Below are 288358 nucleotides of genomic sequence, written 5' to 3' on the forward strand. Positions count from 1 at the left end.
CTCTAAGAAGGCCAGAATCTTCATAATGGGTCCACATTTGGTGGCTTCTATTTTAGATATTTAACATACCATGATATTTATGTCCTGATATAAGCTTATCTAAAGACAGTAAATTTAAGTTCATTTAAAAATACAAGTTATGCAAGATAAATAAGTTCTGGATATCTAATGTACAACAATATGACTATAGTTAATAATTTTATATTTTATACTTGAAATTTATTAAGAGAGTAGATCTTAAGTTTTCTCCTCACCCATGCAAAAAAATGGTAACTATGTGAGGTGAAAGATATGATAATTGGCTTGATTGTGGTAAATATTTCACAATTTGCATATAGAAAAACACAAAGTTTTTTATTTTAATACATATAATTTTAATTGTCAAGTATGCCTAAAAAAATTGAAAGAAATAAATCTGTATCACCTGCTCTGGTAAGAAAATGTAAGGGCATAGTGGAAAATTTAAGGGCATAGTGCTCAGTGTATATCAAACGATCCCAATTTTTGAATCTATTACATGATCTCATTTATGGTACTACTGTGCAGTATTTTGGCACATACCATTTTATTGTTAATTCTCTCCATCTTTATTTCTTAAAATATCATAATATTCATTAATTATCTCTAAATATGCACTTCCTTTTAAAAAGCTGTTCTAGTTTACAAAAAAACAGTTTCAAATGGTGAGAGCTATTTGGTAAAGCACTCTCTGTTTTTTCTATTTATTTCAAAGAGAATTAAAAAGCTTAGACAAAACAGATGACAAAATGTATTTAGGACTCTTAGCGGTTTCTGAAAAATCTATGAAATAGCTTCATTTATTTAGTGTTCCTTAGAGTAACTGCAATTCAATTCATTTTAAGGATGAATGGGGAAATATGTCCAAAATTACAGTATAAAAACTCATTCCCAGAAAATGTATCTGGAACAATTTCATACAACTTTTAAAAAAGAAAAGAAAATCACCCAAATAGAGATTGATTTCAACTTTTACTAGTTTCTATGTCATAAGTCTAAGCATGCTGATAAAATTCAATATTTTATAAGTAATACTCAGACATTTGGGGGAAGGCATATAATATTTTATATCTCAGGAAACAAATATTATTATTTTTTTATTTAAGGGGATGGTTGCCAATATACAATGATTATGTTCTTTAACTGTTCTCAGAAAAATAAAACCCACTTTTTTAAAAATAATAATGCTTTAGAAAAATAGCTAGATGTCTCAGAATATATCCCCTATTTCAATAGCAACCATTAGAAAGGAAATTCCCAGGCTAAGAAAAAATAATTCAAAAAATCAGCCATTTTTATTGTACTATTTAAATTACACATTTTAATTAAAATTATATAATAATTATTTAATGCAAAAACTTTATTAATAAAGTGAAAGGCACATATATAACTTTCATATAATCCCTGCATATAAACTGTGGTTTTATTGGAGAAAATTAAAGAGTATACTCCTTATCTTGTTTATAATTTATTCCAGCCTTAAAATATTACTTACTGCTACCACATTTATATTTATCTGTGTCCCCCCACCTCTGGATGACCTCCACAAAGCTAATTTCTGACATATGTAACATCCAAGGGAATATACACCACCACACACACACATACACACACACACATGCTACTAAAAGATGGAAAGTAAAGGGATAGAAATTATAAACCAGACAAATATTACCCAATGAAAGAAAATGTACCTTTGGTATTATTATTAAATGAATTTTTAAAACTATTCAGTAAGGAGTGATTAGACATATTGCTAAACCATAATGAGAAAACTTTTTAAATCTTTCACATAAAAAAAAAATAATAGTTATTCCTGGAGAGGATGCAGAGAAAAGGGAACTCTCCTACACTATTAGTGGGAATGTAAGTTGGTGCAGCCACTATGGAGAACAGTATGGAGGCTTATAAAACTAAAAATAGAGTTACCACATGATCCAGCAATCCCACTCTAGGGCATACGTCTGGAAAAGATGAAAACTCTAATTTGAAAAGATATATGCATCCCAATGTCCATAGCAGCACTATTTACAATAGCCAAGACATAGAAGCAACTTATATGTCCATTGACAGGTGAGTGGATAAAGAAGATGTGGAATGTGTATACAGTGGAATATTACTCAGCCATAAAAAAGAATGAAATAATGACATTTGCAGAACACGGATGGACCTCAAGATTATCATACTAAGTGAAGAAAGTCAGATGGAGAAAGACAAATATCATATGATATCACTTATATGTGGAATCTAAAAAATATAATACAAATGAACTTATTTGCAAAACAGAAATAGACTCACAGACATTGAAAACAAACTTATGGTTACCAAAGGTGAAAGGCATGGGTAAGTGATAAATTAGGAGTTTGGGATTAACAGATACACACTATTTTATATAAAATAAATAAACAGCAGGGACCTACTGTATAGCACAGGGAACTATATTCAATATATTGTAATAACCTAAAATGGAAAAGAATCTGAAAAAGAAAAAATATATATACACACATATGTGTATATATAAATAAATATATATATATATATATATATATACATACATACATACGTATGTATATAGATAACTGAATCAGTTGGCTGTATACCTGAAACTAACACAGTACTGCAAATCAACTATACTCCAATAAAATGTTATTACTATTTAAAACCTGAAAACTTAAGTGGAGTAATTATGGGTATGAGTATCAAAACTTTAAAATTGTAGAAATATGAGAGCATGTTTTATAAAAACATCTTTGAGTTTTTATATATTTCTGAGCCTATTTACTAGATTTTAGTAATGCATATGGGAGTAGAATTTCAAAAATTATCTAATCTTAATCTTCTCTATAAAGTTGTCATATTATTAACATCTAACTACTGTTGGGTTTTAAAATTCTATATGAAATGGAAGAATTATACAAGTATTAGCCATGATTTTTTAGTGATGATTCTATACATATAAACTTCTTGTTGTCCTTGAATTATCTTGCCAATTTCCAGAAATAAAAATTGTCAGATTTTTAGAACCTATTAATTCTCCTTTATCTTTAGGACTTCTACCAACTAACTCGTTGATTAAGTTAAAAACCTGAAAGTCATTCTATATGTTCCTTTTAAAGTTCATTTTGCAAATTAATCATCATGCCTTGGAGATTTGCCTTGTTTAATGTCTCCTTTTTACATTTCTTATTTTCTCTTCCCATCATCAATTCACTGAGGCCATACTAGCTTCTTTACTGGATTATTGCAATATTCAACTCTACTTTATTCCCCTTCACCAACACAGCTTCATATTTTCGAAAACACAAATTTCACAACGAAGGGTTCCTTGTTGGAATACCTCCATGGCAATGTATAGTTTTAAAATAATGATTATAATCAGGAGTTAAAATCCTTCATACTCCTGAACCACTTGAAGTCTACCTTTTTTAATATTAATTCTCACCAAAAGTTTAAATTGAACCTCTTTAGCCTGTACCAGTGTGGTGGAGAGTGTTTCAGACAAAGAGAACAGCAAATGAAAAGCATTGATGTAGAATCAAATCTGTTGCACATGGAAGACCAGAAAAGCCAGAATGGTGAGAGGGGATGGAGTAAAGAAGATATCTAAGCATGATAAGAAGTCATTGGAGGGATTGACCTAATCTATTAAGAGATGTCTTCTTTTTTTTAAAAAAAAAAAGGTTCACTCATAGCTGGTGTATGAAGAGACTGTCGGAGACAAAACTGGAAGCAGGGAGACCACTTAGAATGTTTTCACAATGGTCCAGGCAGGAGTTCATAGTGGCTTGGTCTGAGGTGGTAGTCCTGAGACGGATCAGATTCTGCCTACATTTAGAAGGCAGTATCAACATGGTTAACCAATGGATTGGATGTAGGGTGTAAGAGAAAGAGAGGAGTACAAATGCTTCTAGGGTATGAGAAAGCAACTGGAATATTAAATATTCCACATTTCCTCTACTGATTTCTAATTATTCTTACATTTTATTTTTAGTGATTTACATATTTTACTTTGTAGGGTTAACAAAGTCTGAAATCAGGGTTTTAGTGTTTTCCTGAAAATACAAGATGGGAGAACTGTAATAACAGCATCCTAATTTATATGTCTACTTTTAGACTTGCGGAAAGAAGAAATGAGGAAATATATGTTAGGAGAATAATTTTAATAAAGTATAAAATTGATTTCAAAATAAAATGCACTCTTAATAAAATGCATGCCCTTCAATTTATATGTTAATTTACATCTTTTGTCTAGTTTATATATCATTTCTCTTTTAACCTAATAAATTGATAATATCATATACTTTTTCTGAGACAGACCATTTAGAACTGCTTACATGATTATCCATTTACTTGCTCATAGTTTCTTTTTTATAAAAAAATTCTCAGTTTATTTTTTTCTTTAATGAAGCATATATATATATATTTGTGTGTGTGTGTGTGTGTGTGTGTGTGTGTGTGTGTGTGTGTGTGTGGTACACAGGCCTCTCACTGTTGTGGCCTCTCCCATTGTGGAGCACAGGCTCTGGACACGCAGGCTCAGTGGCCATAGCTCACGGGTCTAGCTGCTCCATGGCATGTGGGATCTTCCCAGACCAGGGCACAAACCCATGTCCCCTGCATCAGCAGGCGGACTCCCAACCACTGTGCCACCAGGGAAGCCCAATGAAGCATATCTTTTAAAAATTTATTTAGTAAATGTCTCTTAATGATCATTTATTTCTCTCTGTATGCATAAATGTCTTAATTTCACACACAAATATTAGTTTTTCTAGGTAAATAGAAAAGTCTGAATTCTGGATTCACTTGTTTCCTTTCAGCAATGTGAGGGTACTATTTTTAGCCTCCATTGTCACCTTTGAGAATTCTGTTTATAGACAAAATTGTTACATTTTATGGATTTTTAAAAAATATTTTGCTAGTGGTGAGAACTCTGTTTTCTGTGATGCATTCAAGTTTTACTATAATTATATATTTGCAGATTTCTTTATATTTCATGTTTGACATATTGTGCCTTCTGTATTTATGAATTCATGTATTTCATTAATCATGAAAAATTTCATTCATTTTTCTGTATATATGGACTTTTCTACATTTTCTTTAATTCTAAGTCTAGAAGACTTACTAGAACTATGTTCTTCTCACCTTTATGTTTTTGACATTTATATTAAATTTTAATGTAAAATAATTTCCTCAAATATAATTTCCACTTTACTAATATCTTTTCAACAGTGTCTAATCTACTATTTAGAATGTTAAGTATAATTTTAACAAATTTATTCTTAACTTTAAAAATTTCTATTTCGATCCTTTTCAAGTCATCTTGAAATTTTTGGTAAATTTATTTTTCCTTGCTCACTTTTTTCCACATTTTCTTTTTTAAAACTTTTCAATTGTTTTCTGAATTTCCTATTTCCACTATCAGAATTATTGGGGAACTAAACTTGTTGTTTTTGCTGTTCTTGTTTATTTTAACTCATGTGACATTTCCTTATGTGTCTGGTAATATTTTATTGAAATATCATATTTTGATGAGACTTAATCTTTTAATATTTGGAAGGTTCAATTGGAGAATCTTTCCTCTAAGGTGAATTTCCACTGGATTCTGCTAGTTACCAAGGACTACTGCTGTCCTGGGACCATTTTATTTCCATTGAAACATCCAAGATTTAAGTTAGGAGCTGAGGTCCACATCCTTCCACTTTGTAGTAGATTAAACTTTAGGGTTGAGATGTCAATGCTCATACTATCCTTTGCCTTTCAGTTCATCCTACTTTTGTATTATATACTATTTATTGTTATTTGTTCTGATTTTAGGTCATTGCACCTTTCTCTGAACCACTGTTAGAGATTTCCCTTAGTTTGGGGGAAATTAAAAATATGAAGAATTTACTGTATATTAAAAGAGATCATAGTCTAAAATTTGGCCAAAGTATAGGCCCTAGCTTATGTTTTCTTTTAGAATGTTTAGCATTTTGTTTTTTAGCATGTTTACATCATTTTCTTATACTATTATACTGATATGCTAAGATTTTTATTTCCTAGTAACTTATTTTTCAGATTAATATCTTTAAAGTCTTGTTTTGGATTAGTTCCATTGTTTTTAATCTATAATTTCATAACCTTCCATTGTATGGAGTATTTATAGCTTTAACTATATATTCAATATCTGTTGTTATGGCTGTTTCCTTTAAAATGCTAGTATGTCTACTTATTAATCTTTAAAGTTAATTAATATTTCTAATCCCTTCTCAATTAATACATGTACATAGAACTCTCTTACTCTGATGATTTCATCCTATTTTAACATGTTACTTTTATCTACATTAGAATCTGCTTTTTCTATTTTTGTTTTGGTGAATTGTCTTTTGTGATGACATTTTTCTCATGTGTGCAGTAATTCTGAATATTGAGTTAGTGTTTTCACCTATAGGAATTCTTAGAGTTTTAATCAGAGTTCTTGCCCAATAAGAGAATATTGGTATTTCTACTTAGTATCTTTGTGTTTACCATTCTATAACTACATCATGGAAGTTCTCAACTTGGAATATCACAGGCTATGAAGGTAAATCAGCTTTAAATTATAAACCTGTGTCAATCTCAGGTCTGTGTATCTGTGTGTGTGTTTGTGTGTGTGTGTTTATATATCTATAAATTTATATATTCATAGAAGTCTTTATTTTTCTTTACACAAAGCCCTGGGAAAGGCAGAAGAACTTTATTTTTATCTCTGTTTGGCATTTAGTGTTGTTTTCTTCTATATAATTTTCTGAAATGCAATTTTCAGAGGTCCAGTTCCTTGCTTTAGATAGGAGATTCAGGTCTAATATTTTTCCATTCACACAAGGCCTGATCCCCTATAAAACTGTGGCCTCTCTTTTGGCTATTGAAATTAATAAACACTTCTAGAAGGGCCAGGATGTCAGAATTATCTAAACATTCTTCTTATCATTTCTCTCTCTCTCTCTCCCCTCCTCCTTCCCTCTCTCCCTAACCCTCGCACTTTAAAAAATAATTATTTCAATATTAACTGTGCATCAAAAATGTTTATTTTATGCAGTTGTTATTGTTATGACCATTGAAATATTTTTCAACATAGTATACATAAAATATTGCTAAAAATAAAAGGTTTTATTTCTCCTTTAAACTATAAAATTTTGTTTTTATCATCTATGTCTTGTAATCTTAACCCTGGAGCTCTAACTACTAAAAAGCTTCCTTTACATAATTGTTATTAGTAATTGAATTTACTCACAGGATGATTTTTAATAGAAGTTTGATTCATTAGAGTGTTTGTTATAGGGAACTAAATTAAATACCAAATTTTCAATAAACAACTAGTAGACTGATAATTAACTTACTACTTAAGGCTTCATTTATAGTTCTTCTGTGTAACCAAATCTTATATAAATGATCCAAACTCATATTTCAAGCAAATGCACTGAGAAGCTTTATCATTGTTGATTCATTTCTAATCCAACGACAGTGTTTTTCTTCATAAATTTCAACAAATTTATGAAGTAAAGTATGTGAGATGTTTTTTAACAAGCTCCAATACTTTTTCCTTTCATCATCCTGAAATGGTAAATAAAGGATGTGTGGATTTAACTGGATCTTCAAGGATAAATCATTTGAATTGATAAAAAAAAAATTTAAAGAGGGTCATTCCAAGAAAGAAAGAAGCAAAATCAGTAAATTATTTTCAATCTTCACCCATACTGTCTCTAACAGCAACATTTGATACAGTTTATCATTTCTTCTTCTTAAAAAAAAATTTAAATAGTTTGTGTGTTTCCTTTGGCTTCTCTCCTAACTCACTGCCTACTGGCTCCTCCTTTCCATCAAAACCAAGTAATGTCCAAGGGCCTCCACAATTTGATCTTTGGGTCTCTGATCTTTAACTGCAATCCTTTCCTAAGTTACTTACTGTAAAGTACTAAGGCTACAAATGCCATGTATGTGGTTTTCCAAATATCATTTTCAAAAATGACAGTCTGGAGTTATCTCCAAGGTCTGGTTAAATCTGATACTCAACCTTTAACACTGCTAGTTATGTTAGTGAATGTGATTGAATTGCATAAACACTGATACAATATTTCCAGCCCAAACTCTTGACTTTCTCTTTTTAAGTATCCCATCACTTGCAGTCCAAAAGTAATTTATTTTGACTCTACTTTCAAACCATATCTATAATCTGCTTCCTCCCTACTGTAATCCTAATTCAAGGCACTATTATTTCTCACTTGGAAAAATATAATAGATGTTTACTGCTCTTTCTACTTATATTCATGACTTGCTAAAATTCTCTCCCTTTCTTTCTTTCTTTTTTTTTTTTTTTTCTGCTGCTATAATAATCTTTACAAAACTTTGAGTCAGACTAGGTCACTCTCCTTCTTAAAACTTTCCATGGCTTTTCTTTATTCTTGGAGTAATAATAAACTCCTTACCTTGCACTGTAAGACTTTACATGAGTCAGCCTCTACATGTATTTGTGACGTTATTCCATGTAGGATTCCCCTGACCTGTTATGCTTAACCACAGTAGATTTCCATTTATTAAAAAAGAAGTAAATTTTGAGCTTAATATAATTTAGATTTAAGTTCTTCCTTTACTCTTGAAGCTTTTCTTTCAGATCTTCACATGAGTGACTTCTTGAAATCACTCAGATTTCAACATCTCTTATGCAAGGATAATCTAGACCACAATCAAAAAATAGCCTTCACCATTCCTCCCTCACATCTAATTTGTTATCACATCACTGAATTAATTAATGGAAATTACCAGAAATTATCTTGCCTGTGTGTTTAAATATTGATATATTGACTGAATATTCTTTTTAGATGATAAATTCCATGATATCAGGAACTTTGTCTATATATAGTCATCAGGTATAAAATATAAAAATGAACATATTAGTTTTAAGGAATTTTAGCACAAGATTGATCTAAGTTGCAATATTGAGGCAGAGTATTGTATAAAGACAGAACATAAATTGATTATTGGATTTCTGGAAATCTGATGAAAGAATTTAAGTTTAATGTTGTAGACAACAGGAATATGTTTTACATTTTCATTTAAGTTGGCAACCAAAAATCCCCTATTTGAATAATTTATATAACTTGAATGCCCATGGCCTGTAGAATCTAGTTATTTAGTGTTAAACATGACAAGTAAACCTGTTTAAAATAGTATGTAGAGTAATAGTATTTGTTTACCTATAAATGTGTTATATTTTAATTGTATAAGTAAAATGACAAAATATTTAAAAAGAAGAATAATTTATATATGCCTTTGTAAGGTAACTTTTTCTTTATTTTATGTATTTTTTTTATACAGCAGGTTCTTAATAGTCATCCATTTTATACACATCAGTGTATACATGTCAATCCCAATCTCCCAATTCATCCCAGCAACACTCCCACCACCCACCACTTTCCCCACTTGGTGTCCATATGTTTGTTCTCTACATCTGTGTCTCAATTTCTGCCCTGAAAACTGGTTCATCTGTACCATTTTTCTAGGTTCCACATATATGTGTTAATATATGATATTTGTTTTTCTCTTTCTGACTTAGTTCACTCTGTATGACAGTCTCTATATCCATCCACGTCTCTAAAATGACCCAATTTCGTTTCTTTTTATGGCTGAGTAATATTCCATTGTATATATGTACAAAATCTTCTTTACCCATTTGTCTGTCAATGGGCATTTAGGTTGCTTCTGTGACCTGGCTATTGTAAATAGTGCTGCAATGAATATTGGGGTGCATGTGTCTTTTTGAATTATGGTTTTCTCTGGGTATATGCCCAGTAGTGGGATTGCTGGGTCATATGGTAATTCTCTTTTTAGTTTTTTAAGGAACCTCCATATTATTCTCCATAGTGGCTGTATCAATTTACATTCCCACCAACAGTGCAAGAGGATTCCCTTTTCTCCAGTATTTGCTGTTTTTAGATTTTCTGATGATGCCCATTCTGACTGGTGTGAGGTGATACATCATTGTAGTTTTGATTTGCATTTATCTAATAATTAGTGATGTTGAGCAGCGTTTCATGTGCCTCTTGCCCATCTGTATGTCTTCTTTGGAGAAAAGTCTATTTAGGTCTTCTGCCCATTTTTGGATTGGGTTGTTTGTTTTTTTAATATTGAGCTGCATGAGCTGTTTATGTATTTTGGAGATTAATCCTTTGTCCATGGATTAGTTTGCAAATATTTTCTCCCATTCTGTGGGTTGTCTTTCTGTCTTGTTTATGGTTTCCTTTGTTGTGCAAAAGCTTTTAAATTTCATTAGGTCCCATTTGTATATTTTTGTTTTTATTTCCATTATTCTAGGAGGTGGATCAAAAAAGATCTTGCTGTGATTTATGTCAAAGAGTGTTCTTCTTATGTTTTCCTCTAAGAGTTTTATAGTGTCCAGTGTTACATCTAGGTCTCTAATCCATTTTGAGTTTATTTTTGTGCATGGTGTTAGGGAGTGTTCTAATTTCATTCTTTTACTGGTAACTGTCCAGATTTTGCAGCACCACTTATTGAAGAGGCTGTCTTTTATCCATTGTATATCCTTGCCTCCTTTGTCATGGATTAGTTGACCATAGGTGTGTGGGTGTATCTCTGGGTTTCTATCTTGTTCCATTGATCTATATTTCCGTTTTTGTGCCAGTACCATGTTGTCTTGATTACTGTAGCTTTGTAGTATAGTTAGAAGTCAGGGAGTCTGATTCCTCCAGCTCTGTTTTTTTTTTTTCCCTCAAGGTTGCTTTGGCTATTCAGGGTCTTTTGTGTCTCCATAAAAAATTTTAAGATTTTTTGTTCTAGTTCTGTAAAAAAATGGCTTTGGTAATTTGATAAGGATTGCATTGAATCTGTAGATTGCTTTGTATAGTATAGTCATTTTCACAATATTGATTCTTCCAATCCAGGAACATGGTATATCTCTCCATCTGTTTGTATAATCTTTAATTTCTTTCATCAGTGTCTTATAGTTTTCTGCATAAAGTTCTTTTTGTCTCCCTAGGTAGGTTTATCCCTCGATATTTTATTCTTTTTGTTGCAATTGTAAGTGGGAGAGTTTCCTTAATTGCTCTTTCAGATTTTTCATCATTAATGTATAGCAATGCAAGAGATTTCTGTGCATTAATTTTCTATCTTGCAACTTTACCAAATTCATTGATCAGCTTTAGTAGTTTTCTGGTGGCATTTTTAGGATTATCTATGTAGAGTATCATGTCATCTGCAAACAGTGACAGTTTTATTTCTTCTTTTTTAATATGTATTCCTTTTATTTCTTTGTCTTCTGTGATTGCTGTGGCTAGGACTTCCCAAACTATGTTGAATAATACTGGTGAGAGTGGACATCTTTGTCTTCTTGCTGATCTTAGAGAAAATGTTTTCAGTTCTTCACCATTGAGAATGATTTTTGCTGTGGGTTTGTTTTATATGGCCTAAATTATGTTGAGGTAGGTTCCCTCTATGCCCATTTTCTGGAGAGTTTTTATCATAAATGCATGTTGAATTTTCTCAAAAGCTTTTTCTGCCTCTATTCAGATGATCATATGGTTTTTCTTCTTCAATATTTTAATATGATGTATCACATTGAGTGATTTGCATATATTGATGAATCCTTACATCCCTGGGATAAATCCCACTTGATTATTGTGTATGATCCTTTTAATGGGCTGTTGGATTCTGTTTGCTAGTATTTTGTTGACGATTTTTGCATCTATATTCATCAGTGATATTGGTCTGTAATTTTCTTTTTTTTTATTATCTCTGCCTGGTTTTGGTATCTGGGTGATGGTGGCCAAATAGAATGAGTCTGGGAGTGTCCCTTCCTCTGCAATTTTTTTTGGAAGAGTTTGAGAAAGATCGGTAGGTATTAGCTCTTCCGCAAATGTTTGATAGATTCACCTGGGAAGCCATCTGTTCCTGGACTTTTGTTTGTTGGAAGATTTTAAATCATACTTTCAATTTCATTGCTTGTGAGTGATCTGTTCATATTTTCTATTCTTCTTGGTTCAGTCTTGGAAGGTTATATCTCTCTAACTACTTGTACATTTCTTCCAGGTTCTCCATTCTATTGGCATAGAGCTGCTTTTAGTAGTCTCTTAGGATGCTTTGTATTTCTGTGGTGTCTTTTGTAACTTCTCCTTTTCATTTCCAATTTTATTGATTTGAGTCATGTCCCTCTTTTTATTGATGAGTCTGGCTAATGGTTTATCTATTTTGTTTATCTTCTCAAAGAACCAGCTTTTAGTTTTATTGATCTTTGTTATTGTTTTCTTTGTTTCTATTTCATTTATTTCTGTTCTGATCGTTATGGTTTCTCTCCTTCTACTAACTTTGGGTTTTGTTTGTTCTTCTTTCTCTAGCTCCTTTAGGTGTAAGGTTAGATTGTTTATTTGAGATTTTTCTTGCTTCCTGAGGTAGGCTTGTAGAGCTGTAAATTTCCCTCATGATCTCTTGGTTATTTAGTAACATATTGTTTAGCTTCCATGTGCTTCTGTTTTTACTGTTTTATTCCTGTAATTGATTTCTAATCTCATAGTGTTGTGGTCAGAAAAAATGCTTGATATGATTTCAATTTTCTTAACTTTATTGAGGCTTGATTTGTGACCCAAGATGTGATCTATCCTGGACAACGTTCTGTGGGAACTGGAGAAGGAAGTGTATTCTGTTGTTTTTGGATGGAATTTCCTATAAATATCAATTAAATCAATCTTATCTATTGTGTCATTTAAAGCATGTGTTCCTTATTAAGTTTCTGTTTCGATGATCTATCCATTGGTGTAAATGAGGTGTTAAAGCCCCCCACTATTATTGTGTTACTGTCGATTTCCTCTTTTATAGCTGTTATCAGTTGCTTTATGTATTGAGGTGCTCCTATGTTAGGTGCATATATATTTATAACTGTTATATCTCCTTCTTGGATTGATCCCTTGATCATTATGTAGTGTCCTTCCTTGTCTCTTGTAACATTCTTTATTTTAAAGTCTAATTTACCTGATATGAGCATTGCTACTCCAGCTTTCTTTTGATTTCCATTTGCATGGAATATCTTTTTACATCCCCTCACTTTCTGTCTCTGTGTCCCTAGATCTGAAGTGGGTCTCTTGTAGACAGAATATATATGGGTCTTGTTATTGTATCCATTCAGCAAGCCTGTGTCTTTTGGTTGGAGCATTTAATCCATCCACGTTTAAGGTAATTATTGATATGTATGTTCTTATGACCATTTTCTTAACTCTTTTGGGTTTGTTTTTGTAGGCCCTTTTCTTCTCTTGTGTTTCTCACTTAGAGAAGTTCCTTTAGCATTTGTTGTAGGGCTGTTTGGTGGTGCTGAATTCTCTCAGCTTTTGCTTGCCTTTCAAGCTTTTGATTTCTCTATTGAATCTGAATGAGATCCTTGCTGGGTAGAGTAGTCTTGGTAGTATGTTCTTCCCTTTCATCACTTTCAGAATATCATGCCACTCCCTTCTGGTTTTTAGAGTTTCTGCTGAGATATCAGCTGTTTAACTTGTGGGAGTTCCCTTGTATGTTATTTGCCCTTTTTCCCTTGTTGCTTTCAGTAATTTTTCTTTGTCTTTAATTTTTGCCAATTTGATTACTATGTGTCTTGGCGTGTTTCTCCTTGGGTTTATCCTGTATGGGACTCTCTGCTCTTCCTGGACTTGGTTGCCTATTTCCTTACCCATGTTAGGGAAGTTTTTGGCTATAATCTCTTCAAATATTTTCTTGGGTCTTTTCTCTCTCTCTTCTCCTTCTGGGACCCCTATAATGTGAATTTTGTTGCTTTTAATGTTGTCTCAGAGGTCTCTTAGGCTGTCTTCATTTCTTTTCATTCTTTTTTCTTTATTCTGTTCTACAGCAGTGAGTTCCACCATTCTGCCTTCCTGGTCACTTATCTGTTCTTCTGCCTCAGTTATTGTGCTATTGATTCCTTGCAGTGTATTTTTCACCTCAGTTATTGTATTGTTCATCTCAGTTTTTTGTTATTTAATGCTCCTAGATCTTTGTTAAACATTTCTTTCATCTTCTTGATCTTTACCTCTATTCTTTTTCTGAGGTCCTCATCTTCACTATCATTATTCTGAATTTTTTTCTGGAAGGTTGCCTAACTCCACTTCATTTAGTTGTTTTCCTGTTGTTTTATCTTGTTCCTTCATCTTGTACATAGCCCTCTGCCTTTTCATCTTGTCTATCTTTCTGTGAATGTGGCTTTGATTCCACAGGCTGCAGGATTATAGTTCTTCTTGTTTCTGCTGTCTGCCCTCTGGTGGATGAGGCAATCTAAGAGTCTTTTGCAAGTTTCCTGATGGGAGGAACTGGTGATGGGTAGAGTTGGCTGTTGCTCTGGTGGGTAGAGCTCAGTAAAACTTTAATGAGCTTGTCTGCTAATGAGTGGGACTGGGTTCCCTCCCTTTTGTTTGTTTGGCCTGAGGTGACCCAACACTGGAGCGTACCTGGGGTCTTTGGTGGAGCTAATGGCAGACTCTGGGAGGGCTCATGCCAAGGAGTACTTCCCAGATCTTCTGCTGCCAGTGTCCTTGTCCTCAGGGTGAGATGCAGCCGCCCCCCCACCACTGCAGTAGACCCTCCAACACTAACAGGTAGGTCTGGTTCAGTCTCCTATAGGGTCACTGCTCCTTCTCCTGGGTCCTGATGTGCACACTACTTTGTGTGTACCCTCCAAGAGTGGAGTCTCTTTTACCCTCAGTCCTGTTGAAGCCCTGCAATCAAATCTTGCTAGGCTTCAAAGTCTCATTCTCTAGGACTTCCTCCTTCCGTTGCTGGACCCCCAGGTTGGGAAGCCTGATGTGGGGCTCAGAACCTTCACTCCAGTGGGGGGACTTCTGTGGTATAAGTGTTCTCCAGTTTCTGAGTTACCCACCCAGAAGTTATGGGATTTGATTTTATTGTGATTGCACTCCTCCTACCATCTCATTGTGGCTTTTCCTTTGTATTTGGAGGTGGGGTATCTTTTTTGGTGAGTTCCAGTGTCTTCCTTTCGATGATTGTTCAGCAGTTAGTTGTGATTCTGGTGTTCTCTCAAGAGGGAGTGAGAGCATGTCCTTCTACTCCACCATCTCGAATGAATATGTGAGGTATCATTTTTAAAAAATCACTTTGTGTTTGTTTTTTTTTGTGGAATTCTATTGTATTTTTGCCTCAGAGACATTTGAAGTCAAGTAAAGGCAATTTGGCCATTACTTTAGGGATTTATAAGATGTTTGCAATAAAGCAATTCAACCATAAACTATACCAGCCAAAAAAATAGTTAAATGAGTTTTGTATAAGTGATGTGACTTTTCAAGTTATCATAATATTTTCAACTTTACCAACACAATCACCATTAGGCAATTACTTAGAAAGTCTCATTTTTAGTGGCTATTTTTAAGAAAGTCAATTACTCTGCTTATCCACCACATTCCACACACATGCTCAAAACAGACATATAAATAATATTTATGGAGAAAAAGTGGTAACAGAATAACTAGGAATAAAGTGAAAAGATAACAATAAATGAACCAAGAACTTACATAATATGTTTTCCATTTGAAGATGTTTTTGTTCTTATATTCAGCTATAAGCAGAAATATAAAAGATTATTTGACTATGATATATGATAGACAGATGGATAAAAAGACAGATGGACCTTTTGTCTAACTTAACCTCATCTAGTATTTGTTGAATACATTTACTATTCATTTTCAAATACAAAATGTATACACTCATGATGAAGAAACATAACATAAACAGTACAGCATGACATTAATGAAGTTGTCAAAGACTACAAACAGAAATGCAAATTTATATAACCTTACCACAAAATAATAGAATGTCAGAGTTGTGGGTGTCACAGTCATTATGGAGGTCAAACACTCAGTTTTACAACACAAATTACAGAGACACAGAGACACTGACAGGCTGACTTTAATAGGCAGGCAGAAGCTGAAATAGAAACCAGGCTGTTTACATTAATAAAATAAGGAATTTTCTATATAATATAAACTCTCAAAACTTATTCTACAATAAAAGTATAGGTGGCTAATGTAAATGTGCTTATTTTCCTTCGTTAAGAGTGGAACACATGTATGCATACTTCTCTGATATTTCCCGACTTGTATTCTACAATGTTTTTAAACATACATTTATTATGGCTACTGGTTTAATGTTTGAATACTAAGACAGATTGACAGCAAACATAGTATTTGGGTAAACTATAAAACTTGTGGTTAAATTTTACAGTGTGCTTCCAATTCTTCCTTTCTAAATATACAGAAAATATAGACAAGAATTTATGATTAATAATATTTTAGGTGGTTGTTAGCAATCTTAATTACATTTTCTCAGTAAAATTGTACTGCCATTGAACTCATAGGAAACCCCTTATGAAGGGAGAAATGAGTGTGTATGTAACTAAGGTTTTAAGTTATCAGAAAAATCTGAAAGGTTATTCCTCTAGGTTATTAGAGAACAACCAACCACTTGAACCTAAGGAAAAAGATGTTTTGATGTAGTGCAGAGTTGTGGGTCTACATTATCCACTCCTCCAAACAGTATAGTGTTAATCTGGTGGTTGACTGAGGGAGTTAAATGATGAATGCAGATGGTATGAGTACAACAATTGAAAATCCCTTTAAATTGTTTTTAAGTTCTTTGTTGACACTAATTTACATCCCAACAAACAGTACTTTGATAAATAGTATTCCTTTTGAAATGATGTAATTGAAATAAATATTTAATTACAGAAATAAAGACTAGAGCAGTGAGCAGTCACCTGACCTTTCTTACAATAACCTTATGAGTATTACTAGAAGTATCTCAATGAAAAATAAATTATTTTAAATGATAAATGTTTCAACAATGTCAATGAGACCAAAGAAAAACAGTTATAATCAAGACTTTGTAGTGTCAATAATCCTAAAAGTGGGAAAAAAACTTTTTTCATCAAGGGAAGATATCAAAACAACACAAATGATATTAAATAAAATGTATTATCTGTATAATATATATGATACAAATTTCCATAGAAAAATAATATAACAGAGTCTAAATGTACAATCAATGCTACTGAATACTATGTACATTATTATTTGATTTCTACCCAAAACTACAATATACAATCTGCCCTCCTTATATGTGGGATCTGAGTCCATGGACTGTAATGTGACATTTTATGTAAGGACTTGAGCATCTGCAGATTTCTGGTATCTGCATGGGCTCCTGGAACCACCCCACAGATCCTGAGGGATGACTGTAAGTATGTTGTGTTGACAGAATTTACTGGGGCAAGTAATGAAGAACAATGTTGATACAAATAGAAGTGTATTAATATTGGTTTGCAGACCATGTTTTTTGGGACATAGCAAGTATGAGACTATATCTCAGTATATTATTTGTTTATTCATTTATATTAATAGGAAGGTCATAAGTAAAACTAAATCCTTACTGTCAGTAAAATAAATTACAAAATGAAGAACTGAACCCTATCTCAATACTCACTTCAGTAATTAGTACTGTACTCTTTGTGTGTGTATGCACATGCATAAATGTACACATATACACATATATGTAATGAATAACTTGGAGTGGGTTATGCGTTCCCTGTTATTGATTAGGGAAGTTGATGGATGATAAAAATAATTGTTTATTTTATCTTTTACAGAAACTATGAGAACAGCACAGGAATGTGGAGCAATGTTTGGAAGGAGGGGAAGAAAGAGACAGATTGTTCTGAAATGATGAATGTCAATAAGATATTGAGAGCAAAGATTTGAAGAAAAGAAAAGAACAGGGTCTTATTAAATAAAGTACAATCTACAGGAAATAAAGTGACATTTTCCAATCTAGAATAGAATCTTGGAATCAATAAAGTTAGAAGTGTCTTTTACAAACTTAATTTGTTTTGTTTCTAACCCCCTTTTCTATTAATTTTCAGAATTTTTCTCATGATGCTTTCTCTGCCTCTCTTGAAACACATACAAAAAAGATAAAAGCTGAACTCAATGACAATTTACATCCAAATTATTGAAAACAAGATGGAGCCTGATCAACTTCCAAAGTTTTAACATTCCTTAAGAAGACATTACAACATTAAATCAAGTCTTCATTTTTTGTATTATAATCTGCTAGTATTTGGTATATTCAAAAATTCATGCCTCATATGATGATTTTTCATTATATTGAACCTAGTTATACACTGTTTAAGTATCTACTTTCTTTTGTGTGTATGTTTATATATATATATATATATATTCATGTAAGATGAAAAGTGAGTGTAAATAAAGAGTAGACAAACACATACATGCACACACATATATATACATAGAGCAGAGTACACTAACTTCCCTTACTGATTCAGGCAAAAAGTAGTACAACAATAGAATCTAAATTATCAGCACTCAAAGCAATTGTTACAGAATCAATGAGTAGAGAAACAGGGTTTTTACCTTATTTTGCATATATGAGAAAATAACAGGTTTAAGGTCTGAAACTGTATTTGGCCTCCTCTTTCTCAGTGATGATTCAACTGAGAAACATTTAGGTAAGTTTCAAAAATAAGAACTAAATCTGAACATAATGCAGTGGGTAAAGAACAGAGCGGAGCTTAGAAAATGTGGGTTTAAATTTCAGAACCTTCATTGAGGATATTTATGAACATTAGCATTTCATTTGTCAAGTACCTACTACATAGCAGGACTTTTGATTTGGGGTAATTTAATAGAGTTTTTTGTGTCACACTTCCTTTATAAAAAGTGAATATAAAATTGAGGTTCAAGTTTTTTTGTTTTAAGTTATTAAAAATCTCCTTTCCTAAGAGGGGAAATTTACTGCTCTAATGTAGTCTGGGTGTTATCAGGAACTATGCTAACAGGAATCATTTTTCCAAGAAAAGAAAACCCTGCTCTGTTTGCCAGTTGTAACTGATAAACATTTTTGTCATGAATTTAATTCTCATTTTCATGACAACCCAAAGGCCATGCTTAGTCTTGAGTATTATTAAAACCGTTTTCAGAATTCTGCTGAAGATAATGCATCTAAGGCTAGCTAAGTTGGAAAATAATCATATGTCTGTGTAGCAAAGGTGAGATATGCCAGTGCTTCTTTCTCTTGGCTATCAACTTTGTAATCACCTTCAAAGTGAATTACACAAACTATAAAAGGTAATATGTGCAAACTCAATAATCAGATGTTTATAGTTGAACAAATTTTAGAATGAGTCAATATTGAAATACCTGAGCACTTTGTTTGTTTTGGCTGCACAATATGGCATGCAGGATCTTAGTTCCCCAACCAAGGATCAAACCCACACTCCCTGCAGTGGAAGCACAGAGTCTTAACCACTGGACTTCTGGGGAAGTCCCCTGAACACTTTACGTATATGACTTTGATATAGCATATTGGGGAATTTTGTTTTTTTTAATTAATTATTAAATTTTCAAGAAAAGAGTGAGAGAGGAAGAGAAAAAAGGAGAAATTAGAGGAAGCCAGATATACAAATATAAATATACATGTGATTACCATAGTAAAAGGCTAATTATCTTTTCTTAGCAATGAGGGAAGAAAGCTTTTATGTTTGGAGGTCTTCAAAATTTCAAAAGACAGAGATAATTAAGAGCATGGTCTTTGACAATTTCTTCAAGAGTGTACTATTAAAATGTTGGATTTTATTAGTGTCTGACAAGGAAAGGAAGGAGAGATGTGTCCTATGTCAAAGTATCCCATTTTCACATAGATAAGATATAGAACTTCTAAATGAGTGTTTCTTTTTTGTTTTACTTCTCAAATGAACAATTTTGTTGGGGTCAAAAAATTTCCAAATTAGTCACGGCAATTTGAAATTGTCAAAGTTAAGCCACTTAGAAAGATAGTGCAATAATAATATAGAAGCCAGGTTTTTCCAAGAGATAGCACAGGTTTATTAGTGGACAAACCTATGAGAAATTGCTGCTGGTCAGTCTAAAGCAAAATTATCCAATATGCTTATTCAAGGTCAGATTTTTGTCTCCTAGAAAGTCAATGAGTGAAGAGGAGATTGCTTTCAAAAACATTTCACAAATTCAGGAATGAAGAAAATCCTACTAAGTTTTGAAGTGAAAATCAGAGGATGGTGGTTTGATAAGAACTTCTGAATTCATTAGCCCTTAGTGCTGGCTCATAATACAGACTTATAAACCCCCCATCTATGTCCTACTCTCCATGAACTTATTTGTAATACAAAAAAATTAGTTCAGATAGAAACCAGGAAGACAGAATGGAGGCAAATCCATGGTTTGCCAAACCATCACAACAGGAAGCAAGCAAAAATCTGATGAGCTAAGCAAAAAACTCCTAGGAGATTTTATTCCTATGACAAATAATATAAGCAACACTAAAAAATCTCGATAAAATATTCATAGCTGAGAACCAGTGTAGAAGCTGTCTCACTATTAAAAGCAAGGTGGTTTTGAGAAGATAGAGACTCAAGGGGATCTCACTCATATTGTTTCAACAAGGGTAACAGGAAAATTATAATGAAAGATCTACTAATTTTACCAAGAACATACTTATGTTCAGAGTTAGGTTTACTAGTCTGCTGCAGCATGGAAAAATGCATACCAGAGGAACCATGTTGCATTTCAGAAGAAATGAGTAAGGAGGGTGTTCTCAATGTCTTTGGGCTTCTATTGAGTTATTCTAATGAATGATCAGGGAAGAAGGGCCCACTTTAGACTTAATGTTGTCATGAAAAGAAGAGCAGTTGAACGATGGAGTGTCTCAGATAATCTTAGTTCAAGATGTGGAAGGAAAAATGTAGACTGGGGATACTATTTCCCTGATATCAACATTCTTTTAAAAGAATGATTCCTGGTTATTTTGCAGCTTTGGCCTAGTTTTTGTTATGTTGTGTTAGAGATATTTTCTTCTGTTGGCCTGTTCACATCCTTTTGGAAACATAGCTGTTTTTTAGAAACATCACATTCTGATTTTCAGGAAGACTGAATTTCAATTTCTTAAGCCAAATCACTTCTGCACAAAGGTGTCTTGGGAAAAAGAGTGTATATTTTGGTAATACTAACCAAGCCTGACCCTTTCCCTTTTCCTTTCTCCTTTTCTCTTTTCCTTTCTCTTTCTCTTTCTCTCTCTTTCCTTCTCCTCCTTCAACTTGTCCATCTCCTTTTCACCCTTCCTCTCCCTCTCTCTCTCCCTCTCCATCTTTCTCTTTCTCCAATACTCTATATGGCCTTTATACATGGCCACTTTGGGCTTCCCCATAGCATGCTATATTCACTACAGTGCTGTTGGACATCCTACATGGCAGCCTAAGGTGCCAAACTCAAGTGTTCCAAGAGACAAGATGTGTAAACATCTGTTCCCTTGGTCAAAAAGGTCATGGAGTCTGCTGAAATTCAAGAGATGGGGACAGACAAAGAACCCATCTCTTAGTGAGAGTATTGTGAAGGATTTGTGGCCACCTTTAATATGCCACATGTAGTTAAATGAACAATAATATACAAATGATTTGTCTTTAACTTAGCATACAAACAGGGATTTCCCTTTTTTTTTTTTTTTTTTTTGTGGTATGCGGGCCTCTCACTGTTGTGGCCTCTCCCATTGCGGAGCACAGGCTGCGGACGCGCAGGCTCAGCGGCCATGGCTCACGGGCCCAGCCACTCCATGGCATGTGGGATCTTCCCGGACCAGGGCATGAACCCGTGTCTCCTGCATCGGCAGGCGGATTCTCAACCACTGCGCCACCAGGGAAGCCCTCCCCTTTTAAAATGGTTGAAAAAAAACAAGGAAAATATTCAGACAATGATTTCCAATCAGGGTAATGACACCATTGGATTAACCTAGTTTTAGTAATGATGAATCTGTTGTTAAACCAATACAGTTTCTGTGAATAGCATTAACTGAAACTGTGCACCCTCAGAAAGAATAGTGACAGGGTTTTGGACTAATTATTATTCTGGAAAAAGAGAAATTACTTTTGAAAATTTCTTTAATCACTGATAGAAAACAACATGATTTTGATTTTCCTATTCCAAATGAATAAAATGTTCAAAGTTACAGATTATCTTTTCAGTTAATCCTCTCAATTACATTTAATATCTAATAAGGATTTACATGAATTGTGAAATAGTCACACCACAGTGAAAGTTTGGATGCATTAACAGTATAAGCATTGAGTGATATAAACAACTATTTTAAAATCTACTGTTTAAAACCTAGCATAAATTCTAAAACCAGAGTTCATTGGTATTTGAGGATAAGCTGTTATAAGAGCCCTGAAGCTAGTCTTGTCTTTTCTTCCTAGATGATAAATAACATAACTCAGTAATATAAACACAATTACTGTAGTTTTTTGTTTAAAATAACTGTCAATTAAATGAAGGAAGTAATTGACTATAGACAAAAAAGACAGGAGATTGGTTCAAGATGGCAGAGTAGAATGACGTGTGCTCACTCCCTCTGGGGAGAGCACCAGAACCACAACTAACTGCTGAACAATCATCAAGAGGCAGACACTGAAACTCACCAAAAAAGTTACCCCATATACAAAGACAAAGGAGAAGTTGAAATGAGATGGTAAGAGGGGAGAAATCACAATAAAATCAAATCCCATAACCACTGGGTGGGTGACTCATAAACTGGAGAACAATTATACCACAGAAGTCCATCAACTGGAATGAAGGTTCTGAGTCCCACTTCAGCCTTCCCAATGAACCCACTTCAGCCTTCCCAATGAACAATGGTAGGAGGAATTCCTAGAGAATCAGACTTTGAAGTCTAGTGGGATTTGATTGCAGGACTTGGACAGGACAGGGGAAACAGAGACTCCACTCTTGGAGGGCACAAACAAAGTAGTGTGTGCATCAGGACCAAGGGGGAAGGAGCAATGACCCCATAGGAGACTGAACCAGACCTACCTGCTAGTGTTGGAGGGCCTCCTGAAGAGGAGAGGGAGAGCTGTGGCTCACCATGGGGACAAGGACACTGGCAGCAGAAGTTCTGGGGAGTACTCCTTAGCATGAGCCCTCCTGGCGTCCTCCATTAGCCCCACAAAAGAAGCTGTAGCCTCAAGTGCTGGGTCACCTCAGGCCAAAAAACCAACAGGGAGGGAACTCAGACTCACCTATCAGCAGACAAGCAGATTAAAGTTTTACTGAGCTCTGCCCACCAGAGGAACACACAGCTCAACCCACCACCAGTCCCTCCCATCAGGAAGCTCACACAAGCCTCTTAGCCTCAACCACCAGAGGGCAGACAACAGAAGCAAGGAGAACTACAATTCTGCAGCCTGTGGCAGGAAAACCACATTCACAAAAAGATAGACAAAATGAAAAGGCAGTGGATTACATACCACATGAAAGAACAAGATAAAACCCCAGAAAAACAACTAAATGAAGTGGAGATAGGCAACCTTCCAGAAAAAGAATTCAGAATAATGATAATGAAGGTGATCCAGGACCTTGGAGAAAGAATGGAGGCAAAGATCAAGAAGATGTAAGAAATGTTTAACAAAGACCTAGAAGAATTAAAGAACAAACAAACAGACAAGAACAATACAAAAACTGAAATGAAAAATACACTAGGGCTTCCCTGGTGGCGCAGTGGTTGAGAGTCTGCCTGCCGATGCAGGGGACACGGGTTCGTGCCCTGGTCCGGGAAGATCCCACATGCCATGGAGTGGCTGGGCCCATGAGACATGACCTCTGAGCCTGCGCATCTGGAGCCTATGCTCCGCAACAAGAGAGGCCACAACAGTGAGAGGCCCGCGTACCACACACACACAAAAAAATACACTAGAAGGAATCAACAGCAGAATAACTGAGGCAGAAGAACGGATAAGTGACCTGGAAGACAGAAGGGTGGAAATCACTGACATGAAACAGAATAAAGGAAAAAGAATGAAATGAAGACAGTCTAAGAGACATATGGGACAACATTAAGTGCAAAAACATTTGCATTACAGAAGGAGAAGAGAGAGAGAGAGGTCCTGAGAAAATATTTGAAGAGATTATAGTCAAAAGCTTCCCTAATATGGGAAAGGAATAGCCACCAAGTTGAGGAACCGCAGATAGTCCAGGCAGGAAAAACCCACAGAGAGACACACAAAGACACTTAGTAATAGTAATGACAAAAATTAAAGACAAAGACAAAATATTAAAAGCAACAAAGGAAAAATGACAAACAACATACAAGGGAACTCCCATAAGGAAGGTTAACAGCTGATTTCTCAGTGGAAATTCTACAAGCCAGAATGGAGTGGCATGATATTCTAAAAGTGATGAAAGAGAAGAAACTACAACCAAGATTACTCTAACAAACAAGAATCTCATTCAGATTCGATGGAGAAAACAAAAGCTTTACAGACAAGCAAAAACTAAGAGAATTCAGCACCACCAAATCAGCTCTATAACAAATGTTAAAGGAACTTCTCTAGGTGGGAAGCACAACAGAAGAAACAGACCTATGAAAACAAACCCAAAACAATTAAGAAAATGGTAATAGGAACATTCATATCAATAATTACCTTAAATGTGAATGGATTAAGTGCTCCAACCAAAAGACACAGACGTGATGAATGGATACAAAAAGAAAATCCCTATATATGCTGTCTACAAGAGACCCACTGCAGACCTAGGGACACATACAGACTGAAAAAGAGGGGATGGAAAAAGATATTCCATGCAAATAGAAAAGAAAAGAAAGCTGGAGTGACAATACTCATACCAGATAAAATAGATTTTAAAATAAAGAATGTTACAAGAGACAATGAAGGATACTACATAATAATCAAAGGATCAATACAAGAAGAAGATATAACAATTATAAATCTACATGCATCCAACAAAGGTGCACCTCAAAACATAAGGCAAATGCTACCAGCTTTAAAAAAGAAAATTTGACAGTAACACAATAATAGTAGGGGATTTTAACACCTCAATTAAACAAATGGAGAGATCATCCAGACAAAAAATTAATAACAAACAAGAGCTTTAAATGGCAAAATAGGCCAGATAGATTTAATTGATATTTATAGGACATTCCATCCAAAACAGCAGATTACACTTTCTTCTAAAGTGTATATGGAACATTCTCCTGGATAGATCATATCTTGGGTCACAAATCAAGCCTTAACAAATTCAAGAAAATTGAAATCATATCAAGCATCTTTTCCAAACTCAACGCTATGAAATTACAAACAAATTACAGGGAAAAAATGTAAAAAACACAAACACGTGGAGGCTAAAGAATACATTAATAAATAACCGAGAGATCACTGAATAAATCAAAGAGGAACTCAAAAAAAAAAAAAAAAAAAAAAGCTAGAGACAGATGACAATGAAAACATGAAAATCCAAAACCTATGGGATACAGCAAAAACACTTCTAAGATGGAAGTTTATAACAATACAATCCTACCTCAAGAAACAGGAAAAATCAAATAACAATTTAACCTTACACCTAAAGGAACTACAGAAAGAAGAACAAATCAAACCCAAAGTTAAAAGAAGGAAATAAATCATAAAGATCAGACCAGAAATAAATGAAATAGAAAAGAAGAAAAATATAGCAAAGATCAATAAAACTAAAAGGGGTTCTTTGTGAAGATAAAGAAAATTGATAAACATTTAGCCAGAATCATCAAGAAAAAGAGAGGACTCAAATCAATAAAATTAGAAATGAAAAAGGAGAAGTTATAACAGACACCACAGAAATTCATAGCATCCTAAGAGACTACTACAAGCAACTCTATGCCAAAGAAATGGACACATGGAAGAAATGAACAAATTCTTACAAAGGAATAACATTCCAAGACAGAACCAGGAAGAAAATATGAACAGACCAATCACACGTAATGAAATTGAAACTGTGATTAAAAAGCTTCCAACAAACAAAAGTCCAGAATAAGATGGCTTCATGGGTGAATTCTATCAAACATTTAGAGATGAGCTAACACCAATCCTCCTCAAACTCTTCCAAAAAATTGCAGAGGAAGGAAAACTCCCAAACTCATTCTATGAGGTCACGATCACCCTGATACCAAAACCAGAAAAAGATACAAAAAAAAAAGAAAATTACAGACAAATATCACTAATTAACATAGATGTAACAATGCTCAACAATGTAGTACCAAAACAGAATCTAACAACATATTAAAAGGATCATAAATATGTATGGTACATTTATCATACATAAATGATAAATGGGATTTATCCCAGGGATACAAGGATTCTTCAATATATACAAATGAAACAATGTGATACCATATTAACAAATTGAAAATTAAAAACCATATGATCACCTCAATAGATGCAGAAAAACCTTTTGACAAAATTCAACAGCATTTATGATAAAAACTCTCCAGACATTGGGTACAGAGGGAACCTACCTCAAAATAATAAAGGCCATATATGACAAACCCAGAACAAACATCATTCTCACTGGTCAAAAACTGAAAGCACTTCCTCTAATATCAGGAACAAGACAAAGATGTCCACTCTCACCACTATTATTCAACATAGTATTGGAAGTCCTAAACATGGCAATCAAAGAAAAAAAAGAGGGCTTCCCTGGTGGCGCAGTGGTTGAGAATCCGCCTGCCGATACAGGAGACACGGGTTCATGCCCTGGTCTGGGAAGATCCCACATGCCGCGGAGCAACTAAGCCCGTGAGCCATGGCCGCTGAGCCTGTGCGTCTGGAGCCTGTGCTCCGCAGCGGGAGAGGCCACAACAGTGAGAGGCCCGCATACCGAAAAAAAAAAAAAAAAAAAAAAAAAAAAAAAAAGAAAAAAAAGGAATACAAATTGGAAAAGAAGAAATAAAAGTGTCACTGTTTGCAGATGAAATGACACTATAAACATATAACCCTAAAGATACCACCAGAAAACTACTATAGCTAATCAGTGAATTTGGTAAAGTTGCAGGATACAAAATTAATGCACAGAAATCTCTTGATTTCCTATACACTATCAATGAAAGTTCAGAAAGACAAATCAAGGAAACAATCCCATTCACCGTTGCAAAAACAACAACAAAAATACGTAGGATTAAAAGTACCTAAAGAGGTAAAGGACCTGTACTCAGAAAACTATGACACCAATGAAAGAACTCTAATACAACACAGAGAGATATATAGCATGTTTGTGGATTGGAAGAATCAATATTGTGAAAATGAAAACACTACCCAAAGCAATCTAAAGACTCATTGAAATCCCTATAAAATTACCAATGGCATTTTTTTTTACAGAACTAGAACAAAACATTCTTACAATTTGTATGGAGACACAAATGGCCCTGAAAATTAAAGCAATCTTGAGGGAAAAACATGGAGTTGGAGGAATCAGACTCCCTGACTTCAAACTATACTACAAAGATACAGTAATCAAGACAATATGGTACTGGCACAAAAACAGAAATATAGATCAATGGAACAGGATAGAAAGCCAAGAGATAAACCCACACACCTATGGTCAACTAATCTATGACAAAGGAGGCAAAGATATACAATGGAGAGAAGACAGTCTCTTCAATAAGTGGTGATGGGAAAACTGGAGAGCTACATGTAAAATAATTAAATTAGAACACTACCTAACACCTTACAGAAAAACAACTCAAAATGGATTAAGACCTAAATCAAGCAAGATCTATATTGACCTACCTCCTAGAGTAATGGAAATAAAAACAAAAATAAACAAATGGGACACCTAATGAAACTTAAACGTTTTTTCACAGCATAAGAAACTGTAAACAAAATGAAAATATAACCCTCAGATGGGAGAAAATATTTGCAAATGAATCAACAGACAAAGGATTAATCTCCAAAATATATAAACAGCTCATGCAGCTCAATATTTAAAAAAACAAAAACCCAATCAAAAATGGGCAGAAGACCTAAATAGACATTTCTCCAAAGAAGACATACAGATGACCAAAAGATACATGCAAAATGCTAAACATCACTAATTACTAGAGAAATGCAGATTAAAAACTACAATGAGTCATCACCTCACACCAGTTAGAATGGGCATCATCAGAATATCTACAAACAATAAATGCTGGAGAGTGTATGGAGGAAAGGGAACACTCTTGCACTGTTGGTGGGAATATAAATTGATGCAGCCACTATGGAGAACAGTATGTAGCTTCCTTAAAAAACTAAAATTAGAATTATCATATGTCCCAGCAATCCCACTATGGGGCACATACCCAGAGAAAACCATAATTCAAAAGAAGCCATACACCTCAATGTTAATTGCATCCTATTTACAATAGTCAGGTCATGGAAGCAACCTAAATGCCCATCAACAAGTGAATGGATAAAGAAGATTTGGTACATATATACAATGGAATATTACTCGACCATATAAAGGAATGAAATTGGGTCGTTTGTAGGGATGTAGATGGACCTAGAGACTGTCATACACAGTGAAGTAAGTCAGAAAGAGAGGGAGACCTTCAAATGGCAGAGGATAAAGACATGGAGATCAACTTCCTCCCCACTAATACATCAGAAATACATCTACATGTGGAACAAGTCCTACAGAACACCTACTGAACACTGGCAGAAGATCTCAGACTTCCTAAAAGGCAAGAAAGTCTCCACGAACTTGGGTAGGGCAAAATAAATAAGAAAAAACAGAGACAAAAGAATAAGGACAGGACCTGCCCCTTGGGGAGGGAGCTGTAAAGGAGGAAAATGTTCCACACACTAGGAAGCCCCTTCACTGGTGGAGATGGGAGGGTGGCAGGGAGGAGCTTCAGAGCCACAGAGAAGAGCACAGCAACAGGGGTGCAGAGGACAAAGCAGAGAGATTCCCGCACAGAGCATTGGTACCGTCCAGCACTCACCAGCCTGAGAGGCTTGTCTGCTCAACAGCGGGGCAGGTGGGGGCTGGGAACTGAGGCTCAGGCTTCAGAGGTCCAAAGCCAGGGAGAGGATGGGGGGTGCTTAAGTGAACACAGTCTGAAGCGGGTTAGTGCATCACAGCTAGCTGGGAGGGAGTCCGGTGAAGTGTCTGGAACTGTCTAAGTGGCAAGAGATCATTGTTTCAGGTTGCATGGGGAGAGGGTATTCAGAGCACTGCCTAAACGAGCTCCAGAGATGCGTGCGAGCTGTGGCTATCAGCACAGACACCAGAGACTGGTGTTAAACACTAAGTCTGCTGCTGCAGCCACCAAGAAGCCTGTGTGCAAGCACAGGTCACTATCACTACCTCCCATCCCAGGAGACTGTGAAGCCTGCCACCGCCAGGGTCCAGTGATCCAAGGACAACTTCCATTGGAGAACACACAGTGTCTCAGGATGTTGCAATGTCATGCCGGCCTCTGCCATCACAGGCTCATCCTGCATTCTGCATTCCTTACCCATCCCTACCACTAGCCTGAGTGTGCCAGAGTTCCCTAATCAGCTGCTAATCTAACACCCTCTTGTATGTACCAAGAGCAGAAGCCCACAGGTGACCTACATGCAGAGGCAAGGGCCAAATCCAAAGCTGAATCCCAGGAGCTGTGTGAACAAAGAGAAAGGGAAATTTCTCCCAGCAACCTCAGGAGCAGTGGAATAAATCTCCATAATCAACTTGATGTACCCTGAATCTCTGGAACACCTGAATAGACAATGAATCATACCAAAATTGAGGTGGTGGATTTTGGAAGCAAGTGTAGACTTGGGGATTGCTTTCTGAAAATATTTTTTTTCTGGTTTTATGTTTATCTTAGTTTAGTATTTAGAGTTTATTACCATTGGTAGATTTGTTTATTGATCTGGTTGCTCTCTTCCTTTTTAAAAAATATATAGAGATATACATATATATTTTTTCCTTTGTCTCTTTTTGTGAGTCTGTATGTGTATGTTTCTTTGTGTGAGTTTTCTGTACAGCTTTGCTTTTACCATATGGCCTAGCATCCTGTCTGTCATTTTTTGTTTCGTTTTGTTCTTTTACTATAGTTCTTAGTGCTTGTTATCATTGGTGGATTTGTTTTTTTGGTTTGTTTACCGTTTTCATTCTTTTTTTTTTTTTCTTAGAGGTCTTTTTATTTAAAAATTTTAATTTTTTTATTTTAATAACTTTATTTTATTTTTTCTTTCTTTCTTTCTTTTTTGCTCCCTTTTCTTCTAAGCCATGGGGCTCTCAGAGCCTTGGTGTTCCAGCCAGGTGTCAGGCTTGTGCCTATGAGGTGGGAGAGCCAAGTTCAGGACATTGGTCCACCAGAGACCTCCCAGCTACATGTAAGATGAAATGGCGAAAGTTCTCCCAGAGATCTCCAACTCAACAGTAAGATCCAGCTCCACTTAATGACAAGAAAGCTACAATGCTAGACACCATATGTCAAACAACTAGCAAGACAGGAACACAACCCCACCCATTAACAGAGAGGTTGCCTAAAATCATAATAAGGTTACAGACACACCAAAATACACCACCTGTGAAAAGCAGACCCCAAACACAAGTTAAGAAAAAAGAGAAGACAGAGAAACACACAGCAGATAAAGGAGCAAGGCAAAAACTCAGGAATGCAAACAAATGAAGAGGAAATAGGCAGTCTACCTGAAATAGAATTCAGAGTAATATTAATAAAGATGATCCAATATCATGGAAATAGAATGGAGAAAATACAAGAAATGATTAACAAGGACATACAAGAACTGATGAACAACACAATAAATGAAATTAAACATTCTCTAGAGGAATCAATAACAGAATAAATGAGGCAGAAGAACGGAGAAGTGACCTGGAAGATAAAATAGTGGAAATAACTTCCACAAAAAGAATAAAGAAAAAAGAATGAAAAGAGTTGAGGACAGTCTCAGAGACCTCTGGGACAACATTAAATGCTCCAACAGTTGAATTATACAGGTCCAAGAAGAAGAAGAGAAAAAGAAAGGGACTGAGAAAATATTTGAAGAGATTAGAGATGAAAACTTCCCTAATATGGGAATGGAAATAGTCAATCAAGTCCAGAAAGGTCAGAGAGTTCCATACAGGATAAATCCAAGGAGAAACATGCCAAGACACATATTAATCAAACTACCAAAATTAAATACAAAGAAAAAATATTAAAAGCACCAAGGGAAAAACAACAAATAACATACAAGAGAATCCCCATAAGGTTAACAGCTGATATTTCAGCAGAAATTCTGCAAGCCACATTGGAGTGGCAAGATATATTTAAAGCTATAAAAGGGAAAAACCTACAAACTCTACTCAGCAAGGAACTCCTTCAGATTCGATGGATAAATTAAAACCTAAGCAGGAAACACAGAGAAGGAAAAGACCTACAATAACACACTCAAAACAATTAAGAACATGGTATTAGGAGCATACTATTTTGATAACTAACTTAAATGTAAATGGATTAAATGCATTAAATGCTCCAACCAAAAGACATAGACTGCCTGAGTAGATACAAAACCAAGACCCATATATATGCTGTCTACAAGAGACCCACTTTAGACCTACGGACACATACAGACTGAAAGTGAGGGGATTGAAAAAGATATTCCATGCAAATGGAAATCAAAAGAAAGCTGAAGTAGCAATTCTCATAACAGACAAAACAGACTTTAATATAAAGACTATTACAAGAAACAGAGAAGGACACTACATAAAGATCAAGGGAGAAATCCAAGAAGAAGATAAAACAATTGGAAATATTTATGCACCAAACATAGTCGCTCCTCAATATATAAAGCAAATGCTAACAGCCATAAAAGGGGAAATTGACAGTAACAAAATCACAGTAGTGGATTTTACCAGGCACTTTCACCAATGGCTAGATCATCCAAAATAAAAATAAATAAGGAAACACAAGCTTCAAATGATACACTATACAAGATGGACTTAATTGATATTTATAGGACAATCCATCCCAAAACAACAGAATACACTTTCTTCAAGTGCTCATGGAACATTGTTTAGGATAGATCATATCTTGGGTCACAAATCAAGACTGGGTAAATTTAAGAAAATTGAAATCGTACAAAGTACCTTTTCTCACCACAATGCTATGAGACTCAATATCAATTACTGGAAAAATCTGTAAAAAATACAAACATATGGAGGCTAAAAAATACACTACAAAATAACCAAGAGATAACTGAGGAAATAAAAAAACACCTAGAAAAAAGTGACAATGAAAACACGATGACCCACAACCTATGGGATGCAGGAAAAGCAGTTCTAAGAGGGAAGTTTATAGCAATACAATCTTACCTCAAGAAACAAGAAACATCTCAAGTAAACAACCTAACCTTACAGCTAAAACAATTAGAGAGAGAAGAACAAAACCCCACAAAAGTTAGCAGAAGGAAAGAAATCATAAAGATCAGGTCAGAAATAAATGAAGGAAACGTTAGCAAAGATCAATAAAACTAAATGCTGGTTCTTTGAGAAAATAAATAAAATTGATAAACAATTAACCAGACTCATCAAGAAAAAAAGGGAGAAGACACAAATGAATAGAATTGGAAATGAAAAAGGAGAAGTAACAACTGACATTGCAGAAATACAAATAATCATGAGAGATTACTACAAGCAACTATATGCCAATAATTTGAAGAATCTGGAAGAACTGGACAAATTCTTAGGAAAGCACAACCTTCTGAGACTGAACTAGGAAGAAATAGAAAATATAAACAGACTAATCACAAGCATGAAAATTGAGACTGTTATTATAAATCTTCCAACAAACAAAAGCCAAGGACCAGATGGTTTCACAAGCAAATTCTAATAAACATTCAGAGAAGAGCTAACACCTATCCTTCTCAAGCTCTTCCAAAATATAGAAGAGGGAGGAACACTCCCAAACTCATTCTATGAGGCCACCATCACCCTGATACCAAAACCAGACAAAGAGGTCACAAAGAAAGAAAACTATAGACCAATATCACTGATGAATATAGATGCAAAAATCCTAACCCAAATACTAGCAAGCAGAATCCCACAGCACCATGAAAGGATCATCCACCATGATCAAGTGGGATTTATCCCTGGAATGCAAAGTTTCTTCAATATATGCAAATCAATCAACATGATACACCATATTAACAAACTGAAGGATAAACACCATATGATCATCTCAATAGATGCAGAAAAAGCTTTTGACAAAATTCAACACCAAACCCTCCAGAAAGTAGGCATAGAGAGAACTTACCTGAACATAGTAAAGGGCATATATGACAAACCCACAGCCAACATCATTCTTAATGGTGAAAAACTGATACCATTTTCTCTAAGATCAGTGATAAGAGAAGGTTGACCAGTCTCACCACTATTATGCAACATAGTTTTGGAAGTTCTGGCTACAGCCATCAGAGGAAAAAACAGAAATAAAAGGAATCCAAATCAGAATAGAAGAAGTAAAGCTGTCACTGCAGAGGGCATGATACTATACATGGAGAATCCTGAAGATGCTATCAGAAAACTACTAGAGCTAATCAATGAATCTGGTAAAGTAGCAGGATACAAAATTAATGCACAGAAATCTCTTGCATTCCTATATATTAATGATGAAAAATCTGAAAGAGAACTTAATGAAACACTCCCAATTATCACTGCAACTAAAACAATAAAATACACCTAGAATAAATCTATCTAAGGAGACCAAAGAACTGTATACAGAAAACTATGAGAAACTGATGAAAGAAATTAAAGATGATACAAACAGATAACGAGATATACCATGTTCTTGGATTGGAAGAGTCAACATTGTGAAAATCACTACCCAAAGCAATCTACAGATTCAATGTAATCCCTATCAAAATACCACTGGCATTTTTCACAGAACTAGAACAAAAAATTGCACAATTTGATTGGAAACACAAAAGACCCCAAATAGCCAAAGCAAACTTTGAGAAGGAAAAACAGAGCTGGAGGAATCAGGTTCCCTGACTCCAGAGTACACTACAAAGCTACAGTAATCAAGACAGTATGGTACTGTCACAAAAACAGAAATATAGATCAATGGAATAGGATAGAAAACCCAGAGATAAACCCACACACATATAGTCACCTTATCTTTGATAAAGGAGGCAAGAATATCCAATGGAGAAAAAACAGCCTCCTCTATAAGTGGCGTTGGGAAAATTGGACGACACATGTCAAAGAATGAAATTAGAATACCTCCTAACACCATACCCAAAAATAAACTCAAAATGGATTAAAGACCTAAATGTAAGGGCAGACACCATAAAACACTAAGAGGAAAACATAGGCAGAATGCTCTATAACATAAATTATAGCAAGTTCCCTTTTGACCCCCTTCCTAGAGAAATGGAAGTAAAAAACAAAAATAAAGAAATGACACCTAATGAAACTTAAAATCATTTGCACAGCAAAGGAAATCATAAAAGATGAAAAGACAATGCTCAGAATGGGAGAAAATATTTCCCAATGAAGCAACTGACAAAAGATTAATCTCAAAAATTTACAAGCAGCTAAATCAGCTCAACTAAAAAAAAAAAAAGTAAACAACTCAATCCAAAAATGGGTAGAAGACCTAAATAGACATTTTTCCAAGGAAGATATACAGATCTCCAACAAACACATGAAAGGATGCTCAACATCACTAATCATTAGAGAAATGCAAATAAAAAGTACAATGATGTATCACCTCACACTGGTCAGAATGGCCATCATCAAAATCTACAAATGATAAATGCTGGAAGGGTGTGGAGAAAAGTGTACCCTCTTGCACTGTTGGTGGGAATGTAAATTGATATAGCCACTATGGAGAAACATATGGAAGTTCCTTAAAAAACTAAAAATAGAACTACCATACTACCTAGCAATCCCACTACAGGGCATATACCCAGAAGAACCATAATTCTAAAGACTTATGTACCACAATGTTCATTGCAGCTCTATTACAATAGCCAGGACATGGAAGCTATCTAAGTGTCCATCAATAGATGAATGGGGCTTCCCTGGAGGTGCAGTGGTTGAGAATCTGCCTGCCGATGCAGGGGACACAGGTTTGTGCCCTGGTCTGGGAAGATCCCACATTCCATGGAGTGGCTGGGCCTGTGAGCCATGGCCGCTGAGCCTGCACGTCCGGAGCCTGTGCTCCGCAACGGGAGAGGCCACAACAGTGAGGGGCCCGCATACCACAAAAAAAAACAAAAAAAGAGAAACAACAAAAAAATAGATGTATAGATAGAGAAGATGTGGCACATATATACAATGGAATATTACTCAGCCATAAAAAGAAATTAAATTGAGTTATTTGTAGTGAGGTGGATAGACCTAGAGTCTGTCATACAGAGTGAAGTAAGTCAGAAAGAGAAAAACAAATACCATATGCTAACACATATATATGGCATCTAAAAAAAAGATAACAGGTTCTGAAGAACCTAGGCGCAAGACAGGAATGAAGATGCAAACATAGAAAATGGACTTGAGGACATGAGGAGGGGAAGGGTAAGCTGGGACAAAGTGAGTGAGCGGCATGGACATATATACTCTAGCAAATGTAAAGTCGATAGCTAGTGGGAAGCATCCACACAACACAGGGAGATCAGCTTTGTGCTTTGTGACCACCTAGAGTGATGGGATAAGGAGGGTGGCAGGGAGACACTAGAGGGAGGAGATATGGGGATATATGTATATGTATGGCTGATTCACTTTGTCATAAATCAGAAACTAACATACAATTTTAGAGCAATTATACTCCAATAAAGATGTTAAAAAAAAAAACAAATATCATATTTTAACACATATAGGTGGGATCTAGAGATATGGTACAGATGAACTGGTTTGCAAGGCTGAAATAGAGACACAGATATACAGAACAAACGTATGGACACCAAGGGTGGAAAGCGAGTGTGGGGGGTGGTGGTGGGATGAATTAGGAGATTGGGACTGACATATATACACTAATATATATAAAATATATAACTAATAAGAACCCACTGTATAAAAAAATAAATAAAATTCAAATTAAAAAAAGAAAAGAAGGAGAAACTGATAGTGTCTAAACACTCAATCGGAGCTCCTAGACCTCCTTTTTCCTACTGTTTTTAAGGTCATTCCACCTATGAACGTTGATAATCCCAAAGGGAGTTAATACATTTTTTTGCAAGGGCAGATTATTCTGTATTAGAAAGAATCTTTTTTTCACTCCTAAATTTTCAGGAAAAACATTTTCAATGAAAAGTTATATATAATTTACTATGGTGCCTAATTATCAGTCACTCTTGCTTTCAAAGGTAATCATCTGTAGAAAATAGAAGGTTTCAAACTCAGTGTACTCATCATGTAAAGATATAACTATTATCAGATAGAAGATTAAATAATCTTCTATTAGCAAGAGGTCAACTTTTATAATGCCTTTATACACAGACATCAAAATCACTTTTAAAATGTCCTACATATTGGGGATACAATATTTGTTTCCATGTAATGATAGATAGAGATGATTAAATTAATAGGCAGTAAATATAGCTATACTGAAAATTTTGATTCTCCAAATAAACAAGGATTAAAATTATTCACCTTCTATCCGTGTGAAATGTTTAAACTGAGATTTTTTTTTTTTTGTAAAACATCTTTATTGGAGTATAATTGCATTACAATGGTGTGTTAGTTTCTGCTTTAAAACAAAGTGAATCAGTTATACATACACATATATCCCTAAATCTCATCCCATTTGCATCTCCCTCCCTCCCACCCTCACTATCCCACACCTCTAGGTGATCACAAAGCACCGAGCTGATCTCCCTTGTCTCAGGTTACCCCCCCACCAGTATCCTAAAGTCCATTCTCTAGTAGATCTGCATCTTTATACCCGTCTTGCCCCTAGGTTCTTCAAAACCGTTTTTTTTTTTTTTTTTTTTTTTTAGATTCCACATATGTGTTAGCATATGATGTTTTTTTTCTCTTTCTGACTTACTGCACTCTGTATGATAGTTTCTAGGTCCATCCACCTCACTACAAATAACTCACTTTCGTTTGTTTTTATGGCTGAGTAAAAGTCCATACTATACATGTGCCACATATTCTTTATCTATTCATCTGTTGATGGACACTTAAGTTGCTTCCATGTCCTGGCTATTGTAAATAGAGCTGTAAAGAAGATTTTGGTACATGAGTCTTTTTGAATTATGGTTTTCTCGGGGTATATGCCCAGTAGTGGGATTGTTGGATCGTATGATAGTTTTAATTTTGGTATTTTAAGGAACCTCCATACTGTTCTTCATAGTGGCTATAACAATTTACATTCCCACCAACAGTGCAAGAGGGCTCCCTTTTCTCCACAACCTCTCCAGCATTTATTGTTTGTAGATTTATTGATTATGATCATTCTGACAGTTGTGAGATGATATCACATTGTAGTTTTGATTTGCATTTTTCTAATGATTAATGACCTTGAGCATTCTTCCATGTGTTTGTTGGCAATATGTATATCTTCTTTGGAGAAATGTCTATTTAGGTCTTCTGCCCATTTTTGGATTGGGTTTTTTGTTTTTTTGATATTGAGCTGCATGAGCTGCTTGTATGTTTAGGAGATCAACCCTTTGTCAGTTGTTTCATTTGCAAATAATTTCTCCCATTCTGAGGGTTGTCTTTTCATCTGGTTTATGGTTTCCTTTGCTGTGCAAAAGCTTTTAAGTTTCATTAGGTCCCATTTGGTTTTTTTTGTTTTTATTTCTATTTCTCTAGGAGGTGGATCTAAAAGGATCTTGCTGTGATTTATGTCATAGAGTGTTATTCCTATGTTTTCCTCTAAGAGTTTCATATTATCTGCCTTTACATTTAGATCTTATTCCATTTTGAGTTTATGTTTGTTTACAGTGTTATGGAGTGTTCTAATTTCATTCTTTTACATGTAGCTGTCCACTTATCCTAGCACCACTTATTGAAGAGGCTGTCTTTTCTCCACTGTATATTATTTCCTCCTTTATCAAGATAAGATGACCATACGAGCTTGGGTTTATCTCTGGACTTTCTATCCTGTTCCATTGATCTATACTTTTGTGTTTGTGCCAGTACCATACTGTCTTCATTACTGTAGCTTTGTAGTATCGTCTGAAGACAAGGAGCCTGATTCTTGCAGTGCCATTTTTCTTTCTCAAGGTTGCTTTGGTTATTCGGGGTCTTTTGTGTTTCCATACAGATTGTGAAAAGTTTTTGTTCTAGTTCTGTAAAAAATGTCAGTGGTAGTTTGATAGGGCAGTTTGATAGTAGATTGCTTAGGGTAGTAGAGTCATTTTCACAATGTTGAATCCTCCAATCCAAGTACATGGTATATCTCTCCATCTATTTGTATCATGTTTAATTTCTTTCATCAGTGTCTTATAATTTTCTGCATACAGGTGTTTTGTCTCCTTTGATAGGTTTATTCATAGATATTTTATTATTTTTCTTGCAGTGGTAATCAGGAGTGTTTTCTTAATTTCACTTTTAGATTTTTCATCATTAGTGTATAGGAATGCAAAAGATTTCTGTGCATTAATTTTGTATCCTTCTACTTTACCAAATTCATTGATTAGCTCTAGTAGTTTTCTGGTAGCATCTTTAGCATTCTGTATATATAGTATCATGTCATCTGCAAACAGTGACAAATTTACTTCTTTTCCGATTTGGATTTCTTTTATTTCTTTTTCTTCTCTGATTGCTGTGCCTAAAACTTCCAAAACAATGTTGATTAATAGTGGTGAACATGGGCAACTTTGTCTTCTTCCTGATCTTAGTGGAAATGGTTTCAGTTTTTCACCGTTGTGTCAATGTTGGCTGTGGGTTTGTCTTATATGGCCTTTATTATGTTGAGGAAAGTTCCCTCTATGCCTACTTTCTTCAGGGTTTTTATGATAAATTTGTTTTGAATTTTGTCAAAAGTTTTTTCTCTGTCTATTGAGTTTATAATATGATTATATAATATCCTTCAATTTGTTAATATGGTATATCACATTGATTGATTTGCATATATTGAAGAATCCTTGCATTCCTGGGATAAACCCCACTGTGCAAGTGTATGATCATTTTAATGTGCTGTTGGATTCTGTTTGCTAGTATTTTGTTGAGAATTTTTCCATCTATGTTCATCAGAGATATTGGACTGTAGTTTTTTTGTGTCATCATTGTCTGGGTTTGGTATCATGGTGATGGTGGCCTCGTAGAATGAGTTTGGGAGCATTCCTCCCTCAACTATATTTTGGAAAAGAATAGGTGTTAGCTCTTCTCTGAGTGTTTGATAGAATTCACCTTTGAAGCCATCTGGTCCTGGGCTTTTCTTTGTCAGAAGATTTTTAATCACAGTTTCAATTTCAGTGCTTGTGATAGGTCTGTTAATATTTTCTATTTCTTTCTGATTCAGTCTCGGCAGGTTGTGCATTTCTAAGAATTTGTCCATTTCTTCCAGGTTGCTCATTTTATTGGCATGTAGTTGCTTGTAGTAATCTCTGATGATTCTTTGTATTTCTGCAGTGTCAGTTGATATTTCTCCTTTTTCATTTCTAATTCTATTGATTTGAGTCATCTCCTTTTTTTTCTTGATCAGTCTGGCAAGTGGTTTATCAATTTTGTTTATCTTCTCAAAAACAAGCTTTTAGTTTTATTGATATTTGCTATCATTTCTTTCATTTATTTTTCATTTATTTCTGATTTGAACTTTATGATTTCTTTCCTTCAGCTAAATTTGGGGGTATTTTATTCTTCTTTCTCTAATTGCTTTAGGTGTAATGTTAAGGTGTTTATTTGAGATGTTTCTTGTTTCTTAAGGTAGGATTGTATTGCTATAAACTTCCCTCTTAGAACTGCTTTTGCTGTATCCCATAGGTTTGGGGCCATTGTGTTTTCATTGTCATTTGTTTCTTGGTATTTTTGATTTCCTCATTGATTTCTTTAGTCATCTCTTGGTTATTAAGTAGTGTATTGTTTAGCTTCCATGTGTTTGTGATTTTTCCTGTAATTGATATGTAGTCTTATAGCTTGTGGTCTGAAGAGGTACATGATACAATTTCAATTTTCTTAAATTTCCCAAGTCATGATTTGTGACTCAGGATATTATCTATCTTGGAGAATGTTTCATGAACACTTTAGAAGAAAGTGTATTCTGTTGTTTTCGAATGGATTGTCCTATAAATGTCAATTATGTCCATCTTGTTTAATGTATCATTTAAAGCTTGTGTTTCCTTATTTATTTTCATTTTGGATGATCTGTCCATTGCTGAAAGTGGGGTTTTAAAGTCTCCTACTATGATTGTGTTACTGTTGATTTCCCCTTTTACGTCTGTTAGTATTTGCCTTATGTATTCAGGTGCTCCCATGTTGGTTGCATAAAGATTTATAATTGTTGTATCTTCTTCTTGTATTGATCCCTTGATCATTATGTAGTCTCCTTCTTTGTCTCTTTTAATAGTCTTTGTTTTAAAGTCTATTTTGTCTGATATGAGAATTGTTATTCCAGCTTTGTTTTGATTTCCATTTGCATGGAATATCTTTTTCCAACCCATCATTTTCAGTCTGTATGTGTCCCTACATCTGAAGTCAGTCTCTTGTAGACAGCATATATATGGGTCTTGTTTCTTTATCCATTCAGCAATACTATGACTTTTCTTTGGAGCTTTTAATCCATTTACATTTATGGTAATTATCAATATGTATGTTCCTATTGCCATTTTCTTAATTGTTTTGTGTTTGTTATTGTAGGTCTTTTCCTTCTCTTGTGTTTCCTGCCTAGAGGAGTTCCTTTAGCATTTGTTGTAAATCTGTTTTGGTGGTGCTGAATTATGTTAGCTTTTGCCTTTCTGTAAAGGTTTTAATTTCTCCATCAAATCTGAATGATATCCTTGCTGGGTACAGTAATCTTGGTTGTAGGTGTTTCTCTTTCATCACTTTAAATATGTACTGCCACTCCCTTTTGGCTTGCAGTGTTTCTGCTGAAAGATCAGCTGTTAACCTTATGGGGATTCCCTTGTATGTTATTTGTTGTTTTTCCCTTTCTGCATGTAATATTTTTTCTTAGTATTTAATTTTTGATAGTTTGAGTAATGTGTGTCTTGGCATGTTTCTCATTGGATATATCCTGTAAGGGACTCTCTGCACTTCCTGGACTTGATTACTATTTCCTTTCCCATATTAGGGATGTTTTCAACTATAATCTCTTCCAATATTTTCTCAGTACCTTTCTTTTTCTGTTCTTCTTCTCAGACCCCTATAATTCGAATGTTGGTGCATTTAATGTTGTCCCAGAGGTCTCTGAGGCTGTCCTCAATTCTTTTCATTCTTTTTTCTTTATTCTGCTCTGCAGTCAGAGATTTGTTTTAATAAATATGTAGAAATGACCTTCTAACCTACGAAAGTCCATGGGATTTGCTGATTGTCCTCAAAACTTCTAATGTATTTCCAACTGCTCCTCAAACTACCTCCTAAACCCACCATGGGATTAGAAGTGGATATAGTTTATTTTTTCTAATACAGTAAATATTTTTTTAAATTCATAAATGCATTTTAGCAGAAGCATTTCTGTCTCCAACCTGTAGATGGATTTCCTTCAGAAAACTGACATCTCATCCATGTTTCATTGATTGATATTTGCACCCTCACAGTGTTTTGGAGATATTTTTTTCCTTCCCTTTCTATCTTTTTTTTTTTTTTTTTTTTTTGCTGTATGCTGGCCTCTCACTGTTGTGGCCTCTCCCATTGTGGAGGCTCCGAACGCGCAGGCCTAGCGGCCATGGCTCACGGGCTTAGTTGCTCCACGGCATGTGGGATCTTCCTGGACCAGAGCACGAACTTGTGTCTCCTGCATCGGCAGGTGGATTCTCAACCACTGCGCCACCAGGGAAGCCCTCCTTCCCTTTCTAAAACACTAGAATTTCATGCTTCCTCTGACCTGTTTATAAATAACCAAGACTGGGGCCCTGTAGTCTCTTCTCCTTTTTTTACCAACATTTAATGGAAAGATGGGGAGAGAAATGAGAATGCATGCTGTTAGCTATTATCTTTATAAATGACTTGTTAGCCTTTTATTTGTCTGCTCATGCTTGAAACACTCAAAGGATATTTTCAGAATCTCAGTAGATGAAGGTTCATTCTTGAAATGACTTGACAGGCTGTATCTTCCTTAAGAGACATTGACATGCTATTAAGCCATAGTTATAAGCGAGTATTTGAATGGGAAGCCCTGGGGAAAACTTTCAGAGCTGGAACACAACATTTACAGTAGGAGGCAGGTGTCTGCACCAGTGAAGCAAACAATGATATGATATATTTAATACTGAAAATGGAAGCAAAAATACTGATTCTTTACCACTGGGGACAATGGAAGAAGTTGAATGAGGAAAAAAGATGATCATTTGTGGCCCCTCAAAATGTTAACTTTCTGACAGTATGAAATATACTTTCATTACGGTAGGTATATCCAAAACAAGATGCTTCTCTCAATGTTGCCTTTGAAATTATTTGATTCCTTTGCAATGATAGGATGTAAAGCAGCTGTACTGGTCATATGGAGAGAAAGCAAAGGGCTTTTAATTAGCAATGAGACTGCTGTTAATTTCTCTTGGTATCTCTCTCTCTCTCCCTCTCCCTCTTTCTCTCTCTTTTTCTTTTTGCACTTTTAATAGTATCTTAGCAGGAGTTTCTGCAAGTCAAAAGCGCAAAGAAAATTAAGCAAGCCAAATATTATGGTAGATTTACAGCAGGGGTTGTGTGCTATTTGTAAGTAAATTTAAGAAGCCTAGAAAAAGTTTTTAATGGAAATTAAATCCACAACCAAGATGCTATAACTACTACTTTGAACATTCTTTTTCTCATAACATTATGTGATCACAGTTGTATCCAATATCATTATATAAAATCCATTTTTTGTTCAATTTTTGTTCACTGTGTTGAAGTTTTGAAAAGTTATACATATATATTAAAAGATCTACTACTTAGAAAGTTTTCATTTTAGTTTTAGCATACTTAAGGATAAAAGCAATCCAATATCTAATGTGTTATCAGCATTAATATTGGAATTTTTTGTCAAAATATTTTGGTGTATACTTTTTGTGCTTTTTATGTCAATACTCTACACTTTTCAGTTATTATTCAGAAATCAGTCGTCATTAATCATTCATCACTATATCTGAATAACAGCTATATATAAATAATCTAAAAGTACTCTTATTTTTATGTTTTTTTTTTTTTTTTTTTTTTTTTTTGCCCCACCAAACATCTTGCAGGATCTTAGTTTCCTGACCAAGGATCGAACCTGGGTCCCCAGCAGTGGGAGCACAAAGTCCTAACCACTGTACCTCCAGGGAATTCACTTCACAAGTGCTTGTAAAAAGTACTTTTAATTTTTAAAGATCTGGGGAAAATAAAACATAAAATTGATTGTAGCCACCTTATAATTAGAGTTTGATTTTTTTCTAACTAATAATATATTTCTATTCCTGAATCCATTTCTAGAATTTTAAGATTATAAATAATTTTAACATATAGTCTAATAGTTTAAATCTTTAAATTTTATTTTAAATCATAAGACTCCTCTTTATATTGATCTTTCCAAGATCAGCTTTCTCTCTTTCTTGCTCTATTTAGGCACCACAAATTTGCACTAGAAAAGTGTAACAATAAAAAAAATATGTTTAACTAGTCAATGAATTGATGTAAATGGGTATGCTTGATCGTATTATCATGTTTTAATAATGGTTTAAGTTTTTCTTTAACATTTCAAAGGTTAGCTTCTTAATGTCATAGCTAATGCTTGGACAATAACAGCTCAAACTAAGCTCAGTTGGGTTGGGAAACTTGGTCTTGGTATTAAAATTGTATACATTTAGAATAGGCAGACAGGAAGGATGAGATTGCTGTCAGGAAAGTAGACAGCAGAGCAAAGTCAGAGAGAGGAGTAATAAAGACAGAAGTCTAACCTTGCTGGAAAGCAAGAATTAATGTGATAAATTACTTTCAAATGCATTTGGATTTGACATTAATGAAGGATTTGGAGAGTTAGTTCTCTGATCTTCCACTTGATATGGTCAGAAATAAATAAATAAATATGAGTTATAACATTATGACAGGAACTATTAAATGAGTGCTAGAATATGGTAAAGTCTCTGTGGATTAGCAAACATAAGTATCAGATCTTCATTCACCAAGAGTTTCTTTACTTGAGGATGAGGACAGCTGTACTTCTATCACAAGTTTGTTTTGATTATTAAATATATTTATTAAGGGCTGTATTTGGTAGATTATAATTGGGAAACAGTGTTTTCTCCCACCACTATATTAAACACATTTTGTTGTATCTTTATTGTATCTTTGCCTCTTACTAACATCTCAAGTGAATCTTAGAGCTTCTTAGTAACTTGCAAATATAAGAATAGACTCCTCTAAGAACAGACTGAATCAAAACTGAAAATTCTTGTTCATTTACAAACTCCTCCAATTCCCTCATCTGAGGCCTGACCAGCAGCATAGAGACTAGCAGTTGTGGGGGTGTGGATAGGAGGTTGCAGGGATGCGGCCTGTTGTTTCAGTTTTCTTATTCCACTTCTCTCCCAGAGTATTTACTTGCATTTACTCTAGTGTAAATGCTGAGAATGAAGAAGAAGGGAAAGTAAAAGTGTAGTTTTCTTTTTAGTTGTCTGATGTGATAGGTTGTATCATCTCCAGATGACCTTTTAAAACCTACCTCTTAATCCCCGAAACTAGAGCTTCAATCACAACCCCTTTTAGTAATGAGCCTCTCACCACAGCTGACTTCAGTGTGGCCATCTTCTTCAATTGTCCATTTTGCCCCTGTATAAGTAAAATGCACCCTTGTCCCTACTAAATAGCAAAAATGCAGCTTAGCTAACTGCTCACTCCCTTGTGCTGCCATTTTGTCGTGGACAGCCACCTGACTCCAAGTGACCAATAATACCAGTTTCATGTCTTCACACCAAGCAAATGTATATGTAGAGTGTTGTGCACGTTTCTAGGGACAGTGTGAGATGAAGTCTTCTCTCAGATGGTAACTCCAGTGTCTACAAGTGACTTCCTAGCACTGCATAGCTTAGGTTCAGGAAAAGGGTAAAAGGAAGTACACAGTCCCTTACCTGATGACAAGAGAGAAAACTAGTAGGTTATTCTCTACATGTATGATTTCCTTAGATAATCTCCTCAAATATCTGATCTTCCCTTATATGAACAGTAAATGTGTGATTGCAGCTAATAGAGGAATGTAGATTTTGGACGTCAAGATGTGTCTGGCATCATTCTTAGGAACCTGGTCAAAATTATCTTGCCTTATCCTGAGCTTTGAGGATGTAGTGAAATTCTGGAATGAAAAACATCTCCCTCTATGTATACTGATATATATATAAATCACTTCAAAGGTTTTTTTCTCAACAAATTAAAAGTATTTATTCTGCTGCTTGGTGAGATAGGTATTACCAATACTAATGAGACATTGACATATTTTTGCTCTTTATCTCACTAATGGATTAAAAAAATGAAAATTCACTTTATACTCACATGTTTTCAATTATTTTCTATCATAAAGTACAATAGAATATAAACATATAGTGATGTTATTTATTTTTCACTACTGAAAGAAAAATAATAAAAATTGAAAAACTCCAGTATATTTGTTTTCAGATTTTATAAATATATTATTCCAGATTTGATAATATAGTAATTACTTTACCATATTTTCTTTTAAAAAAAGTCTTTCAAATTATTTTTTGTTTGTTTTTCATACAGAGGTGTGTAAAATATGACCCTTTTTATTCTTGTCTTATTTTTTTATATTAGATTGTAAAAAAGTAGGGATAGTTTTCTAAATCATAATGAGGATGATAATAAACTGTTTCAAAATAACAAAAAACTGATTATCACATATTTCATAAACATACATTTTTAGAGCAAGAAGTCATAAACATCATTTAGTCCAATTTATGTTCTTTACAGAGGAAAAATTTGAGGCATAGAGAAAATTACCTTCTAGGGTCTCATATTTAATACATAGTAAATCTAATATTAGAAAAATATCTACAGCTTTCTATCCTCTGATAGTTCCACTAAGCCATGACGATCCCAAAGTAAATGCTTTGCCTTTTTATAAAATATACCATTATGACCGTACATTTTATTCATATATGACTATTAGTAACTTTTTAAATGTAAATCATTGGTTATTGTTCAAAAGTTTTAATGTACACCTAGTTTTCTAAAGTAGAACAAAAAGTTTCAGATTTTCTAATATGCAACATTAAACATTGGCCATAAAATGATTCTCACACTTTTATGATTATGAAATATAATAGAAGCATAAAATGAATCAACTTGTGCTTAACTGAAATTCTTAGGTGAATTAGAATTGTGCTTTGCCATTTGTCAATGTGAATGAACTTAGAAATTCAACATTAATATTTTAACAGATATGTTTTATGAAACAGAATAGTTAACTTGGAAAAATCTTTAGCTTCAGAACAGAATTGAGTAGTTTTATTTTAAAATAGGTTCTAGCTTTTTTTGTTTCCAAAGTCAGCAATAATTGATGACTAATTTTGTCCTTTGGGTAAATATTAAATCCTACATGGAAAACAAAATGTTTCAAAATCTTATAAAAAGTAGCCAAGTTTACCTTTCCCATACAAATGTACAACACATTTATTGTAAGACAAATATTGAAATATGCATAGAAAAGAAAAAAGCTTGCCAAAATTGAGTTAAACTACCACCACCAAATTTGCATACACATTTATAACTGCTTAAAGTATTTTGTATTTTGTGAAGGTCTTTCATAAGCACTATCTCACTTCAGCATTGCAACAACCAGGACATTTAGACATGATGGACAAACAATATTTTTAAAAATTTTATTCATGGAATAAACTGCTACTAATAAAATATCTAACTCTTAAACCACATACAGTTTTCTAATGTGTACTGGTACTTTTCATATGATGCTTTTAATGCTCAAAAACCCATTGAGGTAGCTTTTATTATGTATATTTATTAGTGAGGAAACTAAGAGCCATAGAGCATAAAATATTTATTTTCTATGATGTGATGTTACTTCTAATGTAAATCAAGGTTTAGCTTTTAACTGCTGCTCTTCCCTTCTGCCTTTAAAAAACAATTCAGGTATTATCAGATATATGAAACCTTTTCTCAACTTTATTGCTTCCTCCTTAATTTGTCATCATATAATATTAATGATAACAATGGCATTATGTATATTTAGAGTTCTAAATATATCACAGGTATTCTGATAAGCACTAGGGAAGTCTATTATGGCATTAGCCCTAGTAGTGTAAATTTTTATTGCACTGATATCATACATGAGAAAACTGATGAAATGACTGAATGAAAGGGTTGATTTCTAATTATACATTCTCCCTATTCACATAAAACCTAGTGTTTCTCTTCACATGAGTCGATGGTGGCTAAACATTCTTACTAACACTATAGAGATGAAAAAGTACAGTATATCAGAATCTTCAAGAATCCTTCTTTCAGCCCAGTGTAGAGGCCTCATTGTTTGTAAGTTAATCCAAAAGGAAAGAACAAGATCCAGTATCTTTTGGGGGTGAAGTTGCATGATGTAATATGGCTGAGCTGTGGTATCATATGTTTATACTCATGCGGTGAAAGATAGTTTAAGAGAACAACAAGCAAAGGGAGGGTGAATGTCAAAAATGGAAAAAAAAAATGTTTTTAATAATTAAGGTCCTGGACTGAGATATGTTTATTTCTCAGCTTCTACATTGCCTTTCCTGCAGTTTAGTTATATGACTTAATTAAGTATCCTCCCTTTCTTTTTACATAAACCATTATACCCCCAATTTTACACTGGCAAGGAGTTGTTTCTTTCTACTATTAAAAAAAAACAAAAGCTGATACAGAATGTCTACAAAATTTATTTCAAGAAGAGTACATTTTATATCTTTCTAACGAATATTTTATTAATATTTTTTGTTTTTTATAATTAATAATCTTTTATAATTTATACTTAATTAAATCTCCAGATTGTGTTATATCTTCCTGTTATGTAGCCTTTACGGTGCCATGTAACCCAACTCACTGACAGATAGCTGTTGATGTCCCACACACTATATCATTATAAAATCATATTTTTATAATGGAAGCTAAAAGCTAGTCATCCCCCTCACACAGACTATTAAACTGATAATTTAGTATTTGTGTTAATCTGCAAGGATTTTTCTAATCTACCTCTTTATGCTTTTTTATAACTCAAATGTGTACAAATTTTAAACCTTTAAAACCATAGAGAAGAGTTTCTGTAGATCCATGTTAATTTCATAATGCATGTGGTAAATCAGTGACAAAAAATAATATAATGATTTTTTTAGTAGAAAAAATTAAAGTTTAGGCAATGAATGGTAACTATTAATAGATAAGGCTGAAATGTCAGTAGATACATACAGTTTATATTCTTCATTTGTTAATTTATCATTTTCTTATAAATGAGATAAAGTGTATTTTAGGATATTTGGATTTTGAGGCTAATGTTATAGACAATTTTCAAGAGTTGGAAATAAAATTTCAGTCAACAGCCTTATTGCAGATCTTCCTGTATGGATGAAGAAGTAGTCTGACCAAACTGGTTAACTTTTAGAGTTTCTATACAGTTTTGTAAATTCTTATACTTTGTGTTACAAATAGGAATTTTTTTCAATGAAGATAAATAAATAATTTTTTTAGATGTGCACATTCTATTTGTTGCATTTTATCATAGAGAGTTTATATATTATCAGTTTATCAATAAAAAGAACATTAATCAGTCATTTGGAACATTTATTTGCTTATTTTTCGCTAACATTCTATAAGTATTTACTGAATAGATATTTTGCTGCATCTGAGGGAAAATGTTTGAATAAGGTCCATTCCCTGCTCTTAAGTAGTCCAAGTTATATTAATGATGCTAGGAAAAAAAAATTACAATGTAGAGTGATAAATACTAAAATAGAGGTGAACACAGAGAGAGATGAGAATACAAAGAAGTAAAACAATATAAATGACACCAATTTAAGCCTCATTTAGTAAGAATTAATTTCACCAGGGAGATGACACTTAAGTTGCCTTGAAGGTCTGTGGTAGATTAATAGGAGAAATTCAGAGAAAGTTGTAGGAAATGGCTTTGGTTAGGTGGAGCTACATCTCACTAAAAATACAGAAAGAAGAAAGAATGAGTATGATGCTTGTCTTTGTGACTGTGAGTGAAGAGAATTTAGTTCCACTTGGTATATAAAGTTTTGGACAAATGTAAAAAAACAGCCCAGAAACCTGTATACGAAAACATGATTTTTTTTAAAAACATCTTTATTGGAGTATAATTGCTTTACAATGTTGTGTTAGTTTCTGCTGTATAACAAAGTGAATCAGCTATATGTATACATATATCCCCATATCCCCTCTCTCGCAGGTCTCCCTCCCACGCTCACTATCACACCTCTCTAGGTGGTCACAAAGCACCGAGCTGATCTCCCTGTGCTATGTAGCTACTTTCCACTAGCTATCTATTTTACATTTAGTACTGTATATATGTCAATGCCACTCTCTCACTTCTTCCCAGCTTACGCTTCCCCCTCCCCGTGTCCTCAAGTCCATTTTCTACATCTGCGTCTTTATACCTGTCCTGCTCCTAAGTTCGTCAGAACCTTTTCTTTTTTTAGATTCCATATATATGTATTAGCATACAGTATTGAAAACATGAAATCATAAGTAGATGATAATATAGTCTGATGGCATAAATCCCAAAGTAGATTATCTATCGATCGATCTATCTATTTTCCATCATCTATTTATCTATCTGTAGTATTATTTCAAGAAGCTAAAGCCAGAGCAAGAACTTGCACTGGAGCATTTAAGAGAACTGGATCCCTGAGGCCGTGCCTCCCAACCTGACTCATCCACACCTAGTCACAGGGCTTCTAGCAATAGAAGGTAGTAGTGCTCTCAGATTAAAGCCAGATTCATTTAAGTACTGGTCATTTTATTAAAAAGACATGCAGATATTCAGCATGACAAAGGGAGCAGTTAGACCGAAATATTCTACTTAAGTCAAGAAGAAGATTTGGTGGATTGAAATAAGCATTACCAGCAAGACTTAAGAGCAGGAATGAATGTTTATTTGATCAATTTCTGAAGCAATCAAATGCTATCTTTTGCATTACAATCTGAAATGAAATTAAATTTCAAATTGTTTTTGAAGTGTGCATAACATTTGGCCAGTCAGAAATCTAACTACTCTTTCAACAAAGATCTTCAAGTTTCCTTATAGTCTTTTCCTGAAAATGTAAATTATTGTTTGTTTTCTCTAGAGCTCTATCTACATGCTGATAAATAAAAATGAAAGGGCTTTATTTTTATAAAATAAATCTCATATGTAATCAAAGGCACATTAGCCAACCCCCCACTCTTTAGTGATTGGTTTTCCAGCTATAAATGAGCAATTATTTATTTTTAATCTAGAAGAAAATCTTTATTTACTCTCTTGTTGTGAAAGTGTAAAATTTTTTTGCCTGAAAGAGATTCAAATACAATGCTCCTGGAACCAAATCCAGAATACTATCATCAAAGGGTGTTGGCAGGATAGTTCTTATCTTTTAAAGTTGAACCCATAGCCAAATACTTCTTTGCTGAGTAAATATCCAATGCATTTTCTCTGTTCTTAAATACACAATATGGGTAACTAAAAACATACCTTACTTTGACCTATCAAAGAAAATGTTGGCCAATCACCCCTTGAATAAATATGATAAAGAGATGAATACCAGATATTTCTCATTGAATTCAGTCTTGAGTTAACATTAATTCTAAGTCTGTATAGAATAATGAAGATATTTGCCTCCTTTTGGTCAATTTCACATATTTTGAGAGGCAGTTTCAAAGCAATTGGAACAGTGTTAACATCACTCTTTTTCTTGACAGTACTTACTTTGACATTTCTATTACAAGTGAGCAAGTGAGTTATTTCTGCTAATATTCAGGAAATATCTCAGCAGGATTAAAAAGAATCATGTTTAAGAACTTGCATGGAAATCTTTTACATACCAGGTGGCTACATTGATCACAGGTCTGTGCAAAAAAAAAAAAAAAAAAAAAATGTTCACAACTTAAATACATAGGTAGGGCTCAACCCATCCTTCATCTCTGCACAAGACTATTGATTTCATTAAGGATGAAATATAGCCCAGAGTCTGTAAACAAACACATTTCCCCCCCAAAAAATCAAATAGGGGAATAGGCAAAGAATTCTCTTTCATCTATAAATTACAAAGCCAAGTTCAAGAAATTCAAACTACTTGAAAAGGAGTATTTTATTTCTTATGTAATGAAATTATATATATTTTAAAAACTCAATGTAGACTCACTTGAATGATGAAACCTTAATATTTTTAATACAAACTCTGGATTCTATATGCATACGCTTTTAATTGGAAACAAATAATAAGATGTACAAGTTACATAAGCAGTCAGTAGCAAATTTTATCTCATAACAAATGTTCATTGACCAAACTTTTTTTCAGGAAAACAATAATTTTAAATACTACATGTACACACACACACACACACACACACACACACACACACACACACACACACCACAACTCCCTCAAGTTATCAATCACCATTTTCATCATTTTAGCTAAGAACTACTGTCTCTCTTCTCATCCATGGAGAAGGTTAATAATGATGGCTCTGAAAATGTAGAAAACAAAGAGAAGAAATTCTTGATACATTTATCTTCTATTATTCTGTCTAAAATGAGAAAAAGCAATTCTATAGGCAATGTTTACCTTTAAATGGTATTAAATGACAGTAGTGACAGAAAAGGATGAGTTTAATGTAATTCTGACAGTATCTGTTTGGAAGATGGTATGAATTTGTTACTTTAAAGAAACATTCACATTTCTCCCTCTTTTTATTTTTTTTTCTTACCATTATGCTTGAAAAACTAATATATCTGCCTTTCCACATTCCATGCTTATGTGGTGATCATTTAAAATAAATCTAGCCAAAGATGAAAAGGTGAAATAAAGTCTTTGGATAGGGCTTTCTTATTTTAAAAAAAATAATAATAAAAGGTATATTTTTATTAGGAGAGAATTCCTTTCCCTTTTATTTCTACTTTTTCCTTTTTTTGTGCCTTGAACTCAGACCCAAAGTTGGAGTTACAATGGCTGTCTTCTCTCTATGGTTTGAAAGCCAAAAGTTAACCAGGAAGATAAAAAAAGTTGTTCTTGTGCTTATCCACTTGAATCCTGGGCAACATATCCCCAAATTCCTACTGCCTTAGTACCCAAAACTTATCCAACCCTTAGATAAATAAATGTTTAACTTATTTATGCTATTGTAAAGGGTTTTATGTTAACTGCAGAAACATGGCTATTTTATGTTAACTGCAGAAATACAGCTAAGACCTAATGATATAAACAGTTCATCCTTTGTCAACAGGAGGACCATTACCAAATTGAACTATTATTTATTTCTTTGATTCTGCAGTATGTGGGGAAAAAATCAAGGAACACTTATTTTTTGCATATTTTCTTCTTTTATAATTTGACACAAGCTCATTCCAATAATGTGATCCTTTTCAAAGTTTCTTTTGTGACATGTGAACCATCTAGCCATGTCAATTTTCTAGGTAAAATTGTACTACTAATTATACAGTGCTGGTACCTTCTTTTGACCATTCACAATTTTCTCAAACTACCTTCCAAAAACTCCATGGGGGGAAATGTAACTAAATAAAATACCATCAAAATATGGTTACTTATATATTATTATCATGATTATTAATATTATTGAGGAAAAGGCAATTAGGAAAATAATTCAAGTAATATATGGTATTTTTAGGAATGGGATCTAGACTTACAGGAAGGATTATAGGTAGCTTATTTAGGACTTGCTATTTGCTACATATAATTTATATACCTGCTTATTTAGGTGCATATGATCTATTATTTATATGGTATTCATGTAATAATTTTACTATCATATTACCAAGTCACTTGTGAATATATATATATATTTATTTGGATTATTGATATACTGTTGATATGTGTAATTTTATGGTGACTTTAAGTCATACTTGTGCTCTGTAGTTTAAAAGCATTTTAAAAATTTAAAATCATCCATTTATTTATGTTTTTTCTTTATTAAATAGAGCATTTCATTCTAACTCTTCCTGACATTCAATAAATCATGTAAATTATACCATACAAAAAGCATAAATTATTTAATTTTTAAATATTTACTTCCTTGATTAAAATACCAACCTTATTTCTACTAAAAGTTCTGTCAACAGGAAATGTGTGAAAAAAATACCAGCATTATTATAGTCTATTTCTCCCTTCAGTTCCTGAATATCATTAAGGAAAAAAAATCAGCCTGGTTAGTTTTCCCACAGTTTTTGAATTTATATTAATTCAAATTCTCTGCAATGACTAGATAGCAATGTTAATTTCACCATAGATGCACAGTGTGTTCAGGCTAAAGGACAATCCAGCTATAAAAAGTCCTATTTCAGTAATGCTAACTATTCCTGGCTTCTCATTTCTTGTAATTTAAGAAGTAGCCTGCAGACCTCCTTATTATGCTCGTCACATCCACCATTATATCCCTATATCTACAAAATGTCTGTAGCAATGTCTCTGAGTCCAATTTCATCTGGTAAGTGATGACCTAGACCTAGGTATCCAAACTTCAGATATACAGCAAGTCAACATTTGTTCTTTCCTTTCTGTAAAGCAGTTTGAAATGACTAATTGACAATAAATTAAAAAGGTATATTTTCAATTTCTTCTTGCAAAAAAATGTATAATAATAGCGCCATATATTTCTGTTACCACAAAAAATTAAGAAATTCGAATTAAAGGCCTCCCAACCCCAAATTCATGTATTCCAGTTTTGCAACTCAACATCAATTTTATAACACAAAGTACATGCATGAAGCTTTTTATTACCTCTGTATTTTACATCTTTAAATAAATATACATGTAAAGTGCTTTAAAGGCAAAGATTGATTAATTTTTAAAAGTAACACAATTTTAGGATGATTTGGAATTTTTCTTTTCCCATTGTTAGAGAAAAGATGAATTGGTTATTTTCTTAATGCTTTATCAATGTACATTCACATGATAATTGCTGCCAAGATTTGCTAACAAAACACAATTATGTTTCTTATAAATTCAGTGTTGAAAACCTAACAAAAAAACCTCTCAATTCTAAAATCTAAACAGTAATAATCTCTCTATAAAAAATAGTCTACTCAGTTATATTTGAAAATATTTATTATAATTATTGAAATATATAATAAAGAGAAAGCACATGGTAATGGTTAAATGATGATAGTGGTAGGACTCTGGACTCTGTCAAACAAGTTAATGTTCAAATCACAGCCCCACCACTTACAAACTGTGAAATCTTGAGAGATTTATTCAGCATCCTGAGGCACCAAAGTGCAATTAAAAAATTAAGAAGTATAACAGTTATTTCATGGAGTTAATGATGAAATCTATATATGTTTCTTCTCCTCAGTATGAGCTGTATAAATATTAGCTGTTAATATTATTTTTTCTTTTATTGAATTAACTTCTATTCAAAATGTTTTCAACTGATAGAGTTAATAATGATTACAGCTATTTCCAAACTAGAGTGCTCTGAAACTCGACCTCATCAAATATTCTGCAAAAACAAGCTTCTGATTAGGAAAATTACATCATTGAAGTGGATATTGACATTAGGGTTGCCAGATGAAACATGCCCAGTTAACTTTGGATGTTCACAGATAAAATATGCCTAACTAAATTTGAATTTCAGATAAAGAAGAAAATTTTAGTAAAAGAACATCCTTAATATTGTACAGGACATACTTACTATAGGACACATAATTATTCATTGCTTATTTGAAATTAACTGAATATTCTGTATTTTTATTTTGCTAAATCATGCACCTTATTCACAGTGCAATTAGAATTTTAAAAAACTTGAAAGGAAATGTTTTTAATTTGATTTAACTAATAATTCACAAAATTTATTTGACCACAGAACACTTTGTGAAGGTAATATCTATTAATATGTTGATGGACACAAATCTGGAAAAACCATTTCGGTCTCTTACCTTAATTTTATAGGTAAGAAAAATGAAGGAAGCTGATATATATTTTTTTAAAATTAATTTTTATTTGATTATAGTTGATTTAAAATGTTTTGATAGAATCTGCTGTACAGCAAAATGAATCAGTTATACATGTACATAAATCCACTCTTTTTTAGATTCTATTCCCATATATGTCATTACAGAGTATTAAGTAGAGTTCCCTGCGCTATACAGTAGGTTCTTACTGGTTATGGATTTTATATATGTGTGTGTGTATATGTCAATCCCAATCACCCAGTTTATCCCTCACCCCACTCTCCCTCTTGGTAACGATAAGTTTGTTTTCTACATCTGTGGCTGTATCTCTGTTGTGTAAATAGGTTCCTTTGTACCATTTCTTTTAGATTCCACATATAAGTGATATCATATGATATTTGTCTTGGTCTGACTTACCTCACTTGGTAGGAAAATCACTAGGTCCATCCATGCCACTGAAAATAGCATTATTTCATTCTTTTTTATGACTGAGTAGAGTCCATTGTATATATGTACCACATCTTCTTTATCAGTTCCTCCATTGCTGGATATTTAGGTTGCTTCTATGTCCTGGTTACTATAAGTAGTGGAGCAATGAACATTGGGGTACATGTGTCTTTTTGAATTATGGTTTTCTCTGGGTAAATGCCCAGGAGTGGGATTGCTGGATTATATGGTAGTTCTATTTTTATTTTTTAAGGAATCTCCATATTGTTCTCCATAACGGCTGCACCAATTTACATTGCCACCAAAGTGTAAGGGGGTTCCCTTTTTTCCACACCATCTTCAACATTCACTGTTTGTAGATTTTTAAATGATGGCCATTCTGCCCGTGTGAGGTGATATCTCATTGTAGTTTTGATTTGCATGTCTCTAATAATTAGTGATATTGAGCAGCTTTTCATGTGCCTCTTGGCCATCTGTATGTTTTCTTTGGAGACGTGTATTTAGATCTTCTGCCCATTTTTCATTGGGTTGTTTGTTTTTGTTTTTGATATTGAACTGCATTAGCTGTTTGTATATTTTAGAGATTCATCCATTGTTGGTTGCTTTGTTTGCAAATATTTTCTCCCTTTCTAAGAGTTGTCATTTTGTTTTGTTTATAGATTCCTTTGCTGTGCAGAAGCTTTTAAGTTTAATAATATCCCATTTATTCATTTTTGGTTTTCTTTTCTTTCTTTTTTTTTTTTTTTGGATCCACATATCTTTTTTTTTTTTTTTTTAACATCTTTATTGGAATATAATTGTTTTACAATAGTGTGTTAGTTTTCCCTCTACAACAAACTAAATCAGTTATACATACACACATGCTCCCACATCTCCTCCCTCTTGCATCACCCTCTCTCCCACCCTCCCTATCCCACCCCCCCAGGCGGTCACAAAGCACAGAGGTGATCTCCCTGTGCTATGCAGCAGCTTCCCACCAGCTATCTAATTTACATTTGATAGTGTATATATGTCCCTGCCACTCCCCCACTTCGTCACAGCCCACCCCTCCCCCTCCCCATATCCTCAAGTCCATGCTCGAGTAAGTCTGTGTTTTATTCCCGTCCTACCACTAATCTCTTCATGACATTTTTTTCCCTTAGAGTCCATATATATGTGTTAGCATACGGTATTTGTTTTTCTCCTTCTGACTTACTTCACTCTGTATGACAGACTCCAGGTCCATCCACCTCATTATAAATAACTCAGTTTCATTTCTTTTTATGGCTGAGTAATATTCCATTGTATATATGTGCCACATCTTCTTTATCCATTCATCTGTTGATGGACACTTAGGTTGCTTCCATGTCCTGGCTATTGTAAATAGAGCTGCAATGAACATTTTGGTACATGAGTCTTTCTGAATTATGGTTTTCTCAGGGTATATTCCCAGTAGTGGGATTGCTGGGTCGTATGGTAGTTCTATTTGTAGTTTTTTAAGGAAACTCCATACTGTTCTCCATAGCGGCTGTATCAATTTACATTCCCACCAGCAGTGCAAGAGGGTTCCCTTTTCTCCACACCCTCTCCAGCATTTATTGTTTCTAGAGTTTTTGATGATGGCCAATCTGGCCGGTGTGAGATGATATCTCATTGTAGTTTTGATTTGCATTTCTCTAATGATTAATGAGGTTGAGCATTCTTTCATGTGTTTGTTAGCAATCTGTATATCTTCTTTGGAGAAATGTCTATTTAGTTCTTCTGCCCATTTTTGGATTGGGTTTTTTGTTTTTTTGTTATTGAGCTGCATGAGTTGCTTATAAATTTTGGAGATTAATCCTTTGTCAGTTGCTTCATTTGCAAATATTTTCTCCCATTCTGAGGGTTGTCTTTTGGTCTTGTTTATGGTATCCTTTGCTGTGCAAAAGCTTTTAAGTTTCATTAGGTCCCATTTGTTTATTTGTGTTTTTATTTCCATTTCTCTAGGAGATGGGTCAAAAAGGATCTTGCTGTGATTTATGTCGTATAGTGTTCTGCCTATGTTTTCCTCTAAGAGTTTGATACTGTCTGGCCTTACATTTAGGTCTTTAACCCATTTTGAGTTTATTTTTGTGTGTGGTGTTAGGGATTGTTCTAATTTCATACTTTTACATGTAGCTGTCCAGTTTTCCCAGCACCACTTATTGAAGAGGCTGTCTTTTCTCCACTGTATATCCTTCCCTCCTTTATCAAAGATAAGGTGACCATATGTGTGTGGGTTTATCTCTGGGCTCTCTATCCTGTTCCATTGATCTATATTTCTGTTTTTGTGCCAGTACCATATTGTCTTGATTACTGTAGCCTTGTAGTAGAGTCTGAAGTCAGGGAGCCTAATTCCTCCAGCTCCATTTCTCGTTCTCAAGATTGCTTTGGCTATTCGGGGTCTTTTGTGTTTCCATACAAATTGTGAAATTTTTTGTTCTAGTTCTGTAAAAAATGCCAGTGGTAATTTGATAGGGATTGCATTGAATCGGTAGATTGCTTTGGGTAGTATAGTCATTTTCACTATGTTGATTCTTCCAATCCAAGAACATGGTATATTTCTCCACCTATTTGTATCATCTTTAATTTCTTTCATCAGTGTCTTATAGTTTTCTGCATACAAGTCTTTTGTCTCCTTAGGTAGGTTTATTCCTAGATATTTTATTCTTTTTGTTGCAATGGTAAATGGGAGTGTTTTCTTAATTTCACTCTCAGATTTTTCATCATTAGTGTATAAGAATGCCAGAGATTTCTGTGCATTAATTTTGTATCCTGCAACTTTACCAAATTCATTGATTAGCTCTAGTAGTTTTCTGGTAGCATCCTTAGGATTCTCTATGTATAGTATCATGTCATCTGCAAACAGTGACAGCTTTACTTCTTCTTTTCCTATTTGGATTCCTTTTATTTCTTTTTCTTCTCTGATTGCTGTGGCTAGAACTTCCAAAACTATGTTGAATAAGAGTGGTGAGAGTGGGCAACCTTGTCTTGTTCCTGCTCTTAGTGGAAATGGTTTCAGTTTTTCACCATTGAGAATGATGCTAGCTGTGGGTTTGTCATATATGGCCTTTATTATGTTGAGGAAAGTTCCCTGTATGCCTACTTTCTGCAAGGTTTTTATCATAAATGAGTGTTGAATTTTGTCAAAAGCTTTCTCTGCATCTATTGAGATGATCATATGGTTTTTCTCCTTCAGTTTGTTGATATGGTGTATCACATTGATTGATTTGCGTATATTGAAGAATCCTTGCATTCCTGGGATAAACCCCACTTGATCATGGTGTATGATCCTTTTAATGTGCTGTTGGATTCTGTTTGCTAGTATTTTGTTGAGGATTTTTGCATCTATGTTCATCAGTGATATTGGCCTATAGTTTTCTTTCTTTGTGACGTCTTTGTCTGGTTTTGGTATCAGGGTGATGTTGGCCTCATAGAATGAGTTTGGGAGTGTTCCTCCCTCTGCTATCTGTTGGAAGAGTTTGAGAAGGATAGGTGTTAGCTCTTCTCTAAATGTTTGATAGAATTCGCCTGTGAAGCCATCTGGTCCTGGGCTTTTGTTGGTTGGAAGATTTTTAATCACAGTTTCAATTTCAGTGCTTGTGATTGGTCTATTCATATTTTCTATTTCTTCCTGGTTCAGTCTCGGCAGGTTGTGCATTTCTAAGAATTTGTCCATTTCTTCCAGGTTGTCCATTTTATTGGCATACAGTTGCTTGTAGTAATCTCTAATAATCTTTTGTATTTCTGCAGAGTCAGATGTTACATCTCCTTTTTCATTTCTAATTCTATTGATTTGAGTCTTCTCACTTTTATTCTTGATGAGTCTGGCTAATGGTTTATCAATTTTATTTATCTTCTCAAAGAACCAGCTTTTAGTTTTATTGATCTTTGCTATTGTTTCCTTCACTTCTTTTTCATTTATTTCTGATCTGATCTTTATGATTTCTTTCCTTCTGCTAAATTTGGGGGTTTTTTGTTCTTCTTTCTCTAATTGCTTTAAGTGCAAAGTTAGGTTGTTTATTCGAGATGTTTCCTGTTTCTTAAGGTATGATTGTATTGCTATAAACTTGCCTCTTAGAACTGCTTTTGCTGTATCCCATAGGTTTTGGGTCATTGTGTCTCCATTGTCATTTGTTTCTAAGTATTTTTTGATTTCCTCTTTGATTTCTTCAGTGATCACTTCGTTATTAAGTAGTGTATTGTTTAGCCTCCATGTGTTTGTATTTTTTACAGATCTTTTCCTATAATTGATATCTAGTCTCATAGCGTTGTGGTCGGAAAAGATACTTGATACGATTTCAATTTTCTTAAATTTGCCAAGGCTAGATTTGTGACCCAATATATGATCAATCCTGGAGAATGTTCCATGAGCACTTGAGAAAAATGTGTATTCTGTTGTTTTTGGATGGAATGTCCTATAAATATCAATTAAGTCCATCTTGTGTAATGTATCATTTAAAGCTTGTGTTTCCTTATTTATTTTCATTTTGGATGATCTGTCCATTGGTGAAAGTGGGGTGTTAAAGTCCCCCATTATAATTGTGTTACTGTCAATTTCCCCTTTTAAGGCTGTTAGTATTTGCCTTATGTATTGAGGTGCTCCTATGTTGGGTGCATACATATTTACAATTGTTATATCTTCTTCATGGATCGATCCCTTGATCATTATGTAGTGTCCTTCTTTGTCTCTTGTAATAGTCTTTATTTTAAAGTCTATTTTGTCTGATATGAGAATTGCTACTCCAGCTTTCTTCTGATTTCCATTTGCATGGAATATCTTTTTCCATCCCCTTACTTTCAGTCTGTATGTGTCCCTAGGTCTGAAGTGGGTCTCTTGTAGACAGCGTATATATGGGTCTTGTTTTTGTATCCATTCAGCCAGTCTGTGTCTTTTGGTGGGAGCATTTAATCCATTTACATTTAAGGTAATTATCGATATGTATGTTCCTATTACCATTTACTTAATTGTTTCGGGTTGTTCTTGTAGGTCTTTTCCTTCTCTTGTGTTTCTTGCCTAGGGAAGTTCCTTTAGGATTTGTTGTAGAGCTGGTTTGGTGGTGCTGAACTCTCTCAGCTTTTGCTTGTCTGTAAAGGTTTTAATTTCTCCATCAAATCTGAATGAGATCCTTGCTGGGTAGAGTAATCTTGGTTGTAGGTTTTTTTCCTTCATCACTTTAAATATGTCCTGCTACTCCCTTCTGGCTTGTAGAGTTTCTGCTGAAAGATCAGATGTTAATCTTATGGGGATTCTCTTGTGTGTTATTTGTTGTTTTTCCCTTGCTGCTTTTAATATGTTTTCTTTGTATTTAATTTTTGACAGTTTGATTATTATGTGTCTTGGCGTGTTTCTCTTTGGGTTTATCCTGTATGGAACTCTCTGTGCTTCCTGGACTTGATTGACTATTTCCTTTCCTATATTAGGGAAGTTTTCAACTATAATCTCTTCAAATATTTTCTCAGTCCCTTTCTTTTTCTCTTCTTCTTCTGGGACCCCTATAATTCGAATGTTGGTGCGTTTAATGTTGTCCCAGAGTTCTCTGAGACTGTCCTCAGTTCTTTTCATTCTTTTTTCTTTCTTCTGCTCTGCAGTAGTTATTTCCACTATTTTATCTTCCAGGTCACTTATCCGTCCTTCTGCCTCAGTTATTCTGCTATTGATCCCATCTAGAGTATTTTTAATTTCATTTATTGTGTTGCTCATCGTTTCTTGCTTCCTCTTTATTTCTTCTAGGTCCCTGTTAACTGTTTCTTGCAAATTGTCCATTCTATTTCCAAGATTTTGCATCATCTTCACCATCATTATTCTAAATTCTCTTTCAGGTAGATTGGCTATTACCTCTTCATCTGTTAGGTCTGGTGTGTTTTTATCTTGCTCCTTCATCTGTTGTGTGTTTTTCTGTCTTCTCATTTTGCTTATCTTACTGTGTTTGAGGTCTCCTTTTTGCACGCTGCAGGTTTGTAGTTCCTGTTGTTTTTGGTGGCTGTCCCCAGTGGCTAAGGTTGGTTCAGTGGGTTGAGTAGATTCCCTGGTTGGGGGGACTAGTGCCTCTGTTCTGGTGGATGAGGCTGGATCTTGTCTTTCTGGTGGGCAGGTCCTCGTCTGGTGGTGTGTTTGGGGATGCTGGTAACCTTATTATGATTTTAGGCAGCCTCTCTGCTAATGGATGGGGCTGTAGACCTGTCTTGCTCTTTGTTGGGCATAGGGTGTCCAGCACTGTTCTTTGCTTGTCCTTGAGTGAAGCTGGGTCTTGATGTTGAGATGGAGGTCTCTGGGAGATTTTCGCCGTCTGATATTACGTGGAGCTCGGAGGTCTCTTGTGGACTAGTGTCTTGAGGTTGGTTCTCCCACCTCAGGGACACCGCCCTGGTGCCTGGCTGGGGCGCCAAGAACCTTTAATCCACACGGCTCAAAATAAAAGGTAGAATAAATAGAGAGGAAAGAAAAGGAAGGAAGGAGGGAGGGAGGGAAGGAAGGAAGAAAGGAAGGAAGAAATGAAGGAAGGAAGCAAGAAAGGAAGGAAGGAAGGTGCAGAGGAAGAAAGGGAGGAAGGAAGAGAGGAAGGGAGGAAAGAAGGGGGGAAGGAAGGAAGAAAGGAGGGAAGGAGGGAAGAAAGGAAGGAAGAAAGGAAGAAAGGGAGAAGACAGAGTAGTATAAAGTATAGTTATTAAAATAAAAAATAATTATTAAGAAGAAAAATTTCCTTTAAAAAAAAAAGAAAACAAACAAACAAACAAACAAACAAAAAACCAGAAAAATGGGTCGGTCTAACCCTAGGACAAATGGTGCAAGCAAAGCTATACAGACAAAATCTCACACAGCAGCACACACATACATACTCACAAAAAAAAAAAAAAAAAAAAAAAAAAAAAAAAACCAAAAAAAAAAAACAGAAAAATGGGTCAGTCTAACCCTAGGACAAATGGTGCAAGCAAAGCTATACAGACAAAATCTCACACCGCAGCACACACATACACACTCACAAAAAGAAAAAAAGGGGGAAAATAATAGTATATCTTGCTCCCAAAGTCCACCTCCTCAACTTGGGATGATTCGTTGTCTATTCAGGTTTTCAACAGATGCAGGGCACTTAAAGTTGATTGTGGAGCTTTAATCCGCCGCTTCTGAGGCTGCTGGGAGAGACCTCCCCTTCTCCTCTCTGTTCGCACAGCTCCTGGGGTTCAGCTTTGGACTTGGTCCCGCCTCTGCGTGTAGGTTGTCCGAGGGCGACTGCCCTTCGCTCAGACAGGACGATGTTAAAGGAGCAGTTGATTCGGGGGCTCCAGTTCTCTCAGGCTGGGGGGAGGGAGTGGCACGGGGGCGGGGCGAGTCCGCGGCGGCAGAGGCCGACGTGACGCTGCACAGGCCCAAGGCTCGCCGTGCGTTCTCCCGGGGAAGCTGTCCCTGGATCCCGGGACCCCGGCAGTGGCGGACTGCACGGGCTCCCGGGAGGGCCGGTGTGGAGAGTGACCTGTGCTCACACACAGGCCTCTTGGTGGTGGCAGCAGCAACCTTAGCGTCCGACACCCGTCTCTACTGTCCGTGCCGACAGACGTGGCTCGCGCCCGTTTCTGGAGCTCCTTTACGTGGTGCTCTTAATCCCCTCACCTCACACCCGAGGAAGCAAAGAGGCAAGAAAAAGTCTTTTGTCTCTTCGGCAGCTCCGCGCCCGCTTCTAGGGCTCCTTTAAGTGGCGCACTTAATCCCCTCTCCTCGCGCCCAGGCAGCAAAGAGGGAGGAAAAGGTCTCTTGCCTCTTCGGCAGCTCCAGACTTCTCCCGAACTCCCTCCCGGCCAGCCGTGGCGCACTAGCCCCCTTCAAGCTGTCTTCACTCTGCCAACTCCAGACCTTTCCCTGGGATCCGACTGAAGCCCGAGCCTCAGCTCCCGGCCCCGCCCGCCCCGGCGGGCGAGCAGACAAGCCTCTCGGGCTGGTGAGTGCCGGTCGGCACCGATCCTCTGCGGGAATCTCTCCGCTTTGCCCTCCGCACCCCTGTGGCTGCGCTCTCCTCCGCGGCTCCGGAGCTTCCCCCTCCGGCGCCCGCAGTCTCCGCCCGCGAAGGAGCCTCTAGTGTGTGGGAGTCTTTCCTCCTTCACGGCTCCCTCCCACTGGCGTAGGTCCCGTCCCTATTCTTTTGTCCCTGTTTATTCTTTTTTCTTTTGCCCTACCCAGATATGTGGGGAGTTTCTTGCCTTTTTGGAGGTCTGAGGTCTTCTGCCAGCGTTCGGTGGGTGTTCTATAGGAGAAGTTCCACGTGTAGATGTATTTCTGATGTCTCTGTGAGGAGGAAGGAGATCTCCGCCTGGTTTTATTTTCTTTACTCTAAGAGGTGGATCAAAAAAGATCTTGCTGTGATTTATGTCAGAGTGTTCTGCTTCTGTTTTCTTCTAAGAGTTTTATAGTGTCCAGCCTTACATTTAGGTCTTTAATACATTTTGAGCTTATTTTTAAGGAGTGTTCTATTTTCATTCTTTTTCATGTAGCTGTCCAGTTTTCCCAGCACCACTTATTAAAGAGACTGTCTTTTCTCCATTGTATATTCTTGCTTCCTTTGTCATAGATTAGGTGACCATAGGTATGTGGGTTTATCTCTAGACTTTCTGTCCTGTTTGATTGACCTATATTTTTGTTTTTGTAACAGTATCATACTGTTTGGTTACTGTATCTTTGTAGTAGAGTCTGAAGTCAGAGAACCTGATTCCTCAAGCTCCGTTTTTATTCTCAAGATTGTTTTGGCTATTTGGGGTTTCTTGTGTTTCCATACAAACTGTAAGTTTTTTTCTCTTAATTCTGTGGAAATACCATTTGTAATTTGATAGGGATAGCATTAAGTCTGTAGATTGTTTTGGGTAGAATAGTCATTTTACAATATTGATTCCTCCAATCCGAGAACATGGTATATCTCTCCATCTGTTTGTGTCATCATTTATTTCTTTCATCAGTATCTTATAGTTTTCTGAGTACAGGTCTTTTACTTCCTTAGGTAGGGTTATTCTTAGGTATTTTATTCTTTTTATTGTGATGGTAAAGGGGATTGTTTCCTTAATTTCTCTTTCTGATCTTTTGTTGTTAGTGTATAGGAATGCAAGAAATTTCTGTGTATTAATTTTGTATCCTGCAACTTTACCAAATTCATTGATGAGCTCTAGTAATTTTCTAGTGGCTTCTTTAGGATTTTCTATATATAGTATCATGTCATCTGCAAACAGTGACAGTTTTATTTTTCTTTTCCAAGTTGGATTCCTATTATTTCTTTCTTTTTTTTTCTCTAATTGCCATGGCTAGGACTTCCAAAACTATGTCGAATAATAGTGGTGAATGTGGACATCCTGATCTTAGAGGAAGTGCTTTCAGTTTTTCACCATTGAGAATGTTCTTTGCTATGAGTTTGTCATATATGACCATTATTATGTTGAGGTAGGTTACCTCTATGCCCACTTCTAGAGAGTTTTTATCATAAATGTGTGTTGAATTTTGTCAGACGCTTTTTCTGCATCTATTGAGATGATTATATGGATTTTATTCTTTAATTTGTTAATAGGGTGTATCACATGGATTGATTTGCATATATTGAAGAATCCTTGCATCATTGGGATAAATCCCACTTGATCATGGTGTATGATCATTTTAACATTGTTGGGTTCTGTTTGCTAGTATTTTGTTGAGGATTTTTGCATCTATGTTCATCAGTGATATTAGTCTGTAATTATTTTGTGTGTGATATCTTTGTCTGGTTTTGGTATCAGGGTGATGGTGATCTCACAGAATGAGCTGGGAGTGTTCCGTCCTCTGCAATTGTTTGGAATAGTTTCAGAAGGAACTAAATGTTTGATAGAATTCACCTGCGAAGTCATTTGGTCCTAGACTTTTGTTTGTTGCAAGATTTTTAATCACAGTTTCAATTTTGTACCATTCTAAGAATTTGTCCATTTCTTCCAGGTTGTCCATTTCTTTGGCATATAGTTGCTTGTAGTAGTCTCTTATGATCCTTTGTATTTCTATGGTGTCTATTGTAACTTCTCCTTTTTCATTTCTAATATTATTGATTTAAGTATTCTCCCCTTTTTTCTTGAAGGGTCCAGCTAAAGGTTTATCAATTTTGTTTATCTTTTCAAAGAACATGTTTTTAGTTTCATTGTTCTTTGTTATTGTTCTCTTCCTTTCTATTTCATTTATTTCTGCTTTGATCTTTATGATTTCTTTCCTACTACTAACTTTAGGTTTTATTTATTCTTCTTTCTCTAGTTGTTTTAGGTGTAAGTTTAGGTTGTTTATTTGAGATTTTTCTTGTTTCTTGAGGTAAGACTGTTTGGTGTAAACTTTCCACTTAGAACTGCTTTTTCTGTATCCTATAGGTTTTGGATTGTCATGTTTTCATTGTCACTTGCCTCTAGATTTTTTTTTTATTTCCTGTTTGATTTCTTCAGGGATCCATTGGTTATTTAGTAACATATTGTTTAACCTTCATATGTTTGTGTCTTTTACAGTTTGTCCTGTATTTGATTTCTAATCTCATAGTGTTGTGGTGGAAAAAGACGCTTGATATGATTTCAGTTTTCTTAAGGTTACTGAGCCTTGATTTGTGACCCAAGATGTGATCTATCCTAGATAATGTTCCATGTGCAATTGAGAAGAAATTGTATTCTGCTGCTTTAAGATGGAATGTCCTATAAATATCAATTAAGTCTCCCTGGTCTAATGTGTCATTTAAGGCTTGTGTTTCCATATTAACTTTCTGTCTGGATGAACTGTCCATTGGTGTAAGTGGGTGTTAAATTCCCCCACTATTATTTGGTTACTGTTGATTTCCCCTTGTATGGCTGTTAGCATTTGCATTATATATTGAGGTTCTTCTATGTTGAGTGCATATATATTTAAAATTATGTCTTCTTCTTGAATTGATCCTTTGATCATTATGTAGTGTCATTCCTTGTCTCTTCTGACAGTCTTTATTTTAAAGCCTATTTTGTCTGATATGAGTATTGCTACTCCAGCTTTCTTTTGATTTCCATTTGCATGGAATACCTTTTTTCATCCCCTCACTTTTAATTTTATGTGTCTCTAGGTCTGAAGTGGGTCTCTTGTAGACAGCATATATACAGGTCTTGTTTTTGTATCCATTCAGCCAGTCTATGTCTTTTGGCTGGAGCATTTAATCTATTTACATTTAAGGTAATTATCAATATGTATGTTCCTATTGCCATTTTCTTAATTGTTCTCTTTTTTTTGGTAAGTCTTTTTTCTTCCCCCTCCATTTTCATTCTATTCTCTTATGTTTCCTGCCTAGAGAATTTCCTTTAGCAATTGTTGTAAAGCTGGTTTGGTGGTGCTAAATTCTCTTAGCTTTTGCTTGTCTGTAAAGCTTTTGATTTCTCTGTTGAGTCTCAATGTACCTTGCTGGGTAGGATATTCTTGGTTGTAGGTTTTTCCCTTTCATCACTTTAAATTTATCATGCCACTCCTTTCTGCGCTGCAGAGTTTTTGCTGGAAAATCGACTGATAATTTATGGATATTCCCTTGTATGTTATTTGTTGCTTCTCCCTTGTTTCTTTTAATATTTTTTCTTTGTATTTAATTTTTGTTAGTTTGATTAATATGTGTCTCAGCATGTTTCATCTTGGGTTTATCCTGTTTTGGACTATCTGCACTTCCTGGATTTGGCGGACTATTTCCTTTCCCATGTTAGGGACCTTTTTTTTTTTTTTTTTTTAACTATAATCTCTTTAAAATATTTTCTCAGACACTTTCTCTCTTTCTTCTTCTTCTGGGCCCCCTCTAATTTAAATGTGGTGTATTTAATGTTGTCCCAGAGTTCTCTGAGACTGTCCTCATTTCTTTTCATTCTTATTCTGTTCTGTGGCAGAGATTTCCACCATCCTGTCTTCCATGTCATTTATTCGTTCTTTTGCTTCAGTTATTCTTCTATTGATTCCTTCTAGTGTATTTTTCATTTCAGTTATTGTTTGTTAATCTCTGATCTTTAGGTCTTGTAGTTCTTTGATCTTGGATCATCTTTACTATCTTTACCCTAAATTCTTTTTCAGGTAGATTGCCTATCTCCTCTTCCTTTAGTTGTTCCTGTAGGTTTTTATCTTGCTCCTTCATCTGCAACATATTTCTGTCATCTCATTTTTGTCAGACTTACTGCATTTGTGGTCTCCTTTCTTCAGGCTACAGGATCATAGTTTTTCTTGTTTCTGATATCTGCCCCTTGGTGGGTGAGTTTGGTCCAGAGGCTTGTGCTGTTATGCCCTTCTTAGGGAGTTTGATTTGTGTTGTGGTGACCAGAGCCTGCCCTAGATATTGAGCAGGGCCTCCCCTTTGCTCTGTGGTTGTCACTTCCCTGTCAGAGACAGGGTCTGTTCCCTAGTTTTGGGAGTAGAGGCACCCAGATCCGTTTCTGAGTTGTGTTTCTGACCTGTGGAGAAAGGTAGGCAGGATTGGGGACACCCATTGGGAAAGAAGCCACTGAGTATTCCTCCTCTCGAACTGTTCACCTTTGAATATTCTCTATTGTGTCCCTTTTGCCTGTTATGTGGGCTCACAAAGTACACTGTTGTTGGCACTGCTCTCGTTCCCACCTTAACTGTGGCTATGCTGGTAATTGGCCCTGGTGACACTTAAGTGCTGTTTTCACCAGGACTCCATTGCAGATCCACTGAAGTCAGGACCCAGAACTGCAGTAGTCATGAACCTGGACCCACTGTGGGTGCTATGGAGGCAGGTGAGACTTTGTCCTGGCTGAACCTTCAAGTGTACATGCTCACAAATCCCACAGCTGCTAAAGTCATACTCGTCCCAGCTACAGGAATACTTGTTGTTACTTCAGATGTTTTGCAGGTGCTAAATTTAGGAAGCTATCAACAGAGGTGTGACTCTGTAGTTTGCACAGCTGCAAGGAGAGATTTCAGCTCTTATTCCTTAGTCACCCAGCCCCTGGCAGTCAGCTCTGGTTTCATCCCCTCTTCTGGGCATATTTCTTACTGGGTAGAGCTCTCTGTCACCTCCTGAAACAGTGGGGTGGGTACTGGCACCCACTGGCAGATTTCCTAGTAGGAGCAGCTATCCGTGCCCTCCTGGGATAGTGAGGGTGTGTCCTGTGATCTGCTAGCAGAATTCCTAATGGTGAAAGCTCTCTGAGCCCTCCCAGAACAGCAGGACAGTTACTGGCACCCACTGATTGATTTCTTAGTCGAGGAAGCTCTCCACATCCTCCTGGGAAAACGTGGGCAGACCTGGTGGCCTGCTGGTGGAATTCCTAGCAGTGGAAGCTGTCTGCACCCTTCCAGGTCTTGAAACATTAATTTCTGCTTTGTGAGACCCTGGGTGGCAGACTTAGTAAAGTCATGCCTGGACTTCTAAACCATGGAAAACCAGACAATTGAGCATTGTTAAACTGTTAAGTTTATGATAATTTGTTACACAGCAATAGAAAAATAATACTGCATTTATGTGTGGGTAACTAATAAGCAAAGACAGAAAGTCATTTGTCCACACAGCCTATTTTCCTCTGCTGGTATTTACTGTTCAAAGTAGAAAGTTCAAATGTAAGTACAGCAATAAGATATTAAACATATTTGAAGTATATGAACAGCTTGATATGTACTTGTCTCATTTTTATTGTAGTATATCAAGTTTAACTGTCTGATGCCAATTAGCCATAATGAAAATTATGGAGTTAAACCATGATGGACTACCCTGAAAATTGACTCATTGGGTTTCTTACTGACTTAATGCTTTTTGTTGAAGGACGTATAAACTTTATTAAAGGCTTCTTTTTTCCCACCTAAGAAACATCAGTTACTTTTATTTGAAACTCATATTTAAAACTCAAACTAACATTTACTAAATTTAATTAATAAAATTAACATCTCTTCACCAGGAAAAAGCTAAAGTTAACTTAAATTTTGATTTCTTCATTTAATTAGCCCAAAATATGCTAAACATCCTAAACAGCTTCCCTTTGTTTCTTCAAAATTAATAGTATGTGTGTGACCAATTGAAAATTTAAAACAATTCTTAATAGAAACCTCTCAAATATGTACAACAGGGTATTGATATAGAATTCCAGGTATTTTAAAATGATAGTATATAAAATTTATCATAGATGCTAATGGTTTGTGACCCTTGAATTCAGGTAGGAATTTCAGAAATATGAAGGTATTCTCTGATATATTATTTTTAATAATGAGACAAGATTTTGGTATTAAACTAAAAACCTAGAAAAATTCATGTGGAAAAATCAAGTCTGAAGGAACAAATAACATACATGCAAACTCATACACACACACACACACAATTGCTCTCATAGAAAACTCAGAATTCCAAACGTGAAACCTTAAGAATGTTTCCTTCCCAAACCACAGGTTGTGAACTAAATAGCTGCTTCTTTGTATTTCAGATGAAATGTAAAAGGCTTCTCACACTGTATTCACTCAACAAGCACTTAATAGCACTGACATTGGATCACACATGGTTATAAGTACCTTAACAATTTAGATCATTAATCCTTATGACAAATTTTTAGACAATTAGAAAATATTTTTTAAATAAAATGTAGTTTTTGTTCATTTTTAAAGAATCCACTCATGTTTCTCAATGATCATAATGCAGACAGAACCAAGGTTGAAGAAACAATTCTCTTCAGCTTTCTCTGATTTGAGATTAGTATGTACTTACTTTATTGCCTGAGTAGAGGGATTTGGTGTCCTGGTTAAGTGAAAATCCCAGGAAGAAATCTCTCTCTTCGGAAAGATAATTTTCTGAAAATAACTCATGGGTTGTGGCTCTGAAATTCTTTCCTGTGTATACAATAGAAATTAAGTTCTCTGAGTTATATACATAGTACAACAGGACATGTCTTTATCCACCAGGTTTCCTGTCTAGAATATTTCTCCCACCCTTCCTCACTATGGCAAAAATCTGATCATCCAATCTTGAACATCAATCTCATTTTCTCTGGCTAGGATTTCCTTTGAATTATAGACAAGTGTAGGCAAGACCAATTCTGACTTGTGTTCACCCTAGAAATTTGTGCTTGTTTTCACTACAAGGTCAGGATTCAGACAGAAGGGAAACTCTTTGTACAACTGTCTGAAACATATTTAAGGGCACAGTAATTTCTCAGTAATATTCAGTTTGCTATGATTATTTATGTCATGGAAACTTTATGTATCAGTTCCTGTTGAAAATTTGAAAATAGCTTATTTGATGACATCTCACATCTGGGGCACTTTCAGTAACCATCTACATTTAAACCCCCCAAGATCATTTATTCCATCTTAGAGTCTCACTCCCATACTCTTTTGTGTTTCCTCTATCCTTATCCAAAAATTTTACACTGACCTTCAGAGTCCTTATTCCATAATTAAGTTCTTGTATTTCTTTATATTGTTCTCCCAATGTCCTACAGGTCCTAAGTAAAACCTGGCATTCCCCTGCTATAGTGCTATAGGTTTTTAATATCTACTTTGTTACTATTATCCTGAATACACACATGAAGTTTCTGTATTGGACAGTTGAATTATTAATACTTACATAATAATTGTGCCATATTTCCTTTACCTCAGTTCTTGTTCCAGAGGCAATATGCTAAGAACCATAGGCTATCCTACATATATTAGGGTCTGTAGTATAAATGAGGACCAAAGGAATAGAATGTTACCTGCCTATATACATATCTCTCCCTCCCCTCCTGAAAGAAAGAAAGAAGAAAAACCTTTCAACCAAAGGAAGAATCCCAAGTTCTTGCTCTAATTTAGAATGTAAATAAATATTTCCAGGGTAAAGGTAAGTCCTGAGTGTAAACCCCATTCCCTTTGAAATGTAAAATATATCTCTGAGAGGTAAATCTCTGTAGAGTTTTCTTCCTGCTTAATCAGTCAATAAAGTACATTCCAAAGCTTATTCTTTTAGTTCTGGTCCCAAGATTCAGTATGTATCTTTCAGAAATCCTTAACAATGCAGAAATACACATATAATTTGCAATTCCACAGCTGCATTTTTTTCAGGCTTTGGAAGGGGACATTTTTTATTAGATCACCATTCTCTGATTTTCCACTATAATTCATAGATTCTCACTGAACCACTTAAAGATAAACAATTTCTTCTTTTGAGACTCATATTAAGTATCTGTTTCTTAATCACTATTTCACATCATTAAAAAGATGTACTTTTATTCTCATCCTTTCCTACATCTATTAAAATTTGACATTCTATTGATATATGTAATGAAAATTTTTATCCAAGTTTTGAAACAAACTTGAATTATTTCAATATGTATAGCTATAACCTATACAGTCTTAAACTTATGTATATATAATCTTTCTCTGCACTTCACTTCAGTCCAGTTCACTCACCTATTGATACAGATAGTTGGAAGAACTTGTCATCATCTATAATTTTACTACTTCTAAAATCATTAATTTTGTGACCTCAAATACTTATCTCTTATTTTTTTCCACTTGACTAATCCCACTGTGTATGATGTTTTACCTCACTGATAGTTTTACAACTTTGTTACTCCATGTTACTAGTCTCCGTGTCCCTGTCTTCATTAACTTTTCTATGACAGGTCATCATAGATAAAATCTACCAACTCTCTAGCCAATGCAGTTCTCTTATTGTTCCTTGAATATTGCACATAATTTTACAAAAACTCAACTTTACTTCAATGACACAATCTTACTTTTTCTTAAATTGCCCATGACATACATAGAATATTGATAGAACTGCTCATATTGGTGCCATTATAAAATTATGATCTACAATCACAACTGAATTCCAGAAAAGCCTCCAAAGTTAGTTCTCATTCATTATACTAAAGATTTATTTCAAATTAATAATCCTTTTCCTAGACTTCCTACTTTGATATCTATACCATCATACTTTACAGATCCTTTTGCTTCCTATCTTATTGTGGAAAGTGCTAGTGTTTATTCTCTTCTTCAGGTGCATTGCTAGACTAAATTTTTGAGATTCTTAGTAGTTGAATGTGGCCTTATTAACCAATTTCTGGCCAATGATATATGGACAAAAGAGATATGTTACATTTGTGTGTGGTTCTTAAAATATCTCCTTTATGATTTTCCATATTTCTATTCCTCATCTCCTACTTGGGTATAGAGAATCCTTAAAAGTACACCATGTTTCTGAAAGAGAGCAGAGCAACAAAATGGAAGGAGGCAAGGGTTCCTGAAGTAACATTTTTTTTTTTTGGTCATGTATTTCTGTGTGTTAAAATATTAATTTCAAAAAGTACCTTAAAATAGGAACAATTTATTATAGCTTGTATTCCTGTGGGTTGACTTGACAGTCCTTTTGTTTTATCTGGTGTTAGTTGAAGGACTAGCATGGCTAAACATTACAAAATATCTTTATTCACAGACTGCTAGCTGGGACCTCACATGAGCCTGCAGGCCAGGAGCCTCAGTTGTCCTCCACAACAGCCTTTGCATATGGATGCTTAGAGTTCCTTGCAGCATTGGTGTTTGAGCTAAAAAAAAAAGAGTTTAAAATGACAAAGACAGAACCTACAGAACACTTAAGGCCCTATCTCATCATTTAAACATTGTGCTTCTTATTTTGTCAAAATAAATCAGTGGCCTAATCCATATTCAAGGGAAGGGAAAATAGGCCCCACATTTCAATGAGGAAGAAGCAAAGAATTTCTAGTCATCTCTAATGGAACACAGTCCACTTTCACGTTACAAATTATTTATTTATGTTCATCTCATGTGTGAAATACATTCAGTTTCCCCCAAAACCATACTAGTCTCCTCTCATTACAATACAAAGTTTAGTCTCAAAGTCCAGGTACTTTTCATTTAAATGTGATAAGCTGTGGATGAGGCTCTGTTAGGTTGTTCCATGTATGCAATGACCCACAAATTAAAGCGATATTTTGTTTGGTACCAAATATCATATTTAGTAGAAGATATTTATTATTATAATTAATATAGAATTGGGGATCTTATCCCTCCTTCTTTGCCAGCAGATGTGCAACAGATCTCTCATCCTCTGTCTGTTGATTCTAATTAGTGTTAATGGAAACAATGCCGATAAAAGTGATAGAAAGTGCTATATAACTGAACCACTTGGCTGTACACCTGAAAATATCATAACATTGTAAATCAACTATACCTAAATATAAAAAAAAATTAAATTTAAAAAGAAAGTGTTATCTGTGTATTTGAGTATATTTGTCTGATATGGAAGTACCTTGATGAAATTTTAAATAAAGTTACCAGGAAAGACATCATGATCAGGATAAATTCTGAGCAAAGAACTAAAGAAAGTAAGATAGCAAGTCATGCAGGAATTTGGCAGTGACAGAACTGGGAGACCTCTTTAACACACTTACAATAATCTAGGCAAGGGACATAGGTGGTTTGCACTAGAGAATAACCTTGGAGGGGATAAGATGTGATAAAATTATGGATATGTTTTAAAATAGTGACAAGAGAATTTTTGATGAAGAGCTGTGTCAAGAAATAGAAAGACTGACTCCCAATAATTTTTGCATGAGAGGAATTAGAGGAATTAGTGTTGCCATTATCTGATTTGTAAGAATATCTGCAGAATAAGGAGGTTTGGGGAAAATTTCAAAATTTAAGTTTTAGATAGGTTAAGTTTACAATTCCTATCAGATTCCCAAGGAAATTGTCACAAGATTAAGCATTTGGACATTAGAGTCTAGAATTCTGGTTCAAGTGTGAGTGACCACTCAAATAAGATTAGGACTAAGACATGACCAATGGTTGTTGCAATATGAAAGTCACTTGCATACTTGACAGAGCCATTTCAGTGGCCCAGTAGGGATAAAATTCTGGCTCAGGTTTCTTCAGAAAAAATGGGGGTAGAGCAATTGGAATCACTATTTGACAACTCTTCTATCTATAGCATTAAGAATGACTCTTGCAGTTCCTAATGACGTCTTGAGGCAGATTTGTAAATTTTTAATAGCATACCATTACAAAGAAATTTTGTTTATTGTCTTGTTCATTACAAGACATTTAGATGTGAAAATCTAGAGGTTCTATCCAAATATGAGGAAACTTAACAATTTCAAAAAGGAGTTATAATTATATCCTAATATAGGAACTGGTGGAGCATTATAAAATATTTAATCAAAAAATGCTTGTTTAGAGAAATTCTGATATTTTAAGAAGACTTATCTGAAAACAAAGCTGCCTGATTGAAGGTCAAATGGCAAAATCCATTACAGGACTTTTCCTTTTAAAACTCTCACTAACCAGTAAGAGTTCACAAATCAGGAAGCAGAAAAAAATTTCTTGAATTAAAATATTAAGAAAGAAAATGTTGATTTCTGTTCTTCATTTCCTTTGACAGAAATAGAATGATGTTTCAACAAATTAATCTATTGTTTAAGTGGATACATTGGATACAAGTAAAGGACTACTTCAGCAGGAGTAGATGATTCAACATTACTGGAGTTGTTTGAGCTAAGGTCCAAAAGTAGAAGTTATTTACATTGGGGTCTATGAATATGGAAAATTCATGTTCTACTTTTCAACGGTTTTCATATATTAGCAATTGAGGATTAGTAGGCAGAACTGACCTTTCACAACATTTTGAAATGCATGATATAGGTACTAAGGGCCTGATGACATTTTGCCTTTCTCTGGCTTCTCAAAATTTCCAATTGGAAGGTTCACAGTCATCTTCTTACTACAATATTATATGCCTTAAAATGTTCTTTGATCACTTTATCTCCTACCCATGTTCATTCTTGCTTATCAAAACTGCACTGTGGCTGATTTCAATGAATTTCTAAAAACTTGGTGGCAATTGTTTTTTCATGAGTGTTAATTTAAGGTAAATAAATATGTTGCAAGTTTGGTTAATTTTTTATTAAGGTTATTTTTGTGATAAGTTAGTTTTTTGTCCCAAGGAAAAAAGTCTATATTTGTACATATTTTATTAGGTAGAAAAATATGTCAGTGAGAAAATTTGGTACACTATTTAATGTCACTAAATAATTTGAATCCCTGCAGCGCATAAATGGTTTTCTAGTATTTCTTCATGAAATCACTATGGACTTCAGTTTATGCCATAGTACTGAACAATCTTAGACTTGATAGTCTCTTTATTATAGGAAAAGCAACAGGAGTATAGCAATTGAAAACAAGCACTGAATGAGTACTCAGTTTAACCATTCCATGGGAATTTGGACTTTGAAGGAGCATACTACAACCTACACACAGACATTTATATCAGCTTTATTAACAATTGCCCAAACTTGGAAGCAACCAAGATATTCTTTAGTAGGGGAATGAATAAATAAATTCTGATGCATCCAGACAATGGAATATGAATCAGCACTAAAAATAAAAGAACTATCAAGCCATGAAAAGACATGGAAGAAACCTAACTGAATATTACTAAGTGAAGGAAGCCAATCTGAAAAGGCTGCATACTGTATGATTCCAATTATGTGACAGTCTGGAGAAAGTGATATTATGGAGACAGTAGAAAGATTAGTGGTTTCCAGGGATTATGGGGTAAAGGAGAGATGAATAGACAGGGCACAAAAGATTTTTAGGGCAGTGAAACTATTCTATATGATACTACAATGGGGGATGAATGTCATTATATATTTGTTAATACTCATAGAATAAACAACACCAAAAGTGAATACTAATGTAAATTATGGGCTATAGGTGATAATGATGTATCAATGTTGACTCATCAATTGTAACAAATGTACAACAGTAATGCAGGAAATTGATAGTGGAGGAGGTTGTGCATGTGTGGGGACATGGATATGTGGAAACTCTCTGTACTTTCCATTCAATTCTAGTGTGAATGTAAAAGTGCTCTTAAAAATAACATTTATTAATTAAAAAATAAACATAAGCTTAGAAGTTAAAAGTATTCAATGCTTAAAGGTAGTCTCAATAGTGAAACATGAAAGTTGTATTTTACAATGAATGGGAGGATGACCAAACAGAGGAAATATGCCCTTTATTTATTTTTTTAAAGATTTTTTTCATGTGGACCATTTTTAAAGTTTTTATTGAATTTGTTACAATATTGCTTGTTTTATGTTTTGGTTTTTTGGCAGTGAGGCATATGGGATTTTAGCTCCCCGACCAGGGATCAAACCTACACCCCCTGCATTGGAAGGCAAAGTCTTAACCAAGGAAGTCCCAGAAATGTGCCCTTTATGATTGAAAGTATTTTTCTTTTGATTAATCCACTTATCAAGTTGCTTCTTTGGTTCAGTAGCACTACCTTTATTACTTTTTAAAAGTGAACTCTAAGAAAAGTATTTTACAACACACTATCTGTATGCTTGAGCAATTTTAGTTATAAGAAAATTGTTTCCTTTCAGTACAAGAATATTTTTCTAATCTTTTAATCAAATCTGAGAAAAATATTATTTTAAAAAATATTTTTCTAAAAGAAAAGGAGACACATGACCTCTATGTTTCTAAATCTGAGCACTGTTTCCTCTGTTTTTATTGACACCGCACTCTCCTACCTCATTCTCTTCTCCATCCAGTGTCCTTGGTAAGTTCCTTCTCTTCTCCTTGACCTCGAAACTTTGGAGTAATTTATAACTCTTTCACGCATCTCTTTTCTTCTCTGTGAACATGTTTTTTCTTACAAATAGTATCAAGATTTTTGGTTTCTTGCCATCTATATAACTCCACTAGGTTCAAGTCCCATATGTGCAAATGGCTGCTTTTACATTTTCACTTGGATGTCTACACTTGTGCTCGACCTACTCCTTGCCATCAAATCACTATCACCTCTATCCTAATATGCTTCAATAGCTTCCTTCAATAGTTCTCTTTTCTTGTACCTTTGCTTGTATAAAATCTGTTATTCACAGAAGAAATAATGAGTTCTATTAAAAGTAAAAATCTGGGGTGGGGGAAGGGTAAGTGGTGACGATATGAGAGAGTGGCAGGGACATATACACACCACCAAATTTAAATTAGATAGCTAGTGGGAAGCTGCCGCATAGCACAGGGAGTTCACCTCTGTGCTTTGTGACCACCTAGAGGGGTGGGATAGGGAGGGTGGGAGGGAGGGTGATGCAAGAGGGAAGAGATATGGGAACATATGTATATGTATAACTGATTCACTTTGTTGTAAAGGAGAAACTAACACACTATTGTAAAATAGTTGTACTCAAATAAAGATGTTAAAAAAAGAGTAAAAATCATATTTTGTCATGCATCCTGCTGAAAATCCTCTGTTTGTTTCCCATCTCAGTTAGAATAGCTTCTAAACTCATTTTCAAAGCTTACAGTGTCCAACCTGATCCTCTTTCAATCTACCTCCAAGATTTTATCATCTGCCACTTTTCCCTCTTCCTACTAAGCTCCAGATATCTGGTCTTCTATCTAGTTCTAGGATATGACAAATTGCTTTCCATTTTAGTGACTTTTCACTAGCAGCTCCATTTGCCTATAATGATCTTTCTCTAGTACTTTTGTGTCTACTTCATACTATTCAGGTGTTAGGATAAATGACATCTAATTAGAAATACTGTCTTTGATACCCATTATTGGGTATTAGTTGCTATCTCTTCTTACTTTAAATGTTTGCATGTTATCCCCTTACATGTTGTCACTAGTTTGCATGCCTTCTTTCTCCAGAATGTTGGCTTCAAAAGAGCAGAAACTTAGTTTATCTTATTTACCAGTGTATTTCTGGTGTAAAGCAAAATGTCTTGGTCTCTAGGAAATAAATATTTGCTGAATAGTGGAGTCTGTACAAGGCATTTTTTTCATATGGGAATCATCATGGGAGCATTGACATAATGAGCAACATTTTAACTAAAATTCTTTCAGAAAAAATGCTTTCAAAAAGATTGTGCTCTTGTAGTTTTGTTTTGTTTCTTTGTTTTCTTTGAAGATAGTAATCCTCAGTGAAAGTGGAGGATTAAAAACCAACGTATTTCAGGAAAATTCAAGATAATGTGGTTTATTTCAGTAGTTACTATTGTCTGGCTTGATGTAAATATAAGTCCTATAAATATATAATCTATAGTTTGTAACACTTTGGAGTCAAGAAACCTGATCACTAGAAGAAAACTATGGATCTTTTCCTCACTAAAATCACATACTCAAATTCACTGCTTGCTAACTTTTCAGATTATTTCAGTAGGTTCCCACACAATGCAATATACATCCATGATCTTCTTTCAGTTGGTGAAGTCAAGATGCAATAGAAGGAATAAACTGCACTTTGAAGCACTCCTCCAGAAAGGGCATGTGCTTTCAAAGTAAAATTTAATGAGAGCTTTTAAGCAGTCATCTTGGGTTTGCATTATCTGTCAGGGTCAGGGACGCAGGTAATCTGCGATTATTTATTGAACCTAGACCCAACAATGAGAGTAATGTTTTTTCAACAAATATCAAGTGATTTTACTCCAAATACTGCATTAGACCTGGGAACTACAAAGTGGAATATATAATAGCTGGTCCCTTAAGAATTTTATAATCCTTACAACAAGATAGACATATAAGCATATCACATATAAACATCCTGTACTAGAAAAATCTCAAAGTCAAGACACCAATACAGGGACTAGGAGAAAGGTCACTTAAGAAGTTTAAGTAGAAATAGTATAGTCATAGTGGTATTTTAGATACATCACTCTGCATTTTGGAGAATGGATTGGAAGCATGCATGCAACTAGAAGAATTAGGAGATAAATATAATAGTCTTTGAAATTATCAAGGCCTGACTTAGGTCAATAGTATTTGAGATGTAAGGTATATTAATTTGCTAGGACTAAGATTAGCAACTTAACAAAGCACTACATAAAAAAGCACTACCACCTGGGTGGCTCAAACTATGGAAATTTATTTTTTTCACAGTTCTGGAGGCTAGAAGTCCAAGATCAAGTGTTGTCAAGATTGGTTTCACACTGAGGCCTCTCTCCTTGGCTTGTATTTGGTAATTTTCTGGTGTCTTCACACAGTTTTCTCCTGTGTGTATCCATGTCTTATGCACCTCTTCTCATAAGGACACCAATCACAGTGAATTACGGCTCATGCAATGACCTCACTTAACCTTAACTACCTCTTTAAAGACCTTGTCTCCAAACGTAGTCACATTCTGAGAAACTGGGGATTAGACCTTCAACATGAATTTTGGAAGGGGACAAAATTCAGCTCATAATATATGGAAAGGAATTAATATAATAAGTATTTAAATGAATGGGGGAAATTAGGGGAAGATGAGTAATTATTTGAATCCAAATATTTTTCAAAATTGTTGTTATTGCTATCACACAATTCTCTCTCTCAGTAGATGGATAGATTAATAGATATCCTGATAATATTCCTGTTTATCTGAAATTTTTGAGAAATACAACTTGGGGTTAATTTGTTTGCTAAAAGCCAGTGATGTTCATTATGAAGCAGAAAAGCACCTGGATGCACACTGGAATCACATAGAGAGCTTCTAAAAATACATTTATGCCAGGAGTGCACCTCAGCACAACTAAATACAAATCTATGGAGTAGAGCCTGAGCCACAGAAGTTTTTAAAATTTCCCCAGGCTATCCCAATGTATAGTGAAAATTAAAAACTGCTGGACTGAAGGAACAGTGTAAAGAGAAGAGGGAGTATAGTGACAAAGCAACTGAAAAAAAAATTGGAACTTGCAGCCCTTATAAGATATGAGGGTATAGCAAGGAATGAAACACAGACTGAGAAAGTTAAATGTAAGGTACAGGACTTAAAGCAGACAGCCTAAGCACCAGGGAGCTAGTAAGGCAGAACTTCACAAACATGGCATCATTTTTGTGTCATTGATGTCCTGTAATCTCAGAACAGATTCTACATTATGAGAAATATCATTCTTTTTATTAGTCATGTTTTTTTTTAATTAATGATGCATGTGTGTGTGTGTGTGTATTTGTAAGAAAGTGTTAATATTATGTGATCTTTAACACAGGAGCCTCTGCATGTTTCAAGATACATTCATTCTGGAAAAATTGTAACACAGCAGAAAAGTCTGTATGAAGATATACACTAAAAAGTCTGGGGCTCAGTGTGACTAACCATCCAAAGCAAAGGTGGAGCCTTCTACAAGGATGTACAACCAGAGGAACACAGGGTTGATGTCTCAGACAATGCACAAAATCACCCAAGCAAGAGTCAGTATCAAGTATTTGCCTAGTCCAGAGAGACAATTGGGTACAAATTTCCCCAACTACCTGACCTCTCTCCTTTCTCTACTCTCCACTGCAGCCAGAAGAGTCAGAGACAACCGTTGGCAAATGGATGAAGTGAGTGAAAAACGAGAGGCTACTGCACATATTCTGCAAAGTGTAGCTTCCACAAACATGCCTGACTAGGGAAGGGAAGAAAACTTCGTATTGATTAGGTGTGAAGTGCTGATTTAAAATATTGGACAAGAGTTTTAATTACTCAATTGACTGTGCATTGTAATTTGCAATGGCCATGGTAATTTTGGCTCATATAGACCAGAAAAGTTATAAGACCTGCCCCAGATTCATACAGAGGAAAAGGAAGAATTAGTTTCATTTTTTGATCTATGAATTCAAGGAGACACATTATGACCAAAAATTAAACTGATTTTATGAGTATACCTATCGGTCATGATGTTTGATATTCCATTTTACTCATTTATCATAAGTAAGGAGAAAAGAGCACAGGAACAGATGTGACCTGAAAAGAAATCTCTCCTCCAAAACACTTGCAGATCAGAAGTGGCTTGTAATGAGAGGTGATGAAAGTTTTAAAAAAGGTTCAAGACTTCTTCGGAAAATAAACCAATACCAAAACTTCTCTTTTGATGGTCAGTATCATTAGGTAGACTAGAACGGTTCCCACCATTGTTATGAAATGATCCATAGTGTAATTCAATGTAATAGAAACAGGACTCCGGAGTAATAACCTACACTCCTCAAAATTCCGGGATTTTTTTTGTTTGTTAGTTTGGATGCAGGGGGTAGAATGGGGTGAGGTGAGGTGGGAGACTGTGCCGAAGTTGAAAGTTCTTAAGGTCCATGTTTGTCTTGACAACAACATGCGAGCATATGTAAATTAAAGTAGCTATAGTCTTAAAATCGAGCTAGGAAACACCATTCTGGAAGCTCTAAAGCCTAGCACAGTGGAGTCTCAAGTGTCGAATAAGCTTCCAATAAATGCTGTGAGCAGTTTTAATATCGATGCTATGTGGCAATGATAACAGTACCAATAGTGTTGGTTCTGTCAGGTCCCATTCCCGGCTTTTGCAGAGGGACTTACTTTTTGAATTAAATAGCCCTGAATTTCTAGAATGATTTGGGGATAAGTGAGCCTCATGAAGGAAAAATGTGAACTTCTTGGTAGGTTTGGTAAATGCAGAATTCAGATATTAGTTGAAAAAATAAAATATAAATGTGATTGTCTCACAGGGTGCTAAAGCCTGCTATAACAGCTACAAAGAGAAGGTCCAGTCATGTTAGTAATACCTTTTTAAATGCTTTTTTCACAATATATTTTCCTGCTTCAATTCTTTTAAAATTCTGTATATTTTAAGAAATAATGCTGTCCTTCCATATTTTCTCTGTAGAAAGAGATAATATTCACTCAAAACCAAGTCTGCCAAGAAACAACAGGAGAAAATGCCCTTTGCAGGGAGAGTACATATCAACTCAAAGTAACTTTTTTCCCTAAAATATGTTTTCATTACATTACATTTCAGCTTATCTGTTCAAAGGTATACACTGATCTAAATATAGTGTATTAGAGTGTTACCAAATTGATCCATCACTAATAGCTATATATATTATAGAATTAACCCTTTTGAGATGAAGCTTGTCTTATCATGCTCTATTTTTAAGTTGACAATACTAAAAAGGATCATGTGCTATATAATCAAATGTCCCCTAACTCTCTCCACTTTTTTGTTTTGTCCTTTCTCTTTGCCTTCCTCCAAATATTGCTTTTTAGTGAAGAACACTTCCTTCAGACCTCTCGTTCCATGGTTCCTACATTTTTGCTTGTCTACTCCTTACCATGGTGCTTCAACTGGTATACCTGTGGCACACATGGTCTGGGGATCTACCTGCAGCCTTGCATCCATTAAGCTTTCTACTTCTCTCATTCTCACCTCCTTAAGTAAATTATTTGGGGGCTGCCTTCAAGCTAGACCCACCACCCTCTGGCTTTGTGAGATTGTGGGTGTTCTAGATCACCCCACATCTGTGGTCTCAGTGGCTCCATCACACAAATATTTTTGTTCATTCCTATCTATTTACCCATTTCTTTCAGTAAACCATATCCTTCAGAATTGTAAGCATCCTTGAACTTAACAAAAACATAAATATTCTATCGTGCTTCACATTGGCATCTCACACTATACATTTTATTGCCCCATTATGTACTATAACCTCCATCATTCATTTATTTTATTACATATTTATTTCTCAGATTCACTAAATAAATACTATTCATCTATTTTTTATCATTAGTACATCCTAATAATTAGGCCCAATTTAAACTATACTAAGATCATTTTTATCATTGGCAGCATTTATGTACTCTTATATGAAGGAATTGTGAGTAGACAGATTTTATCCAGATTTCAGCATGGCTGTTGACATAATAAATTAATCAAAGTCTTAAAGGCCCCAGGGAAGTAGACGCAGAACAACTGGCAGAGACCAAAATGAGAGGAATTTTAATTTAATAAATAGGAGAAAAATATACCAGTCACAAGTGCAGAGACATTGTCTCACAGCTCTAACTTTGAACTTGCTGCTTGCTCTTCCTGTCTGAATAGCTGCTTCCTGTTTCGCTTCTACTGATTCTGTAAGACTTGTACTGAGGGTCTTTTCCTCCAGAAAGGTGATATTTATCCCCTACTTTTCAGATTACATAGTATTTTTGGTTCTTCCATGGCACTGCAATTTTACTTCTATCAAGTCACTTTTCACATTGTATTATATTGTCAGTTTATTTGACTTTAAACTCAACACCTTGTGATAGATTATAAAAAGTATATCATTGGACTCAAAAACTATTAGTCCATCTGGACAAAATAATCTGTTTTTCAAAGGTAAGGATGATCAAGGGTTTTAATAATGTGGAGACATAGGTGCAAGTAAGGAAACAGAGAGGACTTGAACATCTCTATTTGAAAAGGGATCTGAACTTATACTGGCAAGACATAAATATTTTAAAAAGAGTATTTTAAAGCAGGGATCACTAACAGTACTGTTACTTCAAAATTTTAACATTAGTGCTTAAAATTTCTGCTATGTATAGTAGAAATATTTATTCAAATAAGAATTATGTAATATATTTCAATTTAGTTATATCATTAAGTGCTTATATAAGCTTTGTAAAACTAATTTTTCATTTGACTCATTGCAGAGATATAAGAAAATTTGTTGAACACTAACAAAGAAATTAAATATTCTTTGAAAAGGTAAAGGAAAAAAAGGGATATTTTACTTTAAATATATTATCTCAGTCTTTGCTCTTCCTCTACACAAAAGGCAGAAAATGTTTAGGCAGGACCAGAAAAGGACAATGAAAAAATTACGCAGCTCTAAAAGGAAACATGTACACTGGAAAGATAATAGTTATTAGCTTTTAAAAAGCTAACAGATTTAGTCTAATGTCATGGTCACATGTGCAGAGTAAGTGTGTTCCATGGGATAACTGATCTGCTCATGTAAGCTGTTTTAACAATTGATGCAGATCACCTCATAGATTGATTCAGTCCTAACAACAGGTAATGATAACAAAGAGAGCCAAAATAATTGATGTTTTTGCAGCAATCTAGTTCACATGTATATGTAACTTGTGTTCTTAACTCTTAAAATGATGGAATTTATTGTGGCAAGAAGCATGTGCTTTTTGTAAGTTTATTTTGTGGAAAATATGATTTTATTTGTGGAGGTATAGTAGAGTTAAAGAAAACATGTAAGAAAAAATAAGAAATACATATATTCTACTAATATTTCTAGACCAAGCATAACCTGTAACAGAAAATGTGATGATTGGTCAGAGCAAATTTCACACATACAATTTGATTCCAGTCTGGTGTGTTAACCAAATACATTTGGACTCTTAAATAATAGCACAGGGAGATCAGCTCGGTGCTTTGTGACCACCTAGGGGGGTGGGAGGGAAACACAAGAGGGAGGAGATATGAGGATATATGTATATGTATAGCTGATTCACTTTGTTATAAGTCAGAAACTAACACACCAGTGTAAAGCAATTATACTCCAATAAAGATGTTTAAAAAAAAAATACAGCCCTGAACTCTCAAAAAAAAACAAAACAAAACAAAAGACAAACACCCACTGTTTCTAGGTGTGACTTTATTCCTCACACACACTATAATTTGTACAAATAATTAAACCATTCCACTCCTTAGTTCCTTGTTTAAAATATGGGGATTTTCAGACTACTTCTGAGGCTCACTGATACTTTAATATTCTCTATATTATATTCACTGAATGCACTTTTATTAAATTTCAATATTATCTTCCCTCCCTGAAATTACTATATGCATCTGTATAATTTTTATGAATTATGTGTAAATTAATCATGTACTCTGATAAAGTTAATCTTTTTGACAGCCAAGGCTCTATATGACCTATATTATTATCATGATATCTTAACTAATTAGGGAATATATTGAACAACTTATTCCAGAAATACCTTGTACAATATTAACAACCATGTAGAAGGTTTTTCTGTAAAATGTAAGATGTATTATTTTTATTACATAACTTGAAAAAGCTTACAGAAGAAAATTTTAAAATGAAATCAGAGTTTAAAAAATATTCAGTGTTTACTGCTCCACATACTTTTCTCTGCATGTTTTCCCCATACATATAGGACTGCCATCTAGTTATGTTTATATAATATACACACTGGTGCACTAGAATTCTTTCAACTAAACTTAAGTGCTTTCTTGTGTCATTAAATATTTATAAACAATATTAGCAGAAACATATTTTACCATATTATATAATATACATTGACTCATTTAATAAGTTTTAAATTTTAGAGTTTTTCAAATTTTTATATTAGAATTAATGTTGTGATAAACATGTTTGTAGATAAAATTTACAAAGAATGACCCTAGAATGTGAAATATCTGTAGCATCATCCAAAATGCCTTACACAGTGGAGCCACTGATTAGCTTCGCACCAACTCTGCTAGGATCCCAATGTCTCAGCCAAAGTTTCTTACATATTTTCTTCCAAGGAGCTAAGCTTCATCTTTACAAATGTTCTATTAACATGCTCAGTCATCACTATTCCTTCAAACAAAATAACTTCAATAACAAAATCCTTTGCTTGGCAACTGTTATGGTCTGAATATTTGTGTCACCCTCAAACTCATATGTTAAAATGAAATGCCCAATGTGATTGTGTTAGAATTTGGGGTCTTTGGGAGGTGATTCAGTCAAGAGAGCAGAGCTCTCATGATGGATTAGTGCCCTGGACAGCTCCCTTGCCCCTTCACCTCTGAGGTTACAATAAGAAGATGGCTGTTTATAAAGAAGCCAGCCCTTACCAGACACAGAATCTGACAGAACCTTGATCTTGGACTTGCCAGACTCCAAAACTGTGAGAAATCAATTTCTGATGTTTATAAGCTACCCAGTTATTTTATTTTGTTACAGCAGCTAGGATGGATTAAGACAACAATTTTTACTCAGTTTTCTGACAAATTCAAATACATTTTCATCAGGTAAGTGCTTGTCTCCATTTATAAATTTTCATAATACCTTGTACTTTTCACTTATAGAATTTAGTGATGTCCACCTAGAGCTTGTATAATTGCATATTTCTTATCTGTTATTTCATTAGATACGCTTTATGGGAACAATGATTTTGTATGACTCACTCACTATTGCATCCCCAGTGTTTTGGGGTTTTTTTTGTGGTACGCGCGCCTCTCACTGTTGTGGCCTCTCCCGTTGCGGAGCACAGGCTCCAGACGCACAGGCTCAGTGGCCATGGCTCACGGGCCCAGCCGCTCCGCGACATGTGGGATCTTCCCAGACTGGGGCACGAACCCGTGTCCCCTGCATCGTCAGGCAAATTCTCAACCCCTGCGCCGCCAGGGAAGCCCTCCCCAGTGTTTTAACAAGTGATTTGTTGCATGGCATCCTGTTCACCATATTCAAAGAAATAACATCTTTATATTTAAAAAATATTTCCCTAAACTTATTACCATCATCCTTCGAATAAATACTCTATAGATCCTTCGAAAGAGTCTAATCAAAAAAAACAAAAACAAAAACAGCAATAGAATAACACAGGCAATGTACAATACTTATACAAATACCTACAATTTAAAAGTATAACACCCCCATAACTTCCATGAAAGATGTATAGTATATGGTGGAGGTTTATGTATGGAAAAGGAGACTGAAAAAATATTAAGCAAAGCCTTCAAAACTAAGGAAATTTTCAACAGGAAACATTGAAAATGGTAAAGGATAATGAACACAGGGAAATGGAGTTTGGAACAATGAGATCCTTCTCAGTAATGAGTGCAGTTAGCAAGGCTATGAAGAATGTAATGTTGAAACCTAAGGTTAGATAAAGTATAAAGGGTACTGGACATTTTTCTTTACCTTATCCAGTATGCCCTTCTTAAGCCTCTCTCATGTAAGGTATTGTGAGAAAATCTAGGGTTATTATAAAATTTAAAGCAATTTAATTTTCCTTAAAAGCTCATAGTTTACTATTTTGGCTTATATTTCATAAATGAACATAGTTTATTTTCTCCTCAAGGGCAAACGAAAGTTGCCAGATACTTTGTAACAATACCTTAATCCTCCTGGCTTCTTCCCCACCAATGCCTGTAACACTTAATAGAGGGAAACCTGACCTCCCAAACCACTTCCTCAATAATGGAAATTTTTAAAAAACCCACCAAACTGTAAATAAATTAAGGAGATGAATTAGCAGTGTTGAGAATGTTTTAGGATAATTATTTTGAGTTTCAAATAAGATTACTGGAAAAACCATCCATCACATTATCCCTGATGCATGGCAGAGTGGACTGAAAAGACTTTCAAAGGGGAAAGTTGTATTTTAAAAACCATGTTTGTGAAATGATACAAATATCTCACAAAGGACAAAGAAATTCACCTGTCAATTAAATGTCTTTATGACTTTTGTCCCACATTAAAATGAGTCTAAGAAAGCCCTTGTAGCAAAGTCTTACAGTTCCCTCATCATATGTTTTCAACTCAACTCTGATTGTAGCTACACCTGTAGGAGGTGATTCTATAAAAGGTTAGATTGACCTTACAGCTGGCAGTTTTTCACCTGAGTGTAACACCTGAGTATGTCATGCCACATTCTGTACCAGGGCCTTCTCCAAAACCACACAAATTTGCTCAGCCCCAAACCTCCTTACTTACCACAGTTTAACCAGTTCTTAAGCCCAGAACTCATTGATTAAAAGGGAGACTAAGGTTCCTTGAGGTAAGACTATATACTCACTGCAAGTGTATATTCCATTCTTCATTCCAGATCTTGCAAGGCTTTAAAAATTGCTACCAGAGTATGTGCACTTCTCTCACAGATTCCAGCCTCAGGTGGTCTCTTCCCTGCCCAGCCTTTGTCCAGAGCCAGTTGCCACCAGCCTGGTCCAGCCTCTGGGGCAAGATGCCCTGCACTATGAGTGTAATGGGGTTGTCTGGCTAGGCCTCCCGGATTTGCATGATAAATGGTGTGAGCCAGACTCTAGGAAGGAGTGTGGGAAGAAAGGCCTACAGCATTAGGAGCACTCAGCTGTTTTCTTTTATCCCAGCACATCCTGGTGCTTGCCCTTGTAAAATCCTGAGGTCTCTAAAATCAGACTTTCACTGGAATTAAAACAAAAAATGTTTTGGGATTCCCCTGGTGGCACAGTGGTTAAGAATCCATCTGCCAATGTAGGGGACATGGGTTCAAGCCTTGGTCCAGGAAGATCCCACATGCCACGAAGCAACTAAGCCCGTGTGCCACAACTACTGAGCCCACGTGCCACAACTACTGAGCCCATGTGCCACAACTACTGAAGCCAGCATGCCTAGAGCCTGTGCTTCTCAACAAGAGAAGCCACCTTAATGAGAATCTCGCACACTGCAATGAAGAGTAGCCCCACTAGCCGCAACTAGAGAAAGCCTGTGAGCATCAATGAAGACCCAATGCAGACAAATAAATAAAATAAATTATAAATAAACAAACAGAAACGTTTTGAAGCCCTGTCTAGAGGCTGGTCAGGTCCCCTTTTCCAACAACTTGTTAAGTCCACACCCAGCCACTTCCCTAGTAGCGTGCTCAAACACCAGCGTTAATATGCACCCAACCCTAACTGTACCCATACTAGGTACCAGACAACTAGGGACAGCCCAATCTGTCCCTGAGCCTGTATGGTTATTCAAATTAGACAAACTACAGGGAGCTAGCAAAACCTAGCTAACGCAATCCCACTTGTTAAACATAAACTGCTTCTTACAATTCCAGCTTGCTGTACTCTGCTCCATGGTACAGCCCCTGTGTGACTCTGCCTGGTGACCTTCTCACTTTTAGAGTTGTAAGTAACATAGAGTTCTGCCTTTTATTTATCCAGAGTGAAGAATCCTTAAGTCTTATAAAACAACTGTCACTGTGAGAAGGGTGCAGCAGCCATGATCATTGATTCTTGGATAGCTTCTTGAGTGGGTCTGCTCTCGGCTTACTAATTGATTTCAGACTACTGCAAGAGTAGTTTGGGAGGGATCTTGGGCCTGATGACAAGCTTGTGCATTAGAATTGTCCTGTCTGTGGGTGGCTACCACATCTCTCCTTACCCAAATGTCCTCAGCACTGTAATTTTCAAAGTGAGCAGTGTGACATGGATAAATACTAGCCCAGGTGGGGGCCCATTTAGAACAATAGGAGTAATAGGCCATTTGAGTCATACTTTCTAGGATCGGGGTATTTTCCTTCAGGTGTGTTTCTGATCACAGCATGTGTTGAGTAGAGGTCTATTCCATGCGTTGCCACTTCTTCGGTGTCAGTGTTTCTATATTATTATTTGGGGGTAGTACCGTAGTTTTTCCATTTATTTCTAACAAACCCTGAGGAGGAAGATACTGGTTGGGCTCTGCACTGTAGAAAAATGGTACCCTGGTCTCCTCATCCACGTTGTTCAGGTGGGGGTAGTTGCCTAACCATACTGCCTTATAGCAGTGAGTTACTAGAGGAATAGAGGAAGGTGGATGTGGCAGGAAAGGGAGGGTGTTGGATTTATTAACTCCTAATAGCCATATCCAGGATGGGGGTGGAAATGGAGAGCCACATTTTCTGTGTAAAAAAGACCATGTGATTCTGATAACCACACTTTCACCTATATTTTACATATCGTAAAAACATCTTATTGGTGAAACCACCTCACAGTATCAATCTCTTAGGACCTATTTAAATTCTATTTTGTAAAAGGGCTGTTGTGAATTTCTCCAAAGCAATCATATCATAATCATATTTAAGAGCAGAAGAAACAACAGTATGATTTATGTATTGAAGAAAAGACAGTTTAGATCTGTGGCATTTGTGGAATCACCTTAAAATAACTCATAGAATGGAAAAAAATTGGAAAAATAGATGGAATCCCTATCTCATAAGTTGCTTAAAGCTAACTCACAGGCTCTAGTTTCCAATAGACTTGGGGAATAGGTTGGCTATGAATTTGTCAATTTGATTTTGCATGTATGTTGCTTGACTAATGCATTCACAAAATTTGTTAAGGTTGCTTTTCTCCCAGACAATTTCTCTTGGAGCACTTCATTCAAATCACTGTGGGAGTGAAATTAAACCTTCCAAAATATTATTGCAACCCTGTGAAGTATTTTTGCACTTTTCAATTACTTTCTTTGTCTTCTGAATTCAGTTTTTTTCTCATTAGGCCACTGTAAGAGAATCAAAATAGTAACTTTAAACCAAACTAAAATATGCTAATATAATTGTGTAAAAAGTAATGGTGTAATTACATTCAGACAATCACCTTTGTAGTCCCTGAAGTTAGCTAGATGATTGGATGCTTTTGTTGTTGTTGTTGTTGTTTTTGCGGTACGCGGACCTCTCACTGTTGTGGCCTCTCCCGTGGCGGAGCACAGGCTCTGGACACACAGGCTCAGCGGCCATGGCTCACAGGCCCAGCCACTCCGCAGCATGTGGGATCTTCCCATACTGGGGCACGAAGCCGTGTCTCCTGCAGCAGCAGGAAGACTCTCAACCACTGCACCACCAGGGAAGCCCGATTGGATTCTTTTTCTGTGATCTACCAACTATTCCATTTCCCTGGTTATCTCAATTGGATTAGTCCCACCATTTTCAGAGTAATTTCCACAACAGTTAAAAGCCCAATATAGGGCTTCCCTGGTAGCGCAGTGGTTGAGAATCTACCTGCTAATGCAGGGGACAGGGGTTCGAGCCCTGGTCTGGGAGGATCCCACATGCCGTGGAGCAAGTAGGCCCGTGAGCCGCAACTACTGAGCCTGCGCATCTGGAGCCTGCGCTCTACAACAAGAGAGGTCGCGATAGTGAGAGGCCAGTGCACCGCGATGAAGAGTGGCCCCACCTTGCCACAACTAGAGAAAGCCTTGGCACAGAAACGAAGACCCAGCACAGCAAAGATAAATAAATTAATTAATAAACTCCTACCTCCAACATCTTCTTTAAAAAAAAAAAAAAAGCCCAATATAAGCAGAAAATGAATGCGTTTTCAAAAACAGGCTGCTTATGTTCTTATGTATCCTCTTTTAAAGACATCTGTGAGTGTTTTTGGTTTTATTGATTATATTTTTTGGTTTTATTAGTTATTATTTAATTTTTGTTGCTTTCTTTTGTTTAGTACGTTTTCTGCTGACTGACCTCACTAGGGAAATTTAAAATACTGCATATTCCTTGAAATGCCTTGTATTATGCTGAGTATCAGAGCAGCTATAATCTTAGCTTAATGTTGGAAATACTTTACAACATTTCAGGACATAATCACCATTATAATGGCAACATAAGGAAATAAAACATTATTCAAAATTTGGTGGGTTCTACTTATTCTTTTGTTCTAATACAATATCACAAGATGTTAATTACATAAAATGACCTACCCTGAATTAAATTATTTTATGATATTTTCTTTTAAGAACATAAATTAATACTAAGAGTAGGAGGAATACAGTTGGATATTTATGTGGGATCTATGTATCCTAATGCTGTGAATATTTGAATATATCCAATTCATCTTCCACTGACTGGTGTTGGATTCCTATAGCTAATATACTTTTTTAAATTTAATATCGTGGCTTGTCCTTGTAAAAACTCTAAATAGAATGAGATCTTCCTAAGAATTTTTTTCTCTAAATTAATATTTCTACTGACTTGAGTTTGTTAGGAAATGAGTTGTATCTGACTTATTTGCCACTCTGTTCCTAACATTCAACAGAATATATGTCCAGATCAGAAACACTTTAATAATTATTTAATGAAGTATTAGTGAATGATTGAGAGATAGAGTTTGGGTATTTTTTGAGGAGTTGATTGGTCAGGTTATGGTCACAGTCTTAGCCTAATTTCTATAAATTTTGTGATTGTTTCAATGATACATTCAAGTGGAATAAGTAAATAAGTCAGTTTAAAAATTATTTGAAAGAAAAGTCTAAGATGTCATCTTTGAAATGTCAGTAAACTCATCTTGAAAATATATTTAAATTGTTTTTCCTCAAAGCACAACTCAAAAGTGTTTCAAGTCTTTATGAAAAAGTGATTATAAGGCAAGAAGCTGTACATTTCATTTCAGAGGTTTCAAACACCATAAATGATACACAGAGCAAATGTACATTGCAACTAGTTTTGACTTAAACTCAGAACTTCTATGTTGTTGTATAGTTAAATATTTCAAATGATGGTAAATCAAAATCCATTTGACTCTTGGGGAAAAAAAGCAGCAATCTGCTAAGCATAATACAAAGGTCAAGTTAGTATCATCAGGAAGCTTTGTCAAATTAAACCCTAGATGGTTGTAATATTATTGCATCTTACATATATATCAAAAATTATAGGCAACCTGTGTTAAATAATAAGTCATAAATATATATTGGAAAACATTTTGATAAATAGATTACAAGTTGATTTGAGAGTATAAATAAATTCAATATAAATTTTCTGAAACACAAAATATAAAGTATTATTTTTATAAATCACAGTTTAGACCACATGTGTTTAGGAGTGCAGAGGATGGCTGAGTTGATTAGAAGTGGCATTTTCAAAGGGATATCATGGTTTGGGGAGAAAGGAAAACTAAAATGTACACGTTTTTATTGAATAAGTAACATGCTGTACTACCTTTACATCTGGTAAAATTGGGAGGACTTTGAATGGCCTAACAAGTTCCCATCACCACTCTGCTTCTATAGATAAGGTCCCTTGGTCGAGTAGCACTCCTTGTCACATGGACCAGGTGCAGTTCCTACTTATTCCTGAGCGGAAGGTTTCAGTTTCCTGCCATCCTGCAGAATTATTCACTCAAACCAATCACATTCTCCTGTGGAAATTAAGGGGCACCTCCACCTCTTGATACTACAAAGCCTGCCTCACATAACCCCTAGTTATTCACTCTGTTCCTGAGTGCAGCCCTGTCTGACTCTGCATGGTGTACAATGTCCCCAACAATGACCTGTGAGGAGATATGACTAATAAACCTCTGTCTACTTCATCTATCCAGGGTTGGATGTTATGTGTTCAGACAGTGACATAATCTTAGGGTGGGATTCCCTCTCTCAGCAATGGCGTAAAGAGGAGGTGATTAAAGCATACACTGGGAAAAGGACATAGATTTTCATTACAGATAAACTATAAACAGGGGAATGGGAGACTCATTGGGATTCTAAGGAGGAATTGATTCAAGGAGAGCCCCAATAGAGTATGAAGTGTGGAGTATAGAGAAGATTTTTGTTGGCAGAGGGAACACTGTATGAGAAAAGGTAAAGTAGATAGAATGTGACACATTCTAGAAACTAAAAATAGTTCAATATTGATTGCAAAATACACCAAAGTAGAAAATTGATCTAAAGCAGTCCAGAAATATTCTAGGTCTTGAAATATCTTTTAAGCCCTATTAAGGAAGTTGAACCTAATTCTAAATGCATGAAAGACCACCAAAAGAATGTGATATTGTCAAATAATATTTTTATTAATCATGCTCACTGAAGTTTGGAGAATTGAATGAAGCAAGAGAATTGAAGGAAGGCACACAATATCCATATGACCCTTAATAGTAAAATTTATTGAACATGTGACCAAGGTGTTATCACAAGTATACACTGGATAACATTTTTCCCTTACAAGTAATATGCTCTCAGTGCAGAGACATTTTCAGATCATACAAATATCCTGATGCTCATCCCTTCCACTGAGTTTAGCAGCCACTGATGATGCTTGCTTATACCAGCCTATACTGTGATTTTTAAAAAATGATTTCCCAATTGCTACAATTCCACTACATTTACTAATCAGCAATCAACATCTGTAAGCTCACACTCTATATTTTTACTTATCCATCTATCTTTCTTTGTATCTATCATCTATCTATCTATCTATCTATCTATCATTTATCTATCTATCTATCTATCTATCTATCTATCTATCTATCTATCTATCTATCATCCATCCACCTGTCTGTGTATCTATCATTAATTTGAAGTCATGAATTCTTATTTTGAATGGTTTCTAGTTTACTACTGTCCAAATTTATTGTTGTGTTCAAATGTTTCTTAGATTTAGCAAGTGGAAGACTTGCCTACTGTTTCTTGTGTTTCTATGTGCCAAACATTGTTAAAAGAACTACCTTAATATCTGGCATAAAATGATACAACAAAAAGAGCTACAATCAGAGAAGTGTCATTCTTCCTTGTGTCCCATCCACTCTGTTCCCCCACTGTTTTTTTTTTCTGTTTATTTTTTAACATCTTTATTGGAATATAAATTCTTTACAATGGTGTGTTAGTTTCTGCTTTATAACAAAGTAAGTCAGCTATACATATACATATATCCCCATATCTCCTCTCTCCTATCCACCCTATCCCACCCCTCTAGGTGGTCACAAAGCACCGAGCTGATCTCCCTGTGCTATGAGGCTTCCTCCCACTAGCTATCTATTTTACATTTGGTAGTATATATATATACCCATGCCATTCTCTCACTTCGCCCCAGCTTACTCTTCACCCTCCCTGTGTCCTTAAGTCCATTCTCTACGTCTGTATTCCTGTCCTGCCCCTAGCTTCTTCAGAACCTTTTTTGTTTGTTTGTTTGTTTTTAGATTCCATATGTGTATGTTAGCATACAGTATTTGTTTTTCTCTTTCTGATTTACTTCACTCTGTATGACAGACTCTGGGTCCATCCACCTCACTACAAATAACGCAATTTCATTTCTTTTTACGGCTGAATAATATTCCATTGTATATATGTGCCACATCTTCTTTATCCGTTCATTTGTTGATGAACACTTAGGTTGCTTCCATGCCCTGACTATTGTAAATAGAGCTGCAATGAACATTGTGGTACATGACTCTTTTTGAATTATGGTTTTCTCAGGGTATATGTCCAGTAGTGGGATTGCTGGGTTGTATGGTAGTTCTATTTTTAGTTTATTAAGGAACCTCCATACTGTTCTCCATAGTGGTTGTTTCAGTAAATTATATTTATTCTCTTTCATTTGAACTATTAGAATTTGCCTGAATTATATTATATCTCGTCTTATTCTATAGAATTTTTTATACTTATTTTGTCATTTTGATAATTTCTTTGACTACCTGAGGTTCATAATCTAAAAAAATTCAAAAAATTATTGTGATAATTGTAGATTCATGTACAGTTGCAAGAAATAATACAGGGACATTGCTTGTACACTTTTTCCAATTCCCCATGGTAACAGCAGAACTATGGTTATAATATTACAAGAAGGATATTGGCAATGATGCAATCCACTAATCTTATTCAAATCTTTTCAGTTCTACTTATTCTCATGTGTTTTTGCATGCATGAGTGTGTGTGTATGTGCGTGTGTGTGTGTGTATTAAGTTCCACATGCATTTGTCACCTGTGTAGGTCTCTGTATCCAGCACTACAGTCATGGTACTACACAGTTCCAACACCATGAGGATTCCTCCTGTTATGCTTGTATAAGTGCACCTTTATCATTCCCACCCCCCTTGCTTTACTCTGTCCCAAAGCACTGGTAACCATTAATCTGTCCTCCAGTTTTATAATTCCATCAGTTCAAAATGTTAGGTAAATGGAATTATACATTATGTAACCTTTAGGGACTGGCTTTTGTAGTCAACATAATTCCCTGGAGATTTATCTAAGTTGTGTTGTGTATCAGTGGTTTGTCCCGTTTTATTACCGAGCAGTATTTTATGAGATGGATGTACTAGTTGAACGATTCACTGTTGAAGAACATACATTCCCTCCCCACCCAGTTTTTGGCTATTACAAATAAAGCTACTGTGAACATTTGTATACAGGTTTTTTGGTATACATACGTTTTTAATTTCTTTGGGGTGAATTTCCAGGATTGCAATTGCTGGTATGTGATAATTACATTTTTAGTTTTATAAGAATCTGACAAACTGTTTTCAGAGAGGCAGTATGATTTTACACTTCCACCAACAATATATCGATAATCCAGTTTCTCCTCATTCTCACAAGCATTTGGTCTTGTCACTTTTTTCTTTTTTTTTTTTTTTCACTTTAGCCATCCTAATAGATGTATAGCAATATCTCATTTTGGTTTTGATTTGCATTCCTTGATGGCTAATAAATCTGAATACCTTTCTATATGCTTGTTTGCCATTTGTATATCATCTTAAATAAAACATCTGTTCTGTCATTTGAACATCTTTAGTTGGATATTTGTTTGTTTTACTATTGAGCTTTGAGACTTTTTTGTGTATGTTATAGAACTAACCCTTTGTAAGATATGTGACTTGTAAATATTTTCTCTAACTCTGTAGCTTGTCTTTTCATTCTCTTCACATTAGGCTTTCATTGAACAAGTATTTTTAGTTATGATGATGTCTACTTTACTGTATTTCTTTTCCTTTAATGGATCATATTTTGGTGTCAATTCTAAGAACAGTTTGCCTAGTCCTAGATCCTGAAGATATTCCCCAGTGTTTTTTTATTCTTTTTCCTAAAATTTCTCTAGTTTTATATTTTATATTTAAATCTATAATCCATTTTGAATTAATTTTTTTTTATAAGATATTAATTTTAGGTCAAGTTCCATTTTTCCAAGGATACTCAATTGCTCCAACATCACTTATTGAAAAGACTATCCTTTCTCCACTGAATTTCTTCTGTAATTTTGTCAAAATATCAGTTGAACATATTTGTGTGGATATATCTAGGTACTCTATTCTGTTTCATTGATCTATATGTCTATTCCACTGCTAAGACCATACTGTCTCAGTTAATGTAGAGTATCAAGTAGAGTGATTCTTCCCACTCTACTCTTTTCTGTCAACATCTTTTGAGCTCTTCTAGGACTTATCCCTTTCCCACTTCCATATAGATTTTGGCATAGGCTAGTCAATTATTACAAAATCTTTGCTGAGATTTTTATAAAAACTGCCTTAAATGTATAGATTGGTTTGTGAAAAAATAACATTTTTTCACTCTTTTTTAAATTGGGGTATAGTTGCTTTACAATGTTGTGTTAGTTTCTGCTGTAAAATGTAGTGACTCAGCTATATATATATACATATATCCCCTCCCTCTTGCACATCCCTCCCAACCCACCCCCATCCCACCCATCTAGGTCACCACAGAGCATTGAGCCAAGCTCCCTGTGCTATACGGTAGGTTCCCACTAGCTATGTTTTACACATGGTAGTGTATATACATCAATCCCAGTCTACCAATTCATCCCACTACCTCTTCCCTCCGTGACCACACATCCATTCTCTACGTCTGTGTCTCTATTCCTGCCCTGCAAATAGGTTCATCTGCACCATTTTGCTAGATTCCACATATATGTTTTAATATACAGTATTTATGGAGAACAGTATGGAGGTTCCTTTAAAAACTAAAAATAGAACTACCATGTGACCCAGCAGTCTCCCTACTGGACACATACCCTGAGAAAACCATAATTCAAAAAGACACATACACCCCAGTGTTCACTGCGACACTATTTACAGTAGCCAGAACATGGAAGCAACCTAAATGTCCATCAACAGATGAGTTGATAAAGAAGATGTGGTACATATACACAATGGAATATTACTCAGTCATAAAAAGGAACAAAATTGGGTCATTTGTAGAGACTTGGATGGGCCTAGAGTACGTCAAACAGAGTGAAGTAAGTAAATCATAAAGAAAAATAACATCTTTACTATGTCTTCTAACCTCCATGAGCAAATTATTTCTTTCCTTTTATTGATATTTAAGTATTATTTTATTTCTTGCATCAGTATTTTGTAATTTTCAGCATACCAGACCTATACCTCTTTTGTTAAGTTATATCTAAGTATTTCATTTTCTTTGGAGTGAATGTAAATGTTATTCTGTTTTGTTTTCAGTTTCAGCATGCTCATTGTGATATATTAGTATTAGTATTGCAATATATAGTTATATATAACTATGTATTTTTGTGTGCATATATATATATAAACATTAGTATAAAGTAATATAGTAAAGGGGTTGATTTCTGAGCATCATCTTATATTCTGTTACCTTCCTGAAGTCACTTATTATTTCACTGTTTTATTTTTGTACATTTCTTATGGTTATCTATGTATACAGTCATGTCATTTGCAAATAAATACAGTTTTGTTTCATCATTTTAAAACCTATATGACTTTTTCCTCTTTGCCTTATAGAATTGGTTAAAATGTCTAACAATAATTTGAAAAGCAGTGGTGAGAGTTGAACAAGGTAACCTTGCCTTGTTCTCAATCTCAGAGAGAAAAAACTTTGTTCACCATTATGTATGATTTATCTGAAGGCTTTTATACAATTCCCTTTTCAAGAAGAGATAATCCCTCCTCTATTTCTAATTTCTTGAGAGCTTCTTTTTATGAATGGGTGTTGGATTTTGTCAAATGATTTCCTGCATTAATTAATATGATCATATATTTCTTTTTAGAGTGTTGATATGATGGATTATATTCATTAATTTTCATGTTAAACCAGCCTGGCATAACCGGGATAAATCACAATTTATCATGGTGCCTAATGTTTTTTATACATTATTGGATTCAGTTAGTTAATATTTTGTTGAGAATTGTTGTATCTAAGTTTATGAGAGATATTATTCCTTAATTTTGTATTTTGTACTCTTTGTCTAGTATTGGCATGAAGGTTATACTGACCTCATAAAAAGAGCTGTGAAGGGGTCTCTCCTGTATCTTCTCAAAGAGATTGCATAAAATTGTTCTTAATTTTCCCTAAATATTTGGTAGAATTCTCCAGTGAAACCATGTCAGCCTGGGGGTTTATTTTTAGGGGCTGTTTTAAATTACAAATACATTTTTTAAATGGTTATAAGACTAGTTGTATTATCGATTTTATCTTGGTTGAGTTTTGTTTGTTGATGGTCTTGGAGGAATTGGTCCATTTCTTCAAATTTTCAAATTTATGAGTGCAAAGCCATTCATAGCATTCCCTTATCTTTCTCTTAATAGCTACAGAATCTATTGTGGTATGTCTCTTAATTCTAATATTGATGATTCATGTCTTTTCAATTTGTATGTTTGTCATTCTTTCTGGAAGTTTATCAAATTTAAAATTTTATTTCGAACATGTTGTTTGCTTGATTTTCTCTACTGCTTTCCTATTTTCAATTTCCTTGAATTCTGCTCTTTATTGCTTCTTGTCTTCTGCTTATTGTGGGTTTATTATACTCTTCTAGTATTTTAAGTAGAAACTTAAGTTATTGATTTGAGAACTGTTCTTATTGCTAATGTAAGCCTTTAGTGAGACAAATTCCCCTCAGCACTACTTTAGATGAATCTCACATATTTTCATACATCTCATTTTAATTTTAATTAAGATCTATTTTTTAAATTTTCTTTATGAATGCCTTTTATCTATGGGTTATTAAAAAGTGTGTTTTTTAAATTCCTATGTTTAAAAATGTCCTGTTGTCTCTCTGTTGATTTCTGGCTTGATTACATTTTGATCAGAAAACACACTCTCTAGGATGTAAATTCTTTTAAATTTGTTTTATGAGGCTTGATCTAGGGTCTAGGATATGGTCTTTCTTGTTGAATCTTCCATGATGAATTAACTTCCTAGGACTGCCATAACAAAGTCCCACAAATTGATTGGCTTAAAATAACAGAACTGTATTATTATCTCACAGTTCTTGAGACTAGAATTCCAACAACACATTGAGCAGTGCCATATTCCTTCTGAAACATTGTATGGAAATCCTTCCTTATATCTTTCTAGTTTCTGGTGGTTTGCTGTCAATTTTTGACCTAGTTTGGCTTCTAGATGCATCATTCCATTTCTCCGTCTTCACATGGTGTTCTCTCTGCATTTCTGTCTGTTTTGAACCTTCTTATAAGGACACCAGTCATACTGAATTAGGGGTCCATCCTACTCCAGTTTGACTTTGTCTTAACTAATTGAATCTGCAATAACCCTATTACTCAATAAGATCACATTCTGAGGTGCTGGGGGTTAAAACTTCGGCATATCTTTTTTTGGAGGGACACAATTCAATCTATAACACATCAGCACTTCAAAAAAATATGTGTTCTGCTGTTATTGTGTGGAGTGTTCTATATATAACAAATTAGATCCTGTTGGTTTGTTACACTGTTCAACTCTTCCAGATGTTTCCTCATTTTCTGTCTAGTAGCTTTATCAATTGCAAACAGGGGGTTGTTGAAGTCCCCTGCAGTAACTGTGGATTTGTCTATTTCTCCTTTCAGTTCTATCAACACTTGCTTCAAAAGTTTGGGGGACCTGTTTTTTGATATGTACATATTTAAGATTGCTTTGAATTTTTGATGGATTGGTCCTTTCTCTTATCATTATGTATGTCCCTCATTGTCTGTAGTAACTTTCTTTATTATAAAGTCTATTTTATTACTTATTGATATAGTCACTTTTGCTTTTTATGGTTAATATTTGCATGCTATATCTTTTTCTCTCCTTTTACTTCTAAGCTATGTATGTCATTGAATTTAAGCATAGATTCTTATAAGTAGCAAGCTGGATCGAAATTTTTAATCCACTCTGCTAATCTATCTCTTGGCTGGTGTGTTTTAATGACCAATTACAATTTAAATAAATATTGATGTATTATTGCTTAAGTCTGCCATTTTTATTTGTTTTCTATCTGTTTCCTCTGGTATGTATAACTGTTTCTTTTGCTTTGTTTTCATGAGGATTACTTGAACTTTTTTTTTTCATTTATTTATTGTGATTTTGAGTTTACTTCTATAGTGGTTGCTCTGGATATTTCAATTTACATAAATATTTTGTCACTTTGTGTGATGTGTGGAAACTCATTTTCATTTAGATTTTTTTCTTCCACATTTTTAAGTATTGTTGTCTTGATGGTGGTATAATTTTTGTTTTAATTATTAAATATGATTTATAAGTTCATAAGGAAAAAGATAACATATTGTATGTACTCACATTTCTTCTATTTTCACTGTTCCTTTTTCTTCCTTGATGTTCCAAGATAACTTGTTTTATAATTTTTTTTCATTTTTGGTACAGTTATCTAATTATATTGATCCTCTCCCATCTTCATTACTATTTTAACAAGATAAATCTTATAGTATATTTCTTAAAATGTTTTCTTGCAGACTTCAATGATAAATAACTTTTTTTGGATATATTGTTCTAAATTCATAAATAAGTTTTATGTATAGATATTTCCTTCAAGAAAGCTGTCACATATTGCTAAAAATCTCAGCAGACATATGATATTCTTATGTATAAGTGGTAATGCACATGCCTTTTGATTCATGTATCAGTGTAAAAAGATTCTGATTCAGGAGATAGTTCATCATTCATTAGTTAAGCAAGAGAAAAATAGCCTCATATACAAGCCATAAACTGAAAGATCTAAAAAATCAAGTAAACTTGTGTGTTTACTTGATAAAAGAGTAAAGACAAAGATAAAACAAATGGCACTGAAATCAGGCGATCAATGATCCAGTTTTAAAGAATATTTATTTAGCTAGGGAAGCTATAGCAACAATCCAAAGAATGAGGAGAACAAAAACAAAAATTTATTTAAAAAAAATCCTGTTCTCTTTGAACTGAAGTTGTGTGTGTGTGTGTGTGTGTGTGTGTACTAAATGATCTAGAATCAAATATTAGCCCACAAATTTTACAGTCAATTCAACATATTTTATCATTTACCCTTTTATAATCAGTTGATGACATTGCAGCATTTTTAAATTAAAGAAAAATAATTTTCAAGAAGTGAACAGCTATATTTTCAAATATTTATTTTATAGGAATGAATGTAAAGCCTAAAGAAGAGTTACCTATGCAGTTTTAGATGCAAAGTGATTTATAAAAGAAGTTTCAGTATGCAAAATCTCTTACAACTATGTGACAGATTATTCACTACAGTAGTTTGCACAGTACCAAACACCATTTATAATGGAAATAAAGTGACTCATATTTTACCTGAAAGGGTTTTATTGAATTTCATGATTTTTATTTTATTTAAATATGCATTTATAATATAAATATATAAAATATACATTGATCTTTATTGATAATATTTTCAGTTTAGTGACATAAATTCAAAGAGTCACACCAAAATTTGTGTGTAAAGTTTTGAATTCTTGAAAAGAAAACTGGAAATACTCTAGATGTTTTTTAAAAATGGAGTAAGTACTCTAGGCTCTAGGTTGTGAATCATGCCTGTTATATGAGCATCATTCTTTATTGTATTCAACCAAGAAGACCTCTGAATTTGATATATTTATAAGCGTACTCATTAGAGTGGGTATAGAATCTTATTTATAAATTTTTGTTAGATAAATGCTAATAAATAAAATAATTGAAAAAGTTCAGAGTGTAGTACATTCAATTGAGAACTTTTTGCCTTTCTTCCCATTTTTTTCCAGCCTTATTGAGATGCAATTGACATATAACATCCTGTAGGTTTTAGGTGTACAACTTAATGACTTGAAACACATATATATTTCTTAATGATTACCACAATAATGTTATTTAACACATTCATCACTTCACATAATTACCTTTTTATATGTGTGTATGGTGAGAATATCTATAATCTACTCTTAGCAACTTTCAAGTATGTAATACAGTATTCATTTCTGAAACCTGTCATTTATTTGTTCCTGTCTTATAGTATTAATAACAATATTATATTCTAAGTTCTTTCAAGACCTGATGACCTGCATCACAATGTCCCTTGTCTGTAATGTCTTCCTCCATTTCTTTTTTACTTAATTGTCCTTTTAACCACAACTCATTTATCACAGTCTTCAAGAAAATATCTCTGATTTCCAGTATATAAAGTATCCTTTATGAAAGCATCCTTCTTTATATGTTTATAGGTATCTGATGTCTACCTGTATCACTTCAAGCATAGTGTTAATAGATTAGGCCCTGGAGTCTTCAATTATTCATCTGGTGTTCAAAGCCTCATTCTATTATGTTCTGTCTGTGTGATCTTGAGCAAGTTATTTAATTTTTCTGTCTCTTAGTTTCTATCTATAAAATAATGATACTATGATTACCTATCTCCTAAGTTTGTTTTGAGGAATAATTGAGTAAATATTTGTAAAATATTTAGAGTGTCAATCACTTCCTAAGCAGACAGTAAGATTTTAACCACTTTACTTACACATATAGTGACAGTTCATTACTTTTTCTTAAATCTTTGACACAGACTTAACTTTTCTATGCAAGACCTATCTTTTGTCTGGGTATCACATTGCCAAATAGAGCAAGAAATAAACATTTAATCAGTTTTTGAACAAATGATCATATATCAAAGTTTCTTAAAGTTATTTAAATTGCGCTTTAAAAAGCATCTCATAAGAGTTATTTTTTTGAGATTGAAAACCTCCATACATTGGTAAGGGATTATAGGACTTTGGAGAGAGTGGATTTAGGAGTACTTCAATATTTAACTATTTTAATAAATATAGATCGGTTTCATACAGAAAAATTAATATTATCATCATTTATTCACCTGAAAAAACATTAAGTGTTCAAAAATATGAATAAATAGATAAATGAGTGTACTTTTTAAAATGATTTTCACTTTTTAGTACTTTGAGTTACTCTTTTCTCACTTTTTATGCAGGGAGAGTGGACTCATGGATATAATTAGTATATCTCCTTCAAGTGCATTCTCTACTTCTAAAATTGAATATTTTTTTCCTTTCCTCTATTTCCATAGAGAAAATTTAATGTCTGTATATGCTAATATTTTAGATAGATATTAAAAATAAGACTGAAGATAAATTTTTGGAAACTAGAAAGAGAAACATTGGCTCTGTGCAAGGATCATTTTTCTAGTCACTAGAAATATTTCACAATTAAGAAAATAATTTTGTGAAAGTCATTTTGGCTACAGCTGTTCAGACACCAGGTGAATATATTTAAGGAATTTTATGAATCAGCCATGTACACTGTAATAAGGTTTTATTTTATTAATTCTAAGTTCCCTTTAATGCTATGACTATAGAAAACTGTGATTTGGTTGAAACATAAATAGATGCTTTAACAAATTAGTGCCAGATATACCAAATACTCTTGGAACCTAGTAGAGAAAGTGTTTGGGGCACCATGTTAGAGTCAGCATAGCAGTTTCATGTTTGCTTAACACCAGCCATCACCAGATCACATGTCCACCCTAAATCCAAACAGATCTCAAGAATTTTCTTTTCTAGAAAGTTTAATTATCTTAAATACAAACGGTATCAAGTAGGAATATAGAGAGGAAAGATTTTAAATGCCATCTTAGAGCTGTTGCCTGAATTTAGTATTATAAAATTACAATATTATCATGATGTGATTCATCTTCTATGACTCTTTCTTTCCACCTGTTTCCCTTCTAATGTTCTCAAACACAAACAGCACAAGAATCAAAATTGAACTTATGTGCTGGGTAAGTCAGATGGTTAATCACTGCTAATGACCTAGTCATTAGCATGTGAACCTGGGTGATCAAAATTATGCTAGTAAGGAAGACACCTTTTGCCTGGTTTTTGCTTGTTTTTAACCACCCAGTCCCTGGGCATTGGTAATGAAACCTCTCAACTTATGTCTAATCCCTTCCCCAACACCACCACTTTGTATGAGTTACTTTAATCATGTGTGAAATTGCTCCTATATTGGAAAGAAAATCAGACGTCTTCTCTTGTACAGCAAACTTGCCTTCCACATTCAGTGCACATTTAATTAAAGAATGAATGTTAAGTAAATTGTTGATCATTTTATAGAAAATAAAGCAGTCTCATAATTCATCTTTTTGTTATTCCAAATCATAATCTATGATTTTGGTAATATTTTTGAAAATTAAATGTATAACATCCAACATCAATACCTGAATGGAGTTATAACAATATTGATTTGTTGTAATTCATTTAAGAATATTAGGAACCGTATGCTGCTGTCTAACTTACTACAGAAATTTTCAGATTTTTGTTTTATGTTTGCATTTTAGAGGTTCCTACACACATTTCTTATTTAATGAAAAATTATTTGACATATTATCCAATGAAAGATATTGATAAGAATGAAAATGAGTTCTCCCAGATCAGATGTAAATAGAACTGTTATGTTTTTATTGTATCTTGTCATGGATCTTAGCTTGTGTGTGTGTGTGTGTGTGTGTGTGTGTGTGTGAGAGAGAGAGAGAGAGAGAGAGAGTTCAAAAGGAAGAGAAAATTTTTACTTTAGCAACTACAAAGTTTTTATAAACACAAATGATTTGTGATTTGAATCAGAAAATTGCATGTAAGTTTCTCCTCTGGCACTTACATATACAGACTTGGGCAAGACTTCTCTGCTTTAGTAGAAAAATAACTCTTAATACACAGAGTAGTTAACAAATAAATAAAATAAAGCAAAAAGTCCATAGATACAGAGAGCATATTAGTGGTTACCAGAAGGAAAAGAGGGTTGGGGGAGTGTGAAATGGGTGAAGGGAGTCAGCAGTATGGTAATGGATGGTAACTAGACTTGTGATAGTGATCACTCTGTACTGTACACAGATGTTGAACTACAATGCTGTACACCTGAAACATATAATAATAATAATAATACAGAGTTATTAAGAACATTAAATGAGAAAATGTAGATGGAAGGCCAAATGCCTGACACCAAATGTGTCTCCAAATTGACATATGTTTAAAAAAAACAAACAAACAAAAATAAAAACAATGACTATTTAATATCAGTTAGTATTTAGGGGCAAGGATACTGGAAATTACCATCTGAAAATCACATTTTATGACAAGAGGTAGAACACTCCAGACTACTCAATTATCTCTCCATTCTCCCACACTTCTATTTTTCAGTCTTTCTAATCTATTATCTCTCACTATATTAAACTTGTGCTTTATATAACAAAGAAAATAAAAGTATTCAGGTATTTTGCTTTCTTTCTTAGCTTGCAAATCCATTCACAAATATTTATGTTGATACTCATTTAATTTAGGTGACAACTGCTTATCACTGGAATCAATGTAACAGTCTGTTGACTGGTGCTACTAGTCTATTCTCTCCTAATTCCACACCACCTAAAATCTAAGCTTTATACTGTGATCAAAGTGGTATTTAAGAATATAAACCTGATCCCCTCATTCTTCATCTTAAAACATTTTTATAGTCCTCTAGTTCTCTATAGGCATAGTCCAATCTCTTAGCATAGTATACAAAGCCTTTTATGAATTGTTCCTTACCCTTTCTTCATCTGTCGCCATCTCCCTTTGGTGAGGTAATATATTCAATTAAATAGTATACAGTTGCTAGAATGTATTATACCTTTTTATTTCCTCACGACAGTGTCTATTCATCCCTTTCACTGCTTTTCATCCACTTATCTCCTATTTCTGCTAGCTTCAATTTCCAAAACTGGATTCAGTATCCCTTTTATGTGTTCCCAAAATATCATCTCAACTTCTAAAAAGTCTACAATGCCTTATTTCTTTTTGCCTATCTTCCAAAAGACAATAGAGATTTTGAAGGGAGACACAATAATTGATACATATTTGGAGCTCAGTAAATATTTGTCAAATTAGTAGTGAGTTTGGGTTATTGTTATATTTTCTCACACAGAAATTTGTCTTTGGGGACTACTGTGATTTTAGTCCTTGAAAAAAGTCTACTAGTACAGAATCACATTCTGAATAATTTTATTAATAAGTTTTCTGTTTGCTTCTACACAAATAGGAAAAAAAACATGACTTAATATTTATATTTTGCAAGATACATTTCTTGTATAAATATCAAATTCCTTACAATTCATATGACAGCTCAATTTAGCACTATTTCAATCTCTGCTGAGCACAGCCAAACTTTAAAGCCAATAAAAGTATGAAAATGTTGCCATATCAATTCTTTATAAATTCATACATAGAGTGAGGAAAATGGACTGTTTGGAAAACTAGCAATTGCCTGAGATATTCTGTAAGCCCACTACAAAAAAAAAAAACAAAAAACAAACAAAAAAAACCAACAGCTTATATAAGTGCTCCATATAATTGGGGTACTGTTATAAAAGCTCTAACTAGCAGTTGCAAAGTAATTTTCATTATATTTTTGACCTCTTTTAACATAAAGATGATTTTGTTTTCTAATATTACTTTTGGTCAAAGTGTTTAAAACTTGAAAATTAGGTTTTTGTTAAATTTCAGAGTAAAACTTATACATATTGTATTATATATGTGTGTGTGTGTGTGTTAAACTGTGTATAAGCATATATGATAAACATTAATTTCAAAAGTGAATTTTAAAGACTTTAGTGAACATCATTACAATCCAACAGTAAAATATGTATGCCATGAAAGAAGCTGACAAAGGGATAAAACACAAATTGTCAAGAACAAATATTAAACCATTTATCAAGTTCAAAGATAATCAAAAAAGTACAAAATTTTACATCTATAATTGTACAAATCAGGATATAGTTCCACAGAAAAAGATAGAAAATACAACCAATAATGACTTAAAAATATAGGAGTAATATCCCCACTTGTACAAGAAATTCTAAAGAAGGCAAACATTTCAATTAGTTCTCTAGTTCAACAAAGTTAGAATCAGTAATTTCCTTTGTGATAACATGATCTTGTGCAGCTGCAGACAATACATTCATCTAAGGATCAGAATAAATTGGTAAGAATGGAGTGATGGCATGTTTCTTTAACTGAGAATGTGAAATCATCTTGAGGATCCTCAGATGTCCTGAAATATCTTGTTGACAATAATTGTTTCTTAGGCCAAAGTTAACTGGAAAGGAGATAAGTAAAGAAAGAATTTGCATTTGCAAGCTTCTGTATAAAGACAGGCAAGGGAGAGAGGACAGCAAATTGATGATATTTTATTAATTGCTGTATGATTGAATGATTGCAACTCATACGTCCTGTTTAACACTTCCAGAGAAGGGGAAATATCTGGTTTGTATAAGCAGGGATGAGGACAAGAACACCATTTAACTATTTCTTGACACTGTCTATTGTGCAGTCTTTTCATCAGAACACGTGTTTCATGTCCTTTTCCTGAAAGCATATACATAAACCCTTGGTTAGAATTGTAGGTCTCTGCTAAAGTCATGTTTCGTCTTATCAGTGTAAGAAAGCAAACTTTCTTACATTTTCAACAGGAGATGACCTTCACCTTTCAGCATAACTGCACTGTTTTGACCATTTTTATATTTTCATTTATAGAGCATATTAATATATCTTGGTGAATTGAAAGATGACTGATGGAGACTTAATCGTATGAGGCACATGGGGAGGCAGCACATATAGAAGATCTGCTGGGACACTATTTACTGGGGAAACAGGATGAGGAACAGGTATGTGATCCCTCCACCCAGTGGCTATTCCATTCTGGGGTGGCTCACAGCAACCAGAAGGGCTGGATATCAGACTCAAGTAGCTGAGGAGGTTTTAAGGTACACATCTAGGGAAGCCCTTGCCACTGACCTTCAAATATGTTCATGTTTCTTCAATTTTTTGAGAAATATAAAATTAAAACTATACCTCTAAACACGTGATTACAAGTTCTTGTCCAGAGTCATCTCATTTTTCATCCCAGCTTAATGACCACATTTTTTGAAAAAGTTGTGTAAGAGTTCTCCCTCTATTTTCTCTCCTCCCAGGGCATACAGCCTCCTTTCAGTAGCTCAAGTGAACCATGCTTCCTCACACCACAGGATTTTTGTTCTTACTAATTTTTCCCTCTGTAATGCTTCCCATTGCACATTGCCCTTTGACACTTCACCCAGTTAAATTCTGTTCTTCCTTTAGATATCACCTCAAGCATCATTTCTTCAGAAAGGTTTTAAAATATTTTGTAATACTACCTCATCAAATTATATTCTTGCTTTACTTTCAGTTTACTCAATTTTCAATCACCGATTCCTCCGTGTGTTATTCTTTTTTTTTTTTTTTTTGTGGTACGCGGGCCTCTCACTGTTGTGGACTCTCCCGTTGTAGAGCACAGGCTCCGGACGCGCAGGCTCAGCGGCCATGGCTTACGGGCCCAGCCACTCCATGACATGTGGATCCTCCCAGACCGGGGCACGAACCCCTGTCCCCTGCATCAGCAGGTGGACTCTCAACCACTGCACCACCAGGGAAGCCCTCTCAGGGTGATATTCTTACCACGGTCTTCTTTACTAATAGCACAAAGATCCTTAAGAAAAAAGAACTGTTTTCGTTTCTCCTTATCTGGAATCTTCAGTGTTAAGCATGATTGGAACACATTAGACACTCAATAAATATTGCTGAATGAATAGTTTCAAGTCAGATTCAATGAGTGAGAAATGATTAATTTGGTTTATTTTTGTAGATTGGCTTTCTTTCAGGGATGTATCAACAAAATATGAATATTTCACACTAGGAAGTTTTATATTAGTATTAAAATGCAAGGGATATTATTACTCTCAAACCAAACATATTCACTGTAATTTGGGGAATGATAAAACACCAAAAAAAGAATAACTTCTTAAAATTTCAGTAAAATAGCATACTTTTTTTTTTTTTTTTTTTTTTTTTGCGGTATGCGGGCCTCTCACTGTTGTGGCCTCTCCCTTTGAGGAGCACAAGCTCCGGACGTGCAGGCCCAGCGGCCATGGCTCACGGGCCCAGCCGCTCCGCAGCATGTGGGATCCTCCCAGACCGGGGCACGAACCCGTGTCCCCTGCATCGGCAGGCGGACTCTCAACCACTGCGCCACCAGGGAAGCCCTAGCATACATTTTTAATGCATAGATTTTGTTCATCCCTGAAAGTAGAAATACAGTATGTATTAGATTTCTGGAAAGTTTAATTTGCCTACTACTATTATATGCAGGATTTTATGTAGAGTAACCTGGAAGAGCTAGTAGTATATAAATCTTAAGTAGATGTGAGTCATTGAAATTACATGTAACTTTTCAATGAAAAGATTCTCTTTATGAAATTTATGGTACTGATGTTAAAAAAAAAGAAATCCATTGCTTTGTCATAATTAAGTGACACTGAAATTTTTATATTTTTCATAATTATTACTGTACAGAAATCTGTAAAAATCTGAAATTTCTATACACAGAATTTTACATTAAAAACATATTTTTACAGTGAATATATTTTACTCTGAAAAAACTTGATATACAAATTTAAAGAAATAAAATTTAAAATTATTTACTATTTTTATTCTAAATGAAATGGTAAAATAAAAATATATAATTACAAAACCAGAAAATACATTTTTATGGTAAAATACCCTCTGTAATTTTAAAAATAATGATACATCCAAATGTTAGATTTAGATACACATAAGCCTTGAGAATGGACACTAAAACTGTAAATACAACATATCCAGTTCTTCAGTGACCAATGCTTAACAGACTCTGAAATGTAACTGAATTAATAGGCTTTATATTTCCATTCTGTATTTGAGCAATTTATCCCAACTTTATTTTCCATCCTGCTTCCTTTTGTTGGTAATCATGATATCTTTCAATAAAACGTACTATTTGGGGAGACTAATCAAAACCCTGACTGAGTCAGGGTGCCAGAGACTGATAAGGGTGTGATGCATAGCTTTCATTGCTACCCTTGCAGAAGTAAATAATATAAAGAAGGCAAATTAAAGTGATCACATTGAACCTTAAATGAACTATATTGAACTATTGTTTTCCAACAGACTGTTCAAAGCTCATCTTGTTATAATATTCCAGTTGAGATATTCTAGCCTATTAAACAGCCAACTGTTACAGCAGTAATGTGGCCTCATTTAACAATATTAAACCCAAATGGCTAACAGTGTTCAGAACTCCTCTTAGTCACAATTATAACCTTTATTTTACATTTTAATATTTCCTCAATGTCAATGGCCTGAAGAATTAGTTTGGAGTCTTTCTGATAACATACAAAGTTGAATATCTCAATTGCAATGACAGAGAAGAAGGGATAAAATATTGTTAAGAGAGAATGAGTCAAATCTTGTATTTGATTCAAAGAAGAAGTATAATTCTCTATCAATCTACTTCTTACTAATTGTGACATATCATAATCAAATCAGTTCTGACATTACTTATGAGTTTAAAAACATTGTTTCTTGGAAATAACATGAAACATTTGATTTCAACTAGATTTGTTTAAAAATTACTGGAACACATTAAGTTATAATCTAAAATAAATATGTAGCAATCCAATGTCAAAATATACACCAATCTGGATTTTTCTCTGAAGGAAAAATTATAAATTCTAAATATATCTATATTGAATGCATTATAAGTCAAGATATCTTTATTTAAAACTATCTTAACACACGATGAGAAGTGAAATGTCACATTATTGTCAACAGTATTAGATAATTTTATATCCATTAGGCAAATATTATGCTTGGAAATATTTGATAAAGATATGAAAACCTAATTCTAAATTCTCCTCACTGATGACACTATAGTTATAAAATATTAAGACATATTCTTAACAAAACATGGGCATTGATGATGTGCAGCAAACATATATTACAAGAAACATCATATTGAGCTACAACATGCAATTTCTCTTGGGTTAGGTTTGAATAATTTGTCTTCGGTGCAGTTGACACCAATGCTTGTTATATGATGTGATGATTATAGTCAAAAGCCAGGACCCATTTTGGATAACTTTGTATGTTTTTCATGTAAGTCTCACTTAATTTTCCTTAAGGAAGTATTAAGATCAAGATTATGCAGTTGTAGGAAACCAGGCTACAAAAGACTAAATAGCTTTCGCAAGTTCACAGAAACAGATTGGTCCTAACCCACATCATTGACTTCAATAACAGAGTTTTCCCTATTACACTATACAACCAAACTATTTATAACAATGACTTATTTCCCTCTAATCCCTATATATACACATCTTAATTTTTTTTTTAATTAAACAATCATTTATTAACTTACACAAATAAATTTTCTTTAAAAGGCAGCAAATGTGATGACATCAAGACAGAGTATATTGACCTATTCAACTGCATCCAGCAGACACCCATTCCTTAACAGCTGTTTTTTTTGTGTGTGTGTGATTTGGATAGAAAACATTTCTAGGGAGAGTTCAATCTAGGCCCAGTTGTGTATATGTAAAAATAGTTATACGAAGGAGTAATATCTTTATTTTTTACAATTTAGTAAACAAAGGGATTGGATACTGAAATATTTTCACTGGTGACGAGTAGAATCTCACATGAGTCATTCAGTGTTTATTTTACCAAGAGAAAGGCATTATTATTTCTACCTATGTGAGAGCCCAGTGTTCACACTTTGCAGGAATATTTGATCAAATCAGTGCTGATTGATTTTTTAAAAAACCTAGGGAGGAGACAACATGTTGGAGTAGAAGGACTTGAGCTCAACTCTGAGAATAAGAGAGTACAAATGCAGGCTATTGAAAAGACATTTGAAATTAAGAGATCAGCAATTTAAAACAATCTTGTATACATATATAGATTGCTATACCAAAACCTCATTGTAACTGCAAACCAAAATTCGATACACACACAAAAAAGAAAAATAGAATCCAAACACAACCCTAGAGTTAGTCACCAAATCAGAAGAGAAGAGAAACAAAACAGTAAGGCAAATAAAAGACCGACAAAAACAAATCCTAAATAATTAACCAAATGGAAATAAGAATGTACATATTGCTGATTACCTTAAATGTAAATGGATGATATTCTCCAACCAAAAGACAGACTGGCTTCATGGAAACAAAAGCCCGAGCCATATTTATGCTGTCTACAAGAGACCTACTTCAGATCTAGGGACACATGCAAACTGAAAGTAGGCCATGGAAGAAGGTATTCCATGGGGATGGAAATGAAATGGAAGCTGGAGTAGCAATACTCATATCAGGCAAAATAGAATTTAAAATAAAGACTGTTACAGGAGACAAAAAAGGACACAACATAATCATCAAGGGATCAATCCAAGCAAAAGATATAACAACTGAAAATATATATGCACCCAATATAGGACCACCTCAATATATAAGGCAAATGCTAACAGCCATAAAAGGAGAAATTGACAGTAACACAATATTAGTGGAAGACTTAAAAACCTTACTTACACCAATGGACAAATCATCCAGAAAGAAAATCAATAAGGAACACAGGCCTTAAATGACAACTTAGGCCAGAAGGACTTAATTGATATTTACACAGCATTACATTCAAAAGCAGCAGAATGCACATTCTTCTCAAGTGCACATGAAACATTCTCCAGGATACATCTCATACTCACCCACAAAGCAAACCTCAGTAAATTTAAGAAAATTGAAATCATATCAAGCATATTTTCCCACCAAAGCACTAAGAGATTAGAAATAAACTACAAGAAAACACTGTAAAGCAAACACATGAAGGTTAAACAATATGCTACAAAGCAACCAATGGATCACTGAAGAATTCAAAAAGAAAACCAAAAAATAACTAGAGACATATGAAAATGAAAACACAATGATCAAAAATCTTTGGGGCACAGCAAAAGAAATTTTAAGAAGGAAGTTTATAGCAATAAAATCTTTCCTCAGGAAACAGCAAAAACCTCAAATAAACAACTTAAACTTACACCAAAAGCAACTAGAGAAAGAGGAACAAAAACCCCCAAAGTTAGTAGAAGGAAAGAATCCATAAAAATCAAAGAGAAATAAATGAAATACAGATTTAAAAAAAATACACGACAAATGGTCAATGAAACTAAAATCTGGTTTTTTGAATAGATTTGCAAAATTTATAAATCTTTAGCAAGACTCATCAAGGAAAGAAAAGGAGAAGGCTCAAATCAATAAAATTACAAATGAAAAAGGAGAAGTTACAACTGACACTGCAGAAATACAAAGGATCATAAGAGAGTACTACAAGCAACTATATGCAAATAAAATGGACAACATAGAAGAAATGGACAAAATCTTAGGAAGGTACAATCTTCCAAGACTGAAACAGGAAAAGAAAAAAGAAAATATGAACATACCAATAACAAGTATTGAAATTGAAACTGTGATTTTAAAACTTCCAAGAAAACAAAGACCAGGACCAGATGGCTTCACAGGTGAATTCTATCACACATTTAGAGAAGAGTTAACACCATTCATTTTCAAACTATTCCAAGAAATTGCAGATGAAGGAACACTCTCAAACTCATTCTATGTGGCCCCCATCACCCTGTTACAAAAACCAGACAAAGATACCACAAAAAAAGAAAATTAGCAATATCACTGATGAACAGAGATGCAAAACTCCTCAACAAAATACTAGCAAACCAAATCCAACAATACATTAAAAGGATCACACACCATGATCAAGTGGGATATATCCCAGGGATGCAAGGAATTTTCAATATCAGCAAATCAATCAGTGGGGTACACCACATTAACAAACTGAAGAGTAAAAACATATGATCATTTCAATAGATGCTGAAAAAGCTTTTGACAAAATTCAACACTCATTTATAATAAAAACTCTCCAGAAAGTGGGCATACATGGAAGCTGCCTCAACATAATAAGGCCATATATGACAAACCCACAGCTAACATCATACTAAATGGTGAAAAGCTGAAAGCATTTCCTCTAAGATCAGGACCAAGACAAGAATGTCCAGTCTTTTCTACTTTTATGCAATATAGTTTTGGAAGTCCTAGCCACAGCAATCAGAGAAGAAAAAGAAATGAAAATAATGCAAATTGCAAAAGAAAAAGTAAAAACTGTAGCTGTTTGCAGATAACATATTCCTGTACATAGAAAAATCCTAACAATGGTACCAGAAAACTACTAGAGCTCATCACTGAATTTGATAAGGTTGCAGGATACAAAATTAATACACAGAAATCTCTTTCATTTCTACACACTAACTACAAAAATCAGAAAGAGAAATTAAGGAAACAATCCCATTTACCATTGCATCCAAAAGAATAAAATACGTAGGGATAAACCTACCTAAGGAAGTAAAATGTGTGTAATCTGAAAAATATAAACCCTGATGAAAGAAATCGAAGATAACACAAACAGATGGAAAGATATACCATGTTCCTGGATTGGAAGAATCAATATTTTCAAAATGACTATATTCCCCAAGGCAATCTACAGATTCAGTGCAAGCTCTATAAATATACCAATGACATTTTTCACAGAACTAACACAAATTAAAATTTGTATGTAAACACAAAAGGTCTCAAATAGAAAAAGCATCTTGAGAGAGAAAAATGGAGCTGGAAGAATCATGCTCCCTGACTTCAAACTATACTACAAAGCTACAGTACTCAAGGCAGTATGGTACTGGTACAAAACCAGAAATATAGATCAATAGAACAGGATAGAAAGCTCAGAGACAAACCCACACACCTATGCTCAACTAATCTAGGACAAAGGAGGCAAAGATATACAATGGAGAAAAGACAGTTTCTTCAATAAGTGGTGCTGGGAAAACTGGACAGCTACATATAAAAGAATTAAATTAGAACACTACCTAACACCATACACAAAAATAAACTCAAAATGGATTAAAGACCTAAATGTAAGACTGGATACTTAAAACTCTTAGAGAAAAACATACACAGAACACTCTTTGACATAAATCACCGCAAGATTTTTTTGGATCCACTTCCTAGAGTAATGACAATAAAAACAAAAATAAACAAATGGGACCTAATGAAAATTAAAAGCTTTTGCACAACAAATGAAACCATAAACAAAATGAAAACTCACAGATAGGAGAAAATATTGGCAAATGAAGCTACTGATGAGGGACTTATCTCCAAAACTAACAAACAGCTCATGCAGCTCAATATCAAACATAAATAAATAAACAACCTAATCAAAAAATGGGTGGAAGATCTAAATAGACATTTCTCCAAAGAATACATACTGATGGCTAACAGTCATATTTTAAAATGTTCAATATCACTAATTATTAGAGAAATGCACATCAAAAGTACAATGAGTTATCACATCACACCAGTCAGAATGGCCATCATTCAAAAAGTCTACAAATAACAAATGCTGGAGAGGATGTGGAAAAAAGGGAACCCTCCTTACACTTTGGTGGGAATGTTAATTGGTACAGCCACTATGGATAACATTATGGATGTTCCTTAAAAAACTTAAAATAGAGCTACTATATTGTCCAAGAATCCCATTCCTGGGCATACATGTGGAAAAAAAAAAACATAGTTCAAAAAGATACATGCACCTCAATGTTCACTGCAGCACTCTTTACAATAGCTGAGACACGAAGGCAACCTAAATATCCATCAACAAAGAAATAGATAAAGAATATGTGGTACATGCACACAATGGACTATTACTCAGCCATAAAACAAAATGAAATGTGCCATTTGCAGCAACGTGGATGGACCATGAGAATATCATACTAAGTGAAGTAAGTCAGACAGAGAAAGACAAATATCATATGATGTCACTTATATGTGTAATCTAAAGAGATGATACAAATGAACTTATTTACAAACAGAAACAGATTCACAGACTTTGAAAAGAAACTTATGGTTACCAAAGGAGAAAGTGGGGGTGGAGGAATAAATTAGGGGCTTGGGATTGATATATACACACTACTATGTACAAAATAGATAATCAACAAGGACCTAGTGTATAGCACAGGGAACTCTACTCAATATTCTGTTCCAACCTAAATGGGAAAAGAATCTGAAAGAGAATATATATATATAAAACTGAACTTCTTTGTTGTACACCTAAAACTAACACAACATTGTAAATCAACTATACCTCAATATAAAATAAAATTTTAAAAAAATTAATTGAAAAAATTAACAAAATTTTGTTACAATCATTTCTTTTGGTAAAGATAATATTTACAATAACATCAACAACACAAATGTACATGAAAACAAATTTGAAGAAATTTAATGAAGTATTTTAAAGTTATATATAGCATTTTAATTTGAAGGAAATATGAGAATAAATAGCACAATAATTAATAAAGCTGTTTGGGAAATGGAACATTTCAGAATCATTAAACCTTGTAGACTCCCTGATCCACTTCAATATACTAAATCCAGGAGTTAAATTTTTACAATTTTCCCAGATTTTCCTTATATAGCTGGTCCCAGCATTTGGAAATCACTGAATTTTCAATTTCTCAGTGTACATGTAGGGAATCATTTTATTTTTTCATGTAGAAAGTGTCAAATATTTTTGACTAAATTTAATTTTTTAAAAATTATAACAAATAGGTTTTAACTTTGATTATATAGAATTACTTAATTTATGGTATATTTTATAGAATCTGCCATATTATCTATTGCAATATGTATCATAGGCTCGCAATGTGAATCTTAGAGGTAAAGATGAAAGGGAAACCCATGAATTAAATTGGTGGGAAAAAATCTAATACTATAATTAGAAACTTTTGGAAGGATTAAGAGGAGGCAAATAATTCCACGTGTGTGAAAGTGTATTGCTATATTAAGATGTTTCAATTCTGATTGTGTTAGATACCCACAACAATTTTTAAACAGAGATCAAAACAAATGAAACATTTTGTCATATTCATATATATAAAATTTTACATTGCTTATGAGTTTCATTAACATGAATGGATGAAGTGTAAAAAATTATGGATTAATTATGGATAAATATGATTACCTATAGTCAAGGAAAATGCCAGAGGTGGTTTATTTTTTTAAAACATTCTAGGAATGGTAATTAGAAGATTTGTTAATGGCCTGCTTTTGCCAAATGGGCATATTTTGTGTTAACTCTCATTTTGAAATTAAACAGAGTTATGAATGATGAGAAGAAATTTTATCCAAATAATAGATTATCCCATGTGTAATAAGTAGTTAAGCACCTTTATAGTATTTATTTTATTTAAATTATTCAGTTATTTATTATTATTATTTAATTATTCCCATAGTGACAATATTTATTTTAATTTTCCCATGTGACCTCTGATGAATAATTTTTTTAAGCAACCATTAAAAATTCAATTTTCTTTCATCTTACATTATGTATTGCCTGTTTGATCAGGCAATAATATTGTGACCCATACAATCGTTTTTTTAAAATAACAGATTATTGAATTTTATTTATTTATTTTTTGTGTGTGTGATATGTGGGCCTCTCACTGTTGTGGCCTCTCCTATTGTGGAGCACAGGCTCCAGACGCGCAGGCTCAGTGGCCATGGTTCACGGGCCCAGCCACTCTGCAGCATATGGGATCTTCCCTTCCCAGACTGGGACTCGAACCCATGTCCCCTGCATCGGCAGGCAGATTCTCAACCACTGCACCGCCAGGGAAGCCCCAGATTATTGAAATTTTTGATTAACTTCTTGTTGTCTAATATTCTACTTATTCAAACTAATAGACATTTAACATGTGTTATGTGCTTTTCACTGTGAGAGAGAGTGTGGAAACTATTGTAAATAAGACAATACACTTAGAGACTCACAAGTCCAATAAACTGGGTCTTATTACATACATTACCCTAAACCCAAAGTTAAGAATTAATTTTTAGCATAAGTTACTGCTTTTTGCTAGCCAGCACTGATTTTAATACCAACAGTTATAAAGAATTATACTAACCTGTTTTCTAAGCTGAAACAGTGCTACAAATTCCTAGAGTAGTCACAATGTCTTAATGTGATTAATTGTATAATTATTAGTTTAGAAACAAGCCACTTTCACCTTTGCATTTTTTTTTTTTTTTTCTCTAACACTCTCTCCAGTTTCCACTGTTATGGGCATAACAGAATGCATTGTGTGTCTTGAATAAAATAACTGTGAAAAAAACATTTGAACCAGAAAGCTTTCTATTGACCCAAAGATATAAAAGTAATCCTTCTGCAGAATAATATACTTAGGGCTGCCCGGAATGTAATGGTATCAAAAAGAAGAGAGTAAAGCATATCAATACAAAACAAACTTTATTTTCCTTTAGCTTATAGATTAATACATATGAAAAACAGAGAGATAATTTCTTTCATGGAATATGTTCAAGTTTCATTATACTATGTGCCATATAAAATGTTAAAAAAAATTGCTTCTTTATAGTGCCCTTGGTTAATTATGTGTCATATAAAGACTATTATTTTAGTACAGGATTTAAAATGAACACCACATTTGTTTGATAATTTGATCTTCACAAATATTTTCATAAGATAAAAGTTAGAAAGAAACCATTAGTCAATTTCCAGCTCTGAAAAAAAAAAAGATATTTGTTTCCTTTACTAGGTAATTCCTTCATTATTTAATTGGCTGCATGTTCAGCCCTATATTCATTATGTTAAAAAGACGTAAATTATTGCCCCCAGTAACTCAGAACTGAGATCTGAGTAGAAATTTTTAACTATGAAAGAATTTGAAAGCACATATAACTCGCTTTATTCCAATATAAATCAGCCCATAACATCTCATTGATAGATTTAATTGTTCATTCCCATTAATTTTTTTGATTCAGTGTCCTTCCATTTTTGTATCTGAAGGACTTAGTGTTCTAAAAGGAAGCTGGAAAGTGGAAATATACAACAAAGACTGTCATCCTCTGCAAGAAGTAAATGAACATTTTTCTCTCTGAAACAATTGTAACTACAAGTATTTCTCCATGCAGCTGCCAAGCTGAACCATGATATGACCAATTAATTGTTTTCAGTGGTCTTAATGATGGATCCACAAGCTCTGCAATTTTTTACCTACTAAAGTTGGACAATTTGGGTAACACACATAAAATCTGCTTGTTTACTGACATAGTTAAATGACATGCTTACCTTTGTAGAAACAAATGATAATCCCTCTTCGACACTCTGAAACACATACCTTAACTAATCTGTCAGTCACTAGAGCTGAAGGATTCTATATTGTATTTTATACTTACCTAGAATAAAAGCAATAACACAAATAAAGGAATCTCTTTTTTCAGACATTGTACATCTTGTCAATTCAAGTACTACTGTCAAGAATTAAGCTTGATTTAAAAGTACAAAAACAAAAAGTTAAAATTATAAAAGCCCCCCAAAAAGATGTAACTGGTAGACATTTGGATATATGTAGACAGTCTAGGTAGTAATTTTGTATGCTTTCTGAAAAAATGTTTTGTTCCATATTTTTTTGAGAGAAAGTATACTAACAGCAATGAAATTTTACAACTTCATCATCTTTTTAAAATCTAACAGCAGTGTTCTCACTCTGATGTTAGATTCTTCGAAAGGCCAGACCTCATCAGTCCTAACAAGTGCTCTATGGCTTACATCCTGTGTACTGAACATGAAACATCATTGCACTTAAAGGATTCCCTTGAACTTCTTCAAAATTATCTGCTTCTTTGCATTATCCATGAATTTAAAATTTTATTCTCTACTTTTCTCCAAGCATTTCATTGTCACAAAATAGTTTTTTTTTCTTTTTCTTTGTTTGTCTCTTACACTTTAGCTCTTTTCCATGAATTTAAAAACATTCAAAACTATCATTATATAACTCTACATAATAGCTATAATATTACGATGAAAAACAAGTATTGTGGGTAATGCTGTAGCTATCTAAGGTTTACAGTGCACTATTCACTACCACGTGAGTAAATATTATAGAGATGAAAGATATTACATGTTTATTAAATAAGTGGTTGCTCTTTATTTCACCTAATTTTAAATTCTAACTTGTTTTAAATAACATGTCTTGTTCATTAAAATTGTAAATCTCACTATCCTAACTATATATTAAGTAGTAACACAGAATTTCTAACAATGAGTTCCTGCAATCTAAGTCCACATGAACAGTAAGAGGGATGAATTTGGTACTATATAACACAATAAAATGCACCTGAACTAGAAATGGCAGAGAAGACTACCTTGTGGGTATTTTAGTTGTTACTAAACTTTCAACACTTTCAGAAGCATAGAACCTGAGTGGTAAATCTTCTGGTGGTATTTTACACCTTGCAAATGTAATAATGTAAAATAAAATATTCAACTTGTAGTTTTTACTATTTCAGCCATCATACTACCACCAGTTCCTTGATGGTAGTATTTTAATTGTGCTCTTTCTGTGCTGTCAGTATTTCAATAAGTGTATCTTTGGGTCCAGGGTAGGAAGATTATAGATATGCATCCAACATGAAAACTCCAGAAATCTTGATAGAAACATGGTAGACTTTGAACAATTAAAAATTGTTTGTTGATAATGTATCTGTTCATTTTCTTTTAACTGAACTGTTTCTGAAAGGAAACATACCATACAGACTAATCATCTTAGAGTGTGGGCATTTGCTTTTAGAATATTAAAACTCCTAGAAAGGAAGCTTAAGTCATTTCCATTTAGATATGGATTTGTATGTTTTGAATAATTCAAATCAGACCTAATTGTTTTGATCTAAATTTTCTCTTTCTGTGAATAGTGCAATTCCCTAAATGGGATATTTCACATATAGTCCAAAAAGTACAGTAACACTTTGTGAGTTTAAAAACAAAATTTAAGGAGTTTCCTGGTCACCTGGTGGTTAGGATTCTGGGCTTTCACTGCCATGGCCCAGGTTCAATCTCTGGTCGGGGGACTGAGATCATGCTAGCCATGTGGCATGGCCAAAAATAACGAGACAAGGTTAGACCTCCCTCAATAAAGCTCACAATTACATCTCTAAAAATGCCTATAGTGTTATCAACTTGCAAAAAATAAAGCTGCACAAATAAAAATATGCTAAGAATATGGTGCATGTTTAATTTATATCATCAATATTTCATATAGTAAACACCATTCATATAATTGGCTTTTATAAGTTATTTTGTTTTCTCACAAAATATTTTATCAATAGTAAACATGGCAATTCAGAGCTTTTACAGCATCAGATGTAATAAAAAATTTTAATACTGTAGCTATTTTCCTCCTGACAAGTGCATAGTTTTAAGATATTTTCAGTACAAAAGGTCCAGAATAGACATGTCCTTGCATGACATTTCATTTGACTAAAAGCCTCCATTATCACATCATAGACTTTTCAAATCAAAGTGAAATAAAATGAATATAAATACACTAAATACTTAAGTAAGTCTTAAAGTTACTCTATAATGTCTTTGGAAATATCATAAGTAGATATGATAAGGTTTAGCCTTTTCACTTTTTTTAACCTTAGTCTAATTTTGATTAATAGTCACACATATTACAACTAAAGGCCTATATTTGCTTGCCTAGATCTTTTACATTCTGTATACTTTGGAAGTACAAAAAGTGGCACAGTAATTTCAATTTGGAATGAATGCACCACTACACATACTTATATAAAGAATGTGGTTGTTGAAATAAGTCTAGTTAGTATCCATCACATTCATAGTTATAAAAGTTTTTTTTTCTTGTGATGAGAACTTTAAAATCTACACTCTTAGTAACTTTCAAACATGCAATACTGTACGTTTCAACTATAGTAACCATACTGTACATTACATCCCATGACTTATGTATTTTATAAGTGGAAAGTTGTACCTTTGATCTCCTTCATGCATTTTATCCACCCCAACCCCACCTCTAGCAACCACCAATCTGTTCTGTATTACTAGCTTCATTTTTTATTTTGTTTTGTTTGTTTGTTAATTTATATTTCTCATATAACTGAGATCATACAGTATTTGTCTTTCTCTTTCTAACTTATTTCACTTAGCAAAATACTCTCAAATTCTATGAAAGTTGTTGCAAATAGCAGGAATTCCTTCTTTTTTATGGCTGAATAATATTCCATTATATGTATATATTACCTTATCTTTAACCATTCATCCATTCATGTACACTTAGGTTGTTTCCTTTTTTTTTTGGCTATTGTGAAATAATAGTGCAATGAATATGGGCATGAAAATACCTTTTCAAGTGTTTTTGCTTTCTTTAAGTAAATACCCCAAAGTGGGATTGTTGGATTATATGATAGTTCTATTTGTAATTCTTAGAGAAACTTCAATACTGTTTTCCACAGTGGATGCACCAATTTATATTTCCACCAACAGTGCATAAGGTTCTGTTTTCCCCACATCTGCACTAGCACTTATTATTTCCTGGCATTTGGACAACACCCATTCTAACAAGTGTGAGGTAATATCTCATTACTTTGATTTGCATTTTCCTGGTGATTAGATGATGTTGAACACCTTTTAATATGACTTTTGACCATTTCTTTGTCTTCTTAGGAAAAATGTTTATTCAGATCTTCTGCCCATTTTTTAATTGAATTGGGTTTTTTTTGTTATTGAGCTGTATGAGTTATTTACATATTTTAGATACTAACCCCTCATCAGATATAATTTGTAAATATTTTTTCTATTATGTATGTTGCCTTTTAATTTGGTTGATGGTTTTCTTTGCTGTGCAGGAGCACTTTACTTTGATGTAGTCTCACTTGTTGATTTTTGCTTTTGTTGCCTTTGCTTTTGGTGTCAAATCAAAAAAATTATCATCACAACACCAATGTCAAGGAACTCACTGCCAATGTTTTTGTCTAAGAATTTTAGTGTTTCATGTCTCATGTTCAAGTATTTAATCCATTTTGAGGGTATATGGTGTAAGATAGTGGTCCAGATTCATTATTTTCCATATGAATATCCAGTTTTCCCAGCACTGTTTATTGGCTATACTGACATTTTGGTTGTTACATTCTTTGCATATGGCTCTCCGGTTTTTCCACACTGTGTGTTGAAGATACTATCCTTTTAACATTGTATATTCTTAGTATGGTTCTCATAATTTAATTGACCATATATGTGTGGGTGTATTTCTGGGCTTTTGATTCTGTTTCATTGATCTATATGTCTGTTTTATGGCAATATCATACTGCTATAATTATATAGCTTTGTAATAAAGTTTGAAATCAAAAGCATGACACCTCTAGTTTATTCATCTTTCTCAAGGTTTCTTGGATATTTGAGGTCTTTTGGAGTCTTCTCTATCAAATTTTGGGGATTTTTTTAAAATTTCTGAGAAAAATGCCATTAGAATGTTGATAGGGATTGCATTGACTTTGTAGACTGCCTTGGATGGTATGGGTTTTAACAGTTTGAACTCTTCCAATTCATGAACAAAGACTATTCATTTATTTATATCTTCTTCAATTATTTTCATCAATGTCCTATAGTTTTTAGTATACAAGTCTTTATGTCCTAGGTTAAATTTATTTCTAGGTATTTTATTGTTTTTGATGCAATTGTAAATGGAATTGTTTCCTTAATTTCTCTGTTAGCTTGTATTAGTGTATAGAAACGTGACCAATTTTTGTATATTGATTTTGTATGATATACTTTTACTGAATTCATTTATGAGTTTTAACAGTTTTTTGGTGGAGTCTTTAGGGTTTTCTATATATAATATCACGTCATTGACAAATAGTGACAGTTTTACTTCTTTTCCAATGTAGATACCTTTCATTTCTTTTTCTTGCCAGTTACTCTGGTTACAATTCTGGTACTGTGTTAAATAAAAGTGGTGAGTGGGCATCCTTGTATTGTTCTAGATCTTAGAGAAAAAGCTTCAGTCTTTCAATTTTGAGAATTATGTTAGCTGTGAGCTTGTTATACATGGCCTTTATTATGTTGAGGTACATTTCCTCTATACACACTTTTTGAGCATTCTCATCACAAATGGATAATGAATTTTGTCAAATGCACTTTCTCCATCTATTGATATGACCATTTAATGTTTATCTTTCACTTTGTTAATGTGCTTATCACATTGATTGATTTGTGGATGTTTAAAAATTCTTACATCCCTGGAATAAATCTCACTTGATTGAGGTATATGATTATTTTAAAGTATTGTTGAATTAAGTTTGCTAATATTTTGTTGAGAGTTTTTGCATCTATGTTCATCAGAGATTTTGGTCTGCAATTTAATTTTCTTGTCGGCGACCTTGTCTGGTTTTGGTATCAGGTTAATCCTGGCCTCATAAAATTAGTTTGGAAGAGTTTACTCCTTTTCTAATTTTTGGAAGAGTTTGAGAAGTGGTAATAATTTTGCTTTAACTGTTTGATAATATTCACCAGTGTAGTTGTCTGGTCCTGCTCTTTTGTTTGCTGGGAGGTATTTGATTATTAATTAAATTTTCTGACTAATGATTGGTCTGTTCAGATTTTCTATTTCTTCATGATTCAATATTGGTAGGTTGTACATTTCTAGGAATTTATTTCTTCTAGGTTGTCCAATTTGTTGGCATATACTAGTTCATAGTAGTCTGTTAAAGTTCTCTGTATTTCTATGGTATCTGTTATAATGTCTTCTCTTTTCTTTTTAATTTTATTGATTTGAGTCTTCTCTTTTTAATCTGGGTGAGTCTGCTTAAAAGTTTATCAATTTTTTTTTCAAAGAACCAGCTCTTGGTTTCGTTAGTCTTTTCTATGTCTTGTTAGCCTGTATTTAATTTATTAAATTAAATTTTAAATTTTGTCTTTTTGTTTTTTTCCTCCTTTTACTAATGCCAGCCTTTATTTATTCTTCTTTTCTAATTCCTTGAGGTGTAAATATAGGAGATTTGAGGGTTTTTCTTTTTTCTTGTCTCCCTATGTAAGCATTTATAACTATGGAATTCCTTCTTTGAATTGCTGTTGCTACATCCCAAAAGTTTGGTATATTGGATTTCCTTTTTTTTTTTTGGTGGTATGCAGGCCTCTCACTGTTGTGGCCTCTCCTGTTGCGGAGCACAGGCTCTGGACGCCCAGGCTCAGTGGCCATGGCTCACAGGCCCAGCTGCTCCACGGCATGTGGGATCTTCCTGGACCGGGGCACCAACCCGTGTCCCCTGCATCGGCAGGCGAATTCTCAACCACTGCACCACAAGGGAAGCCCTGGATTTCATTTTTATATGTGTCCAGGTATTTTTAAATTTCTGTTGTTTTCTTCTTTGATGCATTATTTGTTCATTAGCATGTTTTTTTTCCCTCCACATATTTGTTCATTTTCCACTTTTCTTGTAATTGATTTCTTGTTTCATACTATTGTGGTAGGAGAATATGATTGATAGAATTTCAATCTTCTTCAATTTATTAAGACTTGTTTTATGGCCTAACACATTATCTATTCTGGAGAATGTTCCATGTTCCCTTGAATAAAATGTGCATTTTGTTGTAGTTGAATGGAATGTTTTGTACATATATGTTAAGTCCCTCTGCTCAAATGTGTCTCTTAAGGCCAGTGTTTTCTAATTGAATTTCTGTCTGTATGATCTATCCATTAATGAAATGAGGTATTAAAGTGCTCTACTATTCTTGTGTTGCTGTCTATTTCTTCCTTTAGGTCTATTAATATTTGTTTTGTATATTTAGAAGCTCATAAACAGGTGCAGAAATTTACAAATGCTATTTATGAAAGCTAAGTATTTCCTTGATGGATTGAGCCCTTAATCATTATGTAATGATCATCTTTGTTTCTTATTACAGTCTGCTTTAAATTTTATTTTGTCGGCTATAAGTATAGCAACACCTGATTTCTTCTGGTTTCATTTGTATGAAATATCTTTTTCTATATCTTCACTTTCAGCCTGTGTGTTCTTTACCTCTGAAATGAATCTCTTGTAAGCAGCATATAAAATGGTCTTGGATTTTTTCCATTCAGCCACTATATGTGCTTTGGTTGGATAATTTGGTTCATTTACACTTAAAGTAATTATTGATAGATGTCTACTTATGACCGTTTTGTAATTTGTTTTCTGGCTGTTTTATAGTTCCTTTTTTCTCCTTTCATCCTCTCTTGCCCTTTTCCTTTGTGGTTTGATGAATTTTTTTTTTTTTTTAGTGTTATGCTTAGATTTCTTTCCTTTATCTTCTGTGTACTTACTATAGTTTTTTCTTTGTGGTTACCATGAGACTTACACATAACAACTGTTTACAACAGTTCATTTTAAGTTGATAATTTAAATTTGAATATACTCTAAATTTCTTCATTTTTACTCTCTCCAGCATGTTTTATGTTTTTGATGGTATATTTTACCTTGTATATACCTTAACTAATTATTGTAATTATACTTATTTTTACTGCTTTTGTCTTTAACTGTCATACTACCTTTATAAGTAATTAATATACAACACTTACAATGTTAGATTATTTTGAATTTTATTATATATTTACCTGTACATGTGAGATCTATACTTTCACAATTTCTTGTCACTAATTACTGCCTTCTCTTTTAACCTTAAAGAAGTCCCTTTACCATTTCTTGTAAGGCTGGCCTCTTGATGATAAAATCCTTTAGCTTTTGCTTATCTACAAAACTTTTTATCTCTCAGTTCTGAATGACAACTTTGCCACATAAAGTATTCTGTTGATTTTTTTTTTTCTTTCAGCACTTTGAAGGAGTGTCTTTCCCTTCTAGTCTGCAAAGTTTCTGAAGGAAAGTCTGTTTGTAATCATATGGTGTTTCCCTTGTTCATTCATGTTGATTTTCTCTTGCTGCTTTTATGATTCTTTTTTTGTCTTTACTTTTAACATTTTTATTATAATTCCTCCTTGTGTTGGTCTCTTTGGGTTCATCTCTTTCGGAACTCTGTGTGCTTCTTGGATCTACCCGTTTGTTTCCTTCACATGGTTTGGGACGTTTTCAGCCATTATTTCTTCAAATAAATTTTCTACCTCTTTCTCTCTTCTCTTTCTGGGACGCCTGTAATGCAAATGTTTGTCACCTTAATATTGTCCCACAAGTCCCTTAAGCTACCTCCATTGTTTTTCATTCTTTTTTTTTTCCTTCTTGCTGTTCTGAATGTGTGTGTTCCATTGCCTTCTCTTTGAGTTTACTAATCCTTTGTTTCTTTCATCTAGTCTGCTGTTGAACCCCTCTCTTTTTTTTTTCAGTTCATTTCTTATATTCTTCAGCTCTGTGACTTCTATTTGGTAATTTCTTATACTCTCTCTTTATTAAAATTTTCACTGTGTTCATCTATTCTTCTCCCAAGATTGATGAGCATTTATATCACCATTATTTTGAAACCTTTCTGAGGTAGGGCACATCTCTATTTTCTGATGGACTTTTCTGAGGTTTTATCTTCTTTTGTTTGGAACATCTCCTTCTGTTTCTTCATTTTTCTTGATTCTCAGTGCTGGTTTTATGCATTAGATAAAAGTCACCTCCCCAGTCTTGAGGGATGGCCTCCTGTAGGAGATAAATTTTATTGTTCAACACTGTCCCTGCTCTTGTTTGTCTCTCAAACATTTATGATTATTCAAATAGCCTATTTTATTTTTAGTGGCTCCCACTAGTTGAAGCTGTGCCAATATCTATCAGTTTCAAAGGGGAGGAGTTCAATCAACACCTAGATTCAAGCTGATTGGAAGCCAAACCCACAGGCAACATCTTTAATGTATGTTAATAAATACAGTCTCTTGAACCACAAGTTTAGGTCCCACTGGCCACCAAAGCCTGGAGATTTAGAGGGGTCCCCTGTGTGATAGTCAAAAAAATTGAGGCACAAGACAAGTGTACTAGCTCCTTGCTGTGAGATACCTGTAACTTGCAGTAAAGCAGTGGTAGAGCCTAAAATGGCATCCACCAGACTCTGTTTCCAGGGTGGAGCTTCAAAGTCTGTTTTGTTGCCCACTGGTGATTTCTATCATCAGAAATTTGAGAACATTAAGTTAGGTCAAGTGAGTTATAGAGAATGATATAAGGCAACAGTCAGGCTATTAGATGTATATTGATCTCAGAATGGGAGAAGCCAACTTTAGTATAGTATAGTATAGTATAGTATAGTATAGTATAGTATAGTATAGTATAGTAGTAGACTTTTTTTATGGGTGCAGGTGAGGCATGTGTCTGTAATAATGAAGCCAAAACTTCAGCTAGTCTGTGGATTAGTGTTGGGGATTTACCAACATATCTTGTGGAAATTAATCTTCAATGTCTTTCAGCTGATATTCCTCCTCCTCAAAAAGAATGATTGAATGTAACATTGAGAAGGACTCTAGATTATTGCTTAACTGGTTAATGATATTTCAAAACTCTAAATGTACTTAGAAATGTAACTCCATTTATATACTGCTTTTTAGTGCTAAAATAAGTAAATAAATAAACAGACATGTCATTTGTGTCTTGCAAGATTATGATATATATAGGCTGCTACCACAGAAGCTGGTAGATTGAGAAATTGTTATTTACAAGAATGATGGTGAGCCAGTTGAATTGCCACATAGGCAATATTTGATAAAATGCCAAATGTGCTATGCTAATACCATTATAATGTAAATTTTTATGAAAATGGTGATAAGGATGATGGTTATCATTAAACATATTCAATGCTCAGAGATAAAATATATTTATTTTTACCTATAGGTTACAAACAAATTGTATGCCAACCTAGTAAGAGACAGTGCCATAGTAGGTCACCAGGAACTACCTTAATTGTGGACTCTCCTCTACACCTTTCACTTGTTTCTCACTGTTGGATGAAGCCTAATCATACTCTGAGGCTAATTCAAATTCCAGGAGTTAAATAGTGCACAAAGTTCTCATCTCCCAGAGCATTAGGCTCCATTTTTTCTCCTCATACTTCGTAATATTAACAAAAATCCATTGGTTTCTCTCTAATTTCTAGTTTTACAATTAAATTTATTGTGTGTCCCTGAGTGGATTTCTTATCTCACTTTGGTTTCTCATACACTTAAATTCAGTGACAGAGCCTGACGCAAATTTTCCTCCTATTTGGTTCTATTGCATCTACTCATAAACTAGGTTTCTGTGCTTATTATTCTACAAAGATCTCTTAAAGACTTAGGTCTCGGGCTTCCCTGGTGGCGCAGTGGTGGAGGGTCTGCCTGCCGATGCAGGGGACGCGGGTTCGTGTCCCAGTCCGGAAAGATCCCACATGCCGCGGAAGCTGCTTGGCCTATGAGCCATGGCCTCCGAGCCTGCATGTCAGGAGCCTGTGCTCCGGGGCAGGAGAGGCCACAGCAGTGAGAGGCCCACGTACCACAAAACAAAACAAAACAAAAAATAAATAAATAAATAAATAAATAAATAAAAATAAAGACTTAGGTCTCTTAAACACTAACCATTGTGCTCACAGGTAATGAGTATCACATTTCACTGCAGCAAAACTTAAAATGTCTTATCCCCATGTGTATGAAGAATCAGATTCAGAAAGTTTTATTGACTTGCCTTAGATCACACTGCTAGTAAGTGACTGAATCTAGATTCAAATTCAGGTGTTCTTTCTATTTACTACACCTTTTTAAAAGTACTATTTGCAAAGAAGTACCATTCTTTCTTGTTGCCTCTTGTCCCTTTCTCCTCCAGATATATTTTTCTAGTACCCTAACCATGGATAAGCTCCAACAACTATCTTCTCTATGTTTTATTAATGTAGTGGATTATTCTTAGATAACGTTCCACATCTTAGAATGAGAGTATCACTATAGATTCATGAATGCTAACCTCATTCAAGCACTTAACAAAGATCACTCTCTCACTCTGTACAATTATTGTATTCTACCTTTTCCTCATTTCTCAAATCTACTATCTCTTCACTCTCTACTAATGATTTTAACTCATGTCATTAACAAAATAAAAGCCATGAGACACAAATACCTTCGTCTTCATTTAAGTAAAACGTTTAATATATTTGTTCTGAATCCATCTTCTGCCTCTCTCTGTGAAGATAGAATAGTTTCACATTTAGTCGAAGGACAATTTCTCCACAGAGGCTGTGGATCAAATTTATATTATTTGTATTCCAATTATTTCACTTATATTATCTGTATATACTTCTCAATAGAATTATTCCCATTAGAAATTAATGACACTTTAAAAAATAATCCATCTTAAAGAAAAACCTTTCCTTGATTCTTCAATATATTGATGTTTTGCTTTCTCTTTTTCTCTTTGTTCATAGAAAAAAATTTGAAGATTATCTGCTTGGTCTGTTTCTTCTTCCTCACCATTAAATTCCTCTTCACCCCATACCAGTCTCGTGTTCTTTTCCTCTTGACCCCCAGGTTTGTAAATCTAATGAACACATCTCTGTCCTCATTTCTCTTTTTCTAAGTGTCATATGATTTACATTACCCTCCTAGAAACATTCTCTTAGTCTCTGTTGCACCCATCTATCTTCTGTTTTTTCCTTCTGACTTTAAACGTTTTTATCAATCTCATTTTCTCCCAAATTTCTCCAAACATTCCAAAATTGTGTGTGTGTGGGGGGGGGGAGGTTGTTACTATTTTCTCCTGATGTGATTTCGTTCATATTAATCACTTAAATGCCATTCATATGTCAAATGCTTCCAACATTATATATGTAGTATTCTCCTCTGAGTGTCCAAATTATATATTCAACTTCCTACTTTGCTTCTGTCCATGAATATTTAGTGGCATTTGAAAGATAATATATACAAAACTTAACTCATTGTTTTTCATATAACATATTGCTTTACTAGTTTTCCCTTTCAAATAAATATATGTGAGGTCAAATATTGTCCTGGATTTTCAAACCAAAAATTGTGAGACTCTTTTAATTACTTTATCTCCATTATCCTTCTCATTTGTCAGTCAATTCTATAGACACAACCTCTGATTATATAAAAAAATTAATCTACTTTTCTCCATCTGCATTTACACCACTCTAGCTAGGCCATTATGTCTTGTCTAGACATCTTGAGATGTCTTTCCCAAGTGACCCACTTCTGTCAATATGGTCTCTGCCAAATCCATTCTCCATCTGACTGCAAAAATGCTCTTTTGAAAACATAAAGTGGCTCATGTCATTCTTATTCTCAATATTCAACATTGGATTCCCAACAAACTTAATATAAAAAGGGCCCTCTTGGGCTTCCCTGGTGGCGCAGTGGTTGAGGGTCCGCCTGCCGATGCAGGGGACACGGGTTCGTGCCCTGGTCCGGGAAGATCCCACATGCCGCGGAGCAACTGAGCCCGTGAGCCATGGCCGCTGGGCCTGCGCGTCCGGAGCCTGTGCTCCACAGCGGGAGAGGCCACAGCGGTGAGAGGCCCGCATACCGCAAAAAAAAAAAAAAAAAAAAAAAAAAAAAGGGCCCTCTTTCATGTGGCCTATAAGCCCCTAAATAGTTTGGCTCTGTTCTATCTCTAGAAGCATTATTTTTAATTATTATCCCCTTTACTCATTATGCTATACTATAGAGGTTAAAAATTAGAGGATTGTGGATATTGAAAGACAATTTTAAGTTTCCTGTGTTTTGGCACATTTTATAAGCAGAGGCACTGACTGTCCACTGTTCTTGGCAATCTTTTCAAACATGTTTATATAGTGAATAGGCTTGCAATACAGAGCTAGCCTCCCTACTGAGCAAAAGGTTTGCTTAAACCTTGGAAGATAAAAATAGACTTGCTTTCTGCCTCTTATAAAAGATTTAGGCTTTCTAAAGTGAGTGTCCCTTTCCTGTAACACAATCGACTATATATGCTGGTGTCAGCTGGCTCCCTTGCATTGATCACTGAGGAATGAGGCTGAGGGAGACAACAAAAATGTTAATAATCTGACTAATTTTATAATATGAGCAATAAACTGTCCTCTGTTCCTGACACAGGAGTCTCACATCTTGCAACACTGATGAAACTCTTAAAGGCTAACTTGCAAGACTGCAAGTAGGGTAAAACCCCAGGCTTTCCTCAGGTCTTGTTGAGTTATTTTTTGTTCTTAACAGTAATTATTGTGTTGTTTATTTTTGCTAATTTGATTTTTTTTACCAATGTTGCAAAATGTGGAGATTACATGTGAAAATCTAGATCCAAGCTCCTCTTTAAAAATCATAACCTCTATCTAATCTGGACCATCCTTCATTCACAGCAAAATCACTCAGGTTATATAGTAACTCTGGTCTTTAGAGAGCTGTGTACTCTTAATTCACTAGAGACCCCCACACATACTTTATTGTTGTTCAGTACTAAGATCCACTGTCATTTATCATTGAGCTTGCCCTGTTGTTTTCAGTATAGCAAAGTTGAGGGAGAAAACAAGATTGTCCCAGAAGACTAATATATCACAAAGTTAAGACAACATATTTCTTTATGTTGCTAAAAAGTATTCTTATATGTTTAATGTGCAATCAGAGAGTGTCCCTTTGGGAAGAATACAATTAAGATTTCATTAATATGCAAATGAGATAAATCTGGATAAAAAGAATACAATTAAAGACACCCTTCTACTTTACATATTTACTTGATTGGCTCCAATAGGCATTTGAGTCTCAGCCTGTGCCCTAGCCAAAACCCCCTGCCTTCAATTCATAAAAAAAGCAAAGAACCGTCCTACTTAGTGCACTTTCATGCTGTTCAATCAGCATGGAGTGCATTTTCTAGGAATTTTCACAAAGCCTGTTTCATTTCATCTTCCAGATCTCACGTTGAATATCATCTTCTCAAAGAGGTATCCTCCAAATTCTAATTAAATCTGCCCTTGTCATTTTCTACCATGGTACATTTTCATGAACTTAACAGCTCTTTTCTACATTTGTAGTTTCATATTGATTTGTTTGTTCATATCTGTTTTACCACTAGACTTCCCTTAAGGAAAGAGACCCTTCCAGGTTTATACATCTAGTGCATAGCAAAATATATGACCTTACCTGATACAATATTTGATGATTAAATGAACAATTTGTCTTAAGATGTATTCTGACAGGGTAGTTTGACATGCTAACTCTCTATGAATTGCATTTGGCATTGAAAAATATTATTACTAAGGTGCAATTTTTAGGAGCATTGACCTCTTAAAACTTTCTCTCTTTTGTGAGTTTGTCCTAACATAAAGTAAAAAGAATTCCCTAGAGTAAAAATCACAAACCTATAGCTACTTCCATTAGATCAACTACCTGCCATTTTTATGGAATAAACACTGTGTTCTGGTTAGTACATTTTCTCTTTTTAAATACCTATTCTTAAATTCTTCAACTCCATTTCTCCAACTAGGTATGTGTTGGGGGAATCCTATTTGTAGCTTTTTCCAAATTTCTATATTGTTTAACTACTGTGCCTGATTTCAGGCTTTCAGCATGAAGGCATTAAAAACAGGTTTGGAAAGAGGTGAACACATTCCACTCTCAAGAGACAGGGCAAGTTGGCTGGATCATAATACTATTTATAACATTCCCAAATTACATGTTCATGCATATCAAGTTAACAAATAAATAGTGATTAATTCTATTTAGGTTTAGAAGTGTGCTTCCATTTGTATTATGTATTTAATAAATAACTTGTTCATACCTCAATCTGGAAAGCTGCCTTGCTCTGTTTCCTTTTCAAACTTGTTTAAGGCCTAGGGTGTTTCCTGTTTGTTATGGACTCATTTGTGTATCCCCAAAATGTATTTGTTAAAGTCCTAACTCCCACTGTAACTGTATTTGGAGATAGAACCTTTAAGGTGCTTATTAATATGAGGTCATACGTGAGGGGTCCTAATTCAAGAAGACTGGTGTCATTATGAGAACAAGAACAGACACCACAGAACTCTTTCTCTCTGAGTGTGCACAGAGTAGGGCCATGTGAGAATACAGTGAGAAAGTGACCATCTGTAAACCAGGAAAAGAGGCTTCCGCAGAAATCAACTCTCGTGACACCTTCATATTAACCCTCAATCTTCCAGAACTGTGAGAAAACAAACTTCTGTTGTTTAAGTTCCCAGTGTGTGTTATTTTGTTATGATAATTCTAGCAGGTTAATACACTACTAAATATTAGATGCACATATTCTTAGATTTCTCCCTCTTTCTTAAAAATAGATACTGCCATTAAGACATGAGGGGACAGGCAGATTTATCATGCTGTATAATACATACACACATCTTTAATGAATGTACACATTAAATGTACACATATTTTCATGCCCAATTTCTCTGGCTAGAACTTCCAGTACCATGTTAAATAAAAATGGTGAGAGTAGGAATCCTTGTCTTGTTCCTTATCAGTGAAGTAAAGCATTCAGCTTTTTACCATTGAGTATGATGTTAGCTGTGGGCTTGCCATATATGGCCTTTGTTATGTTGATGTATGTTTCCTCTATACCCACTGTTGAGAATTTTTCATGACTGGATATTGAGCTTTCTCAAATGATTTTTCTATGTAAATTGAGAGATGATTATATAATTTTTATTCTTCATTTGGTTAATGTGGTATATCATATTGTTTGATTTGTGGATGTGTAAACATCTTTGCATTTCTGGATTTAAATGTGATGTATGATGCTTTTAATGTATTTTTGAATTAAGTTTACTAATATTTTGTTGAGGATGTTTGCATCTATATTCATCAGAGATATTGGTATGTAATTTTTTTTTTCTTGTGGTGTCCCTGGCTCATATAGGGTAATGTTGATCTCATAATTGAATTTGGAAGTGTTCCTTTCTCTTCATTTTTTGGAAGAATTTGAGAAAGATTAGTATTAATTCTTCTTTAAACATTTGGTAGAATTCATCAGTAAAGCCATCTGGTCTTAGCATTTTGTTTGTTGGGATTTTTTTGATGATAGATTTAATCCTGTTACTAGTAATATGTCTGTTCTGATTGTCTAGTTCTTCATGACAGTCTTGAATTTATCCATTTCTTCTAAGTTGTCCAATTTATTGGCCTCTAATGATACTTTGTATTTCTGTGGTATCAATATTATGTCTCCTTTTTCATTTCTGATTTTGAGTTCTCCCCATTTTATTCTTGGTGAGCATAGCTAAAGGTTTGTCAATTTCATTTATCTTTTCAAAAACTAGCTCTTAGTTTTGATCTTTTCTATTTTTTTAAGTCATAATTTTATTAATTTCTGCTCTGATCTTTATTTCTTTCCTTCTACTAATTTTGAGCTTCGTTTGATTTTCCTTTTCTTGTTACTTTAGGGGTAGAGTTAGATTGTTTATTTGAGACTTTTCTTGTTTTGTTTATTTTTTAAGTATGCCTTTATTGCTATGAACTTCCATGTTAGAACTGCTTTTGCTGTATCCCATATGATCTGGTAGTTGTATTTTATTTTCACTTGTCTCTGAGTATTTTTTGACTTGACTTTTGAATTCTTCTTTGACCCATTGGTTGTTCTGTAGCATGTTGCTTAAAAGCCACATATTTGTGAATTTTCCTGTTTTCTTATTGCAATTATTTTCTAAATACATACCACTATGGTTGAAGAAGATGTTTGACAAAATATCAATCTTCCCAAATTTAAGACCTGTATAGTGGTCTATCCTGGAGAATGTTCTATGTGCTCTTTTGTAGAATGTGTATTCTGTTGCATTTGGTTGGAATGTTCAACATATGTCTGTTAAGTAAATCTAGTCTAATGTGTCATTTAAGGCTGATGTTTCCCTTTTGATTATCTGGATGATCTATCCATTGACACAAATAAGGTATTAAATTTCTCTACTATTATTGTGTTGCTGTATATATTTTAGGTCTTTTAATATTTGCTTTATATATTTAGATGCTCCTACATGGGTGCATAAATGTTTACAACTGATATATATTGTTTTGTTAGATTGGCCCCTTAATCATGACGCAATACCCTTGTCTCATTACAGTTTACATTTTAAAGTCTATTTTGTGTGATATAGCAAGACTCACTTTCTTTTAGTTTCATTTGTATGAAATATCATTTTTCATATCATCACTTTCAGTCTGTGTGTGTCTTTATATCTGAAATGAGTCTCTTGTAGGCAGTATATAGATGTGGTTTTTTGGTTTTGTTTTGTTTTGTTTTTTAAATTCCTTCAGCCACTCTATGTCTTTTGATTGGAGAATTTAGTCCACTTACACTTAAAGTAGTTATTGGTAGGTGTGTACTTATTGCCATTCTGTAATTTGTTTTCTGGCTGTTTTGTAGTTCCTTTGTCCGACTTTCTTCCTCTCTGTTTTCTTCCTTTGTGGTTTGATGTTTTTCTTTACTGGTATGCTTAGATCCTTTCTTCTTTATTTTCTTATCTACTATAGGTTTTTATTATTGGTTACCATTAGGCTTACATATAACAACTTATAACAGTCTATTTTAAATTTGATAACAACTTCAGTTTGAATGCATTGTAAATCTCTTTGTTTTTATTCCAGCCCTGCATTTTATGGTTTTGATGACACACCTTACATGTTTTGATCTTGTGTATCCCTTAACTGATTATTGTTCTTATACTTATTTTACCACTTTTGTTTTTAATCTTTATACTAGCTTTATAAGTGATTAAGTAACCACTTTTACTTTATATTATTCTGAATATTACATATATTTACATTTACCAGTGAGATTTTTCTTATGTTTTTCTATTACTAATTAGCACCCTTTCTATTCCTTTAAATAGCCCCTTTAACATTTCTTTTCAGGACAGTCTAATGATGATGAACTCATTTAGCTTTTGCTTATCTGGAAAATCTTTATCCCTACTTCAATTCTGAATGACACCTTTTCTGGGTAAAATATTCTTGCTTGTATTTTTTTTTTTTTTCTTTCAGCACTTTGAATATAAATGGCAATCCCTTCTGGCTGCAAAATATCTGCTAAATAATCTGCTGATAGTCATGTGGGGATTCCTTTGTATCTAACATTTTGTTTTTCTCTTGCTGCTTTAAATATTCCTTTCTTGTCTTTAAATTTCAACATTTTAATTATATTGTATCTTAGCCTCTTTGTATTCCTTTTGTTTAGAACTCTATTAGCTCCTGGATCAGAATTTCTCTTTCCATCCTCTGATTAGGGAAATTTTTAAACATTATATCAAACAAAAGGTTTCTTTCCACTTTCTCTGTCTCCTCTCCTTCTAGGACTACTATAATGCAAATGTTGGTCTGCTTACTGTTGTCTCATAAGTTCCTTAAGGGCTATGTTCTCTTTTAAATTTTATTTATGTATTTATTTATTTGCTGTTGATTGGATGATTTCCACTGTTTTGTCTTAGATTTCACTGATCCTTTCTTCTATTTCATATGATCTTCTGTTGAGTCTGTCTAGTTTATTTTTCAGTCCAGTTTTTGTATTATTCAGCACTGTGATTTCTATTTTGTAATTTCTTATATTTTCTTTCTCTTCACTATGTGCTCACATGTTTATACCTACTGTTTCCAAGATTGTCAGTGATTTTTATGACCATTAGTTTAGACTCTTTATCAGGTAAATCACTTATTTTCATTTCATGCAGGAATTTTTTTTTTTGGGGGGGACATATTCCTCTTTTTTTTCATTTTACTTAATTCTCTCTGTTGGTTATATGCATTAAGATAAACAATTACTTCTTGGTCTTGAGGGATAGCCTCATGTAGGAGATGAACCTACAGTTCAACTCTGCCCTAGCTCTTGGTTGTTTTCAAACTTTTGTTATTGTCAAAGCAGCTTATTTTACTTTTAGTGGCTTCTAGTATTTGAGGGTGTGACAAGACCTGTCAGTGTACAGAAGTGGAGAATCTCAGTCAAGACCTAGATTCAGGCTGATTGGAAACCAGACCTCTTCAGGCAGTAGCTCTTAAAGTATGTAAATATGTACAGTACTGTGGGACCATAAGCCTAAGTCCCACTGGTTCCTAGAATTGGATAATATAATCTTGTCCCCTAGAAAAAGGCTGCAATATTTGGCATGTCAAATGAGTGCTCAAGTTTTTTTTTTTTTTCCTGGGAGATACCAGCAACCTGGAATGAGGCAAAGGGAGACCACAAAGATGGTATTTAGCAGCCTGCATCTTGGAAAACCCTCAGTAGGCTTCTAGGTGTAAGCCAAATGTATGCCTTCCCTTTAGGCCAAAACTCTAAGATAAGCAAATAGGCTTCTTTCATAGAGGAATGGAGGTGTGTTCTAGTCTTCTGTCTGTGCTGTTCTCTGGGGGTTGTTGCCAGCCAAGATCTTTTTCTACATTTTTTATAGTCCCATGGGACCTAGGGGTGCAAGTCCCACTGGCCACCAGAGCCAAGTGAATAAGGGCCATTTCTGAGGCAGCAGTCACATAACATACATCAGAGCATCAGATATAAAAATCTGGGTACTAGATACATGCACATACTCCTCTCTGGGAGACAGCAGCACTCTTAATGCAGTAGAAAGATAATGTGAATATTGTGCCCAACATCCAAGGTCTCTGGAGAGGGTTACAGTGTTCATTTTGTTGTGTGTTTAAATAGAAACTTGTCCCTCAGGCTGCATCTATGAAAATAAGCTAATAGCCCTTTCAGAGAAAGAGCACATTAACTCTTTTCATGCCCTGGGGATGGTAGCCAACCAAGAACTCTCTCTGTGTTTGTAACAGTTCCATGGGACCCAGGAACACAGGCCCCACTGACCAACAGAGCCAGGTGACATAGAGGTGTCCATAGGCAGCAGCAAAAATATTTAGGATGCCCATTGAAGATGCCTTCTTTCTGGGAAATACCAGTGAGCTAGAATGAAGTAGAGAGAGATTGCTAAAATAACATCGGCCATTCTCCATTCTCTAAAAGCAGCTCATTAGACCCCTGGTTATGTACTGTACCTGAAGCTGGCCCCTCAGATTGAAGCTCCAGGACAAGGAAATAGGTCTATTCACAAAAAGACTAGGAGTGTGTTTCAGTCTAGTGTCTGCACAGTAACCTAAGGTGGTATATGGCCAAGATTCTGTCCCAAAGGATCCAGGTTCACAAGCCATACTTGCCAACAGAGCCAGGCCAAACAAGGGTCATCCTTTGGGTGGCAGCTGCAAAAAAACTTGTCACCAGAAACTTGTAAAACCTCCCTTCTGGGAGATACTTGTTCTCTGGAGCTCAGCACAGGCAAAATGCAAAGATGGTGCCTCCCAGATGGAGCATGGCAGAGGGAGAGCACAAAGATGGTGTTTGCCAGCCTTTGTGCCTGGAGACCATTTCAGTAAGATCCTCAGGCTGACACTTTAAGATAATAAAATGAGCCTCTTTCACAGAGAGTCTGGGCATTTTTCACTTGGCTTCCTCTGTGAGTCTTAGGGTGGGTAATCCACCTGCTTGTGCCTTTAACTGTTTCTCAGTTCACTATGCCATGTGGATCCTGTGACCTCAGCACCATTGGCTTTCAAAACTATATGTCTTGGAGACCAATCTCTTAGATGGAGATCTTAAATTGGGATACCCTATGTAGGGTTTATATTTTTAATTCCTCTGGGTTTTCAGTTCCCTCCTGATTGTAGGTCACTGATTCAGGGATAGGGTTTATGACAAGACTATGGCTCAGCCTCTTCAACTTGTTTTCATGGTGGTTTTTTTTTTTTCTCGTTTAGCAATTTATTACTCAGATAGTTTTATGGTTTTTTTTTTTTCCAGAAGAAATTATTTTACATATACCTGTATATTCAGTGTGTCTGTAGGTGGAAGTGAGTTCAGGATTTTCCTACATCACCATCTTGTGCTGGAAACTCTAGAGACTTCATATATTATGGGGTACTGCTTTATTCTCACAGCATTATTCCAATAGGTGATAGATTTGGGGAAAACAATGAGATGGACATTTGTATGGATAAGTTTAATAGAGAGCATTCTCAGAAACAACCTACTGCGATGGAGTGAGAAGGACAGGAAAGGGCAAACAGAGAAGTTGAGCTCCAAATTTTTTCAAATAGTTGTTCTTAGTTGGCATCAACAGGTTTTCCAGAGACTACTTGAGATATAAATGAAAGGGGGACATAATTTATACCTCTCTACATAGACCAACCATTGTTACAGCTGTCCACTGAAGGGACCATGGCTTTGACCAGAGGAGCTCCTTAGACTGGAGCAATTTCTGGGAAAGGATTCAGCTGTGAGCCATCACAAGGCATGCTCCTGGGGAATCAGTACCTTTATCTTGAAAGGGGAAGATCTAGATGATGCACCCAGTGCCCCTCCTACAGTTCATACCTTACATATTTTTGGAGTATATTAAACTTTCAACACTATTTTAGTTCCAACTGTACAACATAGTGACTTGATAATTCTATGCATTACAAAATGTTCACCATGGTAAGTCTAGAACGTCCATACTGTTTTCCACAGTGGCTGTACTAATTTACATTCTTATCAACAGGGTAGGAGGTTTCCCTTTTCTCCACATCCTCTCCAACATTTCTTATTTGTAGGCTTTTTGATGATAGCCATTCTGGCAGGTATGAAGGGATACCTCATTATTGTTTTGATTTGTTTTTCTCTAATAATTAGTGATGTTGGAAATTTTCTCATGTACCTATTAGCCATCTGTATATCTTCTTTGGAAAAAATGTTCATTCATGTGTTCTGGCTAGTTTTTCATTTTTTAAAAATACTATTCAGTAGTATGAGCTGTTTATATATATTGGATATTAAACATTTATCAGTCATATCATTTTCAAATATTTTCTCCCATTCGGTATGTTGTTTTTCTCATTTTGTCGATGGTTTCCATTGCTGTGCAAAAGCTTTTCAGTTTAATTAGGTCCCATTTGTTTCCTTTTGCTTTTATTTCATTTACCTGTGGAGACAGATACCAAAAAATAAATATTACTACAACTTTATAAAAGAGTGTTCTGCCTATGTTCCCTTCTAGGAGTTTGATGGTTTTGGGTCTCACATTTAGGTCTTTAATCCATTTTCAGTTTAGTTTTTATATGGTGTGAAGTAATATTCTAATCTCATTGTTTTAAAGGTAGCTGTCCAGTTTTCCCAGTACAACTTATTGAAGAGACTTTCTTTTCTCCTTTGCATATTATTTTTTTAAAGATTTTTTTGATGTGGACCATTTTAAAGTCTTTATTGAAATTGTTACAACACTGCTTCTGTTTTTTTTTTTTTTTTTTTTTTTTTTTTTTTTTTTTTTTTTTTTTTTTTCCTGTGGTACGTGGGCCTCTCACTGTTGTGGTCTCTCCCATCATGGAGCACAGGCTCCAGACGCACAGGCTCAGTGGCCATGGCTCACGGGCCCAGCCACTCCGTGGCATGTGGGATCTTCCCGGACTGGGGCACAAACCGATATCCCCTGCATCGGCAGGCAGATTCTCAGCCACTGTACCACTAGGGAAGCCCAACTTCTTCTGTTTTATGTTTTGGTTTTTTGGCTGTGAGGTATGTGGGATCTTAGCTCCCCGACCAGGGATCAAATCCACACTCCCTGCATTACAAGGCAAAGGATTAACCACTGGACCACCAGGGAATTCCCCATCCATTGTATATTCTTGTCTCCTTTGTTGTAGATTAATTGACCAAGTATGAATGGGTTTATTTCTGAGCTCTCTTTCTGTTCCATTGTTCTATGTGTTTGTTTTGTGTCAGTACCATGTTGTTTGGTTTGTAGTATAGTCTGAAGTCTGGGACCGTGAATCCTTTAACTTTGTTCTTTTTGCTCAAGATTTCATTGGCAATTCGGGGTCTTTTGTGGTTCCATATAAATTTTAAGATTATTTGTTCTAGTTCTGTGAAAAACGTCATGGATATTTTGACAAGGATTGCATTAAATCTGTAGATTGCTTTTGGTAGTAAGACCATTTCAAGTGTTAATTTTTCAAACCAAGAACATGAGATATTTTTAAATTTCTTTGTATTATCTTCAAATTTTGTCATCAATATTTTATAATTTTCAGAATATAGGTAATTCACCTCCTTAGTTAAATTTATTCCTATGTATTTTTAGTGCAATTTTAAACCAATTTTTTAACTTTCTATTTCTGATATTTTATTATTAGCATATAGAAACATAACAGATTTCTGTATATTAATCATGTATCCTGAAACTTTGCTTAATTCTTATTAGTTATAATCATTTTGGGGTGGAGAATTTAGGGTTCTCTATATAAAGTATCCTATCCTCTGCAAACAGTGACAGTTTTACCTCTTCCCTTCCAATTTGGAAGACCTTTATTTCTTTTTCTTGTCTGATTGCTGTGGCAGGACTTACAATACTACATTACATAAAAGTGGTAAGAGTTGGTATCTTTGCCTTGTTCCTGAATTAGAGGAAAAGCTTTCAGCTTTTCATCATTGAGTATGGTGTCAGCTGTGGGTTTGTCACAAATAGGCTTTATTATGTTGAGATATGTTTCCTCTATACCCACTTTGATGAGAGGTTTTTTTTATCATGAATGGATGTTGAATTTTGTTAAAAGCTTAGTCTCTATATATTGAGATGATCATATAATTTCTCTCCTTTTTATTAATGAAATGTATCACATTGATTGATTTGCAAAGGTTGAACCACCCTTTGTGACAGTGAAATAAGTCCAATTTGATCATGGTGTATGATTCTTTTTATATATTGTTAGATTCTGTTTGCTAATGTTTTGTTGAAGATTTTTGCTTTTATATTCATCAAGTAAATCGCCTGTATTTTTTTGTTTGTTTTTGTAGTGGTTTTGTCTGGTTTTGGTATCAGGGTAATAGTGGCTTCATAGAATGAGTTTGGGAATGTTCTCTATTCTTCAGGTTTAGAATAGTTCGAGAAGAACAGGTATTAGTTCCTCACATATTTGGTAGAATGACCCTATGAAGCCATCTGGTCATGGAATTTTGTTTTCTGGGACAATTTTTATTATAAATTTAATTTCACTACTGGTGATGTTTGTTCAAATTGTTTCTTCTTGATTCAGTATTGGAAGGCTCTATGTTTCTAGAAATTTGTTCACTTCTAGGTTTTCCAATTCTTTGTAATACAACTTTTTGTACTATTCTTTTATGATTTTTTGTGTCTATATGGTATCAGTTATTACTTCTCTTTCATTTCTTATTTTGCTTATTTTTAATTTTTTGAGGAACCTCCATAATGATTACCATAGAGGCTATACCAATTTACATTCACACCAATAGTGCATGAAGTTTCTCTTTTCTCCACATCTTCATCAATACTTTTTTGTTTTATTTTTTATAATAGCCCTTGTAAGACATATGAGGTGGTATCTTATTGTGGTTTTGATTTGCATTTCTTTGATGATTAGTGAAGTTGAATGTCTAAAAATATGTGTGTTGGCCATCTGTGTGTATTCTTTGAAAATAATGTCTATTCAGCCTCTCTGCTTATTTTTCAATGGGGTTGTTTTTGTTTCTTTATGTTGAGCTGTATAAATTGATTTTATATTTTGGATAATAATTTCTTATCAGATATATCTTTTGCAAATATCTTCTCCCATTCAATAGGCTGTTTTTTTTTTTTTTAATTTTATTTATTTTTGGCTGCATTGGGTCTTTGTTGCTATGCATGGGCTTTCTCTAGTTCCAGTGAGTGGGGTCTACTCTTCGTACTCTTCGTTGTCATGTGTGGGCTTCTCATTGTGGTGGCTTCTGTTGTTCTATAGTATCGTGGCATACTGCCTATGTTCTTTTTTTACTTTGGTTTTTTTTTTCCCCAGGAGCTTTATAGTTTCAGGTCTCACATTTTAGTAATTTATACATTTTGAGTTTCTTTTGTATATCGTGTGAGAAAGTAGTCCAGTTTGATTATTTTGCATGTAGCTGTCCAGTTTTCCAAACACCATTTTTTGAAGAGGTTGTCTTTTCCTCATTGTATATTCTTGTTTGCTCTGATATAGGTTAATTGACCATACATGCTTGGGTTTACTTCTGGGCTCTCTATCCTTTTCCATTGATCCATGTGTCTATTTTTGTGCTATGTTGTTTTGATTACTTTAGCTTTGTAGTATAGTTTAAAGTTAAGGACTGTGATTCCTCCTGCTTTGTTCCTTCTCAAGGTTGTTTTAGCTATTCAGGGTCTTTTGTGTTTCCATACAAATTTTAGAATTATTTGTTCTAGATCATAAAACAAGCCATTGATATTTTGATAAGGATTGCACTGAATTTGTAGATTATCTTAGGAATATGGGCATTTTAGTAATTGATACCACAGCATGGGCACTGTATATCTTTGCATTTGTTTATGTAGTCTTCAAATCTTTAATTAATGTCATATTTTTCCAAGTACAATATAACACTTTTGGTTAGATTTCTTCCTAGATACTTTCTTCTTTTGGATCTAATTGTAAATGAATTCTTTTCTTATCTTTCTTATAGTTCTTTGTTGGTGTATAAAAAACATAATAGATTTCTGTATATTAATTTGTATCTGACAACTTTACAGAATTCATTTATTAGTTCTTAAATTTTATGGTGGTGTCTTAAGAATTTTCCATGTGCAAAAAGAAACATATTTACTCCTTTTTTGATTAAAATCCTTTACTTATTTCTGACTGATTCCTGTGACTAGGACTTATGATTCTATGTTGGATAAATGTGGCAAAATTGAGCATACTTGTAATCCTGATCTTAGAGGAAATGCTTTCAACTCTTGATTATTGAATATGATGTTACTTTTTGCCATATATGGTTTTTAGTATGTTGGAGTATGATTCTTTTACTCCCATTTTGTTGAGAATTTTAATCATGAATGTTGAATTTTGGCAAAAGCTTTTTCTGCATCTATTGAATTTATATTATTTTTATTCTGCAATTTTTAAATGTGATATATCACATTGATTGATTTGCATATATTGAACAATGCTTGCATCCCTGGGTTAATCCCACTTGATCATGGTATATGATCCCTTCAATGTATTGTTGAATTCTGTTAATATTTGATGAGGATGTTTGCATATATGTTCATCAATGATATTGTTCTATAAATTTTTTGTGGTTTCCTTGTCTGATGTTGGTATCAGGGTAATGCTTGTCTCATAGAATAATTTCAGAAGTGTATATTACTCTTTTGGAATAGTTTGAGAGGGATAGGTGTTAATTATTATTTAAATGTTTGGTAGGATTTACCTGTGAAACTGTCTAATCCTGGACTTTTGTATGTTGATATTAAAAAAAATAATCATTCAATTTTATTACTTTGTAATTGATCTGCTTATATTCTCTATTTCTTCATGATTCAGTCAGTCTTGGGAGATTGTACATCTTCAGGAATTTGTTTCTCTAGGTTGCCCATTTTATTGGTATAATTTTTCACAGTAATCTCTTATGATCCTTTTTATCTCTATGGTGTCGATTGTAACTTCTCTTTCATTTTTGATTTTATATATTTGAGCCCCCTCTTTCTCTCTTTTCTTTTATTTTCTTGATGAGTCTGGCTAAAGGTTAATCAACTGTGTTTATCTTTTCAGAAAACCAGCACTTGGTTTCATTGATCTTTTCCATTTTTTATGAGCTTATTTCTGCTCTGACCTTTGTTATTCTTTCTTTTTACTAACTGGGTTTTGTTTGTCCTCCTTTTTACATTTCCTTTAGGTGCAAGTTTAGATTGTTCATTTGTTAATTTTCTTGTTTTGAAGTAGGCTTGTATTATGATAAACTTCCCTCTAAGAATGGTTTTTGCTGAGTCTCATAATTTTGCATAATTTTCTTTCATTTTCACTTTTCTCTATGTATTTTCTGATTTCCCCTTTGATTACATCAGTGATTCATTGGTTGTATAGTAGCATATTATTTAGACTCCATGTGTTTGGTTTTTAGGGAGAGGGGTTTTTTTTGTAATCAAATTCTAGTGTCATACCTCTGTGTTTGGAAATGACGCTTGGTATGATTTCTATTTTCTTAAATTTACTGAGACTTGTTTTGTTGCTGAGAAAGTGATCTCTCTTAGAAAATATTCCATGTGCACTTGAAAAGAATGTGTGTGCTGCTGGTTTTGGATAGATTATTCTTTATATATCTATTAAGTTCACCTGATCTAACATGTCATTTAAAGTCACTGCTTCCTTATTGATTTCTGTCTGGATGATCTGTCCATTGATGTAAGTAGGTATTAAAGTCCCCTGCTTTTATTCTGCTACTGTCAAATTCTCCCTTTATGTTTGTAAATGTTTGCTTTAAGTACTTAGGTGGTCCTATTTTGGTTGTGTATATATTTATAATTGTTACAATCTAAGAATGTGTCTTCTTCTTAGATTGATCCCTTGATAATTATATGTATTTCTTTGTTTTGTTATAGTCTTTGTTCTAAAGCCTATTTTGACTGACATACTTATTGCTACCCCACCTTTCTTTTCATTTCCATTTGGATGGAGTACCTTTTCCATTCCTTCACTTTCAGTCTGTGTGTGCCTTTAGATCTGAGGTGAGTCTCTTGTAGGCAGCATATAGATGCATCTTACTTTTCTATCCATTCAGCCACTCTATCTCTTTTGGTTGGAGCACTGAATTCATGTGCATTTAAAGTAATTATTGATAGGTATGTACTTATGTTCATTTTGTTAGTTGATTTGTGATTGTTTTTGTACTTCTTTTTTGTTCCTTTCTTTTTCTTGTTTTCTTCCGTTGTGATGTGTCAATTATTTTTAGTGTTATATTTGATTCCTGTCTTTTTTGTGGGTGTGTTTGTATTTATTATACAATTTTGTATTGTGGTTACCATGAGGCATATATTTATATATATTATTACTTAAAGTTGATGATTTATTAAATTCAAGTACAATCTAACACCCTGCATTTTAATTCACTCCACCACATTTACTGTTTTTGAAATCATGTTTTACATCTTTTGTTCTGTGTATCTCTTAATTATTTATTGAATATATAGATAATTTTATTACTTTCATCTTTTAAACTTCCTACTAGCTTTATAATTGTTTGACCTACTAAATTTACTGTATATTTGCCTTTAACAATGTGATTTTTTTCTTTCAGAATATTCATATTTCTACTTGTGGTCTTTTCTTTTCTACTTTGAGAAATGCCCTTAACATTTTGTGTAAAACCAGTTTAGTGGTACTAAACTCTTTTAGCTTCCACTTGTCTATAAAACTCTATCTCTTTTTCAAATCTGAATGATAGTTTTGTTAGGTATTCTTGGTTATACATATATATTTCCTTTTAATGACATTAAATATATGGTGCCATACACTTTTAGCCTGCAGAGTTTCTGTTGAAAAGTCAGCTCTTAATCTTATGGAAGTTTCTTCATGCATAACTTTCTGCTTTTCCCTTGCTGGTTTTAATATTCTTTTTTTTATCTTTAAAGTTTTACCATTTTAATTACAATGTGTCTTGGTGTAGATCTGTTTGGGTTCATCTTGTTTGTGACTACTGTGCTTCCTGGACCTAGATATCTGATTCTTTTCTCAGGTTAAGGTAGTTTTCGGCTATTCCTTCTTCAAGTAAGTTATCTTTCCCTTTCTCTCTCTCTTCTCCTTATAGTATTCCTAAAATGTGATTTTTAGTATACTTGATGTTCTCCCTGAGGTGTCTTACTATCCTTTTTTTTTTTTTTTTTCCTGTTCAACTTGGGTGATTTCTACTACTCTGTGTTCCAGTTCACTAATCTTTTCCTCTGTGTCATCTAACCTACCATTGATCCCTTCTAATATATATATTCTTTCACACACACACACACACACACACACACACACACACACACACACACACACATATATATATATATATATATATATATAATCTCAGTTATTGTCTTCTTCAGCTCTGTTTTGTTTCTCTTATATTTTCTAACTCTTTCTTATTCTTCCTACCATGTTCATTGATTTTTCTCCACAGCTCTTTGAGCAAATTTATGATCATTATCTTGAACCTTTAAATGAGTAGATTGATTATCTCTATTTTACTTAGTTCTTCTTCTGAGATTTTATCTTGTTCCTTCATTTGGAACATATTCTTCTGTAACCACATTTAACCTAATTTTCTGTTTTCACTTCTATGTCATAGGTAGGTCATGTATGTTTCCCAATCTTGAGAAATGGCCTTATGTAGGATACATAATATGGGGCCTAGCAGCACATTCCCCTCAAGTCACCAGAGGTATATGCTCTAGGGTATCCACTGTGTAGGCTGCATCAATCCTTTTGTTGTGATGTAGATAACTACTTTGGACATAAAAGTATCCACGGCTGATCCCTGACCTGGTTGGCTGCCATACCCTACCTCATTCAGTGGCTGCTGTCCCAGTGGTGAGGAAGGCTGTTTTCCCACGAGGCTGGCTGTGGGGATTGAGTAGTCCAAGGGCTGTGCTTGCCTGTTGGTTTTTCAGGGTCAGTTTCCAGCTTGGTTGGTGGTAGGGCCATGAGGGTCCTGGGTTTGATGCCAGACCACTAGTGGGAGGCTTCAGGCCCAGGGTGTGTTCTGGGCTATTTGTGGGTGGAATTACGTCCCTGGTTGCTCAGCCTATGACATCCTGGGGTTAGTGACAACCCAGTTGCTATGTGAGTAAGCCATGGCACTAATAGGCTAATGATACGACTCCAAAATGGCACTTCTCTGAACCAGTGTTCTTGGGGTAAAATGTGTTCACCAAAATGCCTGATACCAGCATATATGTCCTTTGAGGGAGTCCCAGTTGCCTTCTGACTCTTCAGGAGGCTTTCCAAGATCAGCAAGTGAGTCTTACACAGGCTCCCTGCAGATTATTGTTCCTGTACTGGGTATCAGTGTGTGTGAGATTTTGTAAGTGCCCTTTAAGACTCAAGCATAAAGCCTTCTGGCTCTCTCAAACACAAGCCCTGCTGACCTTCAAAGCCAGACATTCTGGGGGCTCATCCTCATGGTGAAGAATCCCTGGGCTGTGGAGCCTTATGTGGGACTCTGACCCTTCGCTTCTTTGGGAGAACCTCTGCAATTGTGATTATCCTTCCATTTGTGGGCTTCCTTCTGTGGGGTATTCATCTCTGCCCCTATTACTTGTCTCATTGTAGTTCTTTTCTTATCTTTGGTTGTATAAATTTTTTTCTGCTAGCTTTCAGGTCATTCTCATTCATAGTTTCTCTCTAAGTAGTTGTAATTTTGATCCTTATCCTTATCATCTCCATTCTCTACAAGCCATGTTTTATTTCCTTCACTGAGAGTTATTATTTTCTTCATTGATAGTTAGCACTTCCACTGCTTAGGTGGCTTAGTTGGTAAGTGACCAGAACCTCCATTCCTGTGACATCTAGATCTCTGGTCATCATAGCCTTCTCAGGTTGTGGCTGCTGCATATATTTTTCAAAATTGAGCAGGAAACTGACAGTATATATCCAAGTGTCAGATGCATTTTTCCTTGCTCACATTAAACTTATTGATACTCATATTGATTACTTCTTCCAGGATCATGATTTATTGTCTCGCCCGTTGTCCCCTTGACATAGAGAGTCCAAAATTACTCAGTGGAAGCTATAACTTGCAGTTGTAGGGGAGGAAAAATTTAGCTATATCATCTTAGAGTTTTCAGCTGGGCCTGAGAATTAAATTAACATACACAGATTAACAGGAGAAAATCATATAAGTTAATACAAAATTTAAAGAGAGGATTGAGTCAAGATGGAGGAGTAGAAGGATGTCCTTTCATTCCCTCTGCAAGAACACTGGAATCACAAATAACTGCTGAACAATCATCGACAGGAAGACACTGGAACTCACCAAAAAAAAAGATACCCAACATCCAAAGACAAAGGAGAAGGGACAATGAGATGGTACGAGGGGTACAATCACAATAAAATCAAATCCCATAACTACTGGGTGGGTGACGCACAAACTGGAGAACACTTATACCACAAAAGTCCACCCACTGCAGTGAAGGTTCTGAGCCCCACATCAGGCTTCCGAACCTGGGAGACTGACAACAGGAGGAAGAATTCCTAGAGAATCAGACTTTGAAGGCTAGCGGGATTTGATTGCAGGACCTCAACAGGACTGGGGAAACAGAGACTACACTATTGGAGGGCACACACAAAGTAGTGTGCCCATCGGGACCCAGGGGAAAGAGCAGTGTCCCCATAAGAGACTGAACAAGACATACCTGCTAGTGTTGGATGGTCTCCTGTAGAGGCGGGGGATGATGGTGTCTCACCATGAGCATAGAGACACTGGTAGCAAAAGTACTGGGAAGTACTCCTTGGTGTGAGCCCTCCTGGAGTCTGCCATTAGCCCCAGCAAAGAGCACAGGGAGGCTCCAGTGTTGGGTCACCTCAGGACAAACAACCAACAGGGAGGGAACCCAGCTCCAGCCATCAGCAGACAAGTGGATTAAAGATTTACTGAGCTCTGCCCCCCAAAGCAACAGCCAACTTTATCCACCACCAGTCCCTCCCATCAGGAAATTTGCACAAGCCTCTTAGATAGTCTCATCCACCAGGTGGCAGGCAGCAGAAGCAAAGAGAACTACAATCCTGCAGCCTGTGGAACAAAAATCATATTCACAGAAAGATAGACAATATGAAAAGGCAGAGGGCTATGTATGAGGTGAAGGAACAAGATAAAACCACAGAAAAACAACTAAATGAAGTGGAGATAGGCAACCTTCCAGAAAAAGAATTCAGAATAATGATAGTGAAGATGATCCAGGACCTCGGAAAAAGAATGGAGGCAAAGCTCAAGAAGATGTAAGAAATCTTTTAAAAAGATCTAGAAGAATTAAAGAACAAACAGAGGTGAAAAATACAATAACTGAAATGAAAAGTACACTAGAAGGAATCAATAGCAAAATAACTGAGGCAGAAGAATGGATAAGTGACCTAGAAGACAGAATGGTAGAATTCACTGCTGCAGAATAGAATAAAGAAAAATGAATGAAAAGAAATGAAGACAGCCTAAGAGACTTCTGGGACAACATTTAATGCAAAAATATTCGCATTATACAGGTCCCAGAAGGAGCAGAGACAGAGAAAGGACCCAAGAAAATATTTGAAGAGATTATAGTCAAAAACTTCCCTACTATGGGAAAGGAAATAGCTACCCAAGTCCAGGAAGCACAGAGAGTCCCATACAGGATAAACCAGAGGAGAGACATGCTGAGACACATAGTAATCAAATTGGTAAAAATTAAAGACAAAAAAAAAATTATTGAAAGCAGCAAGGGAAAAATAACAAATAACATACAAAGGAACTCCCATAAGTTTAACAGCTGATTTCTCAGCAGAAACTCTACAAGCCAGAATGGAGTGGCATGATATAAAGAAATGAAAGGGAAGAACCTACAACAAAGATTACTCTACCCAGCAAAGACCTCATTCACATTCGTTGGAGAAATCAAAAGCTTTACAGACAAGCAGAAGCTAAGAGAATTCATCACCAACAAACCAGCCCTACAACAAATGCTAAAGGAACTTCTCTAAGTGGGAAACACAACACACAAAAAGGACCAACAAAAACAAACTCAAAACAATTAAGAATATGGTTATAGGAACATAAATATTGTTAATTACCTTAAACGTGAGTGGATTAAATGCTTCAACCAGAATGACACAGGCTTGCTGAATGTACACAAAAACAATGCCCATATATATGCTGTTTACAAGAGACCCACTTCAGACCTAAGGACACATACAGACTGAAAGTGAGGGGATGGAAAAAGATATTCCATGCAAATGGAAATCAAAAGAAAGCTGGAGTAGCAATTCTCATATAAGATAAAAAAGACTTTAAAATAAAGAATGCTACAAGAGACAAGGAAGGACACTGCATAATGATCAAGGGACAAAACCAAGAAGAAGATATAACAATTATAAATATATAAGCACCCAACATAGGAGCACCCCAATACATAATGCAATTGCTGACTGTTATAAGAGACAAAATCGACAGTAATACAATAACAATGTGGGATTTTAACACCTCACTTTCACCAATGGACAGATCATCCAAAGCGAATATTAATAAGGAAACACAAGCTTTAAATGACACAATAGACCAGATAGATTTAATTGATATTTATAGGACATTCCATCCAAAAACAGCAGATTACACTTTCTTCTCAAGTGTGCATGGAACATTCTCCAGTATAGATGAAATCTTGGGTGACAAATCTAGCCCCACTAAATTTAAGAAAATTGAAATCATATCAAGTATCTTTTCTAACCACAATGCTATGAGATTAGAAATCAATTACAGGGACAAAAACATAAAAAAACACAAACACAGGGAGACTAAACAATACACTACTAAATAACCAAGAGATCACTGAATAAATCAAAGAGGAAATAAAAAAATATCTAGAGACAAATAGTGAAAACACTATGATCCAAAACCTATGGGATGCAGCAAAAGCAGTTCTATGAGGGAAGTTTATAGCTATCAAGGCTACTTCAAGAAACAAGAAAAATCTCAAATTAACAATCTGACTTTACACCTAAAGGAAATAGAGAAAGAAGAACAAACAAAAACCAAAGTTGGGAGAAGGAAAGAAATCATAAAGATCAGAACAGAAATTAATGAAATAGAAACAAAGAAAACAATAGAAAAGATCAATAAAACTAAAAGCTGTTGTTTTGAGAAGAGAAAGAAAATTGATAAACCTATAGCCAGACTCATCAAAAAATAGAGGGAGAGGACTCAAATCAATAAAATTGGAAATGAAAAAGGAAAAGTTACAACAGACACCACAGAAATACAAAACATCCTAAGAGACTACTACAGGCAACTCTATGCCAAAAACATGGACAACCTGGAAGAAATGGACAAATTCTTAGAAAGGTATAAACTTCCAAGACTGAACCCAGATGAAATAGAAAATATGAACAGACCAATCACAAGCAATGAAAATGAAACTGTGATTAAAAATCTTCCAACAAACAAAAGTCCAGGACCAGATGGCTTCCCAGATGAATTCTATCAAACATTTAGAGAAGAGGTCACACCCATCCTTCTCAAATTATTCCAAAAATTAAACAGGAAGGATGACTCCCAAACTGATTCTATGAGGCCACCATCACCCTGATACTAAAACCAGTCAACGATACTACAAAAAAAGAAAATTACAGACCAATATCACTGATAAATATTGATGCAAAACTTCTCAACAAAATACTAGCAAACAAAATCCAACAACACATTAAAAGTATCAGACACCATGAGCAAGTGGGATTTATCCCAGGAATGCAAAGATTCTTCAATATAAACAAATCAATCAATGTGATACACCATATTAATAAATTGAAGAAAAAAAAACATATGATCATCTCAATAGATGCCTAAAAGCTTTTGACAAACTTCAACACTCAGGACTTCCCTGGTGGTGCAGTGGTTGAGAATCTGCCTGTCAATGCAGGGGACACAGGTTCGTGCCCTGGTCTAGGAAGATCCCACATGCTGTGGAGTGGCTGGGCCTGTGAGCCATGGCCGCTGAGCCTGTGCATCTGGAGCCTGTGCTCCGCAACGGGAGATGCCACAACAGTGAGAGACCTGCATACCACAAAACAAACAAACAAAAAAATTCAACACACATTTATGATAAGAACTCACCAGAAAATGGGCATAGAGGGAACCTACCTCAACATAATAAAAGCTATATGTGACAAACCCACAGCAAACATCACTCTCAATGGTAAAAAAATGAAAGCATTTACTCTAAGATCAGGAATAAGACAAGGATGTACACTCGCACCACTATTATTCAACATAGTTTTGGAAGTCCTAGCAACAGCAATCAGAAAAGAAAGAGACATAAAAGGAATACAAATTGGAAAAGAAGAAGTAAAACTGTCACTGTTTGCAGATGACATGATACTATACATAGAGAAGCCTAAAGATGCCACCAGAAAACTACTAGAGTTAATCAATTAATTTGGTAAAGTTTCAGAATACAAAATTAATGCACAGAAATTTCATGTATTCTTATACACTAATGATGAAAAATCTGAAAGAGAAATTAAGGAAACACTCCCATTTACCATTGCAACAAGAAGAATAAAAAACCTAGGAATAAGTCTACCTAGGGAGACAAAAGACCTGTATGTAGAAAACTATAAGACACTAATGAAAGAAATTAAATATGATATAAATAGACAGAGAGATATACCATGTCCTTGGATTGGAAGAATCAATATTTTGAAAATGACTATACTACACAAAGCAATCTACAGATTCAATGCAATCCCTATCAAATTATCAATGGCATTTTTTATGGAACTAAAGCAAGAAATCTTAAAATTTGTATGGAGACACAAAAGACCCCGAATAGCTAAAGCAGTCTTGTGGGAAAATTACGGAGCTGGAGGAATCAGCCTCCCTGACTTCAGACTATACTACAAAACTACAGTAATCAAGACAATATGGTACTGGCACAAAAGCAGCCATATAAATCAATGGGGCAGATAGAAAGCCCAGAGATAAAGCCACACACCTATGGTCAACTAGTCTATGACAAAGGAGGCAAAGATATACAATGGAGATGAGAGAGTCTCTTCAATAAGTGTTGCTGGGAAAACTGGACAGCTACTAGTAAAAGAATGAAATTAGAACACTCCCTAACACCATACATAAAAATAAACACAAAATGCATTAGAAACCTAAATGTAAGATGAGATACTATAAAACTCTTAGAGGAAAACATAGGAAGAACACTCTTTGTCATAAATCACAGCAAGATCTTTTTTGATATACCTCCTAGAACAATGGAAATAAAAACAAAAATAAACAAATGGGACCTAATGAAACTTAAAAGCTTTTGCACAGCAAAGGAAACCTTTTGCTTTTGCACAACAAAATAAATAAGGCAAAAAGACAACCCTCAAAATGGGAGAAAATATTTGCAAATGAATCAACAGACAAAGGATTAATCTCCAAAATATATAAACAGCTCATGCAGCTCAATATTAAAAAAAAAAAAAAAAAATCCAATCCAAAAATGGACAGTAGACCTAAATAGACATTTCTCCGAAGAAGACATACAGATGGCCAAGAAGGGCATGAAAAGCTGGTCGACATCACTAATTACTAGAGAAATGTAAATCAAAACTACACTGAGGTTTCACCTCACATCAGGTAGAATGGGCATCATCAGAAAATCTACAAACAACAAATGCTGGAGAGGGAATGGAGAAAAGCGAACCCTCTTACACTGTTGGTGGGAATGTAAATTTATATAGCCTCTAAGGAGAACAGTATGGCACTTCCTTAAAAATCTAAAAATAGAATTACCATATGACCCAGCAATCCCACTACTAATCATATACCCAGAGAAAACCATAATTTAGAAAGACACATGCACCCAGTGTTCATTGCAGCACTATTTACAATAGCCAGGTCATGGAAGCAACCTAAATGCCCATTGACAGATGAATGGATAAAGAATATGTGGTACATATATACAATGGAATATTACTCAGCCATAAAAAGGAGCAAGATTGGATCATTTGTAGAGATATGGATGGATCTAGATACTGTCATACAGAGTGAAGTAAGTCAGAAAGAGAAAAACAAATATCATATATTAATGTATATATGTGGAACCTAGAACAATGGTATAGATGAACTGGTTTGCAGGGCAGAAATTGAGACACAGATGTAGAGAACTAATGAGTAGACACCAAGGCAGTGAAGTGGTGGGGTGGGGGTGGGTGTGATGAATTGTGAGATTGGGATTGATATGTATACAGTGATGAGTATAAAATGGATGACTAATAAGAACCTGCTGTATAAAAAATTATAAATAAATAAATATTTTTTAAAAAATAAAGTTTAAATCATATGAAACCCTCATAAGGAAATGAAGAACTAAAGAAATGGTAAAATCTAAACAATTGTGGAAAAATACAAAACTATTGGGGTATGTTAAAAGAAGACAGGAATTATTTTTAAAAGAGTAATTTATTATAAATATTAGATAATTATTTTGTACAGAACTCTCTTAGTTATGACTCCCTGTCAAAGTATTTTTTATTCTAATACAGGGAGGGCATCTTTCACATTGGAGTTTTTATCTCCTATTTTCAGGATGAAAAGAAATAAGAATGTACTTTTAAAATTTGTTTTGTATCAAGTGTCTTTAGCTGAAAAAAATCTTTATGCCAAAGCGACATATTTTGGGGTGGGATAATTTACCACCCTTCACAGTTAAATGGGACACTTCACTTCTGAGATTCAGCACCTTTAAATCCACAGAACCAAAACTGTGGCTTCAAATGAGGGATCTTAGAGACTAAGACTAGACCACTCAATATGATTACTTCAGTCAGCATTGACTGTGCAGGGAATGGGGAACACAAACATACTGGACCTAAGGTTTCTTCCCGAAGAATTTAGAATCGGCTTGGCTCCTTTTTGAAATTAACTGTGTCCTTGAGCACCATCAGAGACTGTTTTCCACAATGTCAAAGTAGGAAGCACAAACCAGTTTGCAATAATAGGGAAAAGCAGATGCACAAAAAGAAGCAGAGAAGAGAGACAGTAAGAAAAAATTATCTTATTTGTCCAAAACCAATGACTCTTTGGCCAGCTCTTTCCTGAGGCCACTCCTCATTGACTATATATTTTATTACGTTCACTCCTCACATTCATTTCTCTTTGAGCTTAAATTTACACAACTGGTCTTTTATTAGAAAATTTAATCACTTTCCCATAGCAACTTGCCCTTTCACCTTTAAGTAATTGTGAAATGAGACTTAACATCCAAGATACTTTGAAAATTTCACATGAATATAGAATTAGCATTTGATATGACTGTTGAGCTCTTTTTAAACTGCACATTAATGATGTCACCTATAACTAATATGATGCCCTAATGAGAAAGAAATAGTGCTTTGAGAAAAAAGAAAAAAAAAGAAAAATGTTCTACTTAAAAACATAGTTATACTAAATACAGACAACAAAAAAGAAGCATACTTTTGTTTATTTCACTTCCTTTTTTACTTATGACTATCTGGCCTTTTAAAGAGTAGAAAAATGATGTAGTAGTTTTAGCCTAAAATAAAATAAAATAACTTCTTTAAGATGTTTAAAGTGTCTTTCCTTTGGGAATAAGAGTTCTGAGCAAAACAGTCCTTTCCACGGTCTGAATTTTTTTTTCTTTTGAAAACTACGGTATATATTAAGAAACTATAATTTGGATAAAGCCTTATCATTACCCTCTATTTTGCAAGGAGTTCAACTATATTCATAACAAATTGATACCCTCAAAATACTAGGTCAGAGAGTAGGTGGTGAGATTGCTGTAAAACATGAAATCACTATTACACTGTTAGTTTTGTGCTTCCCTTTAAATATATGATTTCATTATTTCTTTGAATAATGTTTTAAGTAGAAAAGATGCAGTAATAATATTGTAGTTTTACCCAGGAGCCAGCACTGAAATAAAGTGGCACATATTTGTTTCTGTGTTACTCGGCAATATGATGGACGATGGCAATTACTGGAAAGAACAATATTAGTTTTACAGTTATTGTTATTAACTTAAAGTGCTAAGAATAAAATCCCATATTTCACTAGATACTCCAATCACTGCCAAAATATGTGACAGAGGAACATTTTATAATCCCTATATTTTACACTGGCTGCACAACTAGAAATTGGCAGAGTCAAATCATTTATATCTCCTTATTACCAGCTTGCAGAAGCCATTGAGAATATGGAGCCAGTGATGGATATTTCTGTGGCAGATGTTGTTTCATTCTCTCCCACTGTATTAAATTTACCATATACATTTGTTCTACTGCAGTTTATTAAAGTTTCACAGAGATTAGCAATAAAATAGCAAGAAGTATAACTTGCTTACTCTTGTTCCCCATTGACAAAAGACATATTTACTTTTTCATAAATTATGAATATCATAAATATGGGATATATATGTAGTCAGTAAATATTTAAGGAGACAATCTGAGTAAAGCTTTTCCTAAATTCCAGACAATAGGCAAACTTTTACCAAATCTTCTCTTTATAAATAAGATAAACATCTAAATAAAAGTGTTATCCATATAGAACAGATAAAGGCAATTAATAAAGTATTCAAATATTTTCTGTTTTTTAAAAAATATTGTCTTTCACGTTATAGATAGGTAGACCTGTCGAATAGCTATGAGTATTGATTGTAGAGCGGACTTCCTCAGTTTAACTCCCAGCCTGCAATTACTATGTATCTTAGGAAATTTTCTTAACTTCCTTGTACCTTATTTTCCTAATTTAGAAAATGGCAAAAATAATGGTTACGACTTGACAGAATTGTTATGAGAATTGAATGGGGTTTTTTTGTTTTTTTTTGTTTTTTTGTGGTACACGGGCCTCTCACTGTTGTGGCCTCTCCCGTTGCGGGGCACAGGCTCTGGACGCGCAGGCTCAGCGGCCATGGTTCACAGGCCTAGCTGATCCGCGGCATGTGGGATCTTCCCGGACCGGGGCACGAACCCGCATCCCCTGCATCAGCAGGCGGACTCTCAACCACTGCGCCACCAGGGAAGCCCAGAATTGAATGTTTTTGTGTAAGTAATGCACATAGAACAATGCCTGACATAGCATTTATACAATTTAAATGCTTGCTATAATGTTTAGTAGTCAAGTGAACTAGAACCAAAGAAGCTTAAGCCTATTAAATAACAAGAATATTCATGGACTAAAATCTTTTAAATATGTTAAAGACTGATTTCAGCCTAAGGTATTTTAAATAAATTAACTACCCCAGGATAAACTAAATTTCCCTTGAGCTGGGTACTCACAGCTTAAATGGTCACAAGGTCACTATTGAAGAACATTTTAAACTGCTATCTGATCTTTCAGTATGTTCATATATTAATTTTGAGTTTTCATTGTTAGTTGGACAAAGTAAATTATAACTGTTCAAAACATTTTGATTTATTATGGAAGCCTCTCCATATTAAAATCATTTTGCATAGCCACTTTCAGTAACAACGACATAGGCATCAATCCATTATTTAAAAATATTTGTAACAGAAATTATCTGAAACAATTTTAAAGCTATTATGACTTGCATTGGTATTTCCCTCTGAAAATGTGCAGGATAAAGTAATCAAAAAATATATACAAAGTAATAATGATTATAAAATAGAGCATTGAGAAGAGGTTACACATGCTAGCACACCAGCTTTTTATAGAATAGCTTTTTGATGAGATATCGGAAAGCTTTATAAAGGCTTTTAGAAAAAAATGAGACCTATATATTCCTCTTCAATCCACTTTGAGTACATTCATTTTGAAGTATGCTATTAATTGGCTCATTCATCACTGAAATCGAACTACCCTCAAACCTGCTTTCCTCTGCTATGGAGTGTGGAAAGCTAAGTACTCTTCTTCTAGCAATTTTCCACCTATATGTAGCTTTTAAAATAGATTTGGCCATTGAACTGTAAGCATTCATTTGCTAGGAATGTCTTTCCTTTTAGACAAAACCATTGTATCTTTAACTTTTATACCTAGGTTTATCATGCCGTTTCATATATTTTCTATCAACTTACACTTCCTAAAATACTAGATAAGAGGAAAAGATCATTCTAGTGAAAATATTAGTTCTCTTAAAAAAAAATTAAAATAGGTTAGTATGGTATCTGGCTGTTTTTAATGTTCATCAGCTTTAAATATTTATTGTATATTCATGGAGTGGAAAGAAGAGCATTAGAATAGGGTTTTTTTAGGTTTTAAGGCTTTCTGAATATTTAGAATACAGCTTATTTCCATGGAGGTTCTATTTCTGATTCTTCTTGAGAAGATGATAGAAAATTATTATGTTTAATTGCAGAATCACTCATGTTTTATCTTTGCAACTAAATTGCAGGCCACTTAGAAGCTGATAATTTTGATTTTTTTCCCAATTCTAGTATAGAATTGTGAACTAAGTATATGATCAATAAATTATTAATGAATGAACACACTGAATAAATCAGTATTTTAGTTCTATAAAAAAGCAAAATAAAATGTAATAAACATATTTTAGGCTATTAATATCTATACTGCACTCCTATTGCCTAAGCAGGATATTAAGTCACCAAATAAAACCAATGATATTCTTCAACATTTGCTCATAAACATGCAACTGCTTTATTTATCATATCTGGTTATAAAGATAGCAGAAATAACTGAAATCATTTTTTCATATAATTTTATTATTCAGTAATCAACTGGAAGGTAGTTATCCAGTCAACTATTTTAAAAAGTAAAGACTGTGTCTACAATTTAACTATATTTTCCGTTTCTGTCATATAGAAATGTATGAACAATGAAACTATAATCATTAAGATATTTTTAAAGAGATGTGGTCATAAAGCATGGCTCACATAAATGATTCCTTCCACTTATTTGAAATCCAGAATCCAAGATTTCTTCTGAAAGGGAAAAAAATATCAGTAGTTCAATGAGATCTTTGTCTATATTTTATTCAAAATAGATCCAAGTTTTGTAAGGCTTAAATATTATACAAAATATATAAATTTCATATACTTTAAGCCAAAGAATAAAAAATTATTTTGTATGCACATTTTACAAAAGCCTATGACCCCTGTAAACACTTTAAACAATTACTTTCCATTGAGGGGCCCTGCAGTTTAAAATTCATTGCTGTAACCTTAAATGTATAAATAATATTAAAACAACTCCCACTTATAATGTTTTGTGTTAGCCATTTTTCTGAGGTAACTGAGTTACCTGAAAACTACACTAAATGAGAAAAAGGTAATTGCCTACTAGAAATATAAACCTTGAGGCAGTTTTCATTAAGTGGGAATACATTTATTGAGTATTATGCTATGGGTATAACATGCATTTCCTATATAACCAGAATTCGTTGTGATGAACTAAAGCCAAAGGGTTTGAGAAACTTACACAAAATTCTAGGAATTTGTTTCACAGCCAACTGTGACTTCTGAGCTAACTGATACCAAATTTGCACAATGTGCTTTCTTGTGTGTGCTAAAAATGTATATTTAAAATACCTATGGAAGATGCCTTTTCCTTTGAAAAATGTGAAGAATATATTGTTTCTAGCTTTGTTCAATTTAACTGACTTTTAAAAACAGCATCTTTTCTAAATAATAGAAAAAATAGTTTGCAAAGATAAATTATTCCTCATTTGACCTAGATATGAAAGTTAAACTCATCAAACTGCAATGGCATTGAATCTGTTCACTATAATCGTTCATTGTAATTTAATTTTAAATAAAATGTGTATATCTTAACTCCTGCATGTTTTGGCAGCAAATATATTTATTGTATTTTTACTTAGTATAATCAGTTAAACTTGTCAGTTTACCCACTTCTGCTCCTTATCTGTATCTTATGACAAATTACACTATAAATCCATGTCATGGGGCATTTAGTGAACTCAGAGAGCATTAGGTCATATTTTACTTAGATGTTTTCCTATGTTGTTAACATATTATCATTAAGAATTTCAAATTGAAAGTTAAAAAACAATTGAGTTAGCTGTTTTCAGTGGAATCTTTCAACTTCTATTTCAAACTTAGTCCCTAAAGAATCTAATAGCAAGTATGCATTTAGTGTTATTCTAAATCAACTGCTAATTAATCCCACAAGGTGCAGATGGATTTGCCTTTAACATTAAGTTTACTACAGAAGTTTTACAAGCTACAAACTGCCATGGTGTTTATAGTAGTATATTCTTCTGTATATGACTCTTTCTCCTTCTTGTTCTAAGGCCTGATCCTGCATTCTATGTAAAGTCAATGAGTGGTGTAAGTTATTTTAATAAGGGCTTAACAAAATTGTTAAGGAAAAAAATATATATTCCTAATTTTCCTGTACAAATATTATTTATTGTATTTTTTTGTTATTTTGGAAGGTAGTTGGATAATTTTGAAATATTTATATGTATTGGATTTACTACTAATCTAATTCCCACATCACTCATTTACATTCAACATTAAAAAGACATAAAAATTTGAACAATTTTATCATTTGCCTATTTTTCATTTTAAAGACTATCTCAAAGTAGTATAACAACAGAAAATGACCAAATAATTATAAGAATTGACATTTTCTTGATTTTATATCTTTGGCTTGTTTGATTCTTTTAGAATTTGCCTTATATTTTTAAGGAAAGATTTGTTCTGTCTCCACTTGCTCTTAGCATTCATAAGCATTACTGAAGAAATGTTATCATTTCAAAATTGTCCTTTAAAAAAACTAAACTAAAAAACTAAAAAAGTGAAACTATTATGTCTCAAAACTGGTTCTCATAATTACATTTAGAATTCAGATGCTAAGAAAGTAAATATTTTAAATATGCAATAAATTACAATTAATGACTAAATTTAATGGCACAAAGGAAAAGTACAACATGATTGACCACATGACATTTATTTTGAAATGCTTTTTACTCATAAATAAAGTCTTAATGTAAAAATTCTCTTTCTCACATCTTAATGGTAGTCACCATCAGTAATTTGGTTTGTATCTTTCAAGATATAATTTCCTTTGCAAGTGTAAATGTATATACATGGATAGTGTCATAAATTTGAATAATATGTGTGTTTTAATTTTTTAATATTGAAAGTGTTTTATACAAACAGAATCACATTGTGCACAAGATTCTGTTATTTTCCAATAAATTTCACCCTCATTCTTTTAAACAGAAAGATTATTATCATACATGTTAGCTATTATATATGTGTTGTCCAGTATGCATCATTTTGTTGTCTGGTTTTATTTTAATAACAGAGTAAGCATTGGCTTTACATAAATGTAAGATTTTTATAATCTCTAGTTTTTTTTTTTTATTGCAGAATATCATATAGTTAAGATACTCTAAATTGCTTACTTATCCGTATTTCAGACCACATTTTCTCAGGAATGATTTAGTGCAGTGCTAATAATTACAGAAATGACTACAATAGTATTTGGACATGCTACTCAGGCCATCTTTAAATAATATTTTACTAGGATAATAGTCTGCTTTCTTAGATGATTAAGCTAAGGTTTTCTTATCAGTATGAACTGAAAACTAGTCAAAATATAGAATATTACTTTATCCTATTTAAAATTTAGATAGTGATTACAAAGTGATTCATTCATTTCTTGTCATTGAGAAGCTTTGTGTTCTTATGTAATCAGTAGATGGCAGGCTCATATTATGTATAATTTGAATTTAGTGTGGAATGCTTATTGTTATATGAATGCCCATATATATGACTTTTTTGTTATTTTTGTGTAAAAAGATACAAGAAATAGTTTGTAGTTTTTTATATAACCAAAGAAAATTATTTGTTGAATGAGCTTAAGAGCTACATAACTTGAAGTCATATTTGTTGTTGTTCTTATAATTTGTTATTCTATATTTTAAAAATCACTATCACAGGAACACTAGCATTAACAATTATTACAACAAATTTGGTAAGATTTTACCATAATTCTAAATGTTAAAAAAATGAATGCTAAAGATTTTTTTAATGCACTATAAGAACTAATCTATATGGAACATATAAACTTTTCAAATTTAATATCAAAATCATACAAATAAACTTATATGAAGAGAAAGCACATAATATTAAAGCTTAAAATTTTTGAGAGATCTGTATGAAACTAGTATGTTACTAGTGTTCATTCATTTAGCCTGACAGTCCATACAAACTGGAGTGGTTTGAGGGAAGGTGTTGATGTCCTACAGTAATATCACTTGATATGATATAGCAAATCACACGGGGTGTCCTTTACCAGCATGACTAGAGTAATTTATTTTGCCAACTGCAGCATGTGTGGAAGACAGCAAATCACGTATGCTAAGATTAAATGCCTCTATATAAAAGCCTATTTTAAATAAAATTAATTCTCAAAAAGTCATTTCATAGGTTATGTTAACATAAGAAGATAAATTCAGTAATATCATTATGCTCTAGGTGTAACAAAGGAAATAGCATTATCATCTATTTTTCTCATTTCTTAACAGAATAAGTTTGAAAGAAAGTTACATGCATGCCTGAGGGCATGGGCATATCCAGACAGTTTTACTGGGGACAGCAGTACTGCGCTCTAATATATTCTTTTTAGTGATTATCCTGGGTCAAGATTGTGGCCAGAGGAAGTCATACTTAGGAAAATTTCCTAGCATGCTTTATATCTCTAATAGAGTAAGCCAGAGGTTGTGCACCTGGCAAACTTTTTACTTTCCCTTTTCTGTTCTTCCTTGTGGTGTCTTGAGATTAGCTACCTCCACATTAACTTTGAGGAAAATCTGTCTTTGTATTGCAAACTGAGATAACAATTATTAGCAGAGAGAAAAGTGGAAAGAGTTTCTACAACACTATTGGGTCTTATTTAGTACCTTTATTGTTTATTTGCTTACTTTATGTACTCTTTTGAAATTTAAGCTGTTAGCTGGAAAGGTTACATTCATTCTCGGCAGACAAGGGCTCAGAATTCAAAAATCTTGGTGTACTAATCATTTTTGCCCTCTTTTCGTACACTTCATATTATTATTTTTGTTGTTTTTGTTGATTTTTTTAAGCTTTTAATTTCATGCAAGTGAAATTCATGTTCACTTTTCTGAAAACTAGAAAAGTTAACATCCCTCTTTTTCAGTGACAATTGCCAGTGAATCATTCTTGAAATGATATTGAAAGAGCTATACATTTTGTCTCACCCCTTTACTCTTTCAGAAACTATCACTATTTTTCTCTGTTATGCAGATGAATGGAATCACAGCTGCACAAAATGCTACCAGACGTTTCCTCTTTCTGACTCTTTGCTATTCAAAATGTGCAGATCAGCAGCTTTGGCATCACCTGAGAATGTCATAGAAATGCAGAGCCACCACAGATCTACTGAATTATCTGCATTTCAATGAGAGCCATAGGGACTCATGCTCACATTGAAGGTAGAATAGCACCACCACTCTATACATCTTTGCAAAATAAGAACAAGAAGAAAAACAAAAACAAAACAAAATTTCAGCCCATTGGGATTTCCTAAAGTCTACTAAATGCCTGGATCAGGAAAGGACAGTGAAAAGGGATTTCTCTTCAGCCAGGTATTATGCATATATGTATCTCCTACTCCCTTTTAAGGTAACACCAGCCAGATTTACAAAATGACTAGTTCCTGGGAAAATAAACTCTTGCATGATTCAATCAATGTATGTGAATAGTAGAACTCTGGGATTACAACATCTGGTTTAGAAGAGAATAGTGAGGTGCTCCAGTGTTACAATCATGGGTAAAAGAGAAAGCCGGTTGACATATTTTAAACAACGTCTAATACAAAGTAAAAGCCACATTATCAATGTTCATGTTTAGGTTCCAATGTCCTCCCTTTTCCCTACAAAATCTAAGTTCTTCTCACATTGGAATTTTCCTTCTTAGTGAAAATATTGCTGTAGAAAATTTATAATTAATTGTGTGAAATTGTTTGTAGGAGAACATTTTACCAGAAAGTACAAGTGAGTAAATGAACTCATACAACTCAATTATATGCTTCAATTTCAAATATATTATGCAAATCTCTATTATTCAAAATCCTATAAAGTGACTTTCTGAACTCTATTATCCTAGGTTTAATACAGCAATTAGACTAGGTCATCTCATCTACATTGTCAGAAACCATGCTATTTTGCAGTTACCTAATTGTTGTTTTATTTCCATTTTGATTATTTTATTCTCTGTGTTATTATTTTAGCTTTAGCCTCAGACACAGTCTTTCATATTAACACTGCATTTGATTAGCTTTCAACTTTCTCAGACACACAAGATGATGCAGTTTAAATCAATGTATCCTTCTATGTACTGGCCTATTTCTTACTCTAATTCAAGTGACAAAATTGCTGTTTGTTTGATGACTATTATTATCAAACATTTCAGCATGTGAGTTGCTGTTATTCAAGGGAAATTAACTCAACAAACATGTACTTAACAAGTACTATTGAAAAAAAACTATTCATAATGTCATAACATTCTGTAATTTTTGGTTTGGAAGACTTGTTACAGATGTTACAGACATACAAAAACATACTGTCAGGGAAATAGGAACCGGATTCCAGATAGGTGACTTGACATTCTCAAAGTCTCACAGCCATTTTGAATGAGCTAAGCCTGAAAATATTGTCAATTTCTTTAATTTTTCTTTTTCTTAACACTGAAATCAACTAAGCTATTTCTCGCCCCCATTTCTTTAACTTAGATAATCAAAATGAGTTAAATAAAACCCTGTCAACCAAATATCACATTATGCATAATAACATGTATCTCCAAGGTTGTATTAAATGGGAAGATGGATCTGGAAAGCTAAGAGAATTAGAGGTCATGGCTCAATGTAGGATCACCATGGAAACAGCTTTCATGGTCAATTTATGGGGAGATGTCAAAAGGCAGTAACCTGTAACCTTTTTTTCCGAAGCACTGTCTATGAAGGTTACAGGTTCTATATCTGCTTTCATGATGACATTTGTCTCTGTTTTTGTAGGTTTCTATTCTGACAAGCACAAAACTCTGCTCCAGGTTGAACCTGTCCTTTGTGATGAGGCTGTTGAACAGAAGAGCAACATATCAGTCTGTCTATTCTTGCACCACATTCAGCTAAATGCCAGCTCCTATCCCTTTGAGATGGTAAACAGGCTGAACTCAGGGAGAGTGATATTTTTCAGTATCCAAGCTTCTTCAGAGAACCATGTTGTGAAACTTTTTGGTTAAGATCATGTTTTTAGTCTGGGGCATCAATTTTTCTATAAGCTAAAAAATATCTATTTATCTAAAAGTCTCTATATAGAAAGATAGAAATAGACAAACTAATACTTCAAACTTGTGTTTCCAAATCATAAAAATATATAACAAAAGAAAATGTACAATTCAGATATTAGCTTTGCATCAGTATCTTATGTAATTTTTATATCATAGCCTTTATGATAAAATTGTTCCTTTTCTATTTTATGTAAATCAGGAATATATCAAAAGAATCCTTGCATTTTATTAGTGTGAGATTATGTTTTACTGTAAAAACACTATTTTTACTTTGTTTTACCTATTGAATACATGTTAATTATATTAAAAACTGATCACTAGACATTGAAAGTCACCAGTTTTGGACATTGCATGAATTTATAAGTACATAAGAGTTTTATTTCTACCAACTATTTATATGTACATTAGTATATTTATATAGATATATATTTATTTGTAGTTTCCTAAAGATTCTGGTTTTATAGACTTGGGTAGAAAAGTATATGCCACTGGATGGGGACCTACACACCAAGATCAGACAGAATTAGTTATGAAAACATACTGATAAACTAAATAATAATATATTATAAAAAATCATTGTAATGTGTTTATGTCATTATTTCTTATGATAGCAACTTATTTACTAGTATTACTACATAACATTTTGGTTCTCAGACTAACACTTCTATATCTCCAGTTTGCTGACAGATTTCTTTAGTCCAGTGTAAATTACAAATCACATTGGTTAGATAACCTAGATATTTTCTAGATTTTTGGATTTTCAAAGTTTTCTGTTCCTTTATCAAAGTTATCTTTCTGTTTAGATCTAATTGTAAATGAACAGGACCCTATGGGGCCTTCCCCCATATCCTCTGCTTTAACTCCTCTCTGAAGTACCTAGAGAACAGTATTTGATGCACATTTCCTGAGTTGTTTTACAGATGTGAAAACCCCCTACCAAATGGAAGATGTTAATTACTTGATGACATGAGCACATAGCCCCAGGCTTCCTGGAGCCTAAAGACTAATAATGTTAAGCCATATGACACCATACTGTTCCCTCACCATCAGCCAATCAGAGAATTGTGCACGAGCTGATCACATACCCTGCGAGCCCCCTCCCTCACCTGGCTCTTAAAAATGATTTGTCGACACCCTTCGGACAGCTTGGGGCTTTTTAGAGCATGAGCCACCTACTTCCTGTCAAAAACACATTTTTGATAGTTGTCATTCTCTTCATTTTCAGCAATTCTCTTTGTCAAATATGAGCAAGAGTGATTAAATTCATCTTGTTGTATGATAGTTCTTAAATTACTTTGATCCTATTTTGCTAAAAACTTTGCCTTTAACAATGATGAACTTTACTTGAATCCTGTGTCCCCAGTAAATAGTGATGAATAATCTCCCCAACTTTTGTTTTGTGAAATTTTCTGCCAAATGCAAGTGATAGTGGCTGACTCAGTTGTAAAGGCAAGTTCTGAATAAATAGCCTTTTCCTGGTCTTATTTGGGTGGTCTTTGTTAATTTCTACAACATAGAGATAAACATTTCCTGACTGACTCAGATTTCCCTTGTTTACTAAAACAATCTCAACTGTAAAATCACCCAGTACTTCCTATAAAAGTCTAAAGCAAAATCACTATACTGATGATACACTGAACTTCCAGCCATCTTGGGTGCTCTCTCATTGCGATAGGCTGAATGAAATCATTTTCTACTTTCTCATGAGTGATATATTCTTCCTACAGCCTAAATACATATTTGTAAAATTAATTTGAAAAGATTTCTCTCTTAAAAAGGTTCATGTCAACTTCATGTAATGTGTAAATGCACAAAGGAGGACAAAAGAACAAAGGAAGGGAAAGTAAATAAGAAAAAGAAAAGTAGTGGGAGGGAGGGAAGAAAATGGGAGAGAATGGCAGGGAAATTATGTATAATTCTTTAAACAAAGAATTCCTGTGTCTAAATCAAAGATAGAAAAGAACATAGAATTTACAGATAACAGTGATATATTCTGTGGAGATTCTGTCTTGCTTCAAGTAGAATTTCTCTGTCATCTAAAGAATGTACAGGCAATAGTTTCTGCTTTCATTTTATCTTTGTGCCATGAATTAATATTGAATATTTCCTTCAAGAAGGTAAAATCTAGGTTAAGGAAATAATTCAGAATGGGTAGGTAGTTAATTTTCTGCTCTTTTTTACATATGTGTTGCTCATTCCCCAAGTGTGAAGGAGAAAACTGAGGCTATCATTGTCCACATTTACCACTGATACATTCAATTTACCCCAACAAATCATTTTTTTTAGCAACCACCATGTGTCAGGCACTATGCTTGGATCTAGAAATTCAAACATGAATAAGGCTTAATTATTTCTGCTCCCAAGACATTCATATTTCAATTCTGGAGGCAAACTTGAGGAAAGATAAACAAAAATTCAGTGTACATTTCATTTTCTTTTCTCATTTTAGAGTATTTTACTCATTTTTATATATTTTTATTTTGCTATTGATAATCCTTCTTTATTTTTATCATTTGTATGAAGTTAAAATCAACACATATCTCTACATGTATATAACCACTGCACTCACATTTCAAAAGAATCACCAAAAGGGAAACATTTCAGACTAAGGAGAAAACCCACTTTTTACATAGTTGAAAGAACACAGTTCAAGAATTTATAAATTCCTCATGTTTGTTATCCAGACACAACATTGTCTTTCCAAAATTGCTAACATTCTTTGAACTATAATACTGGTACATAACACTCAAGTACATTGATATTTCTCATGTTTGAAACACTAACCTTCTGCTAATAGTCTTGACCTTCAGTGATTTGTTCATTTTAGGTTTGATAAGCTTACTATAAAGAAAAGATGTTGCTCTTTTCTGTTTGTGGGTTCATATTAAATTTTCAACTGCATTTCTTTCATGGCAATAATGTCACCCATAGTTGCTTTTTTCACTGCTGAATGATTATAATCAGCTGATTACTGAAACTCTGTTATTTGCTCTTGAATAATTCATTTATTAAGCAAGAATGCATCATTTTTTTCAAGTTTTATAAATGAATTATGTGTTATTTATCAATAACAATGAAATTCTTAAGTAGTATGCTTGATAAATAGTGTCTTGATTATGAGAAACATAATCTCCTAATTTTTACAGCCTACTAAGAAAATGATTATTAGATGTAGTAAAAATCTCTACCAAGCACTGACTCAGAGCAATGAAAATGTATATTCCAGCAGTGAATATGTTCCATTTACTACTTCCCTCCTCTTACTTTCCTCCATTTCCCTTAATCAAAACAAGAAACATTTTTGAAAGCAATATACAATCTGTGTGAAACTTTCCAAAGAAAGTTTATTGAATTGTTTGTTGTTGTTGTTCAACTGCTCTTACAAACACATTGGCACCCAGTTCCAGTAACATCATAATGACATTCCTCATTCTTCTTGATCTCTTGGTTATGCTTCTCTAACCCTCTAGTGAAAAAAAAGGGAAAAACTCTAAATCTAGATTCATAGATAACTGGCAAATGGCAAAAGGGAGACTCAATTAACTCAGATTATTAACAGAGACATGCTACATCCGGTCATGGCTGGGTCTGTTTGTCCAGAAATATTTATCAAATAAATGATTAAAACCAAGATCTGGCAGATGTGCATCTTTCCACATATGACCCTGTTTCTCTAATGTATGAAAATGCCTTCGTTTCATCTGAGATTTTTTTTCTCCTTAATTACACAACTTAAAGCCAAGATTTGGAAAATGGAAAATAACCTGGAAAAAGACATCTGTACATGTTTATTTTCGTTTTCCCTCCTGAATCTTGCCTCTGCTGCACTAGAATGAAGTAGAATGAGAAACAATCTGTATTCTTGCCTTTTGTTCATAACCCTGAGGGAAAATCTGCTGGGATTGGCTGCAGATGGTTTCAGTGCAAGAGAAGAATGTGCCTGCTCTTGGCTGCCTATTCTCTATGCATGATCAAGCCCCAGTCAATGCTGCACGTGCCTCATTAACTGTAGAACAGGAAGAAGTGTGATGCTTCCAAAATACATGCCCTTTTCTCCAGTCAAGGCCAATATTATGAAAAGGAAACACTTAAAAAATAAAAGTACTGTTAAATTTTTTTTTACTACCAAACTCAGACTCTCTTTGTTGACTTAACAGTATATATTGAAGAAGCACATTCACTCACAACTTATTTGTTTACTTTGAAGTGGATAATACTGAAAGGAAAAATGCACCATAATTTCTTAGACCCTTGAGGATGAAATACATTAAATTCTTAGATTGCATGTTATAAAATGAGAAAGAACAATTAAATGGGGGAACCAGAGTGTTAAATTATCCTAAAGCCTCTGTTTCCCCATTGCAGTTCTGGATTAGAATGTTTATTAATTATGATTTTGCAACTCTAAGAGTCATAAAGCCATTTTAAATTTGCTTAAAGTTTTTGAACATAGTTAAAGCATTTTAAAATTATTTAAATGAAGATTGACATTTATTGAACTCTTACCATAATCAAGTGCTTTAAATTTTTATGAAATTTTATATTCCAACAATAATGCAAAGCAGTTACTATCATCTCATTTTATTAAAGCTAAAAGATGTTAAGGTCCATGCTCAAGATCCCTTGAAAAAATCTGGGATTGTGTAAGACAGGGTTTTCTCCTTCAAGATGATGAAAACCCTGAGTCTGCTCTGCTGCATCACAGTTTAACTGAGGATGGAGTTGAAAGAAGCTAGATAAGAGTTCAGTACAGATGATCCCTAGCCAGTGCACTCTTATTTCACAGTAAGGTTTTAATTAGAATATTTAGAACAACAAATTTGTTGAAGTACTAAGAGAAAACCAAAGAGAAAGTGATTCTTAGCATTAAGGATTGGAATCTTTGTTGTTTGATAAAATAATATTTTTGTTTTTATTATTTTTATTGAATAAAATAAATAATATAATATAACATGAAAAATACAAAATAGAACAGATGAACTAAATGAAATGCAGCAGTCTATAAGCCAGCCCGAATCCCCAGAGGCAATTACTCTTAACTCATTCTTGTTTAGTTCACTTGTTTTATTTAAATAATATGTTTATTAACTTTATCTGCTGATTCACTACTTTATATAATCTTTATTGGTTTCCTGCTAAAATACATGATAATTTATGTAACATATAATACCCTAATCTGTTTTTGCTTCCTCCCAAAATGTTGATAGTTGAATTACAATCTGATCTGCTGTACATGTGTTTCTGAATTATCAATTCTTTCACATGATATTGGTACATAGGAGAATAACATTAGTATTAATATGAAACTTGTTCATACTTATTTTTTCTCTAGGAAAGAGAAGGCAGAATAGCTGGAGTAGAACTATGGCTTCACAGGAAAAAAAGAAAACAAAACAAAACAGTTTGCTCTCTGCTATACAGGCAAGAAGTCCTTTCAGCTCTACTTTAAGAAAATTAATTTTGAGCACCTGTATATAACATAGAACTCTCCCAGCGTCCTAAAATCCTAGCATGTTGCTCTTCTTGAGTCCAAAACTCTACTTCCATTTTCAAGTGTCCACACTGTGAAACAAGTAGTTCCAATCTATTGTCTTTGTATCAATACATTCCCTAAGGAAGCCTCCAGACTGAGTTATCTCCCAAGGTATGATAATTATTTTTGTTAGTGTTCAGTTAGAAAGTTAAATAATTTTGATTTCCTCTTATTCTATTTGTCCCTTCTATCTTATTTTTAAGGAGTTCAGCCTTACAGGGTGTTGTTTTTGTTTTTTGTTTTAGGAATGCATATGTGTGGTAAAGGCAAAAAGCCTTGCATTTATTAGTTATGTTTTTCTTCACTCTGATAACTTGATATTATACTTAAATCTCTCTTTTTTTTAGTTCTAACAAATGTCACCAGCATTCTCTAAATCTCTCCACCCTTGGTTATTTGAGTATTTAGTTCTCTTACACTTTCCTCCTCAAGCTTTCCTGCTTTTTTACTTCTCTGACTTTATGTTTTACCTTTATTCTATAAATTAATACTTCTACATGTTCTGTTTAAAAGTAGGTCATAAAACTTGAAAACATTAATATATTTGCATTATTATGAAACTATCTTTTGCTACAATCCCCAAAGAACCATGTATTGGACATGGTTATATTTCCTACATTCTAGTTCCAAACTCATGACCAATTTAGCACTAAAATAAGACTATTTTTTTGGTATAAAGGTCTAATGTAGTCTCTTTCTTATATTCTATGAATGCTTTTTCTTTTTTAACATCTTTAATGGAGTATAATTGTTTTACAATTGTGTATTAGTTTCTGCTTTAAAACATAGTGAATAAGCTATACATTTACATATATCCCCATATCTCCTACCTCTTGTGTCTCCCTCACAACCTCCCTATCCCACCACTCTAGGTGGTCACCAACCACCGAGTTGATCTCCCTGTGCTACTTGGATGCTTCCCACTAGCTATCTATTTTACATTTGGTAGTATATATAAGTCCATGCCACTCTCTCACTTTGTCCCCACTTCCCCTTCCACTTCCCCATGTCCTCAAAACCATTCTCTACATCTGTGTCTTTATTCCTGTCCAGCCCCTAGGTTCGTCATAACCATTTTTTAAAAATTCCATATATATGTGTTGGCATACAGTATTTGTTATTTTCTTTCTGACTTACTTCACTCTGTATGACAGACTCTAAGTCCATCCACTTCATTACAAATAACTCAATTTCGTTTCTTTTTATGGCTGAGTACTATTCCATTTTGTATATGTGACACATCTTCTTTATCTATTCATCTGTTGATGGACACTTAGGATGCTTCCATGTCCTGGCTATTGTAAATAGAGCTTCAATGAACATTGTGGTACATGACTCTTTGAATTATGGCTTCCTCAGGGTATATGCTCAGTAGTGGGATTGCTGGGTCATAAGGTAGTTATATTTTTTTTGTTTTTGAAGAAACCTCCATACTGTTCTCCATAGTGGCTGTATCAATTTACATTCCAAACAACAGTGCAAGATGTTTACCTTTTCTCCACACCGTCTCCAGCCTTTATTGTTGGTAGATTTTTTGATGATAGCCATTCTGACAGTTGTGAGGTGATAGCTCATTGTACTTTTGGTTTGCATTTCTCTAATGATTAATGATGTTGAGCATCCTTTCCTGTGCTTGTTGGCAATCAGTATATCTTCTTTGGAGAAATGTCTCTTTAGGTCTGCCCATTCGTGGATTGGGATGTTTGTTTTTTTGATATTGAGCTGCATTAGCTGCTTATAAATTTTGCAGATTAATCCTTTGTCAATTACTTCATTTGCAAATATTTAAATATTTTCTCCCATACTGAGGGTTGTCTTTTCATCTTGTTTATGTTTCTTTTGCTGGGCAAAAGCTTTTAAGTTTCATTACGACCTACTTGTTTATTTTTGCTTTTATTTCCACTTCTCTAGGAGGTGAGTCAAAAAGGATCTTGCTGTGATTTATGTCACAGAGTGTTCTGCCTATGCTTTCCTTTAAGAGTTTCTGGCCTTACATTTAGGTCTTTAATCCATTTTGAGTTTATTTTTGTGTACGGTGTCAGGAAGTGTTTCAATTTCATTCTTTTACATGTAGCTGTCCAGTTTTCCCAGCACCATTTATTTTATTTTATTTATTTTTAATTTAATTTTATTCTTTTTTTTCAGCCTCTTTCATTTCTTCAGGGAGATTGTATTTCTTTTTTTTTTAACGTCTTTATTGGAGTATAACTGTTTTACAGTAGTGTGTTAGTTTTTCGTTTACAACAAAGTGAATCAGTTATACATATACATATGTTCCCATATCTCTTCCCTCTTGCATGACCCTCTCTCCCACCCCCCAATCCCACCCCTCTAGGTGGTCACAAATCACAGAGGTGATCTCCCTGTGCTATGTGGCAGCTTCCCACTAGCTATCTATTTTACATTTGTATATATGTCTCTGCCACTCTCTCACTTCGTCACAGCTTACCTTTCCCCTTCCCCATATCCTCAAGTCCATGCTCTAGTAGGTCTGTGTTTTATTCCCATCCCACCACTAATCTCTTCATGACATTTTTTTTTTCTTAGAGTCCATATATATGTGTTAGTATATGGTATTTGTTTTTCTCCTTCTGACTTACTTCACTCTGTATGACAGACTCCAGGTCTATCCACCTCATTACAAATAACTCAGTTTCATTTCTTTTTATGGCTGAGTAATATTCCATTGTATATATGTGCCACATCTTCTTTATCCATTCATCTGTTGATGGACACTTAGGTTGCTTCCGTGTCCTGGCTATCATAAATAGAGCTGCAATGAACATTTTGGTACATGACTCTTTTTGAATTATGGTTTTTTCAGGGTATATGCCCAGTAGTGGGATTGCGGGGTCGTATGGCAGTTCTATTTGTAGTTTTTTAAGGAACCTCAATACTGTTCTCCATAGTGGCTGTATCAATTTACATTACCCCCAGCAGTGCAAGAGGGTTCCCTTTTCTCCACACCCTCTCCAGCATTTATTGTTTCTAGAGTTTTCGATGATGGCCATTCTGACCAGTGTGAGATGATATCTCATTGTAGTTTTGATTTGCATTTCTCTAATGATTAATGATGTTGAGCATTCTTTCATGTGTTTGTTGGCAATCTCTATATCTTCTTTGGAGAAATGTCTATTTAGTTCCTCTGCCCATTTTTGGATTGGGTTGTTTGTTTTTTTGTTATCGAGCTGAATTAGTTGCTTATAAATTTTGGAGATTAATCCTTTGTCAGTTGCTTCATTTGCAAATATTTTCTCCCATTCTGAGGGTTGTCTTTTGGTCTGGTTTATGGTATCCTTTGCTGTGCAAAAGCTTTTAAGTTTCATTAGGTCCCATTTGTTTATTTGTGTTTTTATTTCCATTTCTCTAGGAGATGGGTCAAAAAGGATCTTGCTGTGATTTATGTCATAAGAGTGTTCTGCCTATGTTTTCCTCTAAGAGTTTGATAGAGTCTGTCCTTACATTTAGGTCTTTAACCCATTTTGAGTTTATTTTTGTGTGTGGTGTTAGGGAGTGTTCTAATTTCATACTTTTACAGGTAGCTGTCCAGTTTTCCCAGCACCACTTATTAGAAGAGGCTGTCTTTTCTCCACAGTATATCCTTCCCTCCTTTATCAAAGATAAGTTGACCATATGTGTGTGGGTTTATCTCTGGGCTTTCTATCCTGTTCCATTGATCTATATTTCTGTTTTTGTGCCAGTACCATACTGTCTTGATTACTGTAGCCTTGTAGTATAGTCTGAAGTCAGGGAGCCTGATTCCTCCAGCTCCATTTTTCGTTCTCAAGATTGCTTTGGCTATTCGGGGTCTTTTGTGTTTCCATACAAATTGTGAAATTTATGTTCTAGTTCTGTAAAAAATGCCAGTGGTAATTTGATAGGGATTGCATTGAATCTGTAGATTGCTTTGGGTAATAGAGTCATTTTCACTATGTTGATTCTTCCAATCCAAGAACATGGTATATTTCTCCACCTATTTGTATCATCTTTAATTTCTTTCATCAGTGTCTTATAGTTTTCTGTATACAAGTCTTTTGTCTCCTTAGGGAGGTTTATTCCTAAATATTTTTATTCTTTTTGTTGCAATGGTAAATGGGAGTGTTTTCTTAATTTCACTCCAGATTTTTCATCATTAGTGTATAATAATGCCAGAGATTTCTGTGCATTAATTTTGTATCCTGCTACTTTACCAAATTCATTGATTAGCTCTAGTAGTTTTCTGGTAGCATCCTTAGGATTCTCTATGTAAAGTATCATGTCATCTGCAAACAGTGACAGCTTTATTTCTTCTTTTCCTATTTGGATTCCTTTTATTTCTTTTTCTTCTCTGATTGCTGTGGCTAGAACTTCCAAAACTATGTTGAATAAGAGTGGTGAGAGTGGGCAACCTTGTCTTGTTCCTGATCTTAGTGGAAATGGTTTCAGTTTTTCACCATTGAGAATGATGCTGGCTGTGGGTTTGTCATGTATGGCCTTTATTATGTTGAGGAAAGTTCCCTGTATGCCTACTTTCTGCAGGGTTTTTATCATAAATGGGTGTTGAATTTTGTAAAAAGGTTTCTCTGCATCTATTGAGATGATCACATGGCTTTTCTCCTTCAGTTTGTTGATATGGTGTATCACATTGATTGATTTGCGTATATTGAAGAATCCTTGCATTCCTAGAATAAAGTTCAGTTGATCATGGTGTAGGATCCTTTTAATGTGTTGTTGGATTCTGTTTGCTAATATTTTGTTGAGGATTTTTGCATCTATGTTCATCAGTGATATTGGCCTGTAGTTTTCTTTCTTTGTGACGTCTTTGTCTGGTTTTGGTATCAGGGTGATGGTGGCCTCATAGAATGATTTTGGGAGTGTTCCTACCTCTGCTATCTTTTGGAAGAGTTTGAGAAGGATAGGTGTTCTTCTCTAAATGTTTGATAGAATTCTCCTGTGAAGCCATCTGGTCCTGGGCTTTTGTTTGTTGGAAGATTTTTTTTTTTTAACATCTTTATTTGAGTATAACTGTTTTACAATAGTGTGTTAGTTTCTCCTTTACAACAAAGTGAATCAGTTATACATATACATATGTTCCCATATCTCTTCTCTCTTGCATCACCCTCCCTCCCACCCTCCTTATCCCACCCCTCTAGGTGGTCACAAAGCACAGAGGTGAACTCCCTGTGCTATGCGGCAGCTTCCCACTAGCTATCTAATTTACATTTGGTAGTGTATATATGTCCCTGCCACTCTCTCACATCATCATCGCTTACCCTTCTGTTGGAAGATTTTTAATCACAATTTCAATTTCAGTGCTTGTGATTGGTCTGTTCATATTTTCTATTTCTTCCTGGTTCAGTCTTGGTACATTGTGCATTTCTAAGAATCTGTCCATTTCTTCCAGGTTGTCCATTTTTTTAAAGTGTTAATAACAATCCTTCTCGAACCTTCCAAAAAATTGAAGAGGAGGCAGTACTCTGAAACTCATTTTAGGAAGGCAGAATTACTCTGACTCCAAAGGCAGCTAAGGACACTATAAAGAAAAGAAAACTACACGCCATTTATCCTTGATAAATATAGATGCAAATATTCTCAACAAAGTACTAGCAAATCCATTTAAAATATCTTTAAAAGAACCATACCTCATGTTCAAGCAGCGTTTATTTGTGGGATGCTAGAATGGTTAAATGTAAACCAATGAATAAATATGATATCACATTAGTAAAATAAAAGATAAAAATCATATGATTGTGTCAATAGATGTGTTAATATGCATGAAAATACATATTTTCAAGGCAAAATTGCTCAACAAATTGTGTACTGAAGGACTATAGCTAAGCATAATAAAGGCTATATATGGCAAACCCACAGCTAGCAACACATTCAATGGTGAAATTTTAATGTAAGATTTTCCTCTGTGATCAGAAATAAGACATGGATGCACAATCTCACCACTCCTATTCAGCATAGTACTGGAAGTTATAGCCAGAGCAATCAAGGAAGAGGAAAACATAAAATTCACCTAAGTCAGACAGGAAGAAGTAAAACTATCTTTGTCTTCAGATGATATGATCTTAGAAATAGAAAATCCTGAAACACTTTCAAAAAACTGTTAGAAGTAATCAATGAAGTAGGCAATGTTGCAGTGTACAAAATCAACATACATAAATCAGTTGCATTTCAATACATTAACCAAAACTACCTGAAATAGAATTTTAGAAAGCAATCCTATTTACAATAGCATCAAAAACAATAAAATGCTCAGGAACAAATTTAACCAAGTAGGTGAAATATCTTTGATGAAAGAAATTGAATAAGTCACCAACAAATGAATGATATGCAGTGTTTATGAACCATATTTAATATTTTTTAAATGTCTATACCACACAAAACCATCTATAGAGTCAGTGCAATCCCTATCAAAATTCCAAAGGCTTTTTCTCATATAATACAAAAAAACCCTATAATTTATATGGAATCACAAAAGACCATGAATAGCCAAAGCAATCCAAAGAAATCAGAACAAAGCTGGAAGTAACACAGTTCCTGGTTTCAAACTATAGTACAAAGCTGTAGTAATGAAAACTATATGGTAGTGGTATGGAAATAGACACATAGACTAATGGAACAAAATCAAGAAACCAGCAATAAACCCTCACATAGATGGTCAAGTAATATTTGGCAAAGGGACAAATAGTACTCAATGAGAAAATGATAGTCTCTCCAACAAATCATCCTAGGAAAAATGGATAATCACATGCATATGACTGAAATTAGACTTCTATTTTACACAACTCACAAAAATTAACTTAAAGTCAACTAAATATTTAAATATAGGAAATGAAACTGAAAGTCCTAGAAAAACAAAACAAAAGAAATCATAGGGAAAAACTCTTTGTCATAGGTCTTGGAAACAGTTTTTTTTTCTTTTTTTTGAAATGACATCAAAAGCACAACAGCAAGAGCAAAAATTAACAAGTGGGCCTATTCAAAATAAAAAAAGCTTCTTCACAGCAAAAGAAACAATCAACAAAGTGAAAAGACAACTTATGAAATGAGAGAAAATATTTGCAAATATATCTCATAAGGGATTAATTTCCAAAATATGTAAAGAACTGATATGACAAAATAGCAAAAAAAAAAAAAAAATCCAATTTACAAATAACCAGAGAAACAGGATAGACATTTTTCAAAAGAAGACACCCAAAAGGTCAAGTATATGAAAAATTGTTCAACATCACTAATTATCAGGGAAAAAATAAAATCCACAATAAGTTATTACCTTACAGCTGTTAGAATGGCTGTCATCAAAACTACAAGCAATACCAAGTGTTAGCAATGATGTTGGAAAAAAGGGAACCCTGGTTGGAAAAAAGGGAACCCTGGTGTACTGTTGGTGGGAATGTAAATTGGTCCAGCCACTACAGAAAACAATATGAAATATTCTCAGAAAATTAAAGATAGAACTATGATATGATGCAGCAATTCCACTCTGGATATATATCCAAAGGAAGTAAAAACAGGAACTCAAAGAGCCATCACATGTTTTCTGCAGCAGTATTCACAATAGCCAAGATATGAAAAAAAACTAAATGTCCATCAATGGATGAGTGGATAAAGAAGTTGTGGTATATATACACATTGGGATATTATTCTGCAGTGGGAAAGAAGGAAATCTTGCCGTTTGAGACAACATGGATGGACCTTGAGAGCACTATGCTAAGTGAAATAAATAAAACAGAGAAAGACATACCATGTGATATCATTTATATGTGGAATCTAAAAAAAATACAGAGTTTTGTTAGTTCACCAGGCATAAGGTGGGTGGGGGTAGGGAGAAGGGAGTTGTTGGTCAATGGATACAAACTTCCAGTTATAAGATGAATAAATTCTAGAATCTAATGTACACTGTGTTGATTATAGCTAATAATATTGAATTACATACTTGGTTGCTAAGAGAGTAAATCTTAAATATTCTCACCACAAAAAGATATGATAATTATGTGACCTGGAAATGTTAGTTAATACTATGGTGGTAATCATTTTATAATATATAAGGGCATCAAATCAACACATTGTACACCTTAAACTTACACAGTGTTATATGTCAATTATATCTCAATAAATTTGGGGGAAAAAACAGAATAATAAGGCCACACACAAAATGTTAAAACAAATTGCAAACTATATATCTGATAAAAGGTTAATATCCTGAATATATAGAGAACTCCTAAAACTTAACAACAAAAAACACAGCCTTTAATATGGGCAAGAATTTGATAAATATTTTGCCATAGAAGATATACAAATGGTCAATAAGCACATGAAAAGTTGTTCAATATCACTAATCTTTAAGGAAATGTTAATCCAAACCACAATGATATACTACTTTATATCCTTAGGATGACTGCTATTAAAAAAAAAAAAGAAAACAAGTGTTGATAAAGATGTGGAAAAATTGGAACCCTGGCACACTGTTGATAGGAATGTAAAATGGTACAGCTGCTATCAAAAACACTATGGTGGTGGGCTTCCCTGGTGGCACAGTGGTTGAGAGTCTGCCTGCCGATGCAGGGGACACGGGTTCATGTCCCAGTCTGGGAAGATCCCACATGCTGTGGAGCGGCTAAGCCCATGAGCCATGGCTTCTGAGCCTGCATGTCCAGAGCCTCTGCTCCGCAATGGGAGAGGTAACAACAGTGAGAGGCCTATGTACTGCAAACAAATAAACAAACAAACAAAAACCACTATGGTGGTTAATCAAGAAATTATAATTAGCATTACCATATCATCTAACAATTCCACTTCTGGGTATATATTTGAAAAAAATTGAAAGCAGAAATTCAAAAATATATTTGTACATCTATGTTCATAGTAGCATTATTTGAAATAGCCAACAAATGGAAGCAGCCCAAATGTCCACTGATAGATGAATGGGTAATAAAATGTAATATATACATACAATGTAATATTACTCAACCTTAAAAAGGAAGGAAAGTCTGATACATGCTACAATGTTGATGATCCTTGAAGACATTATGTTGAGTGAAATAAGCCAGTCACAAAAGAACAGATACTGTATGACTCCACTTAGCTGAGGTAACTAGAACAGTCAAATTTAAAAACAGAAGAATGGTGGATTCCAGGAGCAGGACACAAAAGAAATGGAGAGTAATTTTTTAATGAGTATAGAATTTCAGATTTGCAAGATGAAAAGATTTCTGTAACTGGATCGTGGTGATGGTTGCACAACAATGTGAATGTACTTAAGGTCACTGAAGTGTATACTTAAAAATGGTTAAGATGGAAAACTTTCGATTATGTATATTATAGCACAATTAAAATTTTGTGGCAAATTTTGAATGGGAAGCTTTTGTTTTAGTTTCTCTTTCCTCAGTCTTATCATGTCTGTACTCACTTTTTTCTTGGTTGTTTTCTTGTCTCCTTCCCCAGACCATTATTTTAGAGATGAAGCTTCAGTGACAGAGGAAGTTCCTGTGCTTTGTAACAAGTCTGTGGAACCCTTGGTTCAGCTCCTGAGAGTGGTGCTGCCTGTGTTCTGCCTTCTCTCTCAAGTATAGCCCCAGGGAGAAATAAGCAGAAGTTTTGTTTTGTTTTGTTTTGTTTACCTTTTTGGATTACTTATACCATGGAATCCCACACCAGTCTCTGAATTCAAGCAGTAGTGTATTTTCTTTCTTTTCCTTTTTTTTCTTTTGATTATATGCACTTAGAATTTAATGTAGGAGACAATTTTGTGTGTGTGTGTGGTATGCTGACCTGTCACTGTTGTGGCCTCTCCCGTTGCGGAGCACAAGCTCCAGACACGCAGGCTCAGCGGCCATGGCTCAAGGCCCCAGCCGCTCCACGGCATGTGGGATCTTCCCAGACTAGGGCAAGAACCCGCGTCCCCTGCATCGGCAGGCAGACTCTCAACCACTGCATCACCAGAGAAGCCTAGAGACAATTCTTAAACAATATCACAAATACATTATTACCAACTGCAGTAAGAGGTGTTAAAGAAAAGCTGAAGGTGTTTTAAGATTGTCTGACATAAGAATGCATTTAGATTTGGGGAATAACCCTTAGAAACATTGGAATTTAAGCTGAATAAATAATAGTTATTCAGACTTAGAGTTGAAATAGAAGGCAATCTATGAAAATAAAGTCGCCTAAGGGCCCTTAAGTGGAAAGAGATTTAGGGAACGATTTAACCAAGGACAAGGCATCATTCAGACTAGGTGAGTTTTTTCTCCTGATTTGTTTTCCTATGACAATCTCTCTCTACTTTCCTCTAGAAATTATATCAACCTGTATTTCAGCATCTTATGTATTACAAATAACTGATCCAAGTATTTTAATATTTAAAAAAGACTGTACTTGCAAAGTCTGGGATATTATGATTAGACTAGATGGCAAAAATAAGTAGGAACTCTGATGAACTTATAATACAAAGGTTACACTTCTGATGAATTTCAAATTCGTATGTATCTTTTTAAAAAGTTTCTAACTCTGTCCACTATAATGGCTTGTAATCAATGGCTAACTTATCAAAACCACTTGGAGTATGGTCTCCACCATTTCCCATAAAAGGAACTGGGGAACTTTAGAGAAATATCTGGGATAGAAAATGTACAAGATAGGACCAGAGCACTGATAAACCACACATGAAGGAAATTATCAAAACTAATGTGTTCACACCAAACAACTCAGGACCTAACACAGATTTCCAATGGCTAAAGATGGGAAATCAAACATTATAAGAGTAACTGCAATGATTGAAACACATTGAATATTTTACAATCTTTGAATTCAAAATAATAAAAAAGGTAAACAAAAACATCTTTTTTCCCTTTTAAAAAAGAATGTTAGTGAACCAACTCATTAGTTCAAAAACTGGTAAAAAATAAATGTGGCAGGGGGTAGGGGAGGATGAATCAAACATTTAACCTATCCCACCTATATGAACTATATCCTAGGGTAGCCAAATAATTAAGGGATGCATTTCTTTATAGATTGGAATAAGTAAGGCTGCCAGATATTTAGGTGTCAATAAGATACTACACAGATGGTAATAACAATTACATCCAAGAATTAGTGAATGCTTTACTATGTATAGGGTTCTGTATTAAACACTTTATATATATCATGCAATTCAAACTTCACAAAATTCTGTCACTATGATCGGTATTATTCCCATTATAAAACAAGAAAACTGTCATTTAAAGAATGTATCATACATCTACAAAGTACTTGAATTATGAATTAAATCATTTTTTAAACATCATTATTGGAGTATAACTGTTTTACAATGTTGTGTTAGCTTCTGCTGTATAACAAAATGAATCAGCTATACATATACATATATCCCCATATCTCCTCCCTCTTTAGTCTCCCTCCCACCCTCCCTATCCCACTCCTCTAGGTGGTCACAAAGCACCAAGCTGATCTCCCTGTGCTATGCAGCTGCTTCCCACTAGCTATCTATTTTACATTTGGTACTGTATATATACCCATACCATTCTCTCACTTCATCCCAGCTTACCCTTCCCCCTCCCCGTGTCCTCAAGTCCATTCTCTATGTCTGTGTCTTTATTCCTGTCCTGCCCCTAGGTTCTTCAGAACCATTTTTTTGATTCCATATATATGTGTAGCATATGGTATTTTTTTTCCCTTTCTGATTTACTTCACTCTGTATGACAGACTCTAGGTCCATCCACCTCACTACAAATAACTCAATTTCATTTCTTTTTATGGCTGAGTAATATTTCATTGTATATATGTGCCACCATTCATCTGCCGATGGACACTTAGGTTGCTTCCATGTCCTGGCTATTGTAAATAGTGTTGCAATGAACATTGTGGTACATGAATCTTTTTTATTTAGCATCTTTATTGGAGTATAATTGCTTTACTTTGTTGTATTAGTTTCTGCTGTATAACAAAGTGAATCAGCTGTACATATACTTATATCACCATATCACCTCCCTCTTCCATCTATGGTTTTCACAGGGTATAGATCAGTAGTGGGATTGCTGGGTCTTATGGTAGTTCTATTTTTAGTTTTTAAGGAATCTTCATACTGTTCTCCATTGTGGCAGTATCAATTTACATCCCCACCAACAATGCAAGAGGGTTCCCTTTTCTCCACACCCTTTCCAACATTTATTGTTTGTAGATGTTTTTGATGATGGCCATTCTGACCAGTGTGAGGTGATACCTCATTGTAGTTTTGATTTATATTTCTCTAATGATTAGTGATATTGAGCATCCTTTCATGTGTTTTTTGGCAAACTGTATATCTTCTTTGGAGAAATGTTTATTTAGGTCTTCTGCCTATTTTTGGATTGAGTTTTTTGATTTTTTGATATTGAGCTGCATGAGCTCCTTGTATATTTTGGAGATTAATCCTTTGTCAGTTTCAAGCAGCAGTGTATTTTCTTATTGTGCTTTTCATGTTGTACCTTTAGCTCCAATTATTGCAGAAGGATTGAATTTCCAGTGGCCAAAGGCCTTTTCTAAGCCAAAGCCCAGTGAAGCAATACCTTCACTCGTACCCACTGCTTTACAATTCTATTTCATTTCTGATTCAAGGCAATGTTTCCCTTATTTTGGAACACTGTAAAGTTTTTTGGGCTAATTCTTTTTAAAAATTTATTTTTATGCAATAAATTTGTACAAGGAATTGTAGTTTAAAGAATGAGCTCATTTACCATCTGACAGAAATTGCTGTAATTCTAATAACTCAGAAAATTTAGTAAGATTTAGTATGTAGTTTGGCACAACAGATGCAGCAGATACATGCCATACATACATCAGACAGTTCTAGAGGGTTTCTACATCTTCACTTTAATAAACTAACATACATGCACTCAAACATGTACCTTATAAATCAATTAATTATTTTAAGTATTTGGAATCATTTGGTAAATATTCTACTTGGTTCAATGAAATTATTCTTGAAAATTTAAAAACAAATAGAAACAAGTATTTTAAATATTTTCCTTTTTCCATGTTTATGGTTTCACATTCATATATATTTACTTTTTTTTCTATAAAACCTACCCTATCTTTGTGTAGGTATTATTCAACTCTTTAGATCAGAATGAAATTAACAACAATAAAAAAACTATCTTGTTCTGAAATATTTTATGGTGCCCTAGAAATACATAAAAGTATGGTATATAGGCATTACTTATCCTATGTTAAATAATCAAAGATGCCACTCGTTCTGGTTTATAATACAAACTCAATGTAGATCAGTATCTATAATTAGTAGGAATTTACCTTGTAACTTATTGGTCATATTTTTGAAATTCCTTGACCTGTTCTTTTTTTATGATGTATTAATCTATTATCAAACCTCTCCCCATCAACATTTATATGGATTTCATAATACAATACAATTTAGGCTGCTGAAGAGGATGCCTGCCATACTCCAAGTTTCACTGTCAATTTGGATTATGTGTGTTACTCATAATTATGACACACAGGCATAATTTTAAATCAGATTATCCCAAATATATTCTCACAGTAAGTGAGTATTAGTCTTCAACTGAGCATGCAGGTTAAAGAAAATTATCCAATGCCAGTGAAAGATTTACCCAAAATGAGCCAAGAGAATAATTTCTGAACTTTAAGCCAAAAACTCAAAATCTGTTTTCTTAGGAGATCAATATGTTGATAAGCCTCTAACAAAGTGTTAAGAAAATGAGAAAAGACAAAAATTGCTGGAACTAGAAATGAGATAAGTGATACAACTATAGAATTGTACAGATATTAAAATAATAATGAGGTACAACAACTTTATGGCCCACTATTTAATAATTCAGATGAAATAGATAAATTTCTTGATAAAAACTATCAAAACTTATTCAAGGAAAATACAGAATTTGATTAGTCCTACATACATTAAAGAAACTGAATTTGTAGTTTAAAATCCTGTCAAAATTTTTAGGCCCTGATGACTCCATTGGTAAATTATTCCAAAGTATGAAGAAAGAAATAATATCACCTGCACCCAAACTATTCCAAAAACTGAAGAGGAGTTAATACTTCACAATTAATTCTGACACAATGTTTAGAAATATGGTACAAAACCAGAGAAAGCAGACCAAGAAAGAATAAATACTATAGATCATGATTTCTTAGCAGTATAGATGCAAAAATTCTTTTAAAATTTAACAAGTCAAATCTAACAATTACATAAAAAATGTAATACATCACAACCAAGTAGGCTTTATCCCAAGGATGGAATGTTTGTTTAATTGTAGAAAAATCAATGTTTTCATTATATTTTAAATCTAATTGAAAAAACCCATATAGTAATCTCAAGATATTCATAAAAAGCATTTTATGAAATTTAGAATATATTCCTTTTTTCATTTTTTACTATGATAAAATACACAACATAAAATGTAACATCTTAACCATTTTAAAATGTACAGTTCAATGGCATTAAGTACATTCACACTGCTGTGAAACCATAACCACCATTCATCTCCAAAATTCTTTTCATCTTGCAAAAACTGAAACTCTATAGCCATGAAACTATAATTCCCATTAACTCCTATCCCCAGTCCCTGGCAATCATCATTCTACTTTCTGTCTTTATGATTTTGACTACTCGAGATAGGTACCTTATACAAGTGGAATCATACAGTATTTGTTTTTTGTGACTGACATATTTCACTTAGCATAATGTCCTCAAGGTTCATCCATTTTGTAGTATGTGTCAGAATTTCTAAGGCAGAATGATATTTCACTGTATGTATATATCATATTTTGTTTATCCATTCACCTATTGATGGACACTTGGGTTACTTCCATGTTTTAGCTATTTAAATAATGCTGCTGTGAACATGGGAATACGAATATCCCACAGAAACCCTGCTTTCAATTTTTTGGGTATATGCCCAGAATTGGAATTGCTAGATCATAAGGTAATCCTATATTAAATTTTTTGAAGAACTGCCATACAGAACAGCTGTTCCATTTTACATTCCCATCAACAGTGTACAAGATTTTCAATTTTTCTCTGTCTTTGCCAACATTTGTTATTTTCTGTGGTTTTGATAGTAACCATTCTAATGGTGTGAGATAGTATCTTATTATGATTTTGATTTGAATTTTGTTTTCTACTTTCCCTTGTGATTTCTTCTTTGAACGATTGGTTGTTTAAGACTGTATTTAATTGTCACAAATTTGTGAATTTTCCCATTTATAGTTGACCCTTGAACAATATGGGTTTGTACTGGGCAAGTCCACTTATACACACATTTTAAAAAATAAATACTATGGTACTATACAATCTGTGGTTGGTTAAATCCATGAATATGGAACTTCAGGTAAGGAGGGCCAACTATAAAGTTATATGTGGATTTCCACTGTTTATGGTATTGGTGTTCCTAAGACCCATCCCCCAGCCCCATGTCATTCAATGTTTACCTGTACTTCTGTAATGATCTCTAACTTCATCCTGTTATGATTAGAGAAGATATTTTGTTTAATATCTACCTTTTTTTTTTTTTTTTTGTGGTACACGGGCCTCTCACTGTGTGGCCTTTCCCGTTGCGGAGCACAGGCTCCAGACGCGCAGGCTCAGCGGCCATGGCTCACGGGCCCAGCCGCTCTGCGGCATGTGGGATCTTCCCAGACCGGGGCACGAACCCGCGTCCCCCGCATCGGCAGGCGGACTCTCAACCACTGCGCCACCAGGGAAGCCCTAATATCTACCTTTTAACTAACATCTATTGAAACTTAGTTTGACACTTAACATATGGTCTATCTTCGAAAATGTCCTACATGCACTTGAGAAGAATGTGAATTTAGTTGTTATTGGGTAAAGTGTTCTTAATATGTTTGTTAGAGATATTTGGATTATGGTGGTGTTCAAGTCCTCTAATTTCACATTGTTTTTTCCTTCTATCTGACTGTTCTGTTATTGAGAGTAAAGTATTGATGTCTCCAACTATTATTGTAGAACTGTCTATTTTTCCCTTCAATTCAGTTTTTGCTTCATATATGGTCTGTTCTCATGTACGTAAAGGCTTATAATTGTCATATCTTCTTGCTTGAACCTTTTACTAGTAAATAATATTCTTCTTTGTCTCTTGTAAACCCTTGATTTATAGTTTATTTTGTCTGCTATTAGTATAGCCACCTCTACTCTCTTGGTTACCATTTGCATGGAATATCTTTTTCCATCCTTTCATTTTCAACCCATTTCTGTCTTTCAATCTAAAATGATGCTCTTGTAGACAGCATACAGTTGCATCATGAGTTTTTTGGGAGTACATATTTTATGTTATTATTTTTTATACTACCCTTTTAATTTTTATTTTATATTGGAATATAGTTGATTTACAATGTGTGTTAGTTTCAGGTGTACAGCAAAGTGATTCAGTTATACATATACACATATCTACTCTTTTTCAGATTATTTTCCATTTAGATTATTACAGAATATTGAGTAGAGTTCCCTGTGCTATACCGTAGGTCCTTGGTGATTACCTATTTTATATATAGTAGTGTATATATGTTAATTCCTAATTTATCCCTCCACCCCACATTTCCCCTTTGGTAACCATAGGTTTGTTTTTGAAGTCTGTGAGTTGGTTTCTGTTCTGTAAATAAGTTCATTTTATCATCTTTTTAGACTCCACATATAAGTGATAACATATGATATTTGTCTTTCTCTGTCTGACTTTCTTCACTTAACATGATAATCTCTCAGTCCATCCATGTTGCTGCAAATGGAATTACTTTATTCTTTTTATGGCTGAGTAATATTCCATTATATATATGTACCACAACTTCTTTATCCATTCCTCTGTTGTTGGCCATGTAAGTTGCTTCCATGTCTTGACTATTGCAAATACTGCTGCAATGAACACTGTGGTGCATGTATCTTTTCAAATTATGGTTTCCTCTGGATACATGCCTAGGAGTGGAAATACTTCATCATATGGTAGCTCTATTTTTTGTTTTTTAAGGAATCTACATACAGTTCTCCATAGTGGTTGTACCGATTTTCATTCCCACTAACAGTGTAGGGGATTCCATTTCTCCACACCCTCTCCAGCATTTATCATTAGTAGTCTTTATCACGATGGCCATTCTGACGTTGTGGGGTTATATCTCATAGTTTTGATTTGTATGTCTATAATAATCAGCAATGTTGGGCATTTTTACATATGACTGTTAGCCATCTGTATGCCATCATTGGAGAAATGTCTACTTAGATCTTCTGCCCATTTTTTGATTGGGTTGTTTTTGTTTTGTTTTGTTTTGTTTATTTAATATTGAGCTACATGGGTTGTTTGTATATTTTGGAGATTGACACCTTGTCAGTCACTTTGTTTGCAAATATTTTCTCCCATTCTGTGGGTTGTCTTTTCATTTGTTTATGGTTTCCTTTGCTGGCAAAATCTTTCAAATTTAATTAGATCCCATTTGTTTTTTTATTTTTATTTTCATTACTCTAGGAGGTGGATCCAAAAAGATATTGCTGCAATTTATGTCAAAGTGTGTTCTGCCTAGGTTTTCCTCCAAGTGTTTTATAGTATCTTGTTTACATTTAGGTCTTTAATCCATTTTTAGTTTATTTTTGTGTATGGTGTTAGAGAATGTTCTAATTTCATTCTTTTACATGTAGCTGTCCAGTTTTCCCAGCACGACTTATTGAAGAGACTGTCTTCCTACATTGTATATTCTTGCCTCCTTTGTCACAAATTAATTGACTATAGGTGTATGGGTTTATTTCTGGGCATTCTATCCTGTTCAATTGATCTATATTTCAGTTTTTGTGCCAGTACCATACCATATTGATGATTGTAGCTTTGTAGTATACTCTGATGTCAGGGAGTCTGATTCTCCCAGCTCAATTTTTCTTTCTCAAGGTTGCTTTGGCTATATGTGGTCTTTTGTGTTTCCATACAAATTGTAAGATATTTTTTGTTCTAGATCTGCAAAAAATGCCATTGGTAATTTGACAGGGATTGCATTGAATCTTTAGATTGCCTTGGGGAGTATAGTCATTTTAACAATAGTAATTTATCCAATCTAGGAACATGGTATATCTTTCCATCTGTCTGGGTCATCTTTGATTTCTCTCATCAGTGTCTTAGTTTTTGGAGAACAGGTATTTTGCCTCCTAATTAAGTTTATTCCTTGGTATTCTATTCATTTTGATCTGATGTTAAATGGAGTTGTTTCCTTAATTTCTCTTTCTGATTTTTCTTTGTTAGTTTATAGAAATGCAAGAGATTTCTGTGTTTAATTGTTTAATTGATTAATTGTTTATCCTGCAAACTTACTGATTTCATTTACATCTTCTAATAGTTTTCTGGTAGCATCTTTAGGACTTTCTATGTATAATATCATGTCATCTGCAAACAGTGACAGTTTTACTTCTTTGTTTCCAATTTGGATTCTTTTTATTTCTTTTTCTTCTCTAATTGCTAGGACTTCCAAAACTATGTTGAATAAAAGTGGTGAGAGTGAAAATCCTTGTTGTGTTTCTGATCTTAGAGAAAATGCTTTCAGATTTTCACCATTGAGTATGATGTTAGCTGTGGGTTTGTCATATATGACTTTATTGTTTTGAGATATTCTCACTATGCACTCTGTGCTCACTTTCTGTAGAGCTTTTAACATAAATTGATGTTGAAATTTGTCAAAATATTTTGTTGCATCTATTGAAATGATCATATGGATTTATTCTTCAATATGTTCATGTGATATATAACACTGATTGATTTGTGGTTATTGAAAAATCCTCACCTCCCTGGGATAAATCTCAATCAATTGTACTGTATGAGCCTTTTACTGTATTGATGGAGTCAGTTTGCTAGTATCAATATTTTGTTGAGGATTTTTGTGTCTATGTTCATTAGTGATATTGTCCTGTAATTTTCTTGTTTTGTGGCATCATTGTCTGGTTTTTGTATCAGGATGGTAGGTGCTGCATAGAATGAGTTTGCAAGTGTTCCTTCATCTCCAGTGTTTTGGAATAGTTTCAGAAGAATAGGTGTTAACTCTTATCTAAATGTTTGATAAAATTCCCCTGTGAAGACATCTGGTCCTGGACTTTTGTTTCTTGGATTTTGTTGTTGTTGTTGTTACATGGGCCTCTCACTGTTGTGGCCTCTCCCATTGCAGAGCACAGGCTCTGGAGGCGCAGGCTCAGTGGCCATGGCTCACGGGCCTAGCTGCTCTGCTGCATGTGGGATCTTCCCAGACCTGGACATAAACCCGTGTCCCCTACATCGGCAGGTGGACTCTCAACCACTGTGCCACTAGAGAAGTCCCTTTGGATGTTTTTTAATCAGTTTCTACTTCAGTACATGTGATTTGTCTGTTCATATTTTCTATGTCTTCCTGGTTCAGTCTTGGGAGATTGTACCTTTCTACAAAGTTGTCTGTTTCTTCCATGTTGTCCATTTTATTGGCATATTGTTGCTTGTAGTAGTCTCTTACAGTCCTTTGTATTTCTATTGTATCAGTTGTAACTTCTCATTTTTCATTTCAAATTTTTTTTTGATTTGAGCCCTCTCCCTTTTTTTCTTGATGAGTCTGGCTAAAGATTTATCAATTTTGTTTATTTTTCCAAAGAACCAGCTTTTAGTTTTAATGATCTTTTCTATTGTTTTCTTCATCTCTATATCACTTATTTTTACTCTGATTTTTATGATTTTTTTTCCCTCTACTAACTTTTGGTTTTGTTTGTTCTTCTTTTTCTAGTTGTTTAGGTGTAGGTTAAGTTGTTTTTTTGGATTTTCTTGCTTCCTGAGGTAAGACAGTATTGCTATAAACTTCTCTTTTTGAATTGCTTTTGATGCATTCCAAAGGTTTTGTAACATCACGTTTTCGTTTTCATCTGTCTCTAGGTGTTTTTTGCTTTCTTCCTTGAATTTTTCAGTGATTGATTGTTTGCTTTCTGGCATATTGTTTAGCCTCCATGTGTTTGTGTTTTTTAGTTGTTTTTTTTTTCACTCATAGTTGTTTTCTAATCTCATTGCATAGTGGTCAGAAAAGATGCTTTATATGATTTCAATTTTCTTAAATTTACCTGGATTTGCTTTATGGCCAAGCATGTGATCTATCCTGGAGAATGTCTGTGTGCACTTGAGAAGAATGTGTATTCTGCTGTTTTTGAATGTAATGCTCTATAAATATCAATTAAGTACATCTGCTCTAATGTGTTATTTAAGACTTGTGTTTCCTTATTGATTTTCGGTCTGGATGATCAGTCCATTGATGTAAGTGTGGTATTAAAGTCTCCCACTAATTTTATGTTACTGTCAACTTCTTTTATGGCTATCGGCATTTGCCTTATATATTGAGGTGTTCCTATGTTGAGTGCATATATGTTTATGCTTCTTATATCTTCTTGGATTGATCCCTTGATCATTATGTAGTGTCCTTCCTTGTCTCTTGTAACAGTCTTTATTTTAATGTATATTTTGTCTGATATGAGTATTGATAATTCAGCATTTTCATTTGATGGAATACCTTTTTGCATCCCCTCACTTTCAGTCAGTATGTGTTCCTAGATCTGAAGTGGGTGCCTAGTAGAAAGCACATATATGGGTCTTGGTTTTGTATCCATTCTCCCAGTCTCTTTCTTTTGGTTGGCACATTTAATCCACCTACATTTAAGGTAATGATCAATATATATGTTATTATTGCCATTTTGTTAATTGTTCTGCATTTGTTTTTGTAGGTGTTTTTTTCTATCCTTCCTCTTGTTCTCTGTTGTTTTGGTGACTAACTTTAGTGTTGGGTTTGGATTCCTTTTTTTCTTTTTTTGAGTGTGTATTTATTCTAGATTTTCAGTTTGTGGCTACCATGAGGTTTTGATATAGCAGTCTGCATATATATATATATATACAAGATTGTTTTAAGTTGCTTGTCTTTTAATTACAAGTGCATTTCCAGTATCCTGCATTTGTACTCTCCTCTTCTCACAATTGCTCATTTTGATATTATATTTGTGTGTGGATGATTTCCTATTTTTACGTTTGTTTGACATTCCCAGTGAAATTTACCATTCATAATTTTTTTTTTGTTTCTAGTTGTGACCTTTTCTCCTTTTCCCAAATAAATTCCTTTAGCATTTGTTGTAAAGCTGGTTTGGTGGTGTTGAATTCTCTTAGCTTTTGCGTGTCTGTAAAGCTTTTGAATTCTCCATTGAATCTGATTGAGAACATTTCTGGGTAGAACATTCTTGCTTGTAGGTTTTTCCCTTTCATCATTTTAAATATATTTTGCCAATCCCTTCTAGCCTCCTGAGTTTCTTCTGAAAAATCATTTGATATCCTTATGGAGATTCCCTTGTATGTTATTTCTTGCTTTTCCCTTGTTGCTTTTAATATTTCACTTGTCTTGAATTTTTCTCAATTCGATTGATATGTGTCTTGAAGTGTTCCTCCTTGGGTTTATCCTGTATGGGACTCTGTGCTTCCTGGACTTGTGTGACTCTTCCCTTTTCCATGTTAAGGAAGTTTTCAGCTATTATCTCTTCAAATATTTTCTTAGGACCTTTCTGGCTCTCTTCTCCTTCTGGGACCTCTATAACATGAATGTTGGTGTGTTTAATATTGTCCCAGAGGTCTCTGAGACTGTCCTCATTTCTTTTCATTCTTTTTTTTTTATTCTATTCCATGGTAGTGATTTCCATCATTCTGTGTTCCAGCTCACTTCTAGTGTATTTTTCATTTCAGTTATCGTGTTGTTTATCCCTGTTAGTTTGTTCCTTATATCTTCTAGCTCTCTGTTAAATTTTCTTGTATCTTCTTGGTCTGTGCCTCCATTCTTTTTCAGAGATTTTGGATCATCTATACTATCATTACTCTGAATTCCTTTTTGGGTAGATTGCCTGTCTTCACTTCATTTAGTTGTTCTGGGATTTTATCTTGTTCCTTTTTCTGGAACATATTCCTTTGCCATTTCATTTTGTCTAACTTTCTGTGATTGGGGTTTCTGTTTTGTAGTTTGCATGGTTGTAGTTTCTCTTGCTTCTAGTGTCTGCCTCCTGGTGGGTGAGGCTAGTCTAAGAGGCTTGTGCAGGTTTCCTGGTGGGAGGGACTGTTACCTGCCCACTAGTGGATCTTACTCTTCTGGTGAGCAAGGCTATGTCAGGGGTGTGTTTGGAGGTGGCTGTAGGTGCAGGAAGATTTTAAGTAGCCTGTCTGCTGATGCATGGGTTCTAACCAGGGGTTTTTGGCATGAAGCATCCTAGCACTGGAGCCTGCAGGCTGTTGGGTGGGGTCAGGTCTTGGTGCTCATCTCCCAAGCAAGATGTCAGCCTTCAGATGAGTACTCCCAAATGAGCTCACCACCAGCATATATGTCCCAAGAGAGAACCACAGCCACCCCTGCCTCCCAGGAGATTCTCTGAGACCAGCAGGTAAATCTGCCCCAGGCTTCTATGAACTCATTGCTTTTTCACTAGGATCTGGTGATCACTAGACCTTGTGTGCACCCTCCAAGAATGGCATTTCTGTTTCCCCCAGGCCTGTGGTGTTCCTGCAATCAAGCCCTGCTGGCCTTCAAAGCCAAATGATGTTGGGGTTCCTCCTCCTGATTCCTGTACCCCAGGTGGGGAAGCCTGACATGGGGCTCAGAACCTCACTCCTGTGCATGAACCTCTGTGATACATTTATTTTTCTGTTAGTTGATTGTCCACACAGTGTGTATGGAATTTGTTTTAATCATGAACGCACTCCTCTTACCATCTCATTGTGGCTTCTTCTTTGTCTTTGGATGTAGAATATCTTTTTTGTTATGTTCCAGTCTTTTTGTCACTTAGCAGTTAGTCGTGATCTTGGTGTTTTCATGAAAGGAGCTCAGGTCCTTCTGCTCTGTCATCTCGTCCTAATATGTATTCTTAATTTTAAAATAATAATAATAATAAATTATCCATTAACTAATTATAGAAGCATCTTCCTCAGCCTGATGAAAAAAAAATCTACAAAAAACCTACAAGTAACATCATATTTCATGGTTCATGCCTGAATTCTTTCCCACTAAGAGCAAAAACATGGTAAGTATGTTTGTCCCACCACTTCTACAAAACATTGTACTGAATGTTCCTGTAATTGCAATAAGGCAAAAAATAAATAAAAGGCACTTACATACAAAAGGAAGAAGTAAAACTGTCTTTATCCACTGATAACATGATTTTCTATGCTGAAAAGTCTATGGAATCTTCATAAAATATTTCATCTAATAAATGAGGTTAGCAATATTGCAAGTTATAAACTATATTAAAAGTCAATTTTATTTCTATGTTAGCAAAAAACCTTTGACATAGTATTTTAAAAACTGTTTTCAATAATATCAAAAGTATGAAATAATTATAGATAAATTTGTGAAAATATGCCCCAAATCTGTATATTGAAAACTATAAAACACTGATACATTTTAAAACTAAATACTAAATAAATGGATAAATATGTAATCTTCATGGATCAGCACACTCAATATTCTTAAGTTCTCAATTCTCCAAAAATTGACCTATGAATCCAATGAAACTCCTATCAAAGTCACAGGAGGATTTTCTTTAAAATTAAAAATTGTCAAGTGTATTCTAAAATTTATATGGACCTGGAATAACTAAAACAACTTATAACAAACAGACCCCTCAAAGATTTATTATCTTGACTGTGGTGAGAGTTTCATGGTTCTCTAGAAACTGAGCCTAAGATCTGGACTCAGATGATTTATTTAACTAGAAGGATGCTCTCAGGGTGATGGGAGCAGGATAGGTTATGGGAAGACTCTAAGCAAGGATGTGGTCTCTGACTGATCCAAGAGGAATGCTGGTGTATGAATTGCCCTGCAGCACTGGTCCCACTTGTGATATGTCAGGGAAGCGATTTTTGTAGACATGTGTTCCTAGTTATTGGCTAACAACTGCTTTTCAGTGTGAGATAAGGAGTTAAAAAGCCAGTGCCTGGCAATGCCTACTGGCTAACAACAATTCTATGGAGAAGGGGCTACTGTAAATTCTTAGTAGTTAACACTCACAGGAGCAGGGCAATGAGTACCCTGGATCAGTAAAGGGAATCTGAGTGGGACAAAAATAGCATCCAGTAGAGGGAGTGAGTACATGGAATTATGGACAATCTCTTTTTGTGCTGGTGATAATAAAATTGATATAAGAGAAAAAGCAAAAATCATATATAAGATAATAATTTGTAGCATTTAATAAGGAATTAAAATGTCTTAGATTAAATATGTTACAGAGAGATAATTTAATCTATTTGACATTTTGGAATACTAAATAGCCCTTAAATATCAGGGTATGGAAAATGTTAATGATCAATTTTTTAATGCAAAAAGACAAGTTATAAGGTAGAACATTCAGCAGAGTTCCGAGCTATTTTTTAAGTGACACGTCAAAATATTAATATATTAGTATAATATTAATATGAATAACTCTAGGTTGTTTGAGTTTTTATATTCTTTTTATGCTCTTAGGTCTCCATCTTTCCAAAAATTTTTAATTTAAAGTAGAAAATAAAAGTCTATTGTACAGTTATATGTAAAAATAGTGATATTCTAAAATGAATATATTCATTTTTGTAAAATTATTTTATGTATACAAACATGTGGCTATGTAATAGTAATATTATTCAAACATCACCTATCATTTTGATACTTCTTTTAAAAGAATATTATACTGTTATTTCTTATTGACTCTAATATGGGCTAGATACTAAGCTAAATGCTTAGAGTTAACTCTTGAACAATGTGGGGATTATGGGTGCCTACTCTCTGTGCAGTCAAAAATCCATGTTTAACCTCATAGCTCCTTGTATCCGAGGTTCTGCATCCACAGACTCAACCAATCATGGATCATATAGTTGTGAACTTATCATTGAAAAAAAAATTCTGTGTATAAGTAGACCACACTGTTGAAACCCACCTTATTTAATGGTCAACTGTATTTTTAATATGCATAATCTTATTTAATTCTTCTAAGACCCCTAATAGACAGGTTTCATTTTGATCCCCATTTTACACACTTGCTTAACGTTGAATAACTACTAAGAGGTGCATCAAGATCTATATCCTGTAGCCTAATGCCAGAACTCCATTACCATATGATACTCTGTACTCAACACTTATTTCTCTAATAAATTAATTTAATGTCTTTTTATTTGCTGTTGACTATTAAGTTTTCCAGAAGATTTTGAGACTTCAATTTTGAGAAAAGGAGACATGGACATGTCATTTAACATAAAATGTTTTTTGATCAACAGGTTTTAAAGCTAAATCTTAACAAAAACCCTCCCAGCCTTTTAGCCTGGAGGCAGTGCATTTATTGAAAATGGTCTTAACTATGTAAGTCAGGACCTTCAAAGTTCACTAACTAGCTTACAAAATACTAATGAGTTTTACAAGGTCTTGTGAGATATCGAGTTCAGTTTCTTCTTTTTAAAAGGCATAAGTACCTTTCTGCTGTAGAGTCTGTAAAATTCTGTTTATAGGATTAGTCACTAACCTGCCAAGTTGTCAACTACTTAAGTCAAAGCAATTATGTTACTATCTCTGAATTGAATTATTTCTCTGTTTTGTTAAACTCACCCACAAACTTCCATTTATCATTTGTATTTCGTTTATGTGACTGTATCCCAAACATTCTTTTCCAATCATCACAGTTTACTGTGCTCTTTCCTGTAAAATGAATGTCACTTATTATAGCTGATACTCACATAGCACCTATTATTTGACACTTTGTTCAGTAAATTTTATACACCATCATTAGATTATAAACTCATGGAGGACAAAAGCATATCTTTGTATCATTTGCAATACTTTCGACAGTGCTACAGACTCAGTTCATAGTTGTTGAATAAATCATGATAGTTCCGTTTAATCAGCTGCTCTCCTAAGATGCCAGAAATGGACTTCATTGTGATTTGAAGTAGAAACATACACAAAAGATAGAGCTCCTGCTTCTACAAATAAGAGTCACTATTTCAAAGGCCCATAGCGAACAGATTCTTTGGAGACAGGAAAAATCCATTATCAGAAAAATAGGACAGGATCCAAAGTCTATGCATTTAGCTATGTGACAATTTTATACTGTTGCAATTTGTGGATTCATTATCATAATTTTGAATTGATGTTGTTTAATGTTACTTACTTTACCTTGAAGCTATTTATTTTAGTTCATATTAATTTTTTAAGGCCAGGACTTCATTAAAAAACACAAAATGTGAAAGATTATTTTTGCTTAATTGTTTAAATCTATAAAATGTAGGCACAGTACAAAGCAATATTAGCAGTTCAAAATATATCCCTTAGGTACATATTAACTAGGAGGACAAAAATGACTTTTAGAGTTAAAAATGTTATTACAGACTATATATGATGTGCATACAATATATTGTATCATACCTTTTCTTAGTGCTTAAGAAATTCACAAGATAGTAGATACCTTCTTACTGAAAGTCTTCTATTACAGCTGGGGAGAAGACTCAAATCAATAGAATTAGAAATGAAAAAAGAGAAGGAACAAAGGACACTGTAGAAATAAAAAAAATTATTAGAGAATACTACAAGCAACTGTATGCCAATAAAATGGACAACCTGGACGAAATAGACAAATTATTAGAAATGCACAAACTGCCAAGACTGAACCAGGAAGAAGAGAAAATATGAGCAGGCCAATCACAAGCACCGAAAATGAAACTGTGATTAAAAATCTTCCAAAAATGAAAGCCCAGGACCAAATGGCTTCACAGGTGAATTCTATCAGACATTTAGAGAAGAGATAACACCTATCCTTCTCAAATTCTTCCAAAAGATAGCAGAGGGAGGAACACTCCCCAACTCATTATATAAGGTTACCATCACCCTGATACCAAACCAGACAAAGACGCCACAAAGAAAGAAAACTACAGGCCAATATCACTGATGAACATAGATGCAAAAATCCTCAACAAAATATTAGCAAACAGAATCCAATAGCACACTAAAAGGAACATACACCATGATCAAGTGGGGTTTATTCCAGGAATGCAAGGATTCTTCAATATATGCAAATCAATCAATGTGATACACCATATTAACAAACTGAAGGAGAAAAACCACATGATCATCTCAATAGATGCAGAGAAATCTTTTGACAAAATTCAACACTCATTTATGATAAAAGCCCTGCAGCAAGTGGGCATAGAGGGAACTTTCCTCAACATAATAAAGGCCATATATGACAAACCCACAGCCAACATCGTCCTCAATGGTGAAAAACTGAAACCATTTCCACGAAGATCAGGAAAAAGACAAGGCTGCCCACTCTCAACACTCTTATTCAACATAATTTTGGAAGTTCTAGCCATAGCAATTAGAGAAGAAAAGGAAATAAAAGGAATCCAAATAGGAAAAGAAGTAAAGCTGTCACTGTTTGCAGATGACATGATACTATACATAGAGAAACGTAAGTATGCTACCAGAAAACTACTAGAGCAAATCAATGAATTTGGTAAAGTAGCAGGATACAAAATTAATGCACAGAAATCTCTGGCATTCTTATACACTAATGATGAAAAATCTGAGAGTGAAATTAAGAAAACACTCCCATTTACCATTGCAACAAAAAGAATAAAATATCTAGGAATAAACCTACCTAAGGAGACAAAAGACCTGTATGCAGAAAATTATAAGACACTGATGAAAGAAATTAAAGATGATACAAATAGATGGAGAGATATACCATGTTCTTGGATTGGAAGAATCAACATTGTGAAAATGACTCTACTACCCACAGCAATCTCCACATTCAATGTAATCCCTCTCAAACTACCACTGGCAGTTTTTACAGAACTAGAACAAAAAATTTCACAATTTGTATGGAAACACAAAAGACCCCGAATAGCAAAAGCAATCTTGAGAACGAAAAATGGAGCTGGAGGAATCAGGCTCCCTGACTTCAGACTCTACTACAAGGCTACAGTAATCAAGACAATATGGTACTGGCACAAAAACAGAAATATAGATCAATGGAACAGGATAGAGAGCCCAGAGATAAAACCACACACATATGGTCACCTTAACTTTGATAAAGGAGGCAAGAATATAGAATGGAGAAAAGACAGCCTCTTGAATAAGTGGTTCTGGGAAAACTGGACAGGTACATATAAAAGTATGAAATTCGAACACTCCCTAACACCATACACAAAAATAAACTCAAAATGGGTTAAAGACCTAAATGTAAAGCCAGACACTATCAAACTCTTAGATGAAAACATAGGCAGAACACTCTATGACATAAGTCACAGCAAGATCCTTTTTGACCCACGTCCTAGAGAAGTGGAAATTAAAACAAAAATAAACAAATGGGACCTAATGAAACTTAAAAGCTTTTGCACAGCAAAGGATACCATAAACCAGACCAAAAGACAACCCTCAGAATGGGAGAAAATATTTGCAAATGAAGCAACTGACAAAGGATTAATCTCCAAAATTTATAAGCAACACATTCAGCTCAATAACAAAAAACCAAACAACCCAATCCAAAAATGGGCAGAAAAACTAAATAGACATTTCTCCAAAGAAGATATACAGATTGCCAACAGACACATGAAAGAATGCTCAACATCATTAATCATTAGAGAAATGCAAATCAAAACTTCAATGAGATATCATCTCACACCAGTCAGAATGCCCATCGTCAAAAAATCTAGTAACAATAAATGCTGGAGAGGCTGTGGAGAAAAGGGAACACTCTTGCACTGCTAGTGGGAATGTAAATTGATACAGCCACTATGGAGAACAGTATGGAGGTTCCTTAAAAAAACTACAAATAGAACTACTATACGACCCAGCAATCCCACTACTGGGCATATACCATGAGAAAACCATAATTCAAAAAGAGCCATGTACCAAAATGTTCATTGCAACTCTAATTACAATAGCCAGGACATGGAAGCAACCTAAGTGTCCATCAACAGATGAATGGATAAAGAAGATGTGGCACATATATTCAATGGAATATTACTCAGCCATAAAAAGAAATGAAACTGAGTTATTTGCAGTGAGGTGGATGGACATGAGGTCTGTCATACAGAGTGAAGTAAGTCAGAAGGAGAAAAACAAATGCTGTAATGTAAGACATATATATGGAATCTAAGAAAAAAAATGTCATGAAGAGCCTAGGGGTAGGATGGGAGTAAAACACAGACCTACTAGAGCATGGACTTGAGGATATGGGGATAGGGAAGAGTAAAGTGAGACGAAGTGAGAGAGTGGAATGGACCTATATAAACTACCAAACCTAGGATGGATAGCTAGTGGGAAGCAGCCGCATGGCACAGGGACATCAACTAGGTGGTTTGTGATCACCTAGAGGGGTGGGATAGGGAAGGTGGGAAGGAGGGAGATGTAAGAGGGAAGAGATATGGGAACATATGTATATGTATAACGGATTCACTTTGTTGTAAAGCAGAAACTAACACACCATTTTAAAGCAATTATACTCCAATAAAGATGTTTTTAAAAAAGCTGGCCTTTGATCAATACATTAAATAATTGTAAAAAATGATGAATGTAACTTTTTAAGTCCAGTGCACAGTCATCCAGTATGGGCACAGTAATTTGTGAAAGAAAATTACTTCCTGGGAAGAAGTTTGAATTATTCCTGAATGGGGATTTTCACTTTTAAAACATTGAAGATTTTGATACCGAATACAGTTATAAGAGCTTTTTTCATTGATCAGAATCTATATTCACTTTTTTTTTTTTTTTGTCTATGTGGGTTTTCTTAAACATGTTGCAAAGGCAATCTATTGTAAAGATTTCATGTTTTCTTTTAAGCATTTGTGTAAGCTTCACCATGTTCATTTTCTAATATGACTAGATGGTTGCAAGTAAAATGCATTGAAGGAGATATAATCTAATAATAACAATGTAGAGCTACTGGAAATATAATTTAATAAAGACAATAAGATTTTGTGGAAAGGAAAATAGAATACATTTCATTTGAATTATCAATACAAAAGCAACACCAAAACCATCTGAAATATCATAAACACAAGCTGTGTACAGAAACCACTTTTCTAATTTCAAGAACCAGCCTTCATCTACTCCTCCAAGCAAGCAGAAATGTACTTTTGAAAAATCAATGTGGTACTTGATCCATTCTGATATAATCTTTAATAGTGCATTCTGCTGACGTGAGTGTTCAAATGGCTGTGGTGTCCAGAAAAACAGAGCCTAATTATCTTATTAAACCAGTGTAGAAAGCTGTATTTATATATCAGTGGAAGGTGTGAAAGAGGGGTAAAAGGAAGTTTATGTGGATAAAGGTTATGAAATGTGCAGTTTAACTCTCACCATAAAGGTAAAATGTGTGTGAGAGACAGATTTAGAAAAATCTGTTGTCCTTTTTTCCTTAAAAAAAAATTAATGAAGTTTAGACTATATTTTAACCTTCTATTTTTCTAACATTTTACTGAAAATGTTAAATTTTTGAGGATAATGTTTTCAACTAGAAAAGTAACTACTTTAATTCTTATTTAAATGCTATTTTAAATAATATTTTCCACAAAGGGTTTTTAAAAAATTTATTTGTTTATTTATTTTTGGCTGTGTTGTGTCTTCACTGCTGTGTGCGGGCTTTCTCTAGTTGTGGCGAGTGGGGGCTACTCTTCATTGCAGCGTGTAGGCTTCTCATTGTGGTGGCTTCTCTTGTTGCAGAGCATGGGCTCTAGGTGCACAGGCTTCAGCAGTTTTGGCATGCAGGCTCAGTAGTTGTGGCTCACAGGCTCTAGAGTGCAGGCTCAGTAATTGTGGTACATGGGCTTAGTTGCTCTGCAGCATGTGGGATCTTCCTGGACCAGGGCTCGAACCTATGTACCCTGCATTGGCAGTTGGATTCTTAACCACTGCACCACTAGAGAAATCCCAGCAAAGAGTTTATAAAGACATTTTTCAATGAATTCATCATGAACAAAAAGTTTACTTTAATACAAAGCATGCCAATATATTTTCTATGGTTAGAATCTTTTGTAACTTTATTTTTTATATACAGTATGATGTGTACAAGGATATAACCCTGGGAATTGTAAAAATAATGCAAAGTGATTGCATAGCTGGCCTAAGATTTTTCTAGAAGAAATGATCATTTTTAGGTGATTAAATTGATAAGTTTTCAGTTTGCAAACAGTGAGTGAACAAGTAATAAATATTTTAAATTCTCCTCTGTATCAACCATCTTATGTCACCCCCTCACTAACTTTATAAATGTTGGTTGTACATTATTTTCTTTTTCTTTAAACTATTGTAGCAACCCTTTCTTCTTTATTATAATTATTTTTAGTTGCAATACCATATTTGTTTCAAGTCTCAATTTTCTCAGCTTATTCAGTGTTGGAAAGCCTTTCATCATCATTACAAAACTCAGTATGGGCATCTTTGTTCTGGGAAAGAGTTCTATAATACTCTTAATTTTCTTTCCCTAAAATTCAAATTAAAAAAACATTTTTATTAATAATTAATACTTTTTTATCTTTCCCTTTATGTTTATTTTAATCATATTCCAGTACCTTAGTTAAACATGGTGAATTCCATTTAATTGTTGTATTGTTATTATTGTTGTTATTTGCTTTTCTTACTCAGTATGAGTTATTTGAGGTCAAAAACATGTTAAAGTTTTGCCCCAATTAAGTTAGTAATGAGCAATCAGTATGCATTTTCTATGTATATGAAAAAAAAATAATTCAGGAAAAAGACAAAGGTGTATTATTGCACTTTTAGTGTGTCACCAAATGTTAAAATTTATCTCTGAATATTTGGTACCTTTTATTATGTACTCCTCTTTCTCTTTCATGTAGATACCTATGGGAATATTTATTAATTCAGAGTTACAAACTTCTTGAAATTTACTCCTCTTCTTTTGAAATATGCAGCTGCTTTCTATTTTTAAAAATGTAAAGAAGACATAATAAGTGTAAAAAACTTATATTTTCACCATATATATCTTCTAAAATTCAATTTATTCAGAAAGGATATTATTTTAGAGATGTGAAATATTAACTTTTTGCATGAGGTGAGTATTTACAATAAATTTATGTACATCCTCTTGAAAGATGGAAAGATATTCAAGTCTAACAGCTTACTAAACTACCACAATTTAATGTTCAATTAGAAACTGTTGAAGTAATTAAATTTTTGCATATCTAAGTTATCTTCCACTTTTGTTCATCAGATTTTAGTCATTGAATACTTGTAGAAAATAAGAGTAAAAGTGACCATTCTTTCTAAAAGTAAGCATAGATATAAAGAAATTTAGAACAGTTTGCCTGAATTTTCAAGAAATAAGTGATTTCAAATATTTACCTAAAGGAAGCTATGTGTACATAGTCAATTTTCTATTTTTATAAGACATAAACTTAAGGAAGCATATATGTATGAAAAATGTACTTTATTCCTTTTTAAATTACTCATTAGTTAGGGGACTTCAATCAAGCTATCAACCTTTCGAAGTCTCATTTCCCTTATGTGTACTAAGGAGATTAAAAAATGGTGATTATTTAATAGATTTATGAAACATAACATAATAGATGTAAAAATATGCATAATGAATGACATATTAAATACTTAAGGAAGAAAAATGATTATTTTATTTTCATAGTTTTTTGTTGATGATGTTAATATTGCTGAAAATGATTCATGGATATAATCAAATATATATATATATATATATATTTAAACATCACTGAAAAACGTAGAGTAAAAAACACAACAGTGAGTTGAACTGAACATAGTAATCCTGTCACATAAAATTGCAAATTATTGTTTACCATCTTTCAATAGAGCCGCTATGTTGTTTTATTTATATAAATATGAGCATCTGAGATGATTTCAGCACTTATAAAAATATTTAATATTTATGGCTCATATATTTATTTTATTTGTAAATTACTTTTATGTTTATAAAAATATATAAACATATATAATAAATTTAATAATAAATTCAATTTTGAGGATTGTAACATGGGTTTTTATGAAGTTATAATTTATATTTGAATGCACAACAAACCTATTAAGTTTTAAGAAATAGCAAAACTCAATTCAAGTAAGCACATTCATGCAAATATATCCTTATATTAATGAAGGTTATTTCTTCTCACCCAATATAATGTAAGATACTCTCTCTCAAAATAATGAAAGCAAAGATTTGCTCAGCTGGGTCTTTTTGTCATTTCAATTCCATAATTTGTTGGATTTACATTTAAATTATAGATATTTTATTTCCTATAAAAGTGGGAGAGTAAATTCATGTAATTATATACTAATGTCTACAATGTCTCAATTTGGTTTTATTCCCATGTCCACTAAGAAGGATATTTTGGTTGATTGTGGCATCTGTAAGAATAAATAATTACCTTAGCCCTTTCCCCATTTTTCTTTTATAGAGAATGCAAAAAAAAAAAAAAAAAGTACTTTTAAGACATTTTATACTTGAAGGGTGTCATGAAATGTTGATCTCTTGAGTTTAATTTAAGTAATTAATTTTGATACATTTGCTTTATCACTGCATTATTTGAAGCATAAGTATCTGGGGCAAGATTTTTATCTAACTCTGAACATATTTCTGTGTATGATGAAATCCAAAATGTATAACATAAGTCTAGGTAGTAATATAGATTTGTAATCATTGCATTTAACTGTAACCAGAATAGAATGTGAACCTAAAGAAAAACAGTGCTCTTTTTTTATTACTTTCTTACTTCCACTTATTATTAATATTGATGTTTTATTTATTTATTTTATTTATTTTTGTTATGTAGACAAAGAATTGTAGTTCTGATATTATGAGATAGATCAAGACGTGAAGCCAGGAGGCTTGGGCTTTGGAGATCAGATCCCAGGGAGAGGACTGGGGTTGGCTGCGTGAACACAACCTAAAGGGGGCTACTGCACTAGAGCTAGCCAGAAGGGAGTCCGGAAAAAAGTCTGGAGCTGCCCAAGAGGCAAGAGACTTTTTCTTGCTTCTTTGTTTCCTGGTGCATGAGGAGTGGGGATTAAGAGCATCACTTCAAGGAGCTCCAGAGATGGGCATGAGCAGTGGGTATCAGAGCGGACCCCAGAAATGAGCATGACATGCTAAGACTGCTGCTGCAGCCACCAAGAAGCTTGTGTGCAAACACAGTCTCACAACTCTACTCCAGGGAGCCTGTGCAGCCCACCAATGCCAGGGTCCTGGGATCCAGGGACAACTTCCTCAGGAGAACACATGGTGCACCTCAGGCTGGTACAACATCATGCTGGCCTTTGCCACCACAGGCTCTCCCCGTATTCCGAATCCTTCCCTCCCCCCAGCCTGAGTGAGCCAGAGTCCCCTAATCACCTGCCCCATTAACATCATCCTTTCTGGGCAGGGGACAGACACCCTCAGGTGACCTACATGCAGAGGCAGGCCCAAATCCAAAGTTGAACTCCAGGAGCTGTGAGAACAAAGAAGAGAATGGGAACTCTCTCCCAGCAGCCTCAGGAACAGCAGATTATATGTCCACAACCAACTTGATGTATACAGCATCTGTGCAATACCTGAATACACAATTAATCATCACAAATTGAGGAGTTGGACTTTGGGAGCAAACGATATATAAGTTTTTTACACTTTTTCTCTTTTTGTGAATGTTTATGTTTCTGTGCGTGATTTTGTCTGTATTGCTTTGTTTTTACTATTTGTCCTAGGATTCTATCTGTCAGCTGTTTGTTTTTTTGTTTGTTTTTTTATAGTTTTTAGCACTTGTTATCTTTGGTGGTTTTGTTTTTTGGTTTGGTTGCTCTCCTCTTTCTTTCTTCTTTATTTTTTAATTACTTAAAATTTTTAAATAATTCTTTTATTTTAATAACTTTTTATTTTACTTTATCTTCTTTCTTTCTTTTCTTTTTCACTTTTATTCTCAGCCGTGTGGATGACAGGCTCTTCATGCTCCAGCAAGGCATCAGAGCTGTGTCTGAGGTAGGAGAGCCAAGTTCCGGATATTGTTCCACAAGGGGACCACCCAGGTCCACATAATACCAAATGGTGATAATCTCCCAGACACCTCCATCTCAATGGCAAGACCCAGCTCCACTCAATGACCAGCAAGCTACAGTGCTGGACACCCTATACCAAACAACTAGCAAGACAAGAAGACAACCCCACCTATTATCAGAGAGGCTGCCCATATTAAGGCAACAGACATACCAAAACACACCACCAGACATGGACTTGCCCACCAAAAATACAAGATCCAGCCTCATCCAACAGAACACAGGCACTAGTCCACTCCACCAGGAGGCCCACACAACCCACTGAACCAACCTTAGCCACTGGGGACAGACACCAAAAACAATGAGAACTACGAAACTGCAGCCTGTGAAAAGGAGATCCCAAACACAGTAAGTTAAGCAAAATGAGAAGACAGAGAAGCACACAGCAGATGAAGGAGCAAGGTAAAAACCCACCAGACCTAACAAATGAAAGGAAATAGGCAGTCTACCTGAAAAAGAATTCAGAACAATGATAGTAAAGATGATCCAAAATCTTGGAAATAGAATGGAGAAAATACAAGAAACGTTTAACAAGAACATAGAAGAACAAAGGAGCAAACAAACAGTGATGAACAACACAATAAATGAAATTAAAAATTCTCTGGAAGGGATCAATACCAGAATAACTGAGGCAGAAGAATGGACAAGTGACCTGGAAGATAAAATAATGGAAATAACTACTGCAGAGCAGAATAAGGGAAAAAAATGAAAGTAATTGAGGACAGTCTCAGAGACCTCTGGGACAAGAATAAACAAAACATCATTTGAATTATAGGGGTTGAATAAGAAGAAGAGTAAAAGAAAGTGACTGAGAAAATATTTGAAGAGATTATAGTTGAAAACTTTCCTAAAATGGGAAAAGATATAGTTAATCAAGTGCAGGAAGCACAGAGAGTCCCATACAGGATAAATCCAAGGAGGAACACGTTGAGACACAAATAAAATATATTAAAAGCAGCAAGGGAAAAACAACAAATAACATAAAGGGAATCCCCATAAGGTTAAGAGCTGATCTTTCAGCAGAAATTCTGCCAGCCAGAAGGGAGTGGAAGGACATATATAAAGTGATGAAGAGGAAAATACTACATCCAAGACTACTCTACCCAGTAAGGATCTCATTCAGATGTGACAGAGAAATTAAAACCTTTAGAGACAAGCAAAAGTTAAGAGAATTCAGCACCACCAAACCACCTTTACAACAAATGCTAAAGGATCTCTCTAGGCAGGAAACCTAGAGAAGGAAAAGATCTAAAATAACAAACCACAAACAATTAAGAAAATGGTACTAGGAACATACATATTGATAATTACCTTAAATATAAATGGATGAAATGCTCCAACCAAAATCATAGACTGGCTGAATGGATAAAAAAACAAGACCCATATATATGCTGACTACAAGAGACTGACTTCAAATGTAGTGACACATACACACTGAAAGTTAGGGTATGGAAAAAGCTATTCCATGAAAATGGAAATCAAAAGAAAGCTGGAGTAGCAATTCTCATATCAGAAAAAATAGACTTTGAAACAAGGACTATTACAAGAGGCAAAGAAGGACACTACATAATGATCAAGGGAGCAATCCAAGAAGAAGATATAACAATTGTAAGTATTTATACACCCAACATAGGAGCACATCAATACATAATGAAAATACTAACAGCCATAAAAGGGGAAATTGACAGTAACACAATCATAGTAGGGCTCTTTAAAACCCAACTTTCACAAATGGACAGATAATCCAAAATGAAAATAAATAAGGAAAAACAAGCTTTAAATGATCCATTAAGCAAGACAATTGATAATTACAGGACATTCCATCCAAAAACAACAGAATACACTTTTTTCTCAAGTGTTCATGGAACATTCTCTAGGATAGATCATATCTTGGGTAACAAATCAAGCCTTGGTAAATTTAAGAAAATTAAAATGTACCAAGTATCTTTTCTGACCACAATGCTATGAGACTACATATCAATTACAGGAAAAAATCTGTAAAAAATACAAACATATGGAGGCAAAACAATACACTACTCAATAGCCAAGAGATCACTGAAGAAATCAAAGAGGAAATCACAAAATACCTAGAAACATATGACAATGAAAACACGATGAGCCAAAACCTATGGGACACTGCAAAAGCAATGCTAAGAGGGAAGTGTATAGCAATACAATCCTACCTTAAGAAACAAGAAACATCTCAAATAAAGAACCTAACCTTACACATAAAGCAATTAGAGAAAGAAGAACAAAAAAAAATCCCAAAATTAGCAGAAGGAAAGAAATCATAATGATCAGATCAGAAATAAATGAAAAAGAAATGAAAGAAATGATAGCAAAGATCAATAAAACTAAAAGCTTTTCCTTTGAGAAGATAAAAATGATAAACCATAGCCAGAGTCATCAAGAAAACAATGGAAAAGACTCAAATCAATAGAATTAGAAATGAAAAAGGAGAAGTAACAACTGACACTGCAGAAATACAAAGGATCATGAGAGATTACTACAAGCAACCTTATGCCAATAAAATACACAACCTGGAACAAAAGAACAAATTCTTAGAGAAGCACAACCTTCCGAAACTGAACTAGGAAGAAACTGGAAAATATGAACAGACCTATCACAAGCACTGAAATTGAGAATGTGATTTAAAATCTTCCAACAAACAAAAGTCCAGGAGCAGATGGCTTCACAGGAGAATTCTATCAAACATTTAGAGAAGAGCTAACACCTGTCCTTCTTAAACTCTTCCAAAAGATAGCAGAGGAAGGAACACTCCCCAATTCATTCTATAAGGCCACCATCACCCTGATACCAAAACCAGACAAAGCTGTCACAAAGAAAGGAAACTACAGGTCAATATCACTGATGAACATAGATGCAAAAATCCTCAACAGAATACTAGCAAATAGAATACAATAGTACATTAAAAGGATCATACACCATTATCAAGTGGGGTTCATCCCAGGAATGCAAGGATTCATCAATATATGCAAATCAATCAATGTTATACACCATATTAACCCATCATAGGAGGAAAACCATATGATCATCTCAATAGATGCAGAGAAAGCTTTCAATAAAATTCAACACCCATTTATTATAAAAACCCTGCAGAAAGTAGGCATAGAGGGAAGTTACCTCAACATAATAAAGGACATATATGACAAATGCACAGCCTACATCATCCTCAATGGTGAAAAACTGAAACCATTTCCACGAAGATCAGGAACAAGACAAGGTTGCCCACTCTCACCACTCTTATCCAACATAGTTTTGGAAATTTTAGCCACAGCAATCAGAGAAGTTAAAGAAATAAAATGAATCCAAATCAGAAAAGAAGAAGTAAAGCTGTCACTGTTTGCAGATGAAATGATACTATACATAGAGAATCCTAAAGGTGCCACGAGAAAATTACTAGAGCTAATCAATGAATCTGGAAAAGTAGCAGTACACAAAATTAATGCACAGAAATCTCTTACATTCCTATACACTAATGATGAAAAATCTGAAAGTGAAATTAAGAAAACACTCTCATTTACCATTGCAACAAAAAGAATAAAATACCTAGGAATAAACCTACCTAAGGAGACAAAAGACCACTATGCAGAAAATTATAAAACACTGATGAAAGAAATTAAAGATGATACAAATAGATGGAGAGATATACCATGTTCTTGGAATGGAAGAATCAACATTGTGAAAATGACTCTACTACCCAAAGCAATCTACAGATTCAATGCAATCCCTAACAAACTACCCTATTAGGGTAGGTTTTCACAGATCTAGAACAAAAAATTTCTCACTTTGCATGGAAACACAAAAGCCCCAGAATAGCCAAAGCAATCTTGAGAAAGAAAAACAGAACTGGAGGAATCATGCTCCCTGACTTCAGACTATACCACAAAGCTACAGTAATCAAGACAGTATGGTACTGGCACAAAAATAGAAAAATAGATTAATGGAATAGGAAAGAAAACCCAGAGGTAAACCGACACACATATGGTCAACTTATCTTTGATAAATCAGGCAACAATATACAGTGAAGAAAAGACAGCTTCTTCAATATGTGATGCTGGGAAAACTGGACAGTTACATGTAAAAGAATGAAATTAGAACACTCCCTAACACCATATGCAAAAATAAACTCAAAATGGATTCAAGACCTAAATGTAAGGCCCGACACTATCAAACTTTTAGAGGAAAACATAGGCAGAACACTCTATGACATAAATCACAGCAAGATCCTTTTTGGCTCACCTCCTAGAGAAATGGAAATAAAAACAAAAATAAAGAAATGGTAACTATGAAACTTAAAAGCTTTTGCACAACAAAGGAAACCATAAACAAGATGAAAAGACAACCCTCAGAATGGGAGAAAATATTTGCAAATGAAGCAACTGACAAAGATTAATCTTCAAAATTTACATGCAGCTCAATATCAGAAAAACAAACAACCCAATCCAAAAATGGGCAGAAGACCTAAATAGACTTTTCTCCAAAGAAGATATACAGACTGCCACAAACACATGAAATAATGCTCAACATCATTAATAATTAGAGAAATGCAAATCAAAACTACAATGAGATATCATCTCACACTGGTCAGAATGGCCCTCATCAATAAATCTATAAACAATAAATGCCAGAGAGGGTGTTGAGAAAATGGAACCTTCTTGCACTGTTGGGAATGTAAATTGATACAGCCACTATGGAGAACAGTATGGAGGTTCCTTAAAATACTAAAAATAAAATTACCATATAACAGAGTAATCCCTCTACTGGACATATACCCTGATAAAACCATAATTTATAAAAAGTCATGTACCACAGTGTTCACTGCAGCTCTGTTCACAATATTCAGGACATGGAAGCAAACTAAGTGTCCATCAGCTTATGAATGGATAAAGAAGATGTGGCACATATATACAATGGAATATTACTCAGCCATAAAAAGAAACAAAATTGAGTTATTTCTAGTGAGGTGGATGGACCTAGAGTCTGTCACAGAGTAAAGTAAGTCAGAATGAGGAAAACATATACCATATGCTAACAGATATATGTGGAATCTAAGAAAAAGAAATGGTCATGAAGAACCTAGGAGCAAGATGGGAATAAAGACGCACACCTACTACAGAATGAACTTGAGGATATCATGAGGGTGAAGAGTAAGCTGTGACAAAGTGAGTGAGCGGCACGGACATATATACACTACCAAATGTAAAATAGATAGCTAGTGAGAAGCAGCCACATAGCACAAGGAGATCAGCTCAGTGCTTTTTGACCACCTAGAGTGATGGTATACGGAGGGTGGGTGGGAGGGAGGGAGACGCAAGAGAGAAGAGATATGGGGATATATGTATATGTATAGCTGATTCATTTTGTTATAAAACAGAAACTAACACACCATTGTAAAGCAGTTATACTCCAATAAAGATGTTAAAAAAAAAAGAAGTAAAGAAAAAGATGTGAAGCCACCTCAAATCTGAGATGAGAGTAAAAATGTTCTATTTCCTACCTATCATCTCTTTGAATCTAACTTAGAAAGAGTGATTTTCAACCTGTTTGCTACATATAGAGTGAGGACTGGAGTTTTCTTTCCCCAAAGCATGTGGGAACTATGTGGATGCCTGAAATAAATTTAAATAATTCCGAGGAGAAGATGGCTTGGGAGAAAATGGTAATGTATACTTTAGGCCCTAAGAGCAGAAAGAGTCTAGATAGATGTTGTACATATGGCTCATCAACAAGAGGAAAACAACATGTGAACAATCCAATCTTATGTCATATATCATATATATATATACTTATATATGAGAAAGATTCAAAACCATTTAACTTATAGAGTACTTACTATAGGTCAGATATTGTTCTAAGTACATTATAAGAAGATCTTTTTGAATCCACACAACAACCTACGAAGTAAGTGCTGTTTTAGAATCACTCAATACTTTCACAATGCAATAATTATACATTTGATGTTAAGATTTTAACAAAGACAGATTAAATGTATACTTGAAATTCTGTTTCTCTCTTAGGTTTTCACATGCACACATGCCAACAAGCCACTCTTCCTCCCACCTGAGGCAATAGAAATTAATAAGTTAGTGGAATCATTCCTTCACACCAATTATCAACAATGTCAATTGTGCATTAATTAATCTGAGCTATTTGTGAGAGATAAAAAGAAAATCTTATAAATCTGAGAATTAATATTCTAGTTTTATTTTTTCTTTATTTAAATGCCATATCCCTGACAAGTAAAATATGATGTAAGTTCAGTGCTCTGCAACAGTTGGCTGCTAGTACTTATTTGTCCAGCTAACTGACCAAACAGAATACAGTTTACAATTTACTGGGAACTAGTCCATTTTTTCATCCTAATGAAAGAATGATGAAAACTTAACTCCTCATCTGGCTTAGAGTAAAATGTATGCTAAAAGGTTTTGTTGATGATTTTTAGTTACAACATGAGGATAACTATTTAATATGTGAAAATTTTTAATTTCTGTGGGGTTTCAGTGAAATACAAAGAAAAAATAAGTTAAATTTGTGTAATCATTTCAAGATTTATTTGGATATTAGAGTTTTTGAAAATTGATTCAGATTTTTGATCCTTAAATATCTTTCTGTTTGGGATTTTGGCTTTGGCAAAATTCCTCATCTATATCACACATAGATTTTGAAAAAATATGCATTTCAAGAGATATGGTAGAAAACTATTAACAATAACTTCACAGCAGCCTACCTCAAGTAATTTTAGTTTAGTGGGGTCATACAGGGAGATACTTCTAACCAAAAAATCTTTTGTTGGGGTACTTATGGGGAACACAGTGTACTCACAGCATGCAAGTTTCAGTATTTATTTATTTATTTATTTATTTATTTATTTATTTTTTTTTTTTTTTTTTTTTTTTTTTTTTTTTGCGGTATGCGGGCCTCTCACTGTTGTGGCCTCTCCCGTTGCGGAGCACAGGCTCCGGACGCACAGGCTCAGCGGCCATGGCTCACGGGCTTAGTTGCTCCGCGGCATGTGGGATCTTCCCGGACCAGGGCACGAACCCTTGTCTCCTGCATCGGCAGGCGGATTCTCAACCACTGCGCCACCAGGGAAGCCCAAGTTTCAGTATTTATAATAAACTCTACATATGTACATTGTATGATCTTTGTGGGCATCCAAAACACATACTTCCCTGAATTTCCAAGCAAATTTGGACAATTTTTAGATACTTATTTTAAGGTTACAAATAATTCTTGACTTTGAGCACCCTAATGCTATATGAAGTTAAATATTGATTGAGCCCGCACGGAGGATCGGTGCCGATCAGCACTCACCAGCCCGAGAGGCTTGTCTGCTCACCCGCCGTGGCGGGCGGGGCTGGGAACTGAGCCTCGGGCGGATCCCAGGGAAAGGTCTGGAGTTGGCAGAGCGAAAACAGCCTGAAGGGGTTAGCGCACCACGGCTGGCCGGGAGGGAGTTCGGGAGAAGTCTGGAGCTGCCGAAGAGGCAAGAGACCTTTTCTTCCCTCTTTACCTCCTGCTGCGCGAGGAGAGGGGTTTAAGCGCGCCGCTTAAAGGAGCTCCAGAAACGGGCGCGGAGCTGCCGAAGAGACAAGAGACTTTTTCTTGCCTCTTCGCTTCCTGGGGCGCGAGGAAAGGGAACTAAGGGCACCACATAAAGGAGCTCCAGAAACGGGCGCGAGCTGCGGCTGTCGGCGCGGACAACAGAGACGGGTGTGGGGCGCTACGGTTGCTGCTGCCGCCACCAAGAGGCCTGTGTGCGAGCGCAGGTCACTCTCCACACCGCCCCTCCCGGGAGCCTGTGCAGCCCGCCAGCGCCGGGGTCCCGGGATCCTGGGACTGCTTCCCCGGGAAAACGCGCGGTGCGCCTCGGGCCGGTGCAGCGTCACGCCGGCCTCTGCCGCCGCGGACTCGCCCCACATCCGTGCCCCGCCACCCACCGCCTGAGTGAGCCAGAGACCACGAATCAGCTGCTCCGATAACGCTGCTCCTTTGACCCCGCCCTCTCTGAGCGAAGGGCAGACGCCCTCGGACGACCTGCGTGCAGAGGCGGGGCCAGGTCCAGGGCTGAGCCCCAGGAGCTGTGCGAACAAAGAGAGGGGGTGGTCCCTCCCAGCAGCCTCAGAAACAGCGGGTTAAAGCTCCACAGTCAGCTTGAAGTTCCCTGCATCTGTGGAAAACCTGAATAGACAGCGAAATATCCCAGGTTGAGGAAGTGGACTTTGGGAGCAAGATAAACTATTATTTTCCCCTTTTTTCTTTTTGTGAGGTTGTATGTGGGTGCTGCTGTGTGAGATTTTGTCTGTGTAGCTTTGTTTTCACCATTTGTCCTGGGGTTAGACCGACCTTTTTTTTTTTTTTTTTTTTCTTTAATAGAAATTTTTCTTCTTAATAATTATTTTGTTATTTTAATAACTGTATTTTACCCTACTTTATTTTGTCTTCTCCCCTTTCTTTCTTCCTTTCTTCCCTCCTTTTCCTATTTCCCTCCTTCCTTCCTCCCTTCCTTTCTTTATTCCCTCCTTCCTTCCTCCCTTCCTTTCTTCCTCCCTCCCTTCCTTTCTTCCTCCCTCTCTTCCTTTCTTCCTCCCTCCCTTCCTTTCTTTATTCCCTCCTTCCTTCTTCCCTTCCTTTCTTCCTCCCTCCCTTCCTTTCTTTATTCCCTCCTTCCTTCCTCCCTTCCTTTCTTCCTCCCTCCCTTCCTTTCTTTATTCCCTCCTTCCTTCCTCCCTTCCTTTCTTCCTCCCTCCCTTCCTTTTTTCCTTCCTTCCTTCCCTCCCTTCCTCCTTTCTTCCTTCCTTTCTTGACTTTCTACTTTTTTCTCCCTTTTGTTTTGAGCCGTGTGGATTAAAGGCTCTTGGCACTCCAGCCAGGTGTCAAGGCTGTGTCTCCGAGGTGGGAGAACTAACCTCAGGACACTGGTCCACAAGAGACCTCTCAGCTCCACGTAATATCAAACAGCGAAAATCTCCCAGAGATCTCCATCTCAACACCAAGACCCAGATTCACGCAAGGACTAGCAACGAACAGTGCTGGACACCCTATCCCCAACAAAGAGCGAGACAGGTCTACAGCCCCATCCATTAGCAGAGAGGCTGCCTAGAATCACAGTAAGGCTACCGACATCCCCATACACGCCCCCAGACGTGGACCTACCCACCAGGGAGACGGGATCCAGCCTCATCCACCAGAACAGGGGAACTGGTCCCCCCAACCAGGAAACCTGCTCAACCCACTGAACCAACCTCAGCCACTGGGGACAGCCACCAAAAATAGATAGAACTACGAACCTGCAGCCTGCAAAAGGGAGACCCCAAACACAGTAACATAAGCAAAATGAGAAGACAGAAAAACACACAGCAGATGAAGGAACAAGATAAAAACACACCAGACCTAACAGATGAAGAGGTAATAGCCAATCTACCTGAAAGAGAATTTAGAATAATGATGGTGAAGATGATGCAAAATCTTGGAAATAGAATAGACAAATTGCAAGAAACAGTTAACAAGGACCTAGAAGAAATAAAGAGGAAGCAAGTAACGATGAGCAACACAATAAATGAAATGAAAAATACTCTAGACGGGATCAGTAGCAGAATAACTGAGGCAGAAGGACGGATAAGTGACCTGGAAGATAAAATAGTGGAAATAACTACTGCAGAGCAGAAGAAAGAAAAAAGAATGAAAAGAACTGAGGACAGTCTCAGAGATCTCTGGGACAACATTAAACGCACCAACATTCGAATCATAGGGGTCCCAGAAGAAGAAGAGAAAAAGAAAGGGACTGAGAAAATATTTGAAGAGATTATAGTTGAAAACTTCCCTAATATAGGAAAGGAAATAGTCAGCCAAGTCCAGGAAGCACAGAGAGTCCCATACAGGATAAACCCAAGGATAAACACGCCGAGACACATAATAATCAAACTGTCAAAAATTAAATACAAAGAAAACATATTAAAAGCAGCAAGGGAAAAACAACAAATAACACACAAGGGAATCCCCATAAGGCTAACATCTGATCTTTCAGCAGAAACTCTACAAGCCAGAAGGGAGTGGCAGGACATATTTAAAGTGATGAAGGAAAAAAACCTACAACCAAGACTACTCTACCCAGCAAGGATCTCATTCAGATTTGATGGAGAAATTAAAACCTTTACAGACAAGCAAAAGCTGAGAGAGTACAGCACCACCAAACCAGCTTTACAACAAATGCTAAAGGAACTTCTCTAAGCAAGAAACATAAGAGAAGGAAAAGACCTACAAGAACAACCCGAAACAATTAAGTAAATGGTAATAGGAACGCACATATCAATAATTACCTTAAATGTAAATGGATTAAATGCTCCCACCAAAAGACACAGACTGGCTGAATGGATACAAAAACAAGACCCATATATATGCTGTCTACAAGAGACCCACTTCAGACCTAGGGACACTTACAGGCTGAAAGTGAGGGGATGGAAAAAGATATTCCATGCAAATGGAAATCAGAAGAAAGCTGGAGTAGCAATTCTCATATCAGACAAAATAGACTTTAAAATAAAAACTATTACAAGAGACAAAGAAGGACACTATATAATGATCAAGGGATCGATCCATGAAGAAGATATAACAATTGTAAATATTTATGCACCCAACATAGACGCACCTCAATACATAAGGCAAATACTAACAGCCATAAAAGGGGAAATCGACAGTAACACAATCATAGTAGGGGACTTTAACACTCCCCTGTCACCAATGGACAGATCATCCAAAATGAAAATAAATAAGGAAACACAAGCTTTAAATGATACATTATACAAGATGGATTTACTTGATATTTATAGGACATTCCATCCAAAAACAACAGAATACACATTTTTCTCAAGTGCTCATGGAACATTCTCCAGGATAGATCATATCTTGGGTCACAAATCTAGCCTTGGCAAATTTAAGAAAATTGAAATCATGTCAAGTATCTTTTCTGACCACAACGCTATGAGACTAGATATCAATTACCGGAAAAGATCTGTAAAAAATACAAGCACATGGAGGCTAAACAATACACTACTTAATAACGAAGTGATCACTGAAGAAATCAAAGAGGAAATCAAAAGGTACTTAGAAACAAATGACAATGGAGACACGACGACCCAAAACCTATGGGATACAGCAAAAGCACTTCTAAGAGGGAAGTTTATAGCAATACAATCATACCTTAAGAAACAGTAAGCATCTCGAATAAACAACTTAACTTTGCACCTAAAGCAATTAGAGAAGGAAGAACAAAAAAAACCCAAATTTAGCAGAAGGAAAGAAAGCATAACGATCAGATCAGAAATTAATGAAAAAGAAATGAAGGAAACAATAGCAAAGAGCAATAAAAGTAAAAGCTGGTTCTTTGAGAAGATAAATAAAATTGATAAACCATTAGCCAGAGTCATCAAGAAAAAAAGGGAGAAGACTCAAATCAATAGAATTAGAAATGAAAAAGGAGATGTAACAACTGACTCTGCAGAAATACAAAAGATTATTAGAGATTACTACAAGCAACTCTATGGCAATAAAATGGACAACCTGGAAGAAATGGACAAATTCTTAGAAATGCACAACCTGCCAAGACTGAACCAGGAAGAAATAGAAACCATGAACAGACCAATCACAAGCACTGAAATTGAAACTGTGATTAAAAATCTTCCAACAAACAAAAGCCCAGGACCAGATGGCTTCACAGGCGAATTCTATCAAACATTTAGAGAAGAGCTAACACCTATCCTTCTCAAACTCTTCCAAAAGATAGCAGAGGGAGGAACACTCCCAAACTCATTCTACGAGGCCACCATCACCCTGATACCAAAACCAGACAAAGACGTCACAAAGAAAGAAAACTATAGGCCAATATCACTGATGAACATAGATGCAAAAATCCTCAACAAAATACTAGCAAACAGAATCCAACAGCACATTAAAAGGATCATACACCATGATCAAGTGGGGTTTATTCCAGGAATGCAAGGATTCTTCAATATACGCAAATCAATCAACGTGATACACCATATCAACAAACTGAAGGAGAAAAACCATATGATCATCTCAATAGATGCAGAGAAAGCTTTTGACAAAATTCAACACCCATTTATGATAAAAACCCTGCAGAAAGTAGGCATAGAGGGAACTTTCCTCAATATAATAAAGGCAATATATGACAAACCCACAGCCAGCATTGTTCTCAATGGTGAAAAACTGAAACCATTTCCACTAAGATCAGGAACAAGACAAGGTTGCCCACTCTCACCACTCTTATTCAACCTAGTTTTGGAAGTCCTAGCCACAGCAATTAGAGGAAATAAAGAAATAAAAGGAATCCAAATAGGAAAAGAAGAAGTAAAGCTGTCACTGTTTGCAGATGACATGATACTATACATAGAGAATACTAAGGATGCTACCAGAAAACTACTAGAACTAATCAATGAATTTGGTAAAGTAGCAGGATACAAAGTTAATGCACAGAAATCTCTGGCATTCTTATACACTAATGATGAAAAATCTGAGAATGAAATTAAGAAAACACTCCCATTTACCATTGCCACAAAAAGAATAAAATATCTAGGAATAAACCTACCTAAGAAGACAAAAGACTTGTATGCAGAAAACTATAAGACACTGATGAAAGAAATTAAAGATGATACAAATAGGTGGAGAAATATACCATGTTCTTGGATTGGAAGAATCAACATAGTGAAAATGACTGTATTACCCAAAGCAATCTACAGATTCAATGCAATCCCTATCAAATTACCACTGGCATTTTTTACAGAACTAGAAAAAAGAATTTCACAATTTGTATGGAAACACAAAAGACCCCGAATAGCCAAAGCAATCTTGAGAACGAAAAATGGAGCTGGAGGAATCAGGCTCCCTGACTTCAGACTATACTACAAGGCCACAGTAATCAAGACAGTATGGTACTGGCACAAAAACAGAAATATAGATCAATGGAACAGGATAGAAAGCCCAGAGATAAACCCACACACATATGGTCACCTTATCTTTGATAAAGGAGGCAAGAATATACATTGGAGAAAAGACAGCCTCTTCAATAAGTGGTGCTGGGAAAACTGGACAGCTACCTGTAGAAGTATGAAATTAGAACACTCCCTAACACCATACACAAAAATAAACTCAAAATGGGTTAAAGACCTAAATGTAAGGCCAGACACTATCAAACTCTTAGAGGAAAACATAGGCAGAACACTCTATGACATCAATCACAGCAAGATCCTTTTTGACCCATCTCCTAGAGAAATGGAAATAAAAACAAAAATAATCAAATGGGATCTAATGAAACTTAAAAGCTTTTGCACAGCAAAGGATACCATAAACAAGACCAAAAGACAACCCTCAGAATGGGAGAAAATATTTGCAAATGAAGCAACTGACAAAGGATTAATATCCAAAATTTATAAGCAACTCATGCAGCTCAATAACAAAAAAACAAACAGCCCAATCCAAAAATGGGTAGAAGAACTAAATAGACATTTCTCCAAAGAAGATATACAGATAGCCAACAAACACATGAAAGAATGCTCGACATCATTAATCATTAGAGAAATGCAAATCAAAACTACAATGAGATATCATCTCACACCGGCCAGATTGGCCATCATCAAAAACTCTAGAAACAATAAATGCTGGAGAGGGTGTGGAGAAAAGGGAACACTCTTGCACTGCTGGTGGGAATGTAAAATGATACAGCCACTATGGAGAACGGTATGGAGGTTCCTTAAAAAACTACAAATAGAACTATCATATGACCCAGCAATCCCACTACTGGGCATATACCCTGAGAAAACCATAATTCAAAAAGAGTCATGTACCAAAATGTTTATTGCAGCTCTATTTACGATAGCCAGGACATGGAAGCAACCTAAGTGTCCATCAACAGATGAATGGATAAGGAAGATGTGGCACATATATACAATGGAATATTACTCAGCCATAAAAAGAAATGAAACTGAGTTATTTGTAATGAGGTGGATAGACCTGGAATCTGTCATACAGAGTGAAGTAAATCAGAAGGATAAAAACAAATACCGTATGCTAACACATATATATGGAATCTAAAAAAAAAAAAAAAAAAGTCATGAAGAGATTAGTGGTAGGATGGGAATAAAACACAGACCTACTAGAGCATGGACTTGAGGATATGGGGAGGGGGAAGGGTAAGCTGTGACGATGTGAGAGAGTGGTAGGGACATATACACACTACCAAATGTAAATTAGATAGCTAGTGGGAAGCTACAGCATAGCACAGGGAGTTCACCTCTGTACTTCGTGATCACCTAGAGGGGTGGGATAGGGAGGGTGGGAGGGAGGGTGACAAAAGAGGGAAGAGTTATGGGAACATATGTATATGTATAACTGATTCACTTTGTTGTAAAAGAGAAACTAACACACTATTGTAAAACAGTTATACTCAAATAAAGATGTTAAAAAATAAATAAATAAATAAACAAGGACCTACTGTCCAGCACAGAGAACTCCATTCAATATTCTGTAATAACTTATGTGGGAAAAGAATCTGAAAAAGAATGGATATATGTATATGTATAACTGAATCCCTTTGCTGTACACCTGAAACTAACAGAACATTGTAAATCAACCATACTCTGATATAAAATAAAAATTAATATAAATTTTAAAAAAAATATTGATTGAGAGTAATTGGAAGAAAGAAAATATTAATAGTATGGAAGTGTATTAGCAGCCAAGATCAAGTCAGAGATAGGATAGAGACTGCATATTTTGTGGGACTGTTGAAATTTATTGAGAAGCTACATCTCATATGATTTAGATGCATAAAGTCAATGCATGAAAATAAAATCCCCTGAAGGATTTCATCTTATTGTTGTATGAAGAAAGAGTCTTAAAGTCCAATTCAGAATAAGATCCAGAAATTGTTGGAAAGATCAAGTTATGGAATTGTTGAAAAATATAAACAAAACTAAATATAAAGTGGAAAACTAGGCAAGAAAGAAAAAGAGGGAATCTGACTCAGTGCAAAGATAAATATGATTTTATAATCGAGGTAAAATTAAGCTCTAACCTAGAAAAAAATACATTTTTACAATGAATACCCAACATTGCTTTATATTGTAGCATTAGAAGATGAGAAAAGGTGTACTAGGTATCTGGTTTCTAGAGTTATCCTCCCTTTCATTATTTCTAAATAAATTCAAATGATGAAATGTAAGGTAAGGCTAATTTATTTTGTATTATTCTCTAAACACCCATAGACTAAAGATTCAGAAAGTGTACTGTGAAACATTGCATATTCCTATTAGTCATATTATGCAGTCGTTTGTGGAGTTGTATTTGACCCTTCTTTACTTAAATGGTGTCAACTGAAGAAAAAATGCACAACCTAAACATTACAGGTTATGTTTTATTCAAGGACCTTACTGAGGACTATATGGCCAGGGAGGCAGCTTCTCAATAGCTCTGAGGAACTACTCCAAAGAGGTAAGGGAAGAGCCAGGGTATATAGGAGTTTTTGCTAAAAAAAAAAAAAAAAAAAATACATGTAGTCAAACATCAAAGGATGACCGCTTGTTGAGAAAAAACAAGACATCTGAAGTTAAAGATTTTAGTACTTTTCTATGTATGAGAAGATGTAAAATTCTGGACTCACTGAAATTATTCCTTAGATCTGCATCTTTACTTCTAGGGCCAGTATTCTCTTTTTCTTTTTCCTGGATTCCTCAGGGGAAACCAATGGGGGTGTGTGGGTGTGTGGCTGTAGTGGCTGATGGCTTGATGGCCAACAACATTTGATGTTTACTGGAATGGCAGGCAACGTTTTTTGTCCTCAATGATAATGCAGTAGTTACACTAATGAGGATTAATTTTAACTTTAAAGAAATAAATAATCTTAATAAAAATACTTCAATTCATAAAAAATGGATCTAAACACTGCTTATGGGTTCATGTCTCCATCATAACTACTAAATTATTCATATAACATTAAATAATGATTTAAGACTTTCAGATTGTGGCAAAAATGTTTCAATGTTGTCATATATACAAATTTATAAACAATTTTTTGTATGTATATACATATTTTGATAGAAATTATGCAAGTAAAGAATCTAACAGTCTTTAGCTTTGAGGAGCAGAAGGATATTCTACTTCCGGTTCTGCCCTGTGGATGGAATTTAGTGTCCCATTCCATCTAAATATCCCCATCTCCATACCACCATTGTATTCTGCTCTCATATAGATGATCCAATACAAATCATACTAAAATTTCACTATATAATATCACCGAAGATACGATTCTTCATAATCTCAAGCACTTTTCTGTAAAACACTCCTACCATTTTATAGCTTCAAGACACTTCCTTTAACACCTTAACACAAAATTTCTGTCACTAGTTCACTTCTGCCCCACCTTTCCATATTTTTTACATCATGACACACACAGAAAATAATATTAATATGAGCATGCCTGATCTGGTCAGAGTCATCCGTCCATGGCTTGCTCTAGTCCTACTGAACTGACCAAAATGTGAGGGTTTCACACATTTAACATATCAAATACACACAACTAAATTTAGAAACCTTGCTACACAAGTATTGTAATGCCAACACAGATTGTATTACTTGACCCAAGAAGCCTGCTACTTTCATTATCACCTAATATATTTCTACTTTGACAGTTTCATAGATTTATATAAACGTATCTCTTCCTCCTATTACAAAAATACAATGATAATAGCAGTTAGCATTTATTAAGGTACAATATGTCAGGCACTATTCTTAATATTTGAAGCATTTTAAAATTATAATTTTAACAATCACCATATGTGAGATTTCACAATCAACATATCCCCAGTCCTTAGATAAGGATACCACAGCTCAGGGCGGTTAAATCACTCACCTCAATATATATAAGAAGTTAAGTGTCGGCATTAGGAATCAAATTCAGATCCTCCTGATGGCAACTGCCTATTTTTAATGTGCTAAGAGCCCCAAAACTGTAAAAATCCTACACTCTATCTACCTCAGCACCCAGGGTAATGTTTTACACAGAGTAGAAATAAAAGCAATACTTTTTATGTAAATAAAAGACCATATGAATAGTTTATTTAGTTTATATTGATATGGTAGAGAAAAAAATAGCAAATCAGGAGAAGAAGTTATATTCTCAACAACTTGGCTGCTTGATTTGTAAAATGCAATTTATTAAAATTGATTGTGCTTTATTTATTGCTTTTATTGATACATCATCAGGTTTTAGAATTCTTTTTTAAAAATTGTTAAACTTATTAACTCAATTGTTTACTATAGTATACCATTCTTCAACACCTCAAAAAACTAGCTGATTTTTTAAAATATCTAAGAGCAATGACTATAGACACACACCCCAAATCTCCCAAACGCACTATATGAGCAAATTGTGTGAACAAGATTACACCTAGGGGGAGATCACAAGAAACCTAGGAGCCTGCAAGCAGTGTGTGTTTGTGTCGGGGCTGGCAATGACTCTGACTCCTTATCTCAATGATTAACTGAGATTACTTCCCTCTTTCCCTTTAAAAGTTTCATGGCCAAGCAGAATTTTCTGAGGTGGTTTTTTGGGGATGCTGAGTCTACCAACTCCCCAGATTGCTAGCATTCTGCTTAAAGGCATCTTTCCTTTCTACTGACATTTTTGAGTAATTGATTTTTTAAGTGGTGAGCAGGGCAACCTCCATTTGATAACACTTTTGCTTTGATCTCTTCTTCCCAGTGAACACAGCACAAAAACTTAGAAGCTTTAGATCAAAACTTAACTGGTTCCTGCATGCCAAACTTAACATACAAAGAAAAAAAAAAAACAACATAAAATAAAATACTGTTCAAATATCAAATCTCCAGGACTGAAAAACATCAGTATCTAAAAATATTTTAGTAACACTATACTTACTTTTTTAAAAGCATAATGGTTAATAATTAAGCTAGAATATAAATTTTATTTCTTTATTTTATTTTTATTTTTCTAATTTTTTCGGTACACGGGCCTCTCACTGTTGTGGCTTCTCCCATTGCGGAGCACAGGATTGGACGCACAGGCTCAGCAGCCATGGCTCATGGGCTTAGCCGATCTGCGGCATGTGGGATCCTCCCAGATTGGGGCACGAACCCGTGTCCCCTGCATAGGCAGGCGGACTCTCAACCACTGCGCCACCAGGGAAGCCCTAAATTTTATTTTTTGCTATTTTCATTTAATATCAAAGCATACACATATATTTACAGGATATTTTTATCATGTGGAATAATCTATCTGAAAATATCCTATCCTTAACCTGTTAGGTAGTTCAATATAATAATATTTTGAACATTAGTGTGATTTTAATTTTTCAGTTACTTATTTTGTTACAGTTCAAAAAGTAAAATTATTAAGTAAGTAAGTTTGGCTACTTATTTGGTTACTTGTTATTTACAAGGCAGAAATTTACATACTTCATTCATTCATTTCCTCATTCATTGTTTAGTGCATTCTATTTGATGGTGTTTTCTTGGTGTTGGTAAATTAGAGATGAATAACACATGATCTCTGAATTCCTGGAGTTCCATCCAGCAATGGTGGACATATCCATAAACAAGTATGCAGAAAATATCCTGAAAAACTTGCTTTACAATTTAGGACTAATATTCCCATAAGGATAAATGTAAAGTAGGGAGGATGCATTCATTGTGGATTGTATCATTGAGGCACAAAACAGATGGGCTCCCCAAGGTAAACAGTTGAAGTTCCCTGTGGACCGTTACTCTGAGACGAGAATATCAAGACAATTGAGAGAGGAGGCTGGACCCCGCCAAGAGAGAAGATAACAGATCACATATTCCACATTCTCAAAGTCAGGAGACCTTCCCAACTACACATGAGCAGAAAGGCTCATTGGATGCCAAGAGGGGAGTGATGATAAATGATGCTAACTACCCATAGATCTCTTCGGTGGAATCTATCTTGGCTAAGAGAGGCATGCTCACACATGGGAAGATCCTGAGAGAAACCAGATATAGACTTTGAATCAGGCAAATCAAAATGATTGGCAAAAGGAAACTCAGAAAAAATGCCGCATATAAGTGATTTAAACTGCCACGAGGGCGCAACTCTCTCTCTGAGCTCCCTGTGTATCTATCCACACGTACTGTGCTTTTTTTCTCCTAATAAATACTTTACTTGTTTCACTACTTTCTGTCTTTGTCGGAATTCTTCTTCTGTAAAGCCATAACACCAGGGCCTTGCCACTGACCACTGGTCTAGTGGCTAGGTTTCAGTGCTCTCACTGCCGCTACCCTACCTCAATCACTGGCTGGGAACTGAAACCCTGCTTCAAGCTGAGGCCACCTGAGATCATCATGATTATGCCTTTCCAAACACTTTTATTTTACTTTTTAATTTAATTTAAATTTATTTTATTTTATTTTATTTTAGCTGAGCCACAAGGCATGTGGGATCTTAGTTCCTGACCAGGGATTGAACCCACACCCTCTGCAGTGGAAACAACGAGTCCTAACCACTGGACCACCAGGGAGGTCCTCCAAACAATTTTAAAGCACAATAAACACCTAATGTAGAACACTGCATTTTATAATCACCTCCCCTTAAATTATCAAGTATATCGGGTGCCTTAGTATACACATTTACTTAGTAATGCATTATAGCAACCTCAATCATAGAACTACGTGGCAAATATCATTTCCTTCATTTGCCCATCCACATGATATTTGCAAGCTTAATTTTGTAAGCACGTTCACATTACTTTTTATTTGGTTTTCAACGAAAATATATGAGTGCTTGCTGCTAACTCAGTAGTACAGGATGGGACTTATTTTAGCCTTTTTTATAGCTTTTAATTACATGTTATTCTATCTTGAAATTTAGGTTTTAAAGTACTAACACACACTCCCATTTATTAAAATATTGGAAGTCAATTAGTCACCTTACTAAATTATTCTAAATTATAATTATAATGTAAATGAAACAACAGTTTGATTCACACATTGTTGACAGTTTTCTTTACTTGCTAAATTGGGGCTGCCATTTGCCAATAGTTTAAATGCAGTTTATATGTTGTTTAGTCCATAACTTTAAATGTATGATTAATAATGTAAAACATTTTGAAGGGACTTGCATTATTTCAAATTTTGTGCATACAGTGACATTTTATTGATATTTTTACATGAGAATACTTCAAGCATGTGTAATTTAAAATTATCAAAATGTAAACAAATGCCATCAGCTATTAGCTTACACAGGGTAACACTGGAGTTATAACAAAGAAAGAATTAGAATTCAAGCAGAGCACTCAAGAATGGCTTACCAAAGGAGGCAAAACTTAAGTTTTAAAAAAGTAAGTAGGGACACGTGTTCGTGCTTCAGTCCAGGAAGATCCCACATGCCACGGAGCAGCTGGGTCTGTGAGCCATGGCCGCTGAGCCTGTGTGTCCAGAGCCTGTGCTCCGCAATGGGAGAGACCACAATAGTGAGAGGCCCGCGTACCGCAGAAAAAAAAAAAAAAAATAAGTGAGTAATAGATTAATGAAAGAGAATTATAAGCAAATGCAAGGGTATGTCCTTATTGGAAGTAATACTTAATACAGTAAAATTGTAGTTTATTTTTATGAACTTATGTTAAAAAATTAAACATATTACATCTCTCTGAAAATCTACAACATGATTATTTTAATAAAACTTTGAGGCATTTTAAGTTTTAATTCAGCATAGTTTTCCTCCTAAGTTGGCCCAGTGACAGATACCAGGGGAAATATGGCCATTTTTAAAAATAGACTCTTAATGTTGAGTGACCTCTGGTATTGAATGTTCCATGTTTCTTTTCAAGAAGAAGGAAGGTTTGTGAATTTTCAAAAACAGACAATTGTCACAAGAATAGTTATTTTATGAACCTTGAAAGTGACTTTTGTGTGACATGCAGCAAAATAGGTGAGCATTTACCTTGTGGAACATTTCAGTGTTTCAGGACAAAGCTGTATTACAAAGTAGCTACAATTTTGTAGAAATCCAGGGAAGTTCAAATCCATATGCACTCTTGGAAGAGATATTTCATTATAACAAGAAAAATGTGTTGCTCTAGAGTGGAGTGATTAGGTCATTTGTCAAATAGTGTTACTGTTTCTGATAACAATTACAGGTCAAATATACTTTTCAAATCTCAATAGAAGTAAACTTTCTCAAATGGAACTTATGCACCGAATTTATGAGATTGTTATGAATAAAGGTTGAAACATTCTGCAAAACATTTAAAACCATTTCCTTTATGAAGGAAAAAGTGTGAAATTAATAATTTTAAAAATAAGTATTTTCATTGAAAAGGCTTAATTGTAAGCATAGTAATTTACTGAGTTTTCATTGTGAGGCAGACAAGGTGCTACTGGTTCATATGTGGTTTACCTCATTGTCAAAATAATCCTGTGGCATAGTAACTAATATTATTCTTACTTGAAAGTAAGGAAAATATGTCAAATAAAGATGTATAAGTTACCCAAACTCTTGCCACTGCTTAAAACTTGTGGAGCAGAGATTTTCCTGATTTTAAAGGAGTAATTTATGTTCTATGAAAATTAATAAATCTAAAATTAGCTTAAATTACTTTTAATTGACTTGAAAAATTCTCACTATCCAAAAATAGAGCAGTCTTTTAAAATTTCATTAAAACCAGAAATGTTAGATTACTTCTTAGGTGTTTTTATTTTTGTGTGTCTAAACTGGCACTGAGTTTTTAATGCTATTGAGTATCTCTTTCCTTTACCACATAAATGTCATTTGAATATAAAAACATCTCTATTTTATCACTTAATAATTTTAAAAAATAACCTTCCTCTTAGAGAGATTTTTTTTGATGACAAAATGGTCAACTGTTATATAATGGTAAAAATAATGATTATAATAATAATAAATAAATCTACCTCATTGACAGGCACTGTGTTAACAGATTTCCACACATAGTCTAACTAAATTTTCTAACAATGCTTAAATGTTTTCATTGTTACCCAAAGTTCACTGGTGAAGTTACTGAGAGATTGAGTGACTTAATATGTTACCAAAACCACATTCCCATTAAGTGTGGCCGAACTAATTCTGTAAGCCTAGTCTTTGTTATAACAACTATCTGTTCTTAATCATTCTATGTTAACTTCCTAAGCAAGAGGTTTCCAGTAAGAACAACCTTTTATACATGGAAACACTTTATTGTTTCCTTTACTCATTGATATAAGTTAGTGCCAGCTACAAATTGGCACTTGCCATCTACCTCTACAAGGATTAAATCATGAGCTGCTGCAGCTGCTGACCTTCAACAACCCCTGAAAGGAGTACAGGGTGGAAATCAGAAGTGAGGCACTCTGTGCTCTGAGAAAACCTGGCAGAAAGATCTTTTCAGATAGTAAGATATACTCAGGAGAACATTTTATGAGCCCAATTCTTGCATCTCCTCATATCTAGAAAAGCACTAAAATCCTTCATGGTGACGTCTGCTCCTCCTGATTAGCAGCAACCTTCTGCAAAAAATATGTGCTTGATTGCATGTATTCCCCCCGAACCAAAATCATATATATAATGACCTTCTCCCCGACCTCTCTGGAGCAGTTTCTCAGAACTATCCAAAATGCTGTCTCCCAGGCTATAGTCCTCATTTTGTCCCAAGTAAAACTTAACTCACAACTTTCACATTGCAAATTTTTTTTCAGTCAACACTAGGATGGTAAACATCCATCTAAATTTAGGAACCCATTTTGAAAGAGCAAAATTGCTTTGTTTCTTGTTAAAATCATTGATTCCTAAATTTTTTTTCATTTTATGTGAATTTTGATTTTTTAAAACAATATACTTGCAACATAAATACGATAGTTCTAGTAAGTTTAGTTTTGAATAATGGCTTGAAGCTTTAAAAACATTTGAAATATCTTTTACATCACTTGAGCTATTACTTATAATTTATACATCTATTTTCCTAATGGAAATAGTATTTTATATAAATTTTAAATAATTTGAAGACAGCATTGAATCTCTGTAAATTTCACAGTGTATAATCGACTTTAGTGATTTTTCTTGTGTTAACATTTAAAATTTCTATTTAATTTTGATAGAAAAATTAACCTATTGACACTGAACTCTCTTTTGTACGTGACTTTTTAATAAAACATAATCTAATTAATAACAATATAATTAATAATAAGGCAGAAAAGTGATTGGCTGAGTTCTTGTTTTTATAAAATGATAGGGAAAAACTTTCATATTTTGAGAGAACTATTTTTCCAAGAAATATAGTATAAAATAGGTAATTAGTGAGTATTTAAATTAGTGTAAAGATAGAGTTAGGGAAATTAAAAGAATAATTGGCTTAACATTCTTTGAATTTATAGATTATTATTATAAATAATATGATATTAGAAAGTGTTACACCATTATTTATTCTAATTAATTTTCTGATAGGTGACTAAGATGCTAGTAGCAAAAAAACAAAACCATTTCAAAATTGATATAATGACAATTTGAGGTGGGCTGATGCAGGAACTTGAAACTAACTCATTTTGCAAGAATTTATAATTAGGTAGCTTTTAACTTAACAGGTAAATTTAATTGAAGGATGTCTAAGGCCAGACCTAAACTATAGACAATATTTTTTAAAAAGAATAAGTATGTAAATATTTATTTGCCAACTCATGAAATATTAAAAATAAACACCATGTAATTTGTAGATCTTAAAATACTTCCCAAAGATGAAACTGAGTTATTTATAATGAGGTGAATGGACCTGGAGTCTGTCATACAGAGTGAAGTTAAGTCAGAAGGAGAAAAACAAATACCGTATGCTAACACATATATATGGACTCTAAGGAAAAAAATAAAATGTCATGAAGAGATTAGTGGTAGGATGGGAATAAAACACAGACTTACTAGAGCATGGACTTGAGGATATCGGGAGGGGGAAGGGTAAGCTGTGATGAAGTGAGAGTGGCAGGGACATATATACACTATCAAATGTAAATTAGATAGCTAGTGAGAAGCTGCCGCATAGCACAGGGAGATCACCTTTGTGCTTTGTGACCACCTAGAGGGGTGGGATGGGGGGTGGGAGAGAGGGTGATGCAAGAGGGAAGAGATATGGGAACATATGTATATGTATAACTGATTCACTTTGTTGTAAAGGAAAAACTAACACATTATTGTAAAACTTTAGTGTGAGCTAGAAATGAACTTATTTTGCTAAGACTATGAGATCCTGGAGGAATGTTACTGAAATTTACACAGACTACCCAGAATAATACCACTTTATTTATGAAATTGATTTCATTAAAAAAGAAAAACAGAGTCCCTCCCATCAGGAAACTTGCACTAGCCTCTTACATAGCCTCATGCACCAGAGGACAGACAGCAGAAGCAAGATGAACTACAATCCTCCAGCTTGTGGAACAAAAACCACATTCACAGAAAGATAGACAAGATGAAAATGCAGAGGGTTATGTACCAGAGGGAGGAACAAGATAAAACCCCAGAGAAACAACTAAATGAGGTGGAGACAGGCAACCTTCCAGAAAAAGAATTCATAATAATGATAGTGAAGATGATCCAGGACCTTGGAAAAAGAATGGAGGCAAAGATTGAGAAGATGCAAGAAATGTTTAACAAAGATCAAGAAGAATTAAATAGCAAACAAACAGAGATGAACAATACAATAATTGAAATGAAAGCTACACTATAAGGAATCAATAGCAGAATAACTGACACAGAAGAACATATAAAGTGACCTGGAAGACAAAATGGTGGAATTCACTGCTGCTGAACAGAATAAAAAAACAATGAAAAGAAATGAAGACAGCTTAAGAGACCTCTGGGAAAACATTAAATGCTACAACATTTGCATTACAGGGGTCCTAGAAGGAGAAGAGAGATAGAAAGGACCTGAGAAAATATTTGAAGAGATTATAGTCAAAAACTTTCCTAACATGGGAAAGGAAATAGCTACCCAAGTCCAGGAAGCACAGAGAGTCCCATACAGGATAAACCCAAGGAGAAGCATGCCAAGACACATAGTAATCAAATTGGCAAAAATTAAAGACAAAGAAAAATTATTGAAAACAGCAAGGAAAAAATGACAAATAACATACAAGGGAACTCCCATAAGGTTAACAGCTGATTTCTCAACAGAAACTCTACAAGCCAGAGCAGAGTAGCAAGATATACTTAAAGCGATGAAAGGAAAAGACCTACAACTAAGATTACTTTACCCAAAAAGGATCTTATTCAGATTCGAGGGAGAAATCAAATGCTTTACAGACAAGCAAAAGCTAAGAAAATTCAGCACCACCAAACAGCCCTACAACAAATGCTAAAGGAACTTCTCTAAGTGAGAAACACAAGAGAAGAAAAGGAACTACAAAAACAAAGCCAAAACAGTTAAGAAAATGATTATAAGAACATACCTATCAATAATTACCTTAAATGTGAATGGATTAAATTCTCCAACCAAAAGACACAGGCTCACTGAATGGATACAAAAACAAGATCCATATATATGCTGTCTACCAGAGACCCACTTCAGATGTAGGGACATATTAAGACTGAAAGTGAGGGGATGTAAAAAGATATTCCATGCAAATGGAAATCAAAAGATAGCTGGAGTAGCAATACTCATATCAGATAAAATAGACTTTAAAATAAAGAATGTTACAAGAGACAAGGAAGGACACTACATAATGATCAAGTGGTCAAACCAAGAAGAAGATATAACAATTATAAATATATATGCACCCAACACAGGAGTACAACAATACATAAGGCAACTGCTAACAGCTATAAAAGAGGAAATTGACATCAACACAATAATAGTGGGGGACTTAAACACATCACTTACAATAATGGAGAGATCAACCAAACAGAAAATTAATAAGGAAACACAATCTATAAATGACACAATAGATCAGATAGATTTAATTGATATTTAAGGACATTCGATCCAAAAACAACAGATTACACTTTCTTCTCAAGTGTGCATGGAACATTCTTCAGAATAGATCACATCTCACACAAATCAAGTCTCAGTAAATTTAAGAAAATTTAAATCATATCAAGCATCTTTTCTAACCACAACACTATGATATTAGAAATCAATTACAGGGAAAATAACATAAAAGACACAAACACATGGAGGCTAAAAAATACGCTACTAAATAACCAACAGATAACTGAAGATATCAAAGAGGAAATCAAAAAATACCTAGATGGCTTCCCTGGTGGCACAGTGGTTGAGAGTATGTCTGCCGATGCAAGAGACATGGATTCGTGCCCCAGTCTGGGGAGATCCCACATGCTGTGGAGTGGCTAGGCCCGTGAGCCATGGCTGCTGAGCTTGCACGTCCGGAACCTGTGCTCTGCAATGGGAGAGGCCACAACAGTGAGAGGCCCGTGTACCACACACACACAAAAATACCTAGAGAAAAATGACGGTGAAAACACTACGATCCAAAACCTATGTGATGTAGCAAAAGCAGTTCTAAGGGTGAAGTTTATAGCTATACAAGGCTACCTCAAGTAACAAGAAAAATCTCAAGTAAACAATCTAACCTTACACCTAAAAGAAGTAGAGAGAGAATAACAAACAAAACCTGAAGTTAGCAGAAGGAAAGAAATCATAAAGATTAGAGCAGAAATAAATGAGATAGAAACAAAGAAAACAATAGCAAAGATCAACAAAACTAAAAGACGGTTCTTTAAGAAGATTAAAAAAAATTGATAAACCATTAGCCAGACTCATCAAGAAAAAGAGAGAGAGGACTCAAATCAAAAAAATTAGAAATGAAAAAGGAGAATTTACAACAGACACTGCAGAAATACAAAACATGTAAAGAGACTACTACAAGCAACTCTATGCCAATAAAATGGACAAATTCTTAGAGAGGTATAACCTTCCAAGACTGAACCAGGAAGAAATAGAAAATATGAATAGACCAATCACAAGTAATGAAATTGAAACTATGATTAGAAATCTTCCAACAAACAAAAGCCCAGGACCAGATGGCATCACAGGAAAATTATATCAACCTTTTAGAGAAGAGCTCACACCCATCCTTCTCAAACTCTACCAAAAATTTGCAGAGGAAGGAAGACTCCCAAACTCATTCTATGTGGCCACCATCACCCTGATACCCAAAGCAGATAACGATATTATAAAAAAAAATTACAGACCAATATCACTGATGAATATGATGCAAAAATCCTCACCAAAATACTAACAAACAGAATCCAACAACATATTAACAACAACATACAGCATGATCAATTGGGGTTTATTCCAAGGATGCAAGGATTCTTCAATATATGTAAATCAATAAATGTGATACACCATATTAAGAAACTGAAGAATAAAAACCATATGATCAACTCAATAGATGCAGAAAAAGCTTTTGACAAAATTTAACACCCATTTATGATAAAAACTCTTCAGAAAGTGGGCACAGAGGGAACCTACCTCAAAATAATAAAGGTCATATATGAGAAACTCCCAGCAAACATCATTCTCAATGGTGAATAAGTGAAAGCATTTCCTCTAAGATCAGGAACAAAACAAGGATGTAAACTCCCACCACTATTATTCAACATAGTTTTGGACGTCTTATCTCCAGCCATCAGAGAAGAAAAAGAAATAAAAAGAATACAAATTAGAAAAGAAGAAGTAAAACTGTCACTCTGTGCAGATGACATGATACTATACATAGAGAATCCTAAAGAGGCCACTAGAAAACTACTAGAGCTAATCGATGAATTTGGTAAAATTGCAGGATACAAAAATAATGCATATAATTCTCTAGATTTCCTATACACTACGATGAAATATCTGAAAGAGAAACTAAGGAAACACTCCCATTTACCATTGCAAAAAAAGAATAAAATACCTAGTAACAAACATACCTAGAGAGACAAAAGCTGTATGCAGAAAACTGTAAGAGATTGTTGAAAGAAATTAAAGATGATACCAACAGATGGAGAGATATACCATGTTCTTGGGTTGAAAGAATCAATATTGTGAAAATGAGTATACTACCCAAAGCAATCTACAGATTCAGTGCAATCCCTATCAAAATGTCAATTGCATTTTTTTACAGTACTAGAACAAAAAATCTTAAAATTTGTATGGAGGCAAAAAAGACCCCAAAGAGCCAAAGCAGTCTTGAGGGAAAAAAATGGAGCTGGAGGAATCAGACTCCCTGACTTCAGACTATTCTACAAAGCTACAGTAATCAAGACAGTATTGTACTAGCACAAAAACAGAAATATACATCAATGGAATAGGATAGACAGCACAGATATAAACCCATGCACCTATGGTCGACTAATCTATGACAAAGAAGGCAGGGTATTCAATGGAAAAAAGACAGTCTCTTCAATAAATGCTCCTGGGAAAACTGGACAGCTACATGTAAAAGAATGAAATTAAAACACTCCTTAACACCATACACAGAAATAAACTCAAAATGGATTAGAGACCTAAATGTAAGACCAGACACTATAAAACACTTAGAGGAAAACATAGGAAGAACACTCTGACATAAATCACAGCAAGATCTTTTCTGTTCCACCTCTGAGAGTAAGGGAAATAAAAACAAAAATAAAGAAATGGGACCTAATGAAACTTCAAAGCTTTTGCACAGCAAAGGAAGCCATAAACAAGACAGAAAGACAACTCTCAGAATGGGAGAAAATATTTTCAAGCGAATTGACAGACAAATGATTAATCTCCAAAATATATGAACAGCTCACGCAGCTCAATAATTAAAAAAACAAACAACCCATTCCAAAAATGGACAGAACACCTAAATAGACATTTCTCCAAAGAAGACATACAGATGGCCAAGAAGCACATGAAAAACTGCTAAATATCACTAATTATTAGAAAAATGCAAATCAAAACTACAATGAGGTATCACCTCACACCTGTTAGAATGGGCATCATCAGAAAATCTACAAACAACAAATGCTGGAGAGGGTGTGAAGAAAAGGGAATCCTCTTGCACTGTTGGTGGGAATATAAATTGATACAGCCACTATGGAGAACAGTATGGAGGTTCCTTAAAAAACTAAAAATATAATTACCATATGATACAGCAATCCCACTGCTGGTCATATACCTAGAGGAAACCATAATTCAAAAAGACGCATGCACCTCAATGTTCATTGCAGCACTATTTATAGTAGCCAGGTCATGGAAGCAGCCTAAATGCCCATCAACAGATGAATGGATAAAGAAGATGTGGAACATATATATAATGGAATATTACTCAGCCATAAAGAGGAACGTAATTGGGTCATTTGTTGAGACGTGGATGAATCTGGAGACTGTCATACAGAGTGAAGTAAGTCAGAAAGAGAAAAGTAAATATTGTATATTAATGCATATATGTGGAACATAGAAAAATGGTACAGATGAACTGCTTTGCAGGGCAGAAATTGAGACACAGATGTAGAGAACAAACGTATGGACACCAAGGGGGGATAGTGGCAGTGGGTGAGGTGGTGGTGTGATGAATTGGGAGATTAGGATTGATATGTATACACTGATGGGTATAAAATGGATGACTAATAAGAACCTGCTATACAAAAAAATAAATAAAATAAAATTCCCCCCCAAAAAATAAACAGTAAAGAAAAGATTATTTAAGAAATAAGACTTCTCTATTTCATTTCCATTAAGAAGAAAAATATCTTGGAGTTGATCTTCAATTTAACAGGTTTATAAACATTTTATAATAACCTCCTACTTAATAAATTAACATATATAATTTGTAGTGCACTGGGATGAATTTAATTAAAACTGCTGAAATCACTAAGCTGAAAAAATAAGCTAAAACACAGACTCTCTCTCTACAGATTTGAATAATTTCAACCTGTGTTATTTTCTTCTTATTAAGTGTTCAATAATGTCTTTTAATTATTCCTCTAATTTAAAAACTTACTTTGACATATAAACAGCATAATTTTCTTGTATAATTTTATTGTGTATTGTGAGGGGCTTTAATTTTTTTGAAAAATATTTCCCCTTATTGCAAATATTCCATCTTAAAGCAGGCTCAAAAACAAATAGAAACAGAGAGTAGAATAGGAACAGAAGGTTTAGGGTTTGTGGGTAGGGAAAATGGGGATAGGTAGGTCCAAGGGCACAAACTTCCACCTTTACAATGAATAGGGCCTGGGGACCTAATATACAGCATGGTGGCTATAGTTAAAAGTAACTGAAAATAAGAGAGTAGATATTAAACATTCTTACCAGACACACATTTTATAATTATGTGAGATGATGAATGTGTTAATTAACCATATTGTGCTAATCATCTTGCAATATATGTGCAAATCAAATAATCATGCTATATACTTTAAACTTACACAATGTTATGTCAATTATATCTCAATAAAACTGAGAGGGAAAGCAGGCTCAGTGGTGTTTTTCTTAACATTTTATTGTAAAATTATTGTCATAATTTATTTAGTAATCCTATAAAACAACTTTGATTTCTTATTAACACACTTTTAGTACTTTTTCTCCCTATATTTGTCCAATTTATTCAGATTTATTAAACTCCTTAATAGCTTATAAACTTTATAAAGAAGTTAAACTAGACACTGCAGGAAAAAAAAAGATCAAATTTAAATTTTGCAACTAACAACCTTAAAGAATTCATAATAATGAAATCCCTGGGGTCACTCAATCCAGGAGACAATTGGTGAAATATATATTTTTATTTAATATAACCTCCTATAACTGTCATGCTTAAAGGTGTCCAAGGGTAGGAGACTGTATTAGAGACCTCTTTCCAGTGAGATACAAAGGATGAATGACATTTATTGGAGTGACAACCTAATGAACTTCTACATATTATGGGCTATGTCATAAATATTACAGAAAACATGCAGTCTACCCCATTCTTCTTCCATTAAGCTATGTCACTCAATAGTAAGTTATGTAACTGTCTTATTATCAGAACAAATCTGTATTATTTTAATTAATTTTAAATTACTTTAATTTAATTTTGGTGATATAGTGACTATTACCTGTTAGTGTAACTTGTGCCAAACCTCTCAAATTATTACACACGTTAACAATAAACAGGATAAGAACTGCAGGCATGTAGGACTTTGTATATTTTGTTGTGTTATCATTGTGCAGTCTTTCGTAATTTCATATGCTCAGAAATTTTCCTTCTAGTCCTGAAATATATTTTTAAAATTCCTACTTAACAACTTTTCCCTTTTTTTCTAAATTGAGATTATTCTGATAGCATAAATATTCTGGAATATATAACAAGTATTCTTTTTTTTTTTTCTTAACTGTATAGCACAGGGAACTTTACTTTCTATCTTATAATAACCTCTAAGGGAAAATAAACTGAAAAAGAATATATATATATACATATTTATATACACACACATATATATATATGTATAACCGAATCACTTTGCTATACACCCAAAATCAACATGACATTGTAAATCAACTATATTTCAATTTTTACAAAAGGCAAAAAAAATTTAAAAAGACACCTTGGAGGCCACAAAGTTAAACAGTATGGATGGGGCTTATTTTAAATTGAATTTGGGCCATTTTCAGTTTTTTGTTCCAGCACTGTGCCAAGATGCCAAACAGAAACATGGGATGAGTGGGTCAGGATGTCTTGATGTATCATGTAGGGAAGTGAGGAGACAGTGTTTATTCAAGATCATTGTGTTACAATTTAGTAGCTTTCTTGTGCCAAATCATTAAATCCAAAGAGCTCAGTTCACCTCCAACAGTACGCTGCCCATCTCTCTTACGAATATCGATCACTGTTTCTCTTGCAAAAGTATGATAAGTATTCTTTTATTAATTGCTTTTTTTTTTTTTTTTTTTTTTTTTTTTGCGGTACTCGGACCTCTCACTGTTGTGGCCTCTCCCATTGCAGAGCACAGGCTCCGGACACGCAGGCTCAGCAGCCATGGCGCACGGGCCCAGCCGCTTCGCAGCATGTGGGATCTTCCCGGACCGGGGCACGAACCCGTGTCCCCTGCATTGGCAAGCGGACTCTCAACCACTGCGCCACCAGGGATGCCCATACATTTTTTAATACAAAAAATTTTATTGGGAAAAAGCATTTTTCTTATATGGGCAGCATACATGAATTAGGTATGCTGAAAATTCACTTTTCATTACAATTTTTTATATGGTCTGCAAAAAATGAAAAACATATAAAAATGCTTCTGAACAGTGTGCATTTTCCTAGATACCTGTAAACTATTATTGTAGCTGTAGTTGTGTTCTTATAAGCTCTTTCTATCTTTAAACATTTTAAGCATGAGAAATCCCCTCTATTTAAAAAAAAGTATTTTCAAAAATTTTTTTATTCCATCTTCTTATTCAATTTTTAATAGTGGTAGCTTACTTTAATAAGAAACCAAGAATTATAGTCATTAATTCAAAGATGTTCAAATGATTATTTTCTTATTAATGTTAACCACCCCCTCTTAAAGAAGTCACTGATTTTTAAGAGACCTGAGCTTTATTAAACTCTGCTGCCATACATGATATTAGTATATTATAAAAACTAATTCTAGGACTACACAATAGTGGTACCTGACATTTAATTTTAGAGAAATATCTACTAAAGTATATTAGCCAAAAGAAAACTTTTAGGCAGCAAAGTCTGAGAAAGAAAAAACACTTTATTTGAATTTGAAAATCAGGGAACACAGACCCAAGTAGTCATAGAACTGTGAACCTGAGGTGTGTTGGTCAGGTGAGGCAGACTTGTGTTGAGAAAAATGGCTAAGCAGAGAGGGGAATGGAGAATAATTGTTGGGTGACTTCCAAGTAAGAAAGTACAAATGTACAAAGACTGACAGTTGAATCTGTAAAAGTCTAAAAGATAGAAGTGCTTGGTGACTTTCCAGGCAGCCTTCAGATGGTCTTGTCTATGGTGGATACAAAGGAGTGTTCTTGTTTCTTAAGCTAACTTTCTCAAAAAAGTCTAAGAGTGCAGTTTCTGGGAACGTCTAAGATAGCCGTTCCACCTAAAATGGCTGCCCCATTGTCAACTCTGTCTCATGATAGTTCTTTTCATTTTCTCAAGTAAAACATAGTAAACAATATTTATTCATTATCTGAAATGAATGCTAAAGAAGCTGAGTACCTTAAAGAATAAGGTACATTTATGCCAATTCAGAATTCAGCACTTAATATTTGAGGAAAAAAAATCGAATTTTAATGTCAATATTTTCTATACTCTTATTAACCACTTTATAACGTTCCCCCAATTAAAATTTTTCTAAACTTTTAAAAATGAATAACATTTCTAATTTATAATGTTATTAACATTAATGTATATTTTTCAATAAATAACAGTAAAAATGAGAAACTTCTCTTTACAAATTAAGGCTAAATGTGAGGAGAAAGAAGGCAAGAGAGAGACAATGAACTTGTACTCCATTTCTTCATCAAAATTTTAGGGGGAAAATATTTGGTTTGAGGGCTAAAGGTGAAATTAAACATGATTTTGTGCTTCCAATAATTTGTTTAATTTTTTAAACTCTACATTCTCATAAGCAAAGAACATTTAAAAATTTTGAACAGAATAGTAATACCAAAAGAAAGTCATACAAATGCATTAATCCATGGTAAATTAAAAATAGCCACTTTCCCATGTAAGATATTTTATATAAATGAAGTGGATTAAATGTACTTATGTACATTAAGTTATAATAATAGAATCCAATCCTCTATCACTTTGAGTGGAACTGTAATAAAATAAAAATATAAAATTAAAATTCTTACCAGGTAACTGTGTTTTCCCTGACAATAAATTCATACATCATAATGTCATGATATTTATATTGCAAATTTGCCCAGACTTTTTGCAATTCAAGTTTTTACATGATACCAACCCATCAAGATTCAATATCATTATGTCAGCTTAAAGTCCCTGAACGTGATTTTTAAACTTGCACTCCCTCTGAGCAGTAATGCACAACAGAGAATAATCCTAAATAGCAAGGCTACTATTGATTGATATTTTGGAAGGAAAACAAGCCTTATCTTGTTAGTATACAGAAATAACAAGGACTAGGATTTTGTGTCTTATTTGTGTCACAGTAACAGGTAACTATATATAGTAAAAGCAATTAGTTAAGAAAAGCAAAATATAAAACTGTCATAAAATATATCTTATCAATGCTGAAGGAAGCACACATGACAAAATTGGTCTTATTCTGTGACAGGAGAGAGAGAACAATTTCAGACCACATTCTTTCATATTATGTGTAAAAGAAAATTAAATTTTAAAATGAAGGAACATGTTTTAAAAATAAAATATTAGAAGGTCAAGAAAAAATATTCTGCTTTTATATAGTAAATATAATTTACTCAAACAAGCCGTTTATCTAGTTTCAAGGACTACAGTGGTGTAACTAATGATTGACTAGAAGAATGCAGGTTCAGGCAAATTTTTGTCCAATTACTTAGCTATTTTAAATGATTGGCTAATATCAGGAATTAAGAATTGACCTTATCTGGTCAACCTAAGGATTGTTGTTTTTTAACATCTTTATTGGAGTATAATTGCTTTACAATGGTGTGTTAGTTTCTGCTTTATAGCAAAGTGAATCAGTTATACATACACATATATCTCCATATCTCTTTCCTCTTGCGTCTCCCTCTTTCCCACCCTCCCTATTCCACCCTTCCAGGTGGTCACAAAGCACTGAGCTGATCTCCCTCTATTATGTGACTGCTTCCCACTAGCTATCAATTTTACATTTGGTAGTGTATATATGTCCATGCCACTCTCTCACACTGTCCCAGCTTAACCTTCCCCATCCCAATATCCTCAAGTCCATTCTCTAGTAGGTCTGTGTCTTTATTCCCATCTTGCCCCTAGGTTATTCATACCCTTTTTTAAAAATTTCATAAATGTGTGTTTCCACACAGTATTGTTTTCCTATTCTTAACTTACTTCACTTTGTATGACAGATGCTAGGTCCATCCACCTCACTACAAATAACTCAATATTTTTTTCTTTTTATGGCTGGGTAATATTCCATTGTATATATGTGCCACATCTTCTTTATCCATTCATCTATTGATGGACACTTAGGTGGCTTCCATGTCATGGTTATTGTAAAGAGAGCTGCAAAGAATATGGTGATACATGACTCTTTTTGAATTATGTTTTTCTCAGGGTATATGCCCAGTAGTGGGATTGCTGATTCGTATGGTAGTTCTATTTTTAGTATTTAAAGGAACCTCCATACTGTTCTCCATAGTGGCTGTATCAATTTACATTCCCACCAACAGTGCAAGAGGTTTCCATTTTCTCCATACCCTCTCCAGCATTTATTGTTTGTAGATTTATTGATGATATCTCATTGTACTTTTAATTTGCGTTTCTCTAATGATTAATGATGTTGAGCATTCTTTCATGTGTTTGTTGGCAGTCTGTATATCTTCTTTGGAGAAATGTCTATTCAGGTCTTCTGCCCATTTTTTGGATTGAGTTGTTTTCTTTTTATTGAGCTCCATGAGCTGCTTGTAAATTTTGGAGATCAATCCTTTGTCAGTTTCTTCATTTGCAAATACTTTCTCCCATTCTGAGGGTCGTCTTTTCATCCTGTTTATACTTTCCTTTGCTGTGCAAAAGCTTTTAGGTTTCATTCGGTCCCATTTATTTATTTTTGTTTCTATTTCCATTTCTCTAGGAGGTGGGTCAGAAAGGTTCTTGCTGTGATTTATGTCATAGAGTGTTCTGCCTATGTTTTCCTCTAAAGTTTGATAGTGTCTGGCCTTACATTTAGGACTTTAATATATTTTGAATTTATTTTTGTGTATGGTGTTAGGGATTGTTCTAATCTCGTTCTTTTACATGTAGCTGTCCAGTTTTCCCAGAACCACTTATTCAAGAGGCTGTCTTTTCTCCACTCTACATTCCTTCCTCCTTTATCAAAATAAGGTGACCATATGTGTGTGGTTTTATCTCTGGTCTTTCTATCCTGTTCCATTTATCTATATTCCTGTTTTTGTGTCAGTACCATACTGTCTTGATCACTGTAGCTTTGTAGTATAGCCTGAAGTCAGGGAGTGAGATTCTTTCAGCTCCATTTTTCATTCTCAAGATTGCTTTCACTATTTGGTGTCTTTTGTGTTTCCACACAAAATGTGAAATTTTTATTTCTAGTTCTGTGATGAATGGCAGTGGTACTTTGAAAGGGATTGCATTGAACCTGTAAATTGCTTTGGGTAGTATAGTCATTTTCACAATGTTGATTCACCCTATCCAAGAACATGGTATATCTCTCCCTCTATTTGTATCATCTTTAATTTGTTTCATCAGTGTCTTATAATTTTCTGCATACAGGTCTTTTGTCTCCTTAGGTAGGTTTATTTCTAGATATTTTATTCTTTTTGTTGCAATGGTAAATGCGAATGTTTTCTTAATTTCACTCTCAGAATTTTCATCATTAGTGTATAGGAATGCAGGAGATTTCTGTGCATTAATTTTTTTTCCTACTACTTTACCAGATTCACTGAATAGCTGTAGTAGTTCTGACAGCATCTTTAGGATTATCTGTGTATAGTATCATGTCATCTGCAAACAGTGACAGCTTTATTCCTTCTTTTCCAATTTGGATTCCTTTTATATCTTTTTCTTCTCTGATTGCTGTGGCTAAAACTTCCAAAATTATGTTAAATAATAGTGTTGAGAATGGGCAACCTTGTTTTGTTCCTGATCTTAGTGGAAATGGTTTCAGTTTTTCACCATTGAGGATGATGTTGGCTGTGGGTTTGTCATATATGGCCTTTATTATGTTGATGTAAGTTCCCTCTATGCCTACTTTCTGGACAGTTTTTATAATAAATTGGTGTTGAATTTGGTTGAAATGTTTCTCTGCATATATTGAGATAATCATATGGTTTTTCTCCTACAACTGGTTTTTATGGTGTACCACATTGACTGACTTGCATATATTGAAGAATCCTTGCATTCCTGGGATAAACCCCACTTGATCGTGGTGTATGATCCTTTTAATGAGCTGTTGGTTTCTGGTTGCTAGTATTTTGTTGAGGATTTTTGCATCTATATTCATCAGTGATATTGGCCTGTAGTTTTCTTTCTTTGTGACATCTTTGTCTGGTTTTGGTATCAGGGTGATGGTGGCCTAGTAGAATTAGTTGGAGGGTGTTACTCCCTCTGCTATAATTTAGAAGAGTTTGAGAAGGATAGGTGTTAGCTCTTCTCTAAATGTTTGATAGAATTTGCCTGTGAAGCCATCTGGTCCTGGGCTTTTGTTTTTTGGAAGATTTTTAATCACAGTTTCAATTTCAGTGCTTGTGATTGGTCTGTTCATATTTTCTTTTTCTTCCTGTCTCAGTCTCAGGAGGTTGTGCATTTCTAAGATTTTTTCCATTTCTTCCAGGTTGTCAATTTTATTGGTATGTATTTACTTGTAGTAATGTCTCATGATTCTTTGTATTTCTGCAGTGTCATTTGTTACTTCTACTTTTCCATTTCTAATTTTATTGATTTGAGTCTTCTCCATTGTTTTCTTCATGAATCTGGCTAATGGTTTATCAATTTTTTTTATCTTTTCAAAGAACCAGCTTTTAGTTTTATTGATCTGTGCTATAATTTCCTTCATTTATTTTTCATTTATTTCAGATCTAATCTTTATTTCTTTCCTTCTGCTAACTTTAGGGGTCTTTTGCTCTTCTTTCACTAATTGCTTTATGTGTAAGGTTCACTTGTTTATTTGAGATGTTTCTTGTTTCTTAAGGTAGGATTGTATTGCTATAGACTTCCCTCTTAGAACTGCTTTTGCTGCATCCAATTGGTTTTGCCTCATTGTGTTTTCATTGTCATTTGTTTCTAGGTAGTTTTGATTTACTCTTTGATTTCTTCAGTCATCTCTCGGTTATTAAGTAGTGTATCATTGAGCTCCCTTGTGTTTTTATTTTTTACAGATTTTTTCCTGTAATTGATATCTAGTCTCATAGCATTGTGGTTGGAAAAGATAATTGATAGGCTTTCAATTTTCTTAAATTTACCAATGCTTGATTTGTGACCAAGATATGATCTATCCTGGAGAATGTTCCATGAGCACTTGAGAAGAAAGTGTATTCTGTTTTTTGGGGTATGGAATGTCCTATAAATATTAATTAAGTCCATCTTGCTTAATGACTCATTTAAAACTTGTGTTTCCTTAATTATTTTCATTTTGGATGATCTGTCTATTGCTGAAAGTGGGGTGTTAAAGTCCCTTACTATAATTGTGGTACTGTTACTTTCCCCTTTTATGGCTATTAGTATTTTCCTTTCGTATTTAGGTGCTCCTATGCTCGGTGCATAAATATTTACAATTTTTGTATCTTCTTGGATTGATCCCTTGATCATTATGTAGTGTCCTTCTTTGTCTCTTGTAATAGTCTTTGTTTTAAAGTCTATTTTTTCTGATATGAGAATTGCTACTCCAGCTTTCTTTTGATTTTCATTTTCATGGAATAGCTTTTTCCATCCCCTCACTTTCAGTCTGTATGTGTCCCTATGTCTGAAATCAGTCTCTTGTAAACAACATATATATGGGTCTTGTTTTTGTATCCATTCCGCCAGTCTGTGTCTTTTGGTGGGAGCATTTCATCCATTTACATTTAAGGTAATTGTCGATATGTATGTTCCTAGCACCATTTTCTTAATGTTTGTGGTTTGTTATTGTCAGTCTTTTCCTTCTCTTGTGTTTCCTGCCTAGAGAAGTTCCTTTAGCATTTGTTGTAAAGCTGGTTTGGTGGTACTGAATTCTCGCAGCTTTGCTTGTCTGTAAAGGTTTTAATTTCCCTGTCAAATCTGAATGAGATCTTTGCTGGGTAGAGTAATCTTGGTTGTAGTTTTTTTCCCTTCATCACTTTAAATATGCCCTGCCACTCTCTTCTGGCTTGCAGAATTTCTGCTGAAAGATCATTTCTTAACCTTATGGGGATTCCCTTGTATGTTTTTTGTTTTATTTTTTTCCCTTGCTGCTTTTAATATTTTTTTGTTTACATTTAATTTTTGATAGTTTGATTAATGTGTGTCTTGGTGTATTTCTCCTTGGATTTATCCTGTATGGGACTCTCTGTGCTTCCTGCACTTGATTAAATATTTCCTTTCCCATATTAAGGAAGTTTTCATCTACAATCTCTTCAAATATTTTCTCAGTCATTTTCTTTTTATCTTCTTCTTATGGGATCCATATTATTCGAATGTTGGTGTGTTTAAAGTTGTCCCAGAGGTCTCTGAAACTGTCCTCAATTCTTTCTGTTCTTTTTTCTTTTTTGTGCTCTGCAGTAGTTATTTCCACTATTTTATCTTCCAGGTCCTTATCCGTTCTTCTGCCTCATTATTCTGCTATTGATCTCTCCAAGAGAATTTTTAATTTCATTTACTGTGTTGTTCATCACTGTTTGTTTTCTCTATAGTTCTTTTAGGTCCTTGTTAAACATATCTTTTATTTTCTCCATTATACTTCCAATATTTTGGATCATCTTTACTATCATTATTCTGAATTCTTTTACAGTTATACTGCCTAATTCCTCTTCATTTGTTAGGTCTGGTGGGTTTTTACCTTGCTCCTTCATCTGCTGTGTGTTTCTCTGTCTTCTCATTTTGCCCAACTTACTGTGTTTGGGATCTCCTTTTCACAGGCTGCAGGTTCGTAGTTCCCATTTTATTCAGTGCCTGTCCCTAGTGGCTAAGGTTGGTTCAGTGAGTTGTGTAGGCTTCCTGGTGGAGGGGACTAGTGTCTGTGTTCTGGTGGATGAGGCTGAATCTTGTCTTTCTGCTGGGCAGGTTCATGTCTGGTGGTGTGTTTTGAGGTGTCTGGGTCACTATTATGATTTTAGGCAGCCCTCTCTGCTAATGGGTGTGGTTGTGTTTCTGTCCTGCTACTTGTTTCATATAGGGTGTCCAGCACTGGAGCTTGCTGGTCATTGAGTTGAATGGGTCTTGGTGTTCAGATGGACATCTCTGGGTGAGTTTCGCATTTGATATTTGGTGGAGCTGGGAGGTCTCTTGTGGACTAATGTCCTGAACATGGCTCTCTCACATCAGAGGCACTGCTCTGATGCCTGGCTGTAGCTCCATGACTCTGTCATCCACAGGGCTCAAAATAAAAGGGAGGAAAAGAAAGAAGGACACAAGAAAGAAAGGAAGGGAGAAAGAGAGAAAGAAAGAAAGAAAGAAAGAAAGAAAGAAAGAAAGAAAGAAAGAAAGAAAGAAAGAAAGAAAGAAAGAAAGAAAGAAAGAAAGAAAGAAAGAAAGAAAGAGAGAAAGAAAGAAAGAAAGAAGATAATTAAAAAGTTATTAAAATAAAAAAATAATTATTAATTTTTTTAAATAATAAAAAAGAAAGAAGATAAGAAGAGAGCAACTAAACCAAGAAAGAAATCCACCAATGAAAACAAGTGCTAAAAAGTATACTAGAAACAAAAACAAACCAAAAAAGAAAAAAAAAAATCAGACAGAGATAACCCTATGACAAATGGTAAAAGCAAAGCTATACAGACAAAATCACACAAAGAAGCATACACATGCACACTCACAAAAATAGAAAAAGGGGATAAAATATATATATAACATTGCTCCCAAAGTTCACCTCCTCTATTTTGGATGATTCATTGTGTATTCAGGTATCCCACAGAAGCAGGGTACATCAAGTTGATTGTGGAGATTTAATCCACTGCTCCTGAGGTTGCTGGGAGAGATTTCCCTTTCTCTTCTTTGTTCGCATAGCTCCTGGAGTTCAGCTTTGAATTTGGCCCTGCCTCTGCATGTAGGTCACCTGAGGGCAACTGTTCTTCACTCAGACAGGATGGGGTTAAAGGAGCAGCTGATTCAGGGGCTCTGGCTCACTCAAGCCAGGGGGAGGGAGGGGTATGGTATGCGGGGGGAGCCTGCGGTGACAGAGTCCAGCATGACGTTGCACCAGCCTGAGGTGTGCCATGTGTTCTCCCAGGGAAGTTGTCCCTGGATCACGGGACCCTGGCATTTGTGGGTTGCACAGGATCCTGTGAGGGGAGGTGTAGATAGTTACTTGTGCTTGCACAGAGGCTTCTTGGTGGTTGCAGCAGCAGCCTTAGCATCTCATGCCCATCTCTAAGGTCCATGCTGATAGCTGCATCTCGCACCCATCTCTGGCCCTCCTTTAAGCAGCACTCTTAATCCCCTCTCCTCATGCACCAGGAAACAAAGAGGCAAGAAAAAGTCTTTTGTCTCTTTGGCAGCTCCATACTTTTTCCCAGACTCCCTCCCAGCTATCTGTGGTGCATTAACCCCCTTCAGGCTGTGTTCGGGCAGCCAACCCCAGTTCTCTCCATGGGACCTGACCTCTGAAGCCCAAGCCTCAGCTCCCAGTCCCCATCTGCCCCGATGGTTGAGTAGAAAAGCCTCTCAGGCTGGTGAGTTCTGTTGGCACTGATCCTCTGTGCAGGATTCTCTCTGCTTTGCCCTCTGCGCCCCTGTTGCTTCACTCTCCTCCATGGCTCCAAAGCTTCCCCTCCTCTGCCACCTGCAGTCTCCACCTATGAAGGGTCTTCTTAGTGTTTGGAAACGTTTCCTCCTATACAGCTCCCTCCCACTAGTGCAGCTCCCATCCTTATTCTTTTGTCTCTGTTTTTTTTTTTTTTCTTTTGCCCAACCCAGGTACGTGGGGAGTTTCTTGCCTGTTGGGAGGTCTGAGGTCTTCTGCCAATGTTCAGTAGGTGTTCTGTATGAGTTGTTCCACATGTAGATGTATTTCTGTTGTATTTGTGGTGAGGAAGGTGATCTCCACGTCTTACTCTTCCACCACCTTGAAGCCCCCCCAACATAAGGATTTTAATATAATCATGAAAATATTGAATTAAAATGTTAATTCACATTAAGGAATTCTATCCATATTATTAATAGTAAACTATAATTACCAAAAAGCTTTAAAATTAGTTTTGGCATAAAAGAATAATCTGTTTTGCATAAAGAATAATAAATTTGGGGTAAGAATAAAATTATTTCATAATTTTGTCAGTAGAGTGTTAACTTGGAATTTCTTTTATAGTAACCTAATGGATGGTCTAGAATGTCTTTCTAGTAGTACAAGTCTGAAAATAGTTCCTCTTTGAAATTAAATACTCTATCACTTAATTGTAGCCTCAGAAATGCAGGTACATATTGTTATTTTAAAAGAAAATCACTTAGAGTTTATTCTGGAAAATCAGAGCTAACTGACTCTTCTGAGGTGGCAGTCTGCTCCAAAGCAGACATGTGGGCTACTTACTTTTAGTATTATTTCTTAATGCTCTTTTCATAAATACACTTATCTTTCTTGTTTTTTCCCAAGAAATAAAAATAAACAATTCAGTTAGATTGTGACTCTTCCCAATATAAATATCATATTATATTTATATCACATGAGAAAATTTATGTTGTGACTTTGAAAATATTGCAGATCAAGAGGTGGATCCAGTGACTAAAAATAAAGCTGAATGATCGCAGGAAGTCTTAAATGATCCATTGTATACAGTCAATCCTAATATTGACTTACAAGGCATGGATTTCATGTATATGATAATAATTCCTACCTGAAATTCATATCAACTGACAATTTCTGGAGGTAACAACCATTTGGTTACCTTAGATTTTAAATGCTTATTTGAGTGTCATCTATGTGCTAAAGTTGCACTTGATTGTTTCAGACAGTGGTGCACTCAATGTAGACAAATGCATACAAAAAGAAGAAGAAGAAGCAAGAAGCATAGGATATGTGAGAAGAAATCTCTTTAAACAGACTGAATTCAATTTGGAATTCAGTAGCTCTGAATACACTAAAACTACTCCTGTCTAGATCTAGAGATGGCACTCAGGCAGATAGGCAAGCAATGGATTAGAATGGAAAAGATAATGACTATTACGGCAATGCTATTTCAGTTATAAATGCTCATTAATTGACACACTACCAACATTCTACCACTGTGTGTATATGATATGTTTTAAAGAATATTATCCAGTAGCTAGTTCTGACTTCAGGAAAATCAAGTAGATAGCAAAATGGTACTCGTATGCTCCCGCTCCCCACTTCTTATATGAGAATATAATTTTGAAAGATTTGGAACTGATATTAATCCTTCAGGTGAGTCTGCTGGAATGATTACAAATTCCATTTATAACATTCAGACTGCTAGAGGAGTTTTATGGTTATGGCTGTGGATAGATTCTTCTTTAATTTAGTGACTAAACTAGACTCTAATTTATTTCTTAAAGCCTCCACCAGAATGAAATCTTTTCTTTTTTAAATGAAAGATCTCATGGGTATTTTTTCTTATATCTAAAATATTTGGTTCAGAGGTCAATGTTTTATAGCTGTGGTGTTACAGTGGAGTTATTAAACTGGCATAAAATCCATTTAAAACAAAGGAAAAGAGAAATCATTATATATGTATAGGTCTTTGCTGATGTACCATTAATTGTATGCTGAACCTAATTTATTCTTTCTGCTATTTTTCAAGTCTGACTATCAATATTAAACCTCAATTATGTATTTAATCCTAGGACTGTATTAGAACTCATTCATTTTGTGGTCTCCACAGATCACTGTGAGACCACTACCCTCCAAGTCCCTCCTTAAAGCAAAGCCTTTAATACCTTTAAGGTATCACTTCTCGTAACATTCCTGACACTATGACATCACAGACCCACTATCAACATCACTGAGGTACAATCATCAACATAAACTCAGCTCTCAAAACACTTAGTTGGCATATTTTTGTCTACAAACTAGAGGTAATAATTTGGATAATAAACAAGTAGAATATGTTTGATTATTATACTTTAAATTAAAGAATTTTAGAGAAAATAAGACTTTATGGAAAGTTCTTTAGCTTTGATATCAGATGTAAACAAATACATTTTTATATACAAGACATCTTTGTGGGTACTAAAAATCAAAGGTATATTTTCTGGAGTATAAAATGTTCACAGACAAAAAAAACCTACAAATATAATCCAATATATCCAAACATTTAAAGAGTATTTTACATACTGTAAAAGTCAAACTTCAGGAAGATATAAGCAGGAAGACTCTGAAATCACTGAAAAAATTATAAACCTCATTTCATTTATTCTGTTTCTTGAAGAGCCAATTGGACTGTGAGATTGTTAATTAATAAATTATTAAGTTATTATCATTTAACGGGAAAGATTCTAAAACTTCCAAGTAGGTCAATGAACTCAATCCACATACCAATGTTAGTCTGCCTTCAAAGTGTCACTAGGTCACTATGAACGTTTTACACCCAGATATACCCCAAACTAAATTCAACATTTATTGACCCAGCAGATTCCTCTTTGCTTATCTTAGGGATCAACACCGTCATCTACTTGTTTGCTCAAGCCAAAGACCTGACAAATATGTCCTGGAGTTTATCTTTTCATCTATTCAATCTCATGTAATCAGTCATATAACCATGCTTCTACTTTCTTGTTACCTATAATAATGGTCAATCCCATGCCCAGTCATTTTTGCATTCAGGCTGTCATTACTTTCTACCACAATTGAGAAAGAGTATCTAACTTGTCTTTCTGCTTTTTAGGTTTGCCTATGTCTAATATACTGCCAAAGAGTTTTCTGAATATGCACTTCATTATGTCATTCTCAGAGGTTAATATTTTAGAGGACATGCAAGAACTCATAGCTTTCAGGGAAGAGTTCATTCAACAAATATATATTGATATTTACTAAATGCCCTTCAAGGTCTTAGTGCTAGGTGTACAACTGTGAATGATAGAGCAAAAGAAGAAGAGAAAGAGGAACAAAAAAATGGAAGAAGCAGAGGTAAGAGGAGAAGGAGGAGGGGAAAAGGCGGAGGGGGTCAAAGGAAGGGAAGGAAAATGTTCAAACTCTTTGGCAAACAAGAACTTTTACTATTTGTCCCCAATTTTAGATAGATTAGATAGATAGATAGAGCAAGTTCACAGACAAAACAGGGCTCATATTTAATAAACTTCTGAGTTAATTTTCCATCTTTCACTTGAAAATATGAAGATTCTAAATGCATTCTACTGCAATGCAGTCTACTTGATTTTAAACTAACTTAATTTTTAAAATTCTTTGAAGTGGGGCACTTCTCATATACAAAACAAAGTATTGTCACTATAGAAATGTGGAAAATACATTTGGTAAAGGAGAAAATCTATGCATATAAACAGCTGTAATATGAAAATACAGGTAGAAATGTCGTACAGTAATAAGAAATAAGGAATTCTAGAAATTTGAAAAGGAAAAAAATATTTTCTGAAGGAAATATTAGTATGTAGAAAAACCTATTTAGGTTAAACATTGAACATATATGAGACATAGAGAATACATTTCTGGAAAGAAAACAGCAAGAATAAAGTAAAAACATTAAGAAGTTTCTGTTATTTTTCAATAGCTATTCAACTTAAGTTCATATTTTGAAGTTCATATTTTGGGCTGTTAAGCTAAAGTTTTTATAGTTAATTGCATAAGCAATTGAGATTCATGACAGATTTTTTAACAGAAAATTGAGACTGTCAGAACTGCTTAAGAAAAATAATTTATCAACAATATTTGTAAGAGTGGTGAGAACTCTGACAGAAGGTCATTTAGGATAGATATGCTACATATATAGATTAATGAAGATCTAGTTGAGAGGAAAAGACTCAAAAGGAAGAGGGGATATGTGATTTAGAAAGTATTCTGAAGATGTTTCTCAGGATGAGGAAAAGTGAAGATGTGTACTTAAGGAATGAGACAGAAAAGTAGTCAATGATCATTAATAATAACAGCATATTATATTTATAAATTGAATATTTTAACAATTGTATTTCTAGTAACCACTGTGTGGTATCATTGAGAAAAATATTGCCTTTGTCCCTTACTTAAGGAAACAGAAGATTGGAGAAATTAAGTAATTTTCTCTAGAGTCACACAGACAAAAAAGAGGTAAAATTCAAGTTTCAATAATTGTATTTTTAATTACAAACCCAATATGCTAGTTATGAAAATGTACACAGAGCTCCATATTAGAAAATGTAGAGTACAATGATGAATAAAACTCATTGCTTTTCCTAACAAATCTAATTATAGTATCTCATTGCAAACATTATCAATGATATAGCAGAGATTCAAAGTATAATAAGCAAATTTTTAAAAAGTGGAATTTACTTTAACAGGTTTGACTATAAAGATAGAAGACTATATAGAGGATATAGCAATTATGCTGAATTATGAAGGATTATCAGGATCTCTACTAGTAAAAAGAGAAGAGGATTTTCAAAATATAAGAAACATTATTACAAATGGAGGATAAAAGGAACCAAGTGAAGATATGTTCAGGGAAAAGTGAGTGTGCCTTACGAAAGAAGCATAGAATATGTGTAGACTAATGAGATAAAAATGGTAAAACGAAGTGTTATATACTCATCAGGTTACTTAATGATGCCGACTAAATAATGTTGCTCACCACTGGCTCTGTAAGAATTAAGTCACTAGCCACTGCAGTTGCTGTCTTTCAGCACACCCTGAAAGGAACTCAGGGCTGAGATCAAGAATGAAGCTCTCTGTGCTCTGGCAAAACTGGCAGAACAGGCTTTCAAATAGTTAGATATTTTCAGGAGAAAATTTTAGGGACCCAAATTCTTGTATCTTCTCATAGTTAGAAAAGCACTAAAATTATTAACTGAGATAGCCGTTCCTGTGACTAACAGTAACTTTCTACCAAGATGTGTGCTTGATTGCATGTACCCCCTTCTCCAAAATCACATATATACTGACCTCCCCCCTATGATAAATTAGGTTATTTCTTTCAAATTAGTTTGGACTATACATAGTTTATGAAAACGTGGAATAAACACCTAAAATGTATTTTAAAAGTTTGTGATATTTCTAAAAAACTAAAGTTGCCTTAAGATGGCAGTATTTTTCTTCTTAAGATTTTAAAAGGTTTTATAAAAGACTTCATGAGAAAAGCATAGATTTTCTAAATACTTTCCTACCCTTGCATAGACACAAAACCCTACACTTACCAAATAATTAGGTAAGTATAATATACATACAGATTAAACTAAAAGTCTATGCAGACAGTGATAATGGGTAAAAACACATGCAGTGCAACTCAGACTGACATATTAGTTAATTAAAAAAAACAAGGAAAAAAGGTTTTGGATCATAGAGGTGATTGTGATTTGGATTACACATAGTGACAAGTGTTCCAAATTATTTTGTTTTAGTGAAGAAGGAAGAATTAATAAATGAAATTAAAAATAAACAAACAATATCCTCCAGGAAAATATTCCGTGTGACTAAATGTAGTGAAAATACCAGCTTATACAGAAAATATCTAATCAGACAGAAGCCAAATTGTGATATTGAAAGCAGGATATGTAATTGTGTGAAAGGGAAAAGATTCCTGATTATCAGTTCCTGGAGAGTACTTTTCAAACAAGTTTCAATAACATTCAGAGTAGCTTTTGTTTGCTCAAAAGTCTTACAAATCTTTACAGCTTGATTAATTTAAAATATGAAATGCAGTAACCCTTATTTCCTCAGTTTCTGAGCTATTCAATAGAATCTATAAATATTTTTAACATGCAACTCAAAATCCTAAGCACTCTAGATAATAAAAATGATGACATTACAATCTTATTATAGGTCACATATATAAACAATTAAAGCAGGTAAAGGCACATTGTTAGAAAATTCATACCAAAAAAAGTGTTTTTATGAACTATATGCCAGGTTAATGGAATTGCATATTATATATAATCATGACCAGTATAGTGGTTTACTTTATCAGGTAACTGTAATCTTATCTGCAGCCTGAACCTCCAGGATTTTGTTGTCTGTATTAGTCATTTAGTATTTTATTGTCTTTTAAATCAAATGTAATTTCCTCTTCTTAATGTTGACTGTCTCACAAAATTCAGGCCTATAAACTTTACCGTCACCTACTTTTACAGCTAAACAGCCATGAAAACCAGTATATATGAATTTTAAAGACTTATAAGGCCCAAAGTACATATGTCCATTGTACTCTTGTAAGGATATTTTTTTCTACATAAGATTGACTTTCCAAAGAGTTTTTTACATTAGATTGCATACCATTTCTGAAATATTTACAGCATAATCCCCTGTGCCTTGGGGCAATTATCCAGGCACCAAATTTTCATAACTAGCACACATACTCACTTAACATAAAAAATAACACAAAAACCAATGTGCAGAGCAATGGATGGAATCTTAACAAGGAAAGAAAAATAACCAAATAATTATAATAATGAATTCAAATACAGAAAGAGTAATTTGAGAGAGTATAAATTACAGAAGAAAGAGTCAAGCTAATGTCACACACTTTTTTTCTTTGGAATTAAAAAGCATGGATTTACAGAAAGTGAGATTTTACCCAGAAATTAGAAAATCCTTTGGTCAGACTCCACAAATGCATCTTTTGGACCTTCATTAATAGTGATTTCACTACTTGTCCCAGCTTTCACTACAGCTTGTCCCATCATAAAACACCTCAAATTTTAAGCGTGTTTGCTTTAACTTCAAATTGCAAAATGATTCCCTGAGACTTATGTATATCGTTTCATGCTCAGCTCCTCAAAGCCTCCTCAGAGTCAAGCCATCTTGGTCAATTATGTCTGGGTCTTCTCACACCATCCACAATAAACTGTATTGTTTTGTTTTGTTTTCGGGAATACGTTATATTTTTTTCTTCCAGTAAAGACTATGGAATTCCACTACTTTCAGTTCTCTTATCAAGAAAATTTGTTTGACACTTGGAAATAAGACAGAACGATGGGAATCCTTTCTTTATATGGGGGCTTTGCTTCCATATGCATTGTCTAAGGAAAAGTATTAGGTCATCTCTTTGTTTATAACTGATTAAATATCTGAGACTTACTGATATCACTTTTTCTGTGTGTGTGTGTCTAGGAATCTGCTTTTTTAAAAATTAAATCAGTTTTAATGAGGTATAACTGACATTTAATATTGTAAGACATTTAAAGTACACCTCATGGTTATTTGATTGCGTATACACTGTTAAAGGATTTCCCTCATCTAGTTAATTAATACATCCATCCACCACACACACACACACACACACAAACACACATGAGAACATTTAAGTTCTACTGTCTTAGCAAATTTCAATTATATAATAGAATGTTAGCAACTATAGTCACCACAATTTTACTTTATATCCTCAGACTTTATTCATCATATAGTTGAAAATTTGTACACTTTTATCCTTTTACCAACTTCACCCTATCTCCTCCACTCCCCGGGCCCCTGTTAACATCGCCTGTTAAGTGTTGATTTTAGTATGATAGAGATACATATTATTTCTGTCCACTGTAACAAACAATACCAAACCATATGGCATGTGGGACATTATCTAATTTGCCATCTACCTTAGCAATTACCAATTTAATCCTTCTACAAGTAAAACTAGCTTCTGAGTTTCCCTCATTAAATGATGTGTTAAAAATTTTAGGACATGTTCCTTTTATATTTGCCTGAATGATGATTTTGCCATTCTGAAAATTACATTTTGATATTTTGATATAGATTTTGACCTATATCAAACCTCTACCTATACCCTATTTGGCAATTGTCTTCTATCTGGTTGCATCTGTAGTTTGACTGAGTAGGGTGTTTTGAACCAATTGATGGGAGGCATCAGTTCCAAATGGGATTCCATGTAGAAAAAGGATCATTATTTTCTGGGATTCATAAAGGCTTAGTTCACTATTCTTTATTGGTGCACTACTCATTACTCAATTGCCAGTACTATATGAGCTACAAGGGTGATATTCTTTTTTTTTTTTTTTTAACATCTTTATTAGAGTATGATTGCTTTACAATGGTGTGTTAGTTTCTGCTTTACAACAAAGTGAATCAGTTATACATATACATATGTTCCCATATCTCTTCCCTCTTGCTTCTCCCTCCCTCCCACCCTCCCTATACCACCCCTCTAGTTTGTCACAAACGACCTAGCTGATCTCCCTGTGTCATGCGACTGCTTCCCACTAACTAGCCACCCTATGTTTAGTAGTGTATATATGTCCATGCCACTCTCTCACTTTGTCACAGCTTACTCTTCTCCCTCCCCATATCCTCAAGTCCATGCTCTAGTAGGTTTGTGTTTTATTCCCATCCTAACTCTAGGCTCTTCATGACTTTATTTTTTCTTAGATTCCATACATATGTGTTAGCATATGGTATTTGTTTTTCTCCTTTTGACTTACTTCACTCTGTATGACAGACTCCAGGTCCATCCACCTCACTGCTTCTTTCATCAGTGTCTTATAATTTTCTGCATACAGGTCTTTTGTTTCCTTAGGTAGGTTTATTCCTAGATATTTTATTCTTTTTGTTGCAATGGTAAATAGGAGTGTTTTCTTAATTTCAATCTCAGATTTTTCATCATTAGTGTATAAGAATGCCGGAGATTTCTGTGCATTAATTTTGTATCCTGCTACTTTACCAAATTCATTGATTTGCTCTAATAATTTTCTGGTAGCATCTTTAGGATTCTCTATGTATAGTATCATGTCGTCTGCAAAGAGTGACAGCTTTACTTATTGTTCTCCAATTTGGATTCCTTTTACTTCCTTTTCTTCTCTGATTGCTGTGGCTAGACCTTCCAAAACTATGCTGAAAAAGAATGTTGAGAGTGGGCAACATTGTCTTGTTCCTGATCTTAGTGGAAATGGTTTCAGTTTTTCACCATTGAGGACGATGCTGGCTGTGGGTTTGTCATACATGGACTTTATTATGTTGAGGAAATTTCCCTCTATGCCTACTTTCTGCAGGGTTTTTATCATAAATGGGTGTTGAATATTGTCAACAACTTTCTCTGCATCTATTGAGATGATCATATGGTTTTTCTCCTTCAGTTTGTTGATATGATGTATCACGTTGATTGATTTGCATATATTGAAGAATCCTTGCATTCCTAGAATAAAGCCCACTTGATCATGGTGTAGGATCCTTTTAATGTGTTGTTGGATTCCGTTTGCTAATATTTTGTTGAGGATTTTTGCATCTATGTTCATCAGTGATATTGGCCTATACTTTTCTTTCTTTGTGATGTCTTTGTCTGGTTTTGGTATCAGGGTTATGGTGGCCTCATAGAATGATTTTGGGAGTGTTCCTCCCTCTGCCATTTTTTGGAAGAGTTTGAGAATGCTAGGTGTTAGCTCTTCTCTAAATGTTTGATAGAATTTGCCTATGAAGCCATCTGGTCTGGGGCTTTTGTTTGTTGGAAAATTTTTAATCACAGTTTCAATTTCAGTCTAGTGATTGGTCTCTTCATATTTTCTATTTCTTCCTGGTTCAGCCTCAACAGGTTGTGCATTTCTAAGAATTTGTCCATTTCTTTCAGGTTGTCCATTTTATTGGCATACAGATGCTTGTAGTAATCTCTAATAATCTTTTGTATTTCTGCAGTGTCAGTTGTTATGTCTCCTTTTTCATTTCTAATTCTATTGACTTGAATCTTCTCCATTTTTTTCTTGATGAGTCTAGCTAATGGTTTATCAATTTAGTTTATCTCCTCAAAGAACCAGCTTTTAGTTTTATTGATCTTAACTACCATTTCCTTCCTTTCTTTTTCATTTATTTCTGATCTGATCCTTATGATTTCCTTCCTTCTGCTAAATTTGGGGGTTTTTTTGTTTGTCTTTCTCTAATTGCTTTAGGTGAAAAGTTAAGTTGTTTATTCGAGATATTTCCTGTTTCTTAAGGTAGGATTGTAGTGCTATAAACTTCCCTCTTAGAACTGCCTTTGCTGCATCCCATAGGTTTTGGGTCGTCATGTGTCCATTGTCATTTTTTTCTAGGTATTTTTTGATTTCCTCTTTGATTTCTTCAGTGATCACTTCGTTATTAAATAGTGTATAGTTTAGTCTCCATGTGTTTGTATTTTTTACAGATCTTTTCCTGTAATTGATATCTAGTTTCATAGCATTGTGGTCCAAAAGGATACTTGATATGATTTCAATTTTCTTAAATTTACCAATGTTAGATTTGTGACCCAAGATATAATCTATCCTGGAGAATGTTCCATGAGTACTTGAGAAAAATGTGTATTCTGTTGTTTTGGGGTGGAATGTCCTATAAATGTCAATTAAGGCTATCTTGTTTACAGTTTCATTTAAAACTTGTGTTTCCTTATTTATTTTAATTTTGGATGATCTGTCCATTGGTGAAAGTGGGGTGTTAAAATCCCCTACTATGATTGTGTTACTGTCGATTTCTCCTTTTATGGCTGTTAGTAATTGCCTTATGTATTGAGGTGTTCCTAAGTTGGGTGCATAAGTATTTACAATTGTTATATCTTCTTCATGGATCCACCCCTTGATCATTATGTAGTGTCCTTCTTTGTTTCTTGTAATAGTCTTTTATTTTAAAGTCAATGTTGTCTGATATGAGCATTGCTACTCCAGCTTACTTCTGATTTCCGTTTGCATGGAGTATCTTTTTCCATCCCCTCACTTTCAGTCTGTATGTGTCCCTAGGTCTGAAGTGGGTCTCTTGTAGACAGCAAATATATGGGTCTTTTTTTTGTATCCATTCAGCCAGTCTGTGTCTTTTGGTGGGAGCATTTAATCCATTTACATTTAAGGTAATTATCAATATGTATGTTCTTATTACCATTTACTTAATTGTTTTGAGTTTGTTCTTGTAGGTCTTTTCTTTCTCTTGTGTTTGTTGCCTAGAGCATTTCCTTTAGCATTTGTTGTAAAGCTGGTTTGGTGGTGCTGAACTCTCTCAGCTTTTGCCTATCTGTAATGGTTTTAATTCCTCCATCAAATCTGAATGAGATCCTTGCTGGGTAGAGTAATCTTGGTTGCAGGTTTTTCTCCTTCATCACTTTAAAAATGGCCTGCAACTCCCTTCTGGCTTGCAGAGTTTCTACTGAAGGATCAGCTGTTAACCTTATGGGCATTCCCTTTTGTGTTATTTGTTGTTTTTCCCTTGCTGCTTGTAATATGTTTTCTTTGTATTTAATTTTTGATAGTTTGATTAATATGTGTCTTGGTGTGTTTCTCCTTGGATTTATCCTGTATGGGACTCTCTGTACTTCCTGGACTTGATTAACTATTTCCTTTCCCATATTAGGGAAGTTTCCAACTCTAATCTCTTTAAATATTTTCTCACTCCTTTCTTTTTCTCTTCTTCTTCTGGGACCCCTATAATTCCAATATTGGTGCATTTAATGTTGTCCCAGATTTCTCTTATACTGTCCCCAGTTTTTTTCATTCTTTTTTCTTTCTTCTGCTCTGCAGTAGTTATTTCCACTATTTTCTCTTCCAGATCACTTATCCGTTCTTCTATCTCAGTTATTCTGCTATTGATCCCATCTAGAGTATTTTTAATTTCATTTATTGGGTTGTTCATCATTGCTTGTTTACTCTTTAGTTCTCCTAGGTCCTTGTTAAATGTTTCTTGCATTTTGTCTATTCTATTTCCAAGATTTTGGATCATCTTCACCATCATTATTCTAAATTCTCTTTCAGGTAGATTGGCTATTACCTCTTCATTTGTTAGGTCTGGTGGGTTTTTACCTTGCTCCTTCATCTGCTGTGTGTTTTTCTGTCTTTGAGTAGGTTTCCTGGTTGAGGGGACTAGTGCCTGTGTTCTGGTGGATGAGGCTGGATCTTGTCTTTCTGGTGGGCAGGTACACCTCTGGTGGTGTGTTTTGGGGTGTCTGTAGCCTTATTAAGATTTTAGGCAGCCTCTCTGAAAATGTATGGGGCTGTAGTCCTGTCTTTCTAGTTGTTGGGCATAGGCTGTCCAGCACTGTAACTTGCTGGTCGTTGAGTGAACCTGGGTCTTGGTGTTGAGATGGAGATCTCTGGGAGATTTTTGCTGTTTGATATTACGTGGAGCTGGGAGGTCTCTTGTGGATTAGTGTTCTGAAGTTGGTTCTTCCACCTCAGAGACACAGCCGTGATGCCTGGCTGGAGCACCAAGAGCCTTTAATCCACACGGCTCAGAATAAAAGGGAGAAATAATAGAGGGGAAAGTAAGAAAGGAATGAAGGAAGGAAGAAAGGAATGAAGGAAGGAAGAAAGGAATGAAGGAAGGAAGAAAGGAATAAAGGAAGGAAGGAAGGAAAAAAGGAAGAAAGGAAGGAACAAAGGAAGGAAGAAAGCAAGAATGGGAGAAAGGAAGGAAGAAAGGAAGGAAGGAATGAAGGAAGGAAGAAAGGAAGAGAGGGGAAGTGAGGAAGGAAGGGAGAAGAAAGGAAGGAAGACAGGAAGGGAGGGAACAAGAAAGGGATGAAGAAAGGTAAGAAGGAAGGGAGGAAGAAAGGAAGGAAGGAGGAGAGGAAGAAAGAAAGAAGATAAAATAAATTAGGATAAAATTAAAAATAATTATTAAGAAGAAAATTTTAAAAAGAAAAAAAAAATGGTTCTGTCGGAACCCTAGGACAAATGGTGAAAACAAAGCTATACAGACAAAATCTGACACAGAAGCACACACATGCACACTCACAAAAAGAGAAAAAGGGGTAAATAATAATATATCTTGCTCCAAAGTCCACTTCCTCAACTGGGGATAATTTGCTACCTATTCAGGTATTCCACAGATGCAGGGCACTTCAAGTTGATTGTGGAGATTTAATCCGCTGCTTCTGAGGATGCTGGGAGAGACCTCCCCCTCTCCTCTTTGTTCGCACAGCTCCTGGGGTTCAGCTTTGTACTTGGACCCGCCTCTGCACATAGGTCGTCTGAGGGCGTCTGCTCTTCGCTCAGACAGGACGAGGTTAAAGGAGCAGCTGATTCGGGGGCTCTGGCTCAGTCCGGGGGGAGGGAGGGGCACGGTTGTGGGATGAGCCCGCGGCAGCAGAGGCAGGTGTGACGCTGCACCAGCCCGAGGCACACCGCATTTTCTCCCAGGGAAGCTGTCCTTGGATCCCGGGACCCCGGCAGTGGCAGGTTGCACAGGCTACTGGGAGAGGAGGTGTGGAGAGTGACCTGTGCTTGCATGCAGGCCTCTTGGTGGTGACAGCAGCAGCCCTAGCATCCCACACCCATCTCTGGTGTCCGTGCAGACAGCCGAGGCTCATGCCCGTTTCTGGAGCTCCTTTATGCAGCACAATTAATCCCCTCTCCTCTCACACCAGGAAACCAAGAGGCAATAAAAAGTCTCTTGTCTCTTCAGCAGGTCCACGCCCATCTCTGGAGCTCCTTTAAGCAGCATGCTTAATCCCCTCTCCCCATGCCCCAGGAAGCAAAGAGAGAAGAAAAGGTCTCTTGCCTCTTTGGCAGCTCCAGACTTTTTCCAGACTCCCTCCCGGTTAGCCTTGGTTCACTAACCCCTTCAGGCTGTGTTCACGCAGCCAACCCCAGTCCTCTCCCAGCTTCTGACTGAAGCCTGAGCCTCAGCTCCCAGCCCCGGCCCTTCCTGGCTGGTGAACAGACAAGCCTCTTGGGCTGGTGAGTGCTGGTCGGCACCGATCCTCTGTAGGAATCTCTCCGCTTTTCCCTCCGCACCCTGTTACTGTGCTCTCTTCCGTGGCTCTGAAGTTTCCCCCTGTGCCACCCGCAGTCTCCGTCCATGAAGGGGCTTCTAGAGTGTGGGGACCTTTCCTCCTTCACAGCTCCCTCCCACTGGTGCAGGTCTCGTCCCTATTTTTTGTCTCTGTTTAGTCTTTTTTCTTTTGCCTTACCCAGGTATGTGGGGAGTTTCTTGCCTTTGGGGAGGTCTGAGGTCTTCTGCCAAAGTTCAGTAGGTATTCTGTATGAGTTGTTCCACATGTAGATGTATTTCTGATGTATCTGTGGGGATGAAGGTGATCTCCACATGTTACTCTTCCGCCATCTTCTCTCCGATCTTATATTCTTAAATTATGACTTGGAGGTAGTTTATATTCTGCTATCATCAACAAAAAAAAATATTGATGATGTATTTATAACACATTAATTCTTTATCTGGATGATAATATAAATATGTAAACTAATAAAGTAAAAAATTATTTAGAATATAATATTTTATCAGTTCTATAAGATCCAAATTAATTAATATAACTTTACAGAGACTTGAAACATTAATGCAAATCTTTTTCTATTTTTCTTTTTTAACATAAATACACACCTGTTCATTTGCTGATTGTAGATTTGATACCTGATGATATTTACATAGAAATGACTATTAACAACAGCACTTTAAACAGTTACTTAGCAATATTTTCCTTATTTATATAAACTTAATTCCTAAAGTATTTTTGAAAGATAGATGTTAAGACTTAAAAAAGGGTCATAATTGAGTAAACAAAATAGAATTGGTCAAATACATGTATCAGATACATGTCAGTTCAAGAATAATTTATCCTACCAAATGCAAAACACATCAAAGTAATATACAGTACAGTTAAAATATCAATTGTCATGTGTATGTTTTAACTGCAGTTGTACACAATTGAATTCCAAATAACACTGCAGTCACATCATTTGCTCTGAGCTGGGAATACATCTTGAATCTTTCTGAACTGCAGATTGTACTCATGACTGACACAACACAGTGTTACTCTCCACTCAAATTTTTCATTACCTTATAGATCAAATCACATTTCCTCATTTTCAATTTATATTTCCTTATTGATTAGTGTCATATTTTTTGTTCTTCTTTATTCTGTACTGCTACTATCACTTTATAAATTCCACTGCCATATCCATTATCCTTAATTAAATATTTAATCTAAAACCTAAAAAACTTTTAGTTACTTGATTATTTAAAATTATTTAAGGAATTATGCCATTGGACATAAATTATCATTACACACACACTGAGAGTTTACAAATAAATTGGCTTTCTCCATTGATTTATTCAGAATGTTTCCCATAAGTTGCAAATGAAATTATTGCTGAAAAGTGTCATTGAAAAGTTATACAAAAATATTTCACCAAGTACTATTTCAGAAGTTGATAGTGTATATTCTGATTTCTCTCCATTGCCATAAAATTATATTACTTCATGGTCCTTACTTACAAGTAAATTTTATTGCCAAATATTCTTTTTCTGGTGACACTTGAAAAAAGTGTTGCTTTTTTTCTTTTCTCCCAGATAAAATTTCTAAACTGAGCATTTGTCCAACATGATGCTAAACTTTATCAAAACAAAGAACATCAAATTTGGTCAAGAAGCACCTGTTGGTATATCACAAATGAAGTGATGAGAGATGATGAGGACTCCATAGTTATGGAACATGCAGTTGAAGAAGCAAAAAAAAATTAAATAACTTACTGTAAGTGTTAGGAATATTCTGAATGAGTGGTCACAGATAATTGGATGTTTATGGTAAAAAGAAGTAGACCACACTTGGGAGTCTTATGACATTTAAAAGCTAAAGAATTAACAAAAATTATCTGTGCCATGTAAGGGGTTGAAGTGAGAGATGCAGAAGGAAGACAGAATCCCTGAAGATGACGAGAACCTGGCATGGAACCTGATGTCCAGTGTGATGAGAAAAGGGAGAGTGCAAAGAGATGAGGCTGGAACCACAGGAAGCACCTACCAGGCAGTGTGTTAAAAGAGAGAATAATCTCTTTCTACCTATTCTGGGCATAGAGCAAAATGTTTTTAAATAGAATATTATGTGAGCAGATATGTGTTTTTAAAAGTTCTTTGTTGAATCCATGAGTAGAATGAATGGGACAGTGGCAAGGCAGGCAGAGCAAGTCTGGACAAGAGTAGTGGAGATGATGGATATAAAAATACTGTAAAAATGTAAACCCTCCTTTCCTACTGAAATATTTTCATAAGAATCTTGTGCTTTTATATCTGTCCTCTCAAACATAGTTAAAGATATGTAGCTAAATAAAAATTTTAAAGTTGCTTTCAAAAAGAAGAAACTTGAGTTTGGATCCTTGGGATCTTTTAAAGAACGAAATGAATGAAAGAGATCAGCAATCATAATCTTCCTTTACTAGTTAGAATGGTTCTATAAAAAGAAAATCAAACATGTTAATATTTGATTACACTAAGATAAAATTCACAAAACTTCATAAAAGAAAGGTAGGATAAATGATCGAATCTTTTCTTTTAAGTTTTCCAACTTGAAGTTTCCTGATATATAAGGGAAACTACACAATCCTTGAAATCATAACACTTAGGTCACAATTCTACACTTGTTGGGGGACTTAAAACTACAGAGATTCCAAACTTAGTAGAATATATCCCCAGTTGAGTCTTCTTGCAAACTAAGAGACTGCCAAAATATTTTTTTCATAACTGAGAAATTCAGTACTATATTGGCTGAGTTTGTTTAGCCAAAGTAATTCAGATAATGAGTGTTGACAAAGGGGCACAAGCTACATGTATTTTAAAATGTCATATTAATACACCTGTATGTGTAAAATTTTCAGCTGAACAGGAATTTAAAAGTTCTTATTGATACTTAGTGATATACAATTCTAATTTATGTAAGATATATGTGCTGTTTTCATATCATTTGTATTCACAAATCCTTTGAAAGCTATATTATACTCTTTCATGGTTGTTCAAGACTATTGTCATCATTTAATATCTTTTGTAAAACTTTCAAAAACTAGCATTTTGCATGAATGTTAATTAAATACAACATTAATGAATGTTCTTTCATTAAATAACCTTGAATTTGAATGAACATTCTTCCTTTTACTGAACTTCATTGTTATGTGTATCTCAGTATGATTTAAGTCAAATCATAGTTTCTAAGCAACCAAAGATTCTCTTAAGCACTGTTTCACTTGAACATTTAACAAGTTATATTATAAAACTAATATTATTTCATTTTTATGTTAAGAGGTGAAAACATTCCTATATTTTTTCCAGAAGATATAGGATATTTTTAAATATTCTTCAATCTCAATGTTTGTTTTCTTGGCTGGACAATTCAAACTGGTCATGCAACTAACTGCTAACATCTTTTCCTTTTTATTATCTGGATTTAATCCTCAGCTATAAGTCACAACTTTATGCATATCCCTCAGAAGACCTAAGGTTTTTATAATTTTTAACTTAATCTTTCATAATATTGCATTATCTTCTTCATCATCAAATTACCTTAATTCCCTCTCCACATGCATTGTTTACATTTGTATACCATTTTCCTATAGGCATGGAAGTATAGCAATTGCATTTGGAAATACTTTATTTTTAAAAGACCTAAAAATGGAATGTAGAAGAATCTATGTAAAGTCACACATTGGGTAGCTGGAAAATTAAATGACAGTAACTATTATCCATACCGTGCATAGTGCCTACCAATTTTTTCTTAAATTCTAGTCACTAAAAAATACTCATTAAAAAATAATCATCATTACTTGGGTCAAACTTGCTTCACAGAATAAAGTTCCAAATTTCAAATATTTGAATTCTTGCCATTTTTATTCTCCCAGTGGTATGAACTGTCCTTCCCTAATAAAAGATGGTCTGAGAACTCTACACTTCCCTGACAGAATACAAAGTTTGTATATTTTAAATGATAAGGGTCCTTTATACAGACTTCTCACTTGGAGTCATTAAAGATATGGCTATGGCTATTTAGCAGAAAGATTTATTGAATGTACTTCTCAGTACTAAATTATAGAAAAATTGGTAAAATTTTATTTAAAGTGCCTTTGAAATTCACATTTCTATAGTAGGAAGGTTGGAAAAATAGTTATGAACTGACACTATTATCTTGATATCTGTCAGGGAGTTGGTTATTGACATTGGAAAAAAAAAAAGAACTACTCTGTCTTTCCAAATAATAGAAAGCTCTTTACGTTTTAAAATGAAAGACATTTACTAGAAAGCCTTTGTAAATGATGTTTCTATGGGTTTTAAATACAAATCAGAATGGCAAATAATCATTCCAATTGGTGATAGAAGCAGGGAGACATTTGTGCAACTGCAATTGCTATTATACGGTTCTTGCCACTGGCTACCATTAAAATTGAGTTGGTTTTGATTATAAATGACAATTTTCCAGAATTAGCTTTGCGATTATTTTAATTGTACTAGATTTCAAAAATTTATAAAATATTGCCCCTTATCCAAATACTTATTCATTTTAGATTTTATTACTGTCAGATAATTCTTTTAAAGTTCAAGGCATATGAAAATAGAAAATATTACTAACACACTTAATTTTCAGCAGTTTATTTTTCAGTTTAAAAGTTCAATAATGTATGAGAGAATTGTAAGACTTAAGGATATGTTGAAACTGTGGCAGAGTGCGGTGATGGAGTCGGCAACGCTGGTGGTAAAAAATTAACCGAGTCAGAAGGGAGGGTATACAGCGAGATTTATTGAGTACACCTCAAAGAAGCAGAGGGCGAGACCAAGAGAGGGTCTGCCATGAGGCAGAGAAATTTGGCTTCTTCTGTGGTCCCCTCTGGTCACCCTTGGGTTAATGTTCCACTCATATGGTGTTTAGGGCTGGGTGTGTCCTAGCTCAATCTTCCAGGAATGCTAACTACTTGTTAATGCTGGTAATTTTCCACTGGGGGAGGGTGTGATGGTCTTATCTTGAAACGACCTGCCCAGACTAAGATGACTTTTCTATTGTTAAGCTCCACAGAAACAAATTTAACTGAAAAGGTATAGCAACTGAGTTCTTTAAAAATTCATGAACTGATTAAACTAATAAACTTTATTTTGTAGTGTCTGACACAAAGGAGAAGGATCAGAGGAAAAACTATTCTATTTCTACATTGTTGTGATGTGATCAGTAAATAATTTATCCTGAGCTTAGCAAAACTTAAAAGCTTAAGTAAGACAAGCACTCAATATCTATTTTAAAAGGTCTAGGATTTATTTCATGATGGGTTTAACCTGTGTATACAGTACACAGATACCCAAAAGAATCTGCTTCTTATAAGCAATGATTTTACTAGGTGTTGCTTAGTAGTTTTTACAATCTTTTTTTATGATAAAGATAGCATTTAGAAAAAATTTTGAGTTAATGTTGTGCTTGTCATCTACTGCACACAATCATAATCAAACGAGGTATGTTGGTAAATCAATGGGTAAATATTCAGTTTTTCTTGAACAATTTTCAACTTACTATATTTTATACACCTCTGAAAATCTAAAAAATTTCCCAAACTCTTACTCTTGAGAGTCTAAAATTAAGCACTTAGAGAGGAAACATGTAAACCACACTGTAATGATTTGCTGCCTATTTGACTATATTATGACTTAGCAGCTTCAAGACCAATGTAAGTTATGAAACTCCAACAAAAAACTGTGGAAAACAAATTAATTTGGGGATAAAACAAGCTGAAATGTGCCATAAGTTTGTATTTGTAGTGTTGTGTTGTCAAGCCATATGCATATTAATTGGAAAATTAGACACATGCAGTAATCAAATCAATTATTTTTTTCCCAACAGTTTTATTTACTTATTTTTTAAACATCTTTATTGGAGTATAATTGCTTTACTATGTTGTGTTAGTTTCTGCTATATAACAAAGTGAATCAGCTATATGCATACATATATCCCCATATCCCCTCCCTCCAACACTCCATATCTCACCCCTCTAAGTGGTAACAAAGCACCGAGCTAATCTCCCTATGCCATGCAGCTGCTTCCCACTAGCTATCTATTTTATATTTGGTAGTGTATATATGAACATGCCACTCTCTCACTTCGTCCCAACTTACTCTACCCCATCCCCATGTCCTTAAATCCGTTCTCTACGTCTGCATCTTTATTCCTGTCCTGCCCCTAGGTTCTTCATAACCATTTTTTTTTTTAAGATTCCATATATATGTGTTAGCATACGGTATTTGTTTTTCTCTTTCTGATTAACTTCACTGTGTATGACAGCCTCTAGGTCCATCCACCTCACTACAAATAACTCAATTTTGTTTCATGTTATGACTGAGTAATATTCCATTGTATATATGTGCCGGATCTTCTTTATCCATTCATCTGTCGATGGACACTTAGGTTGCTTCCATGTCCTGCCTACTGTAAATAGTGCTGCAATGAACATTGTAGTGAATATCTCTTTTTGCATTATGGCTACCTCAGGTTATATGTCCAGAGGTGGGATTGCTGGGTCATATGGTAGTACTATTTTTAGTTTTTTAAGGAACCTCCATAGAGTTCTCTATAGTGGCTGTGTCAATTTATATTCCCAACAGTGCAAGAAGGTTCCCTTTTCTCCACACCCTCTCTAGCATTTATTGTTTGTAGATTTTTTGATGATGGCCATTCTGACTGGTGTGAGGTGATATCTCATTGTACTTTTGATTTGCATTTCTTAAATGATTAGTGATTTTAAACATCCGTTCATGTATTTGTTGGCAATCTGTGTATCATTTATGGAGAAATGTCTATTTAGTTCTTCTGCCCATTTTTGGATTGGGTTGTTTGTTTTTTTGATATTAAGCTTCATGAGCTGCTTTTTATTTTGGAGGTTAATCCTCTGTCAGTTTCATTTACAAATATTTTCTCCCATTCTGAGGGTTATCTTTTAATCTTGTTTATTGTTCCTTTGCTGTGCAAAAGTTTTAAGTTTCATTAGGCACCATTTGTTTATTTTTGGTTTTAATTCCATTTCCCCAGGAGGTGGGTCAAAAAGGATCTTGCTGTGATTTATGTCTTAGAGTGTTCTGGCTATGTTTTCCTCTAAGAGTTTTATAGTGTCTGGCCTTACATTTAGGTCTTTAACCCATTTTGAGTTTATTTTTGTTTATGGTGTTAGGGACTGAACTAATTTCATTCTTCTACATGTAGCTGTCCAGTTTTCTGAGCACCATTTACTGAGGAGGCTGTCTTTTCTCTATTGTATACTCTTGCCTCCTTTATCAAAGATAAGATGACCATATATGTGTGGGTTTATCTCTGGGCTTTCTATCCTGTTCCATTCATCTATATTTCTGTTTTTGTGCCAGTATCATACTGTCTTCATTACTGTAGCTTTGTTTTAGAGACTGAAGTCAGGGTGCCTTAGTCCTCCAGCTCCATTTTTCTTTCTCAAGATTGCTTTGGCTATTTGGGGTCTTTGGTGTTTCCATACAAATTGTAAAATTTTTTGTTCTAGTTCTGTAAAAAATGCCATTGGTAGTTTGATAGGGATTGCATTGAATCTGTAAACTGCTTTGGGTAGTCTATTCATTTTCACAATGTTCATTCTTCCAATCCAAGGACATGGTATACCTGTCCATCTGTTTGTATCATCTTTAATTTCTCTCATCAGTGCCTTATAGTTTTCTGAATCCAGATCTTTTGTCCCCTTAGGTAGGTTTATTCCTAGGTATTTTATTCTTTTTGTTGCACTGGTAAATGGGAGTGTTTCCTTAAATTCTCTTTCAGGTTTTTCATCATTAGTGTATAGTAATGTAAGAGAATTCTGTGCATTAATTTTGTATCTTGCTATATTTCAAGATTCATTGATTACCTCTAGTAGTTTTCTGGTAGCATCATTAGGATTATCTATGTATATTATCATATCTTCTTCAAACAGTAATAGATTTACTTCTTCTTTTCTGATTTGGATTCCTTTTATGTCTTTTTCATCTCTGCTGTGGCTAAAACTTCCAAAACTATGTTGATTAATAGTGGTGAGAGTGGGCAACCTTGTCTTGTTCCTGATCTTAGGGGAAATGGTTTCAGTTTTTCACCATTGAGAATGAAGTTAGCTGCTGGTTTGTCATATATGACCTTTATTATGTTGAAGTAAGTTCCCTCTATGCCTACTATCTGGGGAGTTTTTATCATAAATGGGTGCTGAGTTCTTTTGAAAGCTTTTTCTGTATCTACTGAAATTATCATATGGTTTTTTCCTTCAATTTGTTAATATACTGTATCACATTGATTGATTTGCATATATTGAAGAATCCTTTCATTCCTGGGTTGAACCCCACTTGATCATGTTGTACGATCCTTTTAATCTGCTGTTGGATTCTGTTTGTTAGTATTTTGTTGAGGACTTTTGCATCTATATTCATCAGTGATATTGGCTTATAATTTTCTTTTTTTGTGACCTCTTTGTCTGGTTTTGGTTCCGGGTGATGGTGGCCTCTTAGAATGTGTTTTGCAGTGTTACTCCCCTTGTTATATTTTGGAAGAGTTTGAGAAGGATAGGTGTTAGCTCTTTTCTAATGTTTGATAGAATTTGCCTGTGAATCCATCTGGTCCTGTGCTTTTTTTGTTGGAAGATTTTTTTCTTTCTTTTTTTGTGGTACACGGGCCTCTCACTGTTGTGTCCTCTCCCATTGCAGAGCATAGGTTCTGGACATGCAGGCTCAGTGGCCATGGCTCATGGGCCTAGTCATTCCTTGGCATGTGGGATCTTCCCATACCGGGGCACGAACCCGTGTCCCCTGCATTGGCAGGTGGACTCTCAACCACTGCGCCACCAGGGAAGTCCCGTTGGAAGATTTTTAATCACAGTTTCAATTTCAGTGCTTGTAATTAGTCTGTTTATATTTTCTATTTGTTCCTGGTTCATTCTCAGAAGGTTGTGCTTTTCTTAGAATTTGTCCATTTCTTCCAGATTGTCCATTTTAATGGCATATAGTTACTTGTAGTAATCTCTCATGATCTTTGGATTTCTTCAGTGTCTGTTGCTCTTTCTCTTTTTTCGTTTCTAATCTGTTGATTTGAGCACTCTCCCTTTTTATCTTGATGCCTCCGGTTAATGGTTTATCAATTTTGTTTATCTTCTCAAAGAACCAGCTTTTAGTTTTATTGATCATTGCTACGGTTTCCTTCATTTCTTTTTCATTTATTTCTGATCTGATTTTATAATTTCTTTCCCTCTGCTAACTTTGGGGGTTTTTGTTCTTCTTTCTCTAATTACTTTAGGTGTAAGTTTAGGTTGTTTATTTGAGATGTTTCTTGTTTCTTGAGGTAGGATTGTATTGCTATAAACTTCCCTCTTTGAACTGTTTTTGCTGCATAACATAAGTTTGGGTAATCGTGTTTTCACTGTCATTTGTTTCTAGGTATTTTTTGATTTCCCCTTTGATTTTTTCAGTGATCTCCTGGTTATTTAGTAGTTTATTGTTTATCCTCCATGTGTTTGTATTTTTACAGTTTTTTTTCCTATAATTCATATCTAGTCTCATAGTGTTGTGGTCGGAAAAGATACTTTCGATGATTTCAATTTTCTTTAATTTACCAGGGCTTGATTTGTGACCAAAATATTATCTATCCTGGAGAATGTCCCATGAGCACTTGAGAAGAAAGTGCATTCTGTTGTTTACGGATGGAATGTCCTATAAATATCAGTTAGGTCCATCTTGTTTAATGTATCATTTAACGCTTCTGTTTCCTTATTTATCTTCATTTTGGTTGATATGTCCATTGGTGAAAGTATGGGTTAAAGTCCCCTACTATTATTCTGTTACTGTTTATTTCCCCTTTTATGACTGTTAGCATTTACCTTACGTATTGAAGTGCTCCTATATTGTGTGTATAAATATTTACAGTTGTTATATCTTCTTCTTGGATCGATTCCTTGAACTTTATGTAGTGTCATTCTTTGCCTCTTGTAATAATTTAAAGTCTATTTTTTCTGATATGAGAATTGCTACTCCAGCTTTCTTCAGATTTTCATTTGTATGGATATCTTTTTCCATTCCCTCACTTTCAGTCTGTAGGTGTCCTTAGGTCTGAAAGTGGTCTCTTGTAGACAGCAATTTATGGGTCTTCTTTTTGTATCAATTTACTCAGAGTATGTCTTTTGGTTGGAGCATTTAATCCATTTACACTTAAGGTAATTATTGATATACAGTTTCTTACTACTATTTTCTTAATTGTTTTGCATTTGTTATTGTAGGTCTTTTCCTTCTCTGTGTTTCCTGCCTAGAGAAGTTTTCCTTTAGGATCTGTTGTAAGTCTGGTTTGGTGGTGCTGAATTCTCTTAGCTTTTGCTTGTCTCTAAGTTTTTAATATCTCCATCAAATCTGAATGAGATGCTTGCTGGATAGAGTAATCTTGGTTGTAGGTTTTTCCCTTTCATCACTTTAATTAAGTCCAGCCACTCCCTTCTGACTTGCAGAGTTTCTGCTGAAAGATCAGCTGTTAAACTTTTGGGGATTCTTATGTTTCTTATTTGTTGCTTTTCTTTTGCTATTTTTTATATTTTTCTTTGTATTTAATTTTTGATAGTTTGATTAATATGTGTCTTGGCATGATTCTCATTGGATTTATCCTGTATGGTACTCTCTGCACTTCTTGGACTTGCTTATTTCCTGTACCATATTAGGAAAGTTTCCAACTATAATCTCTTCAAATATTTTCTCAATCTCTTTCCTTTTCTTTTCTTCTCCTGGACCCCTATAATTTGAATGTTGGTGCGTTTAATGTGGTTTCAGAGGTCTCTGAGACTGTCCTCAATTTTTTTCATTCTTTTTTTCTTTATTCTGCTCTGCAGTAGTTATTTCCACTATTTTATCTTATAGGTCACTTATCCCTTCTTCTGCCTCAGTTATTCTGCTATTAATTCCTTCTAAAGAATTTTAAATTTCATATATTTTGTTGTTCATCATTGTTTGTTTGCTCTTTAGTTCTTCTTGGTCCTTGTTAAAAGTTTCTTGTATATTCTCCATTCTATTTCGAATACCTACCATTACTCTGAACTCTTTTTCAGGTAGACTGCCTATTTCCTCTTCATTTGTTTGGTCTGGTGGGTTTTACTTTGCTCCTTCATCTGCTACATATTTCTCTGTCTTCTCATTTTGCTTAACTTACTGTGTTTTGGGTCTCCTTTTCACAGGCTGCAGGTTTGTAGTTCCCATTGTTTTTAGTGTCTGCCCCCAATGGGTAAGATTGGCTCAGTAGGTTTCCTGGTGGAGGTGACTAGCGCCTGTGTTCTGGTGAATGAGCCTAGATCTTGTCTTTCTGTTTGGTCAGCATCTGGTGGTGTGTTTTGGGGCTTTTGTGAACTTATTATGATTTTAGGCATCCTCTCTGCTAATGGGTGTGGTCATGTTCCTGTCTTGCTACTTGTTTGGCATAGGCTGTCCAGCACTGGAACTTGCTGGTCATTGAATGGAGCTGTGCTTTAACGTTGAGGTGGAGATTTCTGGGAGAGCTTTTGCCATCTGATATTACATTGGGCCTGTAGGTCTCTGGTAGTCCAGTGTCCTGAACTCAGCTCTCCCACCTCAGAGACTCAGGCTTGACATGTATCCGGAGCATCAGGACCCTGTCAGCCACACAGCGGGCTTGCTGAATGTAGCTCCATGATGTCTCCTCCTTGTCCTGTTCTTCCTCTTCTTGTTACTGACACTCAACCCTGTGACTATGAGGAGCCAGTGCTTCCTCTGCACAACTGAGCTGTAACAGCAACTGAATTTCCTGCAAGTCCATTATGTAACTTAAAATACTGTTGACCATGTATTAACTACTAAAAGACTTTTAAAACATCTAAAGTCAACTGCTTAATTGAAGGCATGGAATTCTAAACTTCACCATCAAAATGAGGCCAAGACTGAGAAGGAGCAGCAGGTCTTGTCAAATCATTTATCTTTTGACAGACCAGTAGAGAGTGATAACAAGTGTCAAACACAAAGCGTCCCATTCTGAAAATATAAAATTTCTATTTTGAAGAAAAAATATAAAAAGAAGAATTCATAAAATTATTACTTAAGAAATAGAAAGGGGTTTAATTTATTGCTCTAAATAAAAGGTGAGTGTGGATTATTGGAAATTTTTTTAAATAAAAATGTGCAATAAATGAGTTATATGTTTGGGGAACAAAAGAGTAACAGTTTAGTGGCTCAAGGATTAAGTCTAGCAGAATCTCTGTAATTTAAATGTAGACCTACCATATTATTACAACTCATGTTTCTAGTAGAGTCTTATTTTTATAGGTATGGGTATCAAATAATCAGAAGTATCATGGTTCATTCATCCCACACACACTTCTAAGGTTATAAAATATAATACATTTTCCTAAGTTATTTTTATCTGGATATTTTTGTACTCTATTAATTATCTATCTGTATTTACTTATTTAAAAACAAATGCAAATACTAGAATTTTAAACATTACATAATTCTGTGAGTTGACTGTTCTGTTCCTCTTAGCTTGTCTAGACCAGCTCAAGTAGCTGCATTCAGCTAGTAACTTCACTAAAAATAGTGCATCTCAGAGGGCCTCACTAACATATCTTGAACCTTTGTGGAATGGGTAGGTGTCTTTTTACATGTACTTATTCATGGGGGATCTCTTCACATGATGGAAGAAGTATTCCAGGACACCAAGTGTAGAATCTGGAAGTCACCTCTAGGCCACCACTTTCTGTTATTCAAAGAAAGCCACAAGGATGAAGAAATGGACTCTATCTCACAAGGGACAAGCTACAAAACGTAGTACCCATGCTTTTCAATCTACCACATAAATTAGTATAAAATATTGAAAATTTTCCAGAAATAGTAGTTGTGTATCAAAAAGAGAGGTATAAATAGTCACATCAGAGTGATAAAAGCATTTATTCTGAAGCCAGATTTGGGTTCAAATTCCATCAATTATCTTCACTAGTTCTGTGAAATTGAGCAATTTAATAATTCACACATAATTTATGCTTCTAATGGGCATGATAATAACACATTCAAAGACTGATAAAATAATCATCTTATCAAATGGAATATAAAACATTTAGCAGAACATTTAGTACACAATATGAACTCCAAAATAATAGCAATTATAATTATTTAATCAATTTGGAGTTGAGTTAGGTTCTGTAGGGTATAAGCAGAAAGCAGGTATTATTTTTATAATCAAATGTTTTATCAAATCTCCTTTACTCCTACAATACAGTGGTAGCACTCTAGACTGTTATTGCTCTAATTTAATTCAGTATGTAGGCTGTCAACTGTCTTCAAATTGTTCTTAGATTGGGCTTAAAGAGTATCAAAACTGTTTTCCCACCTAAGCAATAATTCTTTGAAGTGAATTAAATTTTTATGACTTAAATCAATATATACTTTTTAAAACCACCAATTAGGATTTCTTAATTTTAAAATCCATTTAATTTAGCTACTTTAGTAGTTAGATCTAAAAGCACTTTTAGCATTACATAAACTTCAGTCTTTCAGCTAGTAAAACTTCTCTTTATTTTCTGCATTGAGTCTGCCTTGAGCCATTCCACCTCATTTTGGCAGGTCATTGTTGGCATTTTTCTTAACCAATTCCTCCTCACAAATTTATCTTCCTCCTTCATTCACTACCTGTCTCTGGTTCCTTCAGAGTTGGTTTGAAGGGTATGAGTTCCAGCAAAGACCTTCCTTCATATCATAACAAGAAATCATCTAACACTAATGTCCTCTCTTGTATGGTAAGTATCAAAATGCTTCTCTTCTTTTTGTCTCATACACAGAGTAACCATTAATTTATATCAACTATGACAATTTTACAGTTAAAATTGGCTCTGAAAGTCATTAAGAGTTATTAATTGATTTGTAGCAAACATAAAATGGGGTTGTCCCATGAAAACTGAGTGAATTCTTTACTGTATTCATGGAACAATTTCATGGATTCCTTGGAGATCTCCTTGCTGAGCACCACCAACTAGAGTTCACTGGTGCAATTGCAATCTCTGACTGACCATGTATGACTTCTGTACCTAACTGTCCTGCATTTGCTTCATTTGGAAGCCCACTTTGGTGAAATTTTAAGATGATTTTTTTCGATAGGTATATATAAACCATAATGTAAAATAGGCATGTATTTATCCTTCTGCCAGTGGAAGTGATCATGTTTCACTTCTTCAGAATGATCTCAACTTATTTTTGCTCTTTAACCACTCTCCCAAACTAAATCATGTCCCTTTGTTTTACATTTCATAGAAAAATATACATTCCTTCTCTGTTTATTTAATGTTGTGTGGTTATTTGATTAATGCTTATTTCCCAAAGGAAGCCATGATATCATTTACAAATTATGTTTTTCTCACTATTCTAACACAGTGCTTAATATGCAGGAGTCACTCAATAAATATTTTAAAAATAAATAAATCTAAAAAAATCAAAAGTGGGCCCATAAAGATTAGGAAAAGGAAAACAAAATCATTGGTCCCATCAACACAGAAGTATTTAGAAATTCATAATAAGAACTATTCTGAGCCAATCTCTAGACTCAACTGAAATATTTTCTTTAGGGATTATGTAATGCTAAAAGTGTTTTTAAATCTAACTACTAAGATAGTTAAATGAAATGGATTTAAAAATTAAGAAACCCTTAAAAAAAAAAAATTAAGAAACCTTAATTGGAGGTTCTCAAAAAAACACATTGATTTAATTCAAAACACAAAAATTTAATTCACTTCAAAATTTTTTTCTTAGGTGGGAAAACAGTTTTGACATTAAACTTTAAGGAGTATATTTTGTGGATTTAACCACTTTAGAATGTATATGGATATACCAACACAAGCCTTAGAATTTGTTCTTGTGAAATAGTGCTGAAATATTCTAAGGGGTATTATAAGTAAAGTAGATCCAGTTTATCAAAGAAGACATTAACAAAATCATCAGATGGTTCCACAGATTTTGATTTCTAAGGTGGAAATAAAATTTTCTTCTCTAAAGTGAAATGTAAATATTGAATGAAAGTATACTTCAACAGGTAAGTATGCAGGGAAAGAAAAAGTACAGCAGAAAAGCAGAATTATATAATTTAGTAAGAAAAAAACGTATATAAATTTGAAGTTGGCAAATTTAGGAATAGTGATAAACTTAACAAGAGCAAAATGTAATCTTAGTCATTGAACACTGGCTATTAATTAATTGATGTTGAGAAAGAAAATTACAGAAGAGATAAACAAAGACACAATTATTTTAAAATACACACAGTCAAAACAAAATAATTAATAAAAATTTGGGGGGACAGGGACAGATGATATAAGTATATTACCAAATCAGAAATGTGTATTTTTCTTATACAATGAGATTAATGGGCTCTTTTAATTAAGTTGTTTAATATTAAATTTAGAAGTTATTTGATAGAAAATGAGACACAAGATTTTTAAAAGAATATATTGCAGAAATATAACTATAAAATAGTAACAATAAAAGAATCATAAAGCTCTGTTTCTTTCATGAAATTAATGGCTGTTGATAATAATATAATGAGGAAATAAATCTATAATTTTTAACTATGCAAAATGACAGGCAATGAAATATACTGAGAATAGATATAGACAATTAAAATAACAACTGCTATTCTAAAAGAATATGTAAATAAAGTAGAGGTATTTTTATAATTTTTCCTCATTGATATTGATGAGACAGTACAAACTTTCAAGTCCCCAAATCTGCAAGGTGTAAAATTTAGAAACAAAAACATGACTTGCTGATAAAAATACTTCTTCTATATATATGAGAGCACATTAATCTGGTATGATATAATCAAAGCAAGCTGGAAAATAAATATTAAAAATTTGGGGAAGTGTCAAATAGCTCAAATAATATTGCATGCAATGTGAATTTATAGAATAGACAGTTCAAAGGACTAGGAATGAGGACTGTGAAGAGTGTTGAATATGAACTATAATAGTGCTAACTTGCTATGATGTTTTATGTGTGGGAAACAGCATTATTTGAAAGCATTCAGTAAGCTATGTAGGGCAGTACTTAAGAAACTGAAATATATTGTGTAACCCAGCATGTAGTGTTTTAAGCAATAGAAAGCATATTCATATTTTAGCAATCAAAGGCAGACTGAAAGTTAACTCGATAAACAGGTACAAAGTACAAAGATGGGCACCATATCTGTAGAATGATATTTGAATAATCAGAAATGTTGAATCATTTACATGTTCCTAGAGTCCAAAAGAAAATATAAGACTATCTGCCCACTGATTGGCAACAACTATGGATCCACTTTATATGTGCAGACATATAGAAAAGAATAAAAAGACTGGAGTGGGAATGAGTATCAAGAGTATTTCAATAGCCAGTTAGTCCAGGATATAGATGGCATATAGCAATGGTGAAAGTGACAATAACCATACATTATTAATGTCACCTTGGGGAACCTAGTGGAATGCAAGCTCAGCAATAAAGAATGGTATGATTGGCAATCACCTACAACAGTTGGTTATGAGCACAGGAATAGGGATGTGGCAACAAGGAAAGCCATACTTATTTTCCATCCTTAGTGAAAATCATTGGTATATATCATAGGAACTAGGCAACAGTCTGACTGAATGAATTTGTTGAGCATACATCAAAGCTGAAATTAGATCTATTTTAGCTTCCAGTTTTACATCAAAGTAACATGCCTGGCGTTGATGAAATCATGCCAAGTTTTGAAGTATTCCTACTCTTAAGTCTTTGGTTTAAGTCTTTCTGTACAATTTTCTATAAAGCATAGATATTTGGACTAACTTTTGCAGCAAGTTTCAGTGATAACAGGAAGGAGTGTTTAATACTGATGAAAGGAAACTTTGGATTTTGATAACACTGTTATATAAAAATAATAATTTTATTTGTAACTAAATTAACAATTCAATAAGAAATTGCTCTTGTTATATATTTTATAATCTAGTTTAAAATGCATTCTATATAAGTAAAGGAAACATTTAAATTTTACCACATTTACTTATGCATAAAAATGTGCATAATGTTTTCATGTTTTTCTGATGTATTTAAAATACTCTAAATAACCTGAATATATAAACTTTGGAAAATTTAGTTGAACTCTTGTGTTTGAGCTGGCTGACTGAATACATGTGTTTAGTTTTCAATTCCAAAATACCATTGAAAATATAGAGGAAATATAACAATAAATACAAAATCCAGAATGAGTGACACAAAATAACTCAAGTATTGAGAACTTTCTGGAATACACTAAAACAATTGGAATAGACAGAGACAATTATTAGAGCTAGGAAATCTGAAATCCATAGGATTGAAAGAGGCAACTTTCAGAAAAATAAATTTCCCTGGTAGAGCTTGATAATGTCCACCACATAAGAAAGAACACTGCTAGCAGCAAAGTAGACACCCAGCAGTAATTTAATTACACAATAAATGATGTAACAATTATTGATATTTCAGCTGTCAAAGCAAGTGCTTGGTTACCAGGATAAATTCATATATCCCACTCTAAGTAATTCAGAAAAACAAATCATACTCAAGTAAAATGAACATGCACTTTAAGGAAAAGATAAAAGCCAATTTAGGTATACATCCTTTAACACCAACCTGCACACACATCAACATACATAAACAGATACACATTTCTGCACATTCATACACTCATCTATACACAAACATGCATGTACATCTCCATGTGCACCCGTACCCATAAGTGAGCATGTGTATGTGCACACACATTGAAATATGCACACACATACAGCCAAACTTAAATGCAGGTGTGCACACATGCACATCCACCTACATATTCTTTTCATAATGGTTTATCACAGGATATTGAATATATTTCTCTGTGCTATACAGTAAGACCTTGTTGTTTATCCATTCCATATGTAATAGCTTGCATCTGCTAATCCCAAACTCCTAATACTTCTGTTCTCAACCATTCCTGCCCCTAGGTACAATATTCGTGAATGAAGATACTCAGCATTGTAAATATTTCAATTCTTTCCAGAAGGAAATGAATGAAAATTATGTACTATTTAGGAATGATTCAATATGAAAATCTATACAATGTGCTGAATATGATATTTAGATAAATTAATTAAAATAGCATTAAAATATTCTTATAAAATAATTAAGATTGAAAAAAATGAACTAGACATTAAACTAATAAAGCTATGAAAAAGAATAGTACTTTTGAAATATAAAAGAGAATTTAATAGTGTGTCCAAGGGCAATACCTACATGAGTTCCAGGGGAAGGCACAAGCTCCAGCTACTATCTTGAACCCCAGATGTGGGTGCAGACCACTCCTGCTGCTGCCACTGCCACCAAGGGTCTTGTGAGCAAATGTAGGTCACAGCCCACAATTTCCCAGGAGCCTATGCAGACCACCACTGCTGAGGGTCCTGTGACCTGGGGCCAACTTCCCTGGGACAGCACATGGCACACCCCAGGCTGTTGCAACTTCCTGCCGGTCTCTGCCACAGCAGGCAGTCTCCACTCATCCTCTTTGTGACTGCCTCTCCATCCCTCTCCCTGGCCTTAGTGAGTAAGTGTGTCCTAATTAGCTGCTGCTTTTACTGCCTATTGGCTGGGCATGGAACAGATGCCAGAGGGTGGCACACATGCAGAAGTGGGGCCAAAAATGAAGCTGAGCACCAGGGGTGGTGTGACCAAAGAAGAGGAATGGAAATCTCTCCATGCGGCTGCAGAAGCAGAGTGTTAAATCCCCACAAAAAGCTGGTAAGTCCTGCATGTGTGGAATATCTGAATAGACAATGAGTATTCTCACAATTAAAGCTGGTTTAGCTTTAACAACTGTGGAATTTGGGGGCCAGGACACATGAGAATTGGGTCAGTCAGAATATGAACTGGCCCCACAGTGCGCTCAGCAGATTCAGAGACCCACTTAGAGGTACTGGAGGACTTCCTGGGGAGGCAGGGATTGGCTGTGGCTCACTGTGGGGACAAGGACACTGACAGATGAGGGCCCAGAAAAATATTATTATTATTATTACTATTATTTTCTTGTTTTGTTCTCTTGTTCTTTTTTGATTATTCTTTTAATTTTTAATTTTAATGTTTTATTTTCATTTTCATGATTTTATTTTTAATATATTTTTCTATTTTTACTTTACTTTTTTGTTATAGTGTGATTTTTTTCTTATTTTATTATTTTCTTTTGTGTTGCTTTCTTTTTATCTCTTTTTTTAAACTATATTTTCTATTATTACTTTACTTTTTTATTGTTTTGTGTTTTTTTCCTTATTTTCTTCTTTGTTTTCTTTTGCTTTTATATTTTTTGATCATTTTGGGGCATTTGTTTTATGCTTTCTTTGCCAGTTTTAAATTTGCTTTCTGCTTTTGATCTGTTTTTCATATTTGTTAGTTTAGTTTTTATTGTTTGTTTTCATTTTGGGGGTTCATTTATTTGTTTACTTGCTCTCTTCTTTTTTTCTTTCTGTTTTTGTCTTTGTGTTTCTTTGGGTGTTTTTGTCTGTTTGGTTTTTTTTTTACCATTTGTCTTGATGGTTTTATTTATCTGTTCATTTTCATTCTTTGTTTTTCTCTCTCTTCTGCACCATGCATCTTGCATGTTCTTGGTTCTCCCACCAGGGGTCAGGCCTGAGCCTCTGAGGTGGGAGACCTGAGCACAGGATGCTGGATGATGGGCCACTGGAGAACTCCTGGCCCAAGGGAGTATTAATCAGCAAGAGCTCTCCCAGCCAAACACCTAGCAACACAGGAATACAAACCTACCCATTGGCAGACAGGCTGCCTAAGGTTATACTAAGCTCACAAACACCCCAAATGGTACCACCTGATGTGCCCCTGCCCATCAGAGGGACAATATCCAGCTCCACCCACCAGAGAACAGGCACCAATCCCCCCAACCAAGAAGCCTACACAAGCCACTAGACCAAACTCACTGATTGGAGGCAGAAATCAGAAGCAAGCAGAACTATGACCCTGAAGCCTGCATAAAGGAGACCCAAAACATAATAAGTTAAACAAAATGAGATGACAGAGAAATATGTTGTGGATGAAGGCGCAAGGTAAACTCCCACAAGACCAAACAAATGAAGAAGAAACAGGCAATCTACCTGAAAAATAATTCAGAGTAATGATAGTAAAGATCTTGGAAACAGAATGGAGGCATGGATCAAGAGGATACAAAAATGTTTAACAAGGACCTAGGAAAATTAAGAACAAACAATCAGTGATGAACAACAAAATAACTGAAATAAAAATACACTAGCAGAAATCAATAGCAGAATAACTGAGGCAGAAAAATGGATAAGTGACATAGAAGATAGAATGCTGGAAATAACTGCCACAGAGCAGAATAAAGAAAAAAGAATGAAAAGAATCGAGCACAGTCTCAGAGACCTCTGGGACAACATTAAACACACAACATTTGAATTATAGGGGTCCCAGAAGAAGAAGAGAAAGATAAGAGTCTGACAAAGCATTTCAAGAGATTACAGTTGAAAACTTTCCTAACATGGGAAACGAAATAATCAATCAAGTCCAGGAAGCACAGAGAGTCCCATAAAGGATAAACCCAAGGAGAAACAGGCTGAGACACATTACATACTAACCAAAAATAATACAAAGAAAAAATATTAAAAATAGCAAGGGAGATGCAACAAATAACATACAAGAGAATTCCCATAAGGTTATCAGCTAATTTTTCAGCAGAAACTGCAGGACAGAAGGGAGTGGCAGGATATATTTAGGTGATTAAAGTGAAAATCTTACAATCAAGTTCACTACCCAGCAAGGATCTCATTCAAATTTGAAAGAGAAATCAAAAGCTTTACAGAGAGACAAAAGCTAAGAGAATTCAGCACCACCAAACCAGCTTTACAACAAGTACTAAAGGAATTTCTGTAAGTGGGAAACACAAGAGGAGAAAAAAACCTACAAAAACAAACCAAAAACAATTAAGAAAATGATAATAGGAACATACATATAAATAATTACCTTAAATGTGAATAGATTAAACACTCCAGCCAAAAGACACAGACTGGCTGAATGGATACAGAAACAAGACCCATATATATCCTGCTTACAAAGGTACCATGTCAGACCTAAGGACACATACAGACTAAAAGTGAAGGGATGGAAAAAGTTATTCCATGAAAATGGAAATCAGAAGAAAGCTGGAGTAGCGATTCTCATATCAGACAAAATAGACTTTAAAATAAAGACTGTTACAAGAGACAAAGAAGGACACTACATAATGATCAAGGGATCAATCCAAGAAGAAGATATAACAATTATAAATATATACACACCCAAAATAGGAGCACCTGAATACATAAGGTAAGTTCTAACAGCTATAAAAGGGGAAATCAACAGTAACACAATAAGAGTGGGGGAAATTAACACCTCCATTATGCCCATGGAGAGATCAGCCAGACAGAAAATTAATAAGGAAACACAAGCTTTAAATGATCAGATAGATTTAATTGATATTTATAAGACAGTCCATCCAAAAGTAGCAGAATACACTTTATCCTCAAGCGCAATGGAACATTCTCCAGGATACACCAAATCTTGTGTTACAAATCAAGCCTCAGTAAATTTAAGAAAATTGAAATCATATAAAGCATCTTTTCTGACCACAACTCTATGAGATTAGAAATCAAATACCAGAAAAAAAATGTAAAAAACACAAACATGTGGAGGCTAAACAATACACTGTTAAATAAATAAGAGGTCACTGAAGAAATCAGAGGAAATCAAAAAATACCTAGGGACAAATGACAGTGATAAAAAGACTACCCAAAACCTATGGGATGCAACAAAAGCAGTTCTAACAGGGATGATTCTAACAATAAATCGTACATCAAGAAATAAGAAAAATCTCAAATAAACAACCTAACTTTACACCTAAAGGAACTAAGAAAAAAGAAGAAAAAACTCCCCAAAATAGTTTAAGGAAAGAAATCATAAAGATCAGAGCAGAAATAAATGAAACAGAAATAAAGAAAAAAATAATAGCAAAGATCAGTAAAATTAAAAGCTGATCCTTTGAGAAGAAAAACAAAATTGACAGCCTTTAGCCAGACTCATAAAGAAAAAGGAGAGGACTCAAAACAATAAAATTATAAATGAAAATGAAGTTACGATGAACACCACAGGGAAAAAAGGATCATAGAAGACTACAACAAGCAACTGTATGCCAATAAAATGGACAAGCTGGAAGAAATGGACAAATACTTAGAAAGGTATAACCATCCAAGACTGAACCAGGAAGAAAGAGATGATATAAACAGACCAATCACATGTAATGAAATTGGAACTGTGATTAAAACTTTTGCAAGAAACAAAAGTCCAGGAACAGACGGCTTCACCAGTGAATTCTATCAAACATTTAGAGAAGAGCTAACACCCGTACTTCTCAAACTCTTCCAAAAACCTGCAGAGAAAGGAACACTCCCAAGATCATTCTATGAGGCCACCATCTCCCTGACACCAAACCAAGAAAAGATATCATAAAAAAAGAAAATTACAGCAAAATATCACTGATGAATATAAATGCAAAAATCCTCAACAAAATTCTAGCAAACAGAATCCAACAACATATTAAAATGATCATACACCACCATCAAGTGAGATTTATCTCAGGGACGAAAGGATTCTTCAATATATAGAAATCAATCAATGTGATACACCATATTAAGAAATTGAAGAATATAAACTATATGATCATCTCAATAGATGTAGAAAAAGCTTTTGACAAAATTCAACACCGATTTATGGTAAAAACTCTCCAGAAAGTGGGCATAGAGGGAACCTACCTCAACATAATAAGGCCATATACAACAAACTCACCTCAAACATCATTCTAATGGTGAAAAACTGAAAGCATTTCCTCTAAGATCAGGTCAAGACAAGGATGTCCACTCTCACCACTATTATTCAACATAGTTTTGGAAGTCCTAACCACAGCAATCAGAGAAGAAAAAGAAATAAAAATAATATAAATTGGAAAGGAAGAAATAAAATTGTCACTGTTTGCAGATGACATGATACTATACATAGAAAATCCTAAAGATGCCACCATAAAACTATTAGAGCTAATCACTGAATTTGGTAAAGTTGCAGGATACAAAATTAATGCACAGAAATCTCTTACATTCCTATACACTAACAATGAAGGATCAGAAAGAGAAATTAAGGAAACAATCCTATTCACCATTGCAACAGAAAGAATAAAATACCTAGGAATAAACCTTCCTAAGGAGGTAAAAGACCTGTACCCAGAAAATCACAAGACAGTGATGACAGATATCAAAGATGAAACAAACAGATGGAGAGATATACCATGTTCTTGGGTTGGAAGTGAAAACAACTGTACCACCCAAAGCAATCTGCTGATTCAATACAATCTCTATGAAGTTACCATTGACATTTTTCACAGCATTAGAACAAAAAAATTTTTAAATTTGTATGGAGACACAAAAGACCCCAAATTGTCCAAGCAATCTTGAGTAAGAAAAACAGAACTGGAGGAATCAGGCTCCCTGACTTCAGCTTATACTACAATCCTACAGTAATCAAAGCCTTGTAATATTGGCACAAAAACAGAAATATAGATCAATGGCACATGATAGAAAATCTAGAGGTAAACCCACACACCTATGGGAACCTAATCTATGACAAAGGGGGAAAATATACAATGGAGAAAAGACAGTGTCTTCAATAAGTGGTGCTGGGAAAACTGGACAGTTATATGGAAAAGAATGAAATTAGAACACTTCCTAACACCATACACAAAAATACACTCAAAATAGATTAAAGACCTAAATGTAAGACCAGACACTATAAAATCTTAGAGGAAAACATTGGAAGAATACTCTTTGACATAAATCATAGCAAGATCTTTCTGGACTCACCTCCTAGAGTAATGAAAATAAAAACAAAAATAAACAAATGGGACCTAATGAAACATAAAAGCTTTTGCACAGAAAAGGATACCATAAACAATAGGAAAAGTCAACCCTCAGAATGGGACAATGAAGCAATGAACAAGGGATTAATCTCCAAAATATACAAGCAGTTCCTGGGGTGAAATATCAAAAAAAAAAGAAACAACACAATCAAAAAATGAGCAGAAGACCTAAATAGACATTTCTCCAAAGAAGACATACAGATGGCCAGAAACACAGGAAAAGCTTCTCAGCATCACTAGTTATTAGAGAAATGCAAATCAAAATTACAATGAGTTATCACCTCCAATGGTCAGAATGGCCATCATCAAAAAACCTACAAATAATAAATGCTCTAGAGGGTGTGGAGAAAAAGGAACCCTTACACTGTTGGCAGGAATGTCAATTGACGTAGTCATTATGGAGAACAGTATGGATGTTCCTTATAAAACTAAAAATAGAATTAACATATGACCCAGCAATCCCACTACTAGGCATATACACTGAGAAAATGATGATTCAAAAAGACACATGTACCCCAATGTTCATTGCAGCACTATTTACCATAGCCAGGTCAGGGAAGCAACCTAAATGTCCATCAACACATGAATGGATAAAGAAGATGTGGTACATATATACAATGGAATATTACTCAGCCATAAAAATGAACAAAACTGGGTCATTTTTAGAGACGTGGATGACCTAGAGACTGTCATACAGAGTGAACTAAGTCAGAAAGAGAAAAACGAATATCATATATTAACACATATATGTGAAATCTA

The sequence above is a fragment of the Kogia breviceps genome, chromosome 16, assembly GCF_026419965.1.
Source record: "Kogia breviceps isolate mKogBre1 chromosome 16, mKogBre1 haplotype 1, whole genome shotgun sequence".
NCBI lineage: Eukaryota > Metazoa > Chordata > Mammalia > Artiodactyla > Physeteridae > Kogia > Kogia breviceps.